The sequence below is a fragment of the Anabrus simplex genome, chromosome 5 (assembly GCF_040414725.1).
Source record: "Anabrus simplex isolate iqAnaSimp1 chromosome 5, ASM4041472v1, whole genome shotgun sequence".
Lineage (NCBI taxonomy): Eukaryota > Metazoa > Arthropoda > Insecta > Orthoptera > Tettigoniidae > Anabrus > Anabrus simplex.
Window position 1 is genome coordinate 416,524,952 of NC_090269.1, and position 205,237 is coordinate 416,730,188.

General features: G+C 38.5%; 1 protein-coding gene across 2 annotated transcripts; it reads right to left on the reverse strand.

Moving 5' to 3' along the window:
- Window positions 1-28,156: 28,156 nt before the first annotated feature.
- Window positions 28,157-166,423, reverse strand: LOC136874182 (anillin). 2 transcript variants are annotated; one of them, XM_067147775.2, is made up of 12 exons: window positions 166,325-166,423; window positions 152,495-152,609; window positions 136,667-137,607; window positions 121,958-122,137; window positions 108,843-108,956; window positions 93,280-93,400; window positions 81,578-81,718; window positions 71,845-72,020; window positions 65,477-65,554; window positions 51,587-51,781; window positions 43,156-43,268; window positions 28,157-28,372 (listed from the first exon to the last, which is right to left on the reverse strand). In XM_067147775.2, the coding sequence occupies exons 1-12, from the start codon at window positions 166,340-166,342 to the stop codon at window positions 28,276-28,278; spliced, it is 2,289 nt and encodes a 762-aa protein (XP_067003876.2). In that variant the 5' UTR covers window positions 166,343-166,423; the 3' UTR covers window positions 28,157-28,275. The 2 variants fall into 2 exon arrangements, with proteins under 2 accessions (XP_067003876.2, XP_067003875.2); XM_067147774.2 differs by having other exon boundaries at window positions 65,477-65,599.
- Between the last annotated feature and the right edge of the window lie 38,814 nt (window positions 166,424-205,237).

Sequence of the window (205,237 nt, forward strand, 5' to 3'; positions counted from 1 at the left end):
GTTAGGGATTGATGACCACGCAGGATAAAAAGAAATGTTAAAACAACACTCTGACATTTATTCACATAAGCAAACAAACAAATGAAATATTCTTGCTGATATTTTTACAAAATAGAACTTTCATAATATTGCATTTCTTCCTCGATTTAGAGTGACTCGTGTTCTTAATCTCCAGCCTTACTGTGCTGTAATGAAACCAAAGAAAAATGAGGCCTCTTGCCTTTTCAAATCAAAATATTTGACTGAAAGAATTAAACAAATTAACACAGAACTTCCTAAAATCATAAACAGCTGTCTTGCTAACGAGGGTTTTACAATAAATGTGTTCAAAGCTTTTCCAACTCAAAGTAGTCTCAACACGTGGTTTTAAGATGTATCTAACTGAATTTGTCATTTACAGTATTTAATAATAGTCAATGACACCAACATGAACTTCAGTAGAAAATGGAAATTGATTTCAAAATTCTCAAAATTAATTAATTATTATTCTGATTATTATTATTATTATTATTATTATTAATTTCTCATCATTTAATTAGCCTATGTTTCATTGTCACACGATCGTGTTCTTATTAATTTTCCACTACATTATTTACCTAATGATCATCATTAGCATTTCAGAATAATTATTTTGAATTAATTATTAATGACTTATTTTCACCATAACTCCAATTAATTATGCGGCTAACAAATTTCTACCTCTGATCTTTGTAATTCATTTTTATTTAAATTAATCTTAAAGTATTTCAAATTTTAGAAATTTACATTACCAACGTGTGAGCTAGTTAACCAAATTATATTTACAAATCGAGTGCCTTCATAAAGTAACGAGATGATCTTTCCTTTTAAATCTCGCTAATTAAAAAAAATTCTTCCTAGTCTTCCTCGACTTAACTTAATCAAACTTTCCCTTAAGGGCATGAAAATTATTTCTTAAGGCAACACACAACGATGAGTGTAATCTGCGTCACAGCGAGTGCGTGACCAGATCAAACTTAAATGAAACCAACATGGCACAAGAGAAATATACATATTTACATACACACACACATTCACACTAGGGAAACACGTTTTATGTACATTATTTACATCGAATCCTGTTTTGGCAAGTTTATTTATGATTTTTATTGGTGGTCGGGACGCGTAATGTCTAGCAGAAATAATCCGTGCACTGAAATTATCCTTCATTTATAGTGGCTAGTGATCGAAGTCATAGGTATCACTTGGTAGAAACACATTTCACATATCAATGTAAGTTCATCTAACTCATGAAATTATAATGGAAGATTCTAGTAAAATCCATAAGCACTACCATCATTTGGGCTACAGGTTGAAATTACCGCAAGCGTGAGCCTTACTTGTATTACTTTTATTTCCTACCTGTGAAATACACTCGCAACACGTGCTCCAATAATTATACGCTATCTTGCGCTCCCAATACACAAGAATAAGTCAAATATCATCTTTAAATCATCAACTGCACAATTATACAACAAGTATCCCTCAGGATTGGTCATATTCCAGACCCTTCATGAACAGAGCACATTCAATCTCACATATAAGGACTCTACAGTAGTTTTATGGCTCACGAGCGTTTACTTCTGTTTTACCCGATCTTTAGTTAATATTATTATTATTTAAGTGATTATTACATCTACTGATCCTCATGGAATATCGTAAAATTAGATGACTTCATCATAAATGCAACAAGTGATCTTGAAAGACACTAGGTTCGACCCTATTCACTCAAAATGTACACGTAAATTTCCATCCAGTAACTTTCAACATTACAAGGAAAGTAGATTTACCGCGTGGTCAGTGATTATTAAATATAAAGTTTCTTAAGCATGGGAAATCATTCAAAGACAACCTACATGTCTACTCTAATAGATTCCAAAATTTCATTCACACGTACCTAGTCTACCACGACACCTTAAGAAGTGGAAAAATGAAATATTTCTAACTACAACAAACTAATAGATCTACGACTTAAGAAGAAAGACCTCTAGTTGTACAAAAGGTAAGACAGATAAATTAAAAAGGTACTCAAGTTTTTGATGGGGTTCGATTCTCGTCGACAGTCAGTTATTCCAGCATACTCCTCCGGTCAGTCTCCTTCCAATTACCAGATACGCCTCACATTTTACAGCTCCATGGAGGCTCTGCAACAGGTGTCCCTCGATGAAATGATGTTGTCGGTGGTTGCGGAATTATCCATCTTGAGATGTTCAATTCTACGATGACTTCCGTAGAGTGCCGGTCACAAGCTGTAACTGAGATGACAAAATTAAGTACTTTGCACAAGCACACGCCGAATATAAATAGCTCGTCTACACTGTCACACTTAACTTGGCTCCTAGGCGTCTTTATTCCATAGAATTCACTAATGGTTTCTCTAAATTCTAGCAGAACGACGTCGACTTGAACTGAAATTACTTCTCCACGTGGTCTGAGAATGACGAAGGATAGTAAGAGCTTCAGAACTTCAGAGTAAGAGTTTCACGAACATTAAGAGAGCGATTTACTCGAAACAAGGCCTTTTATCTAATTAGCCTGAGGGGTGTGATCTTCAGCGAGGACGGTAATTGGCTGATGGTCTCGTTTAATTGGCGCAGACTATTCCAGAAACAAGCTGGGTTGCGCGCGTGCGAAGGCAATCACGTGGTCTGCTCTGACCTTGGCACAGTCTTGTTGGTGTGTCACCCCTCTGAACGACGAAAAAAACTCGTTCTCAGCTCGCCACAACTCCCCAAATGATATACTGCAGTTACAAGCAGACAATAAACTTTTCACTTCCCACTTGTTAAAATATTCGTAATATCGCCAATTTTAACGGGGACAATACAGAATTAAACTTTAACAAGGGGATTTTACAATTGGAAGCAAATTTGAATGTGCACGACTTACTCTGAAGGTCGAGCACTAGACCGGTGTGAGAAATGAAGTCAGCTCCCAATATAATGGGGCAAGACAAGTGCTTGGCCACAAACAATATAACTTTCCAAGTAAATTTAAAAATACGAATTTTGACATATAAGGAGCCTAAAATTTCTAATGGAGAAGAATTAGCCAAAACATATTGAACAGAAGATGAGCAATAGTCAGGAAGTTTACAAATAGATTTCAATTTCGAATACCATTCAGCCGAAATAATAGAACAAACACTGCCAGAGTCTAACAGAGCTGTTACAGGTTCATTATTTAATTCAATCTCAAGAAATGGAACAGGTGCGGGGGTATCCGCCGCAATCCTAAGACATTCTCTGGGGCATTCAAAGGATAAATTTGAAGACTGAGTTTTCCCTGAAATTTCGACATGTTTACAAGGGGCTGAGCCTCGGGAAGATGAAGTAGTCGACTCAGCCGAAGCCACTAATAACGTATTATTATTGGCATTGGTGGAAGTTGCACCAGAAGTTGAGCAGGAGGGGGTGCTATTCAAATTTGGGCAATACTTGGCGATATGTGAGAAAGCGCCACATTTAAAACAGCCTCGAGATGACCCTGCTCCATTCCTTGTTCCACTAGACTTGATTGATGGGCACTTGTTCCGAAGATGGTCAGGCGACCCACAAGCGTAACATTTACGGAGTGTGGTGGGTCGGCGAGGTGGAGGCCGAAAACTACTAGAGGATTGAGGGGGTTCTTTCGCGACACGCAAGGTATCGGCGTATCTATCTCCTTCCGCTGAGACGGCCATAGCCTCAAGTTCGGCGAAGGTTTGCGGACATGACGCAAAACACAAGTATGATCTGTAAGGTGGTGAAATACCTTCTACAATAGCCTGAACAATTTGATCCTCAGGAAAATGAAGAGCAAAAACCCTGGTATAGAACTTAATATCTTGGATGAAATCTGCCAAGTTTTCATCCAACCGCTGTACACGATAATAGTACTTCTGAATAAGTGAGGACGTTGCCCTAGCCGGAATGAAGTTAGCTAGTAAGTGGGCGTGGAAGTCTTCAATAGATGATTGTTCGGCAATGGCTCTTACTATTTTGTCTGAGAGAACACCAATTGCATAGGGATAGATGATTTGCAAAATCTGACAAGCAGAAAGAGAAAAAACGAGGGCATGATCCTGAAACTCAACTAAAAACCTTAAGAATGAAATTACGTCACTTGTAGAGTTAACCGAAAACTTAGAAATACCTCTAAGCAACATAGCTAATGGATGGGGTAAACTGCTGAAACCAGGAGACGTAGTAGGAAGGGGCCTAAGTGGCGGAGAAGCAGATTCAGAAGGAGCATTATTTAACACGAAGGGTGGAATGGACTTGCGACGATCTGACACCGATTCTGATGGGGCAGATGTTCGTTGTGTAGTCGCCTCCGTATCCCTGCCTTCCTCTTTAGAGGAATCCTCCACATTTACTATATTTACGACCATAGGCTGGTCGATTTTGGAAGTCGCAGATCCAGATAACAACTGACTAACCTTACTAGATATTTTGGACAAGTTTTCAGCAAGGGCACTAGCTTCCTTACCCTGAAGGTCATTTAACTTCAGAGACAATAGATCACACACCCTATTATAAAAGTGGTACAACCTAGCCTGTACTCTTTTGAGTTGATTAGGTGATGGATCATTTTCTTCAAAAAACTAACTACAGATGCTAGCTCAGTAGTATTATCATTGATCGTGGAGAGAGCGTCGTCAATCTCTTTCTCTCCCAAGGTCGGGATGGTAATAGGCAAATCAAGGGAATCTTTTAGCTTATTGGAGACGACTGCAACCGTGCCTCCAGATTGAACGTTTCTGAGAGATAGTTCATAAATTAATTCTTCTTTACGCAAATAAAAAGGATGAAGGACCTCGCGAGGGCCGGACATGATGACGAAACAATTTTAAAAAAAAGAAAATCAAAAAAATTCCAGCAACTGAGAAAATTGTTAGAGTTCGAAAGCAAAGCAATGTTTAGCCGTCAAAAGGGGCTAAATTGAGACCCATTCAACCACGCTCTGCTACCACTTGTTACGGAGTATTGTGGATGTGCAGAGGTGAAAGAAGGTGCTGGGGTGAACAGGTCTCAAAATACGAAATTAAAGTTAATTTAACAAGGTTATATTTTCTTTTCAAGAGCAAGAAATAACAAATATAACAGGTACTCAGTAGCTAAACAACAAATCGAGAGTGTACAATTACAGTGTTACAGGATTTGGGCTCCGAGAGCCAGACACACAATTCTTGAGCTATAAGCCCAACCTTACGATATACAAGATTCAACAAAGGGGCAGAAGACCCCAATCATGCCCAGGAGCTCTTGCTCCCAATTACACAGTAAAGCCTCCTCGAGGCACGCAGAAACAAATTTTAAGAAAGAGCAACCCGCTCTTAAGTTCAAGCCTATCAAAGGCCACACCAAACTCCACTTTCAAGCTGTCCTCCAAGGACATACACACAGGGGTAAAAAATACCCAACGTACTGAGGCCTATTCAGTGAAGAAACAGAAATATTACATGGCCTCCACAATACCAACTTGAGAGGAGGCAAAACTGCACTCCTAATATACTTTACTAAAACCTACCTGGCACTAGGCCGCTAATGCAAGGGCTAATCCCATACTAAAGAGGTGACTTATATAAGAAAACGATTTACATTACACTAGAAGGGAAGAAACGGTTGTGAAAATAAGTTCACATCAAAGCAATATGAGAGGGAGCTCGAGAGGGTTAAGCACTCTCTATCCCAATTTGTAGTTTAAAAAGATAGAATTGATACCAAGTGTCTTTACATTTTAGAGGAAAGTTACATGGTAAAAGGCTTCGGACCTGCCCCGAGAGTTAAACTGCTGAGCTAGCAAGAAAAGAAGTTATTAAAAGGCCATTACCTGGTGGTTGAACTGCTGCCCGAAGAAAGAGGCGCTTCCCGCCCCCTGCTACATAATTTACACAAAGATAGATGTTACTGAAGTGGCCCGGAGACCCGAAAATCAGCAGTTTATATACCCTCGTGGAATGTTCGAGGCGTTTCGTGAATGATAACACCCGCCCACAAGCATTTTATTGGTTAATGGCAAAACCTACTACACCAGATGAAGAAGAAACACCTTATTGGTGGAAAATTAATTACAGAAATTCCTTATTGGTCAAATTCAAAACTCGCGGAAAGAAAGGGTTAACATTGCCAACTTAAACAATGGCAGAAAGAAATTTAATAAAGAACAAACTTATAAGTACTAAATTTCTTCGCACTAGGGTGCACAATTGTAGTTCTTCAGTAGTGTCCTCTAGAAGAGAATGTTCACACGTCTTGCTACAGATAAAACAAAAATGAATCGAAACTGACATAGTTCAGAACACTTCAAAATTTATAGTAATGACATCTTCTGAGAAATCGTTGAATTAATATGGAAGTTAAAGTTCGGGCTTCCTCCAGTAGAGGAGTTTTAACTGGCGCAAGGTTTGAATTAGCGGCGTGGAGGTGTATCACCCGGTACAGTGACAATTGCTGTTAACTTGTAATGAACACCATACTTTCAAGTAATATTTCGCAACCTATCCAAAACGGCTGACCTCACTCCCTCCCAGCAATAAAAATTCTTGATACAGATATCCATTATAGTGACACCGTTAACAATCTAGGACTAATTTTCGACAGAACCCTATCCTGGTCTGATCATACGTCAAATGTGATCAGAAAAGTTGTGTCATCAATGCATATTTTGAAACATAACGTGCCCATGTGCACTACCTTTCATGCAAAAACTGCTTGTTCAAAGTCTTACATTCCCCATAATTGACTATGGACCAGTCTTATACAACGACTTATCTGAAACTTTGAACATACAACTACAGAGGGTACAAAACGCATGTGTTCGTTACGTGACAAATGCCAGGCGTGATGAACACATAACACCCTATTACATACAGCTGCAATGGTTGAAACTCCATGAACGACGGGAAATCTCAGTAGCCGTTGCTACGCACAAAATTTTCAAGCTGAAAGCCCCACCCTACCTTTTTTTTTTGCTAGGGGCTTTACGTCGCACCGACACAGATAGGTCTTATGGCGACGATGGGATGGGAAAGGCCTAGGAGTTGGAAGGAAGCGGCCGTGGCCTTAATTAGGGTACAGCCCCAGCATTTGCCTGGTGTGAAAATGGGAAACCACGGAAAACCATTTTCAGGGCTGCCGATAGTGGGATTCGAACCTACTATCTCCCGGATGCAAGCTCACAGCCGCGCGCCTCTACGCGCACGGCCAACTCGCCCGGTCCACCCTACCTTTATAATGCATTCAAAGCTATGGAGTCAGTACATAAAAGAGATAATAGGTTTACAAAAACTACCCTTCGAATTCCCCTTCATCGTGCCACTAAATTTAACAAATCTTTTCTTTGCACTGCATCCCGCATCTTTAATGTCTTTAATCTTCACCGTTTCGCAAATGACAGTAACTGTACCCAACTAAAGCAGTCCTTAACATCCATCTTCCTGGAGGAGTACGCAAGGGGCTGAGATCAGGCATTCTTGTGTCTAACAATCAGAAATATGTATAATTCTAAGAAAATTGTTTTTCAATATTCTTTAGATTCTTGTAGACCAAAATATTTAATAAGTTTAATGAAATACTTATTACTTTTACATAATTTATAATTTAATTTTATTGGAATTGGCATCTGTATTTTAATTTTTTAAGTTTAATGTTTAATTTAATATTATAAAATGTAGTTAGTATGTTCATAAACTTCTATTGTGTTATACGGACACGCTACATAAAGGGACTTTTCAGCTTCAGTGGCATGTAAATCATCATCATCATCAATTCAATTTAATTTCATTCAAAGCAACTGATAGTCGATTTGGGTCGATTAAGCAAGGCCGGCTCTAATCCTCAGAACAAGCTCAGAACTTAATGCTACTCTCGATCGTTCAAAGATGGCGAGTCGAGTAGCCGGAATTGTTGGAAATGTGGGTTTGTTTTGGTTTTTTGTTATCGTATGTAGTCGGTCTAATTTTATGAAAGTTGACGATAAATGTTAGTTTCTTTGTAGAGTATAAGTATGCGAGTGTATTTATATGAGTCAGTGGGCACATATAATCTGTAATTATACACAGTAATGTGAGATGTGATTGTTTCGATTGTTAAAGAACATGAGTGCACTAGATGGACCAGGTTTTAGTCTATGGCAATGCCTCTCATACAACTATTCTTAAGTTTCCTCCGGAATAGAACATTAAGAGAGAAATTGATTAGAAATATGCATCGTGATTATTTTGAAGTCCATGAGAAAACTGTAGCGTGCATACATCCTTTTGATAATAAGTCTGAGGTTAGGGAAGCCATTTCTCTACTTTCAAACTATTCGTGTTCCTCGAAAAAATATTAATTTAAATAGAATATAACTGATATTGTGTTATTCCTTCAGTGTCTATGTGCTTCAAAATGTCGAGTGATTTAGGTGCAAGTGTATTTTATAATAATCTGTGCATTGCCTGCGGAAATGTTTGGCTGGATCTTGGAGTATAACAAAACTTATAACTGTAACAGATGGAGCAATCTGTATAATGTTACAGAGAATAAATAGTGACTTGAGGGATTAGCTGAGTTTGTAACGCAGGGTTTTACATACCAACAACACCTTCAGATTCATGCTGTGGTTATCTGTCATCAAGCAGACAGCACCGAACTGAAGCTCGCCCATGTGGTTAAATATTAATGTTTAGTCAATAGAGATTTTGCACTCATGTTCTTTAATGGGTAAACACCTGTTATATCTTTAGTGTCTGAACGTTTCATTACTAAGGTTACCATCATTGTGTGAAGTGCTGTTATTCCATATGTCAACATTATGTTAATATTACCAGGGCTGTTCATTGGGTTAACATAATCATGTCGGGTGTTCTTGGACTGAGTGATCCAGACGGTTAAGGCGCTGGCCTTCTGACCCTAAGTTGGTAGATTCGATCCTGGCCCAATCCGGTGGTATTTGAAGGTGCTGAAATACGTCAGCCTTGTTTCGGTAGATTTACTGGCACGTAAAAGAACTACTGCAGGACTAAATTTCGACACTTCGACGTCTCTGAAACCGTAAAAAATTTAGTTAGTGGAACGTAAAGCCAATAACACTATTATTTCGGGTGTACTTCCCATTCATTGGGTGCTGAATTTAAGAAATTGTCCACCACTTCAAAACTAAGGTAACAAATTATGTTTCACAGTTCTCATAAGAGCGAATAGATCGAGGAATTTCGCACTTGCGAGGAATTACGTACTTGTTGGCGAAGCGTTTTCATACGTTTAAAAGTGATTTTTCCCTATAATTTTACATTTATCATGTTAAATTACCGCCGTTTATATAGTATGTACGTGATATTTTCGTGTTAGCCAATACGAGCAATCCGGCTACTTCAGCCGCCATGTATTTTTAATATTACGGTCTGAGGATTGGAGTCGGTCTTGGATTAAGGGTCCATTCGGGGGATGTTCCGATATCCGGTACGATAGTCGACTGGTGAATAACAATAACCCTAATTAAATGAAAATCTGGAATACTACTTGTTGAAGGTCAGATTTTCCACAGATCGTGTGAATTAACTCTCAGTTACCGTTTAGATCAATGGTGCCCGATTTTCAGGTTTTCTAGTATTTTTTCTGCTTTTTGCTGTCCACGAATCTTACATTGCGTTTTCATTCTTTGGAAGACAATAGTATAAACAATTTCAAGACAATTTCACCACTCACGTTATGCATTGTGACTGTGTTACAACAAGTTGTGACAAATTTAACTGGCTTTTCTTGCCTATTTAATAAACAAATTATCGTGATTATATTGAATAAATAATTTTAGTAAGCATATTTTTGCTTCTCATTTGAAGTACCGGTAGTTATGCTCTCCTCTGAACCCTGTCGATTGGTCATTAAAGTGACAGAAAAAACTCTTTAACGACCCCAAGATCCGAGAGCACGACATTGCTCTACCGAAGCAGCCGAGGCAGACGAACAACGATGGAACGGTATGTTCAAGGGTTCAGTACGGTACCTATATCCCTTTTATTTTTCATAATTTGCTTTTTTTTTACTTTAGGAGCATTTTCTTTGATTTTGAAGAATTGTACGGTTATATTTTGTAGATTTTTGTCTCTTTAGGTGAATTTTTACCTTTTGTTATATTATCGTATTATTTCATTGAATTACGTCTGGACTGGTAGTTATTTATTATTATTACAACAAGGACAAAGTATGTTGACTACACAGTATTTTGTCTTCTAAGTTACTGTTGATTTTGCTAGTGTGCCAGGTAGAAAAATCACCACAAGGCTCAGGAATAAACTTGCAAATACGGTTCTTCAGATGTTATATAGATGATTGCGGAGTATGGTTACTGAACCTCGTATTGCGGCGATAGCGATGTCGTGAAGTCGTGTCCGCCTGAGACCGAGAGAATCCCATAGCTGTACAAGATATTTAGGGATTGTGTCTCGAGCTCCGATCATGAGTCCATGGCGGAAATATTGTCTAGGTGATATTTATCTTTACAGTAGTTTACAGTTGGCTGGTAAATTGACTTCTTTACGGCGTCCACCTCTTCGGCCTGGCCAACGTGCGACTCGAAGCTGTAACCGTACGTATGTACGACTCCCGAGTTTTTAGGTTAGGAAATTTTCGTATATAGTTTGTTAGGTTAAAATCATGTAATTTTGTTTATTTATAATGTATAAACGTAATATTATAAGAAGAATGTATAGTTAGGGAATATTGCATATGTTCATCATTATATTTTGTATAAATTTCCGTTTGGGTAAGAGTCCGTAAATATGGCCTAGCCGTAAGGATTGTGCAACTGGGAAAACTGCGACTATATCGGGAAGGACGGTTGAAGTCAGTTGGATGTGTTGCAACAAGTGGCTTGAAAACACGGGGTACGGCAGGTTGTATCGGTTGAAGAAATGGAGTGAATCAATGTGGACATACATGAGTGGACGGTCTATGTCACATCATATACTCGATAGCCAATGCGAGGGCTTTGTTTTGAGCGAGGTTTGTGTTGACAGAGTGACGCGGGAAGAAGTGCCGGTGTGAGCGTTGCTACCACTAAACTTTTCAGGACGCGATTACCACGTGTAGCAAGCCTATATAAGCATGTACGCGTGTGCGGCAAGTCATTCTGATTCGAATTCTAATGCTGTTTCTGATTGTGTTTCTGTCTCTGATTCTGTGTGTTTCTCACTCGGACCGGCGCGCGGGAGCTACTTTGCGCATAGTCCTAGGCAATGTTGTATTGTTCTTGAGTATCGTTTTCGGAGTGAGCACGCTATATGTTGCTGATGCTAATGAGTTTCTGGCGGCTGTTAGGTCAAAGACGCTACTTAAGTGTTTATTTGTAACTCCAACTCTGTATAATAAGTTGGACTACAATTCTTCTACGAGATTATGTACAGTGGATGTGGTGATGCGTACAGAATCGAGATTCTGTAGTGGATGTGTGTTTGAGCACAGAGCTGATTCTTGGTCGAGGAAATCGTCGGCCGAGTATCCACTTTCAGTTGCAGAAACCTGAGGCGTTACACCAATCTGTGCGGCACTCGAGAAGAACTCAAGACGTCGATGAAGTGTGTAAATAAGGTTAGGGATGCTCTTCGTAAAGAAGGTTGCATCCGTACGTAGAGAAAGTCGTCGTACTTTTCTCTACCAGAATACGATTTTTGTTCTATAACAAAAGTGAGTGTAGTGGGACTCTTACCTGGAGGTATGTTAAGAAATGTATATATAGTATCAACAATTTTATTGATGGTTTGTAGTGTGTATATTTGCCTTTGTAAATGACAAACGAGTAGGTCTCGTCAAGTAATGATTTGGTTGTTGTTAGTAGTGTGTATATTGCCTTTGTAAACGACAAACGAGTAGGTCTCGTGAAGTAATGATTTGGTTGTTGTTAGTGGTGTGTATATTTGCTTTTGTAAACGACAAGCGAGTAGGTCTCGTGAGGTAATGATTAATGTTGGTCGTAGTTGTTTGTACGTTGCCTTTGCGGACGGCAATCAGGAGGGGGTCTCTTTAAGTGATGATTATTGTGGTATTTATTATATTTTTGTTTATTATTTTGGGAGTAAAGTTCTGGTATCAAACTTGCAGTAAATCTTTTTATCAGTGGAGTGAGGATGAACCTGGCATGCTACCTTCATCTAATTTCAGGGGTAAACAGGTATGGTTATGAAGTAAGTTTGGAGCTTCGTCAGCCTGATGACCGTCGCCTTGGGAGAGGGAGTTACTCATTGCTCTATATAGTTATATATTCCTGTAATTGTTTTACAGGTGGCGCCCATTGTCTTGGTATTTATACTTATTTCACTCCGTTCATTAATTATATATATTTTTATTATTTATTGGTAGTCTTCAAACAGTTACAAAGCGTATTGCGTATTGCTTGATAGTCCTTGCTTGATAGCTGGTTGAAAGGCTATTCATTTTTTTAAACGAATTTTCAAATAAACCATTAACTCATTGTAATATTATTTTGCTAACACGGCAACTGTAGGTGGAAATGTTTTACGGCGCAGAAGATTACAGTAGATGACTGCTCAAGTACAGGCCGAAAATGTCAGTGGTGCGGCGATGACGTGTAGACACCCACGAGCGGATGACAGTGTCGCCGTTCTTCTACAGACTTTATACACTCGCTTTTCCGGGAAACAAGTTATTGTATTTTTGTGTCCATCCTATTATTTTTCTGAAGGATTTTTAAACATTAATCTTTAAACATCATTTTATAATGCATTGTCTTATTTTTGCTGTCACTTAATAAAGCCATTTTTAACATTTTAGTGAGCTTTTAATATTCTTTAAGTCATCAACGTCTAGGCTTGCTAATCATTCAGTTAATGAAACAATACGTAAATCACAAATGTGTTCTTCTACAGGTCGATATACGGTAGTTAAACTTAGGAACTGTTTTGATCAAAAATAACAAACCAATGAATACCATGTCTTAGAACATTGATAACCTCACACAAATACACTGTATTTGCCTCACACCAACCCATGAGAGGTACAAAACAAAGTTCACTTCAGTAAGCAATAGCTACAGGTAGGCCCTATTAGTGTTCTCCATCAACTTCCTTCCTTTTTTTCCTAAGTATGGAGTGAAGATTCCTCATGTTTTTACATAAAGAACAGGTAGACAATCCTAAACATCGTTACTTCCGCCATAAGAAGGTGTGTATTGACTAGTTCAAAACATGGAAGTGAAAAGCAAGAATGGCTCAAGGTGGATTTAGTTACATAGCCCTTGGACTGAAATCAATAGAAAGATACGGTATGAACCGACCTTCGTCTTCCGCTTATTAGATCTCAGGTAAACAAAATGATCAAGATGACCAAATACAGTATATAATGCTCCCTTGGCATCCTACTATTAAAACGGGTCGTAAGGACAAAGAAGCCGAACAAACGTTTCAAACACCGCGGCCTTGGCTAATTTACGACCTGTTTTAAATAGGAAATCTAAATTAATTCTGCATTTTCCAAATTTTTAAAGTTCCTTTTCACTAACGAACTTCAAAATGAAACACGTGAAATGGATATTTTGTTAAGAAGGGAGGCTTTCCCCTCCAAACACCCCCCTCCCAACACACCCCAACCTCAAAATTGTATACGGTAAGTAAATTGGGTGATGACGGGGTTTCTTCTCTGAGGGAAGAAAAATACCGCCTGTCAGCCAAATTGATTTCTGCCTCACCAGTGCAGTAAACAGATCTTTCCAACTGATTGGGTGTTCTCGGAAACAGTTGAGTAGAAGAGCATAGTTTTTGCCCTGGGACTCTCATTTACTAACCCTCAACAACGAAAAAAAATGTCCACTGACCGGTTCAATAAAGTCAGATCAAAAAAACAAAAAAAGGGACAAAATATGTCCATCAAACAATGTTTTACAATCGCCATTACTTAATTAATGACTTATGAAACATGAGTGCTTGTACTTTATTTTGGAATGAAAGCTGGAGGACGAAAATGGTGGATACTGAGAATGTATATTGTCTGTATGAATAAGTTCTGTTTAAGTTAAAATCGTACATAACCCCCTCCCCCTCCAAACACCATGGTACTACAGCCCTTGAAGGGCCTGGTCAGCAGCACGACGAATCCTCTCGCACGTTATTCTTGGATTTCTAGACCGGGGCCACTATCCCACCGTCAGATAACTCCTCAATTCTAATCACGTAGGCTGAGTGGACCTCGTACCAGCCCTCAGATCCAGGTAAAAATCCCTTACCTGGCCGGTAGGCCTCCCTCAAACAATGTACAGGATATAGTAGGTGTAAAAGAGGGATGGGAAGGAAAGGGGGGAATTGTAGAAGACAGGTGGTCTAATGTTCTGAGGGGAAGCAGATTGAAAGCTAAGGGCTCTATTCAAGATCAGAATTCAGGACAGGTGTCTGTGAGAAATTGGTACGAGTCACTGCAAGTAGAACAACAGAAGGAAGATGAGGAACAGCGAACTGTTGCTGAGAAGTGTGGAAGTAGGAGGAAGGGAAAAGTTAGGAAAGGGAAGTATAGAGTAGGGATAGGAAAAGTCAGGTGGAACAGGGTCACGGGAGGGAGAAAAGGGAGGAGGAAATAGCTTATGCAGCTGTCAGGAAAGACGGATCTGACTAAAAGGGGAGGGGAACAAATGAGGTGGGTAGGGCTGAGACTCTGGTCATGGGGGATTCCTTTGCTAAACATGTGAGGAAAGAGTGTGGATCAAGGGGAACCAGGGTAGAGTGTTATCCAGGAATTAGGTTGAGATAGATGTCGAGGAAAGTAGAAGAGTAGGAGGAGGGAAAGGAGAAAGTGGTAGTGTTTCATGTTGGTGTCAACCACGTAAGGCAAGCAAGTATAAGTACCAACATAGTTGGGGATGTATGGGATCTGGTAAATGCAGCACGGGTGAAGTTTAGGGAAGCTGAGATTATCAGTGGAATACTGTGTAGGAGGGATAGTGATTGAAAGGTGATTGGGGATTTAAATGAGAATATGGAGTGGGTAGGTGGGAAACTGGGAGTGAGATGTTTAGAGCCTAATGGGTGGGTAGGAGACAGGGATCTGTGCACAGATGGCCTTCACTTAAACTGCAGTGGTACGTATAAGTTAGAAAATTTGTTTAGGAGGGCTATAGGAAGGTACATTCAGGGAAACAGGGTAGTCTAGGGAGCAGTAATAAGGGTACAGGGATCTAGATGTCAAGTAGAGATGACATAAAAATGTTAGTGTTGAATTGTAGAAGTATTGTAAAGAAAGGAATAGAATTAAGTAATTTAATAGATATATATACCTACCAGATATTGTAATAGTTGAGTCCTGGCTAAGAAATGATATAATGGATGCAGAAATGTTCTCATGGAACTGGAGTGTGTATCGTAGAGATAGGATAGGAATGGTAGGAGGGGGAGTGTTTATTCTGGTGAAAGAAGAGTTTGTAAGCTACAAAAAAGTTAAAAATGACAAACATGAAATTCGACGTGTAAGGATCATTTCTAAAGATAATAGGCAACTTGATGTCTCCGGAGTGTACAAACCAGGAAAGGGTAGTGCTGATGCTGATTCAGAATTATTTGATAAGATAATCAGCTATGTGGGAAGCGACATGGAAAGGAATGTGATTGTAGCAGATCTCAATTTGCCAAATGTGAAATGGGAAGGTATTGTGAACAACAGGAAGCATGATCAATAAATGGCAAACAAATTAATATGGGAAGGACAGCTGATTCAGTAAGTGATGGAACCAACTAGAGGGAAGAATATTCTGGATGTGGTGCTGATAAAACTGATGAGCTCTATAGAGAACCCAAAGTAATAGATGGTATTAGTGATCACGAAGCTGTTTTTGTCGCAGTGAAAAATAAATGTGATAGAAAGGAAGGTCGTAGAGTTAGGACTATTAGGCAGTTTTTAAATATTAACTATGATCAGTGGAAAACAGTAAATAAAAATGTAAACAAACTCTGGGATGGGTTTAAAGCAATTGTTGAGGAATGTGAAAACAGGTTTGTAACTTTAAAAGTTGTAAGAAATGGTAAAGACCCATTTTATAATAACAGAAATAAGGAGACTAAGAAGCAGGTGCAGAATTAGAAATGCCTGTGGGAGTAAGGAGAAATTAAAGGAACTTGCTAGAAAATTGAATCTCACAAAGAAGTCACCTACAAATAACATGATGGCAAGTATAATTGGTAGTCATACAAATTTTAGTGAAAAATGGAAGGGTATGTATAAGTATTATAAATTTACTCATTTGGGACAAATATTTCAGGTTCCCTATGGGAATCAACATCTATATCATATGTATAGGTACTTTAAGGCAGGAACAGGAAGGCATTCCTACAGCAAATAAATGGTCTGCGGATTCTGAAAAGATATCAGAACCCCCCACATCCTCAGTACAAGAAACCTAGAAGAAGAAAGAAAACTTGCCTAACAAGACCTGATGACAACCTAGTGAATCCCAAAGATGGTTTTCTAAACTCTCAGAAGATTGGAGAGATAATAAGAGACCTAGAATTCAAGAAGTGGTGCAATCTCCCTCACTCCTTTATATTTGTAAAGGAGTTATCCTTTTTAAATAACATCCAGCTTCCAATAAATGGGTCAGCCACCATGAAGGTTTATTGCACAGCGAATGGAGAGATGCCCTGAAGATGACGGAGAATGTAGCAGCAGTTCATGCTGTGTCCAGTAGGTCCATAGACAGTAACAGTTGTAGGCGATGCCTCAAGAAGATTGAAACACTTGCACACGTCCTTGGTTCCTGTAAGCACGGTGAAACTCTGCGCATAGCTAGGCATCATCAAATAAGAACTACCATTGCCCAGGCCCTCAGAAGAACCAAATTCACTGTCCATGAAGAGATCCATGGTTTGGCAGAGGATAGAAACACTCAAAGGATCGATATAATTGCTTACAAAGACAACAATGTAGGATATATAATCGATCCAGCCGTCCGATTCAAATCGTCAGTGAGTCAACCTGTCTACGTTGACCATGAGAAGAAGAAAATATACGAGCTCACAATTCCTTTTTACAAGGAAGAATATAAACTAAAAGAGATTTAAGGCATGGGCTTGCTAATCACGAGTAGGGTCATGATACTTAGAAAATTCATTGAATTGAGTATTAATATTTGACTTTCCACCTTGAAATCATCAGTAAGTATTTTAAGACACCACCTTCGGTGATGTGCTTTAACATTCAATAGACTTCCATGTATTTTTCTCTCTTTTCACAGTATCAGTTGGTTTTAAGTACACATTGACTTTTAGGCAACCTCTAAATTGAGGAAGTGTTACTATGTAATAAATATATACAGAAATCATTAATGAACAAGGCGAGTGTGTATTTGAGGATCTTCGGAAGGCAGAAATATTCAATCAGCAGTATGTAAAAATTGTTGTTTACGAGGATAATGTCCAGATAGAGGAGGTGACTAATGCTAAAGAAGTGTTCAAATTTACTTATGATAATGACATTTACAATAATATACAAAAGTTGAAAACTAGAGAAGCAGCTGGAATTGATAAAAGATCTGGGAATGTACTAAAGACAATGGGTTGGGATATAGTACCATATCTGAAGTACTTACTGGATTATTGTTTGCATGAAGGAGCTATACCTAATGAATGGAGATTTGCTATAGTAGCCCCTGTGTATAAAGGAAAGGGTGGTAGACATGAAGTTGAAGTCCAGCTCCATGGATAAACAGTTAGCATGCTGGCCTTTGATCACAGGGGTCCCAGGTTCGATTCCCAGCAGGGTAGGGAATTTTAACCATCATTGGTTAATTTTGCTGGCACGGGGACTGGGTGTTTGTGTCGTCTTCATCATCATTTCATCCACATCACGGCGCGCAGGTCGCCTACAGAGGTCAAATCAAAAGACCTGCACCTGGTGAGCCGAACATGTCCTCGGATACTTCCAGCACTAAAAGCCATACGCCATTTCATTTCATTTATGAAGTTGAAAATTACAGGCCATTCAATTTGACATGCAGTACATGTAAGCTTTGGGAAAGTATTCTTTCTGATTATATTAGATATGTTTGCAAAATGAATAACTGGTTCGATAGAAGTCAGTTCGGGTTTGGAAAGGCTATTCCCCTAAAGTTCAACTTATAGGATTCAAGCAAGATATATAGGAGATATCTTTGATTCAGGAGGTCAAACTGACTAGATCGTGAATGACCTGTCCAAGTCATTTGATAGGATGGATCATGGGAGACTACTGGCAAAAATGAGTGCAATTGGACTAGACAAAAGAGTGACTGAATGGGTTGCTGCACTTTTAGAAAATAGATCTTAGAGAATTAGAGTAGGTGAAGCTTTATCTGACCCTGTAGTAATTAAGAGGGGAATTCCTCAAGGCAGTATTATTGGACCTTTATATTTTATGAGTAAAGAAATGGAATCGGAGATAAGGCTTTTTGCAGATGATTTTATTCTATATAGAATGAAATGACAAAATTGTGAGCAGCTGAATAATTACCTCGATAATGTTGAGAGATGGACAGCAGGCAATGGTACGATTATAAACGGGGTTAAAAGTCAGGTTGCAAGTTTCACAAAGAGGATAAGTCCCCCCAGTTTTAATTACTGCATTGATGGGGTTAAAGTACCTTATGGGGATCTCTAAGTACCTAGGTGTTAATATAAGGAAAAATCTTTTTTTTTTTTTTGCTTTACGTCGCACCGACACAGATATGTCTTATGGCGACGATGGGATAAGAAAGGTCTAGGAATTGGAAGGAAGCGGCCATGGCCTTAATTAAGGTACAGCCCCGGCATTTGCCTGGTGTGAAAATGGGAAACCACGGAAAACCATCTTCAGAGCTGCCGACAGTGGGGCTCGAACCCACTATCTCCTGATTACTGGATACTGGCCGCACTTAAGCGACTGCAGCTATCGAGCTCGGTGGAAAGATCTTCATTGGGGTAATCTCATAAATGGGACTGTAAATGAAGGGTACACATCTCTGCACATGGCTATGAGGGTGTTTAGAGCTTGTAGTAAAGGTGTAAAAGGAGAGGGCATACAAGTCTCTGGTAAGACCCCAAATAGAGTATGATTCTAGTGTATGGGACCCTCACCAGGATTACTTGATTCAAGAACTGGAAAAAATCCAAAGAAAAGCAGCTTGATTTGTTTCACCTATCAATAGTAGGCATCATCAGCCAAATTTTTACATTAGGAATAGATCAGGCACGGTACACACACACACACACACACACACACACACACACTGCCAAGTTGGGGTCAGAAGACCAGCACCTAAACCGTCTGAGACACTCAGCCCAGCCGTTTCTGTCTGTGTGTGTGTGTGTGTGTGTGTGTGTGTGTGTGTGTGTGTGTCAGTGCTCAAAGAGGTACAGTATCAAAGTTGTATACCATGTATGAATGTTGGATATTCAGCCCAAAGGCTGGTTTGATCCTCCACGGCTATGACAACAGCTGTCATAGATGGCCTAGGCATCAATGAAGAGGCGTACTTGGGAAATGAGGTATTTTTCCGTTGCTTTCCTCACCGAGCCAGAAGTTGCTCACAAATCAATCTGCCAAGCCCACTGAAATGCACACACCAACTGACCCTATGAGTGATATTTTTATAACGTACATAACAGGGACTGGCTGTATAAAGAATGGTATTACTAGCATCACACATACCTCAGTCACTTTCATATTGTCAAAGCCAAGGATGAGACAGACAGATCAATGAAAGTAACAAATTTATTCTAGCCCATACCAGAAGACATAGTGCACTGAAAACACTACATCTCTCCATCAATGGCTAGTATACCATGTATTGATGGCAGTAGTCTGCAGTTTGTGTGGATACACAAAAGCAGTGAAAGTAGTCTCTCTACAAATATGCTCTGTAGCTATTAGTCATCGGGTCTACTACAAATTGTAGCACAGTCCTCGCTGTATTTTTCCACTGCTTTTTATTCTGTGATTATTGAATGTTCTTAGAGAGTCTTCCAGGAGTTGTAAATATTTATCAAGTGTGTTACTATTTTATAATTTATTGTGCGTTGATGAAGTGCATATGTACAGATTGTGGTTAGTTCAGAATAAAGATAATTTATTTTAAATCATTGGAGAAGATATTGGAGACCCTGGGTGCAATTTCCACCTTTTTGTTTCAAAGGGTTGAGTGGAGCTCGAAGCGAATGTACCAGTACGCAGATTTATGTATGATTGTACGCGACCTGGGAAAGAGAATTATGCTGCAACAAAATTACAGGGATCCATTTAGGTAAACTCTGGTGCCCAAATTCTGGACATTTCAGTTACATTTATTTATTATAATACAAATATGCTGACAATTTTGTCTTCTTGGCCTTTTCCCAACTACTTGGGGTCGCCAGTAGCATGCACTACGCCAGTTTTACAGCTGGATGCCTTTCCTGACACCGGACAGATGTATTCACTGTTGCACGTTCATGTGGTAGTGAAATACACTGTGTATACTGTAAATGAAACGGCTGGGCTGAGTGTCTCAGACGGTTTAGGTGCTGGTCTTCTGACCCCAACTTGGCAGACTCTGTCATATCTCAGTCTAGTGGTATTAGAAGGTGCTCAAGTAAGTCAGCCTCATGTCCGTACATTTACTGGCATGTAAAAGAACTCCTGCGGGACAAAATCCACCACCTCGGTGTCTCCGAAAATCGAAAAAGTTGTTAGTGAGACAAAACCAATAACATAATAATAATAATAATAATAATAATAATAATAATAATAATAATAATAATTAATTATTATTATTATTATTATTATTATTATTATTATTATTATTATTATTATTATTGTTCTGGGGTAGCTGTGGAACAGCAGAGGTGAAAGAAGGTGCCAGGATGAATGGGTCTAACTACCAAATCAAAGTTAATTTTAAAACTTTAACAACGGTTATATTTTCTGAGTTCCAACAATTAATAACAAAAATCTAACAAATTTTGATTAGGTGAAGAAACAAGACTAGGAAGGATCCAAGATTTCAGAATTTAAACACCTTTGGGCTACAAGCCCCGAGTTTTTACAAGTTTGAGCTCCTAGCTCCACATTACCAAATACAAATTTGTTCAAAGGGCAAAAATCCCCTAAAACATGGAGCACCAGCTCCGTCATTTACAATATCAAGCCTCCTGGAGGCACTTTTACAACACATAAAAGAGCTGACCTGCTCTCAGATTTTCAAGCCTATTAAAGGCCATACCAGACTTTACAATTAATTGCCATCAAGGCACAACTTACAAACATGACACGGGGGTATCTTGTACCCAATCTACTGGGCCTTAGCAGAAAAAGAACAGGTTAAGAAACTGGTCCGAAAAACCAAAAGGAATAGAGGCAAGTATTTGCACTCCTACACATGCATTCTTAAAACCTAAAAGGCACTAGGCCGATGACACAGGTGCTATTCCCAACCTATAGAGGTGACCCATATAAGAAGGAAATTTAAACATTACGGAAGAGAAAATTTCAGTTACCAAAACGAAGTCACCTCAAACCAAAATGAAGGGGAGCTCGAGAGGGTAAATCACTCTCTATCCCCGAATTACAGTTACAAATTTAATTAAGTTATATATAAGCCGGCACAAAATTACATATTTAGGAAATTACGTTACATTGTAAAGGTTTTGGACCTTTCCCACGGGTTAAGACCTGCTGCCTGATGAAAGAGGCACTTCCCGCCTCCTGCTTTACGTCCACACACTTAGATGTTGACTGAGTGGCCGAGAGACGAGAAAATCCGCAGTTTATAAACCCTCGGGGAAGGTTCGAGACCTTTCATGAACAATCAAGAGACACCCCCAGGTTTTATTGGCTACATTAAACAGTTACACACAAAATCGAAGAAGAAATATGGGATTGGCTGAAAATTAATTACAGAAATTATTGATTGGATAACTTCAAAACTGGCGGAAGAAAAAGCTAAATATTGCCAACCCACAAAAGAATGAACAAAATTTAGTAAAGAAACAAGTTCCTCAAAAAAAGTTCCTTCACTTCACACCAAGGTGCATGATCATAGTTTTTTGGCAGTGACATCTATGAGAGAATGTCCAAACTTCTTGATAAATAGTAAACAAAAACAAGTTGGAATTCACACAGTGACTTCTTCAGAGGAAAGGTGAAGTAGGTCCAGTTTAAAGTTCACTGTTTCTCCTGTAGAGGAGTACTTTAAGGCGGAAGATTTAAATGTGTGGCATAGAGGTGTTCCACCCGGTACAATTATTATTATTATTATTATTATTTATAAATGAAAATAATACAAAACATCTGGTCCTTGAACTAGATGAATTCACAACACATTTAAAATCCTTGGCCTACCAGGGAATTGAACCTGGGGCCTTCTGAACCGAAAGCCACTATACGGACCATTTTATTAACTTGCCAGATTTAAATTCTATATTACTTAAAAGCTTTTCAGTCTGTCATAAACACTAGTTAATACAAATATAACACTGTAACATACCTGTAAGAAAAACACATTATTAAACAAAGAATGACATTTTGTTTTGACAAGAACATCCTCAAAATTATCAAATCACTTTTAATCATGTGTGTATATATATTTTTACAATATTGTTTTTTGACAGACTGAAAACCTATAAATTACATAAAGTAGTGTCTTCGATAGACTGAAAAGTATGGTTTCCTTCTCAACAGATTGAAATTTGACTATTGTATCAATATGCATTTCAGCATTCATGTTAGAGTGTCAAGTTGTAGCCTGTATGTATATCGGTCTACTGCTGCTTTGTTTGTAGCAGTCATAATCCAATGCTAGTCGTTCTGTCCTTTCTTTCGGGGACAACTTTCCTACCAAAACTCAGTCCGTCAACCAAGCGCTTTGTATTGACCTGTTCTATTTCCAATAACATCAGCAAGATAAACATTCGGATGACTTATTCCTATGAGAGCAACAGAATCAATTGTTAGTTTGGGTCTTTGTATTGATTATTCAAGCAATTTGATTTAGGAAACTGTCCATTTGAGCATATATATATTTTGGGTATTCCATTCAGAAGACTGGATTCATGGGGATAGGGATCACATTTGATAGGGTGGATCATGGGAGACTACTGGCAAAAATGAATGCAATTGGACTAGACAAAAGAGTGACTGTATGGGTTGCTATATTTCTAGAAAATAGATCTCAGAGAATTAGAGTAGGTGAAGCTTTATCTGACCCTGTAATAATTAAGAGGGGAATTCCTCAAGGCTGTATTATTGGACCTTTGTGTTTTCTTATATATATAAATGATTTGAGTAAAGGAGTGGAATCAGAGGTAAGGCTTTTTGCAGATAATGTAAATAAGTTACAAGACTGTGAGCAACTGCAAAATGACCTCAATGTTGTGAGATGGACAGTAGGCAATGGCATGATGATAAACGGGGTTAAAAGTCAGGTTGTGAGTTTCACAAATAGGTAAAGTCCTCTGAGTTTTGATTACTGCGTTGATGTGGTGGAAGTTCCTTTTGGGGATCATTGTAAGTATCTGGGTGTTAATATAAGGGAAGATCTTCATTGGGGTAATCACATAAATGGGATTGTAAATAAAGGAATAGTGGTCAGTATCCCCGCCTGTCTCAGTACAGGAACTGCACACAATGAATGCATAATACCCAACACAAGTTATTAGAAAAGAATAATTATTTATTTCATATTCCTTATCACACTCTGGACAAACAATTGCAACAACTTGTTTCAAAAGACCTGCTCTTGATAACTGACAGGAACGTGCAGCATAAAATTACCATCAACATAACTTCAAATGTTAGTTTATATTAGAAATCTTTAAACTGCTAAGACTAGAATTATAACGTAACGTAAATCAAGTTTTAGTCTTGTATATACCACAAGAGAGTCATTAGATCTAAATAGTACAGGCTGCTTGAGTTGAAGCCAATTAGTTAGCAATAAAACAACTGAGGAAAAAGAATTAAAATTGATCCATCACTAGTGATATGAAAAGTACAAAATAAAAGTAATTGGGCTCAATTACAATTACCTAAGAAAAAAATTCACTCAATTAAATTTACTAATTACTTTTTCAAAACGTCATCCATCTTCATCATTATCACCCTCTAACCATTTCCAGTCACCTGGTTGCAGTACAAGAGTGTGCTCCGTCTTTATCTATTTAGGTAAATTTCTTCGTTCTCAAATTGGTGCCATTCCACTCCTCTTCCTTCCAGGTCCTGTCTACTTGACTGATCCACCGTTTCCTTGGTCTGCCTCTATCTTTTGCCTTCCAGTTCTTTTTCTAGCCATTTTCTTGCTGTTCTCATTTGATCCATCCTTTTTACATGACCATACCATTTGAGTCTTGATTTTCTTACATATATACTTAGCAACTGCTTCACTTGTGTATTATGATGGATCTCTTCATTCTGGATCTCATCTCTCCTTGTTTCCTGCAGTACTGACCTCAGGAACATTTCTGCAGCTTGAAGTCTGCTAACTATCTGTATTGTTTCAGAGACATATGTAGTTATTGGCATGAAATATCCCTGATACAGGGTTCCCTTTGTACTCAAAGGTATTTGGTTATCCCAATTATGATTGCAATTACTTAGCAGAACGCAAGTCTTCAGGGAATCTCTGGCTTTTTTTTTTACATGGGGATGGAATGATACCAAAGTTCGCGAGGAAAAATTCATTACTCAATTTTGTGCTTTTTAGCATAGAGATATAAATGGCTATCTTCACTAGGCAAGAATATTCAGACTTCCCAAAGGATTGCTCCCAAGCAAAATTTGAATGCTACTTTCAAGTTTGCATTATTTTCAAGATAACTAATTCAAAATAAGTGTTCAAATAGGGAATGAAAATGCCTTAACCCCATCACCGTCGCATTTTATTCCAGCTCCATTCTCGACCACGTGGGTAGTGGCGGGGCTGGTAGAATAACAGGTGAGCCTTGCTTGTGTCAGTGTCTTCAGTTTCATCTTTTCTATCTGACCTCCCTTCATAACACTTGTTCTTTCTCGACCTTCACAGTATTAGGTTTGAGTCCTAGGGAGACTTCATTTTCGCACCCTTAGTGGCCCTTTTTTTCTTTTGCCAATACCTTCAGTTTTCAAAGTGTCCGATCTCCTCCACTTTCTTCTGATTAGGGTTAATACTGTAGAAAATTGTTGGCCATTTGTACCTCCTCTTAAAACAGCAATTACCTCCATCTCAACGTAGTACCCAATTATCTAAATCTCAACAAGTAACCACAAGAAGCTGCAAGTAAACAAAGGAGTGCACGATGAATTTTAGAATTATACCCTTAGTGTGACGCCCTTCAAGTGCTGGGGCTCTAAAGTTGCCACGCTCTTGATGCTACATACATTGATTAATAGAATGTAACAATTAGAATTTTATTTCCAGAAGTAAATTACAAGTCAAAATTACATTTTTTAATAATTAAGAATAAAAGTTACTGAAAAAGTAATTGTTAAAAGTAATCCAATTACTTTTACTCAATTATTTCCAACTCTGTCAATCACCTAAGACAACATCTAAAATCAATTGCACGTAGGCCAACACAGAGAGAGCACAGCTATGGGGTTACTGATTTTATTTGAACGTTTATTTTTGAGATAAACCAACCTCCTAAAGATGGTGCTATTGGCCTCTGTTCAATGAGAAAAAGGCCCTTGAAATTCAACAACTTGCCAATTAGGGTCAGAGTATCCATAGCAGGTTCAGCTCTGTCAACTGAAATATTTTGGCCATGTAATGAGGAGGGAATCATACAATATGGAGAAGTTGCCCCATATAGGGAGAAACCAAGGGACAGATGTGACGAGGAAAAGTGGATGTGGATTAGCCGGATTACCAGTACATGCGGAAGAACAATGAATGATCTAATGAAGCAGTCAATAACTGAGAATAACACTACCCACAGCGGGTCAGAATTGGAGAGAGATCAACAGAACCACTGATCTACAGATCACTATCCTTGACTTCCACATGGACATCTCAGATTTGACATATGCCAGTGCCTCATTATTTCCTTTCCTTTTAATTTGTCTCTTTTCCTCCTTGTCCAAGCAGACTAGAAAATTAACAGATTAAATATAAGCTGTATCGTACATTTAACAACAAAAGTTAATGAAGAATTATAGTAAACAGACATGAGATAAAAAAACGTGGGAGAAGGAAAAGGTAAAAATGAGGTGCTACCAGTTCTCGAACCTGAGACACTCTCGTGGAAGTGAGGGACGCTGACAAGTAGACAAACAGAGCTACAAAGATACTCGCACCCAAATTGCCAGTAGACATGCAGGCTGTTGAATTTGAAGTGCCAATGGGACAAACCCACAACATGTGTATTATTTTTACGTAGATTGACTTTGCAAAGTTTGAGCTAAATTTGAGACCCCATAGCTATCACCCCTCCTTACAAGTGAGGAGTCATCAAAATCAATGAATTAAACATAACAGTTTAAAACTTCACATGAAATGTTCACTCAACGGCACAAACACTGGCTGTCGCATAATATGAGCCTTTCAAAATCCTCTAGTTTAAAATAGGGTGAATGTATTATACAGGTGGTAGGATTTTTAGCATCATCTCTTTGGCCACTGGCTATCCACAATTTATGAATATCCTCTTGTTTCGAGAATGTATAAAATTAAATATTTGTCAGTCAATTTTTGTGTGGTTGAGTGTACATTAATAAATCCACGACTAAATAGGCATATAGAATTCAGTGGAAAGAAATCATATCCACAACAAAACCCCACTTAACCAACTTTTGCTAAACTGAAACAATGCAGAAGGAAGTTAATTTATGGGACCAGTGCCCAAAATCGAGCTGGCAACATTGCTTGCAGCAAAAGAAAATTATCTTATGCCTACCCCACATTCCAGTAACACCCCCACCTCTCTGCCTCACATTCAGCTTGAATTTCAGGGTGTGAAAACTTATGAACTCAAAGAATGGCTGCATTCTGACTATTCTAAGCTTGACACAAAGGACTGTGAAGTTGTGAATGTTCTGTTCCAGCTGGGTACTGAAGCAGACATGGTAGAGTATGTGAGTGAAACCTGTATTGACTAAGTGACAGCTGACAATGGATTTAAAGCATTAGAAGTAAAAAAGTTTTAATACTCCTTCTTTAATCTTATGAAGATCAAACATGAAATACAATATTACAATACTATTGATGAACAAAAGTAATTTCTTCATTGTTTCAGGTTGCCTTATGGTTTTTTGAACAAATCAATGACTCCTATAGCTCATCAGGCGGTGGTGTAACACAGCTACTGGTAAGTATTGCAAAAAGGACATTCAAAAGAAAATTTATGATCTTTTGGAATAGTGTACTTTAAATTTAGATAAAGTCTATTTTGAATTTAAACAGTAGGAGTAGGTTTCCTTTTCACTCTAAAAATAATTCCAATGTTTTACCTAAAAGAATGTGTTATCTGCAATAGCTGTGGCCCCTTTAGTGTGGTTTAGTGGGGTTTTACTGTATATTATTCTGTGTGAAAGATTTATTTATTATAGATGTAATTTTTATTATCAATCGTAAGATTTTCAATTCCCATTTTAGTTTTACATGTGTAGTCAATAAATCCGCAGAGCAGGGAAGAGCTCTCGAGGTTTGAACAGATCCTATTCTTCACCAAAAAAATGTTTGTGGGGTTTTCCCCCTTTTGTAAAATTATAAAAGCTTAGCATTAATTCATCTGGTATTTGAGAGTACTTTGGACTAGAGAAGTAAATCACATCAATTTATTAATACTAATTCTTTAATACATTAACAGAGAGATCATGTTTGCCATTTGTAGACCTTCAAAAGATTTCTCATGTCTATAATGTGAATCTTACATTGTGACTGATAGTTTGTAAACTACATACCATAGTGAAAATTAACCCTTATCATTTTGTCCTCTGATTAAATCCAATTCATTTCTCTTCTATTAGAAGTAATATTGGCATTGCATTAACAATAACTCCTTCAGGAAACAGAAGTTCATCTAAAAGCTAATGAAAGAAATATTTTTTTATCCAATAAATTAACTTACAAAAAAATTATTTTAAAAGCAAGAGACCAGCTCCTTTTAATGTCACATTAAACATCATTAGTAAAAAACTGAACAGAATTTTATACTTTCATTGTTCGTCATTGCATTACCAGGTCAAATACATATTTAATAAAATTAAAATTAAAAATCACTTAAGACTAATTCTGGACATTTGACATTTTAAAATTCAAATAATAACATGTGACTAATGTGAAAAGAAACTTCATACAGTTTGACCAATGAAAGGAACACATGAGGAGTGTAATATATCACTTGACGTCCCATGCTTTATAAATAGCAAGAACTTCATTGAGGAATGAACACCATTCTGTCATCTCCCACTTCCTGTCTGCCTCCAGAAAGTGTCTGAAATTTGAAGAGACAAAAGTGAAATGACTAAAGAACATAAAGCACTGAATCATTGATGAATTTTATAGACTAATATTACTGAGCAATAAAAACCTTAAATAGAATATACCTGATATTTTTTTTAAGAGTTATTGTGGTTATCTGCAAGATTCATATAAACTATCCACAGTACCGGTACTTAAAGTGAATGGGGATTACATTAGACAGTACCTTGTTAGGAATGATTTAAGAGTATGGAAAGTACCAACAAGTGTGTAAATCAGGGCATTCATCCCTCCTCTATCAAACTAACGAATCTGCAAATTATAAAAAAATTAGGACAGCTGAAAGAAGTTGTGAATACTCATGTCAAATCAGTTTTATATTTAATGATTGGTTTTATGTGTTAGCCATACACAATGAGCTGCAGATGTGAGACTTTGTCAGAGGGTACATATTATACAAATAAAATCTATTCCAAAATTTTAGAACTACAGGTTCCCTTATGTGTCACTTTTGCTAGTTTGCCGTAGTGGGGACGATTATAGCTACATAAGAGCATTAAAAGGAGCACACAACAGGATAAGGAAGTGATAGAAATGAAAAGAAAAAAGGACAAGGGCATCTCTTCTTCAAACACTGCCTTCTCCTCATCAGCCAATGTTGTTCTTAATAGAGATGCAGGGATGTAGCAAAATAAAGTCGGAGTTCGGGGATTGCTGGGCAGAGGAATTATTCATTCTATTTCTCTACAAATAAACTGTCACATGAAGTTTTTTCTTGAGAGTCAATTATTCTGCCATTCCACAAGCAAATTGCATTTTCATCATCAATCTTTATATATAAGACATACAGGAAATTAACCCGTTCTGCTGTTAACTTCTCCCATTTTAACGACATTCAAAAATATGAAACTAGAGGATCATTAAGTATACAGTATATCCTTTCTACTCCACTTCAGTAAAGTATAGAGTGAAAGGCATAGCATCTTCAATGTTAAGGGAATATAATGTATTGCCTCCTGTTATAAACAACTGTAAATTGGTTAAATGTTTCAAGAAAAAACTGAAGGAATCTTAATATAACCTCTATATAACTTAGGTACTGTACTTTAATACATGGATATCTTATAGCCATGCTATATCTGGATATACTTCTGAAAAACTATGATCTAACACATTAAAACACTATCTCTTACTTATCCCAAAAATGTACTTGTCACTTTACTGACAATGCTATACTACCTGTAATGTAATTATTATTGTGTCGCCTTAACAAAAGTACGTACTGTACTATCCTTATCACAAGCCATAAGCTCACGAGACCTTTTGTCACCAATGAATGAATGAGCCAATTTTCTCTCATTTTGATCCAATCTTCTAGCAAATTGCTCCTTTTGTCATTTATGAGTAGAAACATTGGATGTCTTCCATTTTGCAATGTTTAGTTTGGCAAGTCGGTAGATTCAGAGTTCCCTTTTACAGTGTTAAATTCCTTAAAGTTCCGCATAATAAGCACTATTTGGCACTGTTGCAGCCTACCTCATCTTCCATCGGCTTACTTGTAAACATTATGAGACTTTTGTCTTTGAGAAACTCCTAACAGTATCTTCTTGTATATCATAACTGTCATTATTCCGAAGCCACATGTCTGCCATTCCACCACCATCCTTGCTTCACTGTTTCAAGAATAACACATGCCGCTTTATGAGCAGCCTTTTTCACCTTAGACTAGTTTCCTTTGGCTGTAGCAATAGGCAGGATTATTATTTATGATATGATCTCCAATAATCTCTAGTCCTGTACATATTATATGTTCAGCTTTTGATGATGATGATGCTTGTTTAAAGGGGCCTAGCATCTATGTCATTGGTCCCTAATGGTACGAAATGAGATGAAAAATAATGACAATTTAAAAGACCAAAATCATCCACTGACCAGAATTCAATACATGATGATGAAGAATGAATAGATGAATGTGAATTTGAAACAATCAGTGGATCTGACCCGCAATGCCCCACCTTCCCAGAAACTATGTTAAAACAATAGTATTACTGACCAAGGGACTGCTTGTGAAGCCCAATCCTGAATCAATGATTCTTGTTCACTAAAGGGGTCCAAAATCCATGTCAACGGCCCCTCATAATGGTACTTATCACTAGTAAGTAGAACCATGGCATTTTTCATGTTCCGATACTAATCAAAAGTAGCGTAGACTCAGTGTTCCACACATTATGGTACTTCTCACAAGTAATGTACATCGCACAGGTAACTCAGACCTGTGGTATTTCTCACATAATGGCACCACTCACAGGCAACACAAACCAATGGTGTTCCTCACATAGTAGTACTGATCACAGGGACCTGAACTATCCCGTAGTGCTCCTCACATAATGGTACTAATCGCAGGCAATGTAAGCTCATGGTGTTCTGCATATAGTGGTACTAATCACAGGTATTGTAAACCCACAGTGAACTGCTCTCTGCTGCTGCTACTAATCACAAACCTGTTATGTACGTAACATAGTGGTACTACTCGCAAGTAAAGGTGACCTACAGCGTTTTCTGCATTAAGGTACTAATCACAAGTAGTTTCATGGTTCTAACACAATCATCCCTTGGTCACCCCTTACAACAAGTAGGGGATACGTGGGTGTATTCTTCGTCTGCGTCCCTCACTCACAGGAGGTATCACCTTTTGGTGGTAACTGGTACAAATATGTTACTTGTATGAATGTGTTAATTAAAGCTAATAAAACAGGAATATAAGAGAATTCCACAGGACATATGAAGTATTCAAACTGAAGCCCCAATATAATCACCTCTTCCCCAAAAACCTTTCTTCTCCTTATCCCAGGTATTTCTGGGAATCACTGAAGCCACTCTTGCCCATGTTGGTTTTGGCCAGGTGTTTAAGACTGGATGGTCTACCTGACACCACATGAAAATCGCCACCCAGTATGATCCATAGCCTTCCTACACAGAAGTCAACAGCTGAGACACTGAATTATGTCCCTGTACCTTTTTCTCAAAAAGAGTTAACCCAGTGTGGGACACGGAAAAATATATTGCACCTCGTGGGAATTGCCAAAGCAGTTACGACCCAATATATTACACGTCGAACTTTAGAGTCATCTCTTTGCTTCTCTACATTTGAGCAATGATTAAGAAACATGCTATCTGCCATCTATTGGCTATGTTACTGAAGCTTGTGCTTGTTTCTATCCTCGAGGGAAGTTCTGTAAACTTAGTTTTTGTATCTGAATGTCTACGGTTTTTGGGAATCAAGTGCTAGCTAACGAACATGACTGCTCATAGTAGTTCTGAAGCGCTATCCGCAAGATAGTGAGAAAGTGTTTGAAATTTTGATGAATGATCAATCAGTCACTTCTGGTCTGCATTTAGGGCAGTCGCCAAGGTGGCAGATTCCTTATCTGTTGTTTTCGTACCCTTTTCTTAAATGGTTGCAAAGAAATTGGAAATTTATTGAACATCTCCCTTGGTAAGTTATTCCAATCCCTTACTCCCCTTCCTATAAATGAATATTTGCCCTAATTTGTCCTCTTGAATTCCAACTTTATCTTCATATTGTGATCTTTCCTACTTTTAAAGACACCACTCAAACTTCTTCGTCTACTGATGTCATTCCACACCACCTCTCCAATGACAGCTTGGACCACTTAGTCTTCCCAGCCCAAACTTTGCAATGGAATATTTTGTAACTATTCTTTTGTCAGAAATCACCCTAAACAAATCGAGCAGCTTTTATCAAGTAATCCAGGTGAGGGGTCCCATACACTGGAACCATACACTAGCTAGAGTCTCAACAGAGACTTGTTTGTTCTCTCCTTTACATCCTTACTATAACCCCTAAACACCATCATAACCATGTGCAGAGATCTGTACCCTTTATTTACAATTCCAATTATGTGATTACCCCAAAGATCTTTCCCTATATTAACACCAAGGTACTTACAATGATCCCCATAAGGAATTTTCACCCCATCAATGCAGTAATTAAAACAGAGGACTTTTCCTATTTATGAAACTCACAACCTGACTTTTAACCCCATTTATCATCAAACCATTGCCTATTGTACATCTAACAATATTATCAAGGTCAGTTTGCGGTTGCTCACAATCTTGTAACTTGTATATTACTCTGTACAGAATAACATCTGCAAAAAAACTCTTTCTGATTCAAGTTCTTTATTCATATATATAAATAAAACAAAACAAAGGTCCAATAATACTGCCCTGAAGAATTCCCCTCTTAATTATTACAGGGTCAAATATAGCTTTGCCTATTCTAATTCTCCGAGTTCTGTTTTCTAGAAAATATACCCAACCATTGAGTCACCCTTTTGTCTAGTCCAATTACACTCATTTCTGCCAGTAGTCTCCCATGATCATTGCCTTAGATAGGTCAATCGTGTTACAGTCCATATGACCTACTGAATCCAAGATATCGGCTATATCTTGTTGGAATCCTGCAAGTTGAGCTTCAGTGGAATAACCTTTCCTAAACCCAAACTGCCTTCTATCAAACCAGTTATTAATTTTGCAAACATGTCTAAGATAATTAGAAAGAATGCTTTCCCAAAGCTTATGCATGTCAATCTGACTGGCCTGTAATTTTCAGCTTTATGTCTATCACCCTTTCCTTCAGACACAGATGCTACTATAGCAGCTCTCCATTCATTTCATGTAGCTCCATCATGCAAACAATTACCAAATAAGTACTTCAGCTATGGTACTTGTTTATTTATTTATTTATTTATTTATTTATTTATTGGTGACAAAAGGTCCCATGAGCCTCTGGCTTGTGATAGGGACAATACAGTACATACTTTTTTAAGGCAACACAATTACATTTCATATACAATGGCTTTTCTGTAAAGTGACAAGTACATTTTTTTTTTTTTTTACATGTTAGGATCATAGTTTTTCAGAAGTATATTCAGATATTGCATGGCTGTAATATACTAAATATGACAATATATATATTATTGTATTAATTAAAGCAAGTTATACAGAGATTATATTAAGATATCTGTAAAAGAGTAATATTCCTTCAGTTTTTTCTTAAAACATATAACCGATTTAGAGTTCTTTATAACAGGAGGCAACACATTATATTCCCTAAACATTGATGATTCTATGCCTTTCACTCCGTACTTTACTGAATTAGAGTGAGAGGGATATATCCTTAATGATCCTCTAGTTTCATATCCATGAATTTCATTAAAATGGGAGAAGTTAACAGTAGAATGGGTTAATTTCCTGTCTAGCTTATACATAAAGACTGCTGATGAAAATGTTCCAGGGTATCTGTGGAACGCAGAGGTGAAAGAAAGTGCCGGGATGAATGGGTCTAACTACAAGGTCAAAGTTAATTTAAAAATTTTAACAAAGGTTATATTTTCAGAAGAAACAACAAAATTATAACCGTTTCACTGAGTGAAATAACAATCTGGAAACAAGACTTAGAAGGATCCAAGATTTCAGAATTTTAACACTCTTGGGCTATAAGCACCTAGTTTTACAATTTTGAGCTCCTAGCTCGACATTACAACACACTAATTTGTTCAAAGGGCAGAAATCCCCTAAAACATGGAGCACTTGCTCCTAATTACAATATCGAGCCTCCCAGAGGCACTTTTACAACACTAGAAAAGAGCTGACCCACCCATCCCCCCCCATCTCAGTTTTTCAAGCTTAGTCAAGGCAATATCAGAAACTTACAATTACTTGCCATCAAGGCATAACTTACAGAAATGAAACAGGTGTATCTTGTACCCAACCTACTGGGCCTTAGCAGAAAAAGAACCGGTTAAGTAAATGGCCCGAAACACCAAATTGAATGGAGGCAAGTACTTGCACTCCTAGATGTGCATTCCAAAACCTAAAAGGCACTAGGCCAATGAAACAGGGGCTATTCCCAGACTGTGGAGGTGACTCGTTTCAGAATAATTTAAGACATTATGGAAAAGAAGAAAACCAGTTACAAAACGTAGTCACCTCAAACCAATATGAAGGGGGGCCTGAGAGGGAAAATCGCTCTCAATCCCCGAATTACATAGGAAATTTTCACATTAGCCGGCAGAAACTTACATTTTAGAGAAGTAGGTTACATATTAAAGTTTCGGACCTATCCCTTGAGTTAAATTGCGGAGCGAGCAAGAGATAAAGATGTTAAATGGCCATTACCTTGCTGAAGAACTGCTGCTTGATGAAAGAGGCACCTCCCGCCTCCTGCTTCACATACACACACTTAGATGTTGATCAAGTGGCTAAGAGCCGTGAAAATCCGCAGTTTATAAACCCTCGGGGAAAGTTTGAGACCTTTCATGAATAATCAAGCCACACCCTCTTACTTTTATTGGCTAGTGTAAAGTTACACACCAAATCGAAGAAGAAGCCTGTGATAGGCTGAAAATTAATTACAGAAATTAGGGATTGGCTGAATTCAAAACTGGCAGAAAAGAAAGATAAATATTACCAACCCAAAAATGAATAAACATAATTTATTAAAGAACAAACCTATGAATACAAAATTTCTTCAAACAAGGTTCCTTCACTTCGCACCAGGGTGCATGATCATAGTTTTTGTAGTGACATCTGTTGCAGAAAGTCCAAACTTCTTGATAAATGGTAAACAAAACACGTAGAATTTCATACAGTACTGGAAACTTCACAATCACAAAATTAAGGTGGTGACATCTTCTGAGTAAAAGTTTAAGTAGGTCTAGTTTCAAGTTCAGTGCTTCTCCTGTAGAGGAGGTTTTATTGGCGCAAGATTTAAATGTGCGGCGTAGAGATATACCTCCCGGTACAGTACTATATCCCAACCCATTGTCTTTAGTATATCCCCAGAAATCTTATCAATTCCAGCTGATTTTCTAGCTTTCAACTTTTGTATCTTATCATAAATGTCGTTGGCATAGGTAAATCAGTATATCATATAAATAGCTGTTAATGGTAATGGGTAAATGATTTAAGCAAGGATTCCAATTTCTCCCATATGGATGAAGTTTACAATGACTTCCTCCCTGAAAATATCGTAAGTGAGGGTGAAGGAATAAGTGGTAGTAACACAGAAGAATTATAACCACCATCTGGAGAGAAGCGAAGAACTTTTGTCGTGCACAGTGTGTAGAAAATAATATGGGGACTACTCTCAGTCTGAGTACAAAAACAGGCTGATGTAATTGTGAAAGGACTGCATTGATTTTTAGGAATTATGCTGAGGGTCATGTACATAAACATACCATAGAAGTATAAGAATACCTGTCTATTGAACCATTCATCCACACTCCTATATTTTCTCAGCTCATGCTCTGTAATCATTATAAATCAATTCTGCAGTTCTTTCATTTCATTAATTACTGTTCCCTACCTCAAAATGATAATCAGTCCAAAAGGAGAACCAAAAGACCATATATCAGTGCAAAGACTGACATCTGTGTCCACCACAACATTTTGTGAAATACCATACAAAAAAATCATGAAGATTGTGTGATTTTTCACTTCTTTCATGTATGAGAGCTGTTTTTAAAAATAGAATGTATTATATGCCTCTACATTCATTTATAATGGGGTTTATATATGAATATGCCTTAAATTGTGGGCTTCATCAATGTTTTGAAAACCCGATGCTTAAAGGGTTAAAGACATTAATAGAATCTATGCACTGAAATTCCTGTTGGGAAAAATTATCCCATTGTTTTCCTTTCCTCCTTTTGTGTTTTTAGTGTATTTTCCATTTATTTTCTCTACCTGTATTTATCTTTGTTGTGTTCCCTTCTCTCAATCATATCTGCCTTTCTTATTATCCTACATATCCCACATCAATATGAAGCTCTGTCCAGACTGCCCCTCAGCAAGTGTTTATGCCCCACCTCTCTTGATGAAGATGGAAAGCAGAAAAGAGCTCTTCGGGGGCTGTAAAGAGATCGATGTCGAAGAACTGGGATTAACAATGACAGCTCCTGTCTATTTGAAGATGTGGAGGCTGTCCTCATACTCTAGCATTTTCATATTCGTTGTCATGCCCTCTTTCTCTTGTTTCCTCTTTGCACAATGACCTGCCATTGTGTTCATCGTATTATGAGTATTCCTATTCTATAGCAAGTTTCTCTCACCGGTTGACCGGCAGGCGCGCCCAACTTACCTGCCACCCTTTGATTCATCCCTTCCCATTACACAGTGCAACAACAGCACAGGAATGCCCGCACATCTCAGTTCAGGTCAATTATTAGAACGTGTATTAAGTATTGATCTGTCGCTCCAATTGTTCTCGAGTTGTGAAGTGTTACTTCGGGGTATAATTCTCATAATGCCTCCACATGTATACACGGTAGAGGAAAGGGTATTTATGCACGACGATTATGTGAAAACAGAATCTTGCAGGGAAGTCGTTAGGCAATTTGTACGCCCTCCACATAGACCCTTTTGTGGAAACGCGGAAACAAATCACGAGGAACTGGTTCTTTACTCGATAAGAAACGAAGTCAAGAAGTTAATATAAAGAACCACCTAATCGATACTTTATTTTATGCCTCAGGCCAAATTGAATATATATTAACACTTACAGAACATGTTTCAACCACTTAGTGGTCATCTTCAGCTGTATAAAGAAAAAACTAAGATGAAAAAACATTAGGAAAATAAGCACAAGTGATACTATTAGGTTATAATGAAAAACATTTTTGCTGTGTTGACTGTTAGGTTAAAGTTCTTTGGTGACTCCTTTGTTATAAAATGGCGGTCACCTGATCAGGAATTTTTGCCTCTCATTCTTATTTGAGAAAGATGTTTATTCTGCGCTGTCCAGATGGTCTGTCATTGAGCGCGACCTAGTGTAGTAGCGATGTGTGACAGTCTGACAGTTCGTGCAATACTCTGGAGAGAAGGGTGTATGTGGAGTGCGTACACCTGGGAATTGTTACAAATTGCCTAACGACTTCCCTGCAAGATTCTGTTTTCACATAATCATCATGCATAAATACCCCTTTCCTCTACCGAGCACACATGTGGAGGCATTATGAGAATTATACCCTGAAGTAATTAATAAGGATATCAATGACAGTCTTAGCATTCTAAATACTTTAAATAATTTAGACCCAAACATAAAAATTTACAGCTGAAGAAGAAGAGAAAGGCATACTTAATTTTCTAGATATCCAAACAATTTGGAAATATAACCATTTCCAGTTTAAAATATACAGGAAACCCATCTTTACACCGACCACAATCAAGTGCGATTCTTTACATCCCATCTCACAAAAGAAATCTGCTTACTATAGTTTCGTCAACAGAGCCTTTGAAATACCACTAACAGAAACAGACAGAAGGAAGGAACTATCTTTCATTCATCAACAAGCCCTACATAACTGTTTTAGTTTGAAATTCATCAATAAAATCATTACTAAATGCAAATATCAACAACAAATTAAACTTAAACAGCAATCAGAAAAGGCAAAGGGATATGTCAAATTAACCTTTAATAACCTGAAGATTTACGAGATCACCAACTTATTCAAGAAGCACAACACCAAAGTAGCTTTCTCTACCAACAACACGAAACATAGGTTCTTTAATCACAATAAAGTTAATAAACTTAAGGATGACTAATTTCAGGAATCTGGCATTTATAAGCTAACATGTACTCTGTGTGAAAAAACTTACGTGGGACAATCAGGAAGGAACTTCTTAATTAGATATCAAGAACACGTCAATGCAGAAAAATACAGAAGATTCTCTGCCATGGGAACTCATATGAAAGAGACTAACCACAAATTCACTAATATCAGACAGAACCTTCAAATCATCTGTATGATCAATAAAGGAAATCTAATGAACCTGGAAAACATCCACAACGTTCTTGATAAATTAGAAAACGGTGAACAGAATCTTAATGAAAACAACGAGCAAAAAAAGATCTTATACGAGCATATCAGTAAATACTTGGAATGGGTAGACAGGAAACAGACAAGACGGACAAGTGATATAATCAAACACGACATTGCAGAAGCACAGCCTAATCTTCCTCCTCCCTCACATGATGTATTAGATGACGACAGAACTCTACTTCCCTTCTCTCCAGAGTATCGCACGAACTGTCAGACTGTGTCACATCGCTACTGCACTAGGTCGTGCTCAAAGACAGACCATCTGGACAGTGCAGAATAAACATCTTTTCCAAATAAGAACGAGAGACAAAAATTCCTGATCAGGTGACCGCCATTTTATAACAAAGGAGTCACCAAAGAACTTTTACCTAACAGTCAACACAGCAAACAATTTTTTCATTATAACCTAAGAGTATCACTTATGCTTATTTTCCTAATGTTTTTTTATCTTAGTTTTTTCTTTATACAGCTGAAGATGACCACTAAGTGGTCAAAACATGTTCTGTAAGTGTTAATATATATTCAATTTTGCCTGAGGCATAAAATAAAGTATCGATTAGGTGGTTCTTTATATTAACTTCTTGATTATACTCATCGATACGGTCATGAAATGGACGACCTGTAATAAAAAGAAACGAAGTGTTAAAAAAAGGTATACTTAACAAGGAAAACATAACTGAAATTGCACACATCAGAAAATATGCCTATAAAATCCCTGAGATAACTTGGACAGGAAGCCAGGATTTCAAAGAGCTCAGCAAGGTGGGATACGAAAACGTTAAAATTGAAACCATACAAAGTAACTGTAGTAAACGAACTGCATCCATGTGATCATGATAAGCGGGCAAGTTTTGTAATTTGATGTTATGAAACATTCACGGTGAAATAATTGATCCACGCTTAATATTTTTGTCTGGTGAAGCATGGTTCCATTTACATGGGTATATTTCGATGCAGAATAACATACACTGGAGTACAGAAAACCCCCATCGCATTTACGAAATTCCTCTACATGACAAACGGATCAGAGTATGGTGCACGCTGAATGGATACAGAATTATAGGATCTATCTTTTTTTTGGGGCACAATTAACGCACAAAGATACAGGGATAATATACTCAAATCAGGTCAAAAAGGATATTTTCAACATGACTGCCACCATGCGTACAGCTAATGACACAAACTTAATTGAGGAAATTTTTGAAAAGTTTGTTTTAGTACAGATTTATGACCATCACGGTCCCCAGATTGAAATGTTTGTGACTTATTTATGGGGGAGTTTAAAAAATGAAGTGTATGCAAGATTTGGATGAACTGAAAGAACATGTCCAGAGAGAAATAGCCTCAATTACTGAAGATGAACTTATGTCTGTGAATCAGAGTTCCCGAAGACGATGTCAGAAATCTGTGGATGCAGGAGGAGAACATTTCCAGCATCCCCTGTCATAAGGTATGAGCTTATTTTCTTAATTTATAATTATTTTTCTTAAATTTTTATTATCTCATGTCATGCATGGATAAAGTCCTGTCCTTGTTGCTTTGCCATGGAGCAATGAGTGGGAAGTGACGAGTCAATAGGAAGCAGATTAGCTGGGCATGCCTGCCAGCCAACCAATGAGAAAGTCACTGTAGTTCCTATCCCTCTAAACAGTATACAGTATACTACTTGAAACCTCCCTTTAGATGATGATGCTTGTTTAAAGGGGCCTAACATCTAGGTCATTGGCCTCTAGTGGTACAAAATGGGACAAAATGTAATGACAATTTAAAAGTCCAAAATCATCCAGTGACCAGAATTCAAAAGATCACAAAGAATGAATGGATGGATATGAATTTAAAACAATCAGTGGATCTGACCCATAATGCCTCACATTCCCAGAAACTAGCATTAGACAATAGTATTATTAATCAAGGGACTGCTTCTAAAGCACAATCCTGAACAGATGATGCTTGTAGTCTAAAGGGGTCCAAAATCCAGGTCATCAGCCCCTCATAATAGTACTTATTGCTAGGAAAGTAGAACCATGGTATTTGTCATGTTGCGGTACTAATCAAAAATAGCATAGACTCACGGTATTCCACACATTATGATACTACTCACAGGTAATGTTATGCGCACATGTAACACAGATCTATGGCATTTCTCATATTGCAGCACCATTTACAGGCAATGCAAACCTATGGTGTTCCTCACATAGGTGTACAAATCACAGAGACTCGTACTATCCCATGATGTTCCTCACATAGTGGTACTAATCATAGGCATGGCAGACCCATGGTGTCACCTATAGAGTGGTACTAATCACAGGTACTGTAAAACTTACCCTGATTCATACACTGTCGATACTTATCACAAACTTATTGTGCACCTAACAGTGGTACTACGAGGAAGTAAAAGTGACCGATTGTGTTCCCGCGTGGTGGTACTAATTACAAGTAGTCTCATGGTTCTAATTCGATGATCCCTTGGTTGCCCCTTATGATAGGTAGGGGATACTGCGGGCGTATTCTTCGCCTGCGTCCCCAACCTACAGGGGGAGTCACTACTTGAAATCTCCCTATAGATGTCTCTGTGAGTAGCATACACTGACAATTTCCGAGAATTTGGGTGTATAGAAATCTGAAGCTAAATTTCAAACCGTGACAGTTCCTTATGGCAGTAAAACAAACAGTGATGCTTCCATGAGCCAATAAGCTGCCCTGGCACCACTGCAGTAGTGGAAATATCCGTTTGAATTTGAACTCCTCAAATACCAGTATGAGGTTTAAAACTTACTTAAAGGATATCTCCAGAGCCAAATTTCTCATTCTTCAACGTAGCATATCATCCTTCATTCACTTCACTTAATATGACCCCACAATGAAGGACATTTTATACACACAGCTTCATCCATCAAGTTTGTTTCTAATTTATCCTCCCTGTTCTCATTGTAAAAGACCTAATGCCATTGTCCCCCATCTGTTTTCACCAGCAATCATTCTTGGTACCTTGGTGTGCATTACCTCCAGCGTGTGAATAAAATATTCAAAGATCACCCAGCTCTCGCTTGCATACAGAAATTCATCATCTTAAGCCATCGCCAATTGCCTAGGTACGGTTTATGAGCCCCCCCCCCTCCTCATGTTATCCTTGTACCAATAATAATGTTATTGGCTTTACATTCCACCTACTACTATCAGTTTTTGGAGACGCCAAGGTGTCGGGATTTTGTCCTGCAGAAGTGTTTACATGCCAGTTAATATACCAACATGAGTCTGACATATTTGAGCATCTTCAAATACCACCGAACTGAGCCAAATCAAACCTGCCAATTTGGGTCAGAAGCCAAGCACCTCAACTGTCTGAGCCACTCAGCCCATCTGACTTTGTACCACTCTTCTACTAACTTGTCCCAGTCATGTCCTCTCTGCAGCACATTCTTCTTCATCATCAAATCAATCCACTTTCTTTTTGGTTTTCTCACACATCCACTTCCACCTTTCTTTCATATTCCCTCCTTGCACTTTTGTTCTGTGGCATTCTCTTCATGTGTACAAGACAATTCTATCTATTCCTGGATCTTGCTGAGGAAAGAATCACCAATTCCCACTTTTATCAAATCATCTCATTCTGTTTTCTGTATCATTGTGTGAAGAAATTTCATTTCAGCTGTATGGAGTTGAAAAATATCCCTATTGGTCATTGACATACAGCAATTGAAGACCTCCCTGGAATAAGGATGTAACCAACAAATTGTCCGGCTCCATGGCTAAATGGTTAGTATGCTGGGCTTTGGTCCAGAGGGCCCCGGGTTCGATTCTCGGCCGGGTCGGAGATTTTAACATTCATTGGTTAATTCCAATGGCTTGGGGCCCGGGTGTATGTGCCGTCTTCAGCATTAGAATTCATCACAGGTAGGGCTCCATTCTCATAGACGCGCAAGTCTCCTATGCGGTGTCAACTCGAAAGACCTGCACTCTGCCTCTTCGGATGCCACACGCCATTACCAACAAATTTTTAAAAGTGAGATTTCGATGGAAATGTTGTGAATCTTCACACCTTTATGCTGTGGTGTCATCTTATGGCTTACATTTGAACTTCAAGCCGGTTTACAGGCAGTGGAACTTTATCTACCATGGTGTAAGGATGGAAAATCAGCCAATTGATGGACAGTGCTTATGTTGGTGCATCACCAGGTGTAATTTTTAAGAAATCCACAGGCTGTTTCCAGTCGTTCGACCAGGTCAGGAATGGAATGAATGAAGCCCCATCTAGTGGTGAGGACAGGAATTGTGCCGACTGCCGAAGCCTGTCGCACTCCTCTGAATGATTAATGACTGACAGATGAAATGAAATGAGTGTGTTGCTGGAATGAAATATGACATGGAAAATTGGAGTACACGGGAAAAAACCTGTCCTGCCTCCGATTTGTCCAGCACAAATCTCACATGGAGTGACCAGGATTTGGACCACGGAACCCAGAGGCGAGAGGCCGCCGAGCTGTCGTGCTGTCGCCTGAGCCATGGATGTTTACCAGATGTAATAGATCATTTAAATAAAGGCCATAGACAAAATTATTACACTAATATTATTTGCTATCATGTGTGTTCCATATGCATAGGTACCAGATTTCTCTTATGTTACATACTCGTACAGATGTAAGAAATATCTGCATATTACTTTTCCATCGTATCACTTCCAATTCACACATTTTTTTTTAAACCGTATGTTATAGCAATAAAATATTGTTTTTAATAGATGAATTCATTTGTACAAAAAATAATTTTCCTCTCTCCTGAAAAATTACCAATTTGTTAGTTAAATCCTTGTTCCAGGAATGTCTTCAATTATTAAGATAATCAAAATCCTTTAAAAAACTAATACTAATAAAGACGTTAGTTCACATACCTGTTATCTCCAGTTTGTATTAGGAAAGTCCAAGGTCGAGCACAGCTGGAGCTATCAGTCTGCTTAATTTGTCCATCTGTGCAAGAAAGAATGTCTATGATACCTTGCGGAGCCTGCAAAAAAATAATAGTATCAGAATTTAAACCAACGATGTGCCATTAAGGAGGAAAGTATAGTATTAGAGTCAACTGATCTGTCTGAGATAAGAAGGCAAATTGTAACTAAAATGTCTAAAGGCTATTTCTAGAAGTCACCAATAATGAAACCAAGAAAATTATAATGAAAAAAAAAATTACTCTTTAAAATAAACTATCATTACCACCAATCTTCATTTTTGTTATGAATATGATGGTCCTTATGCTTCTAAAATTTCAATGATAAAATTGTTCAATCCCCCACAGAACTAAAGCAGAAATGTAAAAGATAGCAGCCACTTTCTTTGTGTATCAAGTTTCAGTTAGTCATGGGATTGAAGAAGATTACAAGTTATAAATCTCATCTCATTGAAGAAGATATTATATTATTATTATTATTATTATTATTATTATTATTATTATTATTATTATTATTATTATTATTCCAAGGAGTCCCTCACCTGTCTAGTGGGAGTGGGACTCCATTACTCCCATTGGTCCGAGGCTTGCTTAAAATGTTCTGAGCTCTAATATCTTGGAACTTTAAAACAAGTGCGATGAGTATGGTATGAAAATGAGCCTTTTTTAGACCAAATTTATGTCAGTAGGTAAGAAATGAAGGCCATAGACAAAATTATTACACTAATATTATTTGCTATCATGTGTGTTCCATATGCATAGGTACCAGATTTCTCTTATGTTACATACTCTTACAGATGTAAGAAATATCTGCATATTACTTTTCCATCGTATCACTTCCAATTCACACATTTTTTTTTAAAACCGTATGTTATAGCAATAACATTGGTGATACAAAGCTTGAACAGGTAGATAATTTCAAGTATTTAGGATGTGTGTTCCCCCAGTAAATGAAATTGAATCAAGGTGCAGTAGAGCTAAAGCAGTGAGCTCGCAGTTGCGATCTACAGTATTCTGTAAGAAGGAAGTCAGCTCCCCGTCCAAACTATCTTTACATCGGTCTGTTTTCAGACCAACTTTGCTTTACAGGAGCGAAAGCTGCAAGGTCTTAGGATATCTTATTCATAAGTTAGAAGTAACAGACATGAAAGTAGCGAGAATTATTGCTGTTACAAACAGGTGGAAAAAATAGCAGGAGAGTACTCGGAATGAGGAGATAAAGGCTAAGTTAGAAATGAACTCTATGGTTGAAGCTGTACGCATAAACTGGATTCGGTGGTGGGGTCATGTGAGGCAAATGGAGGAGGATAGGTTACCTAGGAGAACAAGGGAGACTGTTATGGAGGGTAAGAGAAGTAGAGGGAAACCAAGACAATGATGGTTAGACTCAGTTTCTAACGATTTAAAGAGAAGAGGTATAGAACTAAATGAGGCCACAGCACTAGTTGCAAATAGAGGACTGTGGCAACGTTTAGTAAATTCACAGAGGCTTGCAGACTGAATGCTGAAAGGCATTGTTGTTGTTACCTGAGAGTTATTTGCAACAATGCTTTGAGATTCAGAAATCTCTACTCAAATGTCAAGTAGAAAGACCGTTAGAAGTAATGTGACAACTTCGGGTGCACCTCCAAAAGCAGCTTGAAGACATCTGCCCATGCGCTGTGTTATTCTCTGGGCGAGTATACTTGCCCAGTGTGGTACAAATCCTGCCATGCCAGACTGTGGATGTGGTACTCTATGAAACATTCTGCCACATGCCACACAGAAAAAGACAATAGCATCTCAGGCCTATCCTCTCTTTGGACATCAGCCACTCTGCCAACATCTTAGATCAAGAACGACCTTCTTTAGATCTGCCGAGACGCTTGCAGGAACATTGCGGCAAGCAAGGGTTCAAGAGTGGCGGGTCAGAAGTCAGCACCTAAAAACTGGCTGCACAGCAGGTTGGGTGACTTGGAAGTCACTCAGCAGACTCTTCAGTCATCAGAGATGGAGGACAAACTTGAAGCAGGGCTTCAGTTTAGACTCCACTTTGAATGCGGAGTAGAGCAGACCACATGTGGTGCATGCCCATCCAGTTAGTACACTAGAAGACCTGCTCAAGGCTACACCAAATGGTTCATTAAAATGTAATCCTGCAATTGCATAATCTGTTTGTATATATATTCTTTAAATGCACTATACTTTATTTCTGATATGATTAATATATATACAAATAAAATTATAATTTTGCCACTACACTTCAAATTTTAGCTCATAATTTGTATTTATCTCATTACCAGAGGCAGTACTAAGGATAGTGACTGGTATGCCTAGATTATGCCCTTGCTGGCGAGATGTAGTGCACTGTGTCTTCTGGTATGGGCTAGAATAAATTTGTTACTTTCATTGACTTGTCTCAGTCTCATCCTTGGCTGTTGACAATATGAAAGTGACTGAGGTATGTGTGATGCTAGTAATACCATTCCTTATGCAGCCATTCCCTGTTATGAATGGTATGAAAATCACTCGTGGGGTCATTTGGTGTGTGCATCTCAGTGGGCTTGGCAGACTGATATGCGAGCAACTTCTGGCTCAGTGAGGAAAGCAATGCGAAGCTACCTCACTCCTCATTTCACTAGTACGCCTCTTCAGTGATGCCTAGGCCATCTATAACACCTGTTGGCATACCTGTGGAGGATCAAACCAGCCTTTGGGCTGAATACGCAACATACATACAACATGCCTAGAGATATATATATATATATATATATATATTATTTACTGGCCTGTAACACCCCCTTACCTATAACAGCCCAACTTTTTTTTTTAATTTTTTTTTTTTTACTTATTGGGGGAAAATCTGAAAAGAAAAAAAAAATCAGGGGAGGGGAATAATTGCAAAAAAAATTTCAAGTGACCGGGCAGCGAGTGTAACATTTCAATTAACTGTAAAACGTTGCAAGATGTCTTCAGTCAAAGGTGCACACGAAAGACTGGATAAATTTGAAGCAGCTATGAACAGGTTCGAAGCACGCCTAGAACTTGTTGATGGCTCCCAAGGCTCCAGCACAACCAACCCTGCTGGTAATTCCCTAGCTTCCTTGAGGCAAAAATTCATGGAATTTAGATCAGCAATAACCAGTGAACTCAAGTCGCTTAGAGATTAACTAAATGGTCTTCAACATAAACTGGAGGAACAAGATGAGCTACTGGATGGGGCAGAGCAGTACAGTAGAAGAAACTGCTTGCTCATACATGGTATCGCTGAGGAGCCAAATGAAGACATTTATAGAGAAGTGCAGGACGTATTCTCCAAACATCTAGAATTGGAAGTGCCCATAGAGGGGATCGATAGAATCCACCGAATTGGAAAGCCTCAGAGGACAGCAGCAGAGGTACTAACAGCGGGTAAGCGGCCGATTATCGTCAAGTTCACTCGCTACTGGGAACGTGAACGCGTGTGGGGTGCTAAGCACAAACTAAAAGGCACGAAAATCCTGATCACTGAATCGCTGACAAGAACACGTAAGGCAATTTTAAATTCTGCACGGGACAGATTCGGCATGAGAAATGTGTGGACACTAGATGGTCGTATTGTAGTTCTGCTTCCAGACGGCACTAAGTAGATTATTACCACGAATGCGGATTTGAAATCTTTATAGTTTTAGTGGAATAAACGTTAACAACTATGTTTCTTGTAATTATTATTATTGTTATTATTATAGTGTTTTTAAGAATGTGTGAATGTGTGTGTAAGTGTCTGCAAGTGATTGTTAGCTGTCTCATTCTCCAGGAAGTCGAGGTGAGTTTCCTTCTTCTAAATAGCATGTATTGTTATCTTATAATCTACTTGTTGGAATTCTTAGTATTCAGCTAGACAGTTACTGTGCACCTGGACCTGACCTTGACAGTGTCAGTATCAATAATCCCTCACTCCCGGTCTCTCCCTTCTCAGCAAGTACCGGTACTCTGTTGAAACAAGCATTGTCGTCCTCTTCTTACAGCCTACAGTGTTGCCATGTAAATGCTCTTTCTCTTCCGGCGCATTACGACGAAATTCAAGCAATACTAACGGAAAATAATTTACATATACTTTGCATCTCTGAAACCTGGCTGACTCCTAGCATCCCTTCCTCCATGGTTGATATCGATCGATATGATCTAATACGCTTCGATCGGTCGGATGGAAGGCGTGGTGGCGGGACAGCGATTTACTGTAGGAATGATCTAAAGAGCAGAGTGATTTGTACTTCTTCCCAGGGTGTACGAACACGGCCGGAATTCATGCTCGTTGAAGTAAATGTCAACAGACAAAAAGTGATGTTTTCTGTCATTTACCAACCGCCTGGTGTAACTGATATGACCGAATTCGAAACGTCTTTACTAGACTTCCAGGCTATTTATGAACACAATCATTATGGGTGACTTAAACTGTAACCTACTTAATACGACTCATGACAGTAAATGATTAGTAGATTTGTTTACAACTTGTAACATGACTATTCTCCCGCTACAACCCACGAACCACGTGTATGCAACAAACCGTTCATCACACACACACACACACACACACACACACACACACACACACACACACACACACAGATCTCATTATAACGAACAACCCAGGTAAAGTAATAACCCATGGACAAATCCCTGTACCATCCATTTCGACCCACGACCTTATATATTTATCGTATTCCCTCAAAGTGCCTAAATACAAACCCAAATACATAACTGTCAGAAATACGAAGGACTTAAATTTGGATTACTTGAAATATGACGCTTATCAACTACCGTGGGACGATATACGGAGTCTAAATGACACTGACGCTAAAGTTAACTTGTTTAATACGATGGTAAAGAACTTATATGACAGACATGCCCCCAAACGTCGAATAAAGGTTTCTCGCCCTTATTGTCCATGGCTAGATGATGAAACCAAGAGTATGATGGCCCACCGTGACTCTTTATTTCGACATTACAAGCAAACCCTAGATGACGCAGACTTCGAATCTTACCGCATCTTAAGAAATCACACAAAGCAATTAATCAGAAATAAAAAATGTGCATATTTCCGGAATTTAGCTAACAACATAAGTTCTAATCGTGCATGGGACCAACTTAGAGCTCTGGGAATAGGAAAACATCAACAGAGACAGACAACTCCTGACATTCCACTTGACGAACTGAAGGATTACTTTAGTAGAATAAATATTCAACCTACCCCAATTAACTGCACCGACTCACCGCCCTCCCCTCCAGCCAATCCACCATTCACATTTCACAGTGTCACAGAAAATCAGGTTAAAAAGGCTTTGTACTCTAGTAAATCAAAGGCCACAGGTGTAGACGATATTCCTATTGGTTTTAAACATAACATTATGGGTGCTGTCCTGCCTATACTGCTGCACATACTGAACTATTGTTTACTAAATGGAACTTTCCCAACTGTCTGGAAAACAGCCAATATTATACTGGTACCTAAAAGTTTAGACCCACAATCACCCTCTGATTATCATCCGGTGTCCATACTCCCTGCACTTTCTAAAGCCTTCGAACGTCTAGTATACGAGCAGGTTCTGGAGTACCTAAATAAAAATGCTCTATTGGACCCTTTGCAGTCTGGATTTAAGAAGGGACACAGTACTGCAACAGCACTTTTGAAGGTTACTGAAGATATTAGAAATGCTATGGACAAACGACTGCTGACTATACTTATCCTTCTTGACTTCAGTAGCGCCTTTGACACTATAGACATTCAGACTATGATCAAGAAAATGGAACTACTAAATTTTGACCTGGCTGCGCTTAAGTTTTTTAGTTCTTATTTGAGTAACCGTCAACAGCGTGTAACAGTAAACGACAAGGTCTCTAAATGGAAAATGAAACCTAGTGGTGCCCCACAGGGCAGTATTCTAGGGCCCTTACTTTTCTGTATTTATATCAATGACATATCATCTGTGACAGGAAATAACACACACCACCTCTATGCTGATGATCTTCAGATTTATCGACACTGCAAGACTTCCGACTTAGATGAAACAATACAAGATATTAACAATGACCTCCGACAACTCAGTATATATGCACAACGAAATTCTCTTATACTAAACTCCACAAAATCTCAGGCAATCATAATTGGAACACGAAAATAACTGAACTGCTCAAACAATATTGCAATCCCGCCTATCCTACTGAATGGTAACATTATTCCCTACACTAAAACAGTTAAAAATCTCGGCGTAATTATGAATGAAACACTTGATTGGTCTGATCACACGAAAATCACCTGTAAAAAGATTTTTGGAGCACTTCACCCTCTTAAACGGCAAAGGGACGTATTTCCATTTGATCTTAAGGCCAAACTAATACAGACACTGGTTCTCCCTATTCTTGATTATTGTGACGTTCTAGTAGATATGACAAAAGAGGAATCAAACTTCAACGAGCACTGAATTCCTGCCTGCGATTTATTTATAATATCTGGTACAATGTTCATATTACCCCATACTATAAGGCTCTCTCATGGCTGAAGCCTGATAAACGTCGGCAGCTACACATTTTAACGATGGTGTTTAGAGTACTAGCGGAAAGTCAGCCACTGTATATTTCTTCTAAATTCACCTTTTTATCATCGTTTCACAACTTAAATACACGTTCCAGGTCCACTCTTTCTATTCCAGTGCACCGCACAAATAAAATTAATAAATCGTTTGTAGTGACCGGCGCAAGATTATGAAATTCCCTGCCAGCTCAGGTCAGAGAAACTAGCTCTTTACAAAGGTTTAAGGTCACCTGCCGAGACTACCTGCTGAGGACAGCTAACTGAACTGAACTGCTGAAGTATGAATGTGCATGTATGTAAACTTAATAATGTATTTAAATTTGTTCTCAATTCTATTAATTTTTTGTTTGGTTTTAACTATTTTAAATATCTCATAATTTTATTTTTGATTTTGATTAGTATGTGGTTAAGTGGAAGAGAGGGCCTCGAGCCCTAACTTCGCCACTGAAAACAAGGCATTAATAAATAAATAAATAAATAAATAAATAAATAAATAATAAAACTCTTGCTTCAGCATGACCTGTGCATTGACCTTGGTCACTTTCTCCCCACACCCAAGATTTCTCAATTCCCTTCCAGTTTCCAAGCTCCGCGTCCCACATGGCCACATGTAGTGTGCAATTGGGTAGCATCCAATACATGAACAGGAGTAAAAATTATTTAGAGAATCAAGTTTTAAGGCATCCTTCAAGTTGAATATGTCAGAATATGCTGCTGAAATGGAATGAGAGCAGCAATTCATAAAAAGGGAGTGCAGAACTGGAACTGTTCTATTGACATGCTTCATTCAAACACCACGTATGTTTGAAACAGAAGAGAGTGGACTAATAATGGTATTTACTTTATGTCCCACTAACTACACTTAGTGTTTTTGGAAACGCAGAGGTGCCAGAATTTAGTCCCACAGGAGTTCTGTAATGTGCTAGTAAACTACAGACATGAGGCTGACATATTTGAGCACCTTCAAAAATCCACAATTCTAGATCTTCAGGCAAGCAACTCAATGTTGAAAACATCCTAGCAATATGAGCTACAAATTTTAAGTAAACAAAATATAATGAAGTATGGAATATATTCCTAAAATTGCAATCCTTTTGTTATTCATCATTAGATTAGCAGTTTGCCCTATTCTAGCACTATGAGCGCTAATGTGAGTCAGTGCAGAGTTTCACTTAACCCGTCTCCATGGCTAAATGGTTAGCGTGCTGGCCTTTGGTCACAGGGGTCCCGGGTTTGATTCCCGGCAGGGTCAGGAATTTTAACCATAATTGGTTAATTTCGCTGACACGGGGGCTGGGTGTATGAGTCGTCTTCATCATCATTTCATCCTCATCACGACGTGCAGGTCGCCTACGGGAGTCAACTTGGAAGACTTTCATCTGGCGAGCCGAACATGTCCTCTGACACTCCCAGCACTAAAAGCCATACGCCATTTCATTTACTTAACCCCTTATAAGTACATTCTTTGTGGATATTTTAAAAAATCAAAAATGCCTGAGGGTATTGAGCCAAGGAAAGAATTATGCAAATAAGTTAATTTTCCTAGGATTTGAATCAAAAAGGAAACACTTTAGACAAGCAATTTTAGGCTGATTTTCCAGAACTGCATTTAGGCCAGAAGTGGTTTTTTTTTTTTTTTTTTTTTTTTGAGCTATCCAAGACTCAGTTTCAAACCTTTACAGGCCCTTTAGCCCCTCAACTTTTGGCATAATTAAGGAAATTGCTTATGTCAGTTTGACTATAATTCTTACTGCAGAAGTTAACAGGAATGCCTACCAAGGTCAGCAAAATAACCTGTACCATAATAATGTAAAACACTTCATATTACCTTAGACTCTTGATCATCAGGAGAATTCCAAAATTTCAGCAAATGTCCATCAAGAAAGAACCATTTCCTATCCCATATCTTAGGCCCTTCTCTCTCTAAGCAGTAGTTCAGGAATCCTGAAACTGTGATTTTGGAACGAACAGAGCTGGTAATGGTCATAGTCAACACTCTGGCTAGTGGTGAGGTCGCAGGAACCTGGGGAAGAAAGAAGTAAAATCATTTACATACACATCATGTCAGTGATTCAGACCAGAAGCTTTTTTTCTCTCTCTCTCACACACACCCACACCCACACACACACACACACACACACACACACACACACACACACACACACACACACCCCTCTGCTGGTGTGCTGGTCTGGAGATGCCCCGCATACGAGTCTCGCCTCTGGTAGTGATACGAGGGACATTGACACCACCGTGTTTTGTGCAGGTTGTCACTTGTTTCCCTTCATGGCAGGCCTTCCAGGAGGCATTTTCCATCAGGATAATGCTCAGTTGTACGCGGCAAGGCTATCACAGTAATGCCCCTGCCACACTTCTGTAGCCTGTCCGATCACCAATTAACATACCTGGGACCACTTGGAGCACAAATTTCAGCAACCTAGGAGCTTACATGGTCTAAAGGACTAGTTGCAGCAAATGTGGACAGATACGTTTTGCACTCATAATGTAGAAAAGTCCTTGCCAGTACCTCTGATGTCACTGCCTGAATATTTTCAACCTATTTAGACAACCTCCTGCACAGTCATCCATTCAATTTCCCTTGGTTCTTCGAGAAGGGCAAATGGTGGACTTGCTCAGCCAATGTTTCAGCCTCCAAACTTTCGCAGAAATTACTGCTGACATGACTATGAATTCTGTTTTTCAGTAACTGGACCATAAACTATCGCTCCTCCAGGATACAGATTCATTTTCCAACTATCCTGTGTGAACTCGCAGAGACAAACTGAATTGCACTAACACTCGCAAACAACAGTATGGTATTACGTTAGCACCCAAGGTAGTTAGAGTAAGAGGTAGGGATCACGCACAGGTCTCCCCACCACACTTGGCCGTCGATGACGTCAACGTGAACCCTCAGCGCCTTGTCTTCTGCATGAGGTAGGCTAATGCACAGCTGTAAGCTACTCTGTTTTAACCACAAGTTAGAGATAAGAGAACTTCATTGATATTTTAACATCACCTCATGAAAGGCACTCCACTATTACAGTAGAGTAATAATAGGAGATCAAATACAGTGTGAATCCAGCAGCGTTTCTGAAGTATTTTTATCTGTATAAAAGGTTGTAACAATGCTAAGACTGTGATCGCAGTGGGATGACCATTCCATATGTTCATGTTCTCAACACCTATGATAACAATAACAGGAGGCTCTAATTGTTACAGACTCGAACATTAAAGCTTGATGCTTGATGACTGCAAGAAATATGCTCGTTGTTACAAGCAATATTGGGAAACTATATACACTGTCAACAACACAAACAGCAAATGTTAGGAAACTGTCCACAAAACGAACAGTACAGTAAATGTTCTCCTCCAATTAGATAGGCCATATAAATTAATGAGCCTGTATATTAACATTCTTAGCACTGGTTTCATATACAACATAATAAATTGCCTTTCATAAAAAAATAACAGGTATGTTATACACAAAGTATAATGCTGGTATTAAAAAAATAATATCAAACACACTTATCCCTAGCATCAGTGAAATTTCTTTGCTTTCCTTCTTTCTTTCTTTATCGGTATTGTATTAACTGAAACCCGGTCTCTTGAATGTCTTACTTTTGTTTAAAGCATCCATTCAAATAAAAGAACGGCTTCTCACGAAGCAACTTGGAAGCTCAAATTTCAGGGAATTCCTTCTTCAGGATATCCGTAAGGTTTGGGATGATTTTGAGAACCCTCTTTCAGCTCTTTCCCGTGGTAAAATTGAAACTACCGAGCTCGATAGCTGCAGTCGCTTAAGTGCGGCCAGTGTCCAGTATTCGGAAGATAGTAGGTTCGAACCCCACTGTCGGCAGCCCTGAAGATGGTTCTCCGTGGTTTCCCATTTTCACACCAATCAAATGCTGGGGCTGTGCCTTAGTTAAGCCCATGGACGCTTCCTTCCCACTCCTAGCCCTTTCCTGTCCCATCGTCGCCATTAGACCTATCTGTATCGGTGCGACGTAAAGCAACTTGCAAAAAAAATTGAACTCTTTTTGAAATCTAATTTCCACCCCTTGTAGTTTGATCTGTTTTCTCTCTGTAATTGCTTTCTATATCGAGATTCTTCTTCTTTACCCTAAAAGCTGCAATATAGCCTGTGAAGTTTTCAAGCAGCTCATCACGATCCTTGGTTTCGCGACTGTCCTCGAGCTGTTTTACTAGCTCTTCAAGAGCTTTAACGAACCTTTGCTTATCCTCCGGTAAAGAATAGGATGTTGTGGGCTCAACGCTGACCTTAGACTGGCACACGATATCCGAGTTTTGATCGAGTTCATCAGTAGCATGTAACATATTTGGGTGTAATGTTTCATAATCTTCCGAAGAACAAATGGAATTTCTTATCGCCTCAGAAGCATTGAGGCTAAGAAGCAATGATCTCACCTTTCGCGTCACAGCTATTGGAAGAGGATGGTCATAAAGCCTTCCGAACCCTCGAAGCTAAGAAAGCTTTCGATAATGTCTTGGTTACTTCTGTCACCATTTATTTACGTCAGTGGCTTTAGAGAATACATGAAAGTGTATGTTTCGTTCCTCCGCGAGCCTGTTATAATTTGTGCAGCCTGCAATGGCATGACAAAGCGTACTGAAAAGTGTACACTATTACTACTTTTTATGTTTTATCACATAAAATAAACACACACGGTTTCTTATACACCACAGATATGTTACTATCGTGTATTATTAGCACCTAGCTTCTGCGTGTACAGCAATTCTTTTTTCAACTACCTCTACCTCATTCAGAGCAGATTCAACGCGAGGGTCCTGCATGACGTCACAGCTCTGCTTTGCTACTGCGCACCTCTCTCATGATCCCTACATTGTATTCTACGTATCTTGGTTAGCACCTAAGCTGAGTGACAGAACAAGAGGCAGATTGGCTGGCGGCTACTCAGTATCACAAGAGTTAGGCGCTAAAACGGATTCTTGTTCAAATTTGGTTGCAATATATTCATTGGTGTTTGAATTGTTCAGAAAATGCCAGGTTTGGTAGTGAGTGGGGTACTGTATCAAGTCTCCAGCTCTCGGTATGGTCACTTTCACCCACTTGTACTTTTCAGTTTCAAACAACAAGGTTAATGGGTGTGTGTATTTTTTTTTTTTTACATGTGTTAATTCTTTTCTTTTGTAGATAGTGTGTTAACTCCTTTGTATTTACGTCTTCCATTTTTGTGATTGTGTTAATTAAGAAAGTTATATTTAATTTAATTTCTCTTTTTTTTTTTGCTAGTGGTATAACACAGAGGCCATGGCTATAATTAAAGACACACCCCTCGTATTTGCCTGGTGTTAAAATGGAAAACCACAGAAAACCATCTTCAGGGCTGCCAATGGCAGGATTCAAACCCACCATCCCCCAAATGCAAGTTCACAACAATAAGACCCTAACCTACGGCCAACCATCTTGGTAATTCCATCTTTAAAATGTGAATAAATAAATCTCCTTCACTGTAATTTTTTTGTTTTTGTAGCTTGAATTTTCAGATTATTATGTTAGGTTTAATTTGTTCAGAAGTTGAATGGTCCATCTCCTTGGTTGAATAATCAATGTACTGGCCTTCAGATCATGAGGGTCCTGTGTTCAATTTCCAGTCGGGTCAGATTTTAACCACTTTTGGTTAATTCCACTTTCTCATTGCCTGGGTGTTTCTGGTTGTTTCAACACACATCTTCTTATATACACACACAACATATCACACTACCAACCACTACAGAAACATTCATTAGTGAACACATCCCTCCACGTGGGGCTGGCAGCGGAAGGGGCATCTGGCTGTAAAACAGTGCCAACCCCAGATAACTGGGAAAAAGACAAAGAAAATAGAGATTGAATGGTGAATTGGGAACTATTCCTTCTTATTTAGTTTAATGTTTTATATATCTCTTGTGTACAATGCTTGTCGTTCTTCTCCACGAGCCTTCTGCTCTTTGTAGCTTTGTATCCTTCAAGACTGACGTCTATTTCAGATCCCATCTACTCAGCCCCACCTTCAGGGTACAGCTATAGCAAATTTTAGAATAATTTTTGGAATAGTATTCTGCATAATCATAATCATTAGTCATTATAATAATTATAATTTTGTGTGGCTATTTCTAGCTGGGTGCAGCCCTCGTAAGGCAGCCCCTCCAATGAGGGTGGGCGGCATCTGCCATGTGTACGTAACCGTGTTATTGTGGTGGAGGATAGTGTTATGTGTGGTGTGTGAGTTGCAGGAATGTTGGGGACTGGACAAACACCCAGCCCCCGAGCCATTGGAATTAACCAATGACGGTTAAAATCCCCGACCCAGCCGGGAATCAAACCCGGGATTCTCTAAACCGAAGGTCAGTACGCTGACCATTCAGCCACCAAGTCGGACATCATTAGTCATTATTATGAATTTTTTGTATTTATCTATTCTGATGTACACAGCAGAAACTTTGTAATGAGGCAGTGAACGGTGACTAGGATAAAGACAAAATGAAATTTCTGAGAAGCAGGATAGGAGTGACAAGAATGGATAAGGGAGAAATTAAAAGGTTAGAGATATAGTAAAAGATGAGTCACTACAGAACAGAATAGAGGCATCTAGACTTTATGCTATGGACACATGAGGAGAACGACAGAAAAGAATATCCTGGAGGATGCACAAAATGGGGATAAAAGGAAAACAACCAGGAGGAAGACCAAGAGACAGGTGGATAAAAGTAGTGGAAGAGTGTGTACAGAGAAGAGAGGACTGGGCAAGAGTGAAGAGGGAGAAGTGATGAGAAGACAAGAGAAGATTGACAGGCTTATGTTCTAAGCAGACCTGACCAACAGATATGATTGTGATGATGATGATGTACTTTATATAACAAACACATTTTTAAAATGTTTGAACTCTTAGCGAGAAACTACAACAGACAGATTGGTTTCTGAAAAAAAATCATGAGTAAACTACAAACCTTTCCGAAAATACTGTGTACAATGTCATGCTTATTCCAGTGGTTTGAAGCATTCTTAACTGATGTATTTTTTAGTCAATTACATTACAAATTATGATCAATCACTAAAAAAGAAAAAATAATGAGCATATGGTAATGCACAAGTTCTTCTCACATCCACTTTTCTCGGAAATGCTCTAACGTACTGGTACAGATGTCATTTTTATTGTGGGTATTCATTCATTCATTCATTCACTCACAGTCAGTTTAACTCCCAGGGTTGGTTTTCCCCTCAGACTCATTGAGGGATCCCACTTTTACTGCCTCAAGGGCAGTGTTCTGAAGCATTAGGCTTTGAGCCAGTGAAACAGTTGGGAACGAGGACCAGTACTTCACCCAGGCAGCCTCACCTGCTACGCTAAATAGGGGCCTTGTGGGGGAATGGTAAGATTGGAAGGGATAGACAAAGAAAAGAGAAGGAAGAGGCCATGGCCTTAAGTTAGATACCATCCTGGCACTTGCCTGAAGAAGTGGGAAACCACAGAAATACATTTCATGGATAGCTGAGGTGAGAATCGAACCCACCTCTACTCAGTTGATGATCCGAGGCTGAGTGTACCTCATTCCAGTCCTCGTACCACTTTTGAAATTTCATGGCGGAGCCGGGAATCTAACCTGCACCTCTCAGGGGTTGTCAGCTAATAACACTAACCACTACACCAGAGGCAGAGTGTGGGTATCAACAGGGTTTGTATCTACAGGGCAGGTGAATTAATCATCATCATCATTTTCCCCTCATCCAACTCCCAGCAGGATGGATGTTTATGGCATCTTTCAATCTTCCTCCTTAAATGTGTTCCATTTCAGGTTTCTGCTAATTATACTATTCTTGATTATTTTCAACCAACTTAGTCTGGGTCTCCTTCCTTCCTGGTCTTCTGCTTCAGTATCCTCCCTTCTTCCATCCTCTTCACATGTCTATAACCATCTAAGTTTATCCCTCTCCATTGTGTCATTAAGCTTTTCCACCAACTTCCTCCCTCATGTCCTCATTTCTTACTCTGTCCTTTCTAGTCTTTCCTATCATACTACTAAAAAAGTTAATTTCACTGGCCTGGAGTTTACTCACCTGTCTTTCTATCAGTACCCAGGTCTCTGTTCCATATGTCAGTATTGGTCAGTAGTATATCTTATAAATCACCTCTTTACACTTCAGTCGTACTTCCTCCATACCAGATTTCTGACATCTGGTAGAAGACATTTCCCTGTTGAATCCTTTTACTGATCACCATGGATTGTGAATTATATGAAAATCCACAGCTTGTTTCCAGTCATTCAACCGGGTCAGGAATGGAATGAAGCCCCGATCTAGCGGCGAGGATAGGAATTGTGCCAGCTGCCGAAGTCTGTCACACTCCTCTGGGGCAATGGTTAATGAATGAAAGATGAAATGAAATGATATTGGTGAGTGGTGCTGGAATAAAATATGACAGAAAACTGGAGTTCCCGGAAAGAAAAACTGTCCTGCCTCCGCTTTGTCCAGCACAAATCTCACATGGAGTGCCCGGGATTTGAACCACGGAATACAGAGGTGAGAGGCCGGTGCGCTGCTGCCTGAGCCATGGAGGCTACAAAAAATATTGTCACTTGGGTGGTAAATTAACTAATGATAGCAGAAGTAAAGAGAACATAAAATACAGACTAGCACAAGCAAGGAAGGCCTTTCTGGAAAAAAAAAAAAACATTGCTCACTTCGAACTTTGATATAGGAGTTAGAAATATGTTTTTGAAGACTTCCGTCCTGAGCATGGCATTGTATGGAAGTGAAACACGGACGATAATTAGCTCAGAATGAAAGAAAATGGAGCTTTTGAAATGTGGTATTACAGAATGCTGAAGGCTAGATGGGTAGATTGAATCGCACATGAAGCAATATTGAACTGAATTGGTGAGAGGGGATCGATTTGGCTAAATTTGACAAGAAGTAGAATGATGGGACACATTAAGACACCCAGGACTTGTTCATTTGGGTTTTGAGGGAAGTGTAGGTGGTAGGAATACTAGTGGTAGACCAAGTTATGAATATGACAAGTAGATTACAGCAGATGTAAGATTTAGTAGTTATGTAGTGGCTAAGGGATAAATAACTCCACTGTTTGCACTTTATACTATATTTCAGGATATACACTTGTCACAATACCCATCACAACCAACTAAGAACTGAATGAACATAAACCACCAACCATTATATATCGCCATTTGCTTTACGTCGCACCAACACAGATATGTCTTATAGTGACGATGGGATAGGAAAGGCCTAGGAAGTGGAAGGAAGCAGCCGTGGCCTTAATCAAGGTACAGCGCTGGCATTTGCCTGGTGTGAAAATGAGAAACCACGGAAAACCATCTTCAGGGCTGTCAACAGTGGGGCTCAAACCCACTATCTCCCGATTACTGGATACTGGTCGCACTTAAGCGACTGCAGCTATTGAGCTCAGTGCCATTACAGTATGTATCACATGAAATAACAACTGAATAATGTGAACTATCAATACTCAAATTCACAGTCCAAATTTTAGAAGATTGTCAAAACAATATTTCTCTTTATTGGGGTCCCTACAGTTATATAGAAATGAAAAGGTTACCACAGGATAGGATGGCATGGAGAGCTGCATCAAACCAGTCTATGGACAGATGACAGCACCTACAACAATTAAAAGAAAGTCTTATAAAATATTAAATGCAAGGAGAATACATTACTAACTTTTAGCAGCTCTACGGTACATTTTCTCTATAAAGCCACAAGTTATGGCCTGTAAATGCCAGCTTGCTGGGAGCGGTCCTAACACCGCAATGCGCATAGAAATGCAAGTATACTTTTAGTTTACGTTTACTGTTCCAAGCGGTGTTATACATTATTTCCATTGTAACAACATTCCTTCCAGAAAGTTTTAGTGACTAATGGAGGTGGATACTTCATTATGTATATAATTGCAGGTATGAAGTATTATACGTATATAAATATAGAAATCTGTTTTTATTTTTATTTGCTACAGAGATCGAAGAAGATATATTCAACCTGATGACATCCAACAGTGTCTTATGGAATTCTCGGAACAAGGCAGAGAAGACAGTGACTTATTTTGAAAGTGACATTGATTTTGAAGGAGAAGGGGTGGTAGATGACGATCATTCTAGTGACTTGGCACAATCTATTACGAGTGATATTCCAATGGAAGAGGACACGGGGTACGACGATGTCAGATGTTATATTCGGAAAGATGGCGAAATGATCTGGAAAAGTACTCCTGTGGTTCTGAATAATTCTAGAACCCGGTCGAAAAATATCGTGAAGACTTTTCCCGGGCCAAAAACACGCGCACAAAACACTAACACGAATTTATGCCTTCCTGCAAATTTCCCGTGAAATGATTGATGATATTGTAAGATACACTAACATTTACGTTGCCAAGTGTCAGTCAAAGAATCCGGAATTGCGAAGTAGGGACTACAAGAATACTACATGTACCGAGATTGTGGCACTTTTAGGGGCATTATTTGTTATTGCAACTAAAATAGGCAACCATGCAGATATTTTAGAACTTTGGTCACGAGACTGTACTGGAATGATAATCCTGAGAGCAAATTTTAGCACCAGGCACTTTCTGTTTTTGATGAGATGTTTGTGTTTTGATGACATAAGTACTACAAATGTACAAATTGCGACAGACAGATTAGCAGCCATCAGAGAATTCCATTTTGAAGTTTGTTGCTAATTATCAGGCTTCCTACTCTCCAGGGGAGTTTGTAATAATTGGCGAGATGTTGGTAGCTTTTTGTGGCCGCTGTGGATTTATCCAGTATATGCCTCTAAAACCAGCTAAGTATGGGCTCAAATTCTAAGCTCTGTGCCACAGTAGAACATTTTACACATTCAATTTGGAACTCTACTGTGGCAAACAAGCCAAAGGTCCTTACAGTTGTTCCAACAAACTGATGGAGATTGTCAAAGACTAACTGACCCAATAAAGAATACACATAGGAATGTTACCACTGATAATTACTATAGTAGCATTCCATTGGCCGAATACCTATTGGAGCAATGGCTGACATTCATCGGAACACTAGAAAAATAAGAGGGAAATACCTCCAGAATTCTAATGGACAAATCTTGCGAGGTTGGCTCTAGGTTTGGATTCAAACCTGATATGACACTAGTGTCCTTTGTGACGAAAAAGAAAGTTGTCCTATCAACTATGCATGACACAGGTAAAATCAATTCCACAACTAATAAATCATTCATCATCGTTGACTATAATGGGACCAAGGGTGGCAGAGATACCATTGATCAGATGTGTTCTACATATACAACAGTAAAGAAAACCAGACAATGGCCTCTTGTAGTGTTTCTCCGTGAACTCGATATTGCGGGGATAAACTCGTACAAAATATTTCTGGCCAACAGCCCATCAAAGGATTGTGTGAGAAGGAAATATCTCACTGATTTTGGACAGTCTGATGGAGGTAAGTCTCCAAGAAAGAGCTCAGCTTGTGTCTCTTCCACGTGATTTACAGGTATTCTTATCAAAGTTTTGTGAAGCCAAGGAGACTATGAAGTGTGCTTCACAAAAGAAAATCTGCTTAATTTGTGGAACGCACAAAAGAGGGTAGCAGGTAGAGACCCTCTTTGAGGCAGCTCTACTTCAGGGAGTGGCGACCCTGCCCACGCGAGTCCCAGAGTACACTGACCCAGTGTGTAACATCTGGTAAGGGTCCCAGCTCAGTGCGACGAACGAAGACCTCTCCGGCATTTACATCAGAGAAGGTGGACTTTGGTACGGCGTAAGTGGCAGAGGAGGCAGCCTAGTACTCGGGATTAATGAAGTAGAGTTACCGAAACTACTTTTGAGTGTCTGAATCCATAATGGGAGGCTCAGGGACAGCATCTGATCTCCATGTTAGGAGTGTTTGTGAACCTAACTCCTCTGAAGTTAAAAACCTCAGTTGTATCTTGTTGATGTCTAGGCATCGGCCCCAAACCAAAACCATTTGACTCAGCATGATGGAGAAATCTAGCATAGGCACTACCCCAGGTGGTAACCAATCCACCGTTGTCAAGAACATCATCAGCGAGCCTTTGGATTCTGGGGAGCATGCAAGAGATTAACTCACTTTGCAACTTTCAGTGTCAGTTCACTCCTTAAAGTTGGAAAACTCAAACATCTGACCAATATGTTGTCCAAACAAGACATCATGATAACAGCATTACAGAGACTAGATTCACAGATGAGCCAGCTGTTGAATCACAAGGGTACAGGATTTTGAAAGGAAAACCAGGCAAGAGGGTGTTGAAAAATATCTCTCACCTGGGAATGAGTTTTATAATAAGAGAATCCTAGGAGCAATCACAGACTTTACTACCAGGAACAGCAGAATTTCCACCGTTTCTTTCAAAGGAGCAAATAAGCTAAACACACTAGTCAACGCACATGCACCTACAAATGAGAGCAACAAGAAAGACATGGAGAAAGTAGAGGAATTCAGGGAAGACTAAGGAAACTATATCCAACGTACTAACCAACAATGTGATTATACTCCTTGGAGACTTTAATGCACAACTGGGGAAAGAAAGGAGATTCAGAGCCATCATTGGAGATTATCCAGCCCACAAGAGGACTAATCAAAATGGAGAGCGATTGATGGAGTTATGTAGGACCTTCAATCTGGTCATGAAATCTACAGCATTCAGACACCTCCCAAGAAAATAGAAAACATGGATATCTCCCAATCCCAATCTAGGAGAGTTCCTGATTGATCATGTAGCGATCTCAAAACATGCGGAAAACAAGATAAAAAATGTCAAAGTCCTGAGGGGTGCAAATTTAGATTCAGATCACTTCCTCTGCAAGATCAAAGTCAAGATCATCCCAAGATCCCAGAAAAACAGGAACACAACTCAAACAACAAACTTTGACAGAGAAAATCTCAGAATGCACAAATATTTTGCAACAGAATTAAACAAAAGACAGTACCAGAAATGGGAACAGTTAAAAGAGGCTAGGATTGATTCTGCAGGAGTCACAGTTCCTCTAGAGAAAAAGAGGAAACATGCATGGTGGTCGTCTGAATATTATGATGCAATTGAAGAACATCGAAAGGCATGGGTGAATTTGTGTTCCCAGAAAACACCAGAGAACCAGAAGTAGTTCCAAGAAACAAGGAAAAGAACATCCAAGGCCATCAGGAATCTGAAGAGAAAGAATGAAAAGGAACGCTTGATTCGGATCAGACAGGATTTTCAAAAAAATAACACTTGGGACTTTTATAAAACATTCAAGAACACCCTGAGTAAATATGATCCACCAAGCCTCAACTTCAGAAACCAAGAAGGAGAACTGCCAAATTCTGGCAGACTACTTCACAAAACTCCTCAATTGTGAGCCACCATCTCAGAAATTTGACTACAGTCACAAGAAACCAAACCCAGACTCGGACCCTCCCACTGTGGACAAAGTCACGAGAATCATCAAGACCTTAAAGAACAACAAAGCACCTGGAGAAGATGGGATTATTGCAAAACTTTGGAAATATGCTGACAACAGAACGATCGTTGAACTGACGAGAATCCTACACAATATCTGGGAAGAAGAGAAGCTGCCAGATTGATGGACATCAGCGTTAATACACCCTCCTTCACAAGAAAGGAGATAAGGCAGATGTCAACAATTACAGGGGAATATTGCTACTACTGGAGACAGGCAAGATCTTTTCAAAGGCACTGCTAGACAGAGCAGAAAAACAATTGGAACTGCAAATTGGTGAGTATCAAGGAGGTTTTAGAAAGGGCAGGTCATGTGCGGAACAGATCCTGAACATGAAGTTGATCACAGCATACCAGAAACAAAGGAACAAGAAATTCGTGCTCACATTTGTGGACTTCAAGAAGGCCTACGATTCGGTAGATAGAGAAACGCTGATCCGTATCTTAGAAGAAATGAGTCTAGATAGGAAGACCAGAGATCTCATTAAACAGACTGTGACTGACAACATCCAACGTCACTTTCAGGGGGATACTATCAGAATCCTTTAGGATTAAAACAGGAGTCAGACAGGGAGATGGGCTTTCTTCCCGTCTATTCAACTGTGTTCTTGACAAGGTCATTAGAGAGTGGCACAAGAAAATCCAAGGAATAGGTGGTGTACGAATGGGATATAAGAATAGAGGGACTGTAGTCGACTGCCTAGCCTTTGCGGATGACATTGTGATTCTGTCAGAGTCAATAGAGGAGGCACAGAACCAGATTGCCCAGCTTCAGGAACAAGCAAGTAAGGCAGGCTTATGGATCTCCTTCCAGAAGACACAGTACATGACCAACATCGAAAAGCAACCAGAGGAACGACAGTGGAGGGAGGGAGGATTCGGAAAGTAGAGCAATTTAAATATCTGGGAGAGTGGATAGATAACCTGTCAGAGAAAGAGGCACTGGTATCAAGAATTGACAAAATGAACTTGGCATACAAGCTAAGTGTGAACACCTATAACAAGAAGATCTCCATCAATGCAAAACTCAGACATTACCAGACAGTGATCCATCCAGAAGCCTTTTATGCAGCTGAATGTTTGAACCTGATAAAAGGTAGGATTGGTCAAGAAGTTAGAACTGGTGGAGCGAAAAATTCCAAGGAAGATACTGGGAGCTCAAAGAACAGAGGATGGATAATACAGAAAGAAAGCAAACCAAGAACTGTACCACATGATAGAAAAGATCTGACACTATCTGGAAGAGGAGAGCCATGTTCTTTGGACACATCTATAGAATGGACCCAGGAAGACTGACCAACCAGATAGTAAGGTTTTTAGAGACCAGGAAAACTGTGGTACGCTGGCATCAGGAAGTGAAGAAGGAGCTGACAGAAGCTGAAGATGTTCCATAATCGGAACGAAACATGTTCTATTTAGTGTACACCTAGAGATTAAGCTTGATTATGTCATGTAAACAATAAACTAGCTATAAGAAATTGACAAGTATTCGAAGGTGGGAATCTCCTTATAACTTAACCTTAGAAATGGGAATACAAAGATCGGAAATAAGCAACGTGGAAACTTGCATGTTGGAAATAATGAACACAAAGAGTTTCCAAGGAAATGTTAGTTTGCAGACCCAAACACCATGGACGGCGGAGAGAAGAAGGTTGTAGAGTGAAAGAATGAAGGATTACTGGGCGCAGATCAAAGCCCAGAAGCAGCTGAAATCAAATCAACATGGTCCACAGTTGGCCAAAATGAAAGAAAGAAGGAACGCACAAAAATACGAAGACTGGTGTTACCTGTCACCTATGTCGTCGAAATGTGTGCCGCAATCATAATCAGCATAAGGTTACCTGTGAAAAGTGAAGTCAAGAAGCTGAAGATTGAAAACTAAATTTGCTTCATTTCATTGGGAACAGTAACCTGCTATTTGATTTCATAACTATGTAGAGCAGTCCCATGTTTGAATTTCTTGACTTGTGTTTGCATGTTCTCTAAAACAGGTTCAATTTCATAAATTTTATGTATTTTTGCCTTTTTAGAATAAACATTACATCTTTCAATCATTTAAATATATTTTCTTAATCTAAAAATTATAAAATGCACACGATGTTCAAGAAAGTTGGCAAACTACGTTGTGCTGTCCAAACACCACCGCATGCATAGTAACATAATACGGAGTAGCATGTGGTCTAGGATTAATTATAAATAATCACTTGAAAATGTTATAATACTTACATTTTTTAAGTTCCAGAAAGTATTCTTCAGGTTAGGTAGACCAATCTGAGTAGTTCCCTCTAAACTGAAATCAGCTCTCTGAAAATAAGTTAATCTTCTCAGTGAAGAACCCCACCTATGTGGCTACAATGTGAGAAAAAAAAAGGCAAGTATTTTGAGAACATTAATACATGAATTTCTAATGATGTTAACAAGCTAGACACTCTTAGTTCTTCTTCCGGGGTGAACCGTGTTTTTTTCTTTACATTCCGTACAGTTTGCTGATGTTTCAAATACATTGCAGTATTCTTTGTCAAGGGGACTGAAATACCCCTACTCAATCCGAGGTTATCAGTCTCACAGGCAGCAATCACTAAAAGAGTGGTTACTGACCTTCGCCTTATCCTACCCTCTCTGGCTGACGTCAGTCACCTTGACAAAGAATACTGCAATGTATTCTAAATGTCCGCAAACTGTACGGAATACACAGAAAACAACATGGTTCAACCCAGAAGAACTAAACAACTTTACACACCATGGAAGTCTCACTTCTAAAACTAGAAATATTTCATACATACATTTTCAATTCAAACTGAAATGAGTGAATTTGTAATTTCACACTACTTAAAGATGTTTTTTGGTCAACTCTTTAACTGAGTTATTTATAGGGGTACTGAGTTAGAAACACACACATTTTTTTAATAGTGGCAACAATGCTGAAGCACCATCAAGAAACAGAGGCAGGCAATGTTTTTTATACCACAGGTAAGTTAAATGTCTACCCTCCGTCTAAAGCAAATGGACACTCCCTTCCCACTCCATGCACATTTGCAGTGATAACTGGAACAGAGCAGTTGTGAGAGAATGATTACAGAATACAGTCACAATGTCTTTGAAGCAACAGTATAGGAGCTGGATAAAAATTGAAAGTGCAAGGTTTCAATGAAAGAGTGGCACCAAGAACTGCATTACCATTTAAGAGACCGGAGCCAGATCTTCCTAACCAAAGCTGAAATGCCAGTCAGCCGAGTGGCATCAATGGGAGCCACTATTAACCTCATTACACTGATGATGATGATTCTTGTTGTTTAAAGGGATCTAACATCTAGGTCATCAGCCCCTAATGGTATGAAATAAGACTAAACAAAATTACAATTTAAAAGTCCAAAATTATCCACTCACAATTCAAAACATGACTAAGAACGAATGGGTGAATATGAATTTAAAACAATCAGTGAATCAGACCTGCAATGCCCCACATTCCCAGAAACTATTGTATAACAATAGTATTACTGACCAAGGGACTGCTTCTCAAGCACAATCCTGAATCGATGATGCTTGTTGTCTAACGGGATCCAACATCCAGGACATCAGCCCCTCATAATAGTACTTATCGCTAGTAAAGTAGAAAAGTAGTGCAGACTCGCAGTATTCCACACATTATGGTATTACTCACAGGTAATATAATACACACATGTAACGCAGACCTATGGTGTCTCACATTGTGGCACCATTTACAGGCAACTCAAACCTATGGTGTTCCTCACATAGCTGTACTAATCACAGGGACTCTTACTATTCCATGGTGTTCCTCACATAGTGAGTACTAATCATAGGCAACACAGACCCATGGTGTCACTCATATAGTTGTACTAAACAGAGGCAACGCCCAGACCCGTGGTGTTTCTCACAATGGTACTAATTACAGGCAACGTCAGCCCGTGGTGTTCCGCATGTACTGGTAGTAATCACGGGTACTGTAAATCCCACCCTGATTCACTCTGTTGCTACTAATCACAAACCTATTGTGTACCGGTACCTAACATAGTGGTACTGCTCGCAAGTAAAGGAGACCCATGGTGTTCCCCGTGTGATGGTACTAAATTACAAGTAGTACTATGATTCTAATTCGTTCATTCCTTGGTCGCCTCCTATGACAGGCAGAGGATACCGTGGGTATTTTAATCTTAATATATTTAATGCAGCCAAATAGCCATAACAGAGAATATAGGTTACATTGATGGGTTACATATTTGCATAATCACTTATAGACATTGTTCTTCTTGTACAGAATTCAATGTGGTACTGTTCACACGTTTTTCCACATAGTTTGCACTCACAGTCTATACTTGGGTCATGGAAGTGTTTTGATTTGCAGAGTAGGTGATGAAAACCGTGAACTGCTAATCTTGTAATGACATGTCTTAATTCAAAATTAGCTTTTGTCCACGAGCGATCTATCATTGCCCCTGTGCCATAGAAGTCTGGTTGGACTACTTCTCTCTTCTCCGTCAGATTTGCTAGCAGTTTCTTTGATGCTCCGGTGTTCGGTAGTGGCATACTTGTCCTGAGATCTTCTATGAGAAATTATTCCCTTGCGAGGAGATATACAAGTCTAGATCGTGTCGTTTTTGATACACCTATCACCTTCTTTATATAGTTCGCTTTCACCTTTTCCAAGGTTGATAAGTTCCTCGTTGTTAAATGTGTCCAGATAATTTCAATGCCATAAGTCATTATTGGAAGAATTTTTACTCTGAATAGTAACATTGCTGTCTCCAGACTAAGTGATCTAATGTCTTTTATTTCATGCATTGCCATCATTGCTTGGGTTGCCTTTTCTGTGACATGTTTTGTGAAACAATATGCACTCGATTGCAGGGTGATGCCTAAATATTTGAAGTCTGATACTATCTTTAATTTTTTATCCCGAATGAAGGTCTCTGCTGAGGCGGGTACTCTCCCTCCTTTCCTGAACACCATGGTGTCTGTTTTTGAGATGTTTATGAACATACGCTGATATAAATATGGCAAATGTAATTTTAAGTTCTCAGCCATTCAATCATATAATCATCATCCAAGAGATTTATAATTAATTTCCAATCTGTCAGCTTTCAAAACTAAATTAAAGGAAGTGCTAATGAATCGGTACCTAAGTACACAAATTTTGTGAGAAGAGTTTCTATGATTATAATATAAAGGAAATATTGAAATTTTTTAGTTGAAAGATTATTATAACAAAATTAACTTATTTGCACCCAATGAATATGTATTATACAAATTGTAGATGCTTAACAAATTTTATTGTACAATTCCTGTATATAAGCCTTCAGCCCATTGGAATTAATAAAATATAATGTAATGAAATTAAGAAATGAGTATAAGCAGATAATCTCAGGAAAATCAAAGGAACAAAAGATACAGGGTTTACACACACATTAAAAAACCAGAAACGTAAGACAGACAGAAGGAGAGAGTGGGAATCCAGTGGGTAACAGTGTGGATTATTACAGCAGGGGTGACCAACCCAGAGCACATACGCCACTAATGGGACAAAAATTTTAACTGGTGCTGAGTGATAAAATGAAGTCGTGTCAATATTCTTACTAGATCATCTTGTGAAGGTATGTACAAATTTTCAGATTTTTTAGGATTTACAATATTATACCAAATATAAACTGGATTTTATTTTTATTTACATTAATTTATTGAAAAACACAAGGCAATTACTGCGCACTTCAGTGACCTCAGGACTAGCACATGTTTATTTAGATCACACATCTCACAATGTGGGAAATTATTACAAGCTGTAAAAAAAAAAGTTTATCTGCCTGCTAACTACAGGCAAACTAATATACCGTATTTACTCGAATAATACCCGCATATTTTTTTTTTTAATTGAGGCACAAAATTGGGGTGCGGGTTTTATTTGGGTCAATGTTGGCATTTTTTTTTTTTTTTTCAAAATCAGCCTTACTAAAGTTATGGTGCAGGGATTATTCGCGTAAATACGGTACTGCGTCATCTTACATACATTTGAATGTAAGAAAAGAAAGGTGCAAATTCAAATCTGATGAAGATCAGATATGGGAGCGAATGTGTTAAACAAAATCTCAACAATAAAATTTCCAATTTATAATGACTAGGTGCATTATTTTGACAATACCAATCATGTGTTATGCATTCTACATTAAAAGTTGATGACGTACCCCAAGACAAAACCATTTGATTCTTTTGTTTCTTGTAGAACATCCTCGGAACTTCCCCCTTTCCCAATGTCAGTCTAATCCCTATCATTCCTCAAGCAGAGGTCCAGCTTGCACTCACAGTCTTGGGGTTGGTGTTCCAACATTCCTTAAATGAAATGGAACAGGGGTTACAGATATACCAGATTACAAGCTACATATATCTGAATTAAAATTTGCTCAAAGCCCTTCTCTGTATCTATAGAGGACATAATTTCCCTTCTGAAGAAGAGACCAAAATTCTGGAGCTTCAAAACAACTCTGCAATTAATTGCAAGTTCAAGGAATTTATGACCTTCTGAAAGTGTCCTAATCTCTGTCCGTTTCCAGCACTGTGGAACTTGACCTTGTGATACTGTTGTAGGTTTGATACACAAGTGAAACTATTATGAGCATGGAGAAAAACTAGAATCAATCTATCAACATTCACCTATCACTATCTTCAAAACTCGCTGCTTCTGACATCAACAAACACTAACTTTGAAGAACAAGTGAACAACAAAAGACATCCAAAAGCCTCGCTAAGAACTGACCTTGGTTACTTCCATGTTAGTGCTATCACAGAGGAAGCAATTATTTAATTTGTAGATATTTTAATATATTACTTCTTTAATTATGTTTATCAAGCAAATATGTGACCCATTTTGAGAAAAGAGACCTAAGGTAAGATTTAAATTTTTGAAGTTGTAGTTCTAAAATATAAGGTATTGAGCATTTTAGAAGAGTTCATACTTCTAAGTGCAATACTTCGCAAGATGTTAAGAAAAATTTTGAGAAAAACAGAATTACAGCTTTCACTAATTTTCTTACCAATTGTACAGCAAGTGGCGAAGACTTGAACTGCTGCGTAACTTAGTTTGTTAACGAGACCCATAGTTAGCACAAGAAGTAAAAAAATTGAAATGCAAGTTTTACACCACAGACATTTGTTCAGCTCTGCTGTAAAATTTCCACTGCCGACTTCGGATCCCTTTCTGCACAATTGGTCTCTCACACATTTCATTAAGTATGTAGTGGTCATTACAAGAAATGTCCGACTCGTTGGCTGAATGGTCAGCGTATTGGCCTTCGGTTCAGAGGGTCCCAGGTTCGATTCCCGGCCGGGTCGGGGATTTTAACCTTCATTGGTTAATTCCAATGGCCCGGGGGCTGGGTGTTTGTGCTGTCCCCAACATCCCTGTAACTCATACACCACACATAACACTATCCTCCACCACAACAACAAGCAGTTACTTACACATGGCAGATGCCGCCCACCTTCATCGGAGGGTCTGCCTTACAAGAGCTGCACTTGGCTAGAAATATCCACAGGAAATTATAATTATTACAAGAAATAAATTTCAGTATTAAGCCTGTATTGTTAACCTTAACAGCATTATGGTACTTTATTGAAAAACTTCAACTTTACAGTACAAATATCTCATTCCTTTTTAGAATAACATTATCATATTTGAACATGTTTCGTCCTCATAGGGACATCTTCAGCCACAGTTCCAAGACAAAAATGGAACAAGGATACATTGTTGTTTGCCCAAACCTTGTCCCGTTTCTCTACGGGGTATGAGGCAAGATGAATCTGTCTTTGCAGCTTTATATGACCAAATGCCCTTCTTGACGTCAACCTCATCATAGAAGTTAATGAGTTGAAATGAATGACGTGATATATGATAACAGGAAGTTAGAGGGTGAAACCCGGTGCCAGCACCAAGGGGTCTGATCAAGTCTTAACGTCCCCATCTGACAGGCAAATCACCATTAACAGCAGAGTCATAACCTCACTCCACATGAGCTCTGCAGAGAGGTTTGGAATTTAATCCAGGCTTTTGGCATGCAATCTAGTGATTAGGAATTGTATACCACCATCTCCCCTACCCTGTTGGCCAACATTCTGATGACGAAATTTTTTTGACCAACGGGACTCGAACCGACTAATCACGGTGTCAGACTGTTTAGACTTCAGTGCCTTAACAATCATGGCCACCAAGCGGGCTAGAACAATACATTAATACACATTAAAGTACACTGGGTGATCCTAATGCGTTATTCTATCCATGTGCTGATTAAAATATGAAACTTTGTCACTTTTGTTATGCATGAAACTTACTGTAAGTTAAAATGTATAGAATTGGTCACACTCCATTACGATATTCACCCCTCATTTGTAAAAATTTTAGGCATAAAAATACAAATAATCAGAAACTTTAACATCTCCAGTGGAAGTTTGTGATGGTGAGACAAGGTGGAGTGGCAGATTGGAAGTGCTCAACATAAAAGGTGGCATGCTGTGTGCTGTAGGTTAGTCACCCTGCATTATGCTATCGAGGGTACAAACAAGGTTGAACAATGTTGATTTAGAGGGCTTACCTTTTGACAGTAGCTGTACACTTTCAGATCTATCATGAAATCTCTAGAAAGATTTGAGAAAGTGTAGTTTCCTTGGAAAGTGATCTTCATGTGTCGAATCTTGGATCTTGCTGGAGTTGCAAACACTGTACCATGATGAGAAAGTACGCATACATACCATATGGAGTCTCGTTCAGCTGCAACAATAAGCAGTTTTCAAAGAAAGACATTCACATTCATAAAAATATAATAGGAATAATTTATCATTATTATTATTATTATTATTATTATTATTATTATTATTATACACTTATGATTAGGGACACAAACCTTACACTGTGATACTGTGTACCCCACAAAAGAAAGATTTTGCACATTCAGAATTACAATTTCTTTGAAAATCAGATGAACCGAATGAAATGGAGTGTTTTCAATATGTAAATACTGCACCAATTTGAATATTAGGAAAGCTCTGTATTGCAAATATAAGATATAAATTTTCCTCATTGATCAGAACTTCGCACTATCACCCGGGTGGTGAATTCCCTGCGTTTTCATCCCACATCTGCAGGTGCCATCTATTTTGCTCATGGAATTGAACGTTTTATGGCCGGATGCCCTTCGTGATGTCAACCCTATGTGGAGGGATATGATCACTATTGCGTGTTTCTGTGGTGGTTAGTATAGCTGAGACGGGAAAAACATCCATTGGCATTCAAACAGTTCGGCAAACGTTTGATCCCTCGGCCACTTTCTTGCCCAGTGGATGATGATTTATGACTGTGGTGGGCTTTAAAACAGAAGTTCTCATTCTCCAACAGAAATCCTCACAGCTCTGTTGCTAATGCACCTCATATTAAATAGACTCAGTCTCTTTTTTCACTACAATAATTCACACGTGCTTTGTTCGCTGTTTGAAAGTCTTGTAATATTTGCTTCATTAATTAATATTTGTGTATTGCTTTTCACTTAGCTTCATGTAATAGTGGGAAAGTCGTAGGAATCAAACTTGAAAATTAACACCCCATAAGATACTGAATTAAATCTGCCAGTGCACACAAACGATCCACAACCAAGCATCAGTAGCACTGATACTCAACCAAATAGTACTGGTTTGCTGCCCACGAGTGATACTCAACCAAGTAGTAGTAATTCTGCGAAGAAAAATAAAGGAGACTAAAACTTAAAGTAAGCAAAGTCAACGGCTGATATGTAATGCATATGAATACATTACGAGGAACAACGAATGCAAGCATCATCATCATCATCATCATCATCATTGTTACATAGATCGAGTCTTAAGTCATGGCAACTATTTTCTTTCTCACGAACAAGAGACAACACAGAAAATCTAAGATATGCAACTGGAAACGTACGGTATTGTCCCCGTTAAAATTGGCGATATTGTGCATATTTTCAACAAGTGGAAATTAAAAGTTTTATTGTCTGCTTGGAACTGCAATGTGTCATTGGGGAAGTAGTGGCGAGCTAAGAATGAGTTTTTTATTCGTCATTCAGAGGGGTGATACATGGCCCGGACCGTGCCAAGGTCGAGGCAAATCACGTGACTACCGCCGCACGCGCGCAACTCATGTTCTGAATCTGGAATAGTCTGAGCCAATTAAATGAGACCCATCAGCCAATTATCGTTCTCGTTGAAGATCACACCTCCCAGGCCGATAAGATAAAAAGGCCTTGTTACGAGTAAATTGCTCTCTCTGAATATCCTTCGCTGTATTGCTCTCTCTCTCTCTCTCTCTCTCTGAACATCCTTCGCTGTATCGCTCTCTCACCCTGAATATTCTTCGCTGTGCTGCTATTCTGAACTCTAGGCTTGGATGTGCGACTCTACGTTATCCGACCACGTGGAGAAATGATTTCCAGTTCAGTCGACGCCCGTTCTGCCAGAATTTAGCGAGATAATTAGCGAATTCCTATGGAGTAAAACACGCATTAAGAACTAAGTTAAGTGTGACTGTATAGAAGAGTTATTAACGTTCGACATGTGCTTGTGCAAATACTTAATCTTGTCATCTCAGTCACAGCTTGTCACCGGAATTCTACAGAAGTCGTCTTAGAAGCTGAACACTTCAAGATGGACAATTCCACAACCACCTATAACACAACTTCATCGAGGGACACCTGCTACAAAGCCTCCATGGAGCTGTAAAATGCGAGGCGTATCTGGTAATTGGAAGGAGACTGACTGAAGGAAAATGCTGGAATAATTGACTGTCGACGGGGACCGAACTCCATCTAAAACTTGAGTACCTTTTAATTTAATTTATCTGTCTCACCTTTTGTACAACTAGAGGTCTTTCTTCTTTAAGTCGTAGATCTATTAGTTTCTTGTAGTTAGAAACATTTCATTTTTCCACTTTTTAAGGTGTCGTGGTAGACTAGGTACGTGTGAATGAAATTTTGAATCTGTTAGAGTAGACATGTAGGTTGTCTTTGAATGATTTCCCATGCTTAGGAGCTTAATATTTAAAAATCACTGACCACAGGATAAATCTACTTCCCTTGTAATGTTGAAAGTTATTGGACTGAAATTTACGTGTACATTTTGAGTGAATAGGGTTGAACCTAGTGTCTTTCAAGATCACTTGCTGTATTTATGATGAAGTCATCTAATTTTATGATATTCCACGAGGATCAGTGGATGTAATAATCACTTAAATAATAATAATAATATTGACTAAAGATCGGGTAAAACAGAATTAAACGCTCGTGAGCCATAAATTTACAGTAGAGTCCTTATATGTGAGATTGAATGTGCTCTGTTCATGAAGGGTCTGGAATATGACCAATCCTGAGGGATATTTGTTGTATAATTGAGCGATTGATGATTTAATGATATTTGACTTATTCTTGTGTATTGGGAGCGCAAGACAGATTATAATTATTGGAGTACGTGTTGCGAGTGTATTTCACAGGTAGGGAATAAAAATAATACGATTAAGGCTCACGCTCGCGATAGTTTCAACCTGTAGCCCAAGCGATGGTAGTGCTTATGGATTTTACTAGAATCTTCCATTATAATTTCAAGAGTTAGATGAACTCGCATCGATATGTGAAATGTGTTTCTACCAAGTGATACCCATGACTTCGATCACTAATCACCATTAATGAAGAATAATTTCAGTACACAGATTATTTCTGCTAGATATTACGTAACCTGACCACTCGTAAAAATCATGAATAAACTTGCCAAAACAGGATTCGATATAAATAATGTACATAAAATACGTGTTTCCTAGTGTGAATGTGTGTGTATATGTAAATACGTATATTTCTCTTGTATTATGTTGGTCCAATTTAATTTGATCTGGTCTTGCACTTGCTGCGACGCAGATTACATTCATCGTTGTGTGCTGCCTTAAGAAGTAATTTTCATGCCCTTAAGGGAAAATTTGATCAACTTAAGTCAAGGAAGACTAGAAAAGGTTTTTTTTTTCATTAGCGAGATTTAAAAGGAAAGATCATCTCGTTATCTTACGAAGGCACTCGATTTGTAAATAAAATGTATTTAACTTGCTCACACGTGGATAACATAAATTTCTGACACATTTATAGTTGAACTTTGAAAAATTTTAAGATTAATTTGAATGGAAATGCAATACAAAGATCAGAAGTAGAAGTTCGTTAGCTGCATAATTACTTTGAGTTATGGTGAAAATAAGTCATAATAATTAATTGGAAAATAATTATTCTGGAATGTTAATGACGATTGTTAGGTAAATGATGCAGTGGAAAATTAATGAGAACATGATCGTGTGACAGTGAAGCATAGGTTAATTAAATGATGAGAGATTAATAATAATAATAATAATAATAATAATAATAATAATAATAATAATAATAATAATAATAATAATAATAATAATAATAATAATAATTAATTTTGAGAATTTTGAAATCAATTTTCATTTTCTACTGAAGTTCATGTTCATGTCATTGACTAATATTAAATACTGTAAATGATGAATTTAGTTGAGTTCATCTTAAAACCACGTGATGAGACTACTCTGAATTGGTAAAGCTTTGAACACATTTATTGTAAAACCCTCGTTAGCAAGACAGTTGTTTAATTATTTTATGAACCCCTATGTTAATTTTTTAAATTTTTTCAATCAAATATTTTGATTTGGAAAGGCAAGAGGCCTAATTTTTCTTTGGTTTTCATTACAGCACAGTAAGGCTGGAGATTAAGAACACGTGACACTCAAAATTGAGGAAGAAATAAAATATTATGGAAGTTCAATGTAAAAAAAAAAGAATATCAAGAATATTTTCATTTATTATTTGCTTATGTGAATAAACGTCAGAGTGTTGTTTTAACATTTCTTTTTATCCTGCTTGGTCATCAACCCTTAACTTCCCTTAAATGCCTCTAGAAAGTGATAGCCAACGATCGAACGGTCCACCTCGGGATCTCTCGCTCGCTGGCTGGGCTTAGCTCGGGAAAAATGGGGACAGTATGTACTTGTACTAGATCAGGGATGGCGAACCTTTTCCAGCTAGTGTGCCATTTTAAGTCTGGTTTATTATTCTCAACTGCTTACTGTGCCACTTGTCATTTTCTTTTAAGGAATAGCTACACACACACACACACACACACACACACACACACACACACACACACACACACACACACACACACACACACACACACACACACCCAACGACTTCCTTTCTTAATTCCCAATTATGTTTCATAATGTGTTATTTATTCATTTAGTGATTTATTTAATTAATTATTTAATATGTATCTTGTAAATACATTTGATTGCTTGTTTCGTGGTTGTAATTTGCAAATACATCAAAAAACATTTTTAAGTATGTAAGTTTGGAGAATACCTAACATTACTTGTGAAAATATATATAATACGCTCCCATTGCAAAACACTTCGTCATTAAATATTATTAGATGTAACAATTAAAAATACTAATATTGCTAATGGACTCTAAGTGAAATATTTTTCTCACATTTAGTACCCATATAATTTATATTAGGTTCATAACTTCTTGTATTCTATAACACACAGGAAGCATTTAGGTCTGAACCAAGATGGTTCCCAACTGTTGACTTCACAACGGTCATTGTGGAAAATAGCTGTTCGTAGGCATATGATGACCCAAAAAAGTAAGTAATGCTGTAGCAAGTTTCTTCATCACCGAAAACTTTTGTGGGAGGCTGTCCGATTATTCACGTATTAAGCTATCTGGCTTCTGGAGAGAGTATCCACCATCAACAGCACAGTCTATTTTCACCCATGCTTCACCAAGTTGTACGAATTTGTTTACCCATGCACTGCTTTCTTCACATTCAATCAACTCCATTCCTAATTGGTCAGTAAAAATTGACCTTAATGCCACTCATTTGTGGAATGTGAGGTTTTGTAATAAAGAGCATTGTTTTCTCCAAATCTCGAAAATGGGAAAATCTCTTGGAAATTATTTTGAATTTTGTTATACGTCCACATACTTCTTTTTTCCAGCACCGAAAACATGTTTGTGAGGACGTATACAAATGACATTCAATAAACAGTAACACACAACGAATAATTACGAGTTACTGGCTACCACACACAAGTCAAACTTCACTCACTGACTGACTGACGACCAGGTTTTCGATATTTATTTCTTACACGTGAAACACTATGATTATACGATCCATGAGATATGTACCTATAGTCTGTAGCACAAGACGTATATAAAAACTTTAATATATTCATGTGGCGTGCCACCGAAATAGTGTTCACGTGTCACCTAGTGACACGCGTGGCATAGGTTCGCCATCCCTGCCCTAGATGGTGTATGTAAACAACAGTGTGGATCTAAGCATGCCCCAAAGTTCAGTGTGTGAGCTAGAGCATCACAAAATGGAAGTCAACAAGTAGGAGCAACGATCGTATATTTAAATAGCAGTTCTCTGCGGCAGAAATGCTCGCCAATGTCAAGAAGCCATTACGTCGACAACGGTTTGCTAACAAAGAGGACCTCGTAACAGCATTTCGGAAAGAGGTGTCACACATTAGCGATACTGTTAGCGTCTTGACTTTGGGTCTCATGTAACGTCAAGGAATTGACAAGAGTACAATATTAAGCTGTTTCATAGAACTGCCAAGTTAAAACACATTTAATTTAAATTTATATTTTCAATCTTGACCAACCTACAAGCAACAATCAGTTCAAATCTCCACTTATTGTTTACGACACATCCTGTCACCAGACACGGTACGTCAAGAACTTAATATGATGTAGGGGTCACATAAACCCCGATTTGTAATCCTCTTTACCGAAAAAAAGATCCATTTTAGGTTTGGACATTTTTCATATTAGATAGATTAGGACCAAAAAACTTAACTGTATTAACTTATGTTACCCATCTTAACAGTTCATTAATGTTTGTATATATTGTATATAATTTATATATTGTATATAGTGTATATATTGGTATGTTTATATTGGTTAAATAAGGTCCCAAACCTTGACCTAAAGGTTGTTTACAGGCTGAAAATGCCCAAAATAATGGGTGAAACATGTACCTGACCAAATAAGTCTACATAAAATCATGTAGATAATAACCACATTAAACGTGGAAAGTATTGAATAGGTGGTTTTTTATTAAATTATCCTTGATATCTTTGCCTAACATACCACTTAGTCAAGCAGCTCTTCTTTCTCTCAATTCTTCCCAACCCAAACATTGCAACATTTTTGTAACGCTACTCTTTTGTCGGAAATCACCCAGAACAAATCGAGCTGCTTTTCTTTGGATTTTTTCCAGTTCTTGAATCAGGTAATCCTGGTGAGGGTCCCATACACTGGAACCATACTCTAGTTGGAGTCTTACCAGAGACTTATATGCACTCTCCTTTACATCCTTACTACAACCCCTAAACACCCTCATAACCATGTGCAGAGATCGGTACCCTTTATTTACAATCCCATTTATGTGATTACCCCAGTGAAGAGCTTTCCTTATATTAACACCTAGATACTTACAATGATCCCCAAAAGGAACTTTCACCCCATCAACGCAGTAATTAAAACTGAGAGGACTTTTCCTATTTGTGAAACTCACAACCTGACTTTTAGCCCCGTTTATCAACATACCATTGCCTGCTGTCCATCTCACAATATTTTCGAGGTTACGTTGCAGTTGCACACAATCTTGTAACTTATTTATCACTCTATAGAGAATAACATCATCCGCAAAAAGCCTTACCTCCGATTCCACTCCTTTACTCATATCATTTATATATATAAGAAAATATAAAGGTCCGATAACACTGCCCTGAGGAACTCCCCTCTCAACTATTACAGGGTCAGACAAAGCTTCACCTACTCTAACTCTCTGAGATCTATTTTCTAGAAATATAGCAACCCATTCAGTCACTTTTGTCTAGTCCAATTGCACTCATTTTTGCCAGTAGTCTCCCATGATCCACCCTATCAAATGCTTTAGACATGTCAATCGCGATACAGTCCATTTGACGTCCAGAATCCAAGATATCTTCTATATCTTGCTGGAATCCTACAAGTTGAGCTTCAGTGGAATAACCTTTCCTAAAACCGAATTGCCTTCTATCGAACCAGTTATTAATTTCACAAACATGTCTAATATAATCAGAAAGAATGCCTTCCCAAAGCTTACATACAATGCATGTCAAACTTACTGGCCTGTAATTTTCAGCTTTATGTCTATCACCCTTTCCTTTATACACAGGGGCTACTATAGCAACTCTCCATTCATCTGGTATAGCTCCTTCGGCCAAACCAGATGAACTGTAATGCAATTTTGATTTATTTCACAATTGAAAAGGCCTAACATTTGCAATTGATGAAATTAAATTATGGTTTCCTTCTGGAAACCTTATTTTTGATATTAAGGAATTGTTTCTAATGCATATTTTAAATTATCAAGGATTAAGTGTGTCTTGTAAAATTATTTTGCAAACAGTCAAGAATATTTAGAGTTTAATTTTTTCTAAACGAAGGGAATGGGGTTGGGAATCATGGCATAAGTTGTTTGATATAACTTATAAACCAAAGCGCATAGATAACTACAGTTTGCACAGCAACATTCCTTGGGATCCACTCTTTAGTAGAGGCAGATTCGTGCATGCTGAACACTTCTATTTGGGATGCTGAAGACTTATTTGGAAGTCATATCACACAAAATATGCCTCAATTTCCCCCCAACCTTGACTAGAAAGAACACTTCTGAAAAAGCTCTGATGTTTTCATGGGGCATTTAATCCTTGATAACAATCCAGCAATAAATCGCAATTTAATCACAGTTACTCACAAGGGGAAACTGCCGAATGTAACAACTCTATTTGCAAGGATCTAGGTACTCTCTGTGAAAGAGGGGTTGAAAGAAACACACGTTTCAGATCATCTGTAAACACTCTACCGTTTGAGAAAATGACGGCCGAAGTTGACTTGCTTTAAGTGCCCGTTGATGCATAACAAATTCAACCAATGCGGTGGCACAGGGGCTTTCCTCGTGACCTCATAGTTTTGCACCCCGTCTTCAAATCCTGATGAAAAATATTTTTTGATTCATTTATTTACTTTTGCCCATTGACAATTACTCCACAAATGTCTCAACATATTTTGAAATATTGTTATCCTCCTCATCTATTAATGTTCTGTCTGTCAAACATTAAAACATCAATTGTTTTACACTCATTGCACAGCAAATGGCTATTACGACTAGATACGATGCAATAAAAATCCACGCATTGATTCGTTATCAGCTGCAAGCACCTGTAAAAATGATCCATTATGCGTGGTTTGTCTCAAACTTATTGCCAACACGTGAACCTTCAGTAATATTAATGACGTTTCTTTCCCGAGTGACATTCCCACCTAGAAATGTAACTGTGGCAAACCTACTCGTGCTGTGCAAAGTTTCTGTATTCTGAATGTTTCTATGACTGGTATCATCCAAGGGAATGCACCACATCTCCCTGATTTGTTAATACAAGAATGAAGTTACAAAACATTGTATTCCCGAAAAATACCATATAGGTGTATAATAAATGCATAACACTTATTGTGATACGATGTTGATAAGGAACATCTGTGTAGTGATTATCATTGGATATAAGTACATAAATGAAACAAAAAAAGTCAAGATTTGAACACAGGGTGCGGAAGTGTGAAGCCGCGGTGACAGCCACTGCGCTATCACATCAGCTGAACTTCTTACTCTCTGAAAGACCAGTAAAGTACATCGGGAACTTTGACAGTCATTTCCTCGGAAACTGTCAAGTGTCTGCGGATAAGCCGAAAGGTGTTCGCTTATTTTGGTCCCTGTTTCACTGAGAGAAGTTTCTGGGAAATCTGGTTGTTGCACTTGGCGGGCTCCCCTCATCAGTTATTTTGCATTTTGTTGTTTAAAAAGTAAACAAAATGTAGAATTTTCTGGAAGGGGTAACCTTTGTATGTTCAAATTTTAGTGTCCCTGTATTAACTAAGTCAAAACTGAAAACAAAACTGTTTTCACTATAACACACACAAAAACTTTAAATTTCATTGAGCATTTCATACAACAGCATTACTATTAACGTTAACATTCAACCATGCTTTCACTTAAGCTGTGAATCAGATTACTCTTCTCTATTTACTTGAACCACTTACATGGCCAACCTGGTACAATAGCTATAATTTCTATACACGATTTGTTCCTTTCTGTTATATACTTCACATAACAAAGTACAGTTTCTCATCTACTCACCCTTTATTTGAGCATGCTCATCTTGTAAAAGAAGAGTAATTTCAGTCACGGTTAATGATCCTTCTTCGCGACTGCTTGCCTCTGCATTATCTTGGGTTTTAACTCTGTCTATTTCATTCCTGAGGGCTTCAATTTTGTTACCTGGAACAGCACATCAAAACAACTTTCAGTCCAAAAGTAACTGAAATTAATATCCCGTATCATATCTCAGAGATATTCCTGATCAGAAAAATAATGCTAAAACTATTATTATAATAAAGTTATTGGTATTATGTACCACTAACTACTTTTATGGCTTTCGGAGACAGAGAGGGGCTGGCATTTGCCCTAAATTGTTACCTAAACATCTGCATTGAGGATAACTGTAGCCACAAAATTATTCTTTAATCATTGCTTTGGTTAAGAAATATGACTCCAGCTGCTACTACACCTACAAAATAATATTGTCATAAAATAAGCCTGTTTGTATAGCATTATTAAATAATATTATAATATAATATGTCTTTGCTAGCAAGACCTAGTGTTTACAGTGCACTATGTCTTCTGGTATGGGTTAGAGAAATTTTGTTACTTCCATTGATCTGTCTCAGTCTTACCCTTGGCTTTGACAATATGAAAGCGACTGCGGTATGAGTGATGCTAGTAATGCCATTCCTTATGCAGCCAGTCCCTGCTATGAATGGTGTGCAAATGTTGCTCATAGAGTCAGTCAGTGCAGGCACTTCGGTGGACTTGGCGGACTGATACGCAATACCAACTTCTGGCTCAGTGAGGAAAGCAATGAGAAACTACCTAACTAGTTGTATCCCTTGTACACCACTTTAGTGATGCATAGGCCATCTATGACAGCTTATGGTGAAGCTGTTGAGGATCCACCCAGCCTTCAGGCTTAGAACGGAACATACATACATACATACATACATGGAGAGTAGGAAATATGTTTGAACGATTGATGTTTGATTGACTTGTTAGAAATTAGAGTGCCTATTCTATAACTTAGTAGATTTGCAAATTTCGAGCTTTAATGGTAATTTTCTTTTCTGTTTTTGCTTGGTAATAACCTGTTGTAATTTGAATACGTCTGAACATAGTTTAAAATTATTTTAGTGTATTGTAGTATCTGTACTTAATCTGAACGTAGTTCAAAATTATTGTGTATTATAGCATCTTATTAGAAAGTAGTGTGTTTATTCTATTACTGTGAAATATTTGTGTAGTATAGTACCGTTTTTGTGGTATCTGTAGTAACTCTTTTACTACAATTCTGTTGTAATTAGGGTAGACTTTAGTGCAGTTAAGAATTGTATAATTCTTGTGTATTATTCTCTGCTTCCAGTAATTAACAGCAATTTTCATCCTGTTAGGGTGTTGTAGGAATAAAAAATTGTACAATTAAGTAGTATTGCAGCATAGTAGTAGCCTATATTAATTAACTTACTGTCGTGTGATCTTTGTGAACTAATCTAGACAATATTTCTTTCCTTTCAATTTTATCTTGCACAGAATGTTATCTCATTTTTCCTTTTCTTTTCATTATTTAGTAAAAAATGGCTAAGCAGTGCAAGTGTAGGAACTGTGGGCGTGGCCAGGCATTAAGGAGTATGAGGGAGGAGTTGGAGAGCTTGAGGGAGATAACTAGGATTCTCTCAGAGGACAGGAAGGAAAGTAGGCCTCCAAACAATGTACAAGATACAGTAGGGGTAATAGAGAGATGGGAAGGAAAAGGGAGAATTGTAGAAGACAGGTGGTCTAATGTTTTGAGGGGAAGGAGATTGCAGGCATGTCGGGAAAGGGGGTGGAGGAAAGGGTACCAGGTTAGAGTGTTATCCAGGAATTAGGTTAAGGCAGATGTTGAGGAAAGTAGAAGAGAGGGAGGAGAGAAAGGAGAAGGTGGTAGTGTTTCACATTGGTACTAACAATATAAGACAAGCAGGTATAAGTACCAACATAGTTGGGGATGTGTGGGATCTGGTAAATGCAGCACGGTGAAGTTTAAGGAAGCGGAGATTGTTATCAGTGGAATACTGTGTAGGAGGGATACTGACTGGAAGGTGATTGGGGATTTAAATGTGTCTATGGAGTGGGTATGTGGGAAACTGAGTGAGATCTCTAGATCCTAATAGGTGGGTAGGAGATAGGGATCTGTACTCAGATGGCCTTCACTTAAACCACAGTGGTACATATAAGTTAGGAAATTTGTTTAGAAGGGTTATAGGGGTGTACATTCAGGGAAACAGGGTGGCCTAGAGAGCAGTGTTAAGGGAACAGGGAATTGGAAATCAAGTAGGGATGACATAAAATTGTTAGTGCTCAACTGTAGAAGTATTGTAAAGAAAGGACTAGAATTAAGTAATTTAATAGATATCTACTTACCAGATATTGTAATAGGAGTTGAATCATGGCTGAGAGGTGATATAATGGATGCAGAAATTTTCCCACAGAACTGGAGGGTGTATCGTGGATATAGGATAGGAATGGTAGGAGAGGGAGTATTCATTCTTGTGAAAGAAGAATTTGTAAACTACGAAAAAGTTAAAGATGACAAACACAAAATTCTACGGGTAAGGCTCATCTCTAAAGATAATAGCCAACTTGAATGTCTTTGGAGTGTACAGACCAGGAAAGGGTAGTGCAGATGCTGATTCAGAATTATTTGATAAGGTAATCAGCTATGTGGGAAACAATAAGGAAAGGAACATGTTTGTAGTGGGGGATCTCAATTTACCAAATGTCAATTGGGAAGGTAATGTGAATGACAGGAAGCATGACCAACAAATGGCAAGTAAGTTAATATGGGAAGGGCACCTGATTCAGAAAGTGATGGAACCAACTATAGGGAAGAACTCTGGATGTGGTGCTGGTAAAACCAGATGAGCTCTATAGAGAAACTGAAGTAATAGATGGTATTAGTGATCACAAAGCTGTTTTTGTGGTAATTAAAAATAAAAGTGAAAGAAATATATTAAAATTAGGACTAATACGCAGTACTATATGGCCGACAAAACAGGCATGAGGGAGTTTTTAATGTAACTATGATTGGTGGAAAATGGTAAATAAAAATGTAAACAGACTCTGGGATGGGTTTAAAGCAATTGTTGAGGAATGTGAAAATAGGTTTGTACCTTTAAAGGTGGTAAGAAATGGTAAAGATCCACTATATTATAACAAGGAAGTAATGAGACTGAAGAGGAGGTGCAGGTTGGAAAGAAATAATATTTAGAAATGGCTGTGGAAGTAAGGAGAAATTGAAGGAACTTACTAGGAAATTGAATCTAGCAAAGAAGTCAGCTAAGGATAACATGATGGCAAGCATAATTGGTGGCCATACAAATTTTAGTGAAAAATAGAAGAGTATGTATACGTTCTCTAAGGCAGAAGTAGGTTCCAAAAAGGACATTCCAGGAATCTTTAATGAACAAGGGGAGTGTGTATGCGAGGATCTTCAAAAGCCAGAAGTATTCAGTCAGCAGTATGTAAAGATTGTTGGTTACAAGGATAATGTCCAGATAGAGAAGGTGACTAATAATAAAGAAGTATTAAAATTTACCTATGACAGCAATGATATTTACAGTAAGATACAAAAGTTGAAAACTAGAAAAGCAGCTGGAATTGATAAGGTTTCAGGGGATATACTAAAGACAACGGGTTGAGATATAGCACCATATCTGAAGTATTTATTTGATTGTTTGGTTGAAGGAGCTATACCAAATGAATTGAGAGTTGGTATAGCAGCCCCTGTGTATAAAGGAACAGGTGATAGACATAAAGGTGAAAATTACAGGCCAGTAAGTTTGACATGCATTGTACGTAATCTTTGCGAAGGTACTCTTTTTGATTATATCAGACATGTTTGCAAAATTAGTAACTAGTTTGATAGAAGGCAGTTTGAGTTTAGGAAAGGTTATTCCACTGAAGCCCAACTTGTAGGATTCCAGCAAGATATTGCAGATATCGTGGATTCAGGAGGTCAATAGGACTGTATCGCGATTGACCTGTCTAAAGCATTTGATAGGGTAGATTATGGGAGACTACTGGCAAAAATGAGTGCAATTGGAATTGACAAAAGAGTGACTGAATGGGTGGCTCTGTTTCTAGAAAACAGAACTCAGAGAATTAGGGTAGGTGGAGCTTTATCTGTCCCTGTAATAATTAAGAGGGGAATTCCTCAAGGCAGTATTATTGGACGTTTATGTTTCCTTATATATATCAAATTGCAAGATACCCGTGCTTTGCTACGGTATTATACTGAAATTTATAATTGAATGCTTAACTTTTTATATGTAATCCGCTGAAATTCACGATCTGACTCGTTTTCTGAGAGAATCCACCAAAATTCGCTATCTGACTCGTTTGAGAGATTACGCAAAGTTCCTCCCATTTTCCAATCTTTCTTTCCAACAATCGATTTCGTACATCCCAGGATAGGTCCAGGTATTTCACCCGGTCAGTTGGGTCCCTAAATCTATGCCATCTTTTCCTATAAGCATTTTTAATACGGATAAAATCCTTGAGAAGATCCAGCGTAGTGTCTTCTTGGGTTCTTTGGCGGTACTGGACCCACGGCTGCATTGTTTTCGTAGTCATTACCCATCCAAGACAAGTTTCCAGCGCGGTCCACACATTTTAACGACGGTCATCTACCGGTGAGGATAGGTATTGTGCAGGCTGCCGAGGCCTGTCGCACTCCTCTGGGGCAATGATTAATGAATGACAAAGGAAATGAAATTGGAGTGTGTTGCTGGAATGAACGATGACAGGGAAAACCTGTCCAAATCTCACATGGAGTGACCGGGATTTGAACCACGGAACCCAGTGGTGAGAAGGCGCGTTTCTTTATGTTTATTAAAGGACATTCCAAATACCAATGTTCACGTCTGTTACCTTCAGTTTTGAGATGTAAGTATCCCCATAAACATAATTCATTTTTTTCACTTCCTTTCACCCCTCCCACTTTCAGTGAATTTTCCAGCAAAAAGTATTTGTTTCTTTAATAGTAAAGGATCTTCTAAATGCCAATTATCACAACTAACATCTTCATGAAAGGAATTAAACTCCTTTTCACTCCCGCCCACCAAGATGATTCCCCCCCACCAAAACGCATTTTCTTTGTTTTTACTGGAGATCCAAATACCAGTTTTCACGTCTGTAACAACTTTAGTTTTTATTAGATGTAAGTATCCTCTATTAATTGTATTAATTCTATTAATCTTTCAATTCTTTCAAATCCCCCCCATTCATTGGATTTTCTGAGAATAAGTGTTTCTTTTACTGTTAAAGCAGCTTCCAAATACCAAATTTCACATCTGTAACATCTTCAGTTCTTGAGATGATATTATCCTAATTAGAAGAATTCAACCCCATTTTCAGTCACTTTTACCCCTTCCCTGCCCCCACCCCCACCACAGTGGTTTTTCCAAAAACTAAAAATACACATTTCTTTGTTTTTAAAGGAGATCCCATATACCAATTTTCAGGTCTGTAATATCTACAGTTCCTGATATATAAGTATCCTTATTAAAGGCATTCAATCACTTTCTTACCCCCTTTCACCCGTCCTACTGGGATTTTCCTAAAACAAAATAATATATGTTTCTTTATTTTTAAAGGAGATTCTAAAAACTAATTTTTACATCTGTAAACTTTTAAAGTTTTGAGATATAGATACACTAATTTTAAAAATGCACCCCCCTTTTAACCCCCTTAGCGACGGAATATTCAAAAATCCTTCCTTAGCGAGCACCTACATATTAATATGAATGTATCCCCAAAATTTCATTTCATTATGTCTAGTAGTTTTGGCTCAGCGATGATGAATCAGTCAGTCAGGACATGTTCTTTTATGTATATAGATATGTGTAAAGTAGAATCAGAGATAAGGCTTTTTGCAGATGATGTTATTCTGTACAGAGTAGTAAGTTACTAGATTGTGAGCAACTGCAAAATGACCTCTATAATGTTGCAAGATGGACAGTAGGCAATGGTATGATGATAAATGGGGATAAAAGTCAGGTTGTGAGTTTCACAAAAGGAAAAGTCCTCTCAGTTTTAATTACTGCGTTGATGGGGTGAAAGTTCTCTTTGCGGATCATTGTAAATACCTGGGTATTAATATAAGGAAAGATCTTCATTGAGGTAATCACATAAATATGATTGTAAATAAAGGGTACAGATCTCTGCACATGGTTATGAGGGTATTTAGGGGCTGTAGTAAGGATGTAAAGGAGAGAGCATATTTGTCTCTGGTGAGATCCCAACTAGAGTATGGTTCCAGTGTATGGGACCCTCACCAGGATTACTTGATTCAGGAGCTGGAAAAAATCCAAAGAAAAGCAGCTCGATTTGTTCTGGGTGATTTCCGACAAAAGAGTAGACTTACAAAAATGTTGAAAAGTTTGGGCTGGGAAGACTTGGTAGAAAGGAGACAAGCTACTCGACTAAGTGGTATGTTCTGAGCTGTCAGTGGAGAGATGGCTTGGGAGGACATCAATAGACGAATAAGTTTGGATGGTGTCTTTAAAAGTAGGAAAGATCACAATATGAAGATAAAGTTGGAATTCAAGAGGACAAATTGGGGCAAATATTCATTTATAGGAAAGGGAGTTAAGGATTGGAATAACTTACCAAGGGAGATGTTCAATAAATTTCCAATTTCTTTGCAGTCATTTAAGAAAAGGCTAGGAAAACAACAGATAGGGAATCTGCCACCTGGGCGACTGCCCTAAATGCAGATCAGGACTGACTGACTGACTGAAGATGGAAGAATGGCACCATCAGAAAGTCAAAGCTCCTTACTATAGTCACAGAACTATGCAAAAACAAATTAGATTACACTGTTAATCAAAATGAAAATCTGCAGCAGCAATTTACCATAGCTGCATGGGAGATTTCTTTTCAGAATGATTGTAAGGCTCAGACACGCGAGACGCGATTTTATCATAATATAGTTTCCGTCAACTGTGAGAAAGTCGAGATGACTGCTGACAACGGGAATCATTCAGAAGGGAAAACCTCCAGGAAAGACCTCACAGCAGCAACAGAAAGGATCACGGCAGCAACAGAAAGGATCATGGAAGCATTTGGGAATAACCCCCAGAAATCAATATGCCAAGGTGCATGTGAACTTTACATCAGTCAGTCCAGCGTCTCTTGTGTTTCGAGGTGTGAGAATTAGAAAGCTGATTAGTGTTCATGAACTGAGTGAAGATGACCTTGACAGGTGGTTGCAACTGTGTTAAGGGAATATGAAGTAAATTAATCTTGGTATAAAAATTTGCATATTTCAGATGAAGCTATGTTTCAGGTGAATGGGAATGTTAAATCGACACAACTGCCATTGTTATGCAAGAGAAGTTCCTAAAACTATTGGAGAGAATTCTATGAAATGCAGATAAGTGATGGTTTAAGCAATCATTGGATAGGAAGGATTACTGGGCATGTGAATTTTGGAAGAGAGAGTTAACAGTGAACGGTATTATGAAATCCTCAATGAGGTTGTAATTCAATGATGCAAAGTGATGATGAACCTACGACCATCGAATTACTAGTCCAAGCTATTACCGCTACACCAACTACTGCTCGGTGTGCGCACTAACGTAAGTGGCTTATACGGTGCGAGAGCCGCGTCAACATTTTTATTTTCTATACGCTTGGCTATCTGGAGTTCTCACTTTGCGTACTTTCATTTCTAGCCAAGCCCTGCATGTTCTATAAATTTAAGCGAAATCTGTGGCGACGAGTAGGGAATGCCTCTTTGTTAGTTCGAGTTCAAGTGATGCATGTAGTAGTGCTGATGACGCGGGAAGTGATACAAATTATGACTGTGGGCAAGTCTACGGCGAGACCACGTGACCTCCCGAGAGGCCGTAGTTTTGTGTAGGCTGTGGATATGTCATTTAAGATCTACATGCTTTTAACTCCTGAAGGCGTAAGACCCCTCAGTGTGTTTTTGTGGTGCCGACTTCATCGTGGCCCACATCCTCACAGTGTGTGCCGTAGTAAAGGATTTAAATGGGTTTTCTCAGTGAACTGCTATGGGTATTTAAATAGGATGCGAATGGGTTAAGAGGCACCATGACTCAGGCGACAGCACGCCGGTCTATCACCACTGGGTTCTGTAGTTCAAATCCCGGACACTCCATGTGAGATTTGTGCTGGACAAAGCGGAGGTGGGACAGGTTTTTATCCAGGTATTGGGGTTTTCCCTACTATCTTTCATTCCAGCAACACTTTCCTATATCATTTCATCTATCAGTCATTAGCCATTGTCCCAGAGGAGTGCAACAGGCTTTGACAGCCAGCATAATTCCTATCCTTGCCACTAGAACAGGGCTTCATTCATTCCATTCCTGATTTGTTTTTGCTATGGGCTTTACATCGCACCGACACAGATAGGTCTTATGGCGACGATGGGATAGGAAAGGCCTAGGAGTTGGAAGGAAGCGGCTGTGGCCTTAATTAAGGTACAGCCCCAGCATTTGCCTGATGTGAAAATGGGAAACCCCGGAAAACCATTTTCAGGGCTGCCAATAGTGGGATTCGAACCTACTATCTCCCGGATGCAAGCTTCACAGCCGCGCACCTCTACGCGCACGGCCAACTCGCCCGGTCATTCCTGATTTGGTCAAGTGACAGGGAAAAGGCAGAAGATTTTCATTTTGTGATTTTTAAATGAATATTTTCAAAATGTTATTGCCCATTTTCTAAAATATAACTGCTACTTGGCTTCTTATTGGCCAAAATAAATGCCTGAACTTCTGTTATTTCCGGTGTCCATTGAATTCTTGACTTTTCAATTATCTCTTTTACATACCATATGAGTACGCCTTGCAAAACAGTTTAGAGCATAATTCAAGTTCAAATTTCTCTTATATCTGCTCTAGAAGTAAAGAAAGTTGGCTGCAGTTCCACACTCTGCTACATCCATGATTCTCAGTTCCAGAAGACATTAAATCCTGGCAAGAATACAGTAAGCAAAAACCATTATATCCAGAAGGTTTGATGAAAGGCCAATATCTAAATTAGTTTCCAACTTCATTCATTTTAACTCCTAACTAATAATTTAGGCCTACCAGAAGGAAACTGAATGCCCGCCCGTACTGCTAAAGCCCATTAGTGTATCTTAGCAATTGATTGCAGGCAATCTGTTTCTCTAAACTCCCCTGTATGCTGTAGTAACTTTTCACTACTTCTCCCTGTAGCAGTATCAAAAGGAACCCAATGAATGAATGACAGGTTCGTGTGGGAAGAGGGAGAAATGGCAAGGAAAAAAGGAAAAGGGCAATCTCAAAATTTTCAGACAGTGCCATCTATATAAAAATCTTAATGACCATATGTCTGTACATTGACTATTTTGACAAAATTTCCATACAGTTATCTGTTTTGGGTGTAATAATGACCATCTGCATAGGTTTTAGCTTTGGTGTCTATTTGTCTGTTTGTCTATACATGAAAACTACTGTATATATTTCTACCAAACTTCATATTTAGAATCCAACTGTCCTTGGGTAGGTTTTAGGGCCAATATTGTTTCTAAATCACTGAATTCACTGGGGGTTTATACAAAACCAAAACCACCATTTTGAACTCCCACAAAATATACACAACCAAACTTAATGGAAATCCAGATCGACAAATGCCATATATACAGGTTTACATACATTATACAGTAGACTGTTGTGACTTGCACTGGTCAGTCTGCAAGCCTCTGAATTTACTATATGCCTTAACAATCCTTCATTTTAAAACTATCTCTGCAGCCTCATTTAGTTTCCTTACCTCATATTTAAATCATTACAAACAGAAACTAACCATCGTCTGTCTCCCTCTACTTCTCTTACCCTGACTGATTGCATTATTCTCCTAGGCAACCTATCCTCCTCCATTCACCTCACATGACCCCACCACAGAAGCCAGTTCATGCATATCATTTCATCCATCAAGTTCATTTCTAACTTAGATTTTACCTCCACATTCTGAGTACCCTCTTGCCATTGTTCCCACCTGTTTGTACCAGCGGTCATTCTCACCATTTTCATATCTGTTACTCTAACTGAATCCACTGAATTTCCACTCCCGTTCAGCAAAGTGGGTCTGAAAATAGACCAATGTACCAGGTGTGTGCATAAGTATTTTCTGGTTTCACTAAGAGATGTCACCAGTGAACAGTATACAGGGTATGAATTACACACACTCATCAGTTTGTCTGACATTAACCTACCAACACACGCAAGTTGAGTCCGCCAAACACCAGCGTCTGTTGTATCGTTCAGTGATGATGTTGACGCTTGTGCCTGAAAAAGAACATTTGTGGCACACAATGCTTTTCTCATTTAATCAAAAGAAAAATGCTGTGGATAGTCATAATTTGCTAGTAGAAATATATGGTGGACACGCTCCATCGATTAGAACATTTGAGGCATGGTTTCAACAATTTCAAGGTGGTGATTTCAATGTGAAAGACAGCGCACGCTCTGGTAGACCACAAAAGTGAGAAGACTCTAGAAGCCTGGCAAAACCATTAATGCACAACGCATTCATCAAAAGATGACTGGAATGGGCCAGAAGACATGGCAAAGTGATTTTGTTAGATGAGAATGCACTGTCTCACACAGCAAAACAAGTGAAAGACAACTTGAAATCACTTGGATGGGACATCCTTCCACACTCAGCGTACTTCCCCGACCTGGCACCATCTAACTCCTCTTCGCATCGATTGTCCACCTTGTCGATACATAATTGCTTAAGGCAACTTATTGGTTAAAAGTGGTAGGTACACGTTTCGTATATTATTAACATCTTCAGCCACATAACACTGTTTAGATGAAAAATTCATTTAATGACAAAGTATCAATGCTTAAGAGGAAGTGTCCTTTATTTGACTTTGTTTAGACTGATTCAGAGCGCCATCTTTTAAATGGAGTATGCCCAAGTCCTGCAGGAGGAGGAGGATCATGTATACATATTGCAAGTGTATTTTATTATACCAACAATGAATATTCCTTCACCAAGAACAGTCCACCACAAAGTTATACCTTAAATTCATGATTCCATTTAACTAAATTAAGTGGCAAGACACATTTAATTCATCCAGGGGCCGCACGCAGCATATAGAAGTAATCCTATGATCTTGTTCATATCAACAGCTTCTCTTCACAGTAGCCTATATTTAGTTCTTTTCTAGGGCTTTACTGTTGGTTTGCTGAATTCCCATTCTTTAACTTTCCTTTATGCTACAAAATCATTTTTTCCTAAACCAATACATGCTTTATCATCTTTACATTTATATTTCAGTGTTCTGTTCTGATCTACCTCATTCTTTAGTCGCATATTTCTAATTCCCCCTCTTAATTTCCTACATTCTTCTACTAAAGTCTTTCATTATCCAAGATTTAGTATTGCCAGAGTTATACACTAATTTCTACTAGATTTTGTGTTTGTTTATATGTTTTCATCTAGAATTCACTTGTCACATCTCTGAAGTTACTCTTGATCTACGAGGTTTCTCTAAGTTTTTCAGTAATGCCTTCAGCAAAACCGTCCCTGAAAATTTCCCTTTTAACCTGACATAATTCATATATGCCTGCCTACTTACAGTACTATAATGAAGTATGTCTAATGGAAGTAGATAATATATTTGTCAGAGGATGGTGCTGATGAAAATTGCCTATTTACCAAAATGTGGTTCATATGGAGTCAGTACTCACACGTAAGCAGAATTATCCTTTCACATTCTACAATCATATCTGAATCTCTGTATTTTCGAGATTGGGAGCACAGGTATTTGGCCTTTTTCGCTTGGTCCAGAATTTTCCTTTGTGCTGCAATCTGAAAAGAATGAGGGAAAAATAGATTTAAAAAAAAAAAAAAAAGAAGAGTACATTAGCATTATAATTAGAAATAAAAATACAAAATCATCATTTATTGTAGTTTCACTCATTTTATTTTGTTACATTCTCATTTTTCTGGAGAGGTAATTTCACTTCATGACCAGATTGTTTCAGAGGAATAATGACTGGGTTCTCTTATTTAAAGCTGCTCACCAATAATTTTAATGTACAACGCTAGAAATAAGTTACGCCCAGAATCTTATTTAGTTATATACTCCATTCTTTTAACTGTAGACAATTAAAAATTAAAATTGTCTGAATTGCAGTTCTGCTATGGTTATGCCTGGGTTTCATTGTACATATTTTACATAATCTTAGTAATATTACACATTTCCACATGTATATGAAGAATGTAACATTTTGGTACATGTCTGAGTAATTACTAAATAAAAACAATAAATTTTACATTTTATCAGCTCGTTTAATTTACAGACTATAGTAAAGTAATTGGAGAATTTCATCTTGTATAGAATGAATTTCGAATGGTAAAGTAGCTTTTAAAATTCCTTATAATTGGGATTTCTAACACTGTCTGTGAAATACAACAGCATTAATCCTTTCTCAGAAACTTGGGTTACTGTACTAGGGGCCTTTCTTCGGTCAGAGTTTGCAGTCTTGAAATGAAATCTAGGTTATTCAAGCTCCGTATCTGAAAAATCATTAGTGGTGAACAAGAAGAGCCTCATTCCATAACCAGTTAGTTTTTTCATTTAAAATATGCACCGGTGCCTTCCTGCGATGTTGAACGGTCCTTCTTAGCCTACAAGAGAATTTTATTGGATCAGCGCCGAAACATCACTCAATGGAAAGCATGGTGACACACTGTGTATGACAATGTAAAGTTACTGTACTATTTGTGTTTCTTAATAGGGATTCATTTTCAGAACATGAGGGCAACAGGAAATTAGCTACAACAATGTATTGTGTAACATACTCTGACTTACAGTGCATAATATTACATTTAAATATTTGAAGTATTTTGATTGTACCTTTATTTTTATTATTTCATACTGCCAAAATTAGAAAACAGACTGTGTAAATTATCTAAAGCAATAACAATGACTAAAATAAAATATGGAGGTATTTAAAACAATTTTATTGTCTTACTAACTCCTCTGCGAACCATGTGACCTTGCCGCGGTGGGGAGGCTTGCGTGCCCCAATGATGCAGATAGCCGAGCCGCAGGTGCAACCATATCGGATGAGTATCTGTTGAGAGACCAGACTAACGAATGGTTCATCGAAAGGGGGGTAGCAGCCTTTCGGTAGTTGCAAGGGCGGCAGTCTAGATCATTGACTGATACGGCCTTGTAATAATACTCAACATGGCTTAGCTGTGTTGATACTGCTACACGGCTGAAAGCAACGGGAAACTACAGCTGTAACCACCTCCCGAGGACATGCAGCTCTCTCTGTATGAATGATGTACTGATGATGGCTTCCTCCCGGGTAAAATATTCCGGAGGTAAACTAGTCCCCCATTCGGATCTCCGGGTGGGGACTACACGAGAGGGGGCGATCATCAGGAAGATGGATACTGACATTCTGCGAGTCGGAGCGTGGAATGTTAGAAGTTTGAATCGTTGTGGTAGGTTAGAGAATCTGAAAAGGGAGATGGATAGGCTAAAGTTAGATGTAGTTGGTATAAGTGAAGTACGTTGGCAGGAAGAACAGGATTTTTGGTCAGGCGACTACCGAATTATCAACACGAAAGCAAACAGGGGTAATACAGGAGTTGGTTTAATAATGAATAAGAAAATAGGGCAGCGGATAAGCTACTACGACCAGCATAGTGAAAGAATTATTGTCGCCAAGATAGACACCAAACCAATGCCCACCACAATAGTGCAGGTCTATATGCCTACTAGTTCAGCGGATGATGAAGAAATTGAAAGAATATATGAGGAGATAGAATATTTAATACAATATGTCAAAGGTGACGAGAATCTAATTGTGATGGGAGACTGGAACGCAGTGGTAGGACAAGGAAGAGAAGGTAGCACAGTAGGAGAATTTGGATTGGGACAAAGGAACGAAAGAGGAAGTCGGCTGGTTGAATTCTGCACTGACCATAATTTAGTCCTCGCCAATACTTGGTTCAAACACCACAAACGACGGCTGTATACGTGGACGAGACCTGGAGACACTGGAAGGTATCAAATAGACTTCATTATGATTAGACAGAGATTCAGAAACCAGGTGTTGGATTGCAAAACTTTTCCAGGAGCAGACGTGGACTCTGACCACAACTTGTTGGTCATGAAATGCCATCTGAAATTGAAGAAATTGAAGAAAGGAAAGAATGCAAAAAGATGGGATCTAGACAAGTTGAAAGAAAAGAGTGTGATGGATTGTTTCAAGGAACATGTTGCACAAGGACTAAATGAAAAGGCTGAAGGAAACACAGTAGAGGAAGAGTGGAGAGTCATGAAAAATGAAGTCAGTAGGGCTGCTGAAGAAATGTTAGGAAGGAAGAAAAGATCAACTAAGAATCAGTGGATAACTCAGGAGATACTAGACCTGATTGATGAACGACGAAAATACAAGAATGCTAGAAATGAAGAGGGCAGAAAAGAATACAGGCGATTAAAGAATGAAGTGGATAGAAAGTGCAAGGTAGCTAAGGAAGAATGGCTGAAGGAGAAGTGCAAGGATGTCGAAGGCTGTATGGTCCTGGGAAAGGTAGATGCTGCATACAGGAAAATCAAGGAAACCTTTGGAGAAAGGAAATCTAGGTGTATGAATATTAAGAGCTCAGATGGAAAGCCACTTCTAGGGAAAGATGAAAAAGCAGAAAGATGGCAGGAGCATATCCAACAGTTGTATCAAGGTAACGATGTAGATAATTTCGTTTTGGAACATGAAGAGGTTGTTGATGCTGATGAAATGGGAGACCCAATTTTGAGGTCAGAGTTTGACAGAGCTGTGAGTGACCTAAATAGGAACAAGGCACCTGGAATTGATGATATTCCCGCTGAATTACTGTCTGCCTTAGGAGAAACCAGCATGGTAAGGTTATTTCATTTAGTGTGCAAGATGTATGAGACAGGAGAAGTCCCATCCGATTTTCAGCAGAATGTTGTTATACCTATTCCCAAGAAAGCCGGTGCTGACAGGTGTGAAAACTACCGCACTATTAGTTTAGTATCTCATGCCTGCAAAATTTTAACACGTATTATTTACAGAAGAATGGAAAAACAAGTTGAAGCTGAGTTGGGGGAAGATCAATTTGGCTTCAGAAGAAATGTAGGAACACGTGAAGCAATCCTGACTTTACGTCTGATCTTAGAGGATCGAATCAAGAAGGACAAGCCCACGTACATGGCATTCGTAGATCTAGAAAAGGCATTCGATAATGTTGATTGGACCAGGCTATTCATGATTCTGAAGACGATAGGGATCAGATACCGAGAACGAAGAATTATCTACAACCTGTATAAAAATCAGTCTGCAGTGATAAGAATCGAGGGCTTTGAAAAAGAAGCAGCAATCCAGAAAGGAGTGAGGCAAGGCTGCAGTTTGTCCCCTCTCCTTTTCAATGTTTACATAGAACAGGCAGTAAAGGAAATCAAAGAGAAATTTGGAAAGGGAATCACAGTCCAAGGAGAGGAAATCAAAACCTTGAGATTTGCCGATGATATTGTTATTTTATCTGAGACTGCAGAAGATCTCGAGAAGTTGCTGAATGGTATGGATGAAGTCTTAGGTAAGGAGTACAAGATGAAAATAAATAAGTCCAAAACAAAAGTAATGGAGTGCAGTCGAACGAAGGCAGGTGATGTAGGGAATATTAGATTAGGAAACGAAGTCTTAAAGGAAGTAGATGAATATTGTTACTTGGGTAGTAAAATAACCAACGATGGCAGAAGTAAGGAGGACATAAAATGCAGACTAGCACAAGCAAGGAAGAGCTTTCTTAAGAAAAGAAATTTGCTCACTTCAAACATTGATATCGGAATTAGAAAGATGTTTGTGAAGACTTTTGTGTGGAGCGTGGCATTGTATGGAAGTGAAACATGGACGATAACTAGCTCAGAAAGAAAGAGAATAGAAGCTTTTGAAATATGGTGTTACAGAAGAATGCTGAAGGTGAGATGGATAGATCGAATCACGAATGAAGAGATACTGAATCGAATTGGTGAGAGGAGATCGATTTGGCTAAATTTGATGAGAAGAAGAGATAGAATGATAGGACACATCTTAAGACACCCAGGACTTGTTCAGTTGGTTTTTGAAGGAAGTGTAGGTGGCAAGAACGGTAGGGGTAGACCAAGGTATGAATATGACAAACAGATTAGAGCAGATGTAGGATGCAATAGCTACGTAGAAATGAAAAGGTTAGCACAGGATAGGGTAGCATGGAGAGCTGCATCAAACCAGTCCATGGACTGATGACTCAAACAACAACAACTAACAGCTGCCCGTGGCTTTGCCTGCATTTATTAATTCAACTGTGTTAGATGTTTCTAGACCGTTTAATTAAATGCAAAAGAAAACTATATTAACATACATCGTTTTCACTTTTAATATTGGTCGTTTTATATTATTTTAATATTTCACCCCCTTCCCACCCCTATCTACCTTTGCCTGTATGGGTGCCTTACCAGTTTTCTTTCCCAAACCATAAGTCATGAGTATCATGTTTGGTTGAGAGCTATGTTGGAACATGCACACATACATCCATGATCCTTGTCATTTTGGACATTCCTTTAACCCCTTCTAACCCTCGTTCTGATATGAACTTTGGCTCAAACAGCATCCACAGTGTCATGGTTCATCTCAGCTATCCTAAAGACTATGAACTCGCCATTAATATTGGTCATTTTTGGATTTTTACATTTCTAGAGGTTTCTTGCCTCTACAGTAATTTTTCCGGATAGTAATCTATATGAGTATCTAGTATGGTTGAGAGCTATGCTGAAACAGACATTCACCCATAATCTGTCATTTTCGACATCATCTTTTGTGACATTCCACTATTCCAGAAGTGAAATTCAGTCGAGTTGGAGTAAACATGATTAGCCACAACAAAATTAAACATAGTGAATAACTTTATAGAATATCACAGAAGCTCAGGTTAACAAAATGTCAAAATACATATAATCATTATGGCAGTGAAAAAGACAAAACAGGGATTCGAATTGCTAAAATACCAACACTGCACAAAAACACAAATAACTGTCTAGCTTAGTGAGTAGATGTATCACAATTAGGAAGCAATTTGGAATGTAAAAATATATCAAGAAAAGAAGGCAATTTGAGAAAAGAAGATATCACCAGCGATAAAACGATATAATACCTAGCATATCAGAATATCATAAAGCACGTTATTTTCATTTAAAACCCATGACAAGATTTGGAGACTAGCCATATTAAAGATAAGAAGATAGTATTAACCAGAGAAGCAAATGATCGAGATATCGCGATATTATCATTAGAAAATTGATTAAGTAAATCCATATAACATATATATATATATTGTGATGTATATACAGATATCTTGGAGGTCTGATAGATATTAGAGATCACACAAGGAAACATTTTTATAGTATGTTAGAAGGCTTTGATATGATTAACATGCAACAGCTGATTTCACAATTATATTTTGTCTTTATATTTGAGCAAGACAAGATGACGATGGCTTTCTAAAAGATGGGAGGCAGGCTACCTGGATAAACCCAAGCTAAACCGAGCTGGACCAACATTGCATATGACATCTACATAGTCAGCCATGCAGCACGACAATCGCCCTCGACAGCAGAGCATGAACAAGCCATAAAATCATTCCAGAAGTGAAGGAAAAGAGATAAGTTTCTTAAATAGAAGTATGTAGATTGGTAGAGGTTATGAGTTGATCAGCTGCAGCTAGAATTTTGAACTTGTGTCTTTTTAGTCTTCAAAATAACTAATTTATGTCAGATTCTCATGAGTGATTGCATTATTATATCGATATAAAGAGAATATGGTCGACCATATGATATCAAACATCCCTGATGCATATGTTATAACGCAAAAAATAGGATGAGAAAGGCGATACCACCCAGTAGTAGGAAAATGGCCAGCTCATAAATTAACAAACAGGAATTGTCAAAGGTTAATTGAACTTTGTACAGACCTTGGATTTATTTTGGAAACTACCAGATTTAAGAGGCAACCACACAAATTAATGACCTGGAAATGTCCTAACATAAAATTGGGGGAATTCCAAATTGATCATGTTGCAATGGATAAAAATTATTATAAGAAAATTTATAATGTCAGAATTCTCCGTGGAATAGACATTGATTCAGATCATTATACATCTGAAATAAAAATCAAGTTGACACCAAAGAGAAAACATAAGCCTGCCCAATACAATAGGAAGAGAAATTATGACCCCACTTATTTAATGAATAATTAAGTATACTTGGAGAGATCTAAAACACAACTAAGTGATGACTTAGAGGTGTTAATTAATAAATTGAAATCAGGAGCTGAAGAACTTGCTCCCATTAAAAGGAGGAAGAAACATGTCTGGTGGAACAAGGAGTGTGATAAGGCAATTCAAACAAGGCAGAAAGCATGGTTAAATGATCAAAGAAAATCTGACAAATCCAGAGCAGAACTAACTAATGCTAGAAGACAAGCAGCTAAAGAAATTTGAAGAATTAAAAGGAATCATCAGAATGAAATGCTCAGTACAATAGATGAATCATTCAAGAAACATAAAACGAGGGATTATTACAAGACGTTTAAACAGTATCAATCTAAGTATACTCCACCAACACTTATGCTGAGAAATGAAAATGGGAAAATGGCACATAACTAAGACAATGCAAATATCTTGGCAGTCTACTTCAAAAAATTACTCAACTGCAAAGACCAAAGAGAATATCTGGAGTCTGACCCCACACAAAAAAAAAACCATCACTAGAAAAGGTTACACCACCAACATATGAGGAAGTGATCAAAGCCATTAACTTGCTCAAGAACTATAAAGCAGCAGGAGAAAATCAGTTGGTTGCAGAATAATGGAAGAATGCCAATTATCAAACTCTCTGAAACTTGTATAAATGTATTATTGATGTAGGTGATAGGTCAGATCCCAATAATTATAGAGGGCTATCTCTTGTTGAATTCACATATAACATCTTTTCTAAAATTATTTACTTAAGAATACAGGAACAACTGGACCACGAACTTGGAGAGTACCAAGGAGGATTTCAGCCGGGCAGAAGTTGTCCAGATCAAATCAGTTTTAAGTGCATTATGAAGTATCAAAGAGCTCGAAGTAAGAATCTAGTCATCACTTTTGTTGACTTATTTTGTTGACAGTATTTATTGGGAGCCGTTACTGAATACCCTTCAAGAATTTGGTGTTCACAGAAAACTGATCAACCTTATTGGAATCACTCAAGAATACTAAAGCAAAAGTTAAATTTAGAGGAAAATTGTTAGAGGCATTTACAATCAAAACTGGACTTCGGCAGGGGGATGGTCTCTCACCTATTTTGTTTAATAGTGTACTGGAGAAGGTCATGCAAGAATGGAGAAAGAAATGCCAACCAAACATCAAAATTGGTAGAAATATAAAACTAAACTGCTTAACATTTGCAGACGATCTTGCACTACTGGCAAATAATGTGGAAGAGGCTAAAGTCCAAATTGAACAAGTAGAAAACATTGCAGCAAAAGTGGGATTACAAATTTCATTTGAAAAGACATTATGCTAACCTTTGAGGTGTCATTCAACTAAACGATGAAAAAATTAAGGTTGTAAAAATGTTCAAGTATCTTGGGGAAATTATAACTTGAAACCTAAATGAGAAAGCCTCAATAGAATACAGAACAACAAAACAGACAAGCACAACAAGTCACATGGTCAATACATAAGAAGAAATCTCTCTCGATAAACACCAAATTCAAACATTATGGTTCAGAAGTTAAACCTGAAGCAACTTCCGCAAGTGAAACTCTAAGTTGAATACCAAAGCAACAACAGATAAAATCCAAAAAATAGAAGTATCATCTGGACAATCATCAATTAAAAACATCAAGTAAATGGACAATGGAAACTGCTGCCTAATGAAATAGTCTATCGGGAAAATGAATCAATTGTGGATACAATGTGAAAAAAGAGAATTGCCTTTTCCAGCCACATAGTAAGACTACCAGAGACCAGACTACTGAAACAATTATTCAATTTCTTTTGGAAAAGTAAAACCAAGAACAACTGGTTTGTTGAGGTCCAGAATGATTTAGAAGAGCTGAATATAACAATGAAACAAATTGCAGAGAGAAAGGAGAAGATTATTCTGAGAAGTAGAGATACAAGGCTGAAATTAAAAACAGTCAAACGAAAACAGTACACCATTAATGATGAAGAGAGGGCGGCCAGGTCAGAAAAAATGAAGTTCCGGGAAGAAAAGAGGAAGTTGAGGAAACATTACAACTAATATTGTGAAGATTATAGTATATATGGATTGATTTAAGTGCTCCAATGTGGGTGTAAACTATGTAAATAAATAATAAAGGGAATAGGTAGTCTTCGTAAAGAAATGTAACGAAACTCCAGTAAGAAAACGGGATATTCTATCCAAATGATATGCCATAGCAGACGTGAAGTCCTTACAAGTAGAATACTTTATGATGTTAAGAATCCAAGTGATATGTTAATATCTATGTAGGTCACATGTAGATGAGACATATAGGTGTTACATTGTCTTAATAAGTTAGGGTAACATGAGATTATGGGAAAATTCCTCCCATTTTTCAATCTTTCTTTCCAGTGATAGATTTCGTACTTCTTGGGCTAGCTTCACGTATTCCGGCCGGTCAGTTGAGTCCCTAAATATTTGCCATCTTTACCTATAAGCATTTCTAATATGGATCAAATCCTTGAGGAGATCCGGCTGATGTCGTCTTGGGTGCCTTGGTTGTACTGAACCCGCACCCGGACTGCATTCGTAGTCATTACCTGGCCAAGACCCATTTCCAGCATGGTCCGCACATTTTGACAACGGTCCAGAACATTATTATTATTATTATTATTATTATTATTATTATTATTGATGTTCTGGACCCCACATCAAGATGCAAGACAGCTATTTGGCAGTAAATTACATCTGCTGCCATTGTCATTGTTGACAATGTGACCAGCACCATTGTTGCACGAAGGCAAGTGCGCCAGATTTCTGGCGATATGAATGATATACTTCCGTGCATTATTGACCTTATTATGGAGGTGAACAATTGCACGGTCAATTTCATTCCTATCGTTTATTTCAAATGCGTTTAATTTTTTATTTATATGCCAGCAGAATCTACTAAGTTCTCCAAAAGAAAAGATGGCTCTTATAAACGAACCCAGGAAAGATTAAGAATTATCAGTATATGGTCAGAGTCATGTATATTATGAACAGTAAAATCAATTGGTCTCACCTCTTTTTTTCACCCCACTGCCTTTAAGTTGATTCCCCCCCACCCACCAAAAAAGAAGGCATGTTTCTTCATGTTTAAAGGAGATTCCAAATACCATTGTTCATGTCTGTTACCTTCAGTTTTGAGATATAAGTATCCCCATAAAAAGAATTCACTTTCTCTTCCTTTCACACTCTCCCTCTTAAGTGAGTTTTCCAGAAAAAATACTTGTTTCTTTAATAGTCAACAATCTTCTAAATACCAATTATCATGACTAACATCTTCAGTTTTTGAGATATGTGTCCTCATAAAAGGAATTCAACTCCTTTTCAGCCCCATCCCCCAACATTATTTTCCCACAAAAATGCATTTTTCTTTGTTTTTAAAGGAGATCCAAATGCCAATTTTCATGTCTGAAACAACTTTAGCTTTTATTAGATGCAAGTATCCTTATACAATTAATTCAATTAATTTTTCAATTCTTTCACAACCCCTCATTGGATTTTCCGAAATCAAAGGAATACATGTTTCTTTACTTTTAAAGCATACTCCAAATACCTATTTTCACATCTGCAACATCTTTTGTTTTTGAGATAATAGTATTTTATTACAAATAATTCAACTAATTTTCCAGTCAACCCCCCTCCCCTTTAAGTGGATTTCCAAAAACAAAAAAAACGTATTTCTTTATTATTACTAGCAAATGTACCCGTGCTTCGCTACGGTGCTCTACATTGTATACGGATACCGAAGTAAATTAGTGCACATTAAGTGAATAAGATTTTTAAATTGGGTTTGTCTTGGCTTTATCCGAGAATCAGTATTGTGAAATCCACAGACGTTGTTTCCAATGAAAGTGTGATTTGCGGAATTGCGATGATAACGGCAAGTCCACTTGTTTACTGCAATTCACAACGAAGAAAGTAATTTTCATATAATGGCAGACCCCATTGCCTAGTGCGCGGCCAAAATTGATTTGGGGAGGTTTCATTACAATGGCAGACCCCAATTCCTACTTTCAGATAGATTACAGTTGAGGAACTTTTATTATATTTGCAAGGACCTTCCTTACTGCCAGTCAAAAGTGAGTTGCGTTCTTATCTTTATAATGGCAGACGCATTTTCTAATGCCAGTCAGCTTCCTGCCAGTCACACCGAGTTGGTGAGATTCCATTATAATAGCAGGCCACTATGCCTATCGTTACTAAGATTTTAGATGGGTCAATTTGTTTATAATGAGAGACACGCTCCCTCGAGTTCTGCTAGTCGAATCGAGAAGGGAATTATGCATTAAAATAGTGCACAACCCCATTCTTATTGCCTGTCAAAGTCGATGTGGGGAGGACTGAAAACAATAGCAGAAGGCCTCCTTCAGACATTCACTATCGATTTGCAATGTATTTAATACCAATGGCAGACAAACCCTTTCTAGATTGCTACAAATCGACGTCAATGAAAGAATATAGTCGTCATACGGAAGTATAAGGATGTTAACCATCATTTACAGAATAACTGCTGCTAAACGGTACATCAAATCGAAAAACGGATTGTACGATAAGACGCACTTTCTGGTCATATCTTGGGGTCACCAGCTTCTCCCGTACCAAGTTTCAAATTTCTGAGATTTCTGGAAGTGCCTCATTAATTCACGTCTTTTTTCATTTTTAAATATTTATATGTACATCACTCCAGCCAGACTTGCTTTTATATATATATAGATGACGGATAAGTATGAGATTCATATCTCCTAAATGGTTCATGATATTAAGAAACGGTTTGCGCCTCATGTATCGCTCTACATGTTTGTTTCCGCACTATTTCATCGTATCTCCCATATTAAGTGGGTGAATTGAGTTCAAAATTTGAATAGGGTGAAATTTAGGTTCATTTTTAACATTTTTACATTACTTTTTGCCTACTTATGTATAAGCTAGAATCATGAAATTTGGTCCACATATGGCCCTTAATCGTGCCAATGTGCCCACCCAACGTAATGATCCTATCATTCTTATAAGTGTGTCAAACAATGAAGTCTTAAGTGCGGCCAGTATCCAGTATTCGGGAGATAGTAGGTTCGAACCCCACTGTCGGCAGCCCTGAAAATGGTTTTCCGTGGTTTCCCATTTTCACACCACGCAAATGCTGGGGCTGTACCTTAATTAAGGCCACGGCCGCTTCCTTCCCACTCCTAGCCCTTCCCTGTCCCATCGTCGCCATAAGACCTATCTGTGTCGGTGCGACGTAAAGCAACTAGCAAAAAAAAAAAACAATGAAGTATACTTGTAAAAATCACCAAATTTACGAACAATCCAGAAATACGGCCAAATTTAACGTATAAGGGAGAGAGATACGACAAAATGTCACAGGACCAAAGTTGTATATCACTCCGAATTGAACAGACATCGTGCCATCCGTTTTGTGATACGACTTACCGTTTAGCCAAAAAATAGCTCAAAAGGAATGTCTGCACACTCATTAAAATAGCCTCCATATTTCGATATCTTTGGGGGTAAAAAGTGAAAAATTTGATCATCTTGGAATTTTCCCGTCGGTTAGGGACCAAAAGCTATAATTTCACCAAATTTCAATTGTCTACCTGGTCTGGCAGGTTGTGCTGCCATCTTGATTTGGGGATGGGGGATAAAACTGAGGAAATTCCCAAAAAATTTTAAGCCCACGAAACCTATAGGTTATCGTTTTGGATATACTATACCACTGTGTTCTTATGCTTAGCCCAAAATTTGAGCCCACCCCCCAGCGTGCCCCCTTCAGGGAATTTTGAGAATTTCCGATTTTTCTAGGGATCCTGGGGTCATCAGTTTCTCCCGTACCAAGTTTCAAATTTCTGAGATTTCTGGAAGTGCCTCATTAATTCACGTATTTTTTCATTTTTAAATATTTATATATACATCGCTCCAGTTCGACTTGCTTTTATATATATAGATTATTATTATTATTATTATATTATTATTATTATTATTATTATTATTATTATTATTGAAGAAGGTTCTAAATACCAATTTTTACATCTGTAACATCTTCAGTTTGAGATATCAGTATCCTAATAAAAACAATTCAACCCCATTTTCAGTTATTTTTTACCCCCCAACCAAGTGGTTTTTCCAAAAGCAAAAAGTATGTGTTAATTTTTTGAGATATACTGTACACATGCTCATTTTAAAATTTCATCCACTTTTTAGTTCCCCTTAAGTGGAGCTCTGAAAAAAAAAACAAAAAAAAAAAAAACTTATGTTTCTTTACTTTTACAGGAGATTCCAAATACCAATTTTTACGTCTAACATTTTACGTTTCCGAGATATACTGTACATATAGTCTTTCTAAAAATTCATCCCATTTGTCACTCCTGTTTAACCCCTATTAATTGGATTTTCCAAAAGAAAAAAAATACACGTTTTCTCAGATGTTTTTCATTTATTTTTTTTAAATATATAACAAGAAACTTCGAATTACTCTCTCAAACTCAAAAGACGCTTACAGACACGAAGTGCGCCTGCGCTATGATTTGAGTTATTGATAGGTGATTTGCTGTTTCTACATTGGTTGTTCCCCTCCTGTTCCTTCCCCTACCCTTCTCAAGCGTAGTCTTGGTGGCTGGTTGTGTCCAGCGTTTGTGTCTCAATTATTTGTCGCTCAATCTGAGCGTCTACTAGGGGGTTCCTTTGGAACCCGAGGCTGCTGGGCTGCGAACATCGGAGCGCAAGTCATGAGTGAATGATGCACATGTATGTTGAATGAAAGGTTAATGCTTGTGGCAGTGAATGGGTGTATAATTTGGTAAGAGTTGTGCTTCTGTGTGTGCTGTGCTGTGTGGGTGTGCTGGGTTCGTAGCCCAGGGACTACATAATATGTATTTCTTTAATGTTACATGCTAGTAATACTTTTATTTCTTTTATATTACCTGTGGGTAATAGACCTGTTTTCTGTTGAATGTACAAGGCCAATAGAAGTTTATTTGTTTACTATTGATAGGGTGCTTCAGTTATGATATTATAAATATTTTGTTACCTTTGAATAAATGACGGATGAATTTACGGATGGAGAACTCCCTAACCTCGGTCCACCTTGCTTCCCCTCTGGGTCTGTTCCTTCTTCCTCCTTCTCAGTTTATTTTTAAAGGAGATTCTAAACGCCAATTTTTACATCTGTAAACTTTTAATGTTTTGAGATATAGATACACTCATTTTAAAAATTCACCCCCCTTTTCACCCCCTTAGTGACAGAATATCCAAAAATTCTCCCTTAGCAAGCACCTTCATTGTAATATAAACGTATCCTCAAAATTTGATTTCCTTATGTCCAGTAGTTTTGGCTCGGCAATGGTGAATGTGTCAGGCAGTCAGTCAGTCAGTCAGTCAGTCAGTCGGGACATGTTCTTTTATATATATAGATAAGATTGCTTGTGCATCAAGAGAGGTTAATATGTGATGAGTTTAGAGTAATAAGAAGCGATATTATTTGAAATGAGTGATGAAGAAGGTGTAATGCTGTTATATGACAGAAATGAAAAATGAATTGGAGATATGTGCTACGATGAAATAAGAGACGGAAATAGAATATTTGAAGTGAATTGAACCCCAAGGTCGAAAGTTTGACCTTGCCATGATGGTACACTTTTTCCTTTCCTTTTTTTAACATTTCACTTATATTGATTACATTTTACTATTTCAAACTCTCATCCCTCTACACGAAAGACACGCTCCAGATACCTGAGGTACATTGGAGTTAAACGGGTATATTCCTATCGTGTGTGTCCAGCCGAGCCTAATACTGAATTAACACTTTCTACACTGCTCACGTAAGTTGTGCTTGGTATGAGGATATTGGAGTTCTTTTGCTATATTCAGGTTTTTATTGAAAGATTTTGAAATTAATTGCTACCATGAAGGAACACTGCCTGGGTACAACAGCGAAGTACTGTAGATCATCTTGTTGCTGGAAACAGAACTGTGGTTGTTGCAAAGCTAAGAAAATGTTCAATCTGTTTGCCACCTGTGGGCATGTTCCTTGAACGGACTTCCGACTAGGGAAGTTTGAGTTTTCACAATCAGGAAAATCTGCTTACTAGACAAAAACCCACAACTCCACAAAGGAGTTGACTGACAGCCGTCAACATATGAAATGACATTCCACTTGCTACTGAAGACTTAAGACAGTGGAGCATGCGGATATTTGGTAAAATATCCGTCAGTAATTATGGGTGGATTAAGCTTAGATCCCACCATTTGCTTTGAAAGAAGCTTGAATCAGGCTCAGGATGTGGACATAGAAAAGCCGGCTATTTTTGTACTGTGCTTGCCTTATCCGTCATCAAAGTACGAAATATCTTGATCGGTGGATTGTTAGAGGCTTGCTATTTAGAGCAAGAGGCACCCTCCCTAGTCAGACATCAACCTTGCTATAAAATTTGGAAGTCTCATTCTGCAAAGTACAAAATATAGAAACACATTCCTAGGAACTTTCTACAAATAATTCATTTCCATCTAAGTTATACCCAAGAACGTAATTCCACCCCAGTAGAAAAAAGAAAGAAAACAGCATTAACAATTATAAATTTCCATGTTTTGATATTTTTAATTTCTATTGAAATTGTAACCTTGACTGTATTCCAGGTCTGAATTGTCAATCTCACTGGAGGGCAGATTATATATTTTTAAATATCTCTCTCTCTCTCTCTCTCTCTCTCTCTCTCTCTCTCTCTCTCTCTCTCTCTCATATATATATATCCCCCATCCCCTCACTAAGCATTATAAGCAGCCTGGTTCATTTAAATTGTGGAGTATATTGTGTTACTAAAACATCAGGGATTGTTTTTTAGTTTTCAAGACTGAGTAAGTTCATTGTATCACATTGTTTTATATGTGGTTAATTTGTTGTTCTTTTCTCTTAATACTTCAGGTTAAAATTAACCAAGTTCTATTGTAGTACCAAATAAAAACTTATAAAAATGTCTTCTTTAATACCTGTTGGAACAACTTCTGCAACGTCTTTTCCCTTTCTTGCTCTGGATTTTGTGGACGCCTTGCTGCAAATTCCTGAACCAAAAATGATGATTTTGATAAAGGAGACCTTATTTTCTGAAATGAGACCAAAAATATATTAGATAAATATATTAGATGATAGCTCTATAAAAATGTACTCAATACACCAGCAATATGAAGTACCGGGTATCAACTTGTAAGCAGTGTCCCACTCACTACCAAAAGCAGCATTTTAAAAATTTGTTTTTTATTCGTATCATTAGCTTCATACATAAAAATTAGAATGACAAAATAAAAAATACACTGAAACCTTGATATCTGAATCACACTGGGAGTTAAATTTTATTTAGAGTTAGCTAAATTTCGAGATAAAAGAACACCATTTTTGAGTATCATATGTATCTACGGGCTTATACTGAATACATTATTTTTAAAAGTATTTAAGAATAAGCAAACAAACAATTTTACGGCATTACTTTAATTATAACCCTTATTATGGTAACTTTTTAGAAGACAGGATGCAGAACATACAGTGGTGAAACAAGAAACATACCTCCGTTAACACCTTTGGAAAAAATCCGATAGTCTCTTCCGTTTGTTACTGTTAACCTTTCCCCCCTTTATGTTGAAACTTCTTGTCAATACCATGTAGCCGAAATTCATAAACGGAGCTTGCCATCCGCAACTTTGGGGATTGCTTTCGTTTGTGACAAGTAATTAATTCACACCTGAGAAACAGTGAGGCTTAGACGATTTTCCGATCATTAGGAGTTTTAGGTTTTCTGTACCCATCAAATTAGCTCCCTGCACTTGTTAAACTGTTCCTCACAAACCATAAATGCCATATTGCAAAGTTAATGTTGTACAAAATTCGAGTCAGAGTATTTTTTGCTTCAAGAGAGGAAACGTTTGCTTCGAGAAATCGATATATTCGTGTAACCAAATTTTGAGTAATAGAGAAATAAATGCACATGAATAACAGGCCAAACGGCCAGGAAATGTAAGTTACTTCGAGATACTGAAAATTCGAGTAATGGAGGTTTGAGATATCGAGGTTCGACTGTAGTTACGATGCATCAGCCCAAAGGTTGGCGACATCTGTGACGTTGAGGCTGGCAAGTTCTACATCAAGTACTGGTATGGATACAAGGGACAGTTTAATAGGTGCCAAGCCACGCATTTGGCACAGTTGCTCAAAGTGTGTCCTCTTCACAGAAAACCCACTTCTCTTGAATCTCCCAATTCCTACTTTAACCTATTTGTTGACTTCCCTCTAGTCAAATATTACATTTCTTTAAGTTTCACTTGCTTCAGGTGGTCTGCAAATTTAAAATTCCATGGTTCAACTCTCGTTTTTCTCTGATCTGCAGCTAAAAGAGTTGATGGGTGCATGTAACTGGTCCCGAACTTAAGCAGTTGGACTAGACAAAAGAGTGACCTGATTTGTTGGCTATATTTGTAGAAAATAGAACTCATAGAATTAGAGCAGGCGAAACTTTATCTGTCCCTGTAATAATTAAGAGGGCAATTCCTAAAGGCAGTATTATTGGACCTTAATGTTTTCATATATATCTATCAATGATATGAGTAAAGAAGTGGAATCAAAGATAAGGCTTTTTGCAGATGTTATTCTGTACAGAGTAATAAGTTACAAGATTGCGAGCAACTGCAAAATGACCTTGATAATCTTGTGAGATGGACAGAAGGCAATGGTATGATGATAAACGGGGTTAAAAGTCAAGTTGCGAGTTTCACAAAAAGGAAAAGTCCTGCATTGATGATGAGAAAGTTCCTTTTGGGGATTATTGTAAGTACCTAGGTGTTAATATAAGGAAAGATCTTCATTGTGGTCATTTATTCATCACATAAATATGATTGTACATAAAGGGTACAGATCTCTGCACATGGTTATGAGGGTATTTAGGGGTTGTAGTAAGGATGTAAAGGATAGGGCATGTAAGTCTCTGGTGAGACCCCAACTCGAGTATGGTTCCTGTGTATGGAACCCTCACCAGGGTGACTTGATCCAAAAACTGGAAAAATTCCAAAGGAAAGCAGCTCAGTTTGTTCTGGATGATTTCCGACAAAAGAGTAGCGCTACAAAAATCTTTCAAAGTTTGGGCTGGGAAGACTTGGGAGAAAGACGAGCTGCTCGACGAAGTGGTATGTTATAATGGTCATAAATAAAAAATAAGATAAACTACCTTTCCAATACTTATCAATCCTTATATTTAGGATACAATCATTACTACTGGTGTTATAATGTTCTCATTAGTGACAATCATTAACCGTATAATTAGTGTATAAGCTTCTAACATTTTCACATAATTAAGATAATAACCTACATTCATTTTGACGGAGGTTAAAATATATCAAATTACATAAGCTGATAATAAAGAAAAGAGCCTCCGTGACCCAGGCGGCATTGCGTCGGCCTCTCACCGCTGGATACCGTGGTTCAAATTCTGGTCACTCCACGTGAGATTTGTGCTGGATAAAGCTGAGGCAGGACAGGTTTCTCTCCGAGTACTCCGGTATTCAGTCATCTTTCATTCGAACAACACACTCCAATATCATTTCATTTCATTAATCATTCATTAATCATTGCCCTAGAGGAGTGTGACAGACTTCAGCAGCTGCCACATTTCCTAGCCTCTCTGCTAGAAGCCATTCCTGACCTGGTAGAATGACTGGCAACAGGCTGTGGATTTTCATTTTTCATTCATGATTCAATCACTAACAAACTGTTTTCCAATACTTTTAAAAATCATCTTTAGTTTTCGTTGAATGAAGTATGAGGTAAAATTAAAATAGTCTCAAGCTAAATCTCATTCTACTGCATAGAAAATGAGAGTCAGGTATGAAAAATCACTTAATAGTTAGTTGACAAGTGGAATAAATCACATCACAGAATTAATCACGTCTAAAACTGCATGTGTGTGTACAGGCAAGTATCCAAATTTCCTTTAATAATAAGTTAAAGCCAAAATAGGTGTCCGAGTTCCTACAAGAAAAAATTGAGCTGCTTTTCTTCGGAATTTTTCCAAGTTTTTGAATCAAGTAATCCTGCTAAGGGTCCCATACACTGGAACTATATTCTAGTTGGGGTCTTACCAGAGACTTACATGCCCTATCCTTTATATCCTTACTACAACCCCTAAATACCCTCAACCATGTGCAAAGATCTAGCAAAGAAGTCAGCTAAGGATAACATGATGGCAAGCATAATTGGCAGTCATACAAATTTTAGTGGAAAATGAAAGGGTATGTATAGGTACTTTAACTCAGAAACACGTTCCAAGAAGGACATTCCAGGGATCATTACTAAACAAAGGGAGTGTGTATATGGGGAACTTCAAAAGGTAGAAGTATTCAGTCAGCAGTATGTAAAGAATGTTGGTTACAAGGATAATGTCCAGAGAGAGGAGATGATTAATGCTAAAGAAGTATTAAAATTTGCATATGATAACAATGACATTTACAATAAGATACAAAAGTTGAAGAGTAAAAAAGCAGCTGGAATTGCTAAGATTTCTGGGGATATACTAAAGACAATGGGTTGGAATATAGTACCATATCTGAAGTACTTATTTGATTATTGTTTGCATGAAGGAACTATATCAAATGAATTGAGAGTTGTTATAGTAGCCCCTGAGTACAAAGGAAAGGATGATAGACAAAGGTGAAAATTACAGGCCAGCGAGTTTGACATGCATTGCATGTAAGTTTTGGGAAAGAATTCTTTTTGATTATATTAGACATATTTGCAAAATTAATAACTGGTTCAATAGAAGGCAGTTCGGGTTTAGGAAAGATTATTCCACTGAAGTTCAACTTTCAGGATTCCAGCAAAATATAGCAGATATCTCTGATTCAGAAGGTCAAATGGAATGTATCGCAATTGGCCTATCTAAGGCATTTGATAGGGTGGATCATGGGAGAATACTTGCAAAAATGAGTGCAATTCGACTAGACAAAAGAGTGACTGAATGGGCTGCTATATTTCTAGAAAATAGATCTCAGAGAATTAGAGTAGGCAAAACTGTATCTGTCCCTGTAATAATTAAGAAGAGAATTCCTGAAGGCAGTGTTATTGGACCTTTGTTTTCTTACATATATATATAAAAGATATGAGGAAAGTAGTGGAATCAGAGAAGGCTTTTTGTGGATGATGTTATTCTGTATAAAATAATAAAAATGTTACAAGATTGTGAGCAACTGAAAAATGACCTCTTATAGTGTGGTGAGATGGACAGCAGGCAATGGTATAGTCATCATCATCATCATCATCATCATCATCATCATCATCATCATCGGCACAACAGCCCTTTGTGGGCCTTTGCCTTCTGAAGTAGTTTTTCCCATTCTTTCCTGTAAGTGCATAGCTCCTCCAATTCTTGATTCCAATTATCTTTATATCCCCCATCACCCCTTCTTCCCACCTTAACTTTGGTCTGCCAACTTTTCTGGTTCCTTCTGGTACTGCATTAAATATCTTCTTTACCATTCTGTCATTAGAACGCAGCACATGTCCTGCCCACTCCAACCTTCTGATCTTTTTACAGTTAACAATGTTTGGTTCGTTATATAAATGACACAATTCATGATTATATCTTCTTCCCCACACACCATTTTCTTCCACTGGTCCAAAAATTTGCCTCAAAATCCTTCTTTCAAATATACTGAGCTGTCTCATCAGATTTTGAGAGTGTCCAGGTTTCAGCACCATATGTTAATACAGGCTTTACTAAAACTTTATACATCAGGACTTTAGTTTTCCTGAACAGCAGCTTAGACTTCAGATGTTTTCTGAGGCCATGATAGCACTTATTAGCAGACAGTACACATTTTTGGATTTCAGAACTAACATTGTTCTTGGAATTAACTTCTGATCCAAGGTAGGTAAAGCTACGCACAACATGAAACTTATACGAGCCAATTTCTATGAATGTAGATCCAATAGGGTAGTCTTTCTTGGTTATGGGCATGTACTTAGTTTTTCCCTTCATTAATCTGCAATCTTTCTTGCTGCTTTTTCGAGGCTTGTGAAAGCTTCTTTCAATGCTCTTGGTGTTCTTGCGATTAAATCAATATCATCTGCATATGCCAAAATTCGAACTGATTTATATAAGATGGTTCCCCTTATGTTGATACTTGCGTCTCTAACAACTTTCTCAGAAGCTATATTGACCAAAAGGCATGATAATGAATCTCCTTGGCTAACTCCGTTCTTTGTCATTACAGCACTTGATAACATATTCTGGATCTTAATTTGATTCCGAGTGTTTTCCATGGTAGCTTTCACAAGAGCAATCACTTTCTTAGGGATCTTGAACTCTTCCATTGCTACATAGAGATTACTTCTATCAATGCTGTCATAGACTGATCTGAAGTCAATGAAGAGATGGTATGTATCAATTCCAAATTCTTTACATTTTTCAAGTATCTGGCGAATTGTGAAGATCTGATCAATAGTAGATCTTCCTTGGCAAAATCCGCATTGATAGTCGCCAACCACACTTTCCACGTAAGGTACCAATCTGCTAAAGAGAATATTGGAACATATTTTATAAGCAATGGGTAATAAGTAAATACCTCTATAGTTAGAACACATCATGATATCACCTTTCTTATGTATCGGGCAGATGATACCTACATTCCATTCATCAGGGATTGTTTCAGCTACCCATATCTTGCCTACTAGTTTGTGAAAGTGTTTAACAAATTCTCTGCCAGCATTTTTCACAAGCTCTGATTGTATTAAATCCATTCCCGGGGTTTAGTTATTCTTTAACTTCTTAATGCCAAGCTCAACTTCCTCAGTAGTAGGTATCGGTACTTCTATGTCTGATTTTGTTGTATGTACAGAAGGTAAGGTTACTAGGTTATCACCTGGACTTTCATTCAACAGTTCATCAAAATATTGGGCCCATCTTTCTAGTATTGCTTCCTCACTGCCCAGTATTATACCATCTTTATCTCTACACAAACTTGTTCTAGGCTGGAAATCCTTACGACTTTTATTTAACTTCTGATAGAAAGCTCTCACATCATTCCTCCCTTTCAACCATTCTGTTTCTTCTAATCCTTTCCTCTAATACTGTCTTTTTCTTCTTTTGTCATCCCTTTTCTTCTCTTCTGGAAGTTCTATACTCTTCCACAGCTTTTTGGGTGATTCCTCTGTTGCATTCTCTTGTATGCTTCACTTTTTAAGGTTGTTGCTTGTGCACACTCTTCACCAAACCAATTGTTGTGCCAGACTCTCTCTCCCCTTCCTAAAACTTAATTTACAGTTTTTAATAGTGCATCTTTAAGATTATTCCAGATTTCATCAATACTCTCACTATTAGTTAAATCGGTCAGGGCCTCATTAAGCAAGCTAGCATATCTGAGAGCAGTTTCGGGCTCCTTCAGCCGAGCACTATTGAACTTTCTTGCATTGGTTCCATGTACCTTTCTTGCATTAGATATTCAGCTTCTAATAGTTGCTACCACAAGGTAGTGGTCAGAATCAATATTGCCCCCCCCCTATAACTTCTAACATCCGTCAAGTTAGAGAAGTGTCTTGCATCTATGGTATAGTGATAAACGGGGTTAAAAATCAGGTTGTGAGTTTCACAAATAAGAAAAGTCCTCTCAGTTTTAATTACTGCGTTGATGGGGTGAAAGTTCCTTATGGAGATACTGGAAGTACCTAGGTGTTAACATAAGGAAAGATCTTCATTGGGGTAATCACATAAATGGGATTGTAAATAAAGGGTACCGATCTCTGCACATGGTTATGAGGGTGTTCAGGGGTTGTAGTAAGGATGTAAATGAGAGTGCATATAAGTCTCTGGTAAGACCCCAACTAGAGTATGGTTCCAGTGTATGAGACCCTCACCAGGATTACCTGATTCAAGAACTGGAAAAAATCCAAAGAAAAGCAACTCGATTTGTTCTGGGTGATTTCCGACAAAAGAGTAGCGTTACAAAAATGTTGCAATGTGTGGGTTGGGAAGAATTGAGAGAAAGAAGAAGAGCTGCTCGACTAAGTGGTATGTGTGGTACAATTCCTATAGTTTTGCCAATTGCCACCTTTTCAATACAATAAAAATATGTTACAAACTTACATATACTTCATTCAAGAACTGGAGAAAATCCAAAGAAAAGCAACTTTTGAAAAGCAACTATTTGTTCTGGATGATTTCTGGCAAAAGAGTAGTGTTTCAATACTTGCAGCCTGATGGCCTTCATTTCTTGCTATGTCGTTGGTTCCACCGACAATAACTATTACATCTATAGAGTGATAAGTTACAAGATTGTGAGCAACTGCAACATGACCTCAAAAATGTTGTGAGATGGACAGCAGGCAATGGTATGTTGATAAACGGGGTTAAAAGTCAGGTTGTGAGTTTCACAAATAGGAAAAGTCCTCTCAGTTTTAATTACTGCATTGATGGGCTGAAAGTTCCTTTTGGGGATCATTGTAGGTATCTGGGTGTTAATATATGGAAAGATCTTCATTGGGGTAATCACATAAATGGGATTGTAAATAAAGGGTACAGATCTCTGCACATGGTTATGAGGGTGTTTAGGGGTTGTAGTAAGGATGTAAAGGAGAGGGCATACAAGTCTCTGGTAAGGCCCCAACTAGAGTATGGTTCCAGTGTATGGGACCCTCACCAGGATTACTTTATTCAAGAACTGGAGAAAATCCAAAGAAAAGCAATTATTTGTTCTGGGTGATTTCTGGCAAAAGAGTATTCAAAAGTGTTGCAAAGCTTGGGCTGGGAAGACTTGGGAGAAAGAAGACGAGCTGCTTGACTAAATATGGTATGTTCCGAGCTGTCAGTGGAGAGATTGCATGGAATGACATTAGTAAACGAATAAGTTTGAATGGTGTCTTTAAAAGTAGGAAAGATCACAATATGAAGATAAAGTTGGAATTCAAGAGGACAAATTGAGGCATATATTCATTTATAGGAAGGGGAGTTAGAGATAGGAATAACTTACCGAGGGAGATGTTCAATAAATTTCCAATTTCTTTGAAATCATTTAAGAAAAGGCTAGAAAAACAACAGAGAATTTGCCACCTGGGCAACTGCCCTAAATGCAGATCAGTAGTGACTGACTGATTGCTTGCTTGCTTGCTTGATAGTTTATAAACCCCCAGATGTAAGACACATATCTGTCTTTGCTTAGCCAAGTCAAATCCACTGCACAAAAATTACAATTATACTTGGAGATCTTAATACAAATCTGTTGACTGCCACAAATGACTCATTACATTTTAAAAATGTGTTTTATAGCTTAGACCTACACATCCTACCTCTAAATGCTACTAATCATCTTCATACAGTAAACTGGATGACTCACTCTTTGATTGACTTGATCATAACTAACAATCTTCAGAAAGTTTTAAATCACAGCCAGCTTGCAATGCCAGGTATTTCTACCCATGATCTAATATGTCTGCTATTCATTAAAGATTCCAAAATATGAAACTAAATATAAAACACACAGGGATGTAAAAAATCTGGAGAAGGAAGGAATATGACGCGAATCATATCTGCCATGGAACAATATTTTACACACTGATGATAGTGATGTAAAAAGAAAAATTATCTCATCTGGTGTTAGAAGTATATGACAGATTTGCTCCCAAGAAAGAGATCCGGGTAACTCAACCATTTTCTCCATGGTTGACTAGTGAGATTAAATCAGAAATGGCAAAGCGCAACTCATGGTACAGAAGTTTTAATTGACCGGGTAATGCTAATGACTTTGAAAATTACCGCGTTCTCTGCAACAGGGCTAAACAGTTCATCAGAAACAGTAAATATAAACACGTATGTCAAGTATTGAAATGCAAGAACTCGACAGAAATATGGAAACAATTACGATCGATGGGTATAGGTTGAAAGTTATTAAAGCAGGCGCTGAATGTATCCCTTGATTTAAAATTTACACTTCACTTTAGCCAAATCCATTGCAACAGCAAATAAATAATAATAATAATAATAATAATAATAATAATAATAATAATAATAATAATTTTTCTTCTATTCAAGATAAATTTGTATTTAAAGTTGGTATGAATGACGTAAAATGAGTTGTCTTCTCTCAGATCAAATGCTGCTGGACACGATGACATACCTTTGTCTTTCTACAAATATATCATTCATGCCATTCTGCCGATCATAACACACATTATTAACTACTGTTTGACCAAAGGAATTTTTCCTATGGCAACGAAGGATGCTCTTATCATCCCAATTCCAAAAAAGGATGCACCAAGTATTCCTTCAGATTACCGATCAGTTTCTATCCTACCCCTGTCTAAAGTGCTGGAACACCTGGTACATGAGCAAATCCTTACATACTTACATAAATATGTATTACTCTACTCTTACCAATCGGACTTTAAGAGAGAACATAGTACTATGAAAAGCTCTGCTGAAAGTTATAGATGACAGATACGCAATGGACAACAAACAAGTGACAATACTTGCTCTTTTAGATTTCAGTAGCGCATTTGATATTGTTGAACCAAGGTTGCTCCTTTCCAAATTACAGTCCTTAAACTTTAGCCAGAAAGAGCTGAAATTTTTCTATTCTTACCTCACAAACCGCCAACAGTGTGTCATTGCGAATAACAATAAATCAACATGACGAACAAATGTGGGATAGCGCATTAATATGACAACACTGTAGGGCTTGCGGATAGCTTGCAAGACTTTCCCTGAGAATGTCTTCTGTTAATGCTGTTGAAGGGTGGGTTGAAAGGGGCAACTAGGGAGGGGGTGGGACCAGGTCACTGACATCAAGGTCACTGCAGTCTGTACAAACAACACTTGTATTGTGACTAACCGTAGTCTAGGATATACTTCTGCCTACTCAACATATTTTCTCCACAAGTACTTCCAGGGCCACAATCACTTTCACTCACACACATACACACATTTACTTAAAACTACAACATTATGCCTTAATGAGCCCGTATCAGTAGTCACAAGGAAATAAAGAGATTAAGAAGGAAGTGCAGATTAGAAAGAAACAAAGTTAAGAATGGTTGTGGGAGTAAGGAGAGATAGAAGGAGCTCACTAGGAAATTGAATTCAACAACAACAACAACAACAACAAAAAAATCAGCTAAGGATAACATGGTGGCAAACATAATCGGGAGCCACATGAATTTTAGGGAGCAATGGAAGGGCATTCCTGGGATCATTAATAAACAAAGGGAGTGTGTATACGAGGACTCACAGATGGCAGAAGAATTCAATTAGCAATGTGTAAAGGTAGTTGGATATAAAGATTGTGTCTTGATAGAGAAGGTGACTAATAACAGTGAAATACTGAAATTTAAAAAGATACAAAAGTTGAAATCTAGAAAGGCAGTTGGGGTTGATCAAATGAATGGATGGTTGCAATAGTAGTCCCAGTGTACAAGGGAAAGTGTGACAAACAAAGCAGAAAATTATAGGCCAGTCAGTTTGACATGTGTAGTTTGTAAGCTCTGGGAAACCATTCTTTCTGATCATATTAGACATGTTTGCAAACCAACTGATTTGATGGAAGACAGTTTGTGTTTAGGAAAGGTTATTCCAGTGAAGTTCAACATGTAGGATTCCAGCAAGATATATCAGATATTTTATTTTCAGGTCAAATGGACTGTATCACTATTGTTCTATCCAAGGCTTTTGCTAAGGTAGATCATGGGAGATTACTGACAAAAATGAGGGCACTTGGACTAGATAAAAGAGTGGTTGAATGGGTTGCTACATTTCCAGAAAATAGAGAATTAGAGTAGGTAAAAGCATTATCTGATCCTGTAATGATTAAGAGGGGGGTCCCCACAAGGCAGTATTATTGGACCTTTGTTTTCTTATGATGTGAGAAGATTTGGAATCACAGATAAGGATCCATGGTATACTGTATAGAGTAGTAAATTAATTGCACGATTGTGAGCGACTGCAGGGGGACTTAAAACAGTGCAGTGAGATGGACAACAGACAATGGTATGAATGTAAATGGGATGTAAAGTCGAATTTCAGGTTTTACCTAGGAGAAAAGTCCTCTCACTTTTAATTATTGTGTTGATGGGGTGATAGTACCTCATGGAGAACAATGTTAGTACCTAAGTTTAAATACGGTAGAACACGGCTTAACCGAACTAATCTCAACCGAAACCTGCCTTAACCAAAAGGTTCTGGCAAAATTGTATTTTAACATTTTGTTTTACCCCTTTTTAGCTGACGATATTAGTAATTCTCCTGTTATATGTGCTGAGAGCTACTAGGCAAACCCTACTTTGACAATAGCAGTTCTGAGAATCGAATTACTGCAGATGATGGATTGAATGCATTGGAGGTATGATTAATTTCGAATTTTTATTAAAATACAATACCACACGCTTTAATTACAGTACTGTAATAAAATTACTGTATTACTGTATATGGTATTCAGTTCAGTAGTAAGAAAAATTGTTTCATTATATCAAATTGCTTTGCGCTTTGTTGAACAAAGCAATGTAGGGTTGATTAAAAAGTGGCGCGACATAGCTGCACGACAGCGCTGCACCAAGAAAATTCAGAAGAAAATCGCTGATTTTATACAATAAGCGACATTCTGTAAACATTTTAATGTTAATATACAGTATGCACCTTTGTTTAACAGAGTTTATGCAATTATTGTATTTCAACATTTAACTTCCATAAATATTTACCATGTGCGATCCGAAAAACTGCGTCAACCAAAATGGGTCTGCCCCCTTTATTTCGGATAAACGGGGTTCTACTGTATAAGGAATGATCTTCATTAATGAGGTTGTTAGATCTCTTCACATGGTTATGCGAGTATTTAGGGCAATGTAAGGATGTAAAGGAGAGGGGTTATAAGTCTAGTAAGACTGCAGTTGGAGTATGGTACCAGTATATGGGACCCCTCACCTGGACTACTTGATACGAGACCTGAAAAAAATTCGAAGGAAAGCAGCGCGATTTGCTCTGGGTGATTTCCGACAAAGGAGTAGTGTAACTAGACTGTTGCAAACTTTGGGCTGAGAAGATTTGGGTGTAAGGAGATGAGATGCACGACTATGTGGTATGTGATATAGATGTTAGTTCCCATAGGGAACCCAAAATATTTGTCCTGAATGTATTATAAATTTACTCGTTCAGGACAAATATTTCTGGTTCCCTATGGTAATTAACATTTATATCATCTGATGGCCAGGCAGGCATCAATTTTTGGTAATGAGACAAAGTCTCTCATAGTGCATTGGCACTGCCAGTAGCTCCAAGTAGCCTACACAGTGGCTTCCATGGTATCCACTAGCCATGCATCTTGGTAGGTGTGCTATATACCAACTGACGAGCCCAACTTACCACACTGGGGCAAAACGCTGGCAACCAGGAATGAGTTAGGTGGAAAATTTATAATGTCCAATAATGGACCATTTATATTGGTATGTGGTATGTTCCGAGCTGTCAGTGGCGAGATGCCGTGGAATGACATAAGTAGGAGAATAAGTTTGACTGGAGCTTTTAAAAGTAGGAAATATCATAATGTGAAGATAAAGTTGGAATTCATGAGGGCAAATTGCAGCAAATATTCATTTGTTGGACGAGAGTAAGGGATTGGAATAAATTATCAAGGGAAATGTTCGATAAATTTCTTTCGTTGAAAATATTATTAAAAAAAGCTACATAAACAATTATAAATAAATGTAAATATGAGGTAAACAACTGGTAGGGAAACTGGGCAACTGCCCTAGATGCAGATCATTGATTGATTTGATTTCATCCTGTACATCCTTAGTACAACTCTAAATGGCAAGCTCCCTGCATTAGCTTTGCTGCACTCCTATTCAGTTTCAATTACTGTACTACCATCCTGCAAGAACACACTTCCTGAATAGTTGAAGTAATCCCCTGTTCCAGTTTTGAATTCCCGACCAGACATTCCGACGTCTTAGATTCCTTCTTTACTGGCATTGGTTTAGTATGTGATCGTACCATACTCTCTGCACTTCTTTTCATGGCCCAAGGTCTTGTGTGAGCGAAATGTAATGAAGATAATACAAACACGTGTTAAAATGGCAAAGATCATACCTGTCTTGTTTGTCGCAGTAGTTTGCGGTAGTCGCTGACCGTGAGATACATTTCTTCTTTCACAGGTGGACGAACTGGGCTGAACCTGCAGGATTCCTCATTCTCACTTGAGAAAAGATTTTCATCCCCCAGAGCATCTTTCAGAAATCTATCAAGAATATATTGGGTCTCAGGAGAAATCTGAAAAAATTAGGAATCATTTAAAGATCGGACAAAAAAAATAATCATTGCGCATAGGGAAAACATCAACTCATCATTACAGAAATGTTTTACTTGAAGTAGTCTAGTGAATATTGTACAGTATGCAGCAAAACAAACAGAACTGAAATGGCGAACATGCTCTGTAGGCTACATGAAGGAAAGGTCAGAATATGGAGATAAATTTGGAATCAAGGGGACAAACTGGGGCTGATATTTGTTTATAGGAAGAGGAATTGGAAGCATTTACCTAGAGAAATGTTGCAGCAATTAACTGATAAATGTATGTATGTACTATCTGTGAAACTTTTAGTGACACGGAGGGAACTCAACTCTTGCAGCAGAACTGCCAACTGAATGGAACTGAAATCTGAATTGCATCGATAGTGTGATATGAATTTTCCAAACCTTTATATCTAAATCCTGCCAACAATTGCATCACAGATGCACACGTGTCTTTACAATATGCACACCTTTTAGTGATACATGCACACCCTAGTGCTGAATCAGTCGACCTCTGTTATCTTCAAGATTCATATTGGCTGTATATAGGATAATATCTTGTTTATTTCCACCTATTCAATACATTACAAGAAGTTGGCATTTATTTTAAAACATTATTCAGATGAGACATGTTTCGCCTCTCACTGTTAGGCATCTTCAGTCATTATCAAAAACCTTATTATTTTACCAGGCATCTGGTTAAAGATATTCAAAAATGTGCTTGATGATTATAAGAGAGGTAAGATTTACGTTAGTTATAAACATGTTCATGAAGTAACTAAAAATCCAATATATTGATAAAAACATATGTAGTTCTTTGTTGAATAGGACTTGTTTGATTCTACTATAGTAAGAGAAGGTGGCTTGAAGCCGTAGTCATTAATAGATGTCTAATACATAGTGGAAGGCATAAAATATCAGTTCTATGAGAATATACATTACATTCAAATGATACTAAAAACTAGTGGATTCAAAGGTAGTACATATAAAATGTTCAATAAAATAACTATTGATCTAATAAAATGATAAACACATATGTAGTTCTTTGTTAATTAGGACGTCGTAAGATTGTACGGCTTAAAGCCGTAGTCATGAATAGATGTCTAATACATAGTGGAAGGCATATGAAATCAGTTCAATGAGAATATATAATACAAACAATTGATACCTAAAAACTGGTAGATTCATAAGAGGTACATTTAAAAATGAAGGCGTCATGTGACTATAAAAGACAGCCATCAACTGTCTTTTATAGTCACATGACGCCTTCATTTTTAAATGTACCTCTTATGAATCTACCAGTTTTTAGGTATCGATTGTTTGTATTATATATTCTCATTGAACTGATTTCATATGCCTTCCACTATGTATTAGACATCTATTAATGACTACGGCTTTAAGCCGTACAATCTTACGACGTCCTAATTAACAAAGAACTACATATGTGTTTATCATTTTATTAGATCAATAGTTATTTCATTGAACATTTTATATGTACTACCTTTGAATCCACTAGTTTTTAGTATCATTTGAATGTAATGTATATTCTCATAGAACTGATATTTTATGCCTTCCACTATGTATTAGACATCTATTAATGACTACGGCTTCAAGCCACCTTCTCTTACTATAGTAGAATCAAACAAGTCCTATTCAACAAAGAACTACATATGTTTTTATCAATATATTGGATTTTTAGTTACTTCATGAACATGTTTATAACTAACGTAAATCTTACCTCTCTTATAATCATCAAACACATTTTTGAATATCTTTAACCAGATGCCTGGTAAAATAATAAGGTTTTTGATAATGACTGTAGATGCCTCACAGTGAGAGGCGAAACATGTCTCATCTGAATAATGTTTTTAAAATAAATGCCAACTTCTTGTAATGTATTGAATAGGTGGAAATAAACAAAAGATATTTTCCTATATACAGTTTATGAAACTTTCAATACGGATGAAAAATGATTTTCATCACTTGTAATGTTCATATTGGCAACCTTTAAAACACAATCTATGAATCGCTTATGCATCACTGTGCGACATCTGGCGTACACTTTACATACTAGTACTGTTGTTGATTACACAGCAAAGCCGAACTATAGAATTCATGCTAGGAACAAGATTCGCATTGAGAAATTTTATATAATGTTAAATAATGTATGTGTGACACAGTTGTTTGTGTAAGATAATAACTGTTTAGAAAATTCATATTGATCGATCATATTATTGATTCAATTCAGATTTCAGTTCCATTCAGTTGGCAGTATAACCAGAACCGGGAGAGCTCCCCCTTACTCCTTGCTTCCGTACAATATAATATCACTAAAAGGTGCACAGACTATAGTCTTGCTGTAACAGTTTTCTTTATTATCCATATAGTATTAATCATGATGAAATAGAGGGGCCCACCTCTTTTTACTAGAGGTGTGTGGATAGGCAGGAAATTATTTCTCTTAATTGTGGAATCAGATTTTCTAGTATATGCAGCAAATCGTTCAATCGATTTACTGTGGGGGAGGAGCAACTGTATTTTCTTTTTTCTATATCACAACAGTCTTCTACGTCTGCTATTATCTTTCTGCCCTTACTGTGTATAGACCATGACGTCCTTTTCCAAGTAGGAGTTCTAAGGTGTTCATGTGATTTACTTAGATTTTAGTCAGCCATTGCAATAGGTTTCAAAAGTTCATTTTTTGCCTATATTCCTTTGCTTTATTGTAAAAACAGCAATAGTATTCAAAGTTTTGCGACCACACCACCAGATGTCTTACAGCAGTGCATATTCTATTCACTTTTGGTGTCATAAGTTTCCAATCCGTATCTCAAAGATAACCGAGGTCTACCGAATTTGCTCTAGGAAGCCGAAGTGTCACTCAGAGTAATGTGGATACTATGTATGTATGTATGTATGTATGTATGTATGTACAAACTGTATTCCATTTTTCTCTGGGTCAGCTGTGAAGCAAAATGAAAGTGTAGCAAGCTTTTCAGACTGGATGTCCTTCCTAACATCAACCTCATCAGAGAAGTTAATGAGGTGAAATGAATGACCTGATAATTGATAGTAAGAAGGGAAGAGGGTAAAATTCAGTGCCAGCACATAGCCTACCCTGTTGAATAGCACCACGGGGTCTGCTCAAGGCTTAACGTCCCATTTGACAGGCTGATCAAGAGGCTCATATGCCCCCGAACACTTTGGAAACGTTTGGAATTGAATCCAGGTTTCGGTACGCAATCTAGTGATCAGAAATTTTATACTACCACCTCTTACTTTGCCGGCCAACATTCTGAAAACTTTTTCAAACAATTGAACTTGAACTGGATAACCGTAGTCTCAAACCATATAGACTTCATGCCTTCATGATCACAGACTCCAGGAGGACTAATTAATTTATAAATAATTAAATAAAAACAGCATAAATAACAAGGAGAACCTCTGAACAGCTTACAGCGTTCTTCAGAAACATAGCAATGCCAGATGTTTATCCTGCAAGGGTTATTTTACGTACAGGTCAAACCACCACTAAAAGCCTCTTCCATTTTAGTGCTTTAAATGCAAGTATTAGAGGTGTCTTCTTGTGTGAAAGACAAATTGAATTTAGTCTCCAACATTTCAAATGTCAGCACAAAGTGCTGGTATATTGGTATGTATCATAAAAGTTATGAAAATGCAATGAGAACTGAACAGTTGCAGTATATCTAGAGTTATGGCAAGTCATAACCCTTATGCCACAACACTTTAACACTAGAACCGCCGGAACATATTGTATACCTAGAACCGCCGATGCGGTCATTTTGACCGCTGTATTGGAATTATAATTTTAATTCTAAATGCGTATAGTAACTCATTGTCATACTTTCAAATATGTGTTACTAAGTTTATAAAACATTAATTATGGGATCTAAAGCAGAAAAGAAACAAATTATTTCATTGTATTGTAAATGTAATATTTTCGTAATTTATTACAAACACATATGTTTCTCTAAAACACACTTATCTAATAAACAAACATTGCTTTTACTTCAAATTCTTTTAGTCTAAACTGTAAAATAGTTATTACACATTAACAGGAAAGAAAATTACTGTAACATTTTATTTAGTGTAATTTATGACCTGAAACATGTTTGCCAAATCCACGTACCACACCATATTTTTGAAACACTGTCTTTCTTTTCCTTTAGTGTATTTGCACACGCTGATGCAATTCTGTGTCTTTAGAAGCAGGAACTACATACCACGACCTTAGTTATGTCCTTTGAGCAAGAACCACACACTCGCCATTTGCACTTTCTGCAGGTAAAGTTTGTCTTATTCCTGCATTTCTTCATTTGGCATTGCCTCCTCTGTACATTTCCTTCCACAGGCTCCCTAAATTCGGGTTCTCTTTCCACATACTTAGATTTCGATTCCATGTACCCCATACGAAGCTCCTCTGCTAGCTTCAGGATGTAATTTCGGCGACTGATCTTCTTCCCGGTCACTTTTTTGAAAATGATCCAGGAATTGATTGCTGCCAAGTCAAGAGTATTATGAAATACATGAACAGGCCATCTTCGGGTAGCGGATCGAACAGTATATTTTCTTCCCATTTGATCCACCACGTCCACACCATATTTTGTATTGTTGTAGAAGTCTACTGTTTCGGGAATCCTTTTGGGATTAGCTTGAATTTCAACTTCTGAGTGCAAAGTACTGTATATAAGGACGTTCTTGTTTCGTTTACCTTGATAAACAGTAAGTGTGTCATTGGAATGTTTCAGGAGAGTTGAGTCGTAAAGACTAGCTTTCATAGCCTTCACAGCTTTAGGTATTTCTCTCCTTGATCGTCTAATGGTTCCAACAATACTCGTACCACTACTTTTCAACTTCTTACCAAGTTTCACTGTTGTAAAAAAGTTGTCTGTAGTCACGTTTCGCCCCTTCTTTTGAAATGGTTCCATCAACTTCATTACTACACTTTCGGGAAGAGTCTCGTCACGTCCTCTGAGATCGTCTTTTCCTAGGTAAGGAAACCCATTGCACAGAAACTTTGAGTCAACGTCCACAAGAAGCCAAAACTTAATTCCAAATTTATCTGGTTTGTTCGGCATGTACTGTAAGAATGGACACCTTGTTTTGCTTGGGAAAAGCTGCTCATCAGCCGTCAGATTTTCACCTGGAATATAAGTCAATTGACAATTTTCAATGAATTTGTTCCATACTTTTGATACTAACGCAAATTTATCAGTCTTCAAACGTTCTGATCTTGTAGTTCTGAGGTCGAAACGCAAAAATCTTTGAATTTCTCGAAAACAATTCCTCCCCATTGTTTCACTGAAAAATGGTGGCCCCCACTTTTTAGACCAGAGTTCATCAAGTTCAGTGTTACTGGCTCCAAGAACACCACGAGCATACACTAAGGCAATGAATGCCTCCAGTTTTTCTAAACTTACACTCCACAATTCATCACCTAGAACACGTTTTGCTTCCGTTTCCGTACAGTGTTTGATGTATTTCAATATAGACTCATCAATAACAAGACGCCATGCACTCGCTACACTGTCGTCAGAAACATACCGCTTTGAATATGGAGTAGGTCCTGGATTTTCTTTCAAGATGTTGTGACAAGCCATCCTGCCAGGTGTAGTCTTCCCAAACTCTCCTACAGTCCACTCCGTGATGCCGTCTGTACCTAGTAACGTATTACTTGTTCCTGGGAGGCTTGTGTTGATTCGTCCCCTCTTATTTCCAGATTTTTGTACTACATTTTCTGCTGCTGTAATAGAACAAATGATAACTTTCAATTCTCGGCCTATACCAGGCATAATAATTATGCCTGCAATTATTGCAGTCTAAATGTTGAATTTCAGTACCAAAGTTGAAATGTTGACATCAAGATAACGTATATCATTATTGTAACTTACCTGGTTCAACAATTTGGTATTCAGCATCATCTGAATCACTGCTTTCAGAATGGACACTTGGTTGGTAGTAATCTTCGTCCGCAGCTTCTTCTCGTAGGTCCTCTACATCTGGGTCACATTCAACTTCAGACATATCATCTGGAATGTCATGCAGTAGAGTGAGTAATTCTTCATTGGTAAGGGTCGGTGGTCTACGAGCCATGGTCTGCGACAAGCTGACGAAGCTGTGGCTCCAGACTGACGAGAGAGATTAGTTGACAGTTGTCCCAAGGTTGTGATTGCCTCACGGAGAGAGGAGGGGTGAGGGAGGCCTTGAAGGGGATTGTGAGAGCAGAAGAATGTTCGCTACTCTCAGAGGAGAGTGACTAATTAGCCCTCGTAGCCGCCTTTCAATAAATGAATAAAGAGGAAATTGAACAATGGCCGTGCATAGACTATCAGAGTTTCATTGTTGTGCTTACATTATTGCAGGAAGAATAATTATAAACAAATTTTATCTCAACCAGAGGAATAAGCACATGTTCTAACGCATTTTATTATGATAATCAATACAGCGGTCAAAATGACCGCTCTGGCGGTTCTAGGTATACTCGTTACCTACGTCCTATCCAATGACGCAAAATTAATTAAATTTAATACGGATGATTCTGACCGGTAATCAGGAAAAGTCACTGAAGCTCTTTACAATAGGACAAAAAATGTGGTCAAAATAAGGCTTTGAAAATGTGTAGCGGTCATTTTGACCGCTCCGGCGGTTCTAGTGTTAAATAAAACAAAATTATACCATTAATAACTGATGTCATGAAAAAAAAAAAAGGAAGAAAAAGCTACCTGTTACTATTCATCATCAAATGCATAACGACAAACATATTTTAATAGGTTCACTGTCCGACTCCATAGCTAAATGGTTAGCATGCTGGCCTTTGGTCACAGGGGTCCTGGGTTCGATTCCTGGCAGGGTCAGGAATTGAAACCATAATTGGTTAATTTCACTAGCACGGGAGCTGAGTGTATGTGTCATCATTTCATCCTCATCCTGATGCACAGGTCGCCTATGGGCGTCAAATCAAAAGACCTGCATCTTGCGAGCCAAACTTGTCCTTGGACACTCCCAGTAATAAAAGCCATACGCCATTTCATTTCATTTTGTAGGTTCACTTTTAAAAACTCAGAATGGAAAGATAATTTCAGCCCTTGTGCTTCTCGGCTTACCAAGTGACCATCGCTCAGCCTGCAGGCCTGCAAGAGTAAAGAGACTACACTTGATCAGCATGATTAATAAAACAAAAACAAAATTCTAGGACTTAAATATCCACTTCATACTCACAAGAAAGAAAATTCGACACAAATATTTTCAATAATACCAAGGTCACCACGATCTGAACATAAGATACTAGGAGGACCACAAGGCTTGAACAGTACCCTTTGAAGAGATTTGGATAATTCAGTGAGGTCAAATGAAGAAGAAAAGTTCAACACAATAATTAGTCCTTGAGTTTTCTACATTCAGTATCACACAAAAGTTCCAAATTTTTAGTTGCCCAATGAAGGTGCAAAACAGCAGCAGGCTTTGTCGTAAAACTGCTTTATGTACTGCGCATGTGGTTGTTGTATACTCCACGAAGTTTTCTGCTCCTTTAGCAGTCTATTGCATGTGTATTGTCAAATACACATCATCTTTCTTTTTCATGTCATAAAAAGTTGTTACATCCAAGACTGAAGACTTTCACTCTATAACAGACATAAAAGCTCAAATTGCCTTAGCCAAGGAAAGTTTCAACAAGAAGAAAGAACTGTTTTGTGGCCCGCTAGAGAAAGATCTGAGGAAGAGGCTTGCAAGGTGTTACATATGGCGCTGAAACAGGGGCATTAAGGAAGGAAGAATAGAGAAGAATAGAGGCATTTGAGATGTGGATTTGGCAAAGAATTGAAGGTGTAAAGTGGGAAGATAAAATATCAAATGAGGAAGTTCTGAAGAGAGTGGGAGAAGAGAGGAGCATGATGTCCGTAATCCAAAATAGGAAGAAAAACTGGATAGGGCATAATCTAAGACACAACACCTCACTACGAGTAGCAATTGAAGAGATGATGAAAGGAAAACGAGGAGGAGAAAGGAGACTATATCAGTTATTAGACAGCATTAGAAATAGAAAGGAAGATTATGCAGAAGTGAAGAAAAGGGCACAAGATCAAGAGATATGGAGGTCACAGCCATGATTGAACCTGCCGAATGGCAGAACAACCTATGATGATGATGACATCCAACATTGTATTTAGCAGCAATGACTTTCTGCAAACAAATATTTTACTCCTTGCAATTATCCTTTTTAGCATTTTTATTCTCATACACTGAACTGAAAACTGTAGCCCTACCTGTTTAAAATATTTCCAGTTTGTGCTTCATATTTAATGCAACGTGCTTTCTCCTGTACTGTACTGTACACGAAGCCAGAGATTGAATTAAAAAATTTTTAACACATTATCAGTGTTGAGTAAATAAATAACTATAACACAGCTGTTGATAGGAATTTTTACCAGCACAAAACTCATCTCTGCTTCTTTATCGAGTGAGGTGGCTGTGCAGTGAGGGTCGTATAGCTGTGAGCTTGCATTCGGGAGATGGTAGGTTCTAATCCCACCGTCGGCAGCCGTGACAATTTTTTTCTGTGGCTTCTCCATTTTCACACCAGGCAAATGCTGGAACTGTACCTTAATTACCTCTTAAAGGGCAGAATTTAATATATTAAATCTCATAAGAGGTTGCCCAAGAGTGAAATTTAATTAATATATTACATGGTCAGAGATCCAGAACCTCTGGCACACGTGATATAAAAAAATCTCAACAGATGGTAGCAAACAATATTCTAGGGAAATCCTCTAATGGAGTTATCTCCCAGCTAGCTTTTATTACAAGCTGCAGTCAAGCATGTGTCACGAGTAATGAAACACACTTTCCAATTTATGTTATTTTGAGACATATTTAGTAAGAAGAGAGTCAGCAAATATGAGATGGCTTCAATTTTGGACTCTTACAGATGTAGATGAAAGCAATTTTTCATTTGAAGAGTTCAAAGTTGGAAATTCAAGTAGAGAGTCTTAGCAGTGCAAGAGTGACATGAGTGCCCTGGAAAACGAAACAGGTAACGAATGGGCTGACATGAGCAACTTTGATCCAAGACCTTCAAGTACAATTGTGATATATAATAATGTTATTGGTTTTACATCCCACTAACTACTATTATGGTTTTTGGAGATGCTGAAGTGCCAGAATTTAGCCCCACAGAAGTTTTTATGTACCAGTAAATCTACAGACACGAGGCTGTCATATTTGAGCACCTTCAAATACCACCAGCCTGAGCCAGGATCAAACCTGCCATGTTGGGGCCAGAAGGCCAGCACCTCAACAGTCTGAGCCACTCAGCGCGGCATATATAAATCAAGGACCAATTTTACATTTGTATTTCGACATGGCAACCAAGCCTTTAGAGTACTTTTTACTATTTTTTTATACTGAAATATTTTTACATACTTCACCAGGAAACAGTAATTCAGGGAAGAAAATTGAAACAACAGGCAACAGCTCCAAATAGATGTAGAATCAAAGATTGGTCATCTCGAACACTATCTGATATAAGGACTTTGATTGGTACAATCATCAATAATTTATTTGCGGAATGAATCTTGTGCCTTTGATGCGCTAACATGCTGCCACAAAATATTTTATGTTAACCTACGCACCTTTGCGGCGGAGTACAGACGGTACTCGAGGCAAGTCATTAATATTACGTACGTATGTTCATGGCTAGTGTTTGATAATTCTGGAGAGTTTTAATTTGCCATATTTCCAGTCCGCGTACAGACAAACCACTTCTGCACACATAACATTAAGGCCACTGCCACTTCCTTCCCAGTTCTAACCCTTTCCTATCCTTGCTTCACTGAAATCCTTTGATGTGTTAGTGCGATGTTAAACCACTAGCAAAAATCTGCTTATTTAAGGTCATGGCTAGCAGGCGGATTACCGAGGGCCAGATTAGCAAGGGATGGCCTTTTCCGGTTACCTAGGTTTGGCACTTTGAACACTGCCTTTTGGCGGAGGCTAAGTGAATTAATAAACAGCCAGTCGTAGACAGCCGATCGCTCCGATAGAGTGTGTTAGACTTAGTTCCGGTTACCAGCATTGTCAATCTGTTGTTTACTATAACCATGTGCTATTAGTTGTGTGTTGTATTGTGCTCAATTCTTTTCACGGTCTTTATCAGGTCACTCGATCATTCTCGACAAAGCACCAGCAATGACTGCTAGAGATAATGAATTGATTGAGTGGTTGGAGGAGCAAAATATTTTGGTTCACGATGACATGAGGAAGGGGAGGATCTCGTGCATCTTGTCAAACAAAACAAGCCCTAACACCCAGTTTACCTGGTGAATGAAATAGCCAGGAGGCATGGGCATAAAGTTGTTCACTCCCAACGATACCATTACCATTTTAATGCCATAGAAATGATTTGCACCCAAGTGAAGGACTATGTAGCTGCGAATAACCAACTCTTCACAGCTTCGCAAGTAGAGACTTCTTTGGGAAGCTGTAGGCCATGTAAGTGCCAAAGACTGGAGTGAGGTTTTGAGACACAGTCCAAGATACATGATCTTGGGAAAAGGAAAGTATCACAGAAGATTACTTGAAGATATTGATGATTATGATGATGCTTGTTGTTTAAAGGGGCCAAACATTTAGGTCATCGGCACCTAATGGTACGAAATGAAATGACCAATTAAAAGCCCGAAATCCTCCACTGACCAGAATTCTAAAATGGATGGATGGATGGATGGATGGATGGATGGATGGATGGATGGATGGATGGATGGAAATTTAAAATGGTCAGTGGAACCGACCCACAGTGCCCCACATGCACAGATGCTGGCATAAAATAGTATTACAGACCAAGGGATTGCTTCCATAGCAAGATACTGAATCCATGATACTTTTAGTCGAAAGGGGTCCAAAATCCAAGTCATTGGCCCCTAACAATGGTGCTTACTGCTAGAAAAGGAGAACCATGGTATTTGTCATGTTGCGGTATGAATCAAAAGTAGTGTAGACTTAAGGTATCCACACATTATGGTACTACTTGCAGGTAATGAAATTCACACATGTATTACAGACCTACGGTGTTTCGCACATTGTGGCACCATTTACAGGCAATGCAAACCTATGATGTTCATCACACAAGTGTACTAACCACAGGGACTCGTACTATCCCGTGGTGTTTCTCATACAGTGGGTACTAATAATAGGCAAGCCAGAACCGTGGGTTCCCTCATCCCATGCTGTCACTCATAGTGCTACTAATCACAGGTACTGTAAAAGCCGTCACGCATTCGTTTGTTACTAATCACAAACCTATTTGGTACCTAACAGAGTGGTACTACGCACAAGTAAAAGCGACCCATGGTGTTCCCCGCGTGGTGGTATTAATCAAAAGTAGTTTCATGGTTCTAATTAATCATCCCTTGGTCGCCCCTTTTAGTCACCTCTTACAACAGGCACGGGATACCGTGGGTGTATTCTTTGTCTGCGTCCCCCACCCACAGGGGGTTGTGTGTTTGGTTTGCGAGAGGAATTTTATTTCCCTTAAGTCCGCCACCTGGGCCATGCCACGAGGGAGTATCACCTCTCTCCATGCTACGCCAGTGCAGCAGGTTCATGAACCTGAAGTTATTATCCTGTTATGGTCAAGCGACAGTGAAACCTCACCAGACTATGACAATGCCGATACTGACTTAGAAATGAGTGGTGTATTCCCTTTGTAGGATTTTTCCTCCCTTAGGAGATATTGAATCGATTAGCAGTGCAAGCTCTTCTAGATGGCAAGTAGAAATTTCATTTCATTTTCTTGCATTTTATCTGTTCAAGCATTAATGTATTTTTATCTTATAGCCTTATCTTAAATATGTTGTGTTATTGTTAATCTTATGTGAGTTATGCATGTTGCTAAAAAAATAATTGATTCTGGACTTATATTCGAGTATATACATTTCCATTCGTGTTGTATGTCGTGGACCAGCTGTTTGTACTCTTAATTCGGCACCAATGTCCGACTTCCGGTTAACTGTCATGTCAAAACTCACAGAAACGGAACTTTTATAATTTATCACAATCGTTATATCACATCACACACAATTTAATTTCTGGCACCAGAAACCCCTACAATCACAGGTTTATGAGGGATTTTCTCTTATGACAACTACCAATGTATTGACGTTTGTTCCTTCCTTCCATTAGTTACGGGCAGCAGCCAGTTAGGTTTAGGCAAGATTTATGGCTTTATGGTCTGAAGGCTCTTTATTATCACCATTCTCCCATACCACTGTCAAGGGTCGCATAATCACAAGCAAACATAAGAGTAATACCTGAGTGAAAATCAATAAACTTCATTATTTAGAAATTAACAACATAACTATCCACACTGCCATACAGTTTGCATCGTCCAAGGTGCTAACTTTGCAGGCCTCTAGCCATGACCTAGGCTGGGACCAGGTTTTGTTGAGGATATTCCTTCTATTTCTTGGCCTGTAAATATCAAAAGCAACACTTGTGGTTGATAAGAGTATGGAAAGATTGATTCAGTAACCATCCCAGGAATGAATGTCTACGAGCTTAAAATATCCTAACAGAACCGTTGTAAATTGCGATAGCAACAATTTGATGCTATTCACAATCATTATGCTGATAGAGTCTGGAAATGCAGATCTAGAAACAATAAGTATTTCGGCAGATGAACACTAGCTATGAGTAACCAAGGTCAAAGGATTTTCCCACCCTCCAATACTTCATTTTTAAAGCTAGCTGTTGTGCGTATACAAACATCTGTCAGCTTAAATCTTGCTGAACATTACAATAACAGAAACACACCTGATCATATTGCTAAAAATGAGAACTGCTGGCTGCTTCTATACAGGCAATGAGCTGTGGCAACATACAATAAGGCTCCAAATATACACATCAATGTGCTTACGCTTGTGCACGTGCTTACTTCGAACACCAGGCCTGTAAGCACCCTTGAGCTGATGTTGCCATGGTTAACAGCAAGTCATTTCTTCATCCAATTCCTACAGCAGGATAATGTGGTGCCACTATCTCAAAAAAATTGTCAGTGTCCCATGGGGACTGTCCAAGTTTTGTTCTTTGCAACGTGAGGCTTAGCATGTGCTTGGTTTTGGATAACATATTTAGTATTTCACTTATAATAGCTTATGTGCCAAAGAGCATAAATCCAGGTAATTGAAAGGGCTGTCCAAATTTCTTGATAATGATGCCAACAATGATATTTGTTGTTTAAAGGGGCCTAACATCTTGGTCATCTTTGCCAAATGGAATAAAATGAGATGAAATGTAATGACTATTTAAAAGTCCAAAATCATCCACTGAACAGAATGCAGAACGTGATGATGAAGAATGCACGGATGAATATGAATTTAAGACAATCAGCGGATCTGACCTGCAATGGCCCACCTTCCCAGAAGCTATCTGCTTCTAAAACACATTCTTGAAAATATGATGCTTGATGTCTAAAGCGGGCCAAAATCCAGGTCAACAGCCCCTCATAATGCTACTTATTGCTAGTAAAGTAGAACCATGATATTTGTCATGTTGAGTAGCGTAGACTCACGGTATTCCACACATTATAGTACTACTCACAAGTATCGTACTACATCGCACAGGTAATGCAGGCCTATGGTGTTCCTCACATAATGGTGCCACTCATAGGCAACGCAAACCAAGGGTATTCCTCACATAGTGGGTACTAATCACAGGCAACGCAGACCCACGGTGTCACTCGTATAGGGGTACTAATCACAGATACTGTAAACCCACAGTGAACCCACTTTCTGCTGCTACTAATCACAAAACCTGTTGTATACCTATCATAGTGGTACTACTCGCAAGTAAGGGCAACCCATGGTGTTCCCCACGTGATGGTACTAATCACAAGTAGTTTCATGGTTCGAATACAATCATCCCTCAGTCGCCCCTTACGACAGGCAGGGGATACTGTGTATGTATTCTTTGTCTGCATCCCCCACCCACAGGCGGTGCAATTTTTTTTTATGTCGCACCGACACAGATATGTCTTATGGTGACGATGGGACAGGAAAGGCCTAGGAATTGGAAGGAAGCGGCCATGGCCTTAAGGTACAGCCCTGGCATTTGCCTGGTGTGAAAATGGAAAACCATGGAAAACCATGTTCAGGGCTGCCAACAGTGGGGCTCGAACCCACTATCTCCCGATTACCGGATACTGGCCACACTTAAGAGACTGCAGCTATAGAGCTCTATGCAAATTTCTTGTAGATTGTCCTATCTAGAGGGTCCTAAAATTTAAGTATACAAAATTTGGTTCAGATTGGTGAAACTGTTTAGATTTGTACAAGGAACAGACATATATATTGTAAATAATGATCTGGTTTGAGATTAAAGCCTGAACCCATTTGACACACACACACACACACACACACACACACACACACACACACACACACACACACACACACACCCTAGGAAGTAATGAATTCCAGTTTTAGGAGTACTTACATTAGATTCTGCCTTTTCTGTCATTCCAGAAGTCCCTGGATGATCAGCAAAGGCACTTTGAGGGAATTTGTAGTAAATGTTGCGGCATTCTGATGCATCGCCCGCTATGCCACTGTCCAAAGGATCATGAAATTCTCCATCAAGTGGCTCATTACAAGAAAAGTAAGACTTCTGACTAATTTCACATGCATTCAAAGGAGAATTATATATATCACTGGAAAATATGGATTCGTTTCCTTTCTGCTCTTCTTCCACAGAACACCAAAGCTCATTTTTCACAAAAGAATTTTCAGATTCACATGATATATTATGACTGTTTTCCCCACTTTTATTGATGTTACATCCATTTTCAACAGTTAGTTTTAAAGTCTCTTTGACACTTATAGCTTCACATGGTGAATTACAATGATAGTCCCCACTTTTGCTGATATTATGGCCATATTCTACAGTATGTTGTACGATCTCTTGGACACCTACAGCTTCACATGGTGAACTATGATAACACCGCCCACTTTTACTGATGTTGTGACCAATTTCGACAGTCTGTTGTACGATCTCTTGGACACTTACATCTTCACATGGTACACTAAGATAGTCCCCACTTTTATCGACGTTATGGCCATTTTCCACAGTCTGTTGAAAGATCTCTTGGACACTTACAGATTCACATGATGGGCTATGATAACATTGCTCACTTTTACTGATGTTATGGCCATTTTTGACAGTCTCTTGGGCACTATCAGAGGAAGAGTTAGAACTAACACTGCCCTGATAATCTTTGGCTACAGTCTCCATATCAATCTCAATGAATGAAAATATATTCTGTTTATTATCTTTATTTGAAATTCTAAATATGTCCTGGGCTTCAATAGATGATTCATCCACAGCATAACTCAACTTCAGCACTGCTTCATGTAAGGAATATATTTCTTCCATGCAACCTGCACAGACAAAGGGACAAAGAATCATTACAATTAAGATTGATTAATATTTAGTAAGTAACTACATTTTGATCTTGTGTAAATAGTTTCCAGGTGCCATTATTATGGATTGATACATTTTATACAAAAAACAGAGTAAAAACATAAGACTTCTCACATCTGAGAACATATGACTACGTCAAAAACTTCCCTAATAAAATGAATTAGAACTCATTTACATCGCAAAATGTTATTCGTTATATTGTCATCTATGCTCCAGCTATTCGCTAGTGATGTGAACAGCTGGTCCGCAGTTTAGGGGTAGCGGGCCTGCCTCTTACCCGGAGGCCCCGGGTTTGATTCCCAGCCAGGTTAGGGAATTTTACCTGGATCTGACGGCTGGATCAAGGTTCACTTAGCCTACATGATTACAATTGAGGACCTATCTGACAGATAACTGCCCCAGTCTAGAAAGCCATGAATAATGGCCGAAAGGATTAGTTGTGATGACCACATAACACCTCGTAATCTGCAGGCCTCTGGGCTGAGCAGCAGTCTCTTGGTAGGCCATGGCCCTTCAGGGCTGTTGCGCCTTGGTGTTAGGTTTTCAATGATGTGAACTTTGGCCAGTCAGCACCTTTAAGAATCCATCAGGGAGGAGCCTCGATGGATTTCTGTTTCCATAAAGTAAGAATAATAGGGAAATGCCCACTGTCAAAGAGGTCATCATGTACATCCCACCGAAGCAGGAGAATAAGTGCTCGGCTGTACAGAATAATGTCAATGCGAGAGAAGGTGCCATGTGCTACGCTGATATGTGTTGGTTCCCCTCTATACAAAATGCATAAATCCAGCTCTTGTATTACCTGTTCCAATACCCTTCCTCTGTGGCAAGGCATTTTAGAGCCCCTTAAAGGATGATGGGCATTAAAATCACCCAATAAAAGGAAAGGAGATGGGAGCTGATCTACAAGATCAGTTACATCATTGATATTAACACGTTGACTACCAGCTCCTCAGCGGGTGTCAAACCTCCAGCCCAGCCTTTTTAAATCCCCTCATCTCTATAGTGCACTGTATTACATTAAGTGTTACTGTAGGAAAACTGAGTTCATCACCAGACTCATCATTCAGTATTATGTCTTCAATTTCCTCACTTCGTATACTGTGTTTGTAACTCATGTTATCGCAATAATAACTCGCTTCACTACACACCCTCACAAGAATACCATGACTGGCTTAGGTCTGTGTTTACCGAAAGAAAAAAGAAAAAGCATTGGAATGTACCCTCAGTTCAGGTAGTCAGGGTAAGGGATTGCTCATTTATATATCTATGGTTTTCAACACGAACTAAGACTTCATATGAATTTATCACTAAATTGGAATCTACGTTTACATCGAGTGGCCTTAAACGCCTTAACTCTGATACGGTCCTGCACATAGGCTGCTCTTATATGCCTTAAGGCATCTGAGTGAATGTGTTAAGTGGCTGGCCTGGTAGGAAATAAACAGTGCAAACTGTAGTTATAACAGGTAACTGAACATGTACCCCTAATGTCTCCAGTTGGATTCTTAATGGAACCACTTCACTATAGATGTCAGAACAATTCAAAATACCAATGCCACTGGAAGCCCGGTTTGCATAATCACGTTTTACAAGAAATTCAATTCTAATAAAAGAATTTAATGAAGGGTCTACCTAATCAATACCTGTCAGTTATTATGAGTATAATAAAAATTCTAAAACATCAGAACATGTTGCAGATATATTTCATTAACTTATATCTTTACACTGACAATTCACTTTTAATAAGCGTTTTGCTTAATTTTGTGTAACAGCTGAAGATGGCCAAATGGTGGGCCAAAACATGTTCTGGCTTTGTTCACAGGAGCAACAGCTACCTTGGGTGCAGCAATCATCACAGGTGTTGTTAAAGTAAGTGACGAACCTGTGTAACTGTTCAAATCCCGTTACAAGATGATATCAGTATTATTATCAATATTATTATTATATGGTACTATTATTGTTCGATTCACTTCTGTAATGAACAGAAGCATGCATGATTGTATTTACTTCATTGTGTATATATATGTGTGTGAATATTAGCATTAAACTATGTAAAGTAAGACTTACTGCATAATATCATATGGATATGCTTTGTAATAACTTTTGACATTGCAGCACATGTTGCAATACTGCTACCGTAACTGACGACAAGTTTGCTCTGTCATCGTGTGCATTTAGTGATGAGCTCATTTTTTGGAGAAGCCTAGTGAGCCTTAGGCTAATTGACCATAGTATGAAACACAGAGTTGGGTGAGAGTGTCATCATATTGCTATTTTTGGAGATTGCATAGGTGTGTCAGCTAATGGCTATATAAACTTGTATGTTATAGCGTGAGTCAGTTGAAAGGAGAGGCTCAAACAATGAAGTGTTCCAGTGAGTTAGATGGATGGAGCCTTGGTCGATAGTCATTTGCAAGGATAGGCCTCAGTCTGTCAGTCACTTTGAGAGTTCTAATAGTTGGAAATTGTTGAGTGGAAGCATATGGATGGAGAGATTTGCCATTAAGTCAGTGGAATACCGAGGCATGCCATACGGACTACTACCGAGATGGTAGTAGTCAGTCCGTGAGATGGAGAAGCAGCAGTCACATGGATAATTAGTCGTCAGCCACCATATGGATTATATGTTCGTAGTGTAAATCTAATTTCAACCCATGCTATATCTCTTCAGTGAAACAAAAAGAATACATCACCAAATTAGGCTTGAGATACCTACAACAGATGACACCAACTCAAAGGAATACGTCGTAATTACACTCAAAATGTTGAAGGTACTGTAAAGTGAACCAGTGAGGGATAAATATATATATATATATATTGAACCCTTTAGGTCCATATTGAGGGATACCTACCTTCCTTACCTATCAGCAAAGTTCATGAGATCTGTCTCTTGGGTCGTTTCGGGTTCTTCGTCACTTGCTGAGGTAAAGGTAGGGTTCATTAATTCTAATCTATCTACTGGAATGAAAGGTCTATTTAAAAAATTCCTATTTATTCAGGGAAATGAAGTAATTTACTATGTCAACGATGTCATAGTCAATTGTGTCCACTGGACACCACAATCATTTTTACATAAATGTCAGAACACTGGTGTGAGACTAACGTAATTGCCTGATGGGCATTCTTACTAGAAACCATTGTCTCAATTATTAATCATTTAAGAAAGGAAAGTCTGGAAATCCTTAAATTCGGCTTCCATGTGAGATCACATGTACCATCATAGTGATTCGTTATGGTCCAGCCCTCGTAACACGAACTCTGGACTCTGAGTATAATTAAGGCCGTCCAATCGGTGTGTGCCACACAGTGGTTCTACGGCATGGACCCTTAATTGAATCGATGTGACCTGCGTCTATGTCATGGACCGACATCTAATCTTCTAAGTTACTTTAAAGTCATTGTGGATGATGACCGCAAGGAAATGATGCTACGATGGCATATGGCCCTAATCTAAGTCACTGAGGTTGATGACCCCCTGACCATCCAAGTTTCTAGGCTGAAGGCTAAACACAATTAAGTTACATCGGTTGATGACCAAAGTTTCCACTTTACTATCCCCAGCACATTCACTGCTCAATCAATCAAAGTTCAATAATTACAACAATAGCAATGCTCACAAACTTTGTGGCAGAAAAATCCATTTCCTTCGGATATGTCCCTTTAATCTTTACTTTATTTTAATATTCCCCAGACAACAAACTAAAATTTCCAGAATGCATCTCCAAGTTATTCGCTTGATTAAAGTTATTTCAAAATGCGGTTCACTGAATTTAATAATTTAATAAATTTAAATGATTTAACGAAATATTAACCAACAACAAATTTCATCTCCGCGGACTCTGGTTTCCTCACAAATTTCTACGCAGATGTGATGTGAATCCAATATTGCGATGTTTATCTGGCTGGAAAAGAATTTGTTACATCATTCATGTCCAGCTATATATATCTCGTATCGTGATATCACACTTTAAAATCTAATCTAATCCTAACCGTTTAACACTTGGATATCCTAATAATCTACGTACAAACCAAACAACTCGCCATATAATTACGATGTCATATCTCGTCATTACCATTATGAATTTTGCACACCCCTCACAGACAAATCGATCATCACGACCATCGCTCTATATTTTGGACAACCCTGAAATTGGGTTACTCTGTTCCTTATACTCAAAGTTCATGGTTTCAAATGTTCATTACGTCCCCAATTACAGTATTTCACAAATTTAGATCATTACCGGCTATGAATTTTCAACTAAATCCAGCATTTTAACGTTTTCCTGGCCGAGAATTAAAGTACAATCTCGACTCCACTCCTATTCCCGTTATTATCCCCGCTGTCCGCTTAGGTCTCTCACCCCATGCTCGCTTGGCAGTTACAGGAACCACCTGGTTTATTCACAGATGACTGACTTCTCAAAATGCTCCCTTTAAACTCTGCCGACATGATTCAACAAATACGATATTCTACCCGACAAAATGCACAGATATGCTTCAAGATGCCCACACTAATTATACGCGTCGCCAATTATACCGCTATGGATTTCTATGAATTTCTTTCCATTCCCAACATTATAAAATATTCCTCGGGCTATCATATCCCGGCTTCAATGACAGGACTCTAACCTGATTCGCACATCTCATCTCAACTCATATAAAACACTCCTCGGGCTTCAGTGTCCCGGCTTCAATGACAGGTCCAACCTGATCCACAAAACCAACCTCTGTTTCCCAGCTCCACAATTATCATCGACCAAGAACTGGAATAAAATCCCCACTAGAAATACCGACGTATAATATCGCACAATGCATTAATCATGAATAACTTCGCATAAATGATATCGTATTTAATAACTTGATTTTTACGAGAAATGACTGAAACATTCTACTAGATCTTTTTATTGTCAGTCAGACACAGTTTAAAATGGGCATAGAAAAACGTTTCTCTCCGTGACCAAATTCATCCCCTAGGTTCTCACCCGACAGCGCGCTTCCACTCGATTGAAAATGAGTAACCATGGATTATTATTATTAACGTCAAATTGCAGACAGAAGAATTTTACGTCGAAAGAACATCTTACATTGACATCACAAAATACAGGCAGTACACTCACACGGATGACGATCTACATTGGACGTGATATCACTTCGGAATCCTATTCAATAACTTTTTACAACATTATACGGCCCTCGCAAGACTTCAAAAATTTATCCAAGTGGAAAATAAAACAAATGACTCTTTTAGTCGTACTCTCACATTTACAAAACTTAGTAGGGCGACCACTGCGTCGTATATCCCCATGCAAATACACTTTTAGAAATCACGATACGAGATATAAGAGGTAGTAAGATGGAAAGTCACATTACCTTATGTAGTCACACCATTGTTCGTCATAGGGCTCACCTGTGACCCTGGCATTTTATTTAGCCATCTTTACATTCATGGCTGTACATCTCATTATGTTTCTTCAGGTTTCCTGGAATAAAGCATAAAAAAAAAAGAAATACCCTTCACTTGTTTGCGGAGCGCACACGATGGATTATAATTATTCCCGCACACGAATTACTTAATCACATTAGAATATTTCAGTACTTTGACCGTCCTATCTGATACACTTATTTCTCTCAAGAAAACTATCTCCCCATGGAGTCAAGACTTAGCCGCAATGGCTAAAATCTGCAGTTGAACTCAGTCTACTTTCGTTGGTTTGATTTCGCAGAGCAGCTCAACAATTTCGTCCGCTTTGTATCACAAATGCCGGAGAAGGAAGCTTCGTCATGGCGTCCCTTCATATTTATAGCAGTTACCCCCTCTCTTCAGGTCTCTCCCTTTGCCGCCAAGAAAATTTCTCTAAATTTTCTGACTTACCTAAACTGTAATTTCAAGAGTTTTGAAAGTGACTACATGCTTGCTACATTTCTGACGATAGTGTTCATGGACATTTAGAAATTTTACGGGTTCGATTTGTGAGATGATCGACCTCCTTTGATAGGCACTATATTTTTTTGACTTGGCGTGGTCACGCCGTGTACACGCGCTTTGAAATAGTTCATAAAAATGACTTGAGATTCTTCCGCCGTCGACACGTGTGGTTGACGTCACGTACCCCATAGCGTGGGACCGAAGGTAATCACCCCCTCGTCACGTGTCAAATCCATGCTATCAAGAATCCAACTTTAAATTATTTTGTTACATTATGCATAATGTTCTTAGGGCACAAAGGTCATGGGTTCAATATATATATGAGTTTTGTCTGTACATTGCTCAGAATTTGAAAAGAATGGTATTTCTGTATCAGTCATGTCCATAGTAACAAAGAAATGCAATTTTTATTTTTCCATAATGTCTGTGTCTATCTGTCTGTACACGCATCACGAGAAAACGGCTGAAGAGAATTTAATGAAAATCAGCATGTGAAGTCAGGGGATGAGCCTCTACAATCTAGGCTATAGATCATTTTACTCATGCTTTTAAGGGAAGGCCTAAAAGTGAATTCTCAAATATTTATGTCAGTAGTGGTCCTAACGATAAATACTACATAACTAAAGTTATATAGAATTAAATTTCTGATCACTTACGTCATACATTGTTACTGTACCAGCTTTGATAACACAGATATTCATGAATCTGTATTTTTGTTGCGAAGTCTATATCAACACCGAACCACAAGAAAATGGTAACAGAATTTAATGAAAGTCTGTATATAGAGACGGGGAATAAGAAACTACAGTCTAAGTTATAAACAATTTTATTCACCCTGTATGAAATTGTAGTTTAGGGGAAGGCGCATAAAAAGAGTGACTGAATGGGTGGCTCTGTTTCTAGAAAATAGAACTCAGAGAATTAGAGTAGGTGAAGCTTTAACTGCCCCTGTAAAAATTAAGAGGGGAATTCCTCAAGGCAGTATTATTGGACCTTTATGTTTTCTTATATATATATCAATGATATGTGTAAAGAAGTGGAATCAGAGATAAGGCTTTTCGCAAATGATGTTATTCTGTACAGAGTAATAAATAAGTTACAAGATTGTGAGCAACTGCAAAATGACCTCGATAATGTTGTGAGATGGACAGTAGGCAATGGTATGATAAACGGGGATAAAAGTCAGGTTGTGAGTTTCACAAATAAGAAAAGTCCTCTCAGTTTTAATTACTGCGTTGATGGGGTGAAAGTTCCCTTTAGGGATCATTGTAAATATCTAGGTATAAATATAAGGAAAGATCTTCATTGGGGAAATCACTTAAATATGATTGTAAATAAAGGGTACAGATCTCTGCACATGGTTATGAGAGTATTTAGGGGTTGTAGTAAGGATGTAAAGGAGAGAGCATATTTGTCTCTGGTGAGACATCAACGTGAGTATGGTTCCAGTGTATGGGACCCTTACCAGGATTACTTGATTCAAGAACTGGAAAAAATCCAAAGAAAAGCAGCTTGATTTGTTCTGGGCGATTTCCGACAAAAGAGTAGCGTTACAAAAATGTTGCAAAGTTTGGGTTGGGAAGACTTGGGAGAAAGGAGACGAGCTGCTCGACTAAGTGGTATGTGATATTGTATTGAAAAGGTGGCAATTGGCAAAACTAAAGGAATTGTATCACAAGTAGATCTTCAATACGGACAAGGAAAATGAAGTTTATAACCTGCAAAATAAGTGGTATGTTCCGAGCTGTCAATGGAGAGATGGCATGGGAGGACATCAGTAGACGAATAAGTTTGGATGGTGTCTTTAAAAGTAGGAAAGATCACAATATGAAGATAAAGTTGGAATTCAAGAGGACAAATTGGGGCAAATATTTGTTTATAGGAAGGGGAGTTAGGGATTGGAATAACTTACCAAGGGAGATGTTCAATAAATTTCCAATTTCTTTGCAATCATTTAAGAAAAGGCTAGGAAAACAACAGATAGGGAATCTGCCACCTGAGCGACTGCCCTAAATGCAGATCAGTAGTGACTGGAAAAAAAAAATTAATTTTTAAATACCGATGTTATTGGTCCTATCGAAAAGTACTACATAACAAAAGTTAGAGAGAATACAATTTCCAACCATTTATGTTTTATTCAATTTTACCGTACCGACTATGATAAGAGTGGTATTTCAGAGTCGGAAGAAAACTAAATGTGAAGGCCTACAATAATGAAAGCGCATAACATTGATCAACAATAACATTACATTGACCATTGTTTCTGGTGATGTTCTTTGTCTCTTATGCTGCCGCTGAACTCCGATAGATGGGATTACTGCTGCATACCGAGTATAAAAGCCTGAGGGAATATTGACGGGAAATATCTGGGGAGTTAGAAAACTTTCTTCTTTAGCATGTCATTCCTCTGGTTCATACATTTGCTGATACCGTACTGCTGGTACATAATTCACTGGTTCATCGTAGTATTCCAGCTATTCGATCCACACTCTGATGCGCTATTTTGAATGAGCATTGTGCACTCTTAAGGCAGAGGCTCACTTAGTAGTAGTAGTAGTAGTAGTAGTAGTAGTAGTAGTAGTAGTAGTAGTAGTAGAATATGACCTGGTCTAGAATTACAGTTTAGGCATATTCCAAATTATAGCAAAATTCAACCCTGAAGAGAGCTGTTTCTTAAAAAGAGCTTCTTCCCCTTCTCTTTTATTAAATTCTACATTCATTTTATTCAAAATTAGCAGAGAAGAGGGGGTTTCTTCCCTGGCTTGGAGGAAAAAATTGCCTCCAAGTCAGATTTTTCCGCCGCCAGTGTAGTAAATAGAGATTTTCTGACTCATCGGGTACTCCTAGGAATCAGATTGGTAAAAGGGCATAGATTTTGCCATGGGACTCTCCACTATTCAAACCCCCCCCCTCCTCCGAAAAGAGGCTAAGAGTGTTCACGGATCACGGAACTTTGGAATGTTAGTTCGGCAGTGTAGTACTGTTCATTAAAAGTGAGAAAATGTGTGGTTTTCATTTGATCGAGTATTTCATGTGAATACTTTACTCGCGCCATTCCTACCGACGTCATTGTAATGTTACCTACGTTCATTTCAGTAGGGAAAACCACTAAGACAGTCTTTCTAAGGATGTAAAGAGGCAGGTGGAGAGCGAGTGTCTGCCATTATAATGCAATTCCCCAACCTGATTGTGACTCGGGCCTACTATTACAATGAAAATTCCGTAACGCCGTCTTCATATGAGAAAGGACGTTCGGTGATTTCTCGTCGCGTTTCCATGGTAAGGTTCGGTGATTTCTCCGTCGCGTTTCCATGGTAAGGTTAAGAGCTGAGCAATTTAATACAGTCTTGCTCACAACGTGAACTCTACATAACCTACTATTCTGTATACAGTGTTGAATTCCATAGCGAAGCACGGGTACATCAGCTAGTATCTTGTATAACTTAAATGTCCGGTCAAGAGGAATTCAAATTTAATGCCTAGTTTCTTTCTGTTTTAATATCATAATTTTATATTCTCATCTGATTTATCACAGCACGTCTTACTATTTGAAGACAAAATTTAAGGAATATATTTTGTTCAATATCAAATTAAATTATAGTTTTATTTCAATGGTAAAATTAAATAACCTCAAATTTAATGGGGAAACAAAATGAACATCTCCTTTTTTTAGAACCTATATGTTATGTTGTCTAAATAAGCTTATTACCTCACACCTTAGAGATATTCAAGACTCTCATTCTATTATTGCCGCATTGAGTTGCAGCTGGCACCCATCAAATATTGTATGTGTAAGTAATCAGGTAAGAACTAAGTGCAACATACATAGTCCAACAATTGAGTATTTTATTTCAGAAATATTTTAATGTATTTTCATTTAAATTCAATTTCATATTTTAAATTAGTGAGTATAGTCTAAAAATTTCACCTGGTAGACTTCTGCTATCATGCTGAAATTTAGTGTCTTGGTAGGTGCCTGCATGGAATTGAACTTACGGCACACTTCCTGGTCGGAACGACCATGCAGGGTCTTGATCACTTGGATCATCTTCTCGCCGAGATATACCAGACAGTCCCGATTTTGGGGAGAATGAAGACCAGGGCAGGAAGTGGACCTGTAAGGAGGTGTGCACTCTTCCGCGCCATGAGCTCCTCTTCCAAGTGTACCACACACACACACACTGATTCGAACAACGAGATACCATACCTTTGGCATTGATAGCAATGCGTTGGAGGTGGGACATATGGCCTGACATTGCAGTAACAGGCTGTTACCTTGACTTTTTCTGGTAACACTGACAATCTGAGGAAAACTATGGCAAGGTCTTCGCCGTTGATTTTGTGCATAATACACCAGATGTATGTCACGCCTCGGTGCTTCATGCCTTCCATCAGCTGATCGTCATTGTTCCAGACAAGATTGCGATGGAAAATGACTCCAATAACCAGATTTAATGTTCTGTGCTCTTTCACTTTAACATGGATTTTGCCACAGTGGTCACACTTGAGCAACCAATCAGCTTGCACGGCAGTGCATGTTTTTAATAACAAACTAACATTGAGCATTTTTTTAATGTCCTGCAGTTTATCGTAGAGACCTGTGTCTCTACTGAACAAGGTAGACTTCTTTTTCTTCTTATTTGGTTCTACAGCCAGGTTCCAGCCTTGACCGCCTCAACAATATGACTCCAGGTGTCCCGATCCTCTGCTTTCATCCTTCATCCTCTGACTCCAGCTCCCCTTAGATCCTTCTCCACTTCAGCCATCTCAGTGGGGGTCGTCCCACTCTTCTGGAGCCATAAGGTTCTGTAAATGTCACCTTCCTACAAGGATTATTTTAGTCCTTTTTATGCTCATGCCCAAGCCATCTCACTCTTCTTGCTTTGATTTTGCTTACAATATCACATTCTTTGAACAGTAGGTATAGTTCATGGTTGTACCTTGCGCGCCAGCATCCGTGATCATTGACTGCTCCGTAAATCTTCCGTAAGATCTTCCTCTCAAATATGGCCAATCTGCTTATGTCAGTTGTCCCAAAAGCTCAAGTTTCAGAGCCATATAATAGAACTGGTCTTATTAGGGTCTTATACATTTTAACCTTAGAGCTACGGCTTGTGTAGCATGATGTTAGGTTTCTTTTTAGTCTATAGTAACATCTATTTGCTATTAGTATTCTATGGTGTATTTCTGCACTGACTGTTGTCTGATGTCATCAGCGACACTAAGTACTCAAATTCAGTCACCTTTTCAAATTTATAGTTATCGACCTCAAGGCATTTTCAGTCTTGGATTTTCTGACACCACCATACATTTTGTCTTTTTCTCATTTACCATGAGTCCCAACTGTTTTGATTCAGCATTTAACCTAGTAAATGCTTCTTTGACATCCCTTTCTGTTCTTCCAATAATGTCCATGTCGTCGGCATATGCTAATACTTGTACTGATTTATGAAATATCGTACCCCTCCTTTAAATTCCAGAGTCTCGCATGACCATTTCCAGTGCAATATTAAACAGCAAACATGCCAATGCATCTCCCTGTCTGAGACCCTTTTGTGTGCAGAATGGTTCTGAGAGGTTTCCTTGTAGTTTAACTCTACATCGGACTGTACTGAGAGATGCTCTTGTTAAGGCTACAAGCTTTTCTGGGATACCAAGTAGTTTATCCCGTTTTATAACGTCATATGCTGATTTGAAATCAATAAACAGGTGGTGTGTGGTGATCTTGTACTCTCGGGTCTTCTGTAGGATCTGTCTTAATGCATGTATCTGATCGGTGGTCGACTTCCCTTTTCTGAAACCACATTGATAGTTTCCTATTGTCTCTTCTACATGCTGGAGTAGTCTCATATACAATATATTGGAGAATATCTTATACCCTATGTTCAGCAATATGATACCCCTGTAATTTGAGCAGTCCAATGGATTTCTTTCTTATGTATTGGGCAGATCAACCCTTCTTCCCATTCGCTAGGTAAGCGCTCATTTTTCCATATTTCTCAGATGACCCTGTGAAGCCTTTGCAAGAGAGTTGGTTTTGCCATTTTAATGAGCTCTGCATTTGTATCATCAGGCCCAGGAGCCTTGTTGTTCTTCAATCTGTCGATGGCAAGTTCTAACTCTTCTATAGTAGGCAATTCATTTCTCCAATGTCTATTTGGATCTGGTTTCCAGCATTACTACATTTTTACAGTGAGCATCATTCTCTACTCCCTCAAGATGTTCCTGAAAATGTTGATTCCATCCCTCTAAGGCCTCCTCTATGTTGCCCATCAAGTCTCCATTAGTTTTTCTGCAGTTTAATGTTCTTGGTGTAAATCCTGTTCTGATATTATTGATCAAGCGATAGTACTTTCTCAAATCATTCTGGGTATTAACATCTCTTCTATTTCCTTGAGCCTTGCTTCATGATACTCCCTTTTCTTGTGTAACTGCTTTTCAATTCTTCTTGGCCCTCTGTCTGTTTCAACAGTACTTCTGGTACATGTATTGATCATTGCTCTGTAGGCTATATTCTTCCTTTCAGTTATTTTTGCACACTTTATCAAACCATGTGCTCCTTTTATTTCTGCCTACTTCACCAATTATTTCCTCTGCAGTATCTATCACTCACTTACAATCCATCCAACTTATGTCATTGGCTTTTGCAGCAGTTTCAACCATTGCAAAATGTTCCTTTATCCGCTCCTGATAGAGGGTATTAGTTTCTGGGTCTTTTAGCTTTTCCACATCATATTTCTTTAATTTGCTTTGTTTCTGATGTCTATAGTTAATAGTAATTTTACTTCTCAATTTGACAGTGACTAAAATGATCCGAGTCCACATTAGATCCTCTAAATGTTCGTACATCTTCCAGGTCAGTCATGTGGTGTCTATCAACAAGAATGTGGTCAATCTGATTAACTGTGTTTCCATCAGGGGAAGTCCACGTGCAGGAACATTGTACTTCTTACCACCATGTCAGTTGAGGCTGCAAAATCAACTAGTCTCATGCCATTTTCATTACTATCTCTATGAAGACTATACTTGCCAATTATAGGTGCTAGATGATCCTCTTTACCCCCTTGGGCATTAAAATCCCCCAGCATCAGCACAATATCATGTCTGGTGCACTTTCCATATTCTCTTTCTAGGAGTTCATAGAAAGAATCCTTTTCCTCTTCATTCTTTTCTTCTGTTGGTGAATGAGCACTGAATAAAAAAATGAAATGGCGTATGGCTTTTAATGCCGGGATGTGTCCAAGGACTTCGGCTCGCCAGGTGCAGGTCCTTTGATTTGGCGCCCGTAGGCGACCTGTGCATCGTAATGAGGATGAAATGATGAAGACGACACATACACCCAGTCCCCGTGCCAGGAGAATTAACCATAAGTGGTTAAAATTCCCGACCCTGCCGGGAATCGAACCTGAGACTCCTGTGGCCAAAGGCCAGCATGCTAACCATTTAGCCATGGAGCCGGACAACTGATTTAGTGCAAGGAAATCACTCATAGATGGCAGGCCATACTTCTGCTCGAGTACTGCTCGACCTGCATAGAGCTATGACATCTGCTCGAGCTAAGCTCAAGCCCATCCCTAGGCGTAAGTAATAACACCATACTGTAAGTCATCTTATATCTGTTTTCCTAGGAATCCCTGCACCTGAATTTCTCCTCTGTTACCACCTTCTTATATCCATAACTCATATCATCACAATTTAGTGAGGGACATTTAATTTTCCAATACATCCAATTGGGCCTAAGACTTACTGTTCATAGCACTGCATTTCTCTATTGTAATCAAATCTCTCCAACTCTATTGTGAATGGCATTAGGGAAAGGAGCCTGTCTTTATAATGAAAACTCTCCATCTCTACTGTGAACGGCAGTGAGCCCGCTTTTGTAGTAGAAACTCCCAAACTCGATTGGGATTGGCAGTGGAAATGTGGCCTGCCATTATCGAAACATTCCTAATGTCACCTTACATCAGAATCAACATATGGCATCCTCCCTATTTTGTTCTTTGGTTAGCACTAAGAGACATGCAATTTAATATAATTATACTCATTGCCTGTACAGAATTTTACGGAGAAATCCGTATAACGAATCAAAGCATGGGTATATTAGCTAGTCAAGAATACATTTATTACTTTAAACATCTACCAACAAATTTTAAAACTTTAAAGAGAAAACATCACTTTAGAATGGATCCTTGCACATGTAGGAATAGAAGGTAATGAACTGGCAGATAAACTAGCAATAAAAGGCACTAGTACGTACATGAGAACCAAACCTCTAGCGGCTAACTCAGTCAAGAAGAAAATCACAAATAAAACCCTTGTGAAATGGAAGAAACAAACCACGCAACTCACTACAATGAAGAAATGGAAAAAAATTAGATGACCTATGGAACAAAAATAAAAGCAAGCCAAAGAAAGAAGCAGTGCTGATCTTCACATTGGAAACAGGACATAACTGCTTAGCCGCACATCTAGCTTCAATCAAAATATAAGTGTACCATCTGCAAAATTACTGGATCAGTGATTGACTCTTAAACACCTACTTCAGTACACAGGACCCAACCCAACCAAACCCACCCCAACCAAAAAGAAGGCAATTTACCATCCCTATACTGGACAACCAGAAACAAGATGAAATAAGACTTCTCTAATATTTCTGCTCTTTATTAATGTTATTTGCATATTACTGTTGTCTAGAGATATCAATTTTGTATTGGAGTTACTTTCCAATAAAGCCATAGGTTATAACAACAACAACACTGTTATATTGCAAACAAAGATGTAAGAGATTGCAAGTAAAAAGTAATTACAGGATTCATGATGTCACCAGATTTCTTCCTGTTGAGTAAACTGCCAGTTTTGATAACCATGACATTACAAATCAAGCTCTCATATTGTGGAGAAAGTAATATCATTACCTGGTTTAGGAACTAAATCTCTATTAATAGCTTGTAAAATTTGTGTTCTCTTCTCAGGTATCCAGTGAATCGAGTTCCCATCTAGTTTCTGTGCTCTTGCCCTCTGCATCATTCTCTGCAAAATAATGATTATCAATCAGTTGGTCCACTTGTTTCATTTTCATAGAATAGAAGTAAGATGTATGGATAGAAAGCATTCGTCCCTAATGGCACGAGGTGCAACAAATGACATGATAATTAAAACTTCAAAATGTATCCACTGACTAGAATCTAAATCTAATGTTGATTAGAAAATGACCATGAATCAAAAACAGTCAGTGGATCCAATTCACAATTCCTTATTTTCAGAGATGATTCTTGTTGTCCAAAGGTGTCCAAAATCCAGGTCGCTGGCCCCTCATAATAGCAATCACTGGTAAAGCAGAACCATGGTGTTCCTTTTATAGTGGTACTAATTACAGGTAATGTAGACCCATGGTATATCACACACTGGCACCACTCGCAGGTAACACAAACCCATGGTGACTTGCACGGAAGGATACTACTCTCAAGCAATGCAGACCTATGCTGTTCCTTACATAGTGGTACTAAACATGGGTGCCGGTATTCCTGTAATGTTCCTCACATAGTGCAACTAATCACAGGTCGCATATACTCATGGTGTTGCTCACATGGTGGTACTAATCATAAGCAATGTAGACCCAAGGTGTATCACACATTATGGTAACACCCGAAGGCAACACAAACCCATAGTGTTCCTCACATAATGGTACTAAACACGGGCACTGTAGACCCGTGATGTTTCTCTAAGTGGTAATACTCATGGGTAATTCAGACCCATTCTGAACACAGTGGAACCGACCACTGGAATGCACATGATCACACTTATCCTAAGCAACGTCCAGACCCGTAGCTATTCTCGCATAATGGTACTGCTGCTATGCAACGTAGACCCATGGCTTTCTTCGCAAGGTGGTACTAGTCACAAGTAACATCAAGCCATGGTGTTCTGCACGTAATTGAACTAATCATAAGTAGTCTCGTGGTTCTAATGTCATCAGCCATTGCTCGCCCCTTTTACTTGCCTCTTACAACAGACAGGGTGTAAACTGGGCATATTTGTCTACGTCCCTCAACCTATAGGGGGTGACTTGAGAAACAGGGGACTTCTAAACAAAAGCCAAGTTGCTTTGAGTCAATTCCTGCCGACTGTACTAATGGAGGCGACGAGAGAAGGCGATTGAATTGGCACTATGGTATATGATATATGCTTTGATCTGTAACTGTTAGGTCCTTCAGTAATTTTAAACTAATTTCTGATGAATTAAAATTTAGAGAATGCCTTAAAAAGAAAGCATTTAACAAAATTATACACAAATTTTTTTAAAAATTCTAAATTAGTCCGAATGGCAGGTAATAAATGAAGGTGGTGTCTGGAAAGTATTCCGAACATAATATTTTGGTACGTTGTTTGTGAGTACTCTGGAGTAGAAACAGTTTTCAACCTCAAGGACCCTGTGCTACTTGGGGGGAGGGAACTAAAACAGACATTCTGACTTTTTTCACTTCTTCCACTTATAACTTCTAAACAATGCATTTTTAGCAGAATACACCTATTTACAAAAATGAAGAGCATTAAATTTCCTTCAAATTTCACTGGTCAAAAGTATTATTTGACCAAATAGTTACCAAGATATGGTGGTTCAAAAATACAGAAAATTTCTCAAATTATCAAAAATAGCAGAAAAATGCAGGTTTTTGCCTTGTATACGCAACCTCCCTTCTTCCCTTCAAGATGTACATATTTACAGCCTCTCTTTCCATTTCAAAAAACATTTAAATTCTACATTCATTGTATTTTGGTAAATATTGGGTCCAAAATACTTTTCACCAGTGAAATTTACAGGAAATTTAATGCTCTTCAACTTTGTAAGTAGATGTATTCCACTAGAAACTCATGGTTTAGAAGTTATAAACAGTGGTTTTTCAGCTCCCCCCAAGTTAACGCATGGTCCTGGAGGTCAAAAATTCATATTCTACTCTTAAAGAGTACCCATAAACAACATCCAATATATCATTAAATTTGAAATACTTTCTAGGTAGAAAGTACCTGCCTGCCAATGGCAGCAAGTGGTATCTGAAGCTGGTTGTTGCACCAAAATTCTCCATGTCTCACTTTTATATAAGAAGTTTGCAGAAATAACAAACTCTATTATCCTTAAGTAATGAACTACATTCCTATTAAAATTGAAATACACCCAGTAATTTAAACAGAGGAAATAAGACTTTTTTTTTTGCTAGTTGCTTTACGTCGCACTGACACAGATAGGTCTTATGGCGACGATGGGACAGGGAAGGGCTAGGAGTGGGAAGGAAGCAGCCGTGGCGTTAAGGTACAGCCCCAGCATTTGCCTGGTGTGAAAATGGGGAAACCACGGAAAACCATTTTCAGGGCTGCCGACAGTAGGGTTCGAACCTACTATCTCCCGAATACTGGATACTGGCCGCACTTAAGCAACTGCAGCTATCAAGCTCGGTGAAATAAGAGACTAACTACACAGTATAACTACAGTTATTCTTACCTTACTTGTACCAAAAATTATCCGTTCCTGTTTTTCATCAATGCAAAAAGTTGGTAATATTTTGGGTGGTCCGGTATGGTATATCCTTGTGGTGTGGAGAGGAAATTACTGTTGCAAGGCGAGAGAAAGCAGAGTGTATGGTCGTGGGTGTGAACTGTGCAGTACATATGGATTTGATCCTGTTTTATGACCAGATGCATGCCAACGCTATGTGGAGGGATGTAATCACTATTGCGTTGGTGGTAGATAGTGTAGTGTGTTGTGTAAATATAAAGAGGAGAGTGTTGGGACAAACACGAACCACCAGTCCCCGCACCAGGAGAATTTATCACACGCGATTAAAATCCCCAAACCAGCCGGAATAGAACCTGGAGACCCTCTGAAGCAAAGGCCTCAATGTTGACCATTCAACCAAGTAGTCGAACATTTAATTTTAATTTTTATCAAAATATAATTCACCTCCCATGTAGATATAAAATCCTGTTGATACCCACAACATGCATATCTATAGGCTTAATTCTTTCTGATGAAAGTGCAGGTCCCACCTGCAAGGAACTTTATGTACTATGCTTTCAATCTTTTTAACAGCAGATTTATGTTTCTCGACAATGAGTACATGGAAAGAAAAATTTTTGGACTCTTAGTGTTTAGGTAGAACACTTATAATCACCGGGAGTATTTAACTCACGATTTTTTAAATTCAAATATCAATAAATCGCTACCAATCTGCTTTCAGGGCAGTTGCCCAGGTGGCAGATTCCCTATCTGTTGCTTTCCTAGCCTTTTCTTAAATGATTTCAAAAAATTGGAAATTTATTGAACTTCTCCCTTAGTAAGTTCTTCCAATCCCTAACTCCCATTCAGTGTACATAAAACTTTATTGAATCCGCTATTTAACATGTGTTTATTTCATCCAATGTCATACTTGTATCAGGCTACGTTGTCACGAAAACCGGGAGGGACAGACCCTCACCTATCCTATACCCAAACTTTTCTGCCAAAATGATGCCTTACAGGAGAAAGTGGTAAGTACAAGTGAATGCACCCCTCTCCCTCAACACCAGTCACAATACATCAGTCACCATTGTAGATTGCATTAGATTATTCATATTTTGAGAAGATGTCTTAAGATTTTGTGCTACTTTCAATTATGAAGTTAAGCACTTCGTAGAAAAAGAAAAATACAACTCTATTAAAGTTATTATTGCTTTTTTTTTTTTTTTTTTTTTTTTTTTTTTTTTTTTTTTTACAGTTGGCTTTACATCGCACTGACACAGATAGGTCTTATGGCCATGAAGGGATAGGAAAGGCCTAGGACTGGGAAGGAAGCAGCCATGGCCTTAATTAAGGTACAGCCTTGCCTGGTGTGAAAATGGGAAAACACGGAAAACCATTTTCAGGGCTTCCGACAGTGGGGGTTCGAACCCACTATCTCCTGGATGCAAGCTCACAGCCACATGCCTCTAGCGGCATGGCCAACTCACCCGTTTTTAAATTATTATTATTATTATTATTATTATTATTATTATTATTATAAAGTGGAATAACCGCATGTGTTAACACACTATGGCTATGCAGACAAGCTCTGCATTTGGGAGACGAGTGGGTTAGAATCCCACCGCCGACTGTCCTGAGAACGGTTTTCTGTGCTTTTGCCATTTCTACTTCCAGGCAAATGCCAGGAGAGTTCCTATTCGTAGGCCACAGCCGATTCCTTCCACCTCATCACCCAATTTCATACACAGTCAAAGGTCATTCATTTCATATTCATTAGCCCATCAACTGAGGTTGGCGTCAGGAAGGGCATCTGGCCATAAAAATACGCCATACAATTTCATCTCACCTCATCCCCAATCCTGTATCAGGAAAATGAATCGAGGTGTAAATAATAATAATAATAATAATAATAATAATAATAATAATAATAATACTGATCTTTTATGGATGTATTAAATGGATAAATCAAGAGGTTGGCCAACAGAATACGCCTGAAAGGAAAATGAAATGAAAATAGTGAAGGTGGCTTTCACATGTACACAAGGGCCTGGCAGAAGTAGCTGTTAAAGAGAAAGAGATACAGAACATTGTTTAGGAAAAAGGTTGCAAGAGTGAGAGATGCACCCGAAAAGCCAAGCCATGGAGTATCTCGACAGAAGCAGTGGCGGCGATTAGAACCCCCACCCCCACCACTTTGTGGAGAATCATTACATTTTGATTCCACTGTATCCGCCTGACACTAGAGTTATTTAAAAAAGAGCAATTTGTACTAACCCCATTGTCTTGTCAGCTATTTCCTTTTAGTTATTTATTTAATTACTAACTGTAGTACCCGGCGTTGCCCAGATAGTTTCTGAATATTTCCCTTTAAAATTTGCATTACCAGTTATGTGTGAAGTGAATTTTTATAGAATTCCTTTTTGACTTGCAGATTGATATGTTATGATCTATAATGTAGTTTTGGAATTATTTAGATGTGCTTGATTTCAAGTTTTAGATTATTTCATTTTTGAGTAGGACTTTGTCTTTATGAAAGCTCGAATTGACTGGGAAGTATTTGACCCTGTCAAAAATTAATAAGTGATAACTATATGTATTTAGCCGTCACACTATAGATACGATGTACAGGATTTCAACTGTCAATGAGACTGTCCCGCACTCTCGCCCCCCACCCCTAAGAGATAAAATATATGGATTCTCACCATTCATCTCAGTGACCCCGAAAACTGTAGATTCGACACACTTTTTGATTATTTTTATATCTCGCTCCCCTCTCACCCTCTCCCCAAAGAGGGCTGAACATGAACTTTAAAAAATTCAGAGTGTCGCTACTCATTTCAGCGACCATGAAAACTATGGATTCGATACTATTCTAGATTATTTTTATACCACTCCCTCGTCCCAGCCCATAAGGGTGCTAGGGGTGTCTTACCCCCATGCGGTTTGTCTCCTGATACTAATTTGGTAAGTGTACCAAGTTTGGTGAAATTGCTCCAATAGATTAGGACATGTGTCATTTACACTCCCACGCAGACACATTCATATATATATAGTAAGAATAAGAATAAGATAAGATTTTACATAGTTTTTTGATTATTTTTATATCTCACTTGGATCTGTAAAAATCCGGAGTATTAGGCCTACCATTTATCTCAGAGTCCCTGATATCTATGGATTCGAAACTGTTTTTCATTATTTCTATATCTCATACCCCCCCCCCCCCCCGTTCGCTCCCTACCTATAAGGGGGCTTAACTTGGACTTTAAAAAATTCTGGAGTGTTACTTTTCAACTCAGTGACCCCAAAAACTATTAATTCGACACTATTCTTGATTATTTTTATTACTAACCCCCCTGATCCCCCTCCCTTAAGGGCGCTAGGGATAGCTTCCCCAACATTGCTCGTCTCCCGATAGTAATATGTGTACCAAGTTTTGTTGAAATTGCTCCAGTGGTTAGGAGGAGTTGTGTCATTTACACACACACACACACACACACACATCCATCCATCCATATATTGTAAGGTAAGATTTTTATACTTCACCCCTTCCCATCCCCGCTCAAAAGAGTCCTATGAGTGCCTTACACAACAGTATATTTTTTCTGAATAGTAAGTCTTATGTGTACCAATTTTGGTTGGCAGTTATGCCCACACGTACATGCATAATCTCGCTGCTCTAGAATCCTGGAGCTGACGTTGCCATGGTTACGGCAGTTCATTTCTTTGATGCGATTCCTGGAGCAGGGCCAGTATCTCCGTAACGGTTGGTTTTACGGCCTTAAAACATGGTTTTCTGGCCCGGAGGGCTTACCGAGATTTGTTCTTTGCGTCAAGAGAATTAAATTGAGCTTTGTCTCGTCCTTATACGACAAATTCGATATTTTGCCTATATTAGCCTATTATTTTTATATCTCCCCCCACGTGCCCCCCTCCCCCCATTGGAATTGTTTTGAAAATAAAATACAGCCCATGTTACTCATTGGCAATGTAGCTTTTTATAGGTGAAGAAATTTTTTAAATCGGTTCAGTAGTTTTTGAGTCTATTTGTTACAAACAAATTTGTCCTCTTTATAATATCAGTACAGACTAAGGAAAATGCTTAGCGGAAATACGCACAAAGTGACGTTCGTCGCGACTAATTCGTACGGCGCCACAGCAAGTAGTAGAGAATCGCGCAGCAGCGAGTAGCATGAGGAAAGGTAGCTGGGGTATATTTTGCCAAGGTCATAAACACGGATTTGATTCGCCCGCTAGCCGCGTTCGTTCGTCAGTCTGGGTGTTTCGCTCATGCAATGTGTCTTTGTGTTATAGTTCTACCTAGCGTTTGTTACTTAGTGTGTTGCAAGGGCACCCATACCCGGGGGCAAGGTGGGGCCGCGGCCCCCCTCTAGTTCTCAGGGAAAGGCAAAAATCTAGTCTAGTCAGGTGTTTTCCTTTCAAGAAAATGATTTAAAAGTCAGTATTACGTAGAAGCGGTAGTACCGTACCCCACTAACAGGCAGGGACACCGTGGGTTATTCTACCACAGAATACAAGTCGCCATGTATCTTCCAAAATATTTAAAATACTACGCACCCCCAGGTCTGCCCCCCCACCCCCTACAAACTGTCATATGGGCGCTTGATGGTGTGTTATCAAATACGAAGTTATTTTCAAGTGTGTAATCACGCGCCGTACTTCCATTTAATTGTTATACATGTGTAATTATTGTTTCTTTGGTGAACGTTTAATTGTATCGTATTGAACCAAAATCTCAAAACAATCATTACCGTAGTTAACGTAGTTAAGTTGTAAACCGTCAATCTTCACCTCAATGTCGAAATTCACTCAGAGAGCATTTAAAGTTACCTTTTTTTATGTATATCCTCCCCGCCCCCCCCCCCCCCCCTCGGCCACTATATCCCTCAAACCCGGGTAATTTCTGTGCCCCCTCCCCACTTCTAATTCCGAATCGCCGCTATTGGGCGCAAGAGCGAGAAAGGAGAAGCCGAAGACTTTAGTATCTTCTGTGAGAGTTTCAAAGAGAAGGGCAGGTAGATTGTCAATCAATCAATCAATACTGATCTGCATTTAGGGCAGTCGCCCAGGTGGCAGATTCCCTATTTGCTGTTCTCCTAGCCTTTTCCGAAATGATTTCAAAGAAATTGGAAATTTATTGAACATCTCCCTTGGTAAGTTATTCCAGTCCCTAACTCCCCTTCCCATAAATGAATATTTGCCCCAGTTTGTCCTCTTGAATTCCAACTTTATCTTCATATTGTGATCTTTCCTACTTTTATAGACGCCATTCAAACCTATTCGTCTACTAATGTCATTCCACGCCATCTCTCCACTGACAGCTCGGAACATACCACTTAGTCGAGCAGCTCTTCTTCTTTCTCTCAATTCTTCCCAACCCAAACATTGCAACATTTTTGTAACGCTACTCTTTTGTCGGAAATCACCCAGAACAAATCGAGCTGCTTTTCTTTGGATTTTTTCCAGTTCTTGAATCAGGTAATCCTGGTGAGGGTCCCATACACTGGAACCATACTCTAGTTGGGGTCTTACCAGAGACTTATATGCACTCTCCTTTACATCCTTACTACAACCCCTAAACACCCTCATAACCATGTGCAGAGATCGGTACCCTTTATTTACAATCCCATTTATGTGATTACCCCAGTGAAGATCTTTCCTTATATTAACACCTAGATACTTACAATGATCCCCAAAAGGAACTTTCACCCCAAACGTGACCCGCACATGACCGCATCGATAAATTAATGAACAATATTGGTTTCACGTCCCAGTAACTACTTTCACGGTTTTCGATGCTGAAGTTTTTACGTGCCAATAGATCTGCCGACACGAGGCTGATATACTAGCACTTTTGCTGCCACCGGACGGAGCCACGATCGAACTCACGAACTTAAACCTAGAAGGCGAGCGCTCTACCACCTGCCCGGCTCGATCTATGTTACTGCGTGCATAAAATTCCAGCAATCAGTTCAAGCTCGAGGCTCAAAGGCCTCAAACTCAACCAAGTATGGCAGTGGAATTATTCAGTAAATGTAAGTTACGTTTGATGTATTTCCTATAGAACGTTCGTCTGTCATTTTCATGTCCTGAATTTAAATGTTATTTAAGCCTATTTATGTTGTAATCCGGCTCCTCGGTTGAACGGCCAGCGTAGTAACTTTCGGTTCAGGAGATCGAGTTCGATCCCCAGCTGAGCCAGAAATTTAGCCTGTTTTGTTAATCCCTCTGACTGGATGGTTGTGTTCGTCGTAACACCACACTTCATTCACATACAGTTCGCCTGATAGCCACGATCGGTAGTCAGGCATTAAGTATATGACCTAACACCCTGATTTGTTGGTTTGAAACCAGCTGTTGGAGAAAAAAAAAAAAATCACTCAGAATGTTGGTCTAGTCACTAGATTGCGTTCGGAAGGCAACCTCTCCACATTGTTCGTCGTTGAGAGCGAGGGCATATGATTCTCTTGATGGCGATTCGCTCGTCGCGGATGGAGATGCAGACCCAAAACTCAACACCGAGTACGCTACGTGCCGGCACCTCTCCTTACCTCATCTCACGCGCAGGTCGCTCATGTCAACTAGAAAGACTACACCAGAAACCACACGACATACCACCACAGAGTAAATGTCCCTCTACATAGGGTTGGCGTCAGGAAGATCATCGGCCAAATACACTTTTAGCGCCAACCCAAAGTAATTGAGGAAAATGCCAGAAAATCATTTATTACTAGCTGTTTTATAACCGACGGTGATGGGTTAGCTTTTTGTAACAGTAATGCGTTGCCAGTGATTGCAAAAGTACAAAAATATGACTGGGCTGAACTGCAGTGTAATATTTGACTGAATTACAAATTATTTTAATAAGTAAACAGTAAAATGACTTTACAGAACGCTAGTCTTAACACGTTCCTTGCAGTTCGGGTTACCGTGTGTCCGAAGCATGTTTCTCTTTACCGTCGGCGCGAACTTCCCAAAATTAGCGAGTAAACAACTACGTCCTAGTTACATATTTCTCATAGCTAATGGCAACATCATGTTCATAATGAAGTAAAGGATTGAGGTATGCTGCTACTTTCGATCGGTCCACCGGCGACCATAAGGATTTTTTTTTTTTTTTTTTTTTTTCATTCATATCGCTTTGGGTGTGTTTATATTGTTGTCTAACGTGATTACGGTGAATGAAGCGTACAATATTGCTGCTTTCAGATGGCAGATTGTTGTTTAATACAAAGAGTGCCACCCGTTTGTTTTGTTTTACATTGCTCTAGGTAAGCGAATATAAGTTCGGATTTTTATTTAATGGAGTAGTTAGTGGCATATTCATTGTCTTCATTAGATCATATTTTGAAGAGAGTTCACGTCCATTTTTTTTTTTTTTTTTAGGCATGGAGCCCTCACGTCAATGGAGACAGACAGCACCGGGTCACCGTGAGCAGATACAACGTAAAATCAAGTCATCAAAATTCAGTGCTGCGGGGAATGTGTTAAGAAAATCACTGATTTTTTTTCGCATATGACTGAAATAATACAAACAGTGCAAGGAAAATGTTACTTCATTGTATAGGCCTATTTGTATGTTTTTTCTCATAGGCACAAGTGGCCGTCACTAGGTGACGAGATTATCTTTTCCCATCATTTTTATTTTAGTTTATAACTTAGCATTTCGAACGATTTGCCATTTACTTTGCAAATACATTAATTGGTTCTTAAGGTTCTCATTGCTAACCTCGACGTCCTTGGCAAAAGTGTGGATCTTCGCGTTTACTGAAAAGACGCCCTGCAGGGGCAAATATGGTACGGTAATTTTGGAAATACTGGAGATGAAGGTGTTGTAGGCCTATGTCAACAGCTAGGTACTCAGTATGTTTCATACGTAGCGTGAATCGAACAGGGCAATCCCCAGCAGGCACATGAAGCACGTTTAAATACATTGCATTTTCTCGAGAAGTACGTGTCCGATTTTCAAAATTATCACGGTGCTGAATTTGTGATGTATGTAGGTTTAACGCTTCTGTGGTGTAGTGGTTAGCGTGATTAGCTACCACCCCCAGAGGCCCGAGTTCGATTCCCGGCTCTGCCACGAAATTTGAAGTGGTATGAGGGCGGAACGGGGTCCACTCAGCCTCGGGAGGTTAACTGAGTAGAGGAGGGTTCGATTACCACCTCAGCCATCCTCAAAGTGGTTTCCCACTTCTCCAGGCAAATGCCGGGATGGTATCTAACTTAAGGCCACGGTCGCTTCCTTCCCTCTTCCTTGTCTATCCCTTAGAATATTCCCATCCCCCCCCCCCCACAAGGCCCCTGTTCAGCATAGCAGGTGAGGCCGCCTGGGCGAGGTACTGGTCCTCCCCCGGTTTATCCCCGACCCAAAGTATGAAGCTCCAGGACACTGCCCTTGAGGCTGTAGAGATGGGATCCCTCGTTCAGTCAGGGGAAAACCAACACTGGAGGGTAAACAGATTAAGAAGATGATGTGTAGAAAACAGTGTAGTTCCGTTATTAAAAAAAGTACCATTATCTGAGAAAATATTGACGCCATGAAAAGGTAATGCAAGTCCGATTATGAGCCCCTTGGTACCATTAGGTACTGAAAGTGAAATTAGAAAGTCGATATCCTGGACGGTTCACAAGTTAGTTCAGATGGACAACTTAGCTGAATAACCCTGTAGGTTTTCTATATCTACTACACTTAGATAATAGGACTATCATATCTGCTTTGTTATATAAATTTTTACTTCAACATTTACGAGGTTCCAGTTACAGACAGAATAGGTTTAACAGACCAATTTGCTCTGCATTTTCGTCCCTTTTTTGACGCCTGCATTCGTCTGTATTCTGGGCGGGTGTCCACGCCACCCACCCCTAATTACAGCTCTGCCCTAAAATAAGCACTTAAGGTTTCACTGGAATTGGACTAAATCCAATTTTCGTAAATTTGTTTTATCCGCTGTACGATAAGTATGTACGGTATATGGCATAAACGATCGGAAATTCAATTTTCTACAAATTTGGTCATATACAATTTATCGATAATATTAAGAATAACAGAGCCTCCGTGGCTCAGGCTGCAGAGCGCCGGTCTTTCACCGCTGGGTTCCGTGGTTTAAATCCCGGTTACTCCATGCAGATTTGTGCTGGACAAGGCGGAGGCGGGACAGGTTTTTCTCCGGGTACTCCGTTTTCGCTGTCATGTTTCATTCCAGCAACACTCGCCAGTATCATTTCATTTTAGCTGTCATTCATTAATCATTGCCCCAGAGGAGTGCGACAAGGCTTCGGCAGCCGGCATAACTCCTATCCTCGCCACTAGATGGGGGCTTCATTTATTCCATTCCTGACCCAGTCGAATGACTGGAAACAGGCTGTGGATTAAGAATAACAGTTTAGGTCGTTCGATAAAATGTTACTCCTTGCGATAGCCTTGAAGTTATGCAGCTGATAAAACAATCCTGAATGAGTAGATTCCGGTTTTAAGAACAGACACCAAAGGTAAATAAATAAATAATACCTTCAGATAGCTACTCGTCACTTATGAAAAGAATTAGACACGCGACCCTTTATTTTATCTATAATGACGTTAATTTTTTCAGATACGTTGAGATGCCGGCATGTCGTCCCCCAGGAGTTATTTTTAAGTGCCAGATTTTTTACATTACTTTTTACACTGCTTTACGTCGCACCGACACAGATAGGGGTTCGAACCCACTGTCTCCCGAATACAAGCCGACAGCTACATGATCCAAACCGCGCAGCTGTTCGCTCGGTACCGAGCCTGGATCGAATCCACTACCTTGGACTAGGACGGCCGGCGCTCGTATTGAACATCCCATGCACAAATGTGCTGTATTGCACCATTAAGTTATATGTCAGCCTACATTTTAGAGGCTTCGTGAACAGCTGATTTAAGTTATGGTGGTAGTTTACCAGAAATTCGGCTGTACCTTCTATCATCCCATTCTAACGCCCCCAATTTGGCTTGTTTACAGTAGATGCACCGTTGCCAAGTCATTGTGATTAAACAATAATAAATTACCAACAAGGTTGATTCATCTGATACATCTGCAGCACAGACGAAATAGCTTGGGTTATAGTACTTTAGAGTATAACAATGTGAAGTCAAGATAATTGTGTTTTTTGGATACAAACCACTGACTTAGACAGTATAGTTCTCTCAATCGACACTTCGATCCAGTGTTTGTGTACTGGTATGGTAGTCCTATTTAACCCATTTGGAGTTCATTATTCTATCGCAAAACCCTCGTTACCGGCATGACGCCAGAAACCCACCAATAATAGATCATAAACTAATTAATAAGCAAATTATAAATCTTCTCAATTTGAATATTCGAACATAGCTTGAAACACATCGCAGGAGAAGTTTCAGACCTTTCCTTCAAAACTTGATCAATAATTTAGAACTCCAGACTCCAGGATTTCGTTATCACGAATCTGATCTCTCTCGTTTGTGAGCATAATCAAAAATGCATTGTGCCTGTTACAGGAAATAAGAAAGAGACAAACCGGATGTATTCTTTAATCGAATGTAGATGCGCCAGGTACGGTACCACTTAGCAGGAGGGTAACACAACGCGAGTTTTAAAAATTGGAGAGTTAGGTCCAGTTTGCAACAAAGTTATTAAAAGTAGCCTTTACAAGGTAACAATAATTATGAGATTAATATCATGCACAGATGAATCCATTTAAACAATAGTGTCCATGGAAGATGTACCGTATTCGGTCCAATTAATGACTTTTAAGCAATCTCGGTTCTTTGTGGATTACTTACTGCTAAATTAAAACTACTTCGTGCGCATTGCATTCAGTTAATGCATGTCTTCAAGCACATCATGAAGAAAATCAACAAACGTTCTGCTCTACTGTGTCTTCAACACGAAAAAGTAGACTAAGAAACTGTCAAATGCCGCATGTTTGTACGCACAATTCGAATAAATAGTTTTTGAAATGCAGTCATAAATTTACTCGAAGTGAGCTCTAGTTTGAAAACTACATTCAAATACACAAGAGATTCTTTATCGTGACAAACTGTCCAAACTCAGATTTAAAAATAAATAAAAAGTTGACAGCACATTTAAAAGCTGACAGGTACGGTAACGCAATTTTCTTCATCATATTATTTGAGTAGAAAGCTATTTTCTAAAAATTTAAATCAAACGTGAACATCACAATAAAGCATGAATAGAATGAATAGCATGAATAGCATTTACCCTACCAGTGTAAAGGGCTCCATGTTCCTGCCCTGCGTACGATCTTTTGACAACTGGCTGCTTAGATGATTCACCCGTAACTAAACGTCCGAAACGCAGTGTCGTCACAAAGCTGATGACTCAAAGACACTATATCGACAAACATTTCATATGTGTTTACAAAATAAAGCGAATCCACCTATTTACATTGCTTTTACAAATGTTTTCTTTTACCGGCATATTGTAATAAAATATAAATGCATATGAAAAATAAAAATGATTTGCAATTAAAAAATATGCATTCATTCATCAGGTAGCAGGGGGCTATCCAATTAAACGCCCAGCGCCAAATATTTCACCCTCATTCCAGGATAAGTTTTGAATACATCATATACGGAACGATTAATTGCATATTCAAACGGAATTCCACAATTTTTCAGGACAGATTATCAGTTGATGTAAATGCCACCGTTTGCATTTTACCGCCGCGATGAACTGTCGCGGTTTGAATTTAACTTGTGATTTATATGCACCCAAATTCTAAAGAATTGTCGGCGTGCGGTCCATACATAGCCTATCTAAAAGAAAAATTCAATGTAGAGATTTCCGCTAATGTGTAAACCTCATTTTCAGAAAGAAGTGAAAATGTCGAGGTTTGAATTTGACATTTCATAATCATACACATAATTATTTTGTTTATATTTTGCATATATATATATCTTGAAAACACCGTTAGCGTGCTGGCCGTTGGTCGCAGGGGTCCCGGGCTCGATTCTCGGCAGGGTCGGGAATTTTAACCATCATTGGTTAATTTCACTGGCACGAGGGCTGGGTGTCTTCTACATCATCATCATCATTCCATCCTCATCACGCCTACGAGCGTCAGATCAAAAGACCTGCAGCTGGCGAGCAGACATGTTCTCGGACACTCAAGGCACTAAAAGCCATACGCCATTTCATTTACCGCGGCAAATTTTATTCCAATCGATTCCGTGCCGCACTCAGAATTTAATCTGGGGGGGGGGGGGGTGATTTTATGAATGCTTTTAAATGAAATTTACTGGCATTTTAATGATCTTTCCTACTACTCTATTATTTATTTATTTATTTATTTATTTATTTATTTATTTATTTATTTATTTATTTATTTATTTCCGGATCTGCAGGTAACTGGTTAGCATGTGAGCCTTTGTTTCAAGAGGTCCTGGGTTCCATTCCCGGATGGGATTGCGATTTTAACCTTCTGGCTCAGGGACTGGGTATTGTACCATCTTCAAAATGAGATTTCATCCTAGGTAGGGCGCCATTCATACAGATGAGTAGGTCATTCATGGGAGTCAACTTGAAAGACCTGCAGCAAACCCTTCCAGAGGCCACACATTATTATTATTATTATTATTATTATTATTATTATTATTATTATTATTATTATTATTATTATTATTTTTGATTCATTGTGCCCAGCTGTGGAGCGCGTTTGAACTTATTTTGCACAATGTTTCTTCTTCTTTTCTTCCCAATATTTCTTCATTTTTTCACTGTGTTCCTTTCTGCGTGTTTCTGTCCAGCCTGTATTTTTTCTTGTTGGTTTCTCTGCAAATTTATGTTTGTTTACTAAGCTTCTAAATTTCATTCTATCTTGAATGGTTTCGTCCTCAATACCCATTTCTTGTAGATCTTCATGAATTTCTGCTAACCAATTGTTGCGGATTTTCAGGGTTAGAGCTAGATTTAGAATTTTCTTTGTCAGCCTGTTGTTATCCATTCTGTGTAGGTGTCCGTAGAATTTTAGTCGTCTCTTTCTGATGGTATCTGTGATTTTTTCTGTGAATTGAAAAATTTCGTGTGGTTTCTTTTTCATCCAAATTCCATTTTCGAACTTTGGTCCTAGGATTTTTCTGAGAATTTTCCTCTCTTGTTTCTCAATGCTTTTCATTTGTGACCTGCCACCAATGATCAGTGTTTCAGATGCATAAAGTGCCTCTGGTTTGATGACTGTATTGTAGTGTCGTAATTTTGCATTTTTTGATATACATCTTTTGTTGTATCTGTTCCATGTGATTTTGTAAGCCCTTTGCAGTTTAGCAGTTCTTTCTTTGTTAGCTTCCTGATTTAACCCTGCTGGCTGAATAATTTCACCTAGATATTTGAATTTGTCTACTTGGGAAATTATTCCACAGTTGGTGATTAATGGTTGATTGTCGAATCTTGATTTAGTTCCTTCCATAAACTGCGTCTTTTCAAATGAAATTTGAAGTCCGGTTTTTGCGGCTATTTCATTCAACTTTTCTATGGATTGGATTGCTTCTTGTCTGTTGTTTGAAAGGATCGCAAGGTCATCTGCAAAAGCTAAGCAGTCAAGGTGAATTTTGTCTTTAAGAAGTCTGCCAATGTTTATACCTTTAGGTTCTTTTCTCCATTCACGAATCACTTTTTCCAAAACTAAATTGAATAGTAGTGGGGATAGTCCATCTCCCTGTCGGACGCCAGTTCTGATTTCGAACGGTTCAGAAATTTCTCCCAAGAACTTAACTTTTGATGTTGTGTTGGTCAGAGTTTGTTTAATCAATTCCCTCGTTTTCCTGTCGACTTGAAATTCCTCTAGTATGTTGAACAGGGTCTGCCGATCTATGGAATCATACGCTTTTTTGAAGTCAACAAAGGTGATTACTGTTTGTTTGGTTTTGCGAATCTGTAGTATGGTTTTTAGGTTTAGGATTTGTTCTGCGCAGGATCTCCCTTTTCGGAATCCAGCCTGATAATCTCCAATCAGGTGGTCTGTTTGTTTCTCTAATCTATTAAGTAGAGCTTTAGAGAAGATTTTATATACGAGTGAGAGGAGAGAAATTCCTCTGTAGTTGTTAATATCTGATTTGTCTCCTTTCTTGTGAAGTGGGTGAATCAATGCGCATTTCCAATCCTCCGGAATTTCTTCAGAAAACCAAATGTCCTGTAAGATTTTTTGAATACTCTGGGCCAGTTTGTCACCACCAATTTTCAACATTTCAGCGATTATTCCATCTTCTCCTGGTGCTTTGTTGTCTTTTAAATCTCTGATTATTTGTTTGACTTCTTGTAATGTGGGGGGTTCTGAATCTGGATTAGGTGTTGGTTTTTCATAGGTGAATTGTTCCTTTGGAGATTCACAGTTTAAAAGGTCCATGAAATGGTTTGCTAGGAGTTCACAATTTCCCTTATTACTTGTTTCCAAAGTCCCATCTGTACGTTTGAAACAGAGACTAGGTGCCTGGTAATTGGATAATTCTTCTCTGAATGTTCTGTAGAAGTTCCGTGTATTGTTTTTCTTGAAATCATCTTCTATTTCTACCAGTCTGTTTTGATCATATTTTCGTTTTTCAGATCTGATGATTTTTGAGGTTTGTTTCTGTGTTTTGAAGAATTCATCACGATTTTGATCAGTTTTATGGGAACTCCAGTTTAGCCAGGACCTAATTCTGACTTCTATGGCCTTGTCACAGGTGTCATTCCACCACCTGTGTTTGCGTTTCCTTGGGGGATTGCTGATGTTTTGTGAAGCTTTCAAGAGTGTGTCCTTGAGTTCTAGCCAGTTTGAAGGAGCATCGTTGGAGATATTCGCAAGGAAATTGTCTGAGTTCTGTCTCAGAAATTCAGGGTCGATTCTTGGGTTCCTGATTGTTTTGGTTTTCTTCCTGTTGGGTTGAAACTTTACTTTAACAAGAGATAGGTGGTGGTCGGAGTCAATAATTCCCTTTTTGACTTTAACGTTCATAATTTCTTTTTGGTTTTTCTTGGAAATAGCCACATGGTCTAGTTGAAATTCTCCTAAATGCATGTTTGGGGATCTCCATGTCATTTTCTTTTGTGGAAGTGCCAGGAAATGGGTTGACATCAATTTTAGATCAAAATTCTCGCAGAAGCCAATTAAACGTTCTCCATTTTTATTGGTTCTTTTGTGAGCAGGGTAAAGTCCTACAGTGGTCCTAAATTTCTTCTCTTTGCCAATTTGTGCATTGAAGTCCCCCAGCAGAATTTTGACATGATGTTTTGGAACTTTGGCTGTAGTTTCTTCTAGTAATTCCCAGAAGTCATCTACCTTCTGTGAGTCTTTTTGATTGTAATTGTTTGTAGGTGCATGTGCAATGATTAGTGTATAAGCTTTGTTTCCTGATTTGATTGTCATTAGCGAAATTCTTTCAGAAGGAGATGTAAAGTATAATACCGAATTTGTGATATTTTTTCTCACTGCAAAACCAGTGCCAAATTGTAATATTTTGTTAGGGAGGAGGGTAGCTGGTTTACCTTTATAAATTCTATAGTTTCCTGATTCAAAATGATTTTCGTCACTGTACCTAGTTTCTTGGAGTGCCAGAATTTGGATGTTGAGTTGGTCTAATGTGTCTGTTAAGTGCTTCAACTTTCCAATTTTGCAAAGCGTGTTGATGTTTAAAGTGCCAATAAAATGTTTTTCCTTTGGGCGAAGAGATTTGGGAAGCTCCGATACATTCCCGCATGATGTTCTCGGTCCCCCAGAATCCGATGACCGAGAAAACCTAGTATGAATACTAGGGCTTGGGGTAGTAGTATCATTAACTGACGTTGCCATCATGCTAGTAAGTTGAAGATAATGGGGAGATTGATCTTTGTCAATCTCATAGTTACAACTAAGGTATTGAGCCTCAGAGGTTGCCTCAAGATGTTTTCTGACTGTGCCTGTTTTTGGTCCGCGAGAGGTATTTTATTTCCCTCAAGCCCTCCGGACAAGTCCGGCGAGCCCCCCGATCTGCCACCTGGGACGCGCCCGATAGGGGAACAGGCAAACCCCCCACGGGATTATTATTATTATTATTATTATTATTATTATTATTATTATTATTATTATTATTATTATTATTATTATTATTATTATTCCAGCTCCTTGGTTGAATGGTCAGAGGGCTCGTGGTTTGATTTCTGGCAAGGCACAAAGTTTTTTTTGGGATTTGTTTAACGTCGCACCGACACAGATAGGTCTTATGGCGATGATAGGATAGGAAAAGGCTAAGAGTGGGAAGGAATCGGCCGTGGCCTTAATGAAGATATGGCTCGGGGACTGGGTGCTTGTGTTTGTCCCAACACATTCCCCTTTCATAGTCCGGCTCCATGGCTAAATGATTAGCGAGCTGGCCTTTGGTCACAGGGATCCCGGATTTGATTCCCGGCAGGGCCAGGAATTGTATCCATCATTGGTTAATTTCGCTGGCACGGGGGCTGGGTGTATGTGTCGTCTTTACCATCATTTCATTCTCATTATGACGCGCAGGTCACCTACAGGTGTCAAATCAAAAGACCTGCACCTGGCGAGCCGAACACGTCCTCGGACATTCCCGGCACTGAAAGCCATACGCCATTCTACTCCCTTTCATGTTCGCACAACACACTCCACTATCCACCACCACGGAGACACACACTAGTAAATACATCCCTCCACATAGGGTAGGCATCAAGAAGGGCATTTGACCGCCAAACTAGGTCAGATCCACATGTTCGCATCCGCGACCCAACAGTGAGAGGAAAGCGGTAAGAGGTTTTGTTTTAGTTCATTTGAGCTACCTGAGGACCACGGTGCTTGTGCTCTAGCTGTGTTGTTGTTGATGGTTGCTGCTTCTGGTGTTCTTAATGGTGCTGCTTCCTTCTTAGTACCTTGAGCCTTTCTGTAGGCCCAGTAATCCTTCATTTTCTTGCTGAACTCTATTTTGCATTCCTCGGACCATTTCCTGGTCTCATCCTGGTTTGCTTATCAAGTTCTGAAGTTTTGATAGATGATACTTTGCCTATCTATATTTTCTTTCTAGTCTGATAAGCAAGTAATGGAAATTACCTCAAGCAAACCCTTGTTCTGTAATGGCTTCACAACTTATGCCAGAACCGGGCTAGTTGGCCACGCAGTTAGGGGCACGCGGCTGTGAGCTTACATCTGGGAGATAGTGGGTTTGAAACACACTGTCAGCAACCATGATGATGGTTTTCCATGGTTTCCCAATTTTACACCACGCAAATGCTGGGGCTGTAACTTAATTCAGGCCACAGCTGTTTCTCCCAGCCCTTTCCTATTCCTTCGTCACCATAAGACCTATCGTGTCGGTGCGATGTAAAGCCAATTGTAAAATAAATAAAAAGCTTATGCCAGATAACAATCTATCTATATATCTATCTATTAGGGCAGTCTCCCAAGTGGCATATTCCTTTACAGTTGTTTACCTAGTTTTTTCTTAAATAATTTCAAAGAATTTGGAAATTTACCAAATACCACCCTCAGTAAATTATAACTGGTGGGCCCAGTGCCAGAGGTGACTAAACGCCATCTGCCACATTTTGAGTAAATGAAAGATAAAGTCAACAAGGGATTTAAAATTATAGCAGCTTTCAAAATCATTTGTTGAAGCACCTGGACAATGAGAAAAGTATCCTCTTTCATAATGAAAAGTATTCCAAAGTTACTCTTACACTAGTATGCATATCAATACTACATATTCTACAAATTATGCCCTCAAAGAAATAACTATAATACGTCCTCCGACTGTCAGCATGTTTTAGGGTGAAAAGACAAAGGGGAGATTTTTTTTTTTTTTTTGCTCTTTAGATAATTGCACATACACTATCACAGGAATTAAACCATAACATGCCCCCTTCATCTTGATCTGCTGTTGCCTCCACTGTTGCCAGATTTCTGTAGAACTGATGATAAATGGAGGGATATACTTCAATGGCCCCAATAGGTCAGTCTTTTTTTTTTTGCAGTCATTTCCTGTGCCCTTGAGGATACAAGAGTGAGTGGACTGTCTTTATGGAGAACAATATGTCGAATCTGAAACCACTGTATTTTTTGTCCTGCGATAGATATTTTCCTGTTAGTAATCTCATTCTGGAATTGTTTACTGGAATAGAACATGCTACTGTCCATGTGACTGACATGGAAATGACATTTCTTCTTTTTTGCTGATTTAATGACGGTCAACCAGTTTTCTGGTGTAAAGACATCGGGCATACCTGGTTCATTAGTAGAGGTATTTTCTTCCGTCTGATATATCTTATCATCGTAATCTATAATCTTCATTTCCGTATTGACGAACTACACAATTAGAAATAGGAAAGGATTTCCACCTATCAATACTTGTTTATTTCACTTATTATGCTACAGGACCGGTTTCGACCCTTTACATAAGGTCATCCTCAGCTGAACCATGCATACATATCTATGTGATGAAGCTATGATTAAGATAGTATTGTCAAAGGAATGCCATACGATAGTAAACATTACGTCACATCCAAATGGGGCATGTCGTAACGTGAACTGGCATATATGTCACTATGTACAACAATGCATTGTATGTCTAAAATAGTATGTTTAAGATCTTAAAATTAGTTGATAAAACATATCTCACTTAAAACTAACTTATATATATATGTACAAGATGAATACAATATATGGGATCACTTCATGCACATGAACGTTCTTGTCTTGCTTGTTGGCTGACTCCCGTGTTCAAGTCTTATTTACATAGTTTGTACACTCAGCTGCTGTTCCTGGAGTTTAAATGATGCAGTGATGTTATATTTATTGTTGCTGGTGTGGCTGAGATGTGTTTGATATGCGAGCTTGTTGTGTACACTGCACAGCTACAAATGGGAAAGGAGCCACTACTTTGAACCCAATGTCACTCAAATTTTATGGATGTCACAGGACAACATGATTTGATTTTAACATAAGGCAACACACACAGCAGAGCTGAACATATTTTAGCCTAATTTTAACCATACATCTGGCACCTTTTTAAAATTGGAAAGTGTTTTACTCTATGTACATACATGAAGACAAAATTTTTTACTTATACAATTTTACAAGCAAACCATATCATTTAAACTCCAGGAACAGCAGCTGAGTGTACAAACTATGTAAATAAGACTTGAACACGGGAGTCAGCCAACAAGCAAGACACGAACGTTCATGTGCATGAAGTGCTCCCATATATTGTATTCATCTTGTACATATATATATATAAGTTAGTTTTAAGTGAGATATGTTTTATCAACTAATTTTAAGATCTTAAACATACTATTTTAGACATACAATGCATTGTTGTACATAGTGACATACATGCCAGTTCACGTTACGACATGCCCCATTTGGATGTGACGTAATGTTTACTATCGTATTGCATTCCTTTGACAACACTATCTTAATCATAGCTTCATCACATAGATATGTATGCATGGTTCAGCTGAGGATGACCTTATGTAAAGAGTCGAAACCGGTCCTGTAGCATAATAAGTGAAATAAACAAGTATTGATAGGTGGAAATCCTTTCCTATTTCTAATATCTTATCATCGTCGCTAACAGTAGATAAGTTGGATACCAATGAGCTCTCGTGTAATATCACCACCATCTCAGCACTTAGTCATGTGTGGCTCACACACTACAGTCATCTCTATAGTGCCAGACTTGCTCACTGGTAGCAGCACATTACAGAAACAGTAAGGTTTTTAGTCATAATTGGCATAGACAGAATACGATCTTTCCCACTTATTACACTAAAAATATCAAAATGAGCTGCGATGGTGCTTAGTCACCTCTGGCACTGAGCCACTCAATTGAAATAATTATTTCAATCCCTAACCCTTCTTCCTAAAAAGTTTGAGGTGATAATAACTAACTGACATGAAACACAGGTTCCAATCTACTAGTGACAGACATTTGAACATATATTTTTAAATAATAATAATAATAATAATAATAATAATAATAATAATAATAATAATAATAATAATAATAATAATAATAATAATAAAGCAGAAGAAGAAGACTGGAACAACCTGGTCTAAGACAGAAAGGAAAGAATCAATCAATCAATCAATCAATCAATCAATCAATCAATCAATCAATCAATCAATCAAGCAATCAATCAATCAATCAATCAATCCTGATCTGGTTCTATCTGTTGTTTACCTACCATTTTCTTAAATGATTGCAAATAAATAGGAAATTTATTGAACATCTCCTTTGGTAAGTTATTCCAATCCCTGACTCCCCTTCCTATGAATGAATATTTGGCCCAATTTGTCCTCTTGAATTCCAAACTTTATCTTCATACTGTAATCTTTCATACTTTTAAAGACACCACTCAAACTTATTCGTCTTCTGGTGTCATTCCACACCATCTCTCCACTGACAGCTCGGAACATACTATAACGTGAGAATTATAACGTGCAACATACCACTTAGTTGAGCAGCTTGTCTCCTTTCTCGCAAGTCTTCCCAGCCCAAACTTTGCAAAATTTTTGTAATGCTACTCTTCTGTCGTAAATCACCCAGAACAAATAGAGCTTCTTTCCTTTGGATTTTTTCCAGTTCTTGAATCAAGTAATCCTGCTGAGCGTCCCATACACTGGAACCATACTCTAGGTGGGGTCTTACCAGAGACATATATGCCCTCTCCTTTACATCCTTACTACATCCCCTAAATACCCTCATAACATTGTGCAGAGATTTGTACCCTTTATTTACAATCATATTTATGTGATTACCCCAATGAAGATCTTTCCTTATATTAACACCTAGGCCCTTACAATGATCCCCAAAGGGAATTTTCTGATCCCCAAAGGGAACTTTCACCCCATCAATGCAGTAATTAAAACTAATCAACTTAAACGTGTGCAAGCTAGATTTTTTTATTTTTCTAATAGAGTTAACGATCTGTTGTCTCTAAAGTTGAATGACATTCAAAGGAAGGAAGCTAGTGTTGTTCTCGAAAACCTTTCTGATTTGTCCGGTAAGGTTAGTCTATTGTTAACTGGGGCAGTCCCTCCCAAAACCAACCAACCCGCTACGGTAAATGTAGTTAGCGAGGAAGACTCTCCTAAAGGAGAAGAAAATAGGAAATCAGTAGGAGCGCAACAAACCTGTTCCCCATTAGACAATGAGTCTGAATGCCGTACCTCTTTGAATAATGCACGTTCTGAATTAGCTTCTTCGCCACTTAGGCCTCTACCTACTATGTCACGCGGGTTCAGCAGTTTGCCTCATCCATTAGCAATGTTGCTCAGGGGTATTTCCAAGTTTTCTGTTAACTCTACCAGTGACGTTATTTCATTCTTAAGGTTTTTAGTTGAATTCCAAGATCATTCTCTGTGTCATGTTCATCGGTTTCGCCTACCCAGGGTGAGATGTTGTTAGACCTTAGACATCTACCTGAGGAGCAGGCTGACAGTATTCGTAAGATGTGTCAGGCGTTTCCGCAGGTTTTCTCCGAGGCTCTGGGTGTTACTGACCTTATCGAATGCAAGATTGAGGTGACTGATTCGATTCCGGTCCGATTTCCACCTTATAGGCTGTCTCCACCCAAAATGAAGGCTTTGAAGGAAATCATAGATCAAATGTTGAAGGATGGTATAATTCGGCCCTGTAAGTCGGCGTATTCATCGCCTATTTTCCTTGTTCCGAAACCCCATGGTGACTTCAGGCCTGTGATTGTTTATAGGGCTCTCAATCGGAAGGTGGTGTTACAATCAGTGCCCCTTCCAGACCTTCACTCTTGTTTTTCATGGTTTCGTAAAGCTAAGTTCTTCACCATCTTAGATCTTAACCAGGCTTATAATCAGATACTTCTGGCTGAAGAATCTAAACATCCTACAACGTTTGCCACGGATTGGAACTTGTACGAATACAACCTCGTGCCTTTCGGGCTCCCCACGGGAGCAGCTGTGCTTATGAGATTGCTGGATAGCGTCTTCTCCGACATCAAATTCGAGTACCTATACCATTATCTTGATGATGTCGTCGTATTTTCTGAGACCTTTGAAGAACACCTTGATCATCTGAAAGAGGTCCTTAATCGTCTTCGTAAGGCAGGGTTAACAGTTAAGCTATCCAAAGTCGCTTTTGCTAAGCCTTCTATGTCATTTCTAGGGCACATTGTGTCGCCCGATGGTGTCGCTGTAGATCATTCTAGAACACAGGCCATCCGTGATTTCAAACCTCCCAAGGACATCAAAGGTATTGCTAGGTTCACTGGTATGGTGAATTTCTTCAGGAAATTTATTCCAAATTTCGCCAATAGAGCGGTGCCCTTGAACTTACTTCGTAGGAAAGGCGTCAAATTTGAGTGGGGACCTTCTCAACAAGCCGCTTTTGAAGATCTCAAATTAGCTCTGTGTAATGCCCCTGTTCTTGCCATGCCTGATTTCTCGAAGAAATTCATCGTCCAAACCGACACGGCACGCCGGCGGTGGCAGCAGTCCTTCTTCAAGAGACTGAACTAGGGAGGCGACCCATCGCCTATGCATCTAGGACATTATCGGCCCAAGAATCCAAGTATTCCATCTATGAACTTGAGGGTTTGGCTGTCTTGTTTGCTCTAGAAAAGTTCCACCTCTATCTGGAACATGTCAAGTTCGACTTGGAAACTGATAACCAAGCCTTAAGCTGGGTCTTAGCTAGGCCGCGTCGTACTGGTCGCATAGCCCGCTGGGCCATCAGAATTTCTGCCTTCCAATTTGATGTCAGGCATATAAGAGGTACCGAAAATGTTGTGGCAAATGGTCTAAGCCGTATGTTTGCCAATGATATAGAGACACCTGAACAGGTTGATAGTTCTTCACCTCCCGAGTCCATACCTACTGAGGTTAATGCCATTCTAACTGATGCTCCCATGCTCTTTAGGGATATTGAAAAATATCAACGTGAAGATCCGACGCTGGCCCCTATCATGGAAACCCTTTCTTCGGGGGAACATGTCGTCCCTTATGTATTGAGGAATGGTGTTTTATGTTGCCCGTCGGGGCATGATAAGAAGATTAAAGTTGTGGTTCCAACTGTTCTCGTACCTATGATCTTCAAGTATTACCATGAGACCCCACTAGGGGGGCATTTAGGCATCTTCAAAACCCGTGAAAAGATCCGTGAAATGTTCATCTGGAAGGGTATGGATGGTGAAATTCGTGAATTGGTAAAAGCTTGTAAAACTTGTTGGCTCAGTAAACCCACCATGTCCACTAAGCAAGGGCTCTTGTCTTCCCACCAAGCGTCGCGCCCCATGGAACGACTCTATATCGACTACGTCGGACCCTTCCCCCAGTCAAAGGGGAATGCAAATAAATTCATCCTTGTGTGTGTGTAGATGATTTTCTTGGTTATTTCCGACTAAGCTGGCTACCGCTCAGTCCACCATTTCTTGTTTAAATTCTATCTTTGCTTCTTTTGGTCCGTGCCAATATATTGTATCTGATAATGCTAAAGCCTTTACCTCTAATCTCTTTCGTAAATTCTGTTTTGATCTATCTATCTCACATGTAACAACTTCTGCTTACTATCCTCAACCATCTCTGGCTGAACGGGTCAATCGTAATCTGAGGTCGGCGCTGATTGCCTATCATCACGATGATCATTCCAGGTGGGATACATCCCTGCATTTTTTAGCCTTCGCTTTGAACTCAGCGGTTCACGAATCTCATAAATTCACCCCTGCTTCATTGATGTTCAAGTTTGTACCCAACACGCCGCTCTCTAACCTGTGGTCTCTTAGCGATATTCTACCTGAGGCAATAGATCTAGATAATATTAGAGATCTTTGGAAGAAGACCAAAGCCAATCTTAAAATTTCTCATGAAAAGGTTAGGGAAAGATATGATCGTGGACGGAGGCCCACCAACTTAAAAGTAGGAGACCAAGTTATGGTCAAGAATTTTGTTCCCGCGGGCAAGCTTGCCCCCAGATTTCATGGGCCGTGCACCGTCTTGGATTTTTTAATGCCGGTGACATTGTTAGTGAGCAATCCAGCCACCGAGAAAATCTTTAGGGTTCACCTGTCCCAGATGAAACCTGTGTAAATTACTTGCTCATTGGATCTTTAACATCTTGTAAGAACCCCAAAAGGTTATATTTTTCTATAAATCCTAGGCCTTCTGCCCCTTATAGTTTTACATTTCGGTTTTTTTTTATCTGCTCTGTATAAATATTGTGAAACCTTCTCTGAGGTTACTCTGCTGTCCTCTCCGTATGGCCATTACCAAGCTCCCGTCTCCTGCTAAACCACACCAGTGGCATTAAAATAAAAGTAATGAAATAAAAGTTTCCACGCCGCTGGCCCCTCAGCCTCAACTACAAGACAGTACCCTAAAACATTATATTCCAACAAAATTCTGCCGCCGAGATCTTAATGTTTCAGTGCCCCCGCAGCTGTGCGACGCCGTACCGCCACTGAGGTGGGGTACGGGCCCACTCCACTCCAGTGAGGTCAACCAGTGTACGGCGAGCCGGAGTCCTCCTTCCGGCCAAGGCTGATATGCGGCGCACCACCTGCAAACTGCTCGAGGACTGTAAACAATCGTCGCGTCTGCGGCGTGCTTCACCACGACTACCCCTCTCATAGTAGCGGGAGAGGCGTATCTCAGGGTACTTGAGGGGTCCGAGCGGCCTCCACTGGACACAGGCAGCGGCGGCGAGTCTTGCCGTCAAAATTAATCAGCAGCTAATGCACTTCAACATTTACTTGAACACTCTATATCTGCAATTATTAGGTTTTTGGCTTCAAAATCAACATCTGGTGGACCTAAAAAAAAAAAAAAAAAAAAAATTCCTTTCAAGAATTAAAGTTTTTTTCTGAATTCAACTACTTCAAACATAGAGACCTTTCATCAAAATCTACTACAAAGAAACTATAAAGCTGGACTTAAACTAGTTTCATCGGACCATTTAAGAAACCATCGGCTACTGGAAAATTTTATTTTCTCTTCTAAATTCTTTTGCAACTGATTTCTATAATCAACACCACCAACTTGGACTTGGTTTTGGAACAAATTTTTTTTTCTCTCTGTGTCACCCCGTGGAAGGACTTTTGGGGGGGGGAGGTCTGTACCGAGCTGTACACCTCTACGCGACACAAGTTCAAATCTTGCGCTAATTGAAACTTCTCTACTGGAGAAACCTGGAACTTTAACCACTGAACTAACTCTACTAGTTATTAGAAGAGGTCACTGAGTGTTTTTCATTTGCTTTTGTTTTTCATTGATCAAGAAATGGGAACATTCTCTAACAGATGTCTCTACCAAAAAAAACTACGGTAATACACTCTGGCGCAATTGAATGAACTCTCTTGAAGACATTTTGTATTCTTAAGTTTTGTCTTTACTAAATTTTGTTCTTTTATTTTTTGGGTTGGCAATATTAATCTTTCTGTCCGCCAGTTTTGAACTCAGCCAATCCCGAATTTCTTTAATTAATTTTTGACCAATAGTGTCTTTCTTCTTCAATGTTGATGTATAACTTTTAGCGACCCAATAAATTTGAGGGGGTGTGTCTACTCATTCTTGAAAGGTCTCGAATTCTCCACGAGGGTATAAAAACTGCTGATTTTCTTGTCTCAGTGCCACTAGTATAACATCTAACTCAGTATGTGAATATGTAGCAGGGGGCGGGAAGCACCTCATTCTTCAGTCAGCAGATCTTCAACAAGGTAATTGGCCTTTTAACATCTTTATTTCTTGCTAGCTCAGCAGTTTAACTCTCGGGGCAGGTTCGAAACCTTTAATATGTAACCTACCACTTTTAAAATGTAAATTCCTCTTCTGTCTATGTAAAATCTACAAATCTCTTTTACTGTAAAGCGGGGATAGAGAGTGCTTTACCCTCTCGAGCTCCCCTTCATTTTGAAATTGAGGTGACTACGTTTTCATAACCGTTTCTTCTCTTCTTTAATGTAGTAAAGTTTTCTCATATGAGTCACCTCCCTAGCTTGGGATTAGCCCCTGTATTATCGGCCTAGCGCCACATACGTTTAAAAAAAACTTTAGTGTAGGAGTGCAAGTAATCACCTCCATTCAATTTTGTATTTTGGGCCATTTATTTAACTTGTTTTGTTTTCCTTCCTGAGAAAGCCCAGTAGATTGGGTACAAGGTACTCCTGTACCATTATATGTGTGCCTTGAGGGCAGTTAGTGTGAAGTCTGCTTATGGCCTCCTGATAGGCTTGAACTTTGAGAGCGGGTCTGCTCTTTCCTAAATTTGATCTCTGTGTGCCTCTAGGAGGCTTAACATTGTAATTAGGAGCAAGTGCTCCTTGGCATGATGGGGTTTTCTGCCCCTTTGTTCAATTTTGTACCTAGGTAAAGTTGGGCTAATAGCTCAAGGATTGTGATTGTGGGGCTCGAAGCCCAGACCTTATAATAATCCCCTAACACTTGTAATGTCTTTGTATCTGATTTTGGCTTGTTGTTGACTTGTCAAGTTTTCAAATTCTATGTCACCATTGTTAAGTTTTGAAAATATAACCTTTGTTGAAATTTTAATTCATCCTTCGAACTTGTAGTTAGACCCATTCCAGCCCGCACCTTCTATCACCTCTGCTGATCCACCAAAACACAGTAATAATAATAATAATAATAATAATAATAATAATAATAATAATAATAATAATAATAATAATAATAATAATAATAAAGCAGAAGAAGAAGACTGGAACAACCTGGTCTAAGACAGAAAAGAAAGAAGGAAGAATCAATCAATCAATCAATCAATCAATCAATCAATCAATCAATCAATCAATCAATCAATTGATCAATCAATCAATCAATCAATCAATCAATCAATCAATCCTGATCTGGTTCTATCTGTTGTTTACCTACCATTTTCTTAAATGATTGCAAATAAATAGGAAATTTATTGAACATCTCCTTTGGTAAGTTATTCCAATCCCTGACTCCCCTTCCTATGAATGAATATTTGGCCCAATTTGTCCTCTTGAATTCCAAACTTTATCTTCATACTGTGATCTTTCATACTTTTAAAGACACCACTCAAACTTATTCGTCTTCTGGTGTCATTCCACACCATCTCTCCACTGACAGCTCGGAACATACCATAACATTAGAATTATAACGTGCAACATACCACTTAGTTGAGCAGCTTGTCTCCTTTCTCCCAAGTCTTCCCAGCCCAAACTTTGCAAAATTTTTGTAATGCTACTCTTCTGTCGTAAATCACCCAGAACAAATCGAGCTTCTTTCCTTTGGATTTTTTCCAGTTCTTGAATCAAGTAATCCTGCTGAGCGTCCCACACACTGGAACCATACTCTAGGTGGGGTCTTACTAGAGACATCCTTACTACAACCCCTAAATACCCTCATAACATTGTGCAGAGATCTGTACCCTTTATTTACAATCATATTTCTGTGGCTTGGTTCTAAAAGGCCAATGTCATTTTTTATCGAAATTGAGATATTAACTGATACAAACGCGTTTTATCCTGGCTTGCAACATGTTAAAAGGGCCAATGTCTCTGTTAAGTACTAAACGAGCAGTTAACGTTTAATTAAATAAGCCCTTGCCAATAATGTTAGATTACCAATAAAGATTAGAGACCTGGCAATTTTTAAAGAATACGATAGAAAAGATTAGCGCTTAATAAGGTGACTTCCCTCCTCTGCGAACCATATGACCTTGCCGCGGTGGGGAGGCTTGCGTGTCCCAATGATGCAGATAGCCGAGCCGCAGGTGCAACCATATCGGATGGGTATCTGTTGAGAGACCAGACTAACGAATGGTTCATCGAAAGAGGGGTAGCAGCCTTTCGATAGTTGCAAGGGCGGCAGTCTAGATGATTGACTGATACGGCCTTGTAATAATACTCAACATGGCTTAGCTGTGTTGATACTGCTACACGGCTGAAAGCAACGGGAAACTACAGCCGTAACTAACTCCCGAGGACATGCAGCTCTCTCTGTATGAATGATGTACTGATGATGGCTTCCTCCCGGGTAAAATATTCCGGAGGTAAACTAGTCCCCCATTCGGATCTCCGGGTGGGGACTACACGGGAGGGGGCGATCATCAGGAAGATGGATACTGACATTCTGCGAGTCGGAGCATGGAATGTTAGAAGTTTGAATCGTTGTGGTAGGTTAGAGAACCTGAAAAGGGAGATGGATAGGCTAAAGTTAGATGTAGTTGGTATAAGTGAAGTACGTTGGCAGGAAGAACAAGATTTTTGGTCAGGCGACTACCGAATTATCAACACAAAATCAAACAGGGGAAATGCAGGAGTTGGTTTAATAACGAATAAGAAAATAGGGCAGCGGGTAAGCTACTACGACCAGCATAGTGAAAGAATTATTGTCGTCAAGATAGACACCAAACCAATGCCCACCACAATAGTGCAGGTCTATATGCCTACTAGTTCAGCGGATGATGAAGAAATCGAAAGAATATATGAGGAGATAGAAGATTTAATACAATATGTAAAAGGTGACGAGAATCTAATTGTGATGGGAGACTGGAATGCAGTGGTAGGCCAAGGAAGAGAAGGTAATACAGTAGGAGAATTTGGATTGGGACAAAGGAACAAAAGAGGAAGTCGGCTAGTTGAATTCTGCACTGATCATAATTTAGTCCTTGCCAATACTTGGTTCAAACACCACAAACAACGGCTGTATACGTGGACAAGACCTGGAGACACCGGGAGGTATCAAATAGACTTCATTATGATTAGGCAGAGATTCAGAAACCAGGTGTTGGATTGCAAAACTTTCCCAGGAGCAGACGTGGACTCTGACCATAACTTGTTGGTCATGAAATGCCACCTGAAGTTGAAGAAATTGAAGAAAGGAAAGAATGCAAAAAGATGGGATCTAGACAAGTTGAAAGAAAAGAGTGTGAGGGATTGTTTCAAGGAACATGTTGCACAAGGACTAAATGAAAAGGCTGAAGGAAACACTATAGAGGAAGAGTGGAGAGTCATGAAGAATGCAGTCAGTAGGGCTGCTGAAGAAATGTTAGGAAGGAAGAAAAGATCAACTAAGAATCAGTGGATAACTCAGGAGATACTAGACCTGATTGATGAACGACGAAAATACAAGAATGCTAGAAATGAAGAGGGCAGAAAAGAATACAGGCGATTAAAGAATGAAGTGGATAGAAAGTGCAAGGTAGCTAAGGAAGAATGGCTGAAGGAGAAGTGCAAAGATGTCAAAGGCTGTATGGTCCTGGGTAAGGTAGATGCTGCATACAGGAAAATCAAGGAAACCTTTGGAGAAAGGATATCTAGGTGTATGAATATTAAGAGCTCAGATGGAAAGCCACTTCTAGGGAAAGAAGACAAAGCAGAAAGATGGCAGGAGCATATCCAACAGTTGTATCAAGGTAAAGATGTAAATAATTTGGTTCTGGAACATGAAGAGGCTGTTGATGCTGATGAAATGGGAGACCCAATTTTGAGGTCAGAGTTTGACAGAGCTGTGAGTGACCTCAATAGGAACAAGGCACCTGGAATTGATGACATTCCCTCTGAATTACTGACTGCCTTAGGAGAAACCAGCATGGCAAGGTTATTTCATTTAGTGTGTAAGATGTATGAGACAGGAGAAGTCCCATCCGATTTTCAGCAGAATGTTGTTATACCTATTCCCAAGAAAGCCGGTGCTGACAGGTGTGAAAACTACCGCACCATTAGTTTAGTATCCCATGCCTGCAAAATTTTAACACGCATTATTTACAGAAGAATGGAAAAACAAGTAGAAGCTGAGTTGGGAGAAGATCAATTTGGCTTCAGAAGAAATGTAGGCACACGTGAAGCAATCCTGACTTTACGTCTGATCTTAGAGGATCGAATCAAGAAGGACAAGCCCACGTACATGGCATTCGTAGATCTAGAAAAGGCATTCGATAATGTTGATTGGCCCAAGCTATTTATGATTCTGAAGATGATAGGGATCAGATACCGAGAACGAAGAATTATCTACAATCTGTATAAAAATCAGTCTGCAGTGTTAAGAATCGAGAGCTTTGAAAAAGAAGCAGCAATCCAGAAGGGAGTGAGACAAGGCTGCAGTTTGTCCCCTCTCCTTTTCAATGTTTACATAGAACAGGCAGTAAAGGAAATCAAAGAGAAATTTGGAAATGGAATCACAGTCCAAGGAGAGGAAATCAAAACCTTGAGATTTGCCGATGATATTGTTATTTTATCTGAGACTGCAGAAGATCTAGAGAAGTTGCTGAATGGTATGGATGAAGCCTTGGGTAAGGAGTACAAGATGAAAATAAATAAGTCCAAAACAAAAGTAATGGAGTGCAGTCGAACGAAGGCAGGTGATGTAGGAAATATTAGATTAGGAAATGAAGTCCTAAAGGAAGTAGATGAATATTGTTACTTGGGTAGTAAAATAACTAACGATGGCAGAAGTAAGGAGGACATAAAATGCAGACTAGCACAAGCAAGGAAGAGCTTTCTTAAGAAAAGAAATTTGCTTACTTCAAACATTGATATCGGAATTAGAAAGATGTTTTTGAAGACTTTCGTGTGGAGCGTGGCATTGTATGGAAGTGAAACATGGACGATAACTAGCTCAGAAAGAAAGAGAATAGAAGCTTTTGAAATGTGGTGTTACAGAAGAATGCTGAAGGTGAGATGGATAGATCGAATCACGAATGAAGAGATACTGAATCGAATTGGTGAGAGGAGATCGATTTGGCTAAATTTGACGAAAAGAAGAGATAGAATGATAGGACACATCTTAAGACACCCAGGACTTGTTCAGTTGGTTTTTGAAGGAAGTGTAGGTGGTAGGAACGGTAGGGGCAGACCAAGGTATGAATATGACAAGCAGATTAGAGCAGATGTAGGATGCAATAGTTACGTAGAAATGAAAAGATTAGCGCAGGATAGAGTGGCATGGAGAGCTGCATCAAACCAGTCTATGGACTGATGACTCAAACAACAACAAGGTGACTTCCACAAAGAAAGTATATTTATAGTTAGTTGTTAAAAAAATAATTGGAAAATTATAAGCAAAACTTCAAATGCTCATAGCTCAAAAACAGGTTTTTTGACATTGGCCCTTTTAGAACCAAGCCACAGATTTATGTGATTGCCCCAATGAAGATCTTTCCTTATATTAACACCTAGGTCCTTACAATGATCCCCAAAGGGAATTTTCTGATCCCCAAAGGGAACTTTCACCCCATCAATGCAGTAATTAAAACTGAGAGGACTTTTCCTATTTGTGAAACTCACAAACTGACTTTTAACCCTGTTTATCATCATACCATTGCCTACTGTCTATCTCACAACATTATCGAGGTCAGTTTGCAGTTGCTCACAATCTTGTAACTTATTTATAAGCACCTGAAAAAATAGCATTTGCGATAAATGCAAATTTTTGATCTTGTACAGAATCCAAGCCTACGGTAATTCTAATATGGATTAAAATCATTTTACGTATAAATAGAAGTGCGACGAAATGCGAATTGTGACCCAAATGGCAAAATTAGTATGAATATGCAATTTTGGTGTGAATTCTGCGAAAATGTGCTATTTTACTGCAAAAACAACACATTTTGGCAAAATCGTCAAAAATACTCAAAATATGATGCATAAATCTTTCGACCGTTCTGATCGATGAAGAAAAGTAACTGACCGATTGCTGCTTCCTGACTTTAATAGATATTTACAATGGGAATAGCAATGGGAATAAGATCTGTATTGATTATTATCGAAATGTAAATGGAGTGTCACGGAAATAATGTGATAGGCACAGCGTTGTTTTCCTGTTGTTCAAAATTGAAACTAGTGAAGGTAGAAAGTCGAGGGAATATTTAGGTTATGCGGTGCACAACAAAAACTGTGCACAAAAGCGTTCAGCAATATGCAAAGGATGGTTTATATGCCACAGATTCAGCGACAGTGTTTTGCAACTATTGTAATTGCCGAGTTGGGTGGGGGAAAAAAAATAACATTGTGAAACATGTTAAATCTGAAAAACACGTGGGTAAATGATGCATTAACAAAAGTTCAACCCCTGCTGCTAGTACATCTCAAAGAAAGCAATCTTCTGTGCTTACGCAGTTAGATAGTTGTAAATGATGAAAAATTTCCAGAGATAACTTCTCGAAATGCACAGTTTAAGTATGTGCCAAAGCAAATAAACCTCTGGAAAAGCTGGAAAGCAAAGAGCTAAGACCCTGGATTACTGAGTTTTCAAATGAAAAGCTGCCATGTGAGAGAACTCTACGTGAAGTATATTTACCGGGTAAGTTTTGATTTCATTGATCGGGTACGGCTTAGGTATTACAACATCGAACCCACACGCAAAACTGAAGGATACCAAATTTGAGTGCGATTTCCATATCAAGCTGTCTTACCCGTATCCAATTGATCCAGTAATTTTAAATTATTTTGTTATAATTTGAGGTCTTTCTTGCTTTCTAGAAATTGCATCTGACCACCAGAAAAGACCAGCAGAGGCGCTAGTGGGGAAGAACATCAACATACTCTGTGATGAAACTACAAATAGAATGGGCCGTTGTTTTTTTATCATCACATTCCAAGTCCCAGCTGGATCGAAAAGAGAGCTGCACGTTGTTTCTGTGAACCATCTTGATGCATGAAATGCTACAAACTACTCTCGTGCTCTTTTAGAAGCTCTGCACAGTTATAGTGTACCATTTGATGTGGTTAAAGTGTTTGTTAGTGACAGTGCCCCGTACATGACCCGGTGTTATGGAACATTGAGTGTGGTCATAGGGGATCATTTAATGCATGTACAGTGCTGGGCACATAAGATAAGCTTGGTTGGCAATAGTTTGGTCACAGTGATGACAAATTTAAATCATGTGGTTGCGATGGTAAAGTCTGCATTTTTGAACACAGGAATGTGAAAATATAATTATTTACAATTCTTAACATCGAAGTATGGTGCTTCAAAGGATGCATATTTCTTTCCTGCACCTGTCATAACCCGATGGAATAGCTGGTTTTAGGCTGTCTTCTATTTGAGTACTTACTTTACTGATGTTCTTACATTTTTAAAGATGTCTGACATGAAAGACATCAACAACTGTGGTATTAAGTACCTGACTGATCTGAGTGACCAAGAAGTGAATAGGCTTCACTCCCACATGGTTTTTGTCACAGATCATGCAGCTGGATTGGTTGACCTCCTTACTGAACTTGAAGGGTCTCTGTATCCTATCTTTCATCTCCTTTACCCCAAACTGTCCGACTCGCTGGCTGAATGGTCAGCGTACTGACCTTCGGTTCAGAGGGACCTGGGTTCGATTCCCGGCCGGGTCGGGGATTTTAACCTTCATTGGTTAATTCCAATGGCCCGGGGGCTGGGCGTTTGTGCTGTCCCCAACATCCCTGAGCTGCTCATTTTTCACAGTGCAAGCTAGCCACATTGAAAGCTAAAGACCCCAACCATAAGCATTTTATATCAATTTCTCAAGCTTTGTATCCAAAAAATATAATTTTGAATAACACTGATAAATTAGATGAACTTGAGAAATTGTTTGGAGTAACAGATCTCTCATGAAATGATATCTGGTCTGGTTACTGTTCTCTGAAACATGCAATTCAAACCCAGATGAAAGAAAGTGAAAAATGTGATGTCATGCTTGCATTAACAGCAGTTCAGACAGAGTTCAGCATATTCACTAAATACTGTCTTGAATTGTTGTGGACCCCAACAAACAATGTAGATAATGAGCGCATGTTGTCTCATTACAACACAGTGGTTACAGGCAGACTGTGCAATTTGAAAAAAAGCAATGCCGAAGTACTGACAATGTTTTCGTTTGAACAATTAATTTGTATTGTGTGTGAACCAAGGACAATAACTGCACTTCATAAACTTGGAATCGTTAAAATTAAAAACACCATGTGATTATTTTAACTTTGTAAATAGATGCTAATTTTGGAAAAATAGATGCTAATATTGGAAAAAATAGATGCTAATTTTGAAACAGATAGAAGCTAATTTTTCAGGTCCCTACTTATTTATTACTCAGTACAGAATAACATCATCTGCAAAATGCCTTATCTCTGATTCCACTTCTTTACACATATCACTGATATATATAAGAAAACATAAAGGTCCAATAATACTGCCTTGAGGAATTCCCCTCTTAAGTATTACAGGGACAGATAAAGCTTTGCCTACTCTAATTCTCTGAGTTCTATTTTCTAGAAACTTAGCCACCCATTCAGTCACTCTTTTGTCAAGTCCAATTGCACTCATTTTTGCCAGTAGTCTCCCATGATCTACCCTATCAAATGCCTTAGATAGGTCTATCGCAATTGCGTCCATTTGATCTCCTGATTCCAGGATATCTGCTATATTTTGCTGGAATCCTACAAGTTGAGTTTCAGTGGATGCCCCCACAGTAAAAGAATGAAAGGAATACTGGCACAAGGGATGCTAAATGCATGACTAAGTATCTTGCATAGTCCTAACAGGCTTATTCGCAAATATATACAGTATAATACCTAATAATATTTGTTTCACGACTAGAAAACCCTACCTAAGAGAAAGCCAAAAGTCAGATGGATACATGACACTATTTAGCAAAGAGACCACAAAGAAACCGCAAGCCAACCCCTCCCCCTCAATTTCAAGAGGAAAAATTGGGGCAAATATTTGTTTATAGCAATAGGAGTTAAGGATTGTAATAATTTATGAAGGGAGAAGTTTGAGAAAATTCCAAATTCTTTGAAATTATTACAAAAAGACTAGGTAAACAAACAACGGGGAGTCCGTCACCTGGGCGATGGCCCTAAATTCAGACTGAACTTTATCTTCATATTATGATCTTTCCTACTTTAAAAAATTCCATTCAGGTTTATTCATCTACTAATGTCACACCATGCTATCTCTCCACTGACAGCTTGGAACATCCCGCTTAGTCAAGTAGTTCGTCTCCTTACTTCCAAAGCTTCCCAGCACAAGGTTTGCAACATTTTTCTAACACTACTTTTTTTTTTTGGAATCACCCAGAAAAAATTGTGCTGCTTTCTTTTGGATCTTTTCCAGTTCTTGAATCAAGAAATCCTGGTGAGGGTCCCATACTTTAGAACCATACTCTAATTGGGGTCTTACTAATGACTTACTATATATATCCTCTCCTTTGCATCCTCCCTACAACTCCTAAATACCCTCATAACCACATGAAGTGATCTGTAATCTTTATTTACAACCTCGTTAATGTGAGTGAAGCAAGAGGGTGAGGAAAAAGGAAGATTTGGCCCAGTTAAGATGAAAATAAGACAGACAGGGAAGATTTGGAAATGCTATGGGGAGGGCTCAAAAAGGAAATTCTGGAAGGGGAAACAGTTGTCAGTACAAACGGCCCATCATACTACAATCGGGATGTTTATAGAATAGAAAGGAAATGTTGGGTGACAAGGAAAAAATTAGTAAAGGACGAGGAAATCAGGGGAAAGAAAGATTATTGAGAGGAGCCTTAATCTTGAACGTTATAAATTTCATATTACAGTATTCAAATTACAGTATTGTAAAGGTGGAATTATAAATTTAAATTTTCACAAGTTGGAGCCTTAATCTAGTAAAAAGGATGCAAAGGTAACCTTTAAACCCTGACTGGTAAGCAATCAAACCTGAGGAATGTACTGTACTCTGACTATTCAGCCAAGGAATCGAACAGCTCAATAGTGGACCGTCCAACGCAAAATCCAAGGGTTGTAAGTTGGTGTTTGAAATACAGTTGTGAAAGCTTAACAGACTGGATCTTCAAAACAAAATTACACTGACCAAATTACAATATCCATGTGAGACGTGGAAATGAAATAGGGAGATAGCATGATGTGACATTAGTAAATGAATAAACATGAATGGATATTTTAAAAGTAGGAGTTAATTTCTTAACAGCTAATAGTTCAAAAAATGAATTTCCAATGACTTACAAAAGGGCTCCTATCCAAACTGACAATAAGTATACCTTTTCCAAAGATTGGAAAGGAGCATACAATTGAAAATCAACTCTTATATACAGGATGTACTTGAAAAAGTTCCAGAATTTACAGGGGAAGCACTGCTCAAAAACTAAGGAAAAAAGGTCCTGTAAACATTGGTCGTAACCCAATATCTTCGGAGTTATGGTCCACTACCACTAACACCAATGTCCATAATGTCTTTGATCTACTCTTCACAACATGTGCTCGATGTGTCCACTATCCATTGCAATGCAGCCTTCCACTGTACGATGAATGGAATCATGCACTTGTTGGAACATCCCTGGTTTTGATGGATTGCATTACAGGCATTGAACATGCATTCTCATACTTTATACCCATCATTTATGGGGCCTGCATACATCATTGTCTTAAAATGTCCCCAAACTCCACAATCTAAAGGGTTAAGGTCAGGTGAACAGGCAGGCCAGGGTACTGGTCCTCCCTGAGCTCATGGAAGACCTGTGTTATGTGTCGCCTAACCCTATGGTATGCCCCATCATGTAAGTATGACGCAAGTGCAATAAACAGATATAACTTGAAAACACTATTCTCTCACCCATTGGTAACTAATGCAAATATCGAGCTTGAATTATTATTATTATTTTACAATATTATTATTATTATTATTATTATTATTATTATTATTATTATTATTATTATTATTATTATTATTATTATTATTATTACTTGTATGTATAGCTATGAAGTGTTACATCCATTTAGTATTATTATTATTACATCATATGTACATACGATATGATTGTGCTGTTTGTGAGGTTATGTCATGAAACATGTGCTGTACATAAATATTCATATGAGTTCAGTTAATGGAAATGCCTGTAAATTAATATTATAATTTATTCTTACCTGTATATATAATTTGTAATCCATAATTGTGAAACACACTATAACTTCCAGAATTGTAATAGACATGAGAATGATGGAGAATATTCTGTACATTATAATCTATGTATTAGGCACTCTAGAATTTTCACAAAGGTATTTCTTGTAACATATCTTTCTGGAAGCCTGGCCAGGACATATATATGTAGATGATCTTGACGGTGAGAAGAGTTATTGGTCAGAGAATTATTGGTTAGGGTGTTATTGGAAGAGAGTTACTGGCTAGCGAGTTATTGTTCAGTAGAGTTATGGTGTAGCAAGATTATACCTGTGACATGCTTTTATGCATTCATCTATTTCAAATGTGTTTAAGGTTGTAATCTCCATGTGCAGCAATTGGCAGTTGTTTTAAATTGCAGTTTGTGATGTGAGTGTCTTGTTGTGACAGCAGTGATTAAGGTTATATGTGTGTTTAATTTGTAAATAGATGTGAATGAAATCATTGTACCAATTTGGACTTGAAAATGAATAACGACCAGAGGAACATGGTAATGTTTAAAAAGTTAATTTCCTTCATTCAGGCCCAGGCTATAAACATCGAGGCCCACGTTGGAAAGCTTGAGGAGAACATCGAGGCCCAGTTTGGAAAACTCAAGGAGAACATCAGGGCCCAGTTTTGAAAATTCGAGGGGTACATCGAGGCCCAGTCTGGAAAACTCGAGGGGAAAATCGAGGCCGAGCTCAAGACTGGATTGATGTCAGAAGAGGGAGCCGAATACCCGATCACTGGACTTTGTGGGCAGGAGATAGAAGTACGATGCTGCCTGCAGCCATGCCCGACCTGCAGGGAAGTTGTGGGAGAATCCGGTAGGCGTGATAGTGCCCACCAACCGAGAGCTGACTACCGAGTCCAGCTGCAGGAGAGGACCCAGTGCACCAACGGAACACCGCAGGTATTTGACACCAAGACCGAACAACCAGACGACGCGACGGTGAACGGGCTGTACCAGGATGCCACCAAGAGCAAGGCACTCGACAGCCGCAGTAAGCTCCACAGCATCGTGAACTGTCCATGGAGGATGTTCAGCATGGAGCAGAACTGTGGGGAGGATCAGACGATGCTCCAGGAGATGGAGGCAGCAATGGCAATGACACAGCCAGTGAGACCCCCTCTAGATGACGGAGAACCAATGGAGTCCGAACCGACAAGCACCAAATGAGGGTGCCACCTGACAGAACACAAAGGTACAAATGAGGGGAAAGCCAGCGGAGCTTCGAATGCCATGCAAGGACCTGTGGAACACCATCACCAGGAACGAAGACACCGCTGACCGGACCCACCATGGGAAGGTGGTGGTCCCTGATGAAACCACCGGACTACGTACTGTGGATTTTGACAGCACCAACAGGAGGGCTGTGTGACTGAAGTAGTCTGTGTGTAGTTAAAAAGTGAGGACCAAGGGAGTGTGACAAAGTGTGAAAACAGTTTCAAGTTATAGGGGGGATATTGATGCAAGTGCGATAAACAGATATAACTTGAAAACAATATTATCTCATCCATGGGTAACTAATGCAAATATCAAGCTCAAATTATTATTATTATTATTATTATTATTATTATTATTATTATTACTTGTAGGTATAGCTATGAAGTGTTACATCCATTTAGTATTATTATTACTGGGCGAGTTGGCCATGCAGTTAGGAGCGCGCGGCTGTGAGCTTGCATCCAGGAGATAGTGGGTTCGAATCCCACTGTCGGCAGCCCTGAAGATTGTTTTCCGTGGTTTCCCATTTTCACACCGGGCAAATGTTGGGGCTGCACCTTAATTAACGCCATGGTCACTTCCTTCCAACTCCTAGGCCTTTCCTATCCCATCATCGCCATAAAACCTATCTGTGTCAGGGCGACGTAAAGCCACTAGCAAAAGTATTATTATCATTACATCATATGTACATACGATATGATCACGCTGTTTGTGAGGTTATGTCATGAAACATGTGCTGTACATAAATATTCATAAGTTCAGTTAATGTAAATACCTGTAAATTAATATTATAATTTACTCTTACCTGTATATATAATTTGTAATCCATAATTGTGAAACACACTGTAACTTCCAGAATGGTAATAGGCACGAGAAGGATGGAGAATATTCTGTACTTTATAATCTGTGTACTAGGCACTCTAAAATTTTCACGAAGGTATTTCTTGTAACGTATCTTTCTGGAAGCCTGGCCAGGACATATATAAGGAGACAATCTTGACGGTGAGAAGAGTTATTGGTTAGAGAATTATTGATATATGTCCAATAACGGACCATTTATATTGGTATTAGAGAATTGTTGGTTAGGGAGTTATTGGAAGAGAGTTACTGGTTAGCAAGTTATTGGTCAGTAGAGTTATGGTGTAGCAAGGTTATACTTGTGACATGTTTTTACGCAGTCATCTGTTTCAACTGTGTGTTAAGGTTGTAATCTCCATGTGCAGCAATTGGCAGTTGTTTTAAATGGCAATTCGTGATGTGAATGTTTTGTTGTGACAGCAGTGATTAAGGTTATGTGTGTGCTTAATTTTTGAATAGATGTGAATGAAATAATTGTACCAACTGACACCATCTCATGTGCATCTTTGTGGATACGTTAACTACCATAACATAACAGGCTAGTAGGTGTGTGACTAATGTTTAGATAGGAACATATTTCCGTTTTTTGTTGCATACGACCCTCTGTAAATTAAAGGAACATCGTGATCATTGATGGTAGTGGTAGCAGACCATAACTCTGAAGATACTGGGTTTGCAACCAAAGACCTATTTTCCATCATTTGTTGAATGCTGCCTTCTCTGTAAATCCAAACCAAACCCCATGGCGCAAGAGCCTCGAAGGGCCATGGCCTACCAAAGGCCCACAGATTATGAGGTGTTGTGTGGTCAGCACGACAAATCCTCTCGGCCATTATTCTTGGTTTTCTAGACCGAGGCTGCCATCTCACCGTCAGATGGCTCCTCGATTGTAATCATGTAGGATGAGTGACCTCGAACCAGCCCTCAGATCCAGGTAAAAATCCCTGACCTGGCCAGGAATTGAACCCGGGGCATCTGGATAAGAAGCAAGAACGCTACCCCTACACCGCGGGGCTGGCTCTCCTCTGTAAATACTGGAACCGTTTTTAAGGACACTCTGTAGAAAGAGAGCAACATCTAAATACCTCAAAAGAAGTTTGGAATGTTGTGTGTTTAGGCACGTTATGTGGTAGTGCGTGTGTAGACCTGTTCAAAGCGGTAGACAGCACTGTATACAGACGTCATTCAATAAAACAGATGTTGCTACCTACAGACTGTGTTGAGTTTTGGGTAAACAATGCCATTTCAAGTGAAGTCTGCTAGTAGTGTATACAGTGCAGTACGAGTTTCAGCTAGTGTTTGCATTCCACGTGCAATGCATATTTCCCAGTTCGACCAAGTCAGGGTGGACATACACAAGCAGCAGTATCATGTATCATAGGAGTTACACAAAGTGCAGCGTCAAAAGTATGGAAAAGGTATCGTAAGACTAATGTCATGACTGACAGACAGAGGGGACAATGCTATGCCAAGATCTTTCAACTGATCAACAATTACAAAATGACTTCTTAAGGGCAAGCAGGGCCTGTGGATCTGCACAAACTGTATGCAGTCAGCATCATTACTCCAGTGCTGTTCACACAACATAACAATGGGTCACCACTTGCATCACCAACATCTACGCGCGGTATGACTGTCGTATGTTCATTTCTCACAGATGACATGATCGCTCGGTACAGCTTATGAACTAAGATGAAGTGCAATGAACTTTTTTTCTTGCTAGAGCCTCTTGAAAGGAACACTAATGACAGAGATTGGCCTGGACCCACTAAAATAATTTTTTCTCTTGCTGTGCAATAGCAGCGCATTCTATGTCGGTTAGTGGAGAAAAGCTAAGTTAATTTAGCATGCTGGATAGTTCTTCTACTTCTTCTTTTTTTCCTTCATGGGGCCTCTAAATATTAGTTCCTAATTAGAGTCGACCTCTAAGAACTTTTGCTACCATGTTTTTCCTTCATTCCCACCTAGATATACCTGCTCCCTTCACAAAGCTGCAGGTTATTCTTATTGGATTTTTTTTCTCTCTTCTCACCTGGTAGTCCTAGAGTGGAGAGTCTGATTCTATCCAGCACCTCACATTTCACAAGTATGTGTTCAGCTGATTCCTCTGCTTCATTGCATTTCCTACATATATTGTCTCTTATTGCTCTAATACCATGTAGGTGTTTTTTCAGATGGCAGTGTCCTGTCAACAGTCCTACTACACATCTTATATTTTCTCTGCTGAGTTTCAACAGTTCTTTAGTATCCTTCTTGTTTGGTCCTTTTATCAGTTCCTTTGCAAGCCTGCATCCTGGAGTATTTTTCCAATTCTCCATTTGTTTCTTTTGTACCCATTTTCCTCTGTAGTATTGAGCTTGTCCATAGGAAATCCCGCATACAGGTTCTGGGCCTACAAAATGTGTTTCTGCCCCATTTCTGGCCAGTTTATTCACCTTTTCATTTCCTTCTTGTGTATAAAAACCTTGTTCGTTGAGCATAGCTATGATTTTGTTCACCATGAGGTTCCACAGCAGAGGAGAAAGAACTCTTCCCTGAGCACAGCCTCGGGTGGCCCTAACCATCAGAGTTTCTTCAAACAGGGTTGCTTTAATCTTCCTTCTGTCTAACATGGATTTAATCCATTTGATGATGGTTTTACTCACTTTGCTCTTTTCCAATGCTGTGATCAGAGTCATATGTTGTATTGCTGAAGGCTCCTTCTATTTATAGAAATGCCGCCAGTGCAATTTCTTTATATTCTAGGCTTTCCTCTAGTTTACAAACCAGCTGGTGGAGTGCTACTTCAGTGGATCTGCCACGTCTATATGCAAACTGATTTTCATGTAACGCTGAGTTCATTTGCACCGTTTTTCTGATATATTTATCCAGAATTTTTTCCATTGTTTTCAGCATGAAGGAGGTTAAACATAATGGTCTGTATACTTTGGCTTGGGCATAATTTGCCCTTCCAAGCTTAGGTATGAATACTGCTTTAGCTTCAGACCATGATTTTGGCACGTACCCTAAAGCTAGACTAGCTCTGAAAAAGTCCATCAGGGCATTGACGAGTATCTCCCGTCCTTCCTGTAGGAGTATCGGAAGTATCTCATCTGGCCTCGGAGTCTTTATAGGATGAAACGTGTTGATTGCCCATTTTACATTGTTGTGTTTTATTATTCTGTTGGCACAGTTACAGTCTGCTCTTCGAGCTCCGGTCTCTGTTCCAACCGTTTCTTCTTCTGTCATCTCCTCAGCCTCAGGAAAGTGACATGCCATTAGTATCTCCAGCGTGTCCCTCCCCGCCTGAGTAAATGACCCATCTGGATTCTCCAGTGTCCCCACTTGATTTATATGGGTTGCTTTCAGAACCTTCTGGAGCCTTGCTGTTTCAGTGTGTGATTCCACTTTCTCACAGAACAGTCTCCAAGATTTTCCTTTTGCTTTCCGTATCTCTAGGTTATTCTCAGTACTGATATACGTCCCACATACCATTTCTAGATTATATTCTATACCACGCCTTTGCTGGCAGGACCTAGTGTTTACAGTGCACTATGTCTTCTGGTATGGGCTAGAGCAATTTTGTTACATTCATTGATCTGTCTCTGTCTTATCCTTGGCTTTGACAAAATGAAAGTGACTGAGGTATGAGCGATGCTAGTAATGCCATTCCTTACGCAGCCAGTCCCTGCTATGAATGGTGTGAAACTGTTGCTCATAGGGTCGGTTGGTGCATGCATTTCAGTGGGCTTGGCAGACTGATGTGTAATAGCAACTTCTGGCTCAGTGAGGAAAGCAACAAGAGAAACTATCTCACTCCTCATTTCCCTAGTAAACCTCTTCAGTGATGCCTAGGCCATCTATGACAGCTCATGGCGGAACTGTTGAGCATCCAATCAGCCTTCGGGCTGATGACTAAACATACATACATACATACATACATACATACATACAACATCCTAACCTCTTTTCTCATTTTGGCTAGTTTGTTGCTCAACCACCTTACAGTTTTGGTGTTTTTCTTTTCTTTGAGGGGACAGTTTTCATGGAATGAGTCTATAATGGCCTCTTCTAATAGTTCCACTGCCTCATCCAATTCTTTCTGTCCTCTCACATTAGTGGAATTTTTTGTACAGCCTTCCCTAGAACTTCTCTGTACCTGTCCCAGTTAGTTCTTTTTGGGTCTCTGTACATCTCAATCCCACATGGTCTCACATCTATTGCAAACTGGATGTGCTGGTGGTCTGCCAGTGATGGTTCCTCCAGCACCTTCCAGTCTTTAATAAAGTTTGCAATATGCGTAGTGCTTAGTGTAATGTCTTTATTTATAAATGTACGCTTGTTTCCTAGGTTTAGTATCGTTAACTCAGTTCCAATAATAAACTCTATTAAAGACTCACCTCTTGCATTGCAGTTCGAGCTGCCCCATGCCATGTGGTGTGAATTTGCATCTACTCCAAGGACTAGGTGTTCGCCTTTGCTCTTTGTGTTGCAAATTAGGTTCTCAACTTATTCTGATGGGGGCAGATTAGTTGAGTCATAACGCTGGATAGTTACAAAGCTATTGCTGTGGACGTGAGGCTAAGGAGTGCCTTGAGATCGAGACAGCAGTGCATTTAATGTCACAAGTTCCCACCAATAACCGTCTCCATTGTTGATTCATTACCTCTGATGTTCTGTTTACTTGTGCTTTTATTCTGAATGGGTTGGTAACGGAATGTAATTCTCATAATTGATGGGAATTTTATCATATGTGATTATATGTTGGCCAATAGCAATGGAGAATAAATAGTGTGTGCTGCTCTTCGTTATGTTATAAAAGTAAATGTCTGTCTTGAGGTGGGCTGGTGGGTCTCTGGACATGGCAATGAACATATTTCTCCTTTAAAAGGAATTCCACGTAAGTTTTGCATGTTTTCTACTTCATCTTCTTATAAACCTTGTGTGAACAGGTCTGGAATTTTAACCGATTCGACATGGTCTACGAGTGAATCATCATTGTGCAGAGAGGAGAAGATTGGCCATCCAACATCTCTAACTGGGGGTTTGATAGATGATGTAATATCATGTTTGCAGATGAAACACGGATATCTCTTAGGCCAGATACACGACCACAAAGAGTGTTGAGATGTAAAGGATGCAGTGAATGTTCAAAAGGTGGATAAATTTGGAAATGGAGGTGCAATGTTTTGGGCTGGAATTATGCAGGGCTGTTGTACACTTTTGATACCAGTTCGAGGGACGTTGACTGCCCAGCAGAATACCAAACAAGTTCTTTGACCACTTGTACAATTCTTTAGAGATGAATGTGGTGTCGAGTTCATTTTCGTCGATAACACTGCTTGCTGTCATCAAGATGCATCAGAGAGGAACTAGATGAGTGACGCGGGTAACAACTGTACGAACTGGCCACCTAATTCAGCGGACATGAACTGCATTGAGCATGCATGGGACAGGTTGAAAGTGGCTGTTCTTTGATCGTTCACGACCTCCGCAGACACTCCCAGAGCTATTCTACTTTTTTAACTTTTGAGGCATAAATGTTTAACATTTTGTTTCCTCTCTTTTATACCTCTCACTCAGGGTTGACCAGTAACATTAATAGTTACTGGACTTCCAATTCAAGAGTTTCAAGATTGCTGTTAGCCGTCCACTGTCATTTTGCGAGAGATGTTACCTGCCATTGGAGCCCCAATTTATATTTATTTGTTAAAGCCATTTCAACAACAGACTTCTTTAAGCCAATCTTAACTGAACATTGGACTAGTAATTTAACTTAAACATTGACAAAGTTTTCATAACATTATAGAATAACAACAGTGCAATGTATAATATTTTAGTTAATTTGGCAGGTTTGATCCTGGCTCAGTTTGGTGTTATTTGAAGGTGCTAAAAAAACATCAGCTTGGTGCTGGTAAATCTACCGGCATGGAATAAGAACACCTGCGGGACTACATTCCGGGACCTTGGTGTCTCCGGAAACTGTAAAACTAGTTATTGGGAGATAAAGCCAATAACATTATTATTATTATTATTATTAATATTTTAGCTCTCCAAAATATATAATTTTTTTTTTTGCTAGGGGCTTTACGTCTCACCGACACAGATAGGTCTTATGGCGACGATGGGATAGGAAAGGCCTAGGAGTTGGAAGGAAGCGGCCGTGGCCTTAATTAAGGTACAGCCCCAGCATTTGCCTGGTGTGAAAATGGGAAACCACAGAAAACCATCTTCAGGGCTGCCGATAGTGGGATTCGAACCTACTATCTCCCGGATGCAAGCTCACAGCCGCGCGCCTCTACGCGCACGGCCAACTCGCCCGGTTCCAAAATATCACCAAATCGCAGTCTGTAAGGGGTTTTAAATATGAATTGATTACAATTTATGTATTTAAGTTGTAGTTTTTTTTTTTAAAAGATATTTTCCAGTGTATTTTAAATCACCAAAAGTACAGTGTGTTAATATGTGTTGTTACCTGTATGTCAAAACAATAGAGGGACTAAAATTCCCCTCTTAATTTTGTAGATTAAGGTTACTTTTAATCACATTCAATTAGTCCTGCATCATATTTAGTTGAAGATGTTCCAAATTACAACTCTTTTTTTTATGTGTTTAATGTTATTTAGTGATCTAGTATTCACTGATGGTATTAAAAATTAATTAATTAATTTAACAATGTACTGATTGCAAGCAAGCCACAACATGTCAGAGGAGGCCATACACGGAACTAAGGCAGAGTCACCAAGGGACAAACTTCACTTAAAAAAACAAAAAAACAAATTGAAACCTTTTCCTTATTACTGCTTATTTGCATTAAATACTGGAAGAAAAACATTTCAGTAAAAGATCACATTTGTAGGGTGTCTCTGCAATAGAATGAACAACGTTCTGTGACTTTATTATTGCACTGCATCCTTAATATTTCATACAGTTTTTGTAGTGTGTTTTTGAAGGCTGCAGTGTTTAAGGATGTACAGTTCGTCCTTGTCTTTCTACTTCCCCCTCCTCCAACACTGAGCTGTCACTGTTTTCATCATTTTGTATGTTCTGTCGTATTATGATTTGATTTGATGCCTGTTAGTTCCTTCCCACTATTTATACTGACCTATTCTGTGTTTGAAATGTGCTCCTGTTATTCATCTTTATCTTTCTGTCTCCTCCCATTTCCTGCATCCCTCCAGTTATCTTCATATCTGGCACTTCTTAGATGAAGACTGAAGATCTGCCATGATGACTGTTGATGCCTGCCGCCCTGCTGAAGCTACTGCGGGCTCAGAAGGGGTGGATGGAAGGGAGCTGGAATTGATGCGGAGAGAGCCAGTCTGTTTGAAGATGACATTGTATAAAGATGTGGCGATTTTCCTTATCCTATTGTGTTTACTTCCCATTGTTCTCTATTCTCACAATGACCTGTTGCATTTATCCTGATTTGTGTTCCTTGATGTTCCTGCATTTCCTTAAGTCAAAGAAAACTCATGTCCACGCCCCCTCCCGTAGTACCAGAAAGATCAGAAAGATAACACGCCCCATTTACCTTCTAAAGACATTAAAGGCTTAAAACAAAAAATAAAAGATAATCACAAAGGCGGATCAAGGTAATGTGTCAGTTATCGTGCACAAGAAAGAGTATATATAAAAAACCGAAGCATTTTTCTCAAATAATACTTTCACTAAAATTAAAAAAGATCCGACTAATTCTGTCCAAAGAAAATTAAAACAAATACTTAAAAACATTAATTTCATCCTTAATGAGAATGAAATATCAAGCTAATTAACATGAACCCAAGACTACTGACAGCAAGAGCTTCACCTGAGATACACAAACCCGACACACCCATAAGATCAATTATTAACTTTAAAAACAACTCCATCTACAAAACCTCTAAATTTATCAATAGTTTTCTAAAAATAAAAAAGTACTATACTTTCCAAAGTGGAACCACAATAAGTAATTCAATAGAATTTTGTAAAATTATTAAGAACAATAAATTAAAACCATATTTCACCTTGAACTCATTTGACGTTACTAATATGTATTCTACCATCTCCACAAAATAAACTCTAGATATAATTAACAACTTAAGGACACATAAGAAACTTAGTACCCATGAGATAGAAGAATTTATGCTACTCTTAGAATTTACCCTTAACAATAATTACTTTTCCTTCAATAACACAGTATATCATCAGAGAGGTCTCCCAATGGGTTCCCCAGCATCAGGCATCCTTGCTGAAATATACATGGATTATTTAGAAAAACGTAACATTTTAAATGAAGAAAAAGGTATTGCTATCTGGCTAAGGTTTGTGGATGACATTTTTGCAATTATAGATGAACAAATCAATAGTAGCGCTAATTTAACAGATCCAATCAACAGTTTAGACCCCTTCATAAAATTTACATTAAAAACGGAGAACAATAAACAACTAAATTTCCTGGATTTAACAGTCGAAAGTAAAGGAGAAAATTTATCCTTTTCAATCTTTAGAAAACCAACCCAAACTATAAATACCATACAAAAAGATTCGTACCATCCTGAGGCACATAAAAGAAGTTCCTTTTTAAGCATTCCCTTGTCCAAAAACGATCTCCAAAAAGAAATTAATCTCATTTACAAAATAGTGATAAGCAACGGATACACAAAACATTACATAGATAGATTAATAAATAAAATGAATAAACCTCAAACGCAGCTGATAAAAGAACATAAAAAGAAAAACTTAGCCACTTTCACTTATAATAATGGGAACATTTAACAGATTACTAATATTTTTACGAAACTTAATTTCAAAATTGCTTTTTGCACCAATAATAACAATCAACATTTAATTTTAAATCACCAAAACATTGCAAGTAATAACAGATTTTTAAATTCGGGGATATATAAACTTACTTAAATGTTCAAAATGTTCCAATTCATACATTGGGCAAACAGGACGTAATTTCTTAGTAAGATACCAGGAACATATTAATGCTGAGAAACATAGGAAATACTCGGCCATGAGCCTTCATATGACTGAATATAAACATAATTTTGCGACAATAGAAAGGGTCTTGACCATTCCGAGAACGTTAAACAAAGGTAAATTAATGAATATTTTGGAGAATATCTATATTGAGATTGATCAGAAACAAAACCCCAGCCAGAACATTAACAAAATAACGGAGAATATCAATATAATGCTAGAAGAGGCTACCAAATTAGACTCATCTAGAAAAGCCATCAAAAAGGATCCGGAAAAACATCCAACACACCTCCTTTCAGTTAGCTCCACCCTACACAACATTCCCCCTACTTCTCCTGTTTCCCCTCGCCTATCACAACACCACTTCTCAGTTAGCTCCACCCTACACAGCATTCCCCCTGCTTCCCCTACCTCTCCTTCTGCTTCTCCTCGCTTAGCGCAAGCTCCTCACACACACATAGAACTCAGTCAGTTGACGATACGGCGTAAGGGAGGACGCTAAATACAATGTGACCGACTGCGAGGTAAAAACAATTTCATATATCCTTTTATACCTCACTACCATACATTCTTACAAGGTTTTCTCATTTAAAATATCTCCCTCCTTACTTAATTTCTTCTTGTTTCAGACACATTTTAACAGCTTACTTTAACTCCAAAACTCAACTTCAACTACGGTTGTTTACATATTTTAAGAAAATATTTTATATTACTAATTTTATCTTCAAGATCAACAAGTATACATGTCTCCATCATAAAGAAGACCCCTTACGCCAATTTTACTTCATTACTTGGACATTGACTTGTTGGAAATTTTATCCAACATGAATGAATATTTTATATCACCACCATAAGGATTATATGTGTTTTAATTGTCTTGCCACCTACTACACGCGCACTTTTTCTTGAGCCCGATTTTTACGGGGTGAGGAGCAAGGAGGGAGTGCTGCAAGTTCCGGTTATACTGCCAACTGGATGGAAATGAAATCTGAATTGAATCGATAATATGATCGATCGATATGAATTTTCTAAACATTTATTATCTTACGTCAACAATTGTGTCACATATACATTATTTAATATTATATAACATTTCTCAATGCGAATCTTGTTACTAGCATGAATTATATAGTTTGGCTTTGCTGTGTCAACAACAATAGTACTAGTTTGCAAAGTGTACGCCAGATGTCGCACAGCGATGAATAAGCGATTCATAGTTTGTGTTTCAAAGGTTGCTGATATGGATGTCGAAGATAACCGAGGTCTACCGATTCAGCACTAGGGAGCTCCGGGTTCAAGAAAAAGTGCACGTATAGTAGAGATTAAGCTAGATTATGTCATGTAAACAATAAAACTGTTATAAGAAATTGACAAGTATTGGAAGGTGGGAATCTCCTTATAACTTAACCTTATTTAGTTTATTTTCCGGGTTGAACCGTGTTGCTGTTATCTGTACATCACGTACAGTTTGCTGACGTTTCGAATACATTGCAGTATTCTTTGTCAAGGCGACTGAAATACTCCTACTCGATCCGAGGTAGTCAGTCTCCCAGGCAGCAGTTACACTCCTCACCACACAAGAACGCGTTCTTCATACACACGTTTAGTGTTTTAGCCCAGATCCAGGAACTTCAGTAAATTACAAAATGTTTCAGGTGATTGTCTGGTATATTAGTCATTAAGTTTTGTTTCAAAAGGTTCATATGTTTTCAGATGATTGTGGCAAGACTCATAAGTCTATGCCGAGTTATACAAACATACGACAGTATTTTTTAACCCAAATCCAAGAACATTAAAGTGCCATGTGTTTCATGTCAATGTATAAATTTTCATGTCAATGTGTATGTTTTCAACTAGTGCATTTGTTTCCAATAGATTGAAACAAGACCAACAAGTGTATTCCGTGATCCACAAACACACAACAGTTTTTTAAACCAGAACCAAGAACTTTTTAAGTGCCAAGTAGTTTATGTCTTTGCATTTCATTTCAATGTGTATATATTTCATCCAGTTTAATTAGATAGAAACAAGACCAACAAGTCCAAGAACATTCTTAAAGTGCCATGTGTTTTGTATCATTATTTGTGGTTCAGGTTGATTTGTATATATTTTCAACCAGTGCATATGCTTCCAGCGTTCTGTGTTCGATGAACACACAACAGTTTAAACCAGAACCAAGAACTTTTTAAGTTCCAAGTATTGCATACCATGTGTACGTTACAATTTAAGGTGTACGTTTTGCAACCCATTGATGTGTTTTCAGGCAAT

What these genes read in the sequence shown, in the direction of transcription:
- LOC136874182 (XM_067147774.2), bottom strand. An exon ending in TGTACAGCTACTGTCAAAAG is followed by an intron (nt 65,600 to 71,844) that starts GTAAGCCCTCTA and finishes CTCACATTGTAG; the next exon opens with CCACATAGGTGGGGTTCTTC. An exon ending in CTGATGATCAAGAGTCTAAG is followed by an intron (nt 43,269 to 51,586) that starts GTAATATGAAGT and finishes ATTTTTTTGCAG; the next exon opens with GCTCCGCAAGGTATCATAGA.